This window comes from Leptinotarsa decemlineata, unplaced genomic scaffold, assembly GCF_025532065.1.
Source record: "Leptinotarsa decemlineata unplaced genomic scaffold, Ldec_3_MD MMD2_P_RNA_scaffold_12, whole genome shotgun sequence".
Taxonomy (NCBI): Eukaryota; Metazoa; Arthropoda; class Insecta; order Coleoptera; family Chrysomelidae; genus Leptinotarsa; species Leptinotarsa decemlineata.
The window spans coordinates 5,842,386-6,099,156 of record NW_027412526.1 but is presented as its reverse complement, the minus strand read 5'-3'; the positions used below and the strand labels follow the sequence as shown (position 1 = coordinate 6,099,156).

General features: G+C 36.0%; 21 protein-coding genes and 1 non-coding gene across 28 annotated transcripts; 14 read left to right on the top strand and 8 right to left on the bottom strand.

Annotated features, from left to right (window-relative positions):
* The first annotated feature begins 5,138 nt into the window (after positions 1-5,138).
* LOC111501806 (peroxiredoxin) lies at positions 5,139-8,241 on the top strand. The gene is made up of 6 exons (XM_023155722.2): positions 5,139-5,296; positions 5,812-5,878; positions 5,938-6,079; positions 6,658-6,793; positions 7,659-7,893; positions 8,061-8,241. Exons 1-6 carry the CDS (start codon positions 5,264-5,266, stop codon positions 8,147-8,149), a joined length of 702 nt encoding a protein of 233 aa, XP_023011490.1. The 5' UTR covers positions 5,139-5,263; the 3' UTR covers positions 8,150-8,241.
* A 286-nt stretch (positions 8,242-8,527) lies between these two features.
* On the bottom strand, positions 8,528-25,382 carry LOC111501805 (fibroblast growth factor receptor-like 1). Its single transcript, XM_023155720.2, has 4 exons — positions 24,745-25,382; positions 16,898-17,013; positions 14,143-14,311; positions 8,528-9,122 (listed from the first exon to the last, which is right to left on the bottom strand). Exons 1-4 carry the CDS (start codon positions 24,815-24,817, stop codon positions 8,599-8,601), a joined length of 882 nt encoding a protein of 293 aa, XP_023011488.1. The 5' UTR covers positions 24,818-25,382; the 3' UTR covers positions 8,528-8,598.
* Positions 25,383-30,048: 4,666 nt separating this feature from the next.
* nac (GDP-fucose transporter nac) lies at positions 30,049-40,399 on the bottom strand. Its single transcript, XM_074173128.1, has 6 exons — positions 40,154-40,399; positions 39,799-39,997; positions 39,172-39,397; positions 36,709-37,001; positions 32,841-33,051; positions 30,049-30,299 (listed from the first exon to the last, which is right to left on the bottom strand). The coding sequence occupies exons 1-5, from the start codon at positions 40,219-40,221 to the stop codon at positions 32,842-32,844; spliced, it is 996 nt and encodes a 331-aa protein (XP_074029229.1). The 5' UTR covers positions 40,222-40,399; the 3' UTR covers positions 30,049-30,299; position 32,841.
* Positions 40,400-41,147: 748 nt separating this feature from the next.
* Positions 41,148-41,695, top strand: EMC6 (ER membrane protein complex subunit 6). Its single transcript, XM_074173142.1, has 2 exons — positions 41,148-41,395; positions 41,450-41,695. The coding sequence occupies exons 1-2, from the start codon at positions 41,275-41,277 to the stop codon at positions 41,659-41,661; spliced, it is 333 nt and encodes a 110-aa protein (XP_074029243.1). The 5' UTR covers positions 41,148-41,274; the 3' UTR covers positions 41,662-41,695.
* A 28-nt stretch (positions 41,696-41,723) lies between these two features.
* Positions 41,724-43,506, top strand: TBC1d7 (TBC1 domain family member 7). Its single transcript, XM_023155723.2, has 4 exons — positions 41,724-41,913; positions 42,607-43,066; positions 43,123-43,252; positions 43,305-43,506. The coding sequence occupies exons 1-4, from the start codon at positions 41,724-41,726 to the stop codon at positions 43,401-43,403; spliced, it is 879 nt and encodes a 292-aa protein (XP_023011491.2). The 3' UTR covers positions 43,404-43,506.
* A 2,377-nt stretch (positions 43,507-45,883) lies between these two features.
* LOC111501809 (uncharacterized) lies at positions 45,884-65,813 on the top strand. The gene is made up of 8 exons (XM_074173119.1): positions 45,884-46,012; positions 46,067-46,363; positions 47,700-48,105; positions 48,263-49,045; positions 51,849-52,110; positions 59,585-59,816; positions 61,410-61,991; positions 65,576-65,813. Exons 1-8 carry the CDS (start codon positions 46,009-46,011, stop codon positions 65,764-65,766), a joined length of 2,757 nt encoding a protein of 918 aa, XP_074029220.1. The 5' UTR covers positions 45,884-46,008; the 3' UTR covers positions 65,767-65,813.
* Positions 65,814-67,046: 1,233 nt separating this feature from the next.
* Positions 67,047-68,220, bottom strand: LOC111501810 (uncharacterized). Its single transcript, XM_023155726.2, has 3 exons — positions 68,063-68,220; positions 67,620-67,960; positions 67,047-67,251 (listed from the first exon to the last, which is right to left on the bottom strand). Exons 1-3 carry the CDS (start codon positions 68,103-68,105, stop codon positions 67,063-67,065), a joined length of 573 nt encoding a protein of 190 aa, XP_023011494.2. The 5' UTR covers positions 68,106-68,220; the 3' UTR covers positions 67,047-67,062.
* Positions 68,221-68,934: 714 nt separating this feature from the next.
* Positions 68,935-77,558, top strand: LOC111501811 (SET and MYND domain-containing protein 4). Its single transcript, XM_023155727.2, has 4 exons — positions 68,935-69,090; positions 69,859-70,266; positions 71,000-71,928; positions 76,605-77,558. The coding sequence occupies exons 2-4, from the start codon at positions 69,883-69,885 to the stop codon at positions 76,951-76,953; spliced, it is 1,662 nt and encodes a 553-aa protein (XP_023011495.2). The 5' UTR covers positions 68,935-69,090; positions 69,859-69,882; the 3' UTR covers positions 76,954-77,558.
* A 1,024-nt stretch (positions 77,559-78,582) lies between these two features.
* On the bottom strand, positions 78,583-78,656 carry TRNAI-AAU (transfer RNA isoleucine (anticodon AAU)). The gene has a single exon. It is a non-coding gene; the product is annotated as a tRNA-Ile (tRNA).
* Positions 78,657-83,089: 4,433 nt separating this feature from the next.
* LOC111501812 (TGF-beta-activated kinase 1 and MAP3K7-binding protein 1) lies at positions 83,090-93,955 on the bottom strand. The gene is made up of 3 exons (XM_023155728.2): positions 93,033-93,955; positions 91,246-91,502; positions 83,090-87,851 (listed from the first exon to the last, which is right to left on the bottom strand). Exons 1-3 carry the CDS (start codon positions 93,727-93,729, stop codon positions 87,399-87,401), a joined length of 1,407 nt encoding a protein of 468 aa, XP_023011496.2. The 5' UTR covers positions 93,730-93,955; the 3' UTR covers positions 83,090-87,398.
* Positions 93,956-95,396: 1,441 nt separating this feature from the next.
* Positions 95,397-132,641, top strand: LOC111501813 (succinyl-CoA:acetate/propanoyl-CoA:succinate CoA transferase). The gene is made up of 8 exons (XM_023155729.2): positions 95,397-95,775; positions 113,005-113,167; positions 118,466-118,604; positions 119,819-119,909; positions 120,162-120,350; positions 124,005-124,253; positions 127,052-127,285; positions 130,360-132,641. Exons 1-8 carry the CDS (start codon positions 95,595-95,597, stop codon positions 130,542-130,544), a joined length of 1,431 nt encoding a protein of 476 aa, XP_023011497.2. The 5' UTR covers positions 95,397-95,594; the 3' UTR covers positions 130,545-132,641.
* Positions 132,642-133,225: 584 nt separating this feature from the next.
* Positions 133,226-144,768, top strand: LOC111501814 (uncharacterized). Of its 2 annotated transcripts, none has more exons than XM_023155730.2 (8): positions 133,226-134,597; positions 136,078-136,362; positions 137,970-138,114; positions 138,172-138,558; positions 141,330-141,374; positions 141,458-141,556; positions 142,994-143,344; positions 144,362-144,768. In XM_023155730.2, the coding sequence occupies exons 1-8, from the start codon at positions 134,361-134,363 to the stop codon at positions 144,709-144,711; spliced, it is 1,899 nt and encodes a 632-aa protein (XP_023011498.2). In that variant the 5' UTR covers positions 133,226-134,360; the 3' UTR covers positions 144,712-144,768. The 2 variants fall into 2 exon arrangements, with proteins under 2 accessions (XP_023011498.2, XP_023011499.2); XM_023155731.2 differs by having other exon boundaries at positions 134,029-134,597; positions 136,096-136,362.
* Positions 144,769-155,529: 10,761 nt separating this feature from the next.
* Positions 155,530-159,297, bottom strand: LOC111501815 (facilitated trehalose transporter Tret1). The gene is made up of 2 exons (XM_023155732.2): positions 159,126-159,297; positions 155,530-157,258 (listed from the first exon to the last, which is right to left on the bottom strand). Exons 1-2 carry the CDS (start codon positions 159,154-159,156, stop codon positions 155,958-155,960), a joined length of 1,332 nt encoding a protein of 443 aa, XP_023011500.2. The 5' UTR covers positions 159,157-159,297; the 3' UTR covers positions 155,530-155,957.
* An 8,702-nt stretch (positions 159,298-167,999) lies between these two features.
* Positions 168,000-175,870, top strand: LOC111501816 (facilitated trehalose transporter Tret1). The gene is made up of 2 exons (XM_023155734.2): positions 168,000-168,273; positions 174,398-175,870. The coding sequence occupies exons 1-2, from the start codon at positions 168,234-168,236 to the stop codon at positions 175,792-175,794; spliced, it is 1,437 nt and encodes a 478-aa protein (XP_023011502.2). The 5' UTR covers positions 168,000-168,233; the 3' UTR covers positions 175,795-175,870.
* A 653-nt stretch (positions 175,871-176,523) lies between these two features.
* Positions 176,524-185,495, top strand: LOC111501817 (facilitated trehalose transporter Tret1). 2 transcript variants are annotated; one of them, XM_074173054.1, is made up of 3 exons: positions 176,524-176,829; positions 181,452-181,521; positions 183,791-185,495. In XM_074173054.1, the coding sequence occupies exons 2-3, from the start codon at positions 181,497-181,499 to the stop codon at positions 185,194-185,196; spliced, it is 1,431 nt and encodes a 476-aa protein (XP_074029155.1). In that variant the 5' UTR covers positions 176,524-176,829; positions 181,452-181,496; the 3' UTR covers positions 185,197-185,495. The 2 variants fall into 2 exon arrangements, with proteins under 2 accessions (XP_074029155.1, XP_023011503.2); XM_023155735.2 differs by lacking the exon at positions 181,452-181,521 and having other exon boundaries at positions 176,526-176,829.
* A 150-nt stretch (positions 185,496-185,645) lies between these two features.
* Positions 185,646-193,785, top strand: LOC111501818 (facilitated trehalose transporter Tret1). Its single transcript, XM_023155736.2, has 2 exons — positions 185,646-187,638; positions 192,036-193,785. Exons 1-2 carry the CDS (start codon positions 187,593-187,595, stop codon positions 193,406-193,408), a joined length of 1,419 nt encoding a protein of 472 aa, XP_023011504.2. The 5' UTR covers positions 185,646-187,592; the 3' UTR covers positions 193,409-193,785.
* A 7,270-nt stretch (positions 193,786-201,055) lies between these two features.
* On the top strand, positions 201,056-218,515 carry LOC111516917 (trehalose transporter 1-like protein). 4 transcript variants are annotated; one of them, XM_074173024.1, is made up of 3 exons: positions 201,056-201,222; positions 212,277-212,331; positions 217,111-218,515. In XM_074173024.1, exons 2-3 carry the CDS (start codon positions 212,289-212,291, stop codon positions 218,433-218,435), a joined length of 1,368 nt encoding a protein of 455 aa, XP_074029125.1. In that variant the 5' UTR covers positions 201,056-201,222; positions 212,277-212,288; the 3' UTR covers positions 218,436-218,515. The 4 variants fall into 4 exon arrangements, with proteins under 4 accessions (XP_074029125.1, XP_074029144.1, XP_074029120.1 ...); XM_074173019.1 differs by lacking the exon at positions 201,056-201,222 and adding an exon at positions 204,062-204,322; XM_074173043.1 differs by lacking the exon at positions 212,277-212,331 and having other exon boundaries at positions 201,059-201,222.
* Positions 218,516-225,301: 6,786 nt separating this feature from the next.
* LOC111516901 (facilitated trehalose transporter Tret1) lies at positions 225,302-230,463 on the top strand. 2 transcript variants are annotated; one of them, XM_023172994.2, is made up of 3 exons: positions 225,302-225,401; positions 228,912-228,972; positions 229,057-230,463. In XM_023172994.2, exons 2-3 carry the CDS (start codon positions 228,930-228,932, stop codon positions 230,379-230,381), a joined length of 1,368 nt encoding a protein of 455 aa, XP_023028762.2. In that variant the 5' UTR covers positions 225,302-225,401; positions 228,912-228,929; the 3' UTR covers positions 230,382-230,463. The 2 variants fall into 2 exon arrangements, with proteins under 2 accessions (XP_023028762.2, XP_023028768.2); XM_023173000.2 differs by having other exon boundaries at positions 225,324-225,401; positions 228,918-228,972.
* A 2,421-nt stretch (positions 230,464-232,884) lies between these two features.
* On the bottom strand, positions 232,885-239,670 carry LOC111516889 (NPC intracellular cholesterol transporter 2 homolog a). Its single transcript, XM_023172985.2, has 4 exons — positions 239,512-239,670; positions 237,507-237,632; positions 234,897-235,075; positions 232,885-233,075 (listed from the first exon to the last, which is right to left on the bottom strand). Exons 1-4 carry the CDS (start codon positions 239,603-239,605, stop codon positions 232,989-232,991), a joined length of 486 nt encoding a protein of 161 aa, XP_023028753.2. The 5' UTR covers positions 239,606-239,670; the 3' UTR covers positions 232,885-232,988.
* A 3,483-nt stretch (positions 239,671-243,153) lies between these two features.
* LOC111516496 (pre-rRNA-processing protein TSR2 homolog) lies at positions 243,154-244,336 on the top strand. Its single transcript, XM_023172654.2, has 5 exons — positions 243,154-243,374; positions 243,463-243,601; positions 243,694-243,833; positions 244,068-244,164; positions 244,243-244,336. Coding segments are annotated over exons 1-5 (480 nt in total). The 5' UTR covers positions 243,154-243,272; the 3' UTR covers positions 244,245-244,336.
* Positions 244,337-246,149: 1,813 nt separating this feature from the next.
* Positions 246,150-249,694, bottom strand: LOC111516878 (HTRA2-related serine protease). The gene is made up of 3 exons (XM_023172979.2): positions 248,834-249,694; positions 248,070-248,424; positions 246,150-246,382 (listed from the first exon to the last, which is right to left on the bottom strand). Exons 1-3 carry the CDS (start codon positions 249,534-249,536, stop codon positions 246,211-246,213), a joined length of 1,230 nt encoding a protein of 409 aa, XP_023028747.2. The 5' UTR covers positions 249,537-249,694; the 3' UTR covers positions 246,150-246,210.
* A 1,199-nt stretch (positions 249,695-250,893) lies between these two features.
* On the top strand, positions 250,894-256,179 carry GatB (glutamyl-tRNA(Gln) amidotransferase subunit B, mitochondrial). Its single transcript, XM_023172971.2, has 8 exons — positions 250,894-251,055; positions 251,109-251,367; positions 251,551-251,866; positions 251,917-252,152; positions 253,967-254,146; positions 254,202-254,335; positions 255,758-255,881; positions 255,953-256,179. Exons 1-8 carry the CDS (start codon positions 251,003-251,005, stop codon positions 256,169-256,171), a joined length of 1,521 nt encoding a protein of 506 aa, XP_023028739.2. The 5' UTR covers positions 250,894-251,002; the 3' UTR covers positions 256,172-256,179.
* The last annotated feature ends 592 nt before the right edge of the window (positions 256,180-256,771 follow it).

Sequence of the window (256,771 nt, the reverse complement as noted above, 5' to 3'; positions counted from 1 at the left end):
CCACATCACTTAGGCCACATGTGACCCATTTTACATCCTCCTGTGGAGTTGTCCCCCTAGGTCATCGTTCATCCTGTCCTTTCCAGGAAGGTGAACAGGTCACTAGGAGACTTTTCCTTTATTTTGGCAGGTGCAGGCCAAGACTCTCTGAACAAACCCTCTCCTTGGTAACCTTGAGGTGTCTCACGGTGGCCTCCGCGAAGGTTTTGGAAGGTGCAGAGATATTACTGTCGTTGCGCGGCTTCTTCAACCTTCTTGAGGTTCCCTCCGTGGAGGTGCACAAGTGAGGGAGCTTTCCTGCAGGGACAGCCACTTCCTCGCCTTTATTCAAGGCGGAGCTCTTGGCGCCCGCCGCAGGAAGTGCCCTTGCTTTTGGAAGTGATCTGCTATGTACAGCCTCATTCCAAATGGTAGATTGGGGTGCACATTCCCACATGTTCATTCCCACATGTTCATTCCCAGTCACCGCCTAAGACTGAGGTGAACACTTTTGTCTAGCCTCGGGATTGGTTTTTGTTTTTGTGTTGTTTCATTCATGTGTGTTGCCACTAGTAGCAAGGGAAAAGTTGGTCATCTCTGGCAGAGCCCCACATTACCAGAGGTAGGCTGATTACAATGAGGTTTCGCCCAGTTCCCTGAAGGGATCGTTCGTGACCACATATCACCCTGCGGCCATTCAGCTGTCGGCACGAATCCTTACACCTTAGCTTGCGAAGACTGGTCCTCTGTAGCATGTTTTGCAAAGGCTTTTGGGCGCCTGAGGACGCGCCCAATAGGTAGCCCAACCCAGGGGTGTTCTTGTGACTAATATTTTTAATATTCAGATATTTACTCACAGAAATAATTGATATAACATTGTTCTGTGACTAATGTTATATCAATCATTTCTGCGATTGCGATTTCTGCGAGTAAATATCTGAATATTAAAAATGATGTTCAGTATGATTTATCCATACGTGGTGCTCGATGAAGCAACAAACCCTAGAATTAATTGATCGTTACATAATCTGCAATCAGTATGTGTGCATCTCTGCAAATAGGAAACATTAAACAACAGTATGGTTATCAAATCTGGTGAATATTCGAAATGTTGCCGGCAGAAGAATTCGAAAGAAATGGTGTTGAAAAATAATTGAAATATTTCAAATCCCATTCGAATTTTTATTATTTGAACGAAGCAGTAGTACCAACGTGAATTTTTAACCTCAAATTTATTATTCGCATAATAATATGTCAGAACAGCATATAAAAAAATAAATTTGTGCGGGAGAAGTATGAATCAAGATCGAACAATGTGCAAAGACGACGTGGTAAGGAAATCATGTTCATCCCGATTGTTTCCTGGTGCAAAACGAAGGTGTAACATGACCTTCTGATCTTTGAGGAGGTATAATTTCGGAACGAAGAAGAAGCGCCGCGTTTTGACTTAAGAATTATTGTGTTCTCATCATTTAACGTAAGTATGAACTTTCTTCCATATTCTTTCGCAGTCAACATTCCGAATATTCACCACTAGTTAGGTATTCCATTAATTTTCATCTCATAATGGACAAATTCGTGATCGAGTCCCAACCAATCTTGTGAAGGAACGTGAACATAAAATTCCATTTGTGCCAGGTGGTGTGTGGAGGCGCAAGACAGTTTACCCGAACAATATATCACAGAAAGGGAGAGACCCACGCCAGCAATATCCGAGATTGTCGCTATTTTCGCATCCGAAGCGATAGACATAATAAAAAACGCTATATAAGGAAAATGCATTACTATTTCGCGCCGTGAATGCCTCCCAAGAGGGTGCAGAATAAACTCCGCCATATTATTTCGCGGTTCACTTTTCAACGCGCGTTTTAACGTTAATAACTTTCAGGGGCGTATCGAAAGAGAAGGATTTTGAAGATAATAACAGACTTTGTCTTCCTGTCTCAGCTACTGTGTGAATCCAATTCTCTATCAGAATACTTTTATTGACTGCATGCTTTATAAAAACATATTTGTAGCAGATTGAGTAGAAAACGAACAAGATTGTGAGGAGCAAACAAGGCAAACATCGAAATTAAATATAGAACTGTCTGAAAGACACACGTGTTTAAAAGACACTTTGATATTTAATTTCTGTATAAGATGCATAGGTTGTTTCACAAGCTAAATCCATTTTTATGAGTTCTTATTCAATTAAATCGAAATTAGCGTCAATTGATTCAATGCACGTTTGCTAAGTTAGGTTAGGTTAGGTTAGGTTAGATTCACCCGTGCAGGGTTTTTTCGCCTCTGTTTTTGATTAATCATGACTTGGGCGCAAAGGTTGGCTAACCTGCTCATGGGAGGTTTGTTCCTCCACCTGAGACAGATTCTTAGGATCAGTTATTTGATCAGGAGTTGGAGGGTTGAGAAGTTCTCGCTCCTGATCTAAATTTACAGGGAGGTCAGTTGGAGTCGTAAGCTTGACATCCATCTCTTCTGTAGACTCGCTCTTGATCTGAATTTACAGGGAGGTCAATTAGAGTCTTAAGCTCCACATCCACCTCCTCTGTAGACTCAGTGTCAGAAAAAAAAAATTAAGTTTACTCTGTCCATAAAAGTGCCACGAGTAGCTAGGGAAAGAATGTCAATCACGGCATAGCCCTGTATTACCGTGACAAGGCGATGCTACGACGAGAGGGCGCCCGGTATCTCGAAGGTTCCGTAGTATCAGCTGATAGGCTTAATGTTATACATTCTCTCGGCACGGATATACACACCATAGGATTAAGCCATCGTTAGGATGCCATTCAGTTAGGGAATAACAGAACCACAAGTGATTCTGTCATTCTCGTATCCAGCGAGGCTAAGTGGAAGCAGGCATCCGATGGCCGGTTTGCTCAACCCCCACATCCCAAGCCAATGCACTCGCCAAAAATAGCATACACAGTGGTTCAGGCAGTGGAACAAGGACAGCCAACCCGCCTTTGCTGAACTCGTGTTACCTTTGCTAAGGTAACACGAGTTCATTAATTCCTTCACCATAAAATTTGGCTGCTCGAAATTCAATGAAGTGTTCGAAAAGATGGCAGTCGGTTGACGAAAGGTCTGGGAAGTATGGAGGGTGGAGGAGAACTTCTACGCTAAATTCGTTTAATTTTTGGGTGATGATTTATAAATCGTGCGGACGAGCGTTATCTTGGAGCATGATCCGACATATTTTGTTGACCAGTGTCGGCTGCTGCTAACGTAATTTTCGGTATATTTCGATATCCTCACAAAAGGAGTCTACTGTGATGGTGTAGCACGACTGCAGAAAGTTATAGTGAATCACACTGTTCAGAATCATCAATTCTTTGTTGTTGGTAGATTGTGAGCTCGCGCAGCACCCACTTTGAACAGAGCTTTCGCATACCCAAATATTAGGTAATGCACGATATGTCCAACACGTTCCATTGACATATTCAGAGCCTCAGCTATCTCGTGGGAACACACGTGAATGAAACAAACAAACACAAAAACAGACACTGAAAAAATAAAAACCAATCCCGAGGCTGGACAGAAACGCTCACCTCAATCTATGGCGGTGGCTGGAGACGAACAGAAATGTCCACCCCAATCTACATGGCAGATCACCTCGTGATATAATACAAAGGCCAAAGCGTAATCGCATTTAAGGCGCCGAGGCCAAAATTAGAAAGAGAGCGGTAGAAGCAGGAGTGGCAGCAACTATAAGTGCACCTTCTCCCTTCCCCACTCCACCTCCAACAGCAATGGCACTTTCTGTGGCGGGTACCAAGAGCTTCGCCTTGAATAGAGGCAAGGAACCGGCTGCACCTGCAGGAAAGCGCCCTTACTCGAGCACCTCCACGGAGGGAATCCCAAAAGGTTGAAGAAGCCGCGCAACGACTGTAATGTCACTGCACCTTCCAAAACCTTCACAAAGGCCGCCGTGAGACACCTCAAGGTTGCCAAAGAGAGTGTGTGTTCAGCGAGTCTTGGGCTTCACCTGCCGATATAAAGGGGATGTATCTTAGTGACCTGTCCATCTTCCTGAGAAGGACAGAATAGACGATGACTTAGGAGGACAACTCCTCGGGAGGATGTATAATGGCTCACAAGTCCTGTGAGTCTACACTCACTCTCCCTACTCTAAAGATACAGAGTTTTTCGACATCATATTCTGGAAAAGCATCGTTTTTCCACTTTTGATCACTTCACATAAGTACAAACACACTGTAACAGCAACATTTCGAATATTCACCGTATTTGATAACATACTGTTTAATGTATTTGTACACGTGCCTTTTGAAGGTTAAGGTTAACTAAAAATCATGGCTTTGATACTAATATCGCCATCTGTGTTAGTCTACGTACTTTTCAGATCACCAAATACATATTATCTAAATAAAGAGTTACTGATGTGTCCCCATATGTTGTGAGGGCATCGTAAAATATTTATTCACAAAGTAGAGTCTGCGGACTATCAATTTTTTTTATTTCAAAACCCACTATGGCGTAACCCAAATGTTTATAAGTCTATAGATGAGGTGAGGTCTTGAATCTCTTATTTACAAAAGAAGAGACATACCTTCTGTTAACTATAAGGTCTATCACTTTCAATGTGTGTCAATTTTCGTGAACATCCAGTAGAATTAAATGAATAAAAACCGTGGGGATTGTCAGTATATTCAGCTGTTTGAACTACTATGGGCAAGATTTTCGAGGACATAATCCCAAGAAGATCATCACAGCAAGTTAGTTGACTTGCCAAAATGGAAATGGAAAAAGGAATCACAGAATAACTACATGTTCTGTGGTTTTGCTGCATAAAGTGCTCTACTGGAAACCAATATTGAAAGAGAACATCTTACTCTACATGCTTCTCTACCAGTACCTTGTTTGCTGAAGCTGATATTTCTGGTTCAAGGTATTTCTTATAAAGCGGTTTGGTACTTAAATTATTTTATGATCGTACAACCTATTTGTCATCTCTGAAATGATAATTATTAACACATCGTTGAATAATCTTGCATTATGAAACCATGATTTCCGTTTATTTTATGAAGAAACTGGAAAAACTATCAATTTCAATTATGTTTTCCTCTGAAGCTGCTCTAATCAATGTATGCTGATTGCTGTTAGACAAATCCGTTGACACGGACAACTGACAGTGACTGTGACGTATACAAGTGACAGTGACATGACCGGTGGCCTGACCTTTCAAACTGTTTGAACTTCAGTAAAGTTAAAAGTCAATTTTTTCTGATTTTAAAATCTTTCTGTTCATTTCGGTTATTCCCCAATGGCTGGATTATTCAATAACTTTATTCGTAGGGTAAGTAATAAAAAGGTTAGAGTCTAAAAAGGTAATTTGGGCTAAAAATCACAGTGGAATTAGAACATTCAAAATACTGAGGAATATTCTAGGCCTGTAAGTTGAGGATTGGGCTGTAAATTTATTCAGAAACACATTGCACAAATGTTCTTTTCCTGTTGAAAGTTAGTGTGACCACGGAAATAGTACTAACTGATGACCAAATCTATAATATTCTTAGAAGTTGAAATATCAAATTGAGGTTAAATGTTATAAGTTAAAAAAGTTTTGATTGATTCCTTTCATGTTGACTTGGATATACCCCAAGGCTCGATATCAGGTCGTTTGATTTTTCTGTTGTTTCTCAATGATATGCCTGCATATATCGATACAAATGGTTCTGCTACATTTGCTGATGATTGTGTACATTTGCAGGTCATTCAAAATATTTTGTAATATCACTATTGTGATCTAATAATTGATTAAATTATCCATTTATTTACTTCATAGAAACAATATTTAATGAATTTCTCTAGGTGCCACAATTACTGAAGTCTACTGTACCGACTGCCAAACACATAACCCAAAGAAACTTGATTTTATGTAAGTATGGGAACAAAATCATTAAAAATGCTTCAACCAATAATTGTTTATAACTTCAGCGTCTTCACTTTTGGCACCAAAGGTTCAACAACCAGCACCTGACTTCAGTGGAACAGCCGTAATCAATGATGATTTTAAGAACATCAAGTTGAGTGATTACAAAGGGAAATATGTGGTGCTGTTCTTCTATCCTCTTGACTTGTAAGTGTGTTTTACCTCATCTTGAATATTAGAAATAGAATGTCCAAAACAATATATTGTAAAGAATAATAGAGAATTAATACCTGAGTCATAGTTGAATGTTACGTTAGGTCCACCTATTCACACTCGACCAAATAAACCCAGCTTCTTAACAAAGCTGATTAGTTTGTATTAGTTGAATGTTACTTGAATATAACTCGGATAACTTAACGTGTGATTCCTAACATGAAAAGAGTCAAAGGTGTTCGTAGACACATAGTTTATTATTGTGTGTTGTTCTGGAAAATTCTAATTACCAAAAAAATGTCATTAATTTCAATGTATGTCATTGTATTTTTTTCGTAATGTCCTCCTGAACTGAAACAATGAAATGTGAGTGAGTTAATCAAGTTTACTTCCTGATAATGTCAACCTGGTTGACATTATCGGGAGCAGTGCTTTTTCTGATTTCATACTGTCAAAGGTTCCAGTTCTATCTTTCACGACTTCATAGAATGACTGGTTTTCCAAAACAAATATATTCATAGTTTTTTTCGTTATCTGTAATCATCATTATTCAATCACTTTGTGTTTTACAGCACATTTGTTTGTCCTACGGAACTCATAGCATTAGATGAAAGAATTGAAGACTTCAAAGCATTGAATGCCGAAGTGATTGGGTGCTCAATTGATTCCCATTTCTCGCATTTAGGATGGATGAATACTAAAAGATCAGTGAGTATTTTTGAATCAGCTTCTTTTCTGGACAAAATCTTTGAGCCACCTTAGTTAGACACGGTTAATAATTCTTTTTAACCTTCTTTAGTTTCTTCTTGGTATATTTTTGCACCCCTGAAGTCAAATGTCAAGGGCATTAATGGTACTGCGTTTCGAATAAAAATTTGATAGGTTTTTCCAACTTGTCACTGAGTAAGTAAATAATTATTCATCAATCCATTCAACCTATCGGACTAGCCACACAATAACTGTAGTCAGGCATGCGTTGTGAAAGCACTGAAGAATGAACTATTGTTTACAAAAACTCAAAATTGCACATTTATATTCGAACATCACAAATTGACAAACCGAATAGGAAGAAGAGTTTTATTATTCAATGTTCATGAACAATTAGTTGTTTCGAAAGTTTTTTTTCCATGTAATTCAATGTTTATATAAAAGACGTTGTTCCAGTAAATCAAGATTCTATTTAAAGGCCAATTTTCTTCATTATCTACACAAACGACCTAAACAATTTTAGGGTCATTCAATGTCGAAAGATTTTGATACTTATGTGGGATTCGAAAAATAGAACAGAAGTTCCTTAAAAACCAGCCAAAGGGGGTATATTTCCATTTGAAATTCATATATTTTTCAACTTTCAAAGTATATACACAAAATCAGTGAAGAGAAGTATCTCTGAAAAGTTTTATTAACCTATCTGACTTTTATTGAAACGTAGTAGATTTATTTTCATGTTTTTTTCCTCCATGGTAGTGAAAATGTATAAGTGGCCAGAATGACTTGTTTATGTTACTTCATTAACAGGAGAAATATAATTATTCTAAGTGAAATTGTAGCATTCAAGATTTTTTCCTTCCAGGAAGGCGGTCTGGGAAAACTTAGATTTCCTTTACTCTCAGATATCAACAAAAACATTGCCAGGACTTACGATGTTTTGTTAGAATCCGATGGTGTTGCTCTCCGGGGGATGTTTATCATTGATCCAAATGGTATTCTCCGTCACATCACTGTCAACGATCTACCTATCGGACGATCAGTTGATGAAACCCTCAGGATAATTGAGGCTATACGATTTGTGGAAGAACATGGAGAAGGTGAGTTCCTGTATTCTTTCTCTTTTCTCTTCTCTCTATCCACCTGCCTTCTGATGTTCTTCCCTTTGACACTGAAATGACTTGTTCAAATTTCCAAAATCATTTTCAATACTGGTAAATGATGTATGAGTGACTCTTATATGCTCAACACCAAATTTCTTTTTCAGTATGTCCTGCTAATTGGAAGAAGGGTGGGAAAACTATCAAACCTGATCCGAAGGGATCCCAAGATTACTTCAAATCAACTCATTCCTAAAGAAGATATGATCTTGTGGTTATTTTAAGATTATTTTGCTTGTTGAAAAATTTTTGTTATGTAATATTAATTAAATCAATGCTTTATTTCTAGTTTTTATCTGATTCAACTCCTTTATTTTTTGCTAATTTTTTTTCCTTTTTTTTTACTCTGTAGTCATTTTCATTTTGTATCTTGATTATTTTATTCGTTTTATTGTATTTTCATTTCACGTTTTACTGTTTAATATTATTGATATTTTGGCTATTCATTCTAATTTCATTTATTCTTTCATAGATTTGAAATCATAGCAGAATCATATTTGACAGTGGAAGTTCGAACTAATAATATTAAAATACTTTCCTCTTTTGTTTTGGAATATTTTCAATAAGAACGTCGTTTCAAACTCAATAATTTAATTGAAAAAAAATAAATCAAATATCACAGACAATCTCCCAACAAAAACTCTCCTAAATAATCTCATTAATGCGAACGACAGGTCTAATGAGCTGTTTCTGTTGATCTACAATCACCACGGACTTCTTTTTCCTCCGTTTGCAGTAACACAACCATAAGACAACCGGCGCAAGGATCAACATCAGTGGTATCAGAAACAAGAGCGAAAATGACTCATTTTCTTCCACCTTATTGCTCGGTACCACGATTGTGGCATTTTGGAACCCTCCTCCATACTGATTGACAGCCAGACAAACATACTGACCGCTGTCCACGTCTCTGGCGTTGAATATCATGAATTTGCTTAGGTAGGTGTTCCTAATGCTGTGGTAGCTGATGGAGGTGTTGATGTGGCAGTAGCAGACGTCATTGAATTTGAAATCGCATTTGCGACCGTAACAGCTTTTGAACCAGATTATCGTAGGGGGTTCCTCACTTGTTACGTTGCACTGAATGGTGAACTTCATGTTGATTTGACCAGAAACATTGGAGGTCTTCAAGGGGGCTACCTGGGGCGGAGGTCCATTGTAAGCTGGATCTGGAAGATTAAAATATCACTTGTTATTACTATAATGAGATTGATGAAGATACTGTGCAAGAGAGTAACAGGTTTGGATTACTGTCCTGGAAGGCAATCCGGCCGCTGACTCTCCTGCAAAAGAGGGTGCTGCAAACAGCTTCATCGGACCAGAACCTGTCATTGACATCGCTTAAGGCTTTGCCAAACAAACATTGAACACCTGGATGACAGAATCTTCCAGGATTGGCTCACTCCAAGGCGTTTATTCACCCTTCGAAGCTTATTATTATTATTTATTATTTGTTCAATTACAATGAAGTAAAATGCCCAGATGAGCGTAGAACATGTCAGTGTAATAAATATACAGTTAAAAACATTTAAAAATTAAAATCAATTAAATGTGAGACATTTTAGCAGGTAAAATCTGAAGGGATGGTATCTTTAAAATATTCATCAGTTGAGTGGTATGCTCTATTTATAAGAAAGTTTTTAAGTTTATTTTTGAGTGTTGTTTTAGAGAGGCTTTTTAGTGCATTTGGAAGTTTGTTATAGATTTTTATTAGAGTATACGGTATATTTTTCTGAATAAAAGTAAAATTAGGAATATTAGTAACCAAATCTGCTTTATTTCTTGTTGGGTAGATGTGTGCTTTATCAAAGTCGTTAAAAAGCTTTGGATTGCTTTTAATAAACATTATGCTGTCAAGAATATACTGACTGTATAGGGTCAGTACTTTCTTTTCTATGAATAAAGGTTTACAGCTATCAGTTTGTTTGGATTTATAAATAATTGTAAGGCAACGTTTTTGAAGTGAAAAAATTTTTTTAACGTTCACAGATGCACCCCAAAAAATTAAGCCGTATTTAAGTCTTGAGTGGACTTGTGCATAATAGACAGACATTGACGCTTGAACATTTATTGTTTTAGTGATGACTCTTAGGGCATAGCAATGCCTTGCAACATTTTCTGACAAAGTATCCAGATGAGATTTCCAATCTAGTCTAAAATCTAGCTCAATTCCCAGGAATTTTGAACTTTTACTAGTTGTTATTGTTGATTTACCATCCGAAAAAGTATAATCATTTTCAGCTGACTGTGAGAATTTGATTGCCTGTGTTTTATTAGGGTTCAGCTTTAGGTGATTTTGTGCAAACCAAGCTTCCAGGGTACTTAAAGCATCGAACACATTTCTTTTCAAGTCATCTCCATTTTGTTCTTCAAGGATAACGGTTGTGTCATCAGCAAATTGTATAGTGTTTAAGTTGTTGTCCATTTGTAGTTCATTGGTATAGAGAATGTACAGCAATGGACCTAGAATTGATCCTTGTGGTACCCCTCTAATTACTGTTAGTTCATCAGACCTTATAACCTCATTTGTGATGTGACATTTTTCGACCACGTACTGTTTTCTATTATATAAGTATGATTCTATCAACTTAGCTGAGGTTCCCCTGATTCCATAAGCCTCAAGTTTATTTAGCAATGTTTTATGATTGACTTGTCAAAAGCTTTTGAAAGATCTAAGTTAATCATTAAGCTATGTTTCTTGTTGTTTTGACTATTTATGACTGAACATAAAGCTTGATAAATTGCTCTTGTTGTCGATTTACCCTTTCCAAAACCGTTTTGTGTATCACTTAATAGTTCGAATGTTTCAAGGTAGGATATAAGGCGATTATATATGATTCTTTCAAAAATCTTATTAATATCTGATAGTGATGCTATAGGTCTGTAATTTTTTATTTGATCCTTGTCACCCTTTTTGAAGATTGCTTTTATATGAGCTATTTTTAATTTGTCAGGAAATATTCCTTTATTAAGCATCATGTTTATAATAATTGTTAAGGGTGTTGATAGTTCACGTGCAACATATTTCAAGAGTTTTACCGGGATTTCGTCATAGCCAACCGATTTTAGATTTTTTAGTGACATTATTTTAGAGATTACTTCATGTTCAGTTGTTGGTGCAAGAAACCAAACAGTTGTTGGAGAACTACGGTAGGGATGAACTACGATGTCTAACAGGCCTTCTCAGAGACTCGAACTGTCGGGAGACAGTGTGTGTCGCCTGTGTTTGGAAAATGATGAAACAGCAGAGCATACACTTAGTGCTTGCCCCGCCGGGGACAGAATCACGTTTTCAGAGTTTGGCAGAGCCTTACTCTCACCAGCTGACCTGAAGTATCACTCACCACACAAACTAATCGGCTTCGTTAAGAAGCTGGGTTCATTTGGTCGAGTGTGAATAGGTGTGAGCCACAATAAACCCTTGCGGGTTGCGGTGGAGGGTCGTCGTCGAACAGGCCCACTCACTTTTGACGTAACCTAACAGGTACTGCTTCTAGTTTGGGGCAAGGTAGGGGACTGGTAATGGCAGCAGAGGTACTTAAATTAGACAAACTCCCACGAAAATAAATTCTGATAACCTGAATATATGCAACCTTAAATTATGAAACAAGATTCGTAGGATCCGGTAAGAATTTGCCATTTATCGGTCTCACAAAAAATAAGAATTAAATTGAGAGTCACTCCAGGCAGGAACAGAGTTGAACAGGTTAGATCATCTTAGACTGATCATGTTTTTATCTGAGTCAGATACTCCCTAAGAAAGTGTAAAAAGTACGAAAGTAAGCAACTGGAAGGTCTGTAAGTTCATTCCATTATGCGAGATAATAAAAGCTATTGATCTGTAGTCATCAAAGTTCTAAGTGATCATCAAGTAATTTGCTTTCATCTAAGATAATATCATCATCAAAAACTAAGCTAATACACTGCCGGGCATGAAATTAGGGGTCATTCATGAGTTGAAGTTATCTGAGAAAGTTATGTTTTTATTTGAATTATTCTGAATGTACTGTATTTCTCTGTATCTGTAGAGTAAGGAGGGTATCTGTCATCGGCCATCCTGTCCTTTCCAGGAAGGTGGACAGGTCACTGGGAGACATCTCCTTTATATTGGCAGGTATAGGTCAAGACAGGCTGAACACACACTCTGGCAACCTTGAGGTGTCTCATGGGAGCCTCCGCGAAGGTTTTGGAAGGTGCAGCAACATTACTGTCGTTGCGCGGCTTCTTCAACCTTCTTGGGGTTCCCTCAGTGGAGGTGCACAAGTGAGAGAGCAGGGACAGCTGGTTCCTTGTCTTTATTCAAGGCGGAGCTCTTGGCGCCTGACACAGGAAGTGCCCTTGCTGCTGGAGGTGGAGTGGGGGAGGAGGAGGGTTCACTTATAGTTGCTGCCACTCCTGCCACTTTGGTTCTCTTTCTCCTTTTGGCCTTGGCGGCGCAAATGCGCTTACGCCTTTGTATTACATCACGAGGTGATCTGCTATGTCCAGCCTAATTCCGAACGGTAGGCTTGGGTGGACATTTCTGTTCATCCCCAGCCACCGCCTTAGATTGAGGTGAGCACTTCTGTCCAGCCTCGGGATTGGTTTTTGTTTTTGTTGTTTCTGTTTTGTGGTCGTTTCATTCATGTGCGTTCCTACGAGTAGCAAGGGAAGAGTTGGTTACATCTGACAGAGCCCCGCATTACCAGAGGTAGCCTGATTACAATGAGGTTTCGTCCAGTTCCCCAAAGGAATCGTTCGTAACCACATATCACCTTGCGGCCATTCAACTGTCGGCACGATTCCTTACACCTTAGCTTGGGTAGGCTGGTCCACGATGGCATGTTTTGCAAAGGCTTTTGGGGAGTTTTACTTCCCCTCACCCTACTTATTTCTCTCACTGACCAGGAGTTTGGCGACCTCGTCCGTAAGGCCACATTGGCTTCCCGAACAGGGCATCCACTCCCCTGGCCGTTCCCCTATCCGCGCCCGATAGGTAGCCCAATCCACGGGTTCTGGATGTACTAATGAATTGCTTCAAAAACATAGTTGTTGTCGTTTCTGAGATGAGCATTCGACAAAAAACGAGACACTTTTTTCTTCCCTAGTTTTATGATGACGATGTCAAAATTGCCCTTTATTTGTTTACTGCAAGAAGCGTTGGTGTAAGTCTCTCGAGTGTGCAAAGATTGCGACGGCGGTACCAGGAAGCTCGTCTGCTAACTCAAAGCCTTAGTTCAGGGCGAGGCAGGACTTCAACAGCAAGAGATGACCGCTTTCTCGTATCTAGTGCTTTGAGAAACCGACCAGTTGCTGCAGTTTCTCTTCGAAGTCAACTGCAAGAATCAGAAATGTGAAGATAAGTGAAAGGACAGTTAGGAAACGACTCCGTTCTGCCGGATTATCTCTACTGGAACGCCGTTTTTCCCTGATCACCTATTGTAGGATTGCATTTTTCACCAGAACACTTAGCCTGGACAGTAGCGGATTGGATGTATTGTTTTCCGATGAAAACAATTCTGCCTTACGGGCACAGAAAGACGTGTACGAGTATGGAGACTACCAGGCGAGATATATGCTCAAGCATGTATTGCCGAACGACTTTCATTTGGTGGCGAATCAGTTATTTCATGGGTAGGCATATCGTTTGACACCCGCACGGAGGTAATCCCATCGAGAATGGGACACTGAATGTGCATAGGTACCTGTGGAGGTTCTACAAGACCATGTTTTACCATACACGCCTTTTTTTGGAGTTAACACAACATTTACTTATGATTATGCACAGCCCCACACTGCCCGGGCCGTTACTCAGTATCTGAACAAGGTTCAACTCACGCGATTTGTTTACCTTGCGCCTAGTTCGGATTTAAATCACGTTGAACATGTTTGGGGTGATCCAAAGCATACCTCGTCATTTGCCAGTTGTTATCACTGCATGAGGGGGAAACACTCGTTACTGAAGCCCTTACATTTTTTCAATCAAATGCATATCAGAGTAAAATTGTTCATTTCTTAGCATACTGAAATAAAGTTGTTCAGTTTCAGTATTAACAAATGAATTTGCGCAACCACAAATTGTTTGTTTTTTTCGGGACTCGGTAAAATAAGTGACATCAGGAAGAGATCCGAAAAAAATTAAAAAATAACTTCAAACTACGAAGCAACCCTTATTTTATGCCCGGCAATGTAGTTAGGCATCATACTCACGAACAACATCAACGATGAACACTTTCAAAAGTTTGTCGTCTTGATAGCATCTGTATATTCCGTTGTGTTTTTCGGCAACAGCTTCAATATGGATTCTACCTCTGGTTTTGTTCATCTTTTGCCACTTTCCATTATCACACAACAGTCCGTAGAAGTTTGAATCACAATACTGAAAGCAAGATTTATGAATATCATTAGATGTTGGAGGTATTACTGTACAGAATGAGGCCAAGAGGGATAGAAATACCATGGTGTAATCACTTGATTGTCTGGTGCAATGGGTGTGTTTTATTTATGTAATATTATATATAAGTATATATGTTTATATGTCTATTATATAAGTGTTGATTATATTTTCAAACAAGTCTGTACACAACCATGTTGATACAAAATTTCGGCATTGAACTATAGTGTTTGTTCTAACTTTACTTTTTTGTAGGTGTTTTTATATTCACATTTTATATTTCTATTTGTATTTATTTTTCACTAGCTTTGTCCACAAGATTTATTCTTAATGACATTAAAGTTTTTTTTTTTCACCAAAGTGTGCGCTGGTCAGGCCCTATCCTCCGAAGCCCCGATACATTTGGGAGAGCGCGCCAGCATTATCAACCAATGACCACTCCCCACACCGTAGGGTAAGTGATCATTGGGTTCGAGAATCATGTGCCCTAAGCAAGCGCAGTGAGCCAAGAATGACAGCCTTTTGCATCTGTGCGGCTAAGATTTCTGCCTTAGTGCGGCAAGCCGGTATGATTTTAGGATTCGAGAGTAGAGAGGACATCATTCCACCAAGGACTCCAATAATCAGAACCACCATCTGATCTGGATAGAGTCTACGGAGTTCGAAGAGAAAATCTCGATATTTTATCCGTATGTCCTCCTCTTTTCTGACGATATTCGTCTCGCCAGGAGCTGAAAACTCCACGACAAATATCGTTTTGCTTTGGTGGTCGAGAAGGACCACATCAGGCTTATTAGCTTGTATGAGCCTGAGGGTGGGGAACGAATAGTTCCAATAAACTCGGCATTTCTCGTTCCCACAACGGATTCAATATCCCCCGGAGCGTAGGGCAACACCGGTGTCTCGTCAATACCGTAAGAGTGCCATAGATGGTAATATAGCACTCCCAGGGCCGCGTTATGTCAATGGATATAGGCCGAGACCGCATATGCTGGACATGGTGATAGCAAGTGCATTAGGGTTTCAGGCCCTGCACCTTGTGTCAGGAACCTCTATTCCCATCACTGCGGTAGACTAAGATGTTGAAGACACCATCCTGGCAAGCCATGATGAACCCGTCAGTTTCCGACATCAGCCCACTCGACCTGAGAAAAGCAAACGTCAGGCGCTTTGATAAGCCAAGGTCTCCAATATGATTGAAGAAGAACCCAATGCATTGGCTTATCCTTGTGTCTCCGCAGAAGTAATGTGATCTCTGCGGCTTTTATCTGAGCTTTTTGCTGAACGAGTTCCAACTCGGTGACAGAGTTGTGGTCACCTCGTTCAGAGTCGAAAACTATAACGAGTTCATCAGCTGCTCGAGCAGCTGCCCTAAGGAGAAATGCTCCAATTCCTGCTCTCTCTCATGGTCACGAACCATTACATATTCTATTTTCAATTATTTTCAATAGGCCATTGATGTACAGACACCCATCGATATTAATTCCCAAGAATTTTGTAATAATATTATTTTCCACAACTGTACTTTCCATATGAATCTCTGGTATATTGCACTTAAAGGTGATTATACTAGTTTTTTTACTGTTGAATGGCACCAGATTTGCATCGCACCATTGTTTAATTTCGCTGAGGTCATTACAGATGCTTTCATATAAATTCTGGTAATTTATATTATGCCACAAAAGTGTGATATCATCTGCAAAAATGGTGAAACTACCAGAAATCCGTACAGTAGCCAGGTCATTTACATATTGTAAAAAAAGTATGAGTCCTAAGATCAATCCTTGGGGTACTCCTGCTTTCACGTTCTTTGTACTTGAGCAACTATTGGTTTTAACAAACGGTCTACGTCCGGTAAGGTAGGATTCAAACCATTTCAGGCAGTTTCCAGCAATTCCATAATGATGTAGCTTCCGTAGCAGTATTATATATGTGGTTAACACAATCAAATGGAGAAAACCGATGCCTGGGTTTTTGTGACATTGAATTGAACTTGGTTACTTTCACCCCAATTGGAAATCACTTCTAGATCCTCATTGAGATATGCAGCCTCGTGCTGCCGGTGAAGATATGCCTCCGTAGTCCTAGATTCCTAATGAAATGACGTGACAAGTGTGCTGTCGTCAGCAAAGCAATATATTGGATTCTTGATTTTTTCCAATAAGTCGTTGATATACAATAAAAAGAGGGTTGGAGACAATACGGATCCATGGGGAACACCAGCGTTGATGGTGAAACTATTCGAGAGATATCCATCGACGGCCTCTTGCAGGGAGTTGAAGAGCCATACACAGAATTGATCCGACAAGCTATATCATCAAAGTTTGGCCAGCAAACCTTCATGTCACACACGGTCTTAGAAATATCAAGCGCAACAGTTCTGAATTCACAGATGATCACAGATGATTACATGAATTTTGAATAAAAGTTATCATGATTTAATTTTGTTCTTGTAGGATTACGAACTATTGAATTTGCAGGCTTCGCCAAATATTTTCGAAATTTTGGTTGTTCATAAAAAATTAAAGTTACAAACTTCAACAATATGATAAAAAATAATATTCACTATACCTTATATTCCCACTTAACAAAATCGTTATGACACTTTAGGGTTATAGGGGTACCATTTTTCACCCTCATAGTTTGACGTTCAACTTGTACTTCATAAGGGTAGTCATTCGAATATCCTGAAAAAATAGCTGTTTTGAAAAATATTTATTTCTGCTTATGGTATAGGTTCTTTTCAATTTTCTTTTCTACTGCCTTAGTGACCTGTGAATAACAAAATTTCAACTAGGACGAAATTAAATTAAATAGTGACACTGCAATCAAGAAATCTAGGAATACATTGAAAAATCTATTGTTTTTGATGAAATGTTAAACGCCTCGTTATTGACGAAGATATACATTCACAGCTGATGTTGGGGATTGAAGGATGAAACAAGTAGGTATCAAATTGTCAGAGAAAAATTATATTCTATTGTCAATCCTTGAGGTACACCAGCGTGAAATGACCAATCATCGACTTCCGCTTGCAAAAAAAACTATTTTCAAAATTCGCATTGAGTACTATCCGAAGAAAATGAAAAAAATTGTTCTTTTTTGAAAAATGATAAAACAAATTGAGATATTGGATACTAGACAGTGGATCTATCGATCATATGACGTCAAATTGAAAGTATATTTTTTAGAAGAGATATATTTTTGGGAAAGAAAGGTTTTTGGCTTTCTACTTCTCCATCTTGAAACAAAAAAATGTGAAAATCTTCCAAAGAAAAGAAAGAAGCAATCAATTTGAAAAAAGTAACTCTATACAAACATATGTAGATCATGCATGTGTCTTACTGCGAAATATCGGATGTCTACCGCAGTGAGGATGACGGTGTTACACAGGATGACAGTGTACACTCTACGAAAATTAAAAAAAATGCGGTCAAGTATAATGAATGAGTCAATTTCAGTCCCGAGAAAACCTCCACTATAAAAACCAACCATTCGCAATTACTTTCAATATTCCACGTTGGTTTGGTGGCTAAGGACAACGTCTACCACGTCGATGTCCTGGGTTCGATTCTTACACCTATAAACTTTTTTTAATTAGGATCACGTGACGTGATGCGGAGTCTCAAGAGGGCCTGAGCGATGATGTGGAGTACTGAGGAGGCCGATGGCAAGGGGGCCTACGCTCTTTGAACCTCTACGAGACTCATTCCATCCTGCATCGATTACGTCACACTTTCTCTCTTTCACGCTCTCTGAAACACTTTCCAGTGACGCACGACCTTGAAATGAGCTGGTACAAACATCGTTCATCTACTACCTCTCCAATTCACTATATTGTGTAGGAATCCTGTGAATTATATCTGATTCAATGAATAGAGAAAATTGTTTTTTGTATAATTTAGTGTTCATATAAAAGTATTTGTTTCGAAAGTGTAATTCAATGTTTATATGACGTCAAATTTTCAGAAATTCATAAATTTCAACAAACAGAACACGGTTGCTATAATAGCTAATATAAAGTATGGAGACATTGAACTGGAATTGGACGAAGAAAATGGAGGTTTCTTTGCATTACTTAAAAATGTTTTGTGCGTTCCAGAACTGAGGACGAATTCATTATCGACGAATGTAGCAACTGAGAAGGGTCTGGGAATAATATTTGAAGGAAATCGATCATTCAAAAATAATTGCTCCAAGTAGAGAAATCAAGTGCAAAATCGATCAAAATTAACGGATTATTTCACATAAGAGGGAAAAATAATAATACGAAGCAAGGGTCATTGCCGTGACTCTAAACAAAATCAATGGCATAGACGTCAAGCTCATTTAAATTTTCCTACTGTAAAGAAAATGCCCAAAGACGAAATTATAGAAAACTCATTTTTCTCTTTCGATTACGAACTTATTCAACTATATAAAATGGGTAATTTAAGTGTGAATAAGTGTGAATAAAGACATATTATTATTATTATTTTTTTTTTTTTTTTTTTCACCGTAGTGTGCGCTGGTCAGGCCCTATCCCCCGAAGCCCCGACACATTCGGGAGGGCGCGCCAGCATAATCAACCAATGACCACTCCCCACACCGTGGGGTAAGTGATCATTGGGTCCGAGAATCATGTGCCCTGAGCAAACGCAGTGAGCCAAGAATGACAGCCTTCTGCATCTGTGCGGCTAAGATTTCTGCCTTAGTGCGGCAAGCCGGTATGATTTTTAGATTCGAGAGTAGGGAAGACATCATTCCACCAAGGACTCCAACAATCAGAACGACCATCTTGACAGAGTGATCTGGATAGAGTCTGCGGAGTTCGAAGAGAAAATCTCGATATTTTATCCGTTTTTCCTCCTCTTTTCTGACGATATTCGTCTCGCCAGGAGCTGAAAACTCCACGACAAATATCGTTTTGGTCTGGTGGTCGAGAAGGACTACATCACATATTATTTTTTTTTTTTTTTTTTTTTCCACCGTAGTGTGCGCTGGTCAGGCCCTATCCCCCGAAGCCCCGACACATTCGGGAGGGCGCGCCAGCATATTCAACCAATGACCACTCCCCACACCGTGGGGTAAGTGATCATTGGGTCCGAGAATCATGTGCCCTGAGCAAACGCAGTGAGCCAAGAATGACAGCCTTCTGCATCTGTGCGGCTAAGATTTCTGCCTTAGTGCGGCAAGCCGGTATGATTTTTAGATTCGAGAGTAGAGAAGACATCATTCCACCAAGGACTCCAACAATCAGAACGACCATCTTGACAGAGTGATCTGGATAGAGTCTGCGGAGTTCGAAGAGAAAATCTCGATATTTTATCCGTTTTTCCTCCTCTTTTCTGACGATATTCGTCTCGCCAGGAGCTGAAAACTCCACGACAAATATCGTTTTGGTCTGGTGGTCGAGAAGGACTACATCAGGCTTATTAGCTTGTATGAGCCTGAGGGTGGGGAACGAATAGTTCCAATAAATTCGGCACTTCTCGTTCCCCACAACGGATTCAATATCCCCCGGAGCGTAGGGCAACACCGGTGTCTCGTCAATACCGTAAGAGTGCCGTAGATGGTAATATAGCACTCTTAGGGCCGCGTTATGTCGATGGATATAGGCCGAGACCGCATATGCTGGACATGCTGATAGCAAGTGCATTAGGGTCTCGGGCGCCTCGCGGCAGGCCCTGCACCTTGTGTCAGGAACCTCTATACCCATCACGCGACTGCGGTAGACTAAGGTGTTGAAGACACCATCCTGGCAAGCCATGATGAACCCCTCAGTTTCCGACTTCAGCCCACTCGACCTGAGAAAAGCGAACGTCAGGCGCTTTGATAAGCCAAGGTCTTCAATGTTATTGAAGAAGACCCCATGCATTGGCTTATCCCTGTGTCTTCGCAGAAGTAAGGTGATCTCTGCGGCTTTTATCTGAGCTTTTTGCTGAACGGGTTCCAGCTCGGTGACAGAGTTGTAGTCACCTCGTTCAGAGTCGAAAACTATACCGAGTTCATCAGCTGCTCGAGCAGCTGCCCTAAGGAGAAATGCTCCAATTCCTGCTCTCTCATGGTCACGGACCATGCACAGAAGGGGATCCGAACTCCTGACGACTTTACAGGCTGTATCCAGTACCATTCTGTCATGTAGACACTCCAAACTCAAAAGTCCACGACCTCCCTGTTGTCGGGGGAAGTATAACCGTGGAACGGACGATTTGGGATGCAAACTCCTATAGAGATGCATCATTTTTCGGGTCCTTACGTCGAGTTGATACAGCTCCTCCCGAGTCCACTTCACTACTCCAAACGAGTAGAGTAAGATTGGAACGGCAAGCATATTTGTTGCAGCTACTTTGTTCTTCCCCGACAGTTCCGATGACCAGATCTGTCGAAGTTTGTGCTGATACTTGCCGCGGAGAGAGTTTTTCACTGCAGTTACCTCTTGTGAGTGGCGTTGTTCCACCCCGAGGTAAGTATACGTCTCTCCGGCATCCAGATGGTGTAGGATGCTTCCATCTACGAGCTGCACATCCTCTCCGTAGTCCCCGCATCGTCCTCTTTTGAGATGAACCATTGCACATTTGTCTATCCCGAATTTCATACCGATAGCATGCGTGTACTCTTCCACCACCCTCAAGGACTGATGGAGATCCTTATTATTATTATTATTATTATTATTATTATTATTATTATTATTATTATTATTATAAATAATTGGTACAAACAGTTCAAAACAAACAGGTTAAAGGTAAATTTACATATCAATTCATATTTCGAGATATTTTCTTTTGGAAATGGAATACCTTGCTCGTCAGGCCAATGATATAATTCGTTTACTTTATTTGTTTGAATAATGATTTTCAAGCAAGAACAGTTTGTTTATCAGTATTTAATATAAAGCAGTTTGTTGATATCAAAATTATCATCACTCGAATATTGGACTACAAAAAAAATCGATTTCAACAACATATCTGTTTGTTTTTGAGATTTATCTCAGTTAATATTGTAGAGAAATGATAATAAGGTTCTACAGTTCATTAGTTTACATAAAGACCACTGCCATTTATAAAAGAAACACATAGGAATGTTGAATTTGATATTGTCATTTCTTATTAGTATTATAATTTTAAAGTTTCAAAGAATGTATCTTCAAATATTAACTGCTTTGTGTAAATATTGAATAATCATCAATCTTCCAAAATAGAAATAGAGAATCTGCAACTTGAAAAAAAATGACAACTGCTGAAAGTGTTTGTGTATGGGAATAGTAATTAACGTAACACACTCGAAAATAACAAGACAATGGGTACGTAAAAAGCTCCATCCCTCAACTTCTGGACAGGACAAAACTTCAAGGTCGGATAAAGTTTACGTAAAAAGGCATTATTTTCAGTAATATGAAAAATACTATTGTTACTCAGTATCTTGACGAGGTTCAACTCACGCGATTTGTTTGGCCTGCGCACAGTTCGGATTTAAATCCCATTGAACATGTTTGGATGAGCTTAAGAAACATTTACGGATAAATGTATCGGCTCCCAGAAAGTCTAGAGAGCTACGCGACATACTGATACAAGAATAGAAAAATCTTCCGAAGAATGTAATCCAAAATCTGATCCAAAGCATGCCTCGTCGTAAGAAAGCTGTTATCTCTGCAAGAGGAGAATACACTCTGTTTAAACCAAACGCATATCAGAGTAAAATTATTTTTATTGTAGCATATTGAAGTGAAATTGTTCATTTTCAGTATGTATTAACAAATAAATTTGGGCAACCGAAAATAGTTTTTCCATAACTCGGTGAAATATTTGATATCAGGAATTTTATGCTGGGCAGTGTCATGAAAATATACTTGAATTGAAGGGGTTATTTTTAGAAGTGATTAATTTTTGTATAATTCAGTGTTCATATAGAAATATGTTTCGAAATATTTTTTTCTTTCGTGTAATTCAATGTTTATATGAAAGTAGCTGTTTCAGGAGGACTTTCTTTCAGTTTGTGTCTGAAAGTTACTTCTTTGCATGATCTACACATCCATGTATAGAGTTACTTATTTTGAAATTGATTACTTCCTTCCTTTCCTTGGAAGATTCCCTCGTCCTTGTTTTTTGTATCAAGATGGAGTAGTAGAAAGCCAAAAATTTTCTTTCCCAGAAAATATACAATGAGTTTTCTGAGATTTTTACTCTAATAGTAACACGGATAAAATCTTTCTCAAGCAATACTGTTGCCAAATGAAATAAATTGTAATGTAAATTATAATTTGACATTCTTCAACGTCATAATGGCACCCCTACCTTCAATGCCTTTCGAATGATAGGTACAACCCCCAATTTTTTAAATGGGAAGTATAGGTTTGTGATATACCTATCGATTGAATGGTCCCTCCATTCTCTTTTCAAAAATGTTATCGCTTTCAAGTTTATTGCAACAATTAATATAAAATAAATTTAAATCGTGTGGTTATCAAAATTCAATAAAATACACTCAAAACTTATTGCAATATACTCAAAACTTATTTCATGTTGAGTTATTGATAATAAGAAAGTAAGCAAAAACCAAAGCAATGTTCTGTGGCAATGGTAGTTTAAAACGCCTAGTCGACTTTTGTATATCACAACATTAGTTGTCAGTATTTTAATTTAAGTTTAAAGTTCGTTAACTTCAAGTCTGACAAATGGTTAGATTAAGGGAAATGCATTAAATAACAGTTTTACAAACGATTGGCTACGGAGATAAAACCCGATCACAACGAAGTAGCTCGCCTATTTCATGAGAAATGTCCTAATTTACCGCCCATATCTCAAGGAACAATAAGCAAAACAGAGAAGCAGTTTCGCGAGCTTGGTCGTGTGGGGCAGATAAAAAAGCAGCTGCCAATACAATGAGTGATGAACTCAAATCAGATAACTTGAAAGCGATAACATTTTTGAATAGAGAATGAAAAGACCTTTCAAACGATATATCACAAACGCAATAAAAAAATTGGGGGTTGTACCCTGTCATTCGAAGGGGGTTGAAGGTAGAGGTGGAATTTTTACGTTGAAGAATATAAGAAAAGCAGATATAATAATCGTAAAAAATATATTTTACCCAAAGATACATCATCAATTCACAATTGAACTTAACGAATAAACCATCACCCCTTTTCCGATCTGGATATAAACAACTTAATGAATAACAATGCTCTCGCCTGGCTGACTCAAGTTGACTAACTATGACTGACTAATTTCTATCCAATCCCTCGGGCGCCGCGTTTTTTCGGGTACCGCGTTTTTTCGGGTACCGCGTTTCGGGTACCATGTCGATAGTGGTTTCTTACAAGAATGTCAAATTATAATTTACATTTGACGTGTTTCGGGTTTTTTTTTTAAATATGTACAGTAACCGATATAATGAATTTATTCCATTTGCCTCTACACACTGTATATTCAGCTATTCGGCAGTGAGTTGAATCATTTTTCAGTTCGTCAGTATGTCTAATTTATTCTCTACTCCTTAATTTCAAAAATAAACGCTTCGAAAGTATGTTATATTTTCCGTGGATACTATACTATCGTGTATGCTAACTAGTGTCCGACCGAAAGTTCGGTTTTGGTTTCGGTCGAGTTTCGGGAAAAAAACGGGTTTCGGTTTAGTTTCGGTGGCAAACCTGCCGAAACTACGACCAAAACTGCATTCGCATATTGCATATTTCAAGTATTTTTTCTTAAATAAGGGGTTGTTATGTTGATTATCAAAAAGTAAAAATGTCGAAGACTTCATAACGTTGTGATTTAAAGATAAAAAATAAAGACTGACTGAATAATAACATTTTCTTTATTTTTCCCTCGAAACATAATCCTTGTAAGGAAGTTTCAGTTTCGGCTAAAACTGAGACCGTTGCCGTAATTCGGTTTCGGTTTCGGTCGTAAAAACCAGTTTCGGTCGGACACTAACTGACCCATGAATAAAAGGTCCGATAGTATAACGAAATTGCCCCAGAAAAATGGCAAATTGCATGAGATGAGTTTGCAAACATACTCCATTATTTTCAGGAAGTGGATGGTAAACATTTTCAACATTTATTTGGGTAAACTGGAACGAGGATCGAGTGAAATTTTTATTGAAATTATGATATTTATCAGTAGTTTACAGTTTCTCAAAAAGAATATACATAAAATTGCTGATTACTCATGAAAAGCTGGTCCGATTTCGAAAAAAAACCAGTACCTATCGAATATAGACCCTGCACAAGACCTTCCTTTCCATTAAAAAAAAAGTTGATAGACCTGTAGACGAGTGGCGAAACAATATTTGTTAATGAAAAGAACTTTGTCCAACCTTGATAGATATCTTGTCCCATTCAAAAGTTAAGAAGGGGCCTTTTTTCGTCCGCACTATGTAAATATTAACCGCAATCATTGCGATTATGTCGCCAATAATAAAATGATGTCACTTACCTTCGATTTCCTGAAAATTTTGACACCGGCAAGCGAGAAAGAGGAAGCAAATGCAATAAACAACTGGGATCATATTTCCCCGGTAAAATAAACGTCTTTTACGACGCGTAATAAATCTCCCGCACACTTTCAACTGTTCGACATGCCTACAAGAAACTGAAGTAGAAAATAATGGTTTTATTTCAAAATCTTCGCGCAATCTGCGTTCAATCAAAGAATCCAAACATTTACATAAACGTCACAACAAACATTATACCCCGATATTTTCCGTTGAGAATTTATTTATATTGAAATTTAATGGCGCTAGCGTACGGACGGATGACAGAATAATGATGTTTGATTTTTTTTCTCTCCGGTCTAATCTCGCTAATCTGATGGAAGTGTAAACACTGGAGATTTTTTCGATGTACGCGAATTGAAAAGGTTCGCTTGTTGTCGATGTAACTACTGTATTTTTAGATATGTACGTGGGTACCTTGTTTAAATAACACGATTCAAACGCGGGCGATACATTAGTCCACAATGAAGATAACGCCAAATCGATTGTGCTTATCTGTGTGGATAATGATATTAATCTGAGGACCGTATTTCTTCAACTACCGATTTTATAGCTGTATAAACAGGTAATCATTTTATTGGGTATCGTTCGGCTTCACTTACTGGCGAATTAGCATTTTGGAAGGTACGGGAATGAATGATTTGGCTCGAGTTCATCCTGCACCCAATCAAGGTATAAAAAATGTTTTACTGCAGGGAAATCTTCCTTCATTACCAGTGATATCGAAAATCATGGGGGAGGCTACAAAAATGTCTTCAAATATTTGTAACGCTTGAAGATCTTTAGCGACCATTGGTATGGTTTCCGAAAGCAAAGATCAAGTCGACCTTCTTTCATATACCACATCTATTGGATGACGCAAATCGAGAAATGTGGGAAGTCATCGTACCGAAAAATGCGCCAATAAGTTCTGTAGTGGCTTTTCGACTAGTTCTAGAGAAAAAGGGACATTACATTATTGTTGGACTACTCGAGTCAAGCATTGTCCTTGATAAAAAACTCACCTGGAATGCTCACTTGGAAAAAATTGTACACAAAGCCAGGCTGTCCCTATGAACATGTCGAAAGATTTGTGGTAAAACTTGGGGTTTAGGTCCCAAACAAATCCATTGGATGTATGTGATTGTCAGACCAATGATCACTTATGGTGCAATTGCCTGGTCGCCGAAGGCTTTACAGAAAACGCCCAAGCGAGCTCTCTGGCTTACAGAGACAGCCTTGTCTGGCTATCAGTGGTGCCATCAGTACCACACCGTCAGCGGCCATGGAAATCCTTCTAGATCTACCTCCTCTCCACATTTTTCTGGAGAGAGAGGCTAGATGACTGCATATAGACTTGTACACATTGCCAATTGCACAAATCAATTTAATGTAGATTGCAACAGACTGTTGGTTGGCACTGGAAGTCACAGCATTCTGGAAATGACCTCTGACTTTATGCCTCCAACTGTCAACTACCAACTACCTTATAAAGTACTGTTATGGAGTACAGAAGACTGGATCCACCGGAGTAGGAAATATCAAGAGCAGATAGTTGTTGGTTCACGGATGGATCAAAAACACCTCCCCGTTCTGGTGCAGGTGATTTCAGTCGCAGACCCAGGACAGAGATATTAACCTGCCTAGGAACCTACCTCATACACAAGTCAATAAAAATATTCTTGGGCAGTCAAGCGGCGTTGGAAGCTCTTGGCTTCTACCGAGCGGCGGCGGCTCGTCAGAGGAGGCAAGGATGGCTTAGCCTCCCCATAAAATTTGAGGCTATTCATCGCAATAAATTAAAAGATATTGACAAATAATTATGATTATTTTTTTCTTAAAATGCTTGGGTATCATTACTTTGCCATTAATTTGTAATATAAATACATAATATGCCCGAAAAAACACTATCACTCACTACGTAGTACGTATCACACTGTATCCTGCATCAACAAATGTCAAACGCACCGCCCATGAACGAATAACGAATAAACCATCAACCCGAAATAATAAATGCCATACGTTGCAAGGGAGCCAAGCCTATGACCGTTTTAAAAAACACAAGCTCCGCGAGACCGAACCAACCAGCGACATACGTCCCGATTTGTAATTTCATTTGCGGAAATTATAGTGTTAGAGGAGGCTAGCCTCCAGTAGGTCTCCGTTAGTGTACGACTGTGTTTGTTTTTTATTTCATTATTCGGACGGGCTGCCCTGACGGACCGGGACTGAAAAATATTTCGGTAAATCGTTTGAGTGTTTCTTGATAATATTTGTTATTTGTGTATAAAACAGGCAGTATTGTATTATAGCAGTGCTTTTTGGCAATATTTTCAATGTGTTTTTAAAGTGTTTTCTTTCAATTTCAAGGTGTTTTCAGGTTTTCACTTTTCGGTAAGTTTTTTTTTTTCATTTATTATGGATAAGTTGGACAAAATTAAAAAATCTGACGATATAGTCGATTGGTTGCTGACAAATAATTTTAAGTCTTTATCTTATGATGATAAATTTTACATTATTAAAACTCTGGGAAGGCATCAACCAAATTTGATTTCAATTAAAGCGTCAGATAATCGACAAAATCGAGAATTTAATATTAGTTGGCACGATTAATGCGATTGGTTAACCGGCTTCATTAAACAACAAAAACTTTTTTGTTTGCCCTGTGTTTTATTTTCCGTACAAACCGAATACCAAACGTGGTCTAAAATAGGATACTCCGATTTAAAAAATTTACCTCGTTCTACAGAAAGACATTTTAAATCTAAGTAGCATATATTTTCGTCATTTAAATTAAAATTGTTTAACAAACAAAATATAGCAACAGTTTTAGATACAGCTCAAAAAGAGGCCATCATTTCTTTTAATAATCAGGTTAGGGAAAATCGGTCCAATTTAAAAAGACTTATCAATATTACGATTTATTTGGGTTCCCAGGAATTAGCTTTTCGCGGACACGTTGAAACCGAAGATTCGATTAATCGCGGCAATTACAAAGAACTTCAATTGTTATGGGGCAAATATGATTCACACTTTGGCACTTTTTTGAACGGTAGCGTTTTTTCGGACACCTCAAAAACCATCCAAAATGAGCTTATTAACAGTGTGGTATATATTATTGAGGAAAATAAAGGCAGGAAGATTGAAAGTGTTTCTTTTTTTGCATGGGAAATTGATGAAACTACCGATATTACCTGTACATCACAACTCTCAATCGTGTTTAGATATGTCAAAGATGGTAATGTGGTAGAACGTTTTATGGGTTTTCATGGTGCAAATCAAAGCTAGATTTGAAGATTTACTAAAATTAAACTACTTTGATTTGTTGTTGTTTGAAAAATTTTCGTCCTACACCAAAGATTTTCCCCAAAAACTCAAATGTTTCAAAATTGCAAGTCTCCTTCAGATTTATTAAATTTTAAGTTTAAAAATGAAAAATTAAAAATGATTTACATTAAATAAGTCAAAGACAACCCTTTTTCCTTGTTTTTTAATGGTCAGTTTTATACGTATAATTTCCGGAAATACATAATTTTACTTTACATTTATGCAAATATTACGTATTTTGCTTTAAATAGGTGCGGTACCCCAAAAAAAACTCGAGTCAAACCTATGATATAGCCCAGTTGCTTTCCTACCAATTATTTCGAAAATCATGGAAAAAGCTGTCAATCAACATATTCTTGAATATTTGGAGTGCTTTTAAGCGATCATCAATATGGATTCAGGATATTAGGCGACCTTTTTATATTTGTCACACTTTTTGTAACAATGCAATGAAGAAACAAGTAGAGTGGTTGATATTTGCAAGACCTTTGATTATATCTGGCATGGAGATTTACTAAGTGAACATCGATGCTAGAGCTTGTCGGACCATCAACGATGATGTTCCTCGGGGATCCATATGATCTCCATCGATCTAGTGGTAAATACCACAAATCCTGTATGCAACTCACTTTGGGTACCTGTACATCAGCTCATCTTTGGCGACACCATATTTTGATGTAGATCTGGAAAAACGCGGCTTGGTGTAACAAAAACAAAATAGCAGTCAATGCTAAAAACCACAGGCACCTAAGAGGGTGAATCTTCCAGAACCTGACATCTAATGTTAGGGCACACAAGTCTGAATTATTTGTTAGATGTTAAAGTGTAATGAAAAACGATTTTATTTTTTGAATCGAAGGGGTTATATTTTTAGGAGTGATTAATTTTTAGGAAAAAAAGTTGGCTTTCTACTACTCCATCTTGATACAAAAAAAGAATGAGGGAATCTTCCAAAGAAAGGAAGGAAGTAATCAATTTGAAAATAAGTACCTAACTCTCTACATGGATGCAAAGAAGTAACTTTCAGACACAAACTGAAAAAAAGTCCTCCTGAAACAGCTACTTTCATATAAACATTGAATTACACGAAAGAAAAAAATTCTTTCGAAACAAATACTTCTATATGAACACTGAATTATACAGAAGATAGTTTTCTCTACTCAGTTTGTATTTCAAACATTCGTTGTGGAATAAAAATCAGACATCATTCACATGAGTTCTACTTTAAATGAATGGTAACAAATTGCACTTACATGGAACACTGTCATCCTTACTGGTATACATCGATGTTTCACCTTAAGACACTTGCCCCAAGGCTCTTCAGTACCGAATTGGATATTTATATTTATTTATATATGTGTATTTTCTATAATGTTATCCAATTTGGTACTGAAGAGCCTTGGGGCACGCCCAGGTACTCATTGGTGGGTCAAACTTACAACACGAGGTACTGTAACTGAGAAAACATATTCTTAGTTGCATTGTAGGATGTTGCTCAAAGACAAAACAGGTGTATACCTACGTTGAAAACCATTGCAGTTAAAAGAGGTATTGACAAGAACAAGACATGTATGGGTTAACCTGAATCCCAAGAAGGATTTGATGTAATCCCAAAGGATGAAATAGATTACTCAGTTAAGATTGGCGTAGTAAGGAAATGGGATGAACACAAGTTCCGAAGGAAAGTGAATGAAAAGCTTTTGGGTTTTGGAATTACTGCATCAACAAGCCTGGGAGCTCTCCTTGATAATAATTATTTTTCATATAAATTTTCTCATAAATTACAGACTTGTTTATATAAAAGTATTGGGTCTCCAAAATAGATGTGAAAAAATTCAATGATTGACAACTTGTAACTTCCCTCCTTCATTTTTAGGAAATCAGTTGAAAAAACACCGGATCCTACTTATGGAGTTTGTAATCAGGTTAATATTGAACAATTAAAACTATAAAATTGGTTTGTATTTAAAATTCTTTCAAAAATAACATTTACAATCAGTAGTAAGTCACTCTTCTTTAATGACGTGAACCAGATATAATGAACTGTTTGACTAGATTATCCTCTTGAAAAATCCTTTGAGGTTCAATTGTCCAACACTAGATTAACCTATCAACATATGTATTGTTTGGACACCAAAAGATTCTTCTTACAAAAATGCACAGGAATGTTGAACCAAACTGATGTGTTATTCTGAAAAAATGAAATGCGAAATGAGTTTCACAATTGATAGTTTGCCATAAAGTGACATAAACAAAAAACTTTATTAGAAAGACTTATCCACGGTGAGGAAATTCTTTGAAGGGTGGGAAAATCTCCTGTATATGATTCTTCCAATGCTGAACACGATATTGTTAAAATTTGATGCACTATGCAGTAAACTACACAATATATGTGAAAGAGGAAATCACAACTTTTTAAACAAATGAGAAAGTACCGGGGGTGCCACAGGGATCCGTTCTGAAACCGCTTCACATCTAATCCCTGAAATGAAATTATAGGTGGGCATAAACCACTATTAGCTATGGCTAGCAATACCAGAGGTTTTCCAGATCCTTTGTCGGTCTACAATAGTACCACAAAACAAAGCATAAGTACCTGGCTCTTTATATTATATTAATACTCTTTATTAGCAAATAATGCTCTTCATAGTACAGTCAGTCACTTATATATATATATATATATATATATATATATATATATATATATATATATATATATATATATATGTATATATATATATATATATATATATATATATATGTATATATATATATATATATATATATATATATATATATATATGTATATATATATATATATATATATATATATATATATATATATATATATATATAAAATTAGAGACAAGTCACATTTTAAAAACACGAAACTAAAAAACAATACGAATTATTGATGACATAAATGCAATCAGACCAGAACTATATGTTCTCTGTTGATATAAAAATTTCCTATTCTATTTCTAGTGGAGTGTGTATGAATACTACTTGTGTAGGTCAACTGATCACTCAGATAATTTGGCAACATATTGTGTTTAATTTCAAATATAAATATTAGCATATATAGTGTTATCCTTTGTTTAGCAGACATAAGAGACAGTGTTTCCAACATGTATTCCACAGATGTGCGTTTATTACAACTTAATATTGCCTTCATGGATCTGTTTTGAAGCTTCTGTAATCTGTTTAGATTTTTATTGATGACAAAATAGAGTAATGTACTGCAATTGTCAAAGTGGGGTGCTATTATTGATTTATAAATTGTTAATTTTGCATATTCACTTATTTTATTTTTCAATCTATATAAAAGATGAATTTTCGTGGCTATTTTCTTCTGAATATAACTACAGTGTGCATTAAAGTTCAATTCTTGATCTAATACCACTCCCAGATATTTAAAAGTTGTCAACGAAAAATGAATTAAAATATCCTGCTACTTTTGCTTCATTTGTTACAAGAACACTATCAAATTGTATACCTTTGAACTCTTGTTTACTATTTCCCTTTACTAAACCTTTCAGTGCTTTCCACATAGTCCTACTGTTTCCTTTATTTTCGTCAATCTTTGATTCATAATACTTGTTAGTTTCAATTCGTATCTTTTTGGTTACGAGATTATGACTTATTTTATATTTATCCCAATCACATTGTAGTGTGGTTTCCTTTGCTTTCTTATGAAGAAAATCGCGTTTTTTAAATCTGCCATGATTTCGTCTCTAAACCACACTTTCAATTTGAAATTATGCTTCCTTTTGAATGGTGCGTGTATGTCCAAGCATCTAATAATATTATTGATGAATGAATTTGATATTTCATTAATGTCAGTAATATCATTATTCCATAACGTATTCTTTAGGGACAGTTGGAGTTTAATTTCATCAAAGTATTTATAATCTCTCCTACTTATAATAGTGGAAGTTGATTTAGTATGAAAGACATTACCTAAGGATATTAAAATATTAGAATGATCTGAAACACTTTGGAGATGAGATACTTTAAATTTCAACAACTTGTTATTTGTTATGAAATAATCGATTAATAGGGATGAATCCTTGGTGATTCTGGTATAATCATCAACTAATTGGTACAGTCCCATGAATTTAATCAGTTCTTTGATTTTTCGGGTGTAAGTGTTCTCTGTGCCCTTAAGATTTAGATTGAAATCGCCCACTATAATAATATCACAATTACAACTTACTACATCTTCTAGTGTTTCTTCCAAGAATGCTAAAAAATCTACATGTGATGCTCCTGGAGAATGGTACACGACACACATTATGTATACAGTATTATTTACAACAACCCTGATAGCCACAAACCAAACATTCATGAAAATAATATCTTTCAAAATTAGTTCAAATTTCAATCCACTTTTGATATATATGGCAACTCCTACCGTATGTCTGCTGGATGAATTACAAAGAACTAGCTCATATCCATATGACACAAAAGAAAATGTTGCCTTGGGCAAACTGAATCATTTTGAATAGACATCATAACCTGTTACAATTTTTTTCCTTTTTGGTCTGAAAACATAACAAGTGAGTTTGTGTTTACTGACATAAAGCTACTTCCAGAAGAATGAGAGACAAGGACAAATAAATTCAACAAAATCCACAAATTAAGGGCAAATGACTAATGTCCCCCAAACATGCTATATACTCAACAACTCTGAGTGTAATTAGTGATTAAATTATGTATTCGTTATACTAACCTTAAACTTTATGGTATATTGGATTGTTTCTGTGCCTTCTTTCCATGTCGATTTGTTTGATCCAAGTGTAACAAGCACTGCCAAACAAGACGATAAAATTTGAGCACCACCAAACCAAAGATTTGGTTTCTTGGAACCAATATGTCGCTAGAACCGTTTGGGCACAGGCTTTAGCTGTTCCGGAAATGTTGTGCGTTAAAGCAGAAGTATACTGAAATAAAAATGTTCATAATAATTTGAATTGAAGGGGTTATATTTTTAGGAGTGATTAATTTTTGGGAAAAAACGTTTTTGGCTTTCTACTACTCCATTTTGATACAAAAAAGAAGATGAGGGAATCTTCCAAAGAAAGGAAGGAAGTAATCAATTTGAAAATAAGTAACTCTATACATGGATGTGTAGATCATGCAAAGAAGTAACTTTCCCAAAAGTTCATAATAATGTATTGAACATTTTATATTTTTGTTTGTTCAAAACGAAAAGCTAACCCATAATCCATCAATTCCGTCAGCACTCAAACTCAAAGGATTTTTCCGAATTCTTGGGGTTCTTGGTGAATACTCTTCGTGAGCAAAACAAGAGCAAAATCAATTGAATGATTCCGTACAGTCCATCTCGTCTTGTGTTTGTAAATCTTTTGATGGAAAAATCCTCACTTGTTTACTTTGTAGTAAATGTTCGAGAGGTAGCGAAAACTTATGTGAATTTCTGGAGCTTCATCTAGATTTTCCTAATATGACTAATAACCAGTCCGTGCAAAGCTTATTGTTAAATCATCTGAAAATAGAATTTTTAACAGGTGATGATCGACTGTATTGCGAAACATACGCCAAACTAACTGACTGTTATAAGGAAACAAGTATAGCTGAGGCACCAGCCAATCTAATAATAACACTGATGATCTTCAAACAAGACTCAACCTCTGACGGAAGCAAGAAACTCTTTGGAAGGTTCGAAATAGATGAACATTTCAATCTAGCAGACCACTATTATAATATTCATGAAGTCATTGTTCACTGTGGTTCTGGCGTTGAATTTGGTCATTATTACGTCTTGGTCAAAGACGAACCGTACTGGCTTAAGTTTGACGATAGTTGTGTCACGAAGTGTTCTGGCGATACATTGAATCTATTGGAGCCTCTGGAGACACCCTACATTTTGTTTTATAAGAGAGAGGACATTGGTAGATGAAGATCTTTAGATGATGTGGTGCTGTGGGTTTTCCTGCAGCTGAAAAAGCAAATGCGCCACTGGAATCAATGAAGTCGCCCCGTTGTTGTTTTTATTTTTATCATTGTTTTAATAAAACTACTACTTGGTAGTATGTTTTGAAAATGTTGCCGAAATTTAATAAATATTCCATAGAACATCAGCCAACAGGAAGTCTTGATTGCAGCATGTAAACTAAAAAATGAGTTTACTTCTGGTCCTGATAAGATACCATCCTTTTTGATAAAAGATCACATTGGCTTCTTCAGTTAGTTAGTTAGTTAAAAATAAGACTTTTCCTGAATTATGGAAGATGTCACGAGTTTGTCCCATTCACAAGTCTGGAGATCCATCTGACATTCGGAATTATCGTCCAATTTAAATCCTATCAAACTTTGCTAAACTTCTTGAAATTATTCCTCAGTTCGTAATATCATATCTCTGCAACAATATGAATTTATGTCTAACATCCACCATAACATATTTAATCATTCTCTATTTCATTCAGTCCTTAGGTATGGTATAATCAATTGGAATAATGCATCAAAGGTACATCTTAATAGAATATTTGTCATTCAAAAATCTGCAGTAAGAAGCATAATCTCTGCCAATTATGATGGAAAGTGTCGACCAATATTTGTAAAACTTAAAATAATGACCCTATATTCAGTTATTGTCTATGAAAATCTGCTTCTTGTTCAACAAAACTTGTTGAATGAAGTTGCTCACAAGGATATACACCAACATGATACAAGAAATAAATCAAACCTTGTTCCTACAGCTAATAGGTTGAAAAGAACAGATAATATAGGAATTAAGCTATACAATGCCTTACCTGCCGAATTTTGTAACTTGCCACTTAGAAGATTCAAAAACTTATTGAAGAAAATATTAACCAAACATCCTTTATATGAAATTGATCAATTTTTCGAAGTTATCCAAGAAGAAAGAGACACTTTTGTGGTCACCTCCCGAACTTTTACTCAACTTTGAATATATATATATATATATATATATATATATATATATATATATATATATATATATATATATATATATATATATATATATATATATATATATATATATATATATATAATACGTTAGCTATGTGTTTATAATTTGTAAAAGCTCATGGCTTTACATTTTAGTCAAGTCTTATAAGATTGGAATTTTATCTTGTTAACTTGTATTTTTTTTGTAAATCTAATTTATCTACAAGCATTTTTTTTAAACTATATTGACAAATCTTACCCTCTCAAACCTGTTTAAGAAATTGTATTGACATGTCTAAAAACTGTGTTTCTTGAGACTAATAAATATTATTATTATTAATTATATTGACTCAAAGTGTTAGTGATGTCTTAGGTAATCAGGGCCAAGCTGATGTGATATACACTGATTTTGCTTTTGCTTTTGATTGACTTGATCACATGATCCTTCTACAAAACTCCACCAATTTAGTTTCCATAATTCAGCAGTATTTTTCATTAAATCCTACCTACTTCAACTCAAACAGTTTGTATAATATAACGGCTATGATTCTTTTTATTACAATCCTTCATCTGGAGTACCTCAGGGATCAAATCTCGGAACACTTCCATTCTTAGTATTTATTAATGACCTCATTAACTATGTCGATTGTAATAAGTTATTTTTTGCAGATGATTTAAAAATATATTTACATGTCAAAACTATCGAAGATTGTAATACATTGCAACGACAGTTAGAAAATGTAGCGGCTTGGTGTGAAGTTAACAAACTATATTTTAATGCATCCGAATGTAAAGTAGTGTCTCATAGTGTGAAAATGTCAGTCATTGAGTACAATTATTGATTAGATACCATTTCACTGTCATGTAGTAACTCAATCAAAGATCTTGATGAATATTTTCATCAAAATTTGTCTTTTTCCAACCACATTAGATCGGAAGTAAGTGAAACATTTAGAGCTTATGACTTTATAGTTCGCAATTGTAGATTTTTTTCAAATATATCTGCTCTAATTACTCTTTATGTAGCTTACGTGAGGTCAAAATTAGAATATGGCTCCGTTTCTTTGCTCTCAATTCTACAATTGCTATAATGTATTAATTGAAAGAATTCAACGTCGTTTCCTAAAGTTTATTTACTTCAAATCCTATGGTATCTATTCTGATAGAGGTATTCCATATGTATTTCTTGCAATAACATTCAATATTGAAAGTCTTGAGTTACGCAGAAAACTTCCTGAAATAGTTTTTTTTTTATATAAATAACTGCACAGCAATGTGGATGCTTTGGAGTTGTTATCTCTTATAAATTTATGTGTGTCTCACTTCAGACCTAGAAGTACAAAAACTTTTTACTGCCGACTGGCCAGAACCAATTTGTATCTCAAGTCACCTATCTTTACGGTTTATGATAATTTTAATTCAATTTCAAATTATCATTATCATTTTTTACCATAGTCTGCGCTGGTCAGGCCCTATTCCCCGAAGCCCCAATACATTCAGGAGGGCGCGCCAGCATTATCAACCAATGACCACTCCCCACACCATAGGGTGAGTGATCATTGGGTCCGAGAATCATGTACCCTTAGTAAGTGCAGTGAACCAAAAATCTGCATCAGTAAGGCCTTATTAGTATTATTATTTTCTCTTATATTTCATCTCTTTACCTTGATCTGCATGGTTGTGAAAAATCCTATTGTGAAACCGCATACACCCCCTATGGTGATGATGCACCAAAAATAGGTTTTGAGAAGATCACTGTAGTTATACAGTTCCGTCAATTCCCCATTGATTGCCATTAATGGTGTCAGGATTATTGTGGCGTAAACATTGTTAACGTACGATAGGGCCCATATTTCTCCATTAACTTTAGGCAGTGCCTTTTTAGTGAATATCGAATAAAGCGATAACGAGAGGGATCCTAAAATTCCAAATACGAAACCAGCCACCGATAAACTTCCTGAAACATTGAAACAAGTTTTATTTACAAGTTATATCTATTCGATGATTGAACATTTCTTCTCTTTAAATATGAATGAATTGGAAATCCATTAGTATTACTTTTTTTCAGAAATGTTGTTTTTTTCAATGTCATGTGTTTTTGTATCTCCATTACTCAATAAATATTAAATCTACTGTGTCGTGATATACAGGGTGTTAATTAAGTATGTACCATAAATTTAACAGACGATTCTTTATGTCATTTTAAGATGTAATGTTCATATAAATATAGGTCCGCAGATCCTTCGTTCTCAAGATACAGGGTGTTGAAATAAGTCCAGTGGCGTCTCGAGCGGGATTTGAACGAATATTTTTACTTAAAAATGTATGTCACCAACTTTTGTGCAATTTTGATTATTTCATTAGATTAAGCAATTAGAAATACAACTTTTTCATCTCCTGATTTTTTTTCTCATATCTTGATTAGTTTTTAAGAAAAAAAAGTCGACCTAATTGCATGTCCCTGGACCTCACAAGGAATAATATGGAGAATTAAATGTTTCTTTTAGAAATTATTATTTTTACAATTTTTCATTACTAATTATGTAACAATAGCAACAAATATTAAATAACATTAATATCTAGACTAACGAATTGCACTAAATTAAGTGTTGGAAATGGCTTTCTTCGGCTTCAATACAACCGCTGCATCATTAAATTTCCCACTAAAATGGCGAAACGAAAAAAGGAAAGCGGAGATAAGTAAAAGTACTCGAATGACCCATAAATAGTCATCTTTCAGTCATCACCCGAAGACTTTTGTGGGTACTAACAATCGAAACGTTGTGAAGTAACTTGGCTTGAAATCTCTTAACTTTCAGGTTTTTTTGCTCAATATAATTGTTATTTTCAGCTACTCATTCTTAATTCCTCTTTTTTTTATTACTTCTTTCAGGGATTTCAAATCATTTTATATAATATCAGAAAGTGGAAGTTCAAACTGATGAAATTCATCATGAAACAATGTCAATCACCTTCTAACAAAAGTAGTTCATCATATTGGAGTAGACCTTTATGAAACAAGGAGTTCATAGTTTTCCTATAGCCGGTATCAGTTATATGGAGATTAGTATTTCTACTAGTGTGGTATTCATGTAGTTGATTGTTGATTATGATAAATTGATTGAAGTAAGAAGAAAGTTGTCATTTCAATATTTTGTAAATGAATATCGTTGAATCCTAACTTCAAAAGTAACCAATCAAGTACAGAAAGGTGTTGTTAGGTGTTATTTTTTTACACTTCAGGATTATATGTATTGCTTGAATTTTCAACTGGTCCCAGGACACACCAGTATTTATATTTTTCAAACAGAAAATAATACCACTAAGTACCATAGTAAAATAATTTGTGTAAAAGTATATTTATATCAATGGTTTCAAAAGTATGTGTGAAGTCCAAGAACACAGCCAGTGAGATTTTTCAGTTTGTTAAACCTAGTTACGTGATTCACTATACAATAGATTCTTCTGGAGTGTTCAATACCAATACCAATGAAATATTAATTTTGCTTGAAGCTATTCTAAAGTGAAATATTACTATAGAAATGTAGGCTATACCTAAATGAGAGCTTCAGTCATTTACATTTTCTTGACTTTCTGTCAATGGATTGTACCACTTGGAAACATTTTTCTGACTCAGAGTACAATCACTGTATGCCACTGTCAACATTTCAAGTATTTTTGAGCACATAATTTCATTTTTAACAAGAAATTTCATTCAAATTCTCTTATCCATTCACCTTATCTCAGTATAAAATGTTCTATATGTGATTTGTAATATTTTTTCATTAGACAACCTCTCAAAAAAATGTAAAATGTGTCTGGCATTTTTTCAAATATCAAATGGTACTTGGTTTGCTGTATTTTGCTTGATTAGGTAATTATTGACTTATTTTTCATTGGTATGTGCTCAATCTCAAATCAAGGCTTTTTACAATGCCTATATTTTATAATCTTTATTATTTCTAAACTTCATTAATGAGAATTATATATCTAATTATAGCAATAAAGGTAAACAAATATAATAAACATTTACAGCACAACTGAATAATTTCCCAAGAAAATTCTTATTTCAAGGACTAATGTAAATTAGAAATTTTCCTGTGATAATAAGAAATTATGTATGGTACCTGCTAAATTCTCTTGATCAACTCCCATCCAAAATCCAAAAATAATTATTGCACAACAAACAACACATCGTTTCGAAGTTTTCTCTCCTAATATCAGATAAGTGAAAACTACATTGAAAATGGTTGTCAATGATCTGCCAATGTAGTAATATGTCACAGAGGCATATTTCAAACATAAGTTATTGGTAGCGATCATTGAGGTAAATATTATTGACAATGGAAGAATCTGAAATAAAACAATTTTTAGCTACATGAGTGCTACAAACGTAGGCATTTAGATATATTGTGCAACCAAAAAGTTTGTGGGCCTTACAAATTATCATTTGTCTAGCATAAAATAGTGAAAGAAATATTTATAGAAGAAAGGTTGGTTAAATAACTGGATAATTTTTTTTTAATTATTGGACCACTGAACTAGTTAACGGAATATTTATGATTGAAACATTGAAACACAAATGGATTTATTAAACATAGTCAAAGAAAGAAGAAAGCAATTAATTCCAAAATAAACTTTTTACAGAGATATGTATTCAAAATTATTCTAGTGTGGATTCGAGAAAATTTCAATTCCAATTATACTAACTGAAATAAATAAATCAATGAATAACAAAAAGTTAAACTACTCACCCCTTTAATGGTGTACCAATCCCAAACATCGACATCAGGAAATCTGAACTTTCCAGGATATTTTCTGCTCAATTTTTTTTTCAAAACACAAATGAGAGCAGTGATCAAAGTCTGACTGAGTGCGATGAACATGGGTGCATCTAAGTTGATATTACTCAATAAAGTCTTATTGACAAACACTGTTGAAATGGATACAACCCTAAAAAATGTGCCAATAACTTTATTCTAACCTTATCATCAGGAGAATTAGGATGCATTCACTTGCTTATATTTTATATTAGTATTAATTATTATTATTAATTATTAGTATTAATGTATTTTTGGATAACGGAAGGTTAAAAGATTGTGTACTTACCAATAACCACTAACAACAAAAAATATAGTTATATACTTTGATAATAAACTTGTTTCTTCAACCGGCATTTTGGTTTTTCTTTTTTATTCAACTCAAAAATTAAATCACATATTTTTTGCGGCAATCAGCTATGTTATCACTTAGATATTATACCGTGGCACTTTATTTATTTATTATACATTTCATATTTCATTCTTCAACTTTAAGGTTAGGTAAATGTCACTGTCACATCTCACATCAGCAAATTTGTCAGATGGCCCCAACAGCTGCTGTCATAAATTGAATAAAAAATCAATAATATGAAAGCTTCTTTTCATGACAGTTATTTTCTCATTTGATGTAAATTTTCGAGATTTTGCAGCCAAAATCACATTTAACTTTCAATGAAAAGAGTAAAATGAATTGTATATAGTACACTCTAAAGCGTCTTTGTGAAATTTACACAAAAAAGGAAAGTATTGCCAAATAAATGGTTGTTAAAAATTTTTTTTCAAGATTTAGTGAAATTAAGAAATATCAAATGAAGAAAATAATGGGTTTCAGATTCTTTTTGAAACGAAATACTTCTATAAATTTGACTTATTGAAATTTGAAAAAAAAGTTAAAAACTTTCGTAATATTGGGAATTTCATCGTCTAGAAATGACATCTACCGGACGTATTGGAATTGAGTCAGATGGTAAAACAAAAATAAAGACCTGTCAGCTGTTTTCAAATATTGTTATAGTTTCTTGTGCTTCCCATGAGTGAAAGTAATTCATTTTATCCATTCATTAGTTTCTCATGTCTATAATACACACACTATAAGAAATTACTCTTGCGAATTAACCACTGAATATCTCAAAACATAAAAAAACATTCAGTTATTCCGATCAGCCGTTGAGTATCGCCATCATCGGTAGAAATTCTTCCCTATCGAGATCGGAGTCCGTTTAAAAACCAAAAAGGAAACAGTTTTCTAAATTGAGGTTATGATTTTGACAGATGAAATCGTGACATCATCATAATCATACATAAACTGAAGAGGGGAGAAGGGATGGATAGAGGAAAGTGATATTTAATAATTACAAAGTCATTTTTAAATAGTTCAAATTTCAATTATTAGGTCACAGCTAAACAATTATGACAAATAAAATTAAATCTGAACCGTCTATTGCCTATAGCGAATCAGCTATTCGAAATAATTTATCAATAGTAGAATATTGCAGAACTTCTGTAGCTGCTGTATCTGGTTGCACTGCTGGTAAATATCATTATCCTTTTTATTCATTCTGAAATAACTACAATAATTTTTCAGGTGTTTTGGGTCTTACCAGTCTCTATGGAGCACTGTTCTTTATTTTTGCAGTGACAAGTTTTTGGTTCATGTTACTATGCAAAGCTGGTATTGATACTTGGAGGAAGTTTTTCATTTCTAGAAAGTCCTTACTTTTGAACGGAATATTCGGTCACTTCTTCACTTATATTTTATGCTGGACATTCATTTATGGGATGGTTCATGTGTATTAGAATCAGGGCATTTAATAAACCATAAGTAATTTTAGGTTAGTTTTTTTATAATAGAAATAAAAATGGCTACAGATGAAAGGAATTTCCGATCTGCTTATTATGAAAAAGTCGGATTCAGAAGTGTTGAGGAGAAAAAGTCCCTTGAAATTCTACTGAAAGAAAAACCTCTAGACCGTGGCAAGCTGAAACAGTTCTGTTTGAGGTTCTCTTTACCGGCCACATATAGAAGCTTGGTGTGGAAATTACTTTTAGGTAGGACTGAACTAATCTTCAATTTAGAATATAAAAGGATTCATGTTCTAGTCTCAGTTGTAAGTTTTAAGCCATGAGAATTCAAGTTTTTCGTTTATTACTACTGAAAACTCAACTCGTACAGAGTAAGTAAATATATATACCATAATATCTACTTTCCTGCATGAATGACCATCGTAAATTATCCACCTGATAGCGATTTCTCTTCACCTAAGACTGGGTGCATGAATCCACTGTAATAGGTTATAATAGTCATTAATAATCAATTTCAAAGCTAACAGATAGATCAATATTTTATCACCACTCACGTACCATTGGTATATTTGTAACAAGTCGAATTGTTACTAAAGTAAATTAAAATTCATGACTTTTATCTTATAAAATACCAAATAAGAACTTGAATTACACAAAAATGCACATAACAAACACATTAAAATTATTTCCTATGTGTATGCTGTTATGTGCCTACTGCAGACACAAAATCTCATCAATTAGTAATAATAAATCAGCAGTGAAGGGCAAAATTTGAATGGTAATACAATACTTTTAGTAGATCTTTTTTATATTCAGTACAAATCCTACAGAAATCATTCATTTTGTATGTTTCTTAGATGGCAAAAAAATCATTTATATAACTTCATAATTCTTCGTAATTTGGGTTCAACTCACAATTTTTCAATATTTTTATTACAGGTGTTGTTCCTGTTCATATAGACTGTCACACTTTTATAATGGATCAAAGAAAACAAGAATATCAAGATTTGTACAGAGCTCTAAATGTAATGAGAATCATTGACGCAAACACGCCAAAGCCGCAAATATTTTTTGCTATGTGGATGTTACAAGCAGGAAATTTCTCCCTCGACAAGAATTTAGTTAGTGAAAAGGGTTTCATCCCTATAGCGCAATCATTCATGCAATTTGTGGATGATGATAGCGACGTTTACTGGCTATCAAAAAACTTTTACGATAATGTTTGCAAATTTGAATCTGAAATACCCAAACTCATAGAGAGATCTTATAGTTTATTAGAGAAGGAAGATTCGACTTATTACAAACATCTGCTGAAAGAGGGTATTTTAGACAATTTACCCCTGGCAAAGTGGTTTGACTGTTGTTTTGCTGGTATTTTGAATGATAACGCCCTAGCAAAGTAAGATTGAATATTATAATCATTAAACACGTTTAGTTCATTTTTGTTATCCACAGAATTTGGGACAAATTATGCGGAGGATCTTACAAAATACTGGTGTATGTGGTTGTAACGTTACTGATCAATATGAAACTTCGAATTTTAAAGTGCAACAATTTTGCTGGTGTTTTACAGTATATCAAAAATGTATGTATTACTTTGGAATTAGAAAAAATGAAATAATATGTTCCAATTTCAGATTCCAGAAGAAACTGCAGATATTATCGTAAATAAATCCATTGAAATGTGGCAACAACATGGAAGTCTGTTAACCATTTATGATAAACCAAAACCATAAATCGCATTCCTAAAAATAAGTTACATTTTCAATTCATATTGTGGCATATTTCATTCTTGATGATGTTTATTAAAATAATAAGAAAAATACAAGCTAAAAATTTGCTGTTTTTTTTTCTCGTTCTCTTTTGTACTTTGTTGTTTTCTATAAACATTATCAAAGTGTCTGTTACCCAATAAGTTGTTATGTTTTTAAATGGAAAATGAGATATTCTCAACAAAGATGTGTGAATCCATGCTCAGAAGTTTCTTCGGAAACAAAATGGAAAAAAGTCCATCTGAAACAACTACTATCAGACATATAGACATTGAATTACATAGAAATCTCTAATTCCTATTGAGCTTGTACTCCAGATATTCATCATGGAATTGAATAGACATATATTCACAAGGAAAATGTAATACATGAGAGAATTTCTTTTCAATTTTATTTGATGTGCTACATGTAATGATGGGACTATTATTAGAAAAGATACAACTTAGTGCCCCTTTGGCATTGTCTTTGTTTTTTCTTTATTGATGAATTCTTCATAACTTTTCCTTTCATTTGATGTTCTGCACGTTGAGATCCAACTATCATTAATGAAGATGTGGCTTAGTGCCCGTCTGGCATGTAGCGTCAGCTTCGTTTTTTCTGTGTCGATGCATTTCTTTTCATTTGATTTTACTTACATGGAAAACTAACAATCTTCGGTCATACCTCCCTGGCGTCTAGCAAGAAAAAGGACGGTTGAAATGATCAATTTTTTGACGTTAATTTTGGCATAACTTCTGATCCGCTCGTAAAGTACTTTTCTGACAAAGTTCGAATATAATAATAAGTTTATTCATGACTTTTTATAATATATACATCGGTAATAAACAAACTTCCAAATAAACTTGAGAAGTGAAACTTGTGCCACGGTAAGTCATAAAAAAAGATACATCTTCACAAATAACGAATACATAAATTTAAATAATGTGCCTAATAACAATATATGAATTAAATAAAATTATTCAGAAATGTAGTTGATGAAATGTATGTCATGATTTATTGAAATTCATTATATCATGAAAAAAAATCGTGAAGTCCCTATTATCCATTCTTTAATTTTATTTTTATATGAAAAAAAGATTTGGAATATTTTATATAATGAGGCAGCTTATCAAAAATACAAGGAATTATATACTTGTAATTTTTTTTGAGACATCGTTTTCTTCACTCTATTTTTTAAAGAATATGTTAATTTATTTCTTGTATCATACTCATTATTATTATATTGAACATTTAATTTATTTTTAAACATATAAATCAAAAGATTATAAAAATATAATTGACATATAATATCTAATACTAATTTTGAAAGGATGTTTGTTCACTTGAAAAATTACTTTGTAGTAAATGTTCAAGAGGTAGCAAAAACGTATGAGAATTTCTAGAACTTCAACTAGCGTTTCCTAATATGACTAATAACCAGTCCGTGTAAAGCTTATTGTTAAATCATCTAAAAATGGAAATTTTAACAGGTAATGATCGACTGTATTGTCAAACATGCGCCAAACTAACTGTTAAAAGGAAACAAGTATAGCTGAGGCACCAGTCAATCTAATAATAACACTGATGATCTTCAAACATGACTCAACCTCTGATGGAAGCACCAAATTCTTACGAAGGTTCGAAATAGATGAACATTTCAATCTAGCAGACCACTGTTATAATATTCATGCAGTCATTGTTCACTGTGGTTCTGGCGTTGAATCTGGTCATTATTACGCCTTGGACAAAGATGAAACGGACTGGTTTACCTAAGTTTGACGATAGTCGTATATCTAAGTGTTCTGGCGATGTATTTAATTTATTGGAGCCTCTGGAGACACCCTACATTTTGTTTTATGAAAGAGAGGGCGTTGGCAGATCGAGATCTTCAGATGATGTGGTGCTGCAGGTTTTTCCGGGTTTTCCTGCAGCTGAAAAAGCAAATGCGCCACTGGAATCAATGAAGTCGCCCCGAAGCGCCAATTAATTTTTGTTGTTTTATAATTTAATGATTTGTATTGAAAAGTTACTACAGAAGTGTATTGTGAGTAAATTAATAGAATCGTCACTTATTGATTTCTATTTTGCAAATAACTTTGCCAAAAATTAGAATTGTTCACCGTATCAAAAACTTTAGCTAAATTAAGAAAAACAGATAAAGTTGGTATTTTGTCATCAAATGATTGATATATGCGAAATTCCTATTAGGTACAATTGAAAGAAAATAAAACTTCAATGACATAAAAAATAATGAAAAAAATGTACAAATCAGGTCGCCGTTTTTGCTTAGTAGACGTTGGCAACAAAACGCCGGTATTGCATAATATACGTTGGCAACAAAGCGCTGCTGTTATTGCATAATATACGTTGACAGCAAGGCACCGTTATTGCATAGTAGACGTTGGCAACAAAACAACATATGAGACACTTCTTTGTGATGAAGCTGTCAAAAAATGTCATTACCTTATATTCTTTCTGACACATGTCATTTGAGAAAAATGTCAGTGTCAATAAATTTACCGCAAATTCAGGTGCCTCCATTTTCGAATCAAAATTCAAATCATGTGATTACTTATAATCAAATATCAAAATGGGTACTGAGAACAAATTAAAAATTAGGCAAAGTGTTGAAATGATTCTGTTTGCAGATATCAAAATTCATTTGGAAAAGAGCGATTATATTAATCATCGCAAAGATTTGATGAAGAATCTAGAAATTCCCAGATTATCAGAAGCCAATGGAACATTGGGCGAACCTCTCGCGAAAATAGTTTTCGATGAATGCGACACTGCTCTGAAAGTTGCCTTTGGATTAGAACCCCCGCTGAAAGGGGCGCTAGGTGACTTGTGGGTTTCCCCGAGCAATTTATTAATTGGAAAAATAGCTTTGACGCCACCTCATACCCGAAAACATATCCAGGCTCTCACCCATGAAGGAATACTTAGTAATATACACTATATTTCACCTAAGTTTTTGTTCCAAAAATCTCCTGAATGTTATATTTTGATCTTTTCAAGAACCCGACATCAAAACTATTCGAAAATACGATACAGAAAGATTCAAAACGTTAGGAATTTGAGCATTATAGAGAATCATTGTTAGCATTTATCATTCATAACACATGGACTGAAAAGTCCCAGGCCTAAGAAAGAAAACGCATTTCTTTGTTCAAAGTTGCTGTATTCATCAACGTAATCCCCACAATCATTCCAGCCCGCTCTGAGTTTCAGCCATATCAGGGAAAAGTCGCTGGAGATCAGATCTGGAGAGTACGGTGGATGCGAAAGGAATTCGAAGCCCAGAGTGTCTCTTCACTCAGATGACAATCGTTTTGATTCCAGAGCGAAGTGATGAATCCATATTTCATTCATTGTCACATATCGACGCAAAAATTCCGGTTTGTTATGTTTAAACATGGCCTAACACTCCTCAGAATCATCAAGACGTTCTTGTTTTTGGTCATCAGTGAGCTCGCGCGATACCTATTTCGAACAGAGCTTTCTCATAGTCAAATGCTCATGGAATATAAAGGCAACACTTTCTTTTGATATCTTTACAATGTCGGCTAACTCCCCAACTTCACTTTTGGATAATTCAAAACTATTTTGTGGATTTTTTTGTTCTCTGGTGTTACTGCCTAATTTGGACGTCCACTATATAGGTACTAGAGAAAATAGCTCAAAGGGGTTCAAATCTCTCACTAACTCAACTTCTCCGCTCTTATTTGGATCAGAGAACCAATGTTGTTTTTTATAATGGATTTGCGTCTGCACCATACTTATCACCATCCGGTGTGCCACAAGGCTCGAATCTGGGAACCCCTGCTTTTCCTCATCTTCATAAATGATCTCACCTTCGAGCTTTCGTGTGGCAACTTACTTCTTGCATACGACTTGAAGATCTTCTCATCTATCACAAGTTCAGAGAGCTCTCGTACCTCCAGTCTCAATTAGACCTGATAGATAACTGGTATCAAATCAATAAATTGGCAATGAATGTTAAAAAGTGCAAAGTTTGCTCTTTTTCACGTAATGGCAATATTTTTGAGTATTTTTATACTATCGTCGATGAAATGCTCCTTCGGGAAGAAGCTGTCAAAGATCTAGGGGTGACGTTCAACAGCAGCTTGACATTTGTTGGCCACACCAATACTGTTACGGCATCGTTTGCTCAAAGTTAGAGTATGCTACTTTGATTTGGTATCCTCTCTATAATGTTTTTCTTTTCTTCTTTCTTTTCTTTTCAAAAACTCACTATGATAAACCCTAATTCCTTTTAAGATATCGGCACTGGAATCGAGAAAAAATTCCTCAACGAGATGACAATGGACAAAAATACTGCACTGGCTAATCAGGAGAAAAGACTCCTCGACTCTTTCCACGATAGCATCATAGCGGAAATAAAAGACGTCGAAGCTAGAGAACGAGCGGCCTGCCAAAGAGAGATAGAACGAATAACACAGGAGTTCGAAATTCACCTCGTTGAAGAGTTGCAAGCGTTAGAGTCAAAATTAAGGAAAGAATACGAATCTTCGGCTGGGAGACAGGAACAGACCTTGAAGGAAAAATGGGAGGGTAAACTTAATATGGAAGTGACGACAACCGTTAGAAAAATGACGGAACAGTTTTTGAGAGAACTTGCCAGACAGGAGAGGGTTATGATGGAACATTTCAAGATAGAATTGAGGTATGAGATATTATTTGCATTCATATATACTTACAATTCTGCTGAAATCATCAACAAAATTGTACTGCACAGGCACCGCTCTGAGAGCGCCTTACTGATTTTCCTGTAGGCCTTGTACTCTTTCATCGTAACATTCTCATACGTTCTGCGATTTCAGGAAAAGTGAAATAAAGCGTCAATTCGACCTCTCGCAACAACAGTCAATCTACAGCTCAAACGTGAAACAACTGAGACATGTACTGGAATGCAAAAACATCGCCAACATGATGTACATACTGTGCATGGAAAGAAGGAAGTGTTGCAAGGAAAAAACGGAAATAGAAGAACTATACAATACCAAAATCAACGAACTGGGTAGTGTGATATCTCAAAAGGATATTGAGCTACTGGAACTGAAGGAGCAAGTGAAGAAACACATCAAAGAAGTTCAACTGAGAGAAACTTGCATTCTAGGGGTGATCAAGCAGTTCCAGAAGTTCATCAACTTCGCCCTGAGATCAGCGCCAACGCAAGCCGAGTTCTTGTTATCCATCGAAAAGATGCTAGTGTTTGAGCTAACTGACGCCATCTTGAAAGCAGACGTGCCCACTTTGGAACCGTGTGAAAGATTCGTATCTTGGAAAACCCCTACAAATACTGACAAGGAGGAAACTGCAGACCTGGAAATCAAAGACTACCACAATTGTTTCAAAGAACTTCCGCCTGTCCTCAAAGAAGACGACGACCGGTTTCTACCCGCATTCACCTTCAGGGACAAGCTTTATGTACGAGAGGATTTCCGTAACATGCTCTCACAAGGGATCGAGATGAGCCAAAGTAACGAGCTTTGGACTCCCGAGGTGCAAGTCCTGATGAATACTTTGAAAAGGTCCGTTCGTAGCAGGCAGAATCTTGACAAAATCGTTCCACAGAAAACTCGGGACGTTAGTGAACACGGAATGTAAGTATACTTAAAAAGACTAGCCTCAAAACTGTAAGGTCCAGTCAATGGGTGCTCAAAAGAGGAGTATAGAAAACATAAAATATGCGAAAGTTTTTGACTTTAGTCTTGTGAAATTGTGAGTAATCATTTTCAAAACATAGGCGACATACACTGTCTTCCGACAGTCCGAGTCTCTGTTAGACATCGTAGTTCATCCCTACTGTAGCCCAACAACTGTTTGGTATCAAGCTTCGAGTGGTGAATAAATGCCTTGGAGTGTGCCAATGACAGGTTCTGGTCTGATGAAGCTGCTTGCAGCACCCTCCTTTGCAAGGAAGTCAGCAGCCTTATTGCTTTCCAGGCCAGTATGGCGAGGAGCCCAAACCAGAGACGATCTATTAAGCCTTCCTATCGAGGAGAGTCGTTTTTGGCAATTTGCTACCAATTTAGAAGTTGCTCGGAGCTAAGATCTTTCAATGCCGCTTGACTGTCCGAGAATATTTTTATTGACTTGTGTATGAGGTTGGATTCTTTCAACCTCTCCGCATTCAATTCAATAGCGTAAATTTCTGCTTGAAATAAAGTCGCTTAGGTTCCTAGGCAGGTTGATATCTCTGTCCTGGGTCTGCGACTGAAAACACCTGCACCAGAACCTGAAGGTGTTTTTGATTCATCTGTGAACCAACAGCTATCTGCTCTTAATATTTCCTTCTCCCGGAGGATCCAGTCCTCTCTGCTCAGAAACAGTACTTTAAGGCAGTTCGTAGTTGACAGTTGGAGGTATAATATAAAGTCAGAGGTCATTTTCAAAATGCTGTGACTTCCAGTATCAACCAACAGTCTGTTGCACTCTGCATTAAATTAATTTGTGCAATTGGCAATGTGCACAAGTCTATATGCAGTCCATCTAGCCTCTCTCTCCAGAAAACTGTGGAGAGGAGGTAGATCTAGAAAGATCTCCATGGCCGCTGGCAGTGTGGTACTGAAGGCACCACTGATGGCCAGACTAGCCGGTCTCTGTAAGTCAGAGAGCTTCGCCTGGGCCGTTTTCTGTAAAGCCTTCGGCCACCAGACAATTGCACCATAAGTGATCATTGGTCTGACAATCATCACATAAATCCAATGGATTTGTTTGAGACCTAAACCCCAAGTTTACCACACATTCTTCATCATGTCCATAGGGACAGTCTGGCTTTGTGTAAAACTTTTTCCAAGTGAGCGTTCCAGGTGACAATGCCAAGATATTTCACCTCCGTTCCAAATGGAATGACCTCACCATTGAAGGAAAGTGGCGGTAGATCTTCCAATTTTCTCCTCCTAGTGAAGAGGATTATCACAGTTTTGCTGGGGTTGACAGACATCTACTCCCTCAGGCACCAACTGTGAACAACGTTCATCGTGCTTTGGAGGATATTACAAGCTAACAAGGTAACCCTGAACCTAATGACCTCGCCTTGAAGAGTCGTAGTTGCAGTTCTATTTACCCGCATGACATAGATCCAGTTATGGTCGATTCTATACCTTTCCTAGCCAGCATTTAAGGCTGATTGGTCGTACCGATTTAGGGGGTGGGTCTTTTTGACCCACTTTAAGTATATATATATACCACCCTTGCTGCCAATCAACTGGGTGGTATATAGTTCCAAACCAGAACAACTCTAGAATTTCTTGTATAAAATTTGTTTTTCGGATGAATGTACGTTTAGTTTGAATGGAGAGGTGAATCGGCCAAATTATCGATATTGAAGTGATACGAATCCTCGTTTATACTGTCAAGTTCATACCCACCGACCTCAAAAACTGAATGTTTGGGCAGGAATTTTAGGTGACCACATCATAGGACCTTTTTTTTCGATGATGATTTGACTAGTGATGAATATTTGGATATGTTGGAGAATCGAATAATACCGTGCATCAATAGAGCGACCGAGGAGAATCTAAATTTATTCGAAAGCATTATGCAGCTCCTGTGCGACAATTTTTTGATGATAATTTTCCTGGTCGCTGGATTGGCAGAAGAGGTCTTACAGAATGGCCACCAAGGTCTCCGGATCTCACACCTGTAGATTTATTTCTTTTGGGTCATTTGAAGCCTAAAGTGTATGAGATAAAATCAACGACATTAAAAGATTTGAGAGAGAATATCATGAGTCATTGCAGAGAAATAACTCCCGAGATTCTCAACCATGTGAGAGCGGCAATGGAAGCTGTTTTGTACCATTGTGTGGAAATTGGTGAAAACGTTTTTGAACATTTACTATGGAAAATGTTTCCTTCTCATTGTCCAGTCATCAGATTTTGATTCAAGAATTGATAAAAAAACCTTTTTTCGATTTTTTTCTTCCATATTCGTCTCTAGAACGAATATTTCAAAATGTGGCCTCCTGTATAACTGTTGACCTGTTTTTTCCTGCAAATAATGGTTTCAAAAGTTATTTAGGGTGGCTCGTTTTCAACTCGAATAATTTGTAGCTCCCAAACCATAAGCTTGTTTTATACTTTGTTAAAATCTGCCCATCATGGAGCATCTGATGATGCGAAACAATATAGGGTGATCCGTCTGAAAAAAATTGGTGAGATGCTCTGGGGGTGCGATAGGGAAAGTAACATCAAATGTCAATATGTCAAAATGTGTCCCCCTGTATACTATTGTTGACGTGTTTTTTTATTTTTCCTAAAAATAATGTTACCAAAAGTTGTTGAGGGTTGCTCGTTTTAAATAGAATGCACTGTATAGTAATTAGCTGAATAATGGAAGTTTAATGTGACACACACTGTATGCATTGACTGTATTGATATATGAAACTGTTCTCTGTTGAAGGTATGCCAAACCTCATTCTGTCATCCAATTCAAAATAGCGGGCCAACCATTACTAGCCCCCGAGAAGCCGCATAAGAGGGTATCGGTCGATGACGAGAGCATTTCCTTGTCTCTCAGAAAAGCTATGTTAGATTCTGAGAGGCCCTCTATTCGAACTGCACAAGACTCCATCACGACCATAGATTTCTCAAAGGTTGGATCGGAGGAAAAAAAGAACCGTTTGCTGGGGGCTAGGAGTTCCTTAGAACTGATAATTAAAAAAGTAAGTATTGTGAATCACCCTGTATATTTTTTAATGTTCGTTCGGGGAATCGAATTAAGAATCGCCAGATATTTCAAAATACGATCAGAAGCTTTCTTTGCATATTTTTCGAATAGTTCAAGTTCCGAATTCGAAAAGTGTGTTGTATGAAATTTAATGTATAGAAAAATCAATCGCGAATGGGTCGGGTTAAAAAATCCTGTAGAGGATGTTATATTCCATACATAATGGCATCAATAGGTGGCATCAAACGAATAAAAAATTTCGATGATATCTCACGTACACTTTGTTTCATTTAAACTTAAATATAGGAAGTGCTTGCTGAATAACCAGGTAAGTCTATGCCGATAATGTACCACGAGCTGAACAGCAACAAAAAAGTGCACATTGTACTATTAGACATCTCGAAGGCCTTCGACAGTGTATGGTACGAAGGCCTTCTGCACAAATTAATTGCGTTCGACCTGCATCGGGGCCTGATCCGGTGGATTGGGTCTTTCCTGAAAGACAGAACATTTCAGGTTAGAGTAGAGGGCTCTCTGTCCGACAACAGAGATATCCTCGCTGGAGTGCCACAGGGAGCAGTGCTCTCTCCGACGCTGTACTCACTTTACACCATTGACCTTCCGAGGCCCGAGCATGTGAAGATATCTCTATACGCTGATGTCACGGCTCTCCTCTCATCTTCCATGGGTCGAGAGCTCGGTGTCGTCTACATGCAACGTGCATTGGACGACCTCGAGCGCTGGAAGATCCGAGTGAATCCGGACAAGACTCAGACGATAACCATGGGAAGATTGCTATCTTCTCCTGCCAGAAAAGTAAGAATCTCTGGAAGGGAGATTGACTGGCAAGCGCGGGTAAAGTACCTCGACCTTCTAATAGACCGTAGGCTCACTTGGAACCCGCACATTACTACATGGATCAATAAGTCCCGAGACTAACCCAGAGATGGCGCTCTTAGTAAACCAGTAACCACGTCTTTCTAGAGTACTAACCTTTGCTTGAAACGTGTCGAAATTTTAAGTCGATCGGACCAGAAACAGCTGAGTTATCGAGGTTAGAGTAAAGTCGTTTTGTAGTTTGTTTAAAAAATGGAAAAAACCGAGTTTCGTGTTCTGATAAAACATTGTTTTTTAATGGGTAAAAACACCGTGCAAGCGAAAGAATGGATTGAAAAATGTTACCCGGACTCTTGTCCATCAAAAGCAACGATTTGTCGGTGGTTTGCCGAGTTTAAACGTGGTCGTACCGACACAAATGACGCAGAACGCTCGGGTAGACCTGTGGAAGCTGTTACACCGGAAAATGTGAGTGAAGTGACAAAAATTGTAATGAAAGATCGTAAAGTGAAGCTCCGTGAGATTGCTGAGATGACACAGATATCATATGGAAGTGTATTTACTATCCTTCATGAAAAATTGAGCATGAAAAAGGTTTTTCCTAAGTGGGTGCCGCGATTGCTTTCGATGGAACAAAAACAGCAACGAGTCGATGATTCAGAAAGCTGTTTATCGCTATTTACTCGCAACAAAAAAGATTTCTTGCGTCATTACGTGACCATGGACGAAACATGGATACATCACTACACTCCAGAGTCAAAGCGGCAGTCATCTGAGTGGCGCACAGCTGGCGAAAGCCGTCTGAAACGTCCGAAAACGCAGCAGTCAGCTGGCAAAGTGATGGCGTCAGTTTTTTGGGATGCGCATGGCATGATTTTCATTGACTACCTAGAAAAAGGTAAATCGATCAACAGTGATTATTATATTGACTTACTGGTACGTTTGAAGGAGGAAATCGCAAAAAAACGACCGCACATGCAGAGAAAAAAAATCCTTTTTCACCAAGACAATGCACCTTGCCACAGGTCGATGAAAACAATGGCAAAATTAAACGAATTGGGCTTTGATCTGCTTCCCCACCCCCCATACTCACCAGATTTAGCCCCCAGTGACTACTGGCTCTTTGCTGATCTTAAAAAAATGCTCCAGGGAAAAAGATTTGGCTCAAATGAGGAGGTCATCGCTGAAACTGAAACTTATTTTGAAGCGAAAGATACATTTTTTTATAAACATGGTATTGAAAAATTGGAAAAGCGTTGGAACCATTGTATCACCCTAAAAGGAGATTATGTTGATGAATAAAAAAAAATTTGTAAAAAAAATGTTGTTTTCATTGTTAGTCTCGGGACTTATTGATCCATGTGTTATGTGCGTTAAATCAAAGATCGAGGGTCGGATAGCTAGTCTGTACCCTGTGATCAATAAGAAATCAAAAATGAGCTTAAAGAACAAAAGTACCATTACAATACGATGTTCAAGCCTGTCATCATGTATGCTTCAGGCGTCTGGGGACAAGCGGCTATGTACAATATGTCCACTCTGGGGATATACAAAACAAGTTAATGAGGATGATTGTGAATGCTCCTTGGTTCGTGCGGAATGAATCCATCCGCAGAGATTTGAAGTTGTCTTCCATTCGGCAGTCCATTAAGTCGAGGAATCGGCGAGTTTTTGAAGGTGCGGAAACTCAAAAAAACCCGTAAGTCGAGGAAGGTATAGATCATGCTGTAGACGACCCCTCCCGATATAGAAGGCTCCGACACTCTGTCGAATGAGGCCCTCATGTCCCCCGTTAAAAGGATGAACAGATCTTTCATCTATCCCACCCCAGCCAGGTAGGGGTACCTACCCCGTGAAGGGCGGCACTGATATCTGAGGACTTCATGCCGTCAAATCCCCTCAGTCATGAACCCATTTGTCCTTCTTTGACAAATAATCAGCTAAAAGGGTAAGAGAGCTGTACTCCAACCTGTCTCAGAGTTGAGTCGAAAGTTAAAAAAAAGTTGAGCCCGAAAGAAGCCTTCAAACTTCTTATTCATTTCAACAAATGTGAGTTAACCCTGAAGACAACATGTGGGTAAATCGAAAGAGGACAGGGATATTTGGAAGGGACAGTGGAAGTTGCGACATTGTTAGTTTCTACAGTAGTAGAAATAGTAGATTCACGGTAATTGTTTGAGTAATTTTTTAGTAGCAGTCTTTGTTTACGTATTCAAAAAAAAACTTTATTGTGGCAACACGTGTTTTGCCTTACAATGGCTTCAATAGTTAGAGTTTTTCTAGTCTTATAATGACCTCGGTTAAAAGTTGGAAAAATGCCTCAAGAGAATTTGAAAAAAGATAAATTGATAGTGAAAAGCATTTTTAAAAACAAGCTTTAATTTACATATTCGAAATAAAAAAAATAAGTATAATTGCAATGAAACCCATCGTTTTCTTAACAATATATACAGTGTGTCAATTTTAAAACTTAAAATGGGCTATATCTCACGAACGAAAGCTGACATCGGAAAATGCTTGAAACTGTTTCTAGGATAGTAAAGGGGGAACTAAAATAACATGAAAGAGAACCCACCCCCATCAACCCCCTAGGCCCCACCCACCAAAACACAAAAAGTTCAAATTGCAAACCCCTACGTGTGACGCATCATTGAAAAGACTATAAAAAATGCTATCCAATGGTATGAATAATGGTTGTACAGGGTGAAGCAATAATTGTGAAACTTTGGCTTAAATGGAATATTTGATGAGGTTTTTGTTGAACTATAAATTCATTAAAAATGTCAATTAAGTAAATGTTCAAAGTAGATTCCGTTGTTTTTTAAACAATAATACAGCCTATTGTCAAAGTCTGCACGAACTTTAATATCAGCCGTCTTACTATGACTTTTTTAATTTGCCGTTTTTGCAAAACAAGTTGGAAAGATCTGTTTTTTGGGTTCCGTCGGAGTCAATAATTTTTGGTTTGTTTGAGACTTTTAAATGTCATTAGTTTTCATCATTTGAACGTTCTGTAGTCATTCAGCTGTAGTTGCCACGGTGGTTTACAGTATACCTGAGCGCGTGGACATAATTGTCATATTTGCCTCCCAGAACCAGTGTTGTTTAAAAACAGCTCAAATATTTCATGAAAGGAAGTCACATGTACGTCCGCGATTTAGTTGAAAAGTTTAGAGAAACGGGATCAGTGCAAAATATAAAAAGGGATGCCCCAAGATTACTGAATGAAGCAAACTAAATTGAGGTCCTTGGAAATTTTGCAATGGAGCCTACTGCATCAACACGTCAAGTATCTGCAGTGACAGGATTTTCACATGAGTCGGTTAGAAAGGTGTTGAAATTACATAAGTTTCAACCGTACAAAACACACATTCTTCAAGAACTAGGCGATGATGATCCAGACCGACGAATTGAGATTTGTGAACTCATGACTGAAAGAATTCGCGTTGAACCGAGAATGTTAAAAAATATTTGCTTCATTGATGAATGTACTTTTATGCCGAATGGTAATGTAAATAAACAAAACTGTCGGTACTGGAGTGATGCGAACCTGCATCGATTCAGAGGTCACACTCAATATCCTGAAAAACTGAATGGACTGAATGTACATTAGGCGATGCTATAATTGGTCCCTTGTTCATACCAGGCAATTTAAGTAGCGATATTTATCTCGATATGCTGGAAAACACCATCGAACACACACCATCGAAGTGTGTGAATTCTGTCGATAGCTTTTGCTATATATGTGGTGAAATAACATTTAAGGCTCAGAAACGTAAAATGACACCTATCGTTAAGACAGCCTATGAACATTATTTTGGTGTGAAAGTTGGGGACCAAGATAAATCATGGGCTCCTCATATATGTTGTAATTCTTGTTCCGTCATATTGCGAGAGTGGCTGAAAAATAAAAACCGGGCAATGGCTTTTGCAGTACCTATGGTTTGGCGTGAGCCTACCAATCATACAGACGACTGTTATTTCTGCTTAACTCCTCCCATTAAGCAAGGTTTATCTATGAAGAAAAGAGGAACGGTTAAATACCCTAATCTCCCATCTGCTCTTCGGCCTGTACCACACTCAGACAATTTGCCAGTCCCTTCTCCACCCCAAAACTATGAAATTTTAGAGGAAGGTGATGAAGACTGTTTAGAAGGAGCAACCCATCCTTCTACATCCTATGACCCTGATTTTGAGGTAAGCGATATGTCTAGTGATCCGCACAGAATTAGTCAAGCAGAGTTGAGTGACCTTATAAGAGATCTTCGCTTGTCTAAGGAAAAGGCTGAGCTGTTAGGGTCAAGACTACAACAGTGGAATCTTCTAAAACATGATGTGAAAATATCTCAGTACAGACAGCGTCAAAAAGATTTGCTTCCTTTTTTTGAGAAAAAAGAAAACCTCGTAGTTTGTTCTGATGTTAATGGTTTGATGGACTGCTTGAATTTGGATCACACTCCATCTGAATGGAGACTGTTTATAGACTCTTCAAAACTAAGCTTAAAAGCTGTACTTCTGCATAATGGAAATCAGCTACCCTCTATTCCTATAGGTCATGCAGTTGACATGAAGGAAACGTATATAAATATGAAAACACTTCTCCAATCAATCAAATATGAACAACACAAGTGGCACATCTGTGGTGATCTGAAAGTCATTGCTAGACTCCTAGGAATGCAATTAGGGTTCACCAAGTACTGTTGTTTTTTGTCTGTGGGACAGTCGGGATAGAAAATCTCACTATAAAAAAATGAACTGGCCTACACGAGACCTAAACCCTAATGAGAAAAATGTAGTTTACGAGCCTCTTGTAGATCCTAAGGATGTTCTCCTTCCCCCATTACATATTAAGTTGGGACTAATGAAAAACTTTGTGAAGGCCATGGACCAGAAAGGACAAGCTTTTAAGTACTTGAGAGCAAAGTTTCCCAGGTTGAGTGATGCTAAAGTCAAGGAAGGCATCTTTATTGGGCCTCAAATCCGTGAAATCGTAAATGATCCTGCTTTTGACATGATTTTAACAGGAAATAAAAAAAGAGCCTGGGAAGCCTTTAAGGGGGTTGTACATGGGTTTTTAGGTAACAAAAGAGATGATAACTTCACAGCATTGGTTAAAGAGCTTCTTCAAGCTTACCACCAACTTGGATGCAACATGTCCTTAAAAATTCATTTTCTTCACTCTCATCTTAATTTCTTCCCACAAAACTGTGGAGCTGTGAGTGACGAACATGGAGAAAGATTCCATCAAGACATTGCCTTAATGGAACAGAGATATCAGGGCCGTTGGAATGAAGCAATGCTTGCAGACTACTGCTGGTCTGTGTGTAGGGATGCTCCAGAAGTGTTTTATAAAAGACAAGCTAAACGACAGCGATCTTACAATGAATCGGATGGACTTAATTGAAATTTGGTGGTACAAACTTCTTTTATTTGTCAAAACACTAAGAATAATGGTTTTTTTATTAATTTTGTACTTAAAATATTCTAAAAGAAACATAACAATATTGTTTTATGTACTTTCACTTTTCACGTATAGTATAACTACTCTTTAAGATTAAGTACTGTGTATCTCAAAAACCAGAGCTAATAAAAATTTTTCATTGTTATTTTCGTTTTTATCACCCCAAAATTAGTAGAAATTGACTAATTTAGTGTAGGAAACATTCAAAAAATATTTTTTTGTTGTGTTGTGTTATCCGTCAAATGGACTGGAAGGAGATATCCCATTGAGTGGCCACCGAGGTCACCAGACTTGGCACCACCTGACTTTTTTCTGTGGGGTAACGTCAAGTCAGTTGTTTATAAAACTCAACCTGCGTCACATGGGGAATTGCGAGAAAGAATTACGCAAGCATGTCGCGCCATTATTAGAACAACATTTGACAAAGTTCGTGTAGAATTTGAAAATAGGATGTACTATTGTTTACAAAACAACGGAACCCACTTTGAACATTTACTTAATTGACATTTTTAATAAATTTGCAGTTCAACAAAAACCTCATTAAATATTCCATTTAAGCCAAAGTTTCAAAAGTATTGCTTCACCCTGTACAATTATTATTTATACCATTGGATAGCATTTTTATAGTTTTTTCAAGTAGGGGTTTGCAATTTAAACTTTTTGTGTTTTGGTGGGTGGGGCCTAGGGGATGGGGGTGAGTTCTCTTTCATGTCACTTTAGTTCCCCCTTACTATCCTAGAAACGGTTTCAAGCATTTTTCGACATCAGTTTTCATTTGTAGCACATTGTTTTAAAATTGACACAATGTATGATATGAAGCTTGTCGCTGTTCAATAACTCCAGAATATTTTAAAGAACAGCCGGTAGCCGGTTGCGTTAAGGTGGGTGATTTGGTCACTAAATCGACCGCTGTGTAAACCGGTGGTTCGAACCGCATGGCCGGACGATCTATTTTCACTTGCTATCGTCCAACCCGTCTTAGGAATCACATGTACAAGGTAAGACCTCGTTAGTCCTTAGCTCGCACAAGTTTCGACTTTTTAGAGTTAGGGTGCAAGAGCTGGTTAACGGAAAAACAGATTTCAAAACAAAAATCAAATGAATTAATCAGGCTATTTTCAATATAATGTATGCTATCGAAGTTGTACGGACTCTCTGTTTTTTTTTCAAGGGTTCGGTGAGGTATATTGGCAAAGGAGATCCAAATGATATCGAGGATCATGTAAGAAAGGGATCCTTGGATACAGATTATGAGACAGAATCGTTGACAGAGACATTCGAGGAACCTCAAAAAGAAACGCGCCTCAAGAAAAACTTAAGAGAGAGTTACGATTCTACAGCTTTAACCGTCGACTATTCAGAACGGAATGTAAATACTCCGTTTGAGTATAAAAACATTACAGGTAAGAAAGTGAAAAGAAAGTATATTATTCAACGAGTCATTTTTTGTGGAGGAAAATTCAGTTTTTTATCGACCTTTTTTGGGTATTTGTTGCCTTCCACAATCTGAAAAATATAAAAATTATAATGGAGAAGGGCAAACTTTTTAGTTTACCCCGATAAGTTACTGCGTAAAAATCAAAGTATTCTTCACAAAGAAAAATCTTCTATTTATCAGTAACTTGTCGTATTTAACAATTTTGCCTATCAAAAAAATTGTTAAGAAATAATACAATATTTATCTTTACGTTTCGGGGGCCAAAATCTGCCTCCGTCTTCAGAAATGGACAAAAAAATTCTAATATATTGGCAGTCCAATATGACTGATGGACTGAGTTCTTACAGTACGTTCCTCGATAAGAAAGGGTATGAGAATAAAGTGCTAATTAGGTGCTCATTAGATATTTATAGTAAATCTAGATCCCATAATTCATATGGGGCTTATTTCCTCGATTTTTGAGGGTTATCGTTCTTAGGGGTGCGATAGCTGGTTAATGGAAAAAACATATTTCAAACATTTTTTTTTTCAATGGTGGTTATCGGGTCCATAAGCCCCATATGAATTATGGAATCTAGATCTACTATAAATATCTAATGAGCACCTTATTAGCACTTTATTCTCATACCCTTACTTATCGAGGAACGTACTGTAAGAACTCAGTCCATTAGTCATAGTGGTTTTCCATAATGCTCCATAGGCATTATAGAATCTACGTTTATTATTATTTATCTAGTGAGCACCTAATTAGCACTTTAATTTCTTGCCCTTATTCATTAAATAACGTACTATAAAAACTCAGTACATCAGTCATGGTGGTTTTTAGGTCCATGAGCCCCATAGGCATTAAAGAATCTAGTTTTACTATGAATATCTAGTGAGCACCTAATTAGCACTTTATTTCCACGCTTAGTTCATACCTGATAGAGCATTCGTCCTCGTTTTCGAAAGATCTGATTCTTAGATCTGTTGTTTAACGAAATTGGAAACTTTTGTTTATTAATTAGAAATATTTACGATCCTCACCGTTTAGCACTTAATTAGCACCTAATAGTGTTCCCTTAACATTCATTATTTTATTATTATTATTTTCATTGCGTTGCTAGCATCACATAATGCTAACAACGCAACTTTGAGTATTGAGTTGCGGTGTAAGTTACAGAGCACCTAATTTTTGACTTCGGTACCTAAAAAGCACCTAAAAAGTACCTAATTGGATAGTTTAAATCAATTGATACATATATGAAGATTTTTGAAAATTCAGTGTCAATTTATGGCATTGGGATCATTGAATGTATGTATATTTTCTTGCAGTTTGATCACCTATTCCTTCAAAGTTAAAAGTCCTCACTTTCCATTTCTCGAAAGATTTAATGTTGGGAAATTTTATTATTCTAATATTGTGGTAAATAAACGAATATTGGTTCTTGGTGAGATAAATCGGTTCTATCTGAATTTGTTAGTGAATGGTCTAATAAACTGAGACCGCTCACATTCAATATCCACTACCTCATAATGTGGGATTATCAATCACCCTATATATTGTGCATTGTTTCAGATGCCAGCGTCATTAGCGAAAAAATCTCTCCCGAATTAGTTCTTGACACTCGTGATTCCCTAATGCTACATCAAGTTAATCCAAGTAAAGAGCAAACGGATTTCACAATCAGCCCGCGAGACTCGATCGAAGTAGCAAAAAATTCGATAGAAGCGATAAAAGACTCCGTATCAACCGTGAAAAAAAAACCGTCCAAGTTGACCACTGCTAAAGACTCTGTAGAACTGCTCAGGCAATCCAAGCTGTACCTGAAAGAGCCGTCATGCATCAGAAAGGAACCATCCAAATCTAGATCAGTAGCGAGCTTTTCCAGCATGAAAGAGAGCTGTTGCGACAGATGCATCAAGCTGAAAGAAAGCACGGAAGTGCTGGACGGAGTGATTCGAAAGAAACCGCACAATGAGGAATCTTTCTCGGAAACCCGTTCAAACGTGAAAATTGCGCAAGTCGAAGTGATCAGCATCGACAGAGAACAGAATAAGTCAAATGTCTCGTTTCACCCCATGCCTATCGTTTACGAAGCTGTAAGCAATCAGACAAACGAGCTATCGAAGTTGTATCAGACGCCGACAAGGAGTATGGGTAAGTTTTTAATATTTAGGTGAAACCTGCAGTTTCGAAATATATTCTTTCTCATCTTCAGAAGTTTCCTACAAAACACAAGAACTATAGGAGAATCCCTGAGGCGCTCTAAGAGCGGTGCCTGTGCGAAAGTAGCGATTCACATTGGATTTGAATCGCTGGAGATTAAATCCATTTGGAAAAACGTTCCCAAGAAGTTTATTCCACATAAACACAGTTTTCCAAGTGAAAGAGTTCTTAAACAGTGAAGTTGGAGGTTTACTGAGTTGAACCTCAAAACGATGAACAGCCACAGTCTCTTTCACAGCTCTTGGTGAAATCAAATGTGCCAAGTCACTTGAATACTTCCCGTGAAAGTATCTATAGAAAAGAGACAAGTCCCCAACCTTTCATCGATGTTCCAGACAATAAAGGTTGCAGGTGATGTAAGCGTCTCCAATCAGAGGGATGGCTCTTTTCTGGATAATAATAATAATAGTAAATTGTTTATTGTTTGCCGATAAAATAATTACAGAACTGTAAAACTTAACCCAAAGAACACAGCAAAACAAAAGAGTTGTGTTAGGACAGTTGACAGATTCTTCCACACTTCCCTAAATAAAACAAAATATATAATGAATCATTAATGAAAATCTACCTAGTTATAATAAAGTGAGTACCTATAACCTATATAGATAATTAATACTCATATATACCACTAGTTAAACAAATATAACCGAAAATAACTAATACTCAAGATATACCACTGATTTAGAAAATATAAACTAAAAAGATGCATTTTATTCACTAGGTTATATCACTGGTGAGTCAACAAGATTTTTTTCTGTTTTTTTTGAAGGAATTCAGGAACAATGCAAAATCGGGAATATAGTAAAGAGGAAATTATAGCAATCTGATAAGAAAAGGAGGATTTAAATATTTCTTTATTATGCATTGGTATATCAATAAGATTCTTCCTCCTCAAGTTGAGATTATGAACATCTGTCCTGTATGTGCCTCTCCTGCACAGATATTCAGGTGTATCAGTTTTAAGGATTTTATAAAAAAACAACGTAAATGTAGTAAACGACGATTAGACGATTATAAATTAAACGTAGACATGAATTTTGTACCTTTTGGATACGAAAGGCATCAGATTTCCAAAGAAAAGGACCATAAACTTTATCACAATGGTTGAAATGTGATAAAACCATCGAGTCAGATAACATTTTTTTTAAATTCATTTCATTTCGATGAGGATATAACAATTTCAGAGCTGCGTATGCCGTTTTCAGTTTAGAAGTATCATGTTTGTCGAATCGCAATTTTGAGTCAACAATAGATTAAAAAGCGGACAAATTAATTTGCAGGTAGTGGTTCCACTAGTTAATTACCAAAAATCAATTAGGATAATCATCATTTAACAAACAAAGTCCACATCAGACCAAAAAAATGTAGGTATATAAACAGCTTTCTGGAGACCTTTTGAAACAAATGATAACATTACGTGAGAGGGTCAATCGATAGGGATCCGAATTTGAAAATAAGGACTTACATGTTCAAGTTCGGCGAGTAATTTCAAATATTCATGAATGCCTGAAGAAGGAAAAGTGTCACACTTCACAGAATGCTATTGTGAATGGAATATGCGAGTTAACGAAACTATCTTGTTTGACAGTTTTTCGAGTCATTAAAATAGGGGATGTCGTTGACCATGCAATGAAACGAAAACAAAGAAATAAAACATTCGCAAACTTATTGTATAAGTTGATTGTATAAGTTTGAGAATGTCCATATAGGACGAAACTGCAGTAACGTTAGTTACAAATAAAAGTGGTAAAAAACATAGTAATTTTCATTTCTCTTTTCATCATGATCTCCTACCATGTAGTAACGGCTACATCCATCAATTTATTGAAGTCAAGATCTTCACATACTACAAAATGGCGGAACATTTAATACTTTCCTGAAGACAAACACATTAATATCAATATTTCTAGAAATATTCCTTTTTATCTGCCATATGGCAATTCCAACAACCTGATAAGGTTTGTTAAGTTATATTTTGTTTCTAAAAATGTCAAAAAATGTCAGTACGACAATGAGCATCATTGTTCAGTTAGAATATTCTCATTTAGTTTTCGGTTTCACTAGTAGAAAGGTACCACGTCAACAATCTCTAAAATGGTCAATTATCGTTCATTGGAAGAAAAAATTGAGGCGATTTTTATTTACGGTGCGACGCGTAAATTTCACGAGACCGAAAGGAGTTTTAATGAACGTTTTCCGAATCGTCCTATCTGTAGAATTTATTTGAGGGAACTTGTATCCAAATTCACAACTACCGGTAGTGTACATAACAAAAAGCCCCCAGGTCATCCGTCCATTCCGGAAGAACAGCAAGTGCAAATAATTGGTGAGATGGTAGTAAATCCTGAACAGTCTACTTATTCCGTCGCGAATGTTTATGAGGTGTCTCCTACTGTGTGGAGACTTTTGAAGAGGAATAGGTATCATCCATACAAAATTAAAATGGTATACCAATTAACTGAAGATGACCCTGATCGAAGAACAGAATTCTGCGAAATCATGACGGAAACCATTGCAAGGCATCCTACCTATATCCACAATATTTGTTTTAGTGACGAATGTACATTTTTTTTTAACGGCAATGTTCACAGACAAAATTACCGTTATTGGAGTGACACCAACCCCCACGTTTTCCGGGAAACACATACCCAATATCCAGAAAAAATTAACGTTTGGACAGGAATATTGGGAAACCATATTGTAGGACCTCTATTTATTGATCAAAAGTTAACAGGGAAACTATATTTGAATATGCTGGAAACTACTGTTGACTGTGAATCCTAATGAATTCGATATGGATATTGTTTTCCAACAAGATGAAGAATACCACATTGCTACAGACAAGTGAGAGAATATTTGGATACTACTTTTCCCAGTCATTGGATTGGCCATCTAGGTCCTACAGAATGGCCAGACCGCTCGCCAGATTTGACACCTTTCGATTTTTTTATGGGGCTATTTGAAGCCCCGAAAGTGAACCTGCTTCAATATTGGATATACGGTAAAGAATAATAAATATTTGTAGAGATATTGACGTTACTGTGTTCGAAAATGTTCGGCGTAAAATATCGGATAGGCTGTTCATATGCCAAGAAGTTCAAGGCAACCATTTCGAGCATCTTCTGAACTGACCTCAAGCTTATTACCTCATATTATGTAGTTAAATGTCAATGTATTTAGGCAATTATTAAAAGTGTCGCCATTTTGTAGTAGTTGAAGATATTGACTTTATATTCTAGGGTTGTGAAGCATTTGTCAGGAGCTTCAAAAAGACCCCCCTTTCCATTCAATGTTTTATCCCAGATGGCATCTTGAAAGTTTTATTTGTCAATTTCACTTCAACATAAAGCATTCATGCATTAATTTCATTATCCCAAATTTCAATTTTTTGAGTTGACCCGTTCCAAAAAATAAAGGGGGGGGGACATTAAAGAAATGCACTGTAAATTCATCTCAAAAAATAATCCCTCCAGTTATATGGAATAATTAAGGATTCTAATAAATTCATTTTTCAGGTAAAAATCAGAAACCTGTCAAAGATAAATTCAGATCACTTCCCCAAGCTGTTAAAATTGTTGGAGAAACTAAAGGTAAAGAATCCCTGCAGAACAAGGACGAATTCACTGTGGACAGGATATATTCGTTCATATCCATGATAAAAGAGCATCCAAATCTAATTAAAACATTCACAGCATGTAGGAGATGAATTGTATGGTTTTTTTCTGTTGAATAAAGTGTAATATGACTATGCCATGATGTTGTTTCATACTATTATATTCTACTCAAAATCTTTGTCCATGAAAATCTTCAGATGATGTGGTGCTGCAGGTTTTACCGGGTTTTCCTGCAGCTGAAAAAGCAAATGCGCTACTGGATTCAATGAAGTCACCTCGGAGCGCCAATTAATTTTTGTTGTTGTTTTATGGTTTCATGATTTGCATTTTGGAAGTGTTGTTATTATACATTTGAATCTGTGAGTAAACAGATGACATATATTAATGAGTAAATATTTTTTTTGTATTTACGACATTTATTGTCTGTACTGCAAAACTAATAAATTGAAAAACTAGTGAATCATCAATGGATTATCAATTGTCCATTGCTTGTGCCAAATCAACTTGAGCATAATATCAATAAAAATTGACATATTCAAAAATATTTAATAATAATAATAATCATAAATTTCATTTTGATATAATGAACAGAACGTTAATTTTAAATTTGTTCCCATAAAGATTTCTAATAAAGTGAAAAATCGTAACGTATTAAGGTAAGAAAGGTATTAAAATGAAACAATTAAAAAACAACTTAACATTTTTTAACAACAACTTAACATTGTTTCAAAAGTCACTTGATAGATATTTATTTTTCAATTTGTATCAACAAAATTTACAAAAGTGTTTTATCCATTCTCTTGTCTTTTTTGCATGAAAATAAATAGATTTATTTTTTCCAACAACTTTTTCTGACATCAATAAATGATAATCAAATATAGGAACACAAAATAATAAAGTAAACGGTCAATATTATAAATATTAAATATTGTTTTTCTTATTTTTTCTTGCAATTGTATTGGAGTTTACAGTGATGAATAAATTGATTTTGATTTGATTTGATTATAAACAACTTCTGAATAATACATGTTCATTTATTAAAAAAAACCAAAGTTTTTCTATAAAAGCAGGTGTTCCATGGTTGAATGATTTCATGGTTTGGATTTTCATTGTCCAAAATCATAAAAAAAATTTGAAACTCGTCCCACAAGATGATTTTGGATAGTAACAACTTTAACATTTTGAACAGCCTAATTGGAATGTTTCTAATCGCCACTTTTATTTGAAGAGACCGTATCCTTTGTTCGTCTATACCCACAGAGGAAGTAAATTATTCTACGTTTGTTGATAATGGCATTATTAATTTCGATAGAATTTGGATAATTATTTTTTTGAATGAATAAATAACTTCATTTCGAAAAACAAAAACTACTGATGACTCACATATTTTATTGTTTCATTTCTTTATTTAAAAATTGATGTGGTCCTTTGGAAGTTTCATTCTGTGTTAATTCTTTCCACTTATCAATTCTCTCTTGAACATATTTTTCTGCAGAGAACGATTCAGCTTCTTTGCACTGTTGGATTAGTTTCGCCTGAAATAACTTTTCTTTCCTCCATTCTCTACGTTGCCGTTTCTAAAAAGATTATTTTGAAGTCTGATATATATATATATATATATATATATATATATATATATATATATATATATATATATATATATATATAACTTCATTATAATTTTTGATTATTCTTGAATCGTTGATTCCATTCCGTTCTGACACATGTTCATGAGAGTCATTTACCTCCACAAAATTCAAACTCAAAAATTTTATTTTATTACTGACAGATTGGATGGATTCAACGACTTCCAATTCATGCAGATGGTTCATTTTGCAATTTTGTACTTCCCCGATAGTGAAACTATTAGCTGAACCCCAAATAGCTAATGAATACTGCAAATTCAAGTTAGCCAAGCAGAAATAAATATTCAGTAAAGAGTTACCTTTGCCCATTCAAATTTCATCCGCTTACGTAACTTTCTGAGTTTATGCTTCTTCATTTTCTTTCTTCTGATAACAGTTATTCCAATTGCACTCAGTGGTGTGCTAGAAACGGTGCTGACGGGAGGTTCAATTGATACTTCATTGCTAACAGGGTCGATTAAAGATGGGACCCATTTTAAATTATTGGGTAACTCAATTTTATGGATTCTACTTAGTGGAAGTTTCACGTGGTCGTTCTGCTGATAAATCCATGGATTTGGAGCATTAGTAATTTGTGTAAACACCGGGAGGATATTTGAAACCTTCTGTGATTGCAAAGTTCTACAATTGGTGAATGATACTGAAAAGAATGAAATCTTAACTACACGGATAGGTCTTCAAAGTAAAATAGCATTCAGAGAATCTGATCTTTTCACAAAATGTATTTAGCATGTTACCTCACCGTTCAAAGTATTTAACTTCAGAAGTTTTGTAAAAAAATTCATTCTTTGAAAAAACTAAATTCCTAAAACCCTTAACCTCAATTCAAATCGTATAAAACTCGTCTTCTTTTGTGTGATTGGTCAAAGTGACAACCTCTTGCCGATTATACACGTCGAAAAGTTGGTGGATTTTTCCAAAATCACATCAAAATGACAGAGATACAAAACACCCTAAGTAATCGGTTTGTATGGATTCAACACCTTTATCTTCCTCAAAAATTAACCATATTAACCATAGTAAAAATGGTTGAAAATGTGGTCACTTTCAGGAGGTTCATGGTTAGCAACATTAATTAATTTGATTGCAGTTGAGAATTTTTACATTTCATCGCCCTAGATAAAGATGTTTCCGACCAAAACATTAATATTATGCAATCGAACGCACCAAAGTTTTAGGTTTTTCACACATCTTCCAAAAGTATCATGTCAAATATCAGTATTGCCAATAATGAAACGTCCGAAACATTAACGTTTGAATCTGAGTAGAGCTATCATCGGTAAAAAAATTCCCTACACTCTGTATAGTGTGTAGTGGGAATTGCAACTTCGAACATTTGTGTGTAATTGACCAAATTCACCTAAAAATGGTTGTACATGTTTCAGGCGTTTTCATTATTCGCAACATTAATTTTTTACATAAGATGTGCGGTCACAGATTAAATAGTGCGTTTATGGGTATGTTCCAAAGTAACCAACCCCGACTCTCCGGCAGTTTTTAACAGCGGTTACCTGAAATACTAATGAATCCAATGGTGTAATTTCGAATCTTCCAGTTGGAAACACTGTATTTGGGATTACCAAAAATGTATATTCGAGGTCATACTGTGTTTACATCAATTATAGAAATTTGTATTTTTTTTTATCTATGTTCTATGTTTTACCACCGTATAGAAGTTTTTATAATTTTTTTTGTAATACTGCATATTTTCTACCTCGAACGATGAAGTTTGAGACACCATTAGTCAAAAACGATTGAACTTTGGTATTGGTAAGTTTATTTTGAAATGGACAATTTTATTTTTCAAAACTTGGATAACAGTTTATTCGTTTTTATCGTCACCAGGTAGCGTGAGATAACGAACCAAGTTGGGATTCCCTTGTATCAGGCCCGTATTTGAGGTTTTAATTATAATAATTAATTACGGTTCCTTGTGCCATAATTCATAATATACAGGAAAAACTGATAACTGCATTGAAATGAATTGTACTTCGATGTTAAAATATTCTTTTAGCAAATAATTTCAGAGAATAAAGTAAATGTATTCTTTGAAAAGTTAAGAACCATAAACAAATGCATTGATTGTGCATTTTTGTAGTCTTGTATTCCTTTTTTTGTGACATTCATAATTTTTTTCTTGCTGGAGGTTTCAGTTAATTACAGGGGACTCTTTGCTAAATATCCAAATTTAGGCAATGTTTATTGCCTTCTTCAGGACAACTGTGATATATAAATTGGTGATTACATATTATCTGATAACATTTCTTACTCCTGAGGGATAGAACAGAAAAAAAATGAAATGATGGAACTGACAGTGTCACCATTTTTTTCGTTCGAAGGCTGTGAATTTTTGGAATTTCTTCCTGACGTTTCGCTGGCACGAGTAGCTAGCTTCTTCAGAGGTTTCATGTATCGATAAAAATACTATTATTAAAAATATTATTATAGATTTGAGGTGTGGAAAACAAGATTTAATATTTATATTGAGATCATGCTGCCAGATATTTGTAAATAGTGTTTTGCTTTTTATTATTTCAGGTGCTATTCGAGGCGCATACAAAGATGGACTGGAATGAGAACCCCGAAATAACTGTAGAAAAAGTGATAGTGCCTTTGATCGAAGAATCGGATCTGAAGAGTAGGCAAGATACTTTTCTGACTCTCAGTAATTCCGAGAAAGTTGACTTTGTATATGAAAGCGTGAGAAACTTGGATAGGTTCAATCGAATTATTTCGGTGCCAACAGTAACCAAATCGAATGAATATTCCTGCATCTTCAGAAATAAAGGCAATGAGTTGTATAATGCTAAAAAATATTTGGAAGCTTTCGAAATGTATGTCAAGAGTTTATTATTTGCTGAGACCGACAGTGAATGCATGGGTCTTGCCTACAATAACAGATCAGCAGTTCTTTACGTTAATAATTATTATAGTGAATGTTTGAAGGTAAAAATTCAATATTCGTTTTTGTGAAGTTTATCCATATACCTACTAATCAAGGAGTGCCCCACTTAGAAAAATCATGTGTACACTTCAACTATAAATTTCTTGCAATTCCTTGCTCAATTCCAGAAATCCCAACTTGTATGGGATTTCTGGAATTGTATGAATTTCCACAAAATAAACAAGTCGTCAATCGAAGAAGTGATAAATAAATAATATATTTGTTAATGATAATATTGAATGTATAATTTTTTTGCCATACAACACGATGCACGCCCGAGTAGAAGTTAGAAGTTTCAAGAAAACTTAAATACATTGATAAAAAGCAATAGAGTTGACGCCTTATATGTATACGGTATACAATACCCTATGTGAGTGCATTCTACTCGCTTTCTCAGCGCTCTAGTCCGAAAACGGTTGACTTTACAGAAAAATGCAAGAGACATTTTTTGTAGATAATCGTATGAGGAATAATTTTTATTATGACCTTTATTGACCTCCGAGCCATAGGTCGCGAGATATTCCCGAAAAACTGATTTTCGTGACCTTTTGACCCTTATAAACTTTTTTAGCCAGCACGATATCAATGTCGATTTTTAACATCTTCATTAAAACGCCATAATGAAGGTGTATACCAAAATTCAGCTCAGTAGGAATTTTTCCGCAGATTGAGGTTTAAAAAACCTAAAATGACTGGATTATATCATTACCTGAATAATTATTGTTTTACTTTCAGGATATAGATCTCGCCCTTGGTAACCCCATCCCGCACAAAACTATGGAGAAGCTTCTAGTTCGTAAACAAAAAGCTATAGAATGTAACCGTCTACAACGAAAACTTACCTATTATTATCCTGTCCCCTGTGTAAAAAAAGTGAACCGTAAGATCCCTTGCGCTTCTGCATCTGTCGAAATAAAACAAAGCGAAAAATATGGCCGACACGTCGTTGCTGTTGAAAATATCAAAGTAGGCCATGTAATTTCAGTGGAAGACTCCTTCGTGAATATGATCCACATGGAGAGTAAATATCTACATTGCCATCATTGCCTTGAACTCTGTTACAACCTCATACCGTGCGATAAGTGCACCAACACATTGTATTGCGGAGAGGAGTGTCTGAAGAAAGCGCAAAGCGGTGACCACAAATTCGAATGTAGTTCCCTGCCTATCCTTCAGTTTCCTGGAATACTATTCACCAGAATGACTACGAGAGGTTTGGACGAGCTGCAGAATAAGGCCGAGGTTGAAACGGACAACGTATTCAGGTCAGATTCTTTCAAAGTAGCCCTAGATCTGGAGACGAATGAAAGCAAAAGAGACTTCCTCAATCTGGCCATATCGGCAGTAATGGCATGCATAGCTTACCACTCTTTGAGGAGTAACCCAGAGTTCAGATCGACGTACGATGTGGATCCTCAGATATTGAAAAGCTATCTCTATAAAACGTACATGGTTAGTGCTTTCAACCCATTCGATATTAAAAAAGTCAGATATCAACCCCAAAGTATTAATGTCAAAAAAGTTGGTACCGCTATATATAACTTCGCAAGTGTCTTGAATCACTCCTGTGTTCCCAATGTGGAGCTTTTCTTCCACGGTACATTGTTGGTGACTAGAGCGCTAGCGAATATTTCGAAAGGCGAACAGTGCTGCATCAATTATGGGTAAGTTATTCATTAATTAAATTCTTTGTAGCAACAGAGTTGGAAAAAATCTGTGCTATTTTAATTTTGGATTTAATTTATTGATCTTTTAGATACAAATAAGATAAGTCACATATACACACATACATTATTACCCAAGAATGAATATTATACTGTTTTGCCGTTTATTTGTGTTTCTTTGGATAAGACAGCTATATATTCGTTAGTAGAATAAACATAATTCGAAATCAATAGATATTTCAGATACTTTTTTTATTTAACTTTTTGACATGGGGAGGTAGAATATTGTATAATTTTTTTTTAAGCAGAACGGCATAAAGTTTTATTAAAACAACGATAAAAATAAAATAAAAACAACAATAAAAATTAATTGGCGCTCCGGGGCGACTTCATTGATTCCACTGGCACATTTGCTTTTTCAGCTGCAGGAAAACCCGGAAAAACCTGCAGCACCACATCATCTGAAGATCTTGATCTAACAATGTCCTCTCTCTTATAAAACAAAATATAGGGTGTCTCCAGAGGCTCCAATAAATTTCATAGCCAGAACAGTTCGTGACACGACTATCGTCAAACTTAAACCAGTCCGTTTCTTCTTTGACCAAGGCGTAATAATGACCAAATTCAACGCCAGAACCACAGTGAACAATGACTGCATGAATATTATAATAGTGGTCTGCTAGGTTGAAATGTTCATCTAGTTCGAACCTTCCAAAGAGTTTCTTGCTTCCGTTAGAGGTTGAGTCTTGTTTGAGAATCATCAGTGTAATATAAGTTAACATCGATATAGTTTCTACTTGACTTTTTCTGTCTGAATCTACTGGCCCTCAACAAATCACATCCTCTAGTCTCATGATCGTGGAAATCACAATTTTAAATATGGGATGGATATAATTTTATTATCAAATAAAGTCTCACTGACGTATTTGAATTCTATTTATTTGATAACTCTAATCAAAAATCTTCTTACTAACTAACTTGATTCAACTAAAAATATTATCACATAAACTAAATATAAAATCTATATACAGAGGGAATGATGACAACATACATTCTAAATCTAACACACAATTTAAAAATAATAATAATAATAAATGCTTTTATTGAAAGGTTACTCAGTACAAGAGGTACTAATCTAACCTAACAAATGGCAGAATTCAACGTCTGCACATGACAAATCAAGGCAGAAATTGCTCTTCCATCCAACCAGTTTGATGTTGATTCATTTTTATATATCTTTAAAAAGTTGATATAGATAAATAGAAGGTACTGTCATTATTTTCATCGAAAGGAAAAGAGGTCTACAGGAGTCAAGAAAACAGCCCCAGATAATATCCTCAGGGCCTTTTTTTTGTAACATAAATATCCCATTTGCGTTAGTACTATTTCCTCAGAGAATTGTTCCATATGAGATGTGAGAATGAAGAAAAACATAGTAAGCTAATAATAGCGCCTGTTGAGAGATTATATCTTTCAATTTCCGAAGAAGAAATGTGTATTTCGACAGTTCAATGCTAAGTTGTTCAATGTGCTCTAACCAGTTCAAATTAGCATCTAGATGTATCTCGTGTCCTTCAACCCAAGAAGTGTTTAATGTAAAAATGATGTGTTGAGTTTTATTTTCGTTCAACATTAGATTTTTTTTTGAAGCATATGTCAGCATTCTTTTGAATTTAATTTATATCGCGCACCAAATTACCCTTGATTTTTCCGGATGTCGTAAGAGTAGTATCATCGGCGAAAGCAAAACAATTATGAGGTGACATGAAGGAAAAGAGATCATTTATATAGATTATGAATAAAAGAGGCCCCAGAACCGAGCCTTGGGGAACTCCACATGTAACTGGTTTTAAGTCGGATACATCGTTCGAGTCAATTGATACATATTGGTATCTGTTTGTCAGATATGAAGAAAAAAGAGACGGGGGGGTTCCTGTTATGCCATAGTCATCTAATTTTTTCAGTAGAATAGAATGAGAGACGCAATCGAATGCTTTTGTTAGATCACATAAAGCAGCAATAGTGTGTTCTCCTTTTTCAAAGCAAGTTATAATGTTTTCGATTACTTTTTTTACCGCACTTATTGTGGAGGATGATTTCCTAAATCCGAATTGATTACTATTAAATAGCACTTATGAAAATGCTCATAAAGTCTATTTTTTAGGATGATTTCAAATAATTTGCCGAAAATTGGGACGATCGATATTGGCCGGTAATTTTCAATTGCATCCTCACTGCCTTTTTTAAAGACACCTTGAATTCATTTTGAAATATACTTTTTTCGGTACACACGTTAAAGAGTTTTCCAAGCGGTTCAATTACATACGAGACTGTTTCTTTGACAATTCTACTATTAAGTTCCTATGCATCAAACGAGTTTGAGTTTTTTAAATCAGATATTGCCCCAGCAACTTCACTGTTCAAAATGGGTTCCACGAAAAAGAATCTTGGTGTATTTGGTTTGTCCGTTATTGATAGAGGAATATAACGAGAGTTTGAGGGTGACGAATCCTCAGGTATTCTTTCACCTACATTAACAGAATATTTATTGAAGTCATTCGCAGGTTGGGTTAGGTTAGGTCCAAAGTGAGTGGGTCTATTCGACCCTCCACCGCAACCCGCAAGGGTTTATTGTGGCTCACACTCGACCAAATAAACCCAGCTTCTTAACGAAGACGATTAGTTTGTATAGTAATTGGTCTTCCAGGTCAGATGGTAAGAGTACGGCTCTGCTGAACTCTAAAAACCTGATTCGGTCCCCAGCGGGGCAAGCACAAAGTATATGCTCTGCTGTTTCATCGTTACTGAGGTAGTTGGATAGTCAAGGTGCAAGATTTCCACCTTGATACCCGCGACAACCTTCCCATATGAGGGTTTTTTCATGTCAGCTACACCTGACGACGTCTTAGATTCAACCGTGCAGGGCTTTTCCGCCTCTTGTCATCAAATCTTTTTTTTTAGGTTCAATTATTGATACAACCTAATACTCAAACTTCCATGTAGCTATTATTTGAACTATATGTTTGTTTCTCACTTTAACCTCTATCTAATACCTATGGAACGCCATTTTACTTTTTATTGTCACAAATATTCATTCCTCAATTTATTCAACTAACAATTTATTTGTTTGAATTCAAATGATTCATGCATTTGTTCGACACATTAAAAACGATTGTTCGCAAAATTTGTTCTATTTCAAATGACACTTGGTTTAAAATGTTACATGAATTAATTTGTTTGATGAAAAGTTGCGAACAGTTATAATACAGATTTATTGTTTGAAATTTTTGGAAGTAAATGTTTGTCATATATACTTTTTTTGTAACAATTGAATAATTTACTACAATTTCTGTGAAACATGAATTAAATTGTTAGTTGATAATTATAGTTACATGAATTAAAACGATTGTTGATAATTTTAATTCGGCGCTAGCGTCGATCGGATTCTTGCAGAAGCTGAATTTTTAAATCTGACAACGTGATAGTCTAGTGACAGTAACACAATATTCCGTCCGACCGCAGCGCCGAATAAAAATTATAAACAATCAATTTAATTCATGTATCACCTAAAAGCAACAATCAAAACAATTCATTTTTACAAAATGCCAATAATATTCCTTTGAAAAGAATTGAACTATTTTGTTTGTTGAATTTCAGTGATACATGAATTAAATTTTTTGTTGATAATTTTTTTCGGCGCTGCAGTCGAACGGATTATTACCGTACTATGACCAATGACATACATATTATATGCAGTTATGTAGTTCCGCAAAAATACGCCCGACGTCAGCGCCGTATAAAAATGATCAACAAACAATTTAATTCATGTATCACTGAAAAACAACAAAATAATTCAATTCTTTTCAAAGGAATATTAATAAAAACAGTGTTCCTCCTTGTGGATGATTTCAGCTTGAGCTCTCTTGATGTTATGTTGATGAGTCCAAACATGCTCTACTATTCTGGATCTGCTGATTTCTCCTCGCTGTGTGTTTCTTGTTCTTGGCAATGCGAACTTTCAATGGCCTCTTAGTTTCACCGATGTATGATTTTCCACACTCACAGGGTATCCAGTAAATGCAAATCTCAGAATCGCAGTCCGTGTTCGGTGTCCTGGTTTTCGTGAGGCTGCTACGAATAGTGTTCCCAGATCTGAAGCAGGTCCTGATTTTATACTTGGACCCAATCCTTCTTATCCTTTCCGACAATCCTCTGATGTAGGGAAGTAGAAGTACTGGTTGTGGCGGCTTCTCTTCCTTGTGGAGCTCTTGCTGTCTTCTAGCCAAAGCCTGTTCCACCATCTCTTTGGAATAACCATTCCATTGAAGGCCATTTTTGATGATGCCTTGTTCCTTTTCGATACCTTCCTTTATATTACAGAGTGCGAAAGCACGGTCTAGTAGAGTCTTGATGATTCCTCTCAAAGAAGCCGCATATATGTTGTCCAACAACGCATTTAGCCAAGCTAGTGTAGAGATACGTAACATATGGAAACCTCTAATCAAGCGAAAAACAACCAACTCCGGCCAAACAGTCAGCTTCCACTAAACCGGTGAATAATTTTATATAATATTAGACAATGGAAGTCCGAACTAATGAATGCTCCGTGAAACATTGTCAACCACCTTCAAACAAATCTAACCTCTACCTAATACAAACCCAACTTTATTTTTTAGAACGAGTTTTTCCGTATCGGACTACAACAGCCGTCAGAAATTCTTGAGAATGATGTATTATTTCGACTGTGACTGCAGAGCTTGCTCTAACCAATGGCCTGTGTACTCTGATTTACGCTTTGGCAAGCACTTTCCAGCCTCATTCAGTAGGAAGTTGCAGATGAATACTTACGATCAAAGCGATGAAAATAGAAGACTCTTGAGAGAAATTTTGACTGATGCATTGCGACTCGTGAAGGTGTTAGAGGGATTCCAGCCTTGTAAAAATTTCCTCAAGATACAGTCTGTGATTACGGACATTTACTCGTGGGATTGTAATGCGGATTTAGTTTTTGAGACGCCATTATGAATGTTTTGATCAGATGAATTGGTTCAGGTTCAAAAATCATGAGAGGGGATATTTTTGTACCTTGAAAGTTATCGTCCAATAACCACTGAGGAAAAACTTGTTCTTCGTGTGACTGTAAACCTTCGGGAACTCCAGAGGAAGTCGAAGCAAAAATGTACAAGTAATCATGTCCCTCAATAAATTTTTTAAATAATTCCCGATATTGGAAAACCGACAAAATCAACATTAGAGGCAAAAATATCTAAGTATCAAAACTTGAGATATAAAACAACTTTTCTGGATCAATTATTGAAGCTTTAATCCTCCAAAGATATATTTCGTTTCATATTAATATAGAATGAGATCTCAACTTCCTATATTTGTAAGTGAGAGTACATACCAAAAAGTATTAACAATTTTTAGTGATCATATTCATATACTTCTTTTTTACAATATTCGTTGTTGAAAGTTTATTTAACTATACGTTTTTTATTTATATCCGCATGATATTGAACTGATTTTATATGTTTATATTTTTTATGATATTGTGAAAGTATTTTTCAGACTAGGCTCTAATTTTTTGTTCAAGAGTTTATGTGAAATAAAGATGATTATTTTTAAAATAACTTTGTGGTTTCGACATAAATTTCCTACCTTTTTCACGAAATAGAGATGTTATGTTCAAGGAATATTTCTCAGGAAAATGAGAAGTGTTGGTAGTGCTACGACGTTGGAAAACCTCACTGGAAATATCAGAGGGTTCTGATATCAACGCATTTCGGATACTTGGAGTTTCCTTCATTTATTGACCGTACGACCATGTAGCAAGAACTGCTGATGTTTTCACCCATAATTTTAAGCAAATCTGGATTGCTGTTGACGCCATTCAACAATTCCCGAGTGATGCTTATGTGACTGATTTTTTTATCAAAATTCAGCAGTTTTGAAATGAATTTCGTTGTCACACGCCTTATGTCCAAAATTTCCGGAAAAATTACATGACATAAGCCAATCGGTATAAAAAAAGATGAGTGATTATTTAAACGACAGGTTTAAAGGTCGCTGGATGAGATGAAGAAGTGCAATTGAGTGGCTCCTTCTATCACTCGATTTAAGTCCTTCAGATTTTTTGGTGGAGACACAAAAAATGAGAGCAAAATTAACCACTGCTCCTCGAAGGGATTCAAACAACTCAGAAAAAAAACGAAAATATAATAAGTAAACATGCATTATTTATTAAACAGAAAACGCCAAATACCAAAAATATTAACTCGCAAGAAAAGGGCAATTTTTCGATGTTACTGCGCCGACTTATCGCGATCAACTCTCCCTATTTTATTTTACCTGAGCTCAAAAGGAAATTAATTAAACGCTGTTCCCGGGTCATCGATATTTTCTGGATGATCTTAGTCAGCACTATTCATTATAACTGATGATTTCTACGCCTTGACTGAAGAACCGCCAAGACATAAACGATTTAGACGACATTGAAAGAGAGTTGTAAATTTCTTAGTGTTTTATGTTAGAGCACCTGCAAGGATGAATCATAAATATGTCTCGAAGTGGCACCGCAAGTGCATCAAAATGTACGACAATTTAAAGCTAAAGTATTATGTACCGTATATCGGTCTTCCTAATAAAAAAAAAAGCTGGCTCATGGGGGGATCGAACCCGCGACCTTCGCGTTATTAGCACGACGCTCTAACCAACTGAGCTAATGGGCCGCTTACCATTTTGAAATAAGTAAATTAATAAATATATTTGATCTTTTTTTTTTTTTTTTGGGAAAGAAAGTTTTTGGCTTTCTACTACTCCATCTGATACAAAAAAATGGATGAGAGAATCTTCCAAAGAAAGGAAGGATTAATCAAATCATATTTGATCGTGTTTTAGAGAAACGATAAAAATCATCAATCATAATATACTTGTAAAAAATAAATATAGTTTAAAAAAAGTAAAAAACACGCTTTTAAAGAACATCGAACTAAAAAGTTGTTTTTTTTAATACGCTTAAAACAATAACGAATGAAAAATACTATTATTGTGAAAAAAGCGACGGGAGCTTGATTTACAAAAAAAATGGCACAAAGCGCCCACGCTTTTTTCACAATAATACTAGTATTTTTCTTTCGTTATTGTTTTAACCTTTTTTTTTTAATATTCTTAACTTTTTAGTTCGATGTTCTTCAAAAGCTTGTTTTTTAGTTTTTAAACTATATTTATTTTTAATTTTTCACTTTTGTATGCTATGAAGCGTGTTTTTAGTCTTTTTAAACTATTATTATTTCATCTAAACTTTGGGATCAATCAGCCGTATATTGTTTAGAAAAAAAAATGACCAGGGAGCCTGAAAATCGGCTACCAAGGCAGCAGGCGCGTAAAGGAGGGTTAAAAATAAAGCAGCAGGCGCGCGTTAATAAAAAAAATAATTTTTTCAAATGAAGAAATACATGTAAAGTGAGTTCCATTTATATAATCAAGGAGGTTATGTATAGCGCCATCTGCCAGCGAATAGATTAAGCAATAATGTCGATAATTCTGTCAAATACAGATCCCGAGCTTGAGAGTTTTAAACAAACAAATATACATACGTACAAACAGGTGAAGCTAATAAAAACGTGTCAAAAAAAATTAACGCTGCCGTTGTTGTTTCCGAGATGCATAGAAATCCTGATGTTTTGACAGATTTGCTTCTATTTGTAAAAAATACTCGACAGTAGAGATGAAATTGACCCAACTTTGTTCACATAAGAATCGAAATATGTCGCGTGTATTCTGCTCAGACCAGGGCCGTAGCGAAATGAAAAACTAGGGGGGGGAGGAAATCCAAATTTTCCCAACCCCACCAGCAAAATTTCCCAACTTTTGAAAAATTGAAAGCCGAGGAATTAGTTACTACTATAATATATTAATTTTATAACTCAGCTATCCAAAGATTGGCTAAATGCTTATGCCCGTTAGGGTATGCACAAAAATAAATTTTGGTAATTATAAAAATAATAATGGGAATTATTCTACTTTGGACCACGGTCCTTGGTCTTCCACCATGTATAGGAATATTCAATACAAATGAAAGGAAACAACACTTAAATAATATTGTGCTTATTGTTTTCTACTATTATTTTTTTATCCGAAAACACCATTGGATACATTACCTGTAATATTAGTAGGTATATATAACCAAATCTATCTAAGAAAAAACAGAATTCGATTTTTAATTTCTATATACATTGCCCAATTTTGGAGTATATGCCATGCTTGTTTTCAGTTGCAATGGCTTCAATATGTACAGCTGATCTTGAAATCTTGAACTAAGGAATGATACCCTCATTTTACACGATCATTATCACTGACAGTATCCTCTCCCCTTGCTAAGAATGACGTTAGTAAATCAGAATATCCGTATACGCTTCATTACCGCTTCAATACTTGCTATCATTTCAGTTCATTATTATTGTCATTATTTTCAGGTAATGACATTATTACTAAACGTGTAATAATGGTCACTTATACATTGATGCTGTCAATTTTTTTTCCAAATTTTAGGTTTTCGCCTCTTTTTTTACGAATTCAAATTGAACCAAAGCGCTGCCAAAACAGAATGAAAACTGTACCAGGCATTTGGCAATTACAGTGTTGATAAACGCACTGTTCGACGTTGGTTTGCGAAATTTCGTTCCGGAGATTTTGACCTCGAATATGAGCCCAGAAGTGGTTGACCTACAGTAATCCAGGACGAGGATTTGAGGACTCTGACGGAGACAGGCCCATCACAAATGGCGAAAAAACTGGGCATTTAAGAGGTATTGAAAAGGTCAACCACTTGAATAACTTTCTCAGGGGTAGATCCTTTGCCAAACAGGACCAGGCAAAAAACGACCGTTGTCGACTTCTTCGTATCTCAAGCACAACATTGTTATGCTGACGGAATTATTCTACTTGTGTTAAGTTGGCAAAACTGCACTGGTTCAGATATATGATGGAATCGGCCGATACTTGATGAAAATCCATAACTAACGTATTCCAAAAACACTTTATTGTGAGATTTTCACTAAATTGTTTTACAAAAACGCAACACGTGTTTCGCCATACAATGGCTTCATCTGGCGTGTCTTTCAACTAATTCTACACATTCAATACTAAATATATATATAGTTTATGGAGTACCTGAAATCAAAGTACCTGTAAACGAAGTACCTGAATTTTAAGTAGCTGATATTTTACCTGAGTTTCTAACGAATTAAATTACCTGCACTTATGTTCCATTCTCACATTTGAAAAAATATATTCAGTAACGGAGAGTTATTGAGTTCTAATTGATCATTCAGTAAATTACCCGAATTCCTGAATCTATTGATTTCTAAACATTCTAGATGATTAAGTTTCAAACTCTTCTCTTCTAAATGTAACACCTCGTACTCATGATTGAACTCATGTCCTTCTGCTAAAAGATGGTTTGCAAATGTGGAATTGGTCTTCCTATTTACAAAACTACTCCTATATTCTTTAATTCGTTGGAAAAATGTTCTTCCTGTTTGGCCAATATACAGTTTTGGACAAGAGCCACAAGTCAGCTTATATACTCCTGATCTATCCGACACCAAAGTTTTGTCCTTATTGTTTTTAATAAATTTACTTAGGTTATTATTCGTTCTATAAGCTACGTTTACGCCTTCTTTTTTCAAAAAACGGGCAATATTCCTGTTTGGTTCCCCCACATATGTCAATGTCTTATAACTCACGTTATCGCATCTTGAATATGGGTAGACCAGATCCATGGCTTGCTTTTGTCGTTTTTTGGAAAGAATGGAGTTTACAATATCTACCTTAAAACCGTTATTAATCGCGATTTGTTTGATCAAATTCAGCTCTTTCTGGAAATTCCTATCAGACAGTGGAATATTCAATAATCTGTGAATCATACTATTGAATGCAGCAACTTTATGCTGGTACGGGTGTGTGGAGGAATTATGTATGATAATGTCCGTGTACGATGGTTTGTGGAAAATTTTGGTGTCGGATAGATCAGGAGTATATAAGCTGACTTGTGGCTCCTGTCCAAAACTGTATATTGGGCAAACAGGAAGAACATTTTTCCAACGAATTAAAGAACATAGGAGTAGTTTTGTAAATAAAAAGACCAATTCCACATTTGTAAACCATCTTTTGGCAGAAGGACACGAGTTCAATCATGAGTACGAGGTGTTACATTTAGAAGAGAAGAGTTTGAAACTTAATCATCTAGAATGTTTAGAAATCAATAGATTCAGGAATTCGGGTAATTTACTGAATGATCAATTAGAACTCAATAACTCTCCGTTACTGAATATATTTTTTCAAATGTGAAAATGGAACATAAGTGCAGGTAATTTAATTCGTTAGAAACTCCGGTAAAATATCAGCTACTTAAAATTCAGGTACTTCGTTTACAGGTACTTTGATTTCAGGTACTCCATAAACTATATATATATTTAGTATTGAATGTGTAGAATTAGTTGAAAGACACGCCAGATGAAGCCATTGTATGGCGAAACACGTGTTGCGTTTTTGTAAAACAATTTAGTGAAAATCTCACAATAAAGTGTTTTTGGAATACGTTTGCACTGGTTCAAATGGCGCTTGTTTTGATTAAACTGAATAAGTATTCACTGATATATTACAGTTAAAAGTAGTTTCATAAAAACCAAAAAAACTTTTGAAACGACTTATATATTATATTCATAAAAATATCACACTTGTAGTTTATATAAACACATTTACAGTATAGAAGTTTACATACCTATAGGTTCAACAGGATATAATGTAAATATACAAATTAATAACACACATTTTTTCTGAATTATGAGACAATTAAACACTCATCAATGCAAAAAAGTCCTTCTATATTTTTTATGTGATGAGTCAAATATAGCAAATGTAAATTTTTTCGAGTCAGGAAATAAAAAAGGTTATTATTTGTTATTCCAACTCCGTTACCTACTACTTGATATCATCAAGAATTTCCAGATTACTCACAACCAATGTAACACCTATATCTTGCTCATAGTAAATGACATTTATTGTAGGCACAGATCAAATATACACCAAGCGACAACAAAATCATTGTACACGACTCCATTAGTTCTATTTCTACCGATAAAACGATTGAAAATCTATGACGCACCAACCACAAATGAAGCCAAGTCAAAAATTTCCAATAAAACCCTATTTATTTCTTAGGACATTTGATATGATACAAAATTTCATTTCAAATATATAACACAAGTGACTATTTCAGTTCAAAATGACAGCATAAAAGTAATTTTTTCTTCATTCAATATAGCGGCACTATAACGTCATTTCTGGAACTAGTGTCAAACGACTTGTAGTGAGAAACGAAAGAGATAGTTTGTTCAATTTAAAGGAAAAATTAGGTATTCTGAATGTGAAGTATTCACAAATTCACATTCTTGTCGTTTATTCTTTTGAATTGAAACTTAGTAAACGTAGAACTCATGCAGATATTCCTCTATAAGTTGCCTAATTCTATAATTGACAGCTCAACTATTCTTTCTGAAATTAACCATGTAACTCTTACAAGAATATGAAACATTCAGATGTTTGCAATTCATTTCCACCGGTGTCATCATGATATACATTCAAATGTTTGCAATTGATTTCCATAGGTGCAAGCATGGTAAACATTTAAATGTTTACAATTGATTTCCATAGATGCAAGTATGGTAAACATTTAAATGTTTGCAATTGATTTCAATGGGTGTAATCACGATAAACATTTAAATGTTTGTAATCGATTTCCATTAGTACAAGCATGTTTGTAATTGATTTCCATGGGTGTAAGTAATCATGTTGAACATTTAAATTTAGCAATTGCTTTCCATTGATGCAAGCATGATAAACATTTAAATGCTTGCAATTGATTTCTATGCAATTATGGTAAACATTCGAATGTTTGCAATTGATTTCCATATGTGCAAGCATAGTAAACATTTGAATGTTTACAATTGATTTCCATAAGTGCAAGTATGGTAGACATTTAAATGTTTGCAACTGATTTCAATGGATGTAATCACGGTAAACATTTAAATATTTGCAATCGATTTCCATTAGTACAAGCATGTTTGTAATTGATTTCCATGGGTGTAAGTAATCATGGTGAACATTTAAATTTTGCAATTGATTTCCATTGATGCAAGCATGATAAACATTTAAATGCTTGCAATTGATTTCTACATGCAATTATGGTAAACATCCGAATTTTTGCAATTCACTTGCATAGGTGCAATTATGGTAAACATTTAAATGTTTGCAATTGATTTCAATGGGTGTAATCACGGTAAACATATAAATGTTTGCAATCGATTTCCATTAGTACAAGCATGTTTGTAATTGATTTCCATGGGTGTAAGTAATCATGGTGAACATTTAAATTCTGCAATTGATTTTCATTGGTGCAATCATGATAAACATTTAAATGCTTGCAATTGATTTCTATATGTGCAATTATGGTAAACATTCGAATGTTTGCAATTGATTTCCATAGGTGCAAGCATGGTAAACATTTAAATGTTTGCAATTGGTTTCAATGGGTGTAATCACGGTAAACATTTAAATGTTTGCAATCGATTTCCATTAGTACAAGCATGTTTGTAATTTATTTCCATGGGTGTAAGTAATCATGGTGAACATTCAAATTTTGCAATTGATTTCCATTGGTGCAAGCATGATAAACATTTAAATGCTTGCAATTGATTTCTATATGTGCAATTATGGTAAACATTCGAATGTTTGTAATTGATTTCCATAGGTGCAAGCATGGTAAACATTTAAATGTTTGCAACTGATTTCAATGGGTGTAATCACGGTAAACATTTAAATGTTTGCAATCGATTTCCATTAGTACAAGCATGTTTGTAAGTGATTTCCATGGGTGTAAGTAATCATGGTGAACATTTGAATTTTGCAATTGATTTCCATTGATGCAAGCTTGATAAACATTTAAATGCTTGCAATTGATTTCTACATGCAATTATGGTAAACATCTGAATTTTTGCAATTCACTTGCATAGGTGCAATTATGGTAAATATTTAAATGTTTGCAATTGATTTCAATGGGTGTAATCACGGTAAACATATAAATGTTTGCAATCGATTTCCATTAGTACAAGCATGTTTGTAATTGATTTCCATGGGTGTAAGTAATCATGGTGAACATTTAAATTTTGCAATTGATTTCCATTGGTGCAAGCATGATAAACATTTAAATGCTTGCAATTGATTTCTATATGTGCAATTATGGTAAACATTCGAATGTTTGCAATTGATTTCCATAGGTGCAAGCACGGTAAACATTTAAATGTTTACAATTGATTTCCATAGGTGCAAGTATGGTAAACATTTAAAGGTTTGCAATTGATTTCAATGGGTGTAATCACGGTAAACATTTAAATGTTTGCAATCGATTTCCATTAGTACAAGCATGTTTGTAATTGATTTCTATGGGTGTAAGTAATCATGGTGAACATTTAAATTTTGCAATTGATTTCCATTGATGCAAGCATGATAAACATTTAAATGCTTGCAATTGATTTCTAGGCAGTTATGGTAAACATTCGAATGTTTGCAATTGATTTCCATAGGTGCAAGCATGGTGAACATTTAAATGTTTACAGTTGATTTCCATAGGTGCAAGTATGGTAAACATTTAAATGTTTGCAATCGATTTCCATTAGTACAAGCATGTTTGTAATTGATTTCCATGGGTGTAAGTAATCATGGTGAACATTTAAATTTTGCAATTGATTTCCATTGATGCAAGCATGATAAACATTTAAATGCTTGCAATTGATTTCTAGGCAGTTATGGTAAACATTCGAATGTTTGCAATTGATTTCCATAGGTGCAAGCATGGTAAACATTTAAATGTTTACAATTGATTTCCATAGGTGCAAGTATGGTAAACATTTAAATGTTTGCAATCGATTTCCATTAGTACAAGCATGTTTGTAATTGATTTCCATGGGTGTAAGTAATCATGGTGAACATTTAAATTTTGCAATTGATTTCCATTGATGCAAGCATGATAAACATTAAAATGCTTGCAATTGATTTCTATGCAATTATGGTAAACATTCGAATGCTTGCAATTGATTTCCATAGGTGCAAGCATGGTAAACATTTAAATGTTTGCAATTGGTTTCAATGGGTGTAATCACGGTAAACATTTAAATGTTTGCAATCGATTTCCATTAGTACAAGCATGTTTGTAATTGATTTCCATTTATGCAAGCATGATGAACATTTAAATGCTTGCAATTGATTTCTATGCAATTATGGTAAACATTCGAATGTTTGCAATTGATTTCCATAGGTGCAAGCATGGTAAACATTTAAATGTTTACAATTGATTTCCATAGGTGCAAGTATGGTAAACATTTAAATGTTTGCAATTGATTTCAATGGGTGTAATCATGGTAAACATTTAAATGTTTGCAATCGATTTCCATTAGTACAAGCATGGTAAACATCCGAATTATGGTAAACATCCGAATGTTTGCAATTCACTTTCATAGGTGCAATTATGGCAAACATTTAAATGTTTGCATTTGATTTCCATGGTAAACATTTGGTAAACATTTAAATGTTTGCAATTGATTTCCATAGACGCAAGTATGGTAAACATTTTCCATTATCTAGATTACTTTCAAATAGTCATAAAGTTGATCTTGATCTATTTCATGTTTCTGAAGGTCCTGTCATGAATGGATTTAAAAAAATGTACATGTAAATTACAGGATTTAAATATTAAGTATCCGAATTTTCTTTAATTTTCTATTTTTCATTATTGTTATTGAAACAGTGAAAATAATATCAGTAGTAGCGTTGACTCCCTTGAATTTATGAAATGTGTGTATATAATGGGGGGAGGAGGATACCCTGTAATAAACAAATAAATAGTCTAGATATGTTTTCACTTATTGATTCAGCATGACAAAAGTTAGATATATATTTAATTTTTTCAAAATCCGAAGACGGATTGAGATTTTTAGCTTTTTAGAACGATAACAAAAGTATCAATAAAATTAATAGGAAATATTAATAAAACATGACAGGTTATTGATGAATAGAACATGTCTCTTTGAAAAAAATATTTTGGATTTACAGTAACTGAACTTTTTACACCTGTATAAAGATTCTGGAAGATAAAATACCCAAGAAGGTTAATAAAAAACGATGATTTTCCTCCACGAAAAATGACCTTTGTTCAATATTTCAATGATTACGCCAATCTTTTTTTCAAAACACTTTCCCAATCCAAGATCTCAAAACCTCACTACTGTAAAGTTTTCAATCAGAGGGCTTACTTTTAGTACCTCAATGTGGATTACTAGCCAGTGGGACAATATTTAGCTCAGTAAAAGTACAATGCCAATTATAATTTATGGTCACTGTTCTCCTATTACTAATCAGAAATCCAAACCTGGCGGCAAAGTCCCATCTTTCTTAGCCTTTTCGAAGTTCTTGTAAAACACAGAAAAGTCAACGTACGCTTCTATTTTCTGATCAGGACCCACACCATCGTCCTCTTCGGTTTTAGAGTCTTGACTGCTGGTTGTATCGCTGGTCGTGTTAGTACTACTTGTAATGTTCGTGCCGGCAACAGTGGACGCCGTAGGAGTAGACGTTTCAGATAAGCTATTTACACTAACTTTGTGACTGAAAGTGACCGAAGGGGCGGTAGGCGATGTTATAGCGTTTGGGAGGTGGTAGTTGAAATTTCGAAGTACTAAGGTGATGTCTTTTCGCCTCGGTAGGCATGTTTGGTTGAAGGAGTTGGACATGAACCAGTCGTGGTGGAGGCGCACTGCTTTGTCGACCACTGCTTGCGCTACACCAGTTAGGGTGGCCTGCTCACGAAACTGAAAAGATGTTGAAGTCAATATACTTTGCACGTTATTGGTTTTTTAATTATCCTTTAGAGCTAAAAATTTATTTTTTCAAAGCTTTGACATATATTCCACTGAATATTAATTGATTTTTGGTAACACTCTTTTATTAATAATAATAATATTTATTCAGTTGGATCATCTATAGATGACATTGAGTGTGTCAAAATGTGTACAAATACAAAATTAAAATACAAACTCCGTGCACTTAGAAGCACAATATACAACTTACATAGATAATATAATATAATATATAATAGTCAAAACCTAAAATAATCTGCTATTTATGCAACAACATCGTTATTAAAATCTTCCTAAAATGTTACACATGTACAGGGTCATAAGTAATCATCCATATATTCTTTGAGAGAATAATAGGATTTATCCAGGAGCAACTCTTTGATTTGATAGTTATACTGTTTTAGAGCCAGATTTTTTATTGTACTTGGATGTTTATTGTACAATTTGATGGCCATAAGCCTTGGACATGATTCCGATACAACTAAGTTGTGTGTTGGCACTTCCAACTGTAGGGAATTTCTAGTATTATAATTCTTATAACCATTAAGAGTAGGAACACTGGTTATGTGCGATTTTACATATTTTAATATCCCATAAATGTATACAGAGTGGTCCAACGAAAAGTATGCACCTTGCTTTTCTCCTTTTTTTGTAACTTAACGCAAAAATGCTCGGACAGGTCAATTTTGCTTTTGAGGGGGACACATTTTAGATGTATTTTTTTACCTGTGCCTTCAACCCCCTAGCGAGGGTGAGTAACAACCCTAAAATTTTAAATAGAAAGTGGGGTCGAGTGATATATCATTTGAAAGGGCACAAAATTATCTTTCCAATGATACCTAATTTGTTGTATTTCACTCAAACATGTAGGTGTTATGAAGAAAAACAACTACAACCCAGTACTTTGAAATGTGTAATTGACTTAGTAGAATCCTACTTCAGCAAGTGCTGAAAATGTGACCCATTTACTTCCATACAATAATACAGATTTTGTTCAAATCTATTCCTAACATTCTGTAGCATATCAGGTGTTATACTTCTGCACTCTGCTGTAATTCGTTGGCGAAGATCTTCTATGGACTCGGGCTGTGTAGCAAAATATTTATTTTTCAAGTGTCCCCAAAGGAAAAAGTCTAAAGGCGATAAATCAGGTGACCTGGCAGACCATTCGATGGCAGGCCATTATTTCTATTATGAGAGGATCAATTGTATCTTCAAGCATGTCCAGGTAGACCTCACCAGTTAAATTCCCAGGAATAAAAAGTGGCCCTACGATATGACTACCTAATATGCCACACCAGACATTGATTTTTTGAGGGTACTGGGTATGGACCTCTCGGAATAAGTGTGGGTTACTGTCATCCCAGTAACGGCAATTATGCCTATTCACAGCTCCTTTAAAAAAAAATGTACTCTCATCGCAAAAACACTTGTTGAATGATAGGTGCGGATCATCAATTAGTAGCTGGCTCAGTTGTTCACAAAATTGCAGCCTTCTATCAGGATCATCTTCATTGAGTTCCTGTACTAATTTAATTTTGTACGGATGAAATTTATAGGCTTTTAATATCCGTATTATGGACGAACGGGAGACACCTGAGGCTGCAGCAAGCTGACGGGTACTTTGAGTATGATCCAATTCAACATGTCCCAAAACAGCGACTTCCACTGCTTCATTTCTGATCGGTTTCTGTGGCTGGTGTTTCACATTATAGACAGATCCAGTATCGACAAACTTTTGGACTAACTTGGCAACGTACGAATCATTCACATTTTTCCCGGGATGACTGTTATTAAAGAGGCGAGCAGTAAGTCTAGCACAACTATTATGTTGATAATAAAGTTTAACAATTTCAACTCGTTCAGGAATGTTGAAATAATTTCAAAAGCAACCGAACTGAATCAATGAACGTTTACCTAAATTCTTTTTGTACACTTATCTGCTGTTGTTATTTGAACCAAAAAACGCACGAGAGAAATTGAGGAATGTAGTAGTGATAAAAATGCCGTTTTTTCCGCATTTTCATTAACACCAAAAATATCGAGTAAATGTTCTTGCTTTTTTTATAACTATTCAAGTAAATACAACAAATTAGGTATCATTGGAAAGAAAATTTTGTGCCCTTTCAAATGATATATCACTCGACCCCACTTTCCATTTAAAATTTTAGGGTTGTTACTCACCCTCGCTAGGGGCTTGAAGGCACAGGTAGAAAAATACATCTAAAATGTGTCCCCCTCAAAAGCCAAATTGACCTGTCCGAGCATTTTTGCGTTAAGTTACAAAAAAAGGAGAAAAGCAAGGTGCATACTTTTCGTTGGACCACTTGATATACTTGTAACGGTCAATATTCTGAGATTTTGGAAGATGAATTTGCAACTTGTCCTTCTAGTAACTCTTGCTATATACCTTATGGTTTTTTTTTAATTTTGAGTATTCTGGAACAATCACTAGATGCTCCCCAAGCTATAATACCATAGGAAATGTTACAATGAAAGTATGCATGTTAGTGCATTAATGAGAGTGATCTATTTACATTCCAGCATAGTTGTTAAATACAATAAGATATTGAGGATATCTTTTTATGAATCGTATCAATATGCTTGTTACATTTGAGATTTTCTGTTATCTTCATACCCAAAAATTTTGTCTCCTCTTGTTGTTGAATTGATCAATTAATTGACGTTACTAGTAAACTGTGATCTGGGGTGGTTCTTGAATGATTGAAACGTAAAAGCACAGTTTTTCTTTCATTTAACAAGAGACCATTGTCTGAGAACCACTTTTTGGTTCTTTTTATTTCATCAGATGCTTTATTAGCTGTGGTTTTAATATTTTCCTGAGTTATCAATAAAGTTGTGTCATCAGCGTACATAACGAACTGATCACTATAAAAATCATTGACATATATTATATATAAGAGTGGAACTAATATAGAATACTGAAGAACCCCGAGAAAACAATTTTTAGATTCTGATTTACTTATGATAATCTCTACATAGTAGTATCTACCCTCTAAATAACTTACAAACCATTTGTGGGTTATTCCCCTGATTCTATACATTTCAAGCTTTGATAGAAGAATTTTGTGATCTACCAGGTCAAATGCCTTACTTAAGTCTATGAAAATTCCTAGCGTCTTTTTACCTTCATCCAACTCCCTGTACACGTTGTTGTTATATAACAACATTCCTACATCACCAAATGTAATTCAAGAAAAACTAAAAAGAAGTGTTTTTTAATAGATTCAACTTATTTGCCCATTCCAGATATGTTTTTGATCAAATGTGTTTTTGTAACATCGTCCCTGTTACACACAAGTCATATTTTATGAATGTTTAATACCTGTTCAACCACAAACTGAGCGATGTATTTATTGACTTGATCAGTCCCAGTCGCTTCTTCGATAGACTTATATAGACCAGCAGACATGAGCAAAAGGAACCGGGATGATTCGTCCAGAACAATGCCTCCATGAATGTCTGGCTCAGAAATGATTGGTTCCTGTGATGCCATTGAAAGGTCGTCAAAATCGGAATATCCACACTTAACCATGTAATTTCCCAGGCAACGAGTGTTCTCTTGATTGCCCAGACGAGAACCTGAAAATTTCTCTGGTGAATAATTTGTATTCAGCTTCATGATAAATAAAAAAGCATCTCATATCTGTTGAAAAAAACTTGAAATGTTTTTCCGTTAACCAGCTGACACCCCACTACGAATGACAACCCTTGCGAGGCAAGGATTAACGAGGTCTTACCTTTTGTCATTCGATTTTTAGGGGGGGAAACACCTATAGAGGTATTGAACTACTTTTGTATGAGTCACATCAATTAATCTTGTATTAATATAATATATAATTGTATAAATTAATCTTGTACATATATCTAATACCTTTTTCTGTGATTTGAAACCTGACTTCAGTAAGCTTGAACAACATAGTCTCGTAAAAAGTATTCCATACTTCGGGTGTGATACTACTACAAAGATGATCACTTGGTGATCGAAACACGTGTCGAGGTGTTAAAAATAATGATTTGGTGTTGGGAAAAAACTCCAGTTATATTCATTACTACACCATAGGTTACAAACAGTGCATCATAAATATAGTTTCTGCAGATACTAAGATGTTAGTGTCGTCCGCAAAAATAACAGTACTGGAAGCTTTTGAACAAAATTTCAGAAGATCATTTATTAAAACCAAAAATAAAAGGGGTCCCAAAACAGAGCTTTGAGTTACGCCTCTTGATATACATTTTCTTTTAGAATTAATTCCATTCACACAGACCAGCTGACTAAGATCAGTCAGGTAAGATCCAACCCAATTCAATGCAGAGCCACGTATACCATAAAACTGCAATTTGTGTAACAGTATGTCACGGTCAACGAAGCCAAAGGCTTTGCTCAAATCAAAAAATAGTCCTAAAGTTTGCTGTTTGTTTTACAAGATTTCCAGCACATGTTTAATGAGTTGATCAATTGCACCAACTGTAGATTTATTTCTTCTAGAAGCATTCTGACTAGAAGAAAATAATCTGAATGATTCAAGGTAATCATATAAAATCTTTGACAGAAACAGTATTCAATAATCTTAGCGATATAGGCCTGTAAGATGCACAGACAGATTGAGAGCCCTTATTTTTGTATATTGGCAAAACCTTTGACATTTTCAGTATATCAGGAAACCTCTCCTCAATGAAAGTGGAGTTAACTATATAAGTCAAAGGGTCAGAAATCACATTGGCAACCTTTTTAATAACATAACCTTGAATTTCATCAATACCGGACGATTTTTTTCTTGCAAACTTTTTTGATAACTTGTTCAATTTCCATTTTTGTTGCTGGATATAAATAAATACTTTGAAGAGCAGATGACATATAATTGATATTTTTAGTGTTTCTACATATTTCCTCCTACAGGCTGTTCGTTAAACCACAAAATTGTGGTATTGTCTGCAAAAAAAGTTTAGGAAATATTTAATAATTCGTACACTAGCAAACGCAGGAGGATTCGACAAGAACCGAATCCTGATTGCCTTCCCAAAAAATTTCAAATGTATTATTCAGAGAGATTATAAACTTATATTGATTTGTATCTCTGCTATGCTATTCAAAATAAGTAAAATTCTTACCATGTTTCAAGTTCTTTGTATTGATTCCAATCTGAGAGAGCCTTAGGAGCTCATCTTCGTTCTTCAAATCGTGATCTACGCTAAGCTGCACGACTTTGAGCACTGAATTCTGATCCGTCTGACACAACAGCACCCGGCAGTTACCTACATTGGCGACGTAAAGTTTGTCATTGAAAATAAGTGCAACTGCTGCTGCTGTCCCAGATGAAAGTTCTTGATTTAACCTACTGATATTTTCAACGACGTGCGGTACTTTTTGGTAAGCTTCATAGGGGGATAGACCTTCTGGAATGTCGTACATGAAACTTGTTCTTTCTGCGAGCAAATCTTCCAAACTCTCCATGTAAGCCTTCTCGACAGTCACAAATGCTTGTCGCAAAAGGTTTTTTACTTCATCGTCGTCCGATTTGTTTTCATTCAGATGAGAGAAATATATTTCAGCTATCATTCGCTGCGAACAGAAATCTGCTGCTCTTTTTCCTCCATGACCATCGAAGACAGCATACCAGTAAAACTTGTCGTTGAACTTGAAGTGAGAACTGCAATCTTCATATTGGTGTTGTTCTTGCGGATGTCCGTCTTCTCGGTATACTTGATTGGTGGAGAAGCCTATTCCTGTGTTTTTACATACTGGTAAGTCGTCTGTCCAGCTCTGGGAGTTTTTATAGCTGGAGTGGGGCGATTGTAATGAGCGCATTTTTGTAACTTAAAATATGAAACAGCATGAAGGAAAACCAAAATAAACCTATATTTTTTAAAATAATATCAAGATTTCACAACATAACCTCAAATAAGTCTTTATGGTGTTTTGATTTTTTTATTTTTAGCAGTTGGCACTAATATTGATTCAAATTGGGTCATTCCCACCAAAAATGTCTCGAAATTATCACACACACATATGTCCCATGTCTGTTTCAAGCTTTCGTGACATGGGACCACAAAACTTATATCTCACAACCAGAAAGCGCATTTTCTAAGGTTCTATTCTTGGAGGGTGATGGTAAAGGAGTAAATTTGATGTATCACGGGCTTACAGTGGCAGAAAACAAAGACGTCATAAAGAGAAATACACAACATTTTCTTTTCATTTTCATGTCAATAGAGTGGTGTTGTTAAAAATCAGATCGAGATGATTCCATGGTTAACACTGACAGAGCCACTTTGTTTACCTACAATCTTGAAACTGTTCTGGAATGTTTGGTCAAATGTGCTTATATTGAAGCCCATGAATACGTGGAGAGAGTTCTGGGACCATTTTATATTCACATCTTTTTGTCTGACGTGCTTTGTTTTGCCATACGTCAATCCTACATTAAATTTTACCCCTTTGCCAAACGCGTGTCATGACTAATGACAGTTGGAACTTGGGTACCATGTTTAAGAGGGGAAAAATATCACACAACTTTCTATAAAGTAATTTAAAAATTCAAAATTCAGGCTTGTTTATCATTCAACCCGAACTGACCTTAGCCACAATTCACATTAGTTCGAGTTAGGAAATTGAATTTTTGAGTTGAATATGGGAAAACTGAAATCCGAGTCTTTACGTCTGAAATATTGTAATAAAAAATGTCCTAAACTGACATTCTAAGGCAAATGTTGATCAATGCGAACATGATTAGTTTCTATAGCAAGAAGCATCCCCTGACTTGAGAATCGTGGGCAACATTTTCCAGTAAAAAAATAATGTCGAAAAGACGTAATTCGATATTCTAGGGTATGCACTGATTATTACGGTTAGCTGAATATAACATAATTTTTTATGGAAAAAAGTTTGCTATGATTCTTGGAAAAAGATTTCCATGACTTGAGAATTAGACCCCTAGCGGCCTATTTGAAACTAAGGATAGCATTTCAGTTTTATCAATTGAAAAGTTCTTGAAGACACACAAAATTTTCTAATGCACTAAGGGTGGATATCACATTTAAAATCAGTCAGAATATTTAATCCAAACCCGAGGTATGGTTCGTATTTACATTATCAGACCCAAGTATTAATGGGACTGGTAATTGGAGCAAGGTTACGTTTTCTCTTCAGGTCAATTCCAAATGTGTGGTGTATTTTCTTCATTCCATTTGACATTATTCAATTTTCCTTCTGCCATACATGGAGTTTTCAAAATAGTATAAGTCTATGCTCACAAATCAACAAAACAGGGAGAGAATGTAGTATGTGTAGGCACAGAAGAGTGATTCTGTAATGTAGGTGTGACATAAAATTGTAACAATTGTTTTCATGTAAAATATCACTGACATATTCATTCATCACTCTCACCTATCATAAGTATGAATGAATTTTGGAAATAGCTGTTATTCAATAAGAATAGAGTACACACTGATTAATGAAACCGATACATTCTTTAGCTTTGGTAATTTGAGATTAACGCTGGCAACGCTGTTTATGTTACATATTTATCAGAAATTGTACACATTATTTTGAGGTTGAAGGGGAGAAGGTTCTCTTCGTGAAATAGGAAGTGGTAGTAGGAATTTAGCTGTTTAGGGATTTTACCGGAAATATTATAGTCGGAAAATCTAATATTTTCTCTTAAACTAAGTGAAATGGCAGCGTCAGTGAGAAGTGTTGGTCATAAAATCGGGAACTTGGGAGTTTTATCCTCTCTCAGAACAATTTCAACTCCAAGAAATTACTTCACGTATGTAAATGAGCCCTCACAACCTATTAAAGGAAAGGAACCCAAATGGACCACTGCAGAGGAGGCATTCCAAGACCTGAAATCAGGTAGGATTTTTCTATCAAATAATTTATTAACTTTTGATTACTTAATGACTTTATTGTTTATTGAACTTTGGTCTCAGTGATTAATTTATACTCAGCGTGAAACATAATAATCATCATTCCAAATATTTCAAGTTTCTTAAAGTTCTTTTTCAGGAAAATCTTCAAATAAAGGAATACCTTATAAAATCTAATTCTATTCATTAATTGGAAATGTTTATTCAACACTATTCAACAGACTAATTTTCAAAACATTTTTTGTGAAACTGCAAAGAAAAAAAAATGAATGATGGAAAAACATCAATTACCTAGAATTTGTAAATTTCTGACGTGTCTAATATCAGAAATTACGAGGTCATTCAAAACTCTTGAACTACATTTAAGTGGGAATGCACACTGTCCATTGATAGCTTCAGTGGATAACTGAAGAGCCCAAACCTGACTCCATTTATAAAACCATCCATTCAGATTATTATAAAGTTCATTATATATTGTTTTTACTATCAGCAAGGCTTTTACGTTTTGATTGAGCTTTCAATGACTTATTGTGATATGAGCGATGTTGCCAAAAGGACACAGATTTCTTCAGATATTTTACGTTTAATGTAATGCATTTTTGTTTATAAACAATTTTCAAGAATTGTACATACAAATTAAAGGAATACTTAGGTACATATGGATGCTTATCGCACTAAATCCAAAATACAAAAATGTTTCAAACTGAAAGGGGTATATTTTTAGGAAATATTAGTTTTTTGGGAAAGACGGGTTTTGACTTTCTTTATAGTTGAGCTAGCAGAGCCATTTTATATTTATTTTCAGGACATAATGTTAGGCTAATTCTGTACTCTATCACATAATTTGTGGCTCTTCATTTATAGGAGATATCGTGGGTTTTGTTAGCTCAACGTTAAGCTTGCAGAAAAAAACATTTTTTTGAATCCGAATACGTCATAAGTTTAGGCATCTATTGCCGATGTATTGTTTTTTAAAATCAGGGGTGTTGTTTCCTTGATAATTATCAAACTCGAAAATGCCCAATAAATCCAATTTTTAGTCGGGATTAACTTTTATCGACTTTTCTTTGACAAATTATCAGTAACTATCCAAAACATTTTTGTTTTGTTATCTACAGGGTCGTATTATAAACAATTCAAGGCAAACTAATAAAAGATGAACAAATCAATAAGAGGGTTCTGCTAGTTTTACCGTTGAACTGGCAAAACCAAATTGAAATCCTTCACTTTTTGAAAAATTTGAAATTGTAATATTTGCAGGCTCCTTCATTAGGATATTGGCCTTTTTTGCCGCTCATTTGAGTTGAAAATTTGGGTGATTACCCTCAGACATACGCGATCAAAACGGAAATGATTTTCCGAAAACATTCTTCAACTATGGGTTAGATTGAAATATAATGAGAATTGTAGGTTCATTTTGGGCTTCTATAGCTCTCCATCGCCGATTTTCCATCTGTTGTTTTTTTTAACCAGTGGATTTTGCTAGAGCTTCACTTTTTGGAAATTTTGATCTTGCAATAATTTTGAGCTCATTATTTGCTAGCTTATTATGCTATTGATCAATTTCTTTCTCCCAATTCAAATTGAATATTTGGGTGATTAACTCAGCACAAGTGTTAGAAGCGGAAATAACTTTGGAATAATTCTTCCTGTGTGGGGAAGATATAAATATATTGAGATTTTTTGGCTCATTTTAGACTCCTCAAATGTCCCTCAACGCTGACTTTTCTATAGGTTCTTTCATTAAGGGCTTCCTATATTTAAATTAAAATATAACAAAACGTGCGTACTTTGTTTGAAGATGATAGACAATGTTTCATGATGAATTTCATTAGTTCGGACTTCCATTGTCTGATATTATATAAAATGAATTTGAAATCCCTGAAAAACTACTAAAAAAGAAGAATTAAAAATGAATAGCTGAAAATAACAATTATATTAGGCAAAAAAACCTGAAATGAAATAATAGTGAAATAAAATACAAGTAGAAATAGAAAAATTGAACAAAAAATGAAAATAAAAAGTTCAGAGATTCTAAGTCAAGTTACTTCACGACGCGACGTTTCGATGGGGTGATGACTGGACTAATTCCTCGGAGAGATGACTGGACTAATTCCTCGGAGAGATGACTATTCCGCTTCACCGGTTTAGTGGGAGATGACCGTTTTACTGGAGTTGGCCATTTTTGTCACCGAGGAAGATCAGTTAATTAGTTTCGACGTCGAAAGCCTTTACAGCAACGTTCCGGTCGAAGAAGCACTCCAAATCATACAGAATTTACCTATAGAAGTAATTATGGAATTATTAGAAAGCTTTGTAGGAAACTGTTATTTCCAACTGAAGGACGAATTCTCTACGCAAGATGAGGGACTGCCAATGAGATCGCCACTTTCACCAGTCATAGCCAGCACATATATGGAGTGGTTGAAACTCTGGCCACAAGAAACGTCGTGTCTGGTTGAGATACATTGACGACACCTTCATAATATGGAACCATGAGAATACTGAACTAGACGCCTTCCTTCTCCATTCACAATGGAGAAGGAAGCCACAACGAATTGCCATTCTTAGACGTATTGGTGAAGAGTACCGACACTAAGTGGGAAACATCTGTATACCGAAAACCCACTCGCACGGGACAATATCTCAACCACCAATCCAACCACCATCAATCAACTAAAAGAGGAATCATCAAGACACTATTAAACCCTGTTTTCGGGCTTTGTATTACGAAGGAAGGTCTCGAGAAGGAACTTGGCATTGTCAAAAATGATTTTCAACGGAATGGCTACTCAAAAGCGATGGTGGAACAGACTTTGGCTAAAAAACAGCAGAAGCCTCGCAAGGAAGAGAAGCCGTCACAACCAGTGCTTGCACATGTTGTTGAATACTATATCCGTCCATGGTGATTTGGCAAAACATACTGAATAAATGTTAACTAATTTAACAAATATAGTTGCGACAAGATGACCGTTATCAATTGTTTAAGTTTAGAAGTCCCCGTTAGAAGATCTTTTAAAAGAGCCAACTCAGGATGTTTGCCTGCACAAAATTTCGAGTACAGTCGAAGTAAACGATACGCACTCTTAAAGTTGGCGGCATTTGAAGTCATGTTACGCTGACGAATAGAAATCGGGGAATGCGGGGATGGTTATCGCCGTCGTGTCATTAAGGTTCAGTTCAGGAACTGATCGCGATTTGAGTGTTGAAATTTGATATTGGTACAGTTATAATTACTTGCGAATGCGAATTACTTAAAAATGTTTGTTATCTGTTTAAAATGTGGCGTCTTTAGACAACGCAGACTTTTTCCAGTGTAGTGACTCCAATAGCGATGGTGAACAATGCGAAAAACAGAGAAGAGCTACAATTTTCCTTCAAAATAGAATTCCGAGTGGAGAGTCGAAATAAAAAAAACCCGAGTTCGAAATTTGCAATCAATAAAATTATTAATGAATTATTCATGAAGAAATGATGCGTGCCACATTACCAAAGCAAAAACATGAATGTATTGAATATCATTCTTAGTATACCTAATCGCGATTCGCACTCAAGCAGAATATTATTCATGGAGAATACAATGTTACATGAATCGGAATCGAGGGTCACGGTGAAACGCGTTTGTTTCAATGCGTTTATACAATGAATAAATTTAGAATGATTTCCAAAAATAACACCCGAATTTCATATGTTTCAGAAATTATTGGAATTGGTGTTAATCGCGGGCTAAAATTTGGCATGTGACTGCGGCCGATTTGACATTCGAAAAACATTTGTGAAAGTAACCATCTTCACTATAAATTTGACACGGAAAATTGAATGCACTGCACTGCAGGCAAACGTGTTTGCCACTAAATTTTCTCTTAGTTCAGGTATAGTCGAAGTAACCTGTATCATGAATACAGGTTACTTCGACCCAATCACCTCTCGAATCCCGATGAAATAAACAACTATTTTGCCCAATTCGTACAAAACATTTCTAATAATTGTGATGAAAATATTGAATTTTATAGCAATAATTATTTAATCAGGCAAGATAACTTCTCATTTCGATTCGCTACTGAAGAAGCTATTCATGAAATCCTGAATGATATTAAAAGTCAAGCTTCAGGGGTTGATAATATTTCAATCAGAATGTTGAAACTTTGTAGCCCGTTTATAGATAAATATATTACGCATATCATCAATTGTTGTTTTGAACGTTCATATTTTCCAGACTTGTGGAAAATGGCCATTGGGAAACCCATTCCCAAGAATAATGATCCAGCTAGTTATTCTGATCTCAGAATTATCAGTATACTTCCAACCATGAGTGAAATTTTCGAAAGAGTTATTTATTTACAAATTAATGAATATTTCAATAACAATAATCTATTATCACCATCGCAATGTGGTTTTAGGCAGGGTTTCAGCACGGCTACAGCTCTTGCTACTGTTACACAAGACATTGTTGAGGGATTTGATAAGGGAATGATTAGCAATCTGGTACTACTAGATTTTTCGAAAGCATTCGATACCATCAATCATGAGCTGATTTGCATGAAACTCAAATATTATGGTTTTGATAGTGCTGCCTTATTTCTCATCTGGTCTTATTTACTTGGTCGATCTCAAAAAGTTGTTGTTGATGGTCATCACTCCTTCCCTCTTGATATTCTATCAGGAGTACCACAGGATTCCATTTTGGGACCTTTATTGTTCATCATTTATACTACTGACATTATCTCGTCCATCAAGAAATGTAAAATACAGGCGTATGCTGATGACATACAATTGTACATGCACTTTATTGATCAATGGGCTATCAAGTCAACATGATTTGAAAATTAATCCTAATAAAACAATGATGATGCACTTTGGATCGCAGAAGAATCGTAAATTTGCAGAAAACAATTTTCATTAAGAACTAGGTCATAGTATCTTGACTCCTGTCAATACAGCTAAAAACTTAGGGGTCATGCTTGACACTGATCTTAGATTTACTAGTCATGTTAAAAATTTAATGAAAAAAGCTTATATGTCATTGAAACTGTTATACTGTAATCGTTTTATTTTGAGCCAACCTCTAAAAAGAATGCTCTGTGATAGTTTGGTGCTAAGCCATTTCAACTACTGTGACTTCATATATGAGCCATACTTATATGATTCAGATAAAAAAAGAATACAAAAAGTGCAAAATTCTTGTTGCCGCCTAATTTATGGACTTCGTAAGTATGATTCAATTTCTGAAGCCTTTAAAAACTCCCGCTGGCTCAATATGAAAAACCGTATGATTCATCATTTGGGTTGTTTTGTCCATAAATTGATCACCCTTCCCCATTCTCCTCTTTTAATACAAAAACTAATTCTGCGTGAAAATATTCACTCAAGAAACATCAGACATAAAAACAAATTAACTATGCCACAACATCGCACTGCACAGTTTCAGAGATAATTTCTTTTTGGTGCTGTAAAACTCTATAATTCATTGCCTGAGCAATTGAAGAGATTCAATATCAGGAAATTCAAATACAAATATAAAAATTATATCTATGATAGTCAGTAATGTCAACTTTTACTTTTTAGACAACAGATCAATTCAATTAAATTATTTATCAACTATCTTTAGAAGGTAATCACAAATCATTATTTCATTTACGGATCGCATTTCGTGGTACCATCACTGTTAATTGCTTTTATTTTTGTATGTTTGCGTGCATTATGGAGTGGTGCTTGTTGGTTGAGTTAGAGTAGCTTTGAGCTAGACTTCGCCAAGGAGTACCAGAATCTCCTGTAAACTATTTTCATTTTCAAATATATCTTTGTATTGTTTTTTTTTGTATTATCAATAAAGCCGATTTATTATTATTATTATTATTAAAAGCTATCGGCATCTCAAAGGCCAACAAAACCAATACATAGAAATAATGTCGCTGCCAACTAGTCTACGTGGACTGTAGAATTGGCGGTTCGTATTGGATAATTTTTACTAACCGAGTTTTATGATTGGCTGAATAGTCATAAAATTAAATTTGAAATCATGTTACGGTGATGAATAGAATGTGGGGATGAGTAACGCTGTAGTGTCGTCAATGTTTAATTCAGGAATCTATCGCGAATTGAGTGTTGAAATTTGATATTGGTGCAGTTATAATTACTTAAAAATTTTGTTATCTGTTTAAAATGTGGCGTCCTTGGGACAAGTAGTAATAGTAATAACGAGTGTGATAACATTCGGATGCATTTGCACTTTGAAACACAGAGAGTATGTTTCAATTTACATAAAAATCTACATCCCAAGTTTGGTTTCGAGGAAAAAAAAACTATTACAAGCAGATTTGACTGAAATTCCTTTGTCAACTGTACATAAAATAGTCAAAAACAAATCTTATGACGCAAGACGACAATGTGATGCAGGATTACCAAAATATTTAGATGTGCATCTTATAAAATCATTGAAAAAACAATATACGTATGTTACAAAAGCAATGAGATTCTTACAACTGAAATCAGAAGGAAGAAATTGAATACTTCCGCCTATAACGCGACAAAACTCTTCAGAATTGGATAAAGACACTAGGATTTTGATTTAAAATAATAAACAAATGTCAAGCAGTTATGGAACGCAGAATAATAGTGGAATTGCGTAACAAATACTTAGAACAAATAACTAAATATAGACAAGAACAACGGTAAATTTTCTATTTGGACGAAACTTGGTATGACACTCACGACACAGTTCCGACTTCTTTGAAATTATGTGTTACGAAAGGGTGGACTGATGGTTCGAAAACGTGTACGCGTAACGTGCCTGCAAACATAAAATCGCGACTAATCATTGTGCATTGCGAAGGAAGTGAAGGATGGGTTCCGAATTCTTTGAAATTATGTGAAAAAACTTGAGAACTGCAATGTTGACTATCGTAAGAACATGGAAGCTAATATTTTCGAGGAATGGTTTGAAAACACATTGATTCCAAATTTGGATGCGAATAATGTAATAGTTCTTGACAACGCCTCCTAGCATTCGCGACAGCTCATCAAAGTACCGAATAAAAATTCGAGGAAAGATAAAATACAAAGTTTTTTAATGGATAACAATTTGTATTTTGAAAATTACTATACCAAAAACCAACTACTTGAGAGTATTGCTGAAAAGTATGGACACACCATACAGAGACTTCCCCTATTTTTGTTTTTTCAATCTCATCGAGTTGATTTGGGGAAAATTGAAGCAAAGCATCAGGCGTAAAAATAATTTTCCAAAATTTGATAAGAAGGTTCAGTTACCTCCCTAACTATATTATTAAATGGGAGCTGTTGGAAGGTAGGTTGCACTATATCGTTTACTTGAACTATACAAAAGGAATTCAACGAAATTTCGAATCCAAACTTGGAATCCAACACCGGAGAGCGCTGTTAGGAATTTAGTGAATTTTATTTTTAAGAAAAGTGGTGGTGGCTTTGCTTTGCCTCCGTAGATTAGTATCAAAGTTGTTATTTTTTTTAGTCTGCTCGTGAAAATATCGTCTATAAATAAGATCCGTTCCGTGGATAAATATATCATCTACAAAAAATACCAAGCTGAATTACGTGTTTTTGAAATGAACCAGAGTATCATTACGATCATCTGATAAGTATATATTAACAATGATATAAAGTGTTATCTTTCTGTTTATTACATCTATTGATGAATAATCACGTTGCTAAAATGATATTGTTTACATACTTCTTTTTTAGAGTGATGGACTCTCACTCATAATACGTATCAGAAAAAAACATTATAAATTAGTTTTGATGAACTTTGTTAATGATTGATGCGTGAGTTCCGTCAGGTTTTATTGATATTGGTATAATAATTATGGAAATGAAAAAAGTAGATGGATTATTATTATTGAATGATACTGACTATTAATATCCTTGGCTTTGATTCACTCAAATCACGGGATGGTTATCACAAGAAATGAGAGTTGCCAATGATTTTAAACTCCTTAGAAGAGAACTATCTTCTCTCCCTGTATAGTTCAAGTAAACGATATAGTGCCTTTCTTTTTCAACTAAAATTCCTTTTTTAATCCTTTTCTGCCAGTCTTCTCCGGTAATATTAGATACTTCTTCTTTAACCAGCTATAAGTATCACATTATCAAATTTTTTAAATTATTTTTACGCCTGATGCTTTGTTTCAATTTTCCCCAAATCAACTAGCTGGGATTGAAAACACAAAAATAGGGGGAAAGTCTCAGTATGGTGTGTCCATACTTTTCAGCAATACTCTCAAGGGCATACACTTTTTCAAATGTTTTGTCTGTAAAACTTCAAGTAGTTAGTTTTTGGTATAATAATCTTCAAAATACAAATTGTTATCCATTAAAAAAGTTTGTATTTCATCTTTCATCGAATATTTATTCGGTATTCGGTAATGATAGAAGCGTTGTCAAGAACTATTACACTATTCGCATCCAAATTTGGGATCAATGTGTTTTCAAACCATTCCTCAAAAATATTAGCTTCAATGTTCTTATGATAGTCAACATTGCAATCCTCAATTTTTTTTCCTATAATTTCAAAGAATTCGGAACCCATCCTTTACTTCCTCCGCAATACACAATGATTAGTCGCGATCCTTTGTCTGCAGGCATGTTAGGCGTTCACATTCTCGAACCATCAGTCCATCCTTTCGTAATTGTGTCGTGAGTGTCATACCAAGTTTCGTCCAAATAAAAGGACGCCACATTTTGAACAGATAACAAAATTTTTAAGTAATTAAAATTGCACCAATATTAAATTTCAACACTCAAATCGCTATTAGTTCCTCAACTGAACATTGACGACAATACCCATATTCTATTCGTCACCGTAACATGACTTCAAATTTAATTTTATGACTCTTCAGCCAGTCATAAAACTCGGTTAGTAAAAATTATCCAATATGAACCGCCAATTCTGCAGTCCGCGTGGACTAGTTGGCAGCGGCATTATTTCTCTGTATATTCATAATACAGGTTACTTCGACTATACCTGAGCTAAGAGAAAACTTAGTGGCAAACACGTTTACCTGATACAAGGCATAAATAAACCCACTGCAGTGCATTCAATTTTCCGTGTGAAATTCATAGTGAAGATGTTTACTTTCACAAATATTTTTCGAACATCAAATCGGCCGCAGTCACATGCCAAATTTTAGCCTGCGATTAACACCAATTCCAATAATTTCTGAAATATATGAAATTCGGATGTTAATTTTGGAAATCATTCTAAATTCATTCATTGTATGAACGCATTGAAACAAACGCGTTTCACCGTGACCCTCGATTCCGATTCATGTAACATTGTATTCCCCATGAATAATATTCTGCTTGTATGCGAATCGCGATTAGGTACACAAGGATAATATTCAAAATAAATTCATGTTTTTGCTTCGGTAAAATGTGGCACGCATCATTTCTTCATGAATATTCAGTATCGTGGAACTCGAACATAGATGCACCGAAAATACATTTTTAACTTTATCCTAGAACAAATTTTGTGTGGTTAACAGGATTTACTTTGAAGGCAAATAAGCTCTAGAACCATTTTTATATTTCGAGATTAAAGTCGAAATTTCATTAATTTCAAATTTCGAACTCGGGTTTTTTTTATTTCGACTCTCAACTCGGAATTCTATTTTGAAGAAAGTTTGTAGCTCTTCTCCCCTTCTCTTCTCTTCCTCCTGATACAAAGGCAGTTCAAAAACCAAATATATGATCGGTTCACTTTCTTATTTGAAATTAATAGACAGTGTTCAATTTTGAATATTACTGGAGTTTTTTCCCAACATGAAACCGTTATTTTAACACCTCGACACGTGTTTCGATCACCAAGTGATCATCTTCAAGAGGAAGATCAAACTAAACATAATCACAATGTTATCCTTATTAATAATTAAAATATTATTTTAACAAGCTATATAGTATACTATCAGATATTGGTCTATCAACTACCAGATATGTTTATCATAGATATGTCATTCATATGTAGCAGAAACAGAATAGGGCCTAACACAGAACCCTGTGGTACACCAGATTTAATGGCCCTGTTCTCCGAGAGTTCCGTTGTCCTTACCATTTGACTCCGACCTGACTCCGACCTGTAGAGGTGTAACGAACCAAGAGTTCGTTACTTACTTACTGCACTTATAATACAGTGCAGTTTTAAGAATTCATCTAAAGGTACTTTGAATAATTTCTCAATAATTTTTGCTTAAGTCGGTATTAAGGAAATAGGACATAGATTGGAGGGATTATCTAAGTCACCACCTTTATGTAGTGGAATGACAACGGAAGTCTTCAGGGAAAAAGGAAAGGAGCCAGTTCTGAATGAGGTTATAATAAGGGCGACCAAAGTTTCTAGAGCATTGAGTGGTAAATTCAAAAGAATCTTAACGGAAATATCATCATACCCGGCCGTGTTTTTGTTTTGAATGTCTGTTGATCTTTGTTTCCGAAAGCCATATTGATGATCGCTCAAGATGTTGAAGCCTTCCAATATTTGAGAATATGGTGGCTTACGACTTTCTCCATGATTTTTGATATTACTGATGGCAAAGCGACTGATCTATAGTTATTTGGAAGATTGTTCTTGCCCTTTTTGAGAATTGTCTGAATGCGAACAATCTTCCAACAAGAAGGAAAAACCCCTTTCTTGGAAGACAGGTCGAAAAGTCTGCAAAATACTGGCGCGAATTCAATTGCGCACTTTTTAAGCATTATGACAGGCACTTCATCAAGGTCAGACTCCTTGTTGATATTGAACTGTTTCAAAGTTCGCCTGACTAAACTCTGTCGAAAAAGTAATTTCTGGCATTGTGGATTCTGGTGTGGGAATAGTGGGTGGTGTCGTTCCCAAATAGTATACTATGGAGTGGGACGCAAATTGTTCAGCTAGTAGATTTACTTTTTCTATGGCTGTTGTTGCAATTGAACCATTCGCTTGTGTTAGTGGTAAAATTGTGAATTTGGTAAAGTTCTGATTAACAGTTTTAGCTACTGAACAGATGGATCTAGACCTGTTGGAATTGGCAAGCAATTCATCCCAAATTCTCTGATTGTGAAATTCTTTACAGTAATAAAGCTATAGGAGTTCTGGCTCAAAATCCCATGTATTTTCTTATGGAGCTTAATTCTGGACCTTTTTGGACCTCCGATCGAAACCTTGTGGAACACCCAACTCGAGGTAGGCGTGACGTAGTTGTCCGCACTCCTCTACTTTTACCGTCATTCAGTCAACCAATCAGCTGGCCGATTCTGGCTCAAACGGAGGTGGGGAAAACATCATCGACGCTGGATGGAATGAGTTTCGTAACGATTCAAGTGTGGAACTCTGCCTCTCGGCCCCCTTAGTACTCCACATCACCGCTCAGGCCCTTTTGAGACTCCGCGTCACCCCTCGGGCCCCCTTGTCACGTTTCAGTCACGTGTTACTAATTAAAAAAAGTTTGTAGTTATGAGAATCGAACCTGGATCGTCCGCGCGGTAGACATTGTTCTTGGCCTCTACACCAACGGCCTTTATTCGTTATCGTTTTGTCGTTATTGTCGTTTTTTTTCCTATTTCAATATGACAGTCATTTATCACTTAACGCGTTTCGCTAACCTAGTAAGCATCATCAGGAGATGACTAAAGTCCACGCTTTGTCGTATGAAGGTAATATAGCTAAAGGAGTTCTGGCTCAAAATCCCATGTATTTTCTTATGGAGCTTAATTCTGGACCTTTTTGGACCTCCGATCGAAACATTGTGGAACACCCAACTCGAGGTAGGCGTGACGTAGTTGTCCGCACTCCTCCACTTTTACCGTCATTCAGTCAATCAATCAGCTGGCCGATTCTGGCTCAAACGGGAGTGGGAGAAACGTCATCGACGCTGGATGGAATTAGTTTCGTAGCGATTCGAGCGTGCAACTTTGCCCCTCGGCCCCCTTGGTACTCCACATCACCGCTCAGGCCCTCTTGAGACTCCGCGTCACCCCTCGGGCCCCTTGTCACGTTTCAGTCACGTGTTACTAATTAAAAAAAGTGTGTAGTTATGAGAATCGAACCTGGATCGTCCGCGCGGTAGACATTGTTCTTAGCCTCTACACCAACGGCCTTTATTCGTTATCGTTTTGTTGTTATTGTCGTTTTTTTTCCTATTTCAATATGACAGTCATTTATCACTTAACGCGTTTCGCTAACCTAGTAAGCATCATCAGGAGATGACTAAAGTCCACGCTTTGTTATATGAAGGTTCGTTTTGCAAATTTTCAAACGAATTTTACTCTTTACTTTCATTTATCCTTAGTTTCCAGCTGTTGTGAGCATTAACAAACCTAGTTCGGTTTCGGCACTGGGATTTTTGCGCCACTGCCGGTAGGCGAGACTTTTAGAGGCGACAGCTTGCTCGTAATGTTTGTTGAACCAAGGTTTGCTATTAGAAGGTTGTTTGTTTCATTGAAAAAGGAATATATGCATCCATGGATGGTAGAATAACTTCCGTGACTCCAGAAGCACACGTTGATGGATCTTTAGAGCTGAAACAAACATCTAGCCAGGGGAAATTTCGAAAATGGTCTTGGAGATTCTCCCATTCAACTGATCTGTACTGCCAAACTTTGTGCGGCTTCGATTGTTCCCCAACATTTATCGGTAACTGAAATGAGTTTGTGGTCAGGAGCTCCAAATGGAGACCATGCGGGACTGTGTAAATTTCTGGATTGGTTGTTAGGTATAGATCCAGAAGACTAGCATATTCTCCATCACAGTCAGGAATCCTGGTTTGCTGATTTATAATCTGAGTAAGTCCGCAGCTTATTGCAAAAATATCGGCTTCGCCAACTTGTTCGTCGTTGATATTTGAAAATTTGAGCCAGTCGATATTGTAGACATTGAAGTAACCGAATATGGAAATTTCGGCACTGGAATGAATGCCCTTTGTTGTCAAATACAATCTATCATAGTAAAATTTTCGAATTCATATTCATAATATAAAACCTCGAATTACAGGCCGTTTTAATCTGTTGCTAGTTTTTTCAAATACCGAAAAACTACTGGAAGATATGATACTCGTATTGAAACGTCATGATATGAATTGTTTTACTTGAACTTTGTCTCTCAAAGAATTATTTTTATCAAGAAGCGCTTCAGTTGGTTATTCATTTTGTGAAAATAGTCTAGTAAACAAACCGATGTAGGTTTAATAATTCATGATGACCTATAAAGTAAATATAAATGGGAGAATCGAGCAAACTTGTTATGAGAATAGTTTGTGACGTCAGTCCATTTGCGCTTATCGTTTCGAACGAACTTAAATTAAATTCCAATGCATTTGGAATAAAATAAAAGTAGCATTTTTTCTTAATTATTATAATGGTTCACGACAATGTGAAATATCAGATATTACACAGGGTGTTTATTCAACATAAATGTCTATTTTTTACAAAATAATTAACAAGTCCACACATATGTATATAACAGTAAGTTAAGGAAAAAATATATAAAATAAAATTTAAAAAAATCGTAAAAATAAGTTAATGAATTACAATCTTTTCACAGTGTTTTTAAATGTTTCCAAAGAAGAATTAAAAAATTCTGAATCTACATTGTATGTATTTGCAAGTCTCAAAATTCTACTTACAGATTAATTCCGGCTATAGTTGATGCCACAAAAGAGTACTTCGAAGATTTCCGAATTTCTTGTTCTCCTTGGATTCACATTTAAAGTTATGAGTTCGACGAGTTCCAGGGAATTGATGCTACCATTGATTATTTTATGAATTAGTGTAAGATCTGATTCTAATCTTCTATGAGTCAGAGTATTCAAGTTAAGAATGTCCAACATAATTTTATAGTCATATTCACCAATATGATATCCCAGTTTATATGCAGAGTACCTTAAAAAGTTATTTTGAACACTTTCAAGCATATCAATATCCACATGATATGAAGGGCACCGAATTGTGGAATTGTATTCGATTATTGATCTAACAATTGAACAATATATGATTTTCATTGAAGTGGGAGATAATTCATTTGCAGATCTAAGAATGAAACCTAACATTTTTAGTGCTTCAGAAGTAATATTCGCAATATGGGGTTTAAAATACATTTTTGGGTCGAGAGTGATTCCTAAATCTCTGATTGCGTTTGTTGTTTTCAGTTCTGATTGATTTTATATGACCAGTTAATGAGATTTTTGTTTCGGAAAAAAGTGTCACTGTTTCAGAAGGTCTTCTGCTTCTTTGTTAGCAGAATCAGGAGCAAATATAACGGATATTAAGAAGCACGGAGGATGGAAGTCTACAACAGTAGCTGAGGGTTTTATCGATCAATATATTTCTTATAGAAAGGCTATTGCGGAAAGAATAATCCCAACAGCTAGCTCCAGCTTTACATCATCGTCCTCTTCACTTCAAGAATTAAATGTTAATGCTCATGAGATTGTCAACTCAGATAGTTCAAATATATTACAAGCCTCTTTAACATCGCAAGGTAGTAATATCAGCAGTTGTTCTAATTGTACTTTTCATAATGGCGTTCATAAATAATAATGTAATTAATGTATATAATTTGAGGCCTTTCTGAAAGAATTTACTTGGTGTCTTGACGTGTCATGTCCTAAAACTAGGATAAATGTAAAACAAAAACAGAAATTAAAAAAAAGTTGGGTAACGAGAGAAGTTAAGAATGAAAGCAGTCAGTTGAGAGAATTGCACAAAAGAATGATAGATGGAGAAGTGAGTGACGAGATTTACAGAAGGGAAAAAAGAGAATATACAAATAGATTAAAAAAGTTAAAAACAGGATATTACGCAAATCAAATAGAAACAGCTGAAAAAAAACAGAAAGCTACATGGAATATTGTAAATAGTTTCAGAGGGAAAACTAAAATTGACAATAAAAGGGACATTCATCTTGAATCAAATGGTATCCGGATCAATGATGGAACAGAAGTTGCCAATAATTTTGCTTGCCACTTTGCCAGAGCAGCCTCGGCAGCTCTGTTAAGACTTGTAGGTCAGAACATGTCACTACCACATACGGTCTCGGAATTTAACGAAAACTCAATGTTTTTTGAAGAAGTGCTAGAACCTGAACTAGTTTCAACAATAACCAAACTAAAAAAATAAAAAATCGAGTGGCCTAGACGATATAACAATAAAAGTTCTGAAATATGTCATTCCATCTATATTTGAAATTCTATTGAATCTTATGAATCACTCTATAATGGAAGGCGTGTTTCCGAGTGTCTTCAAAACAGCCAAAGTTATTCCTATTCATAAAAAGGGTTCACATGAAGATATAAATAACTATCGCCAAATATCATTACTGAGTATTCCATCTAAAGTTATTGAAAAAATAGTAGCAAATATAATTATTGCGTTTCTCGAAAAATAGAAGATTCTAACCGATCATCAACATGGTTTTAGAAAAGCTAGATTGGTTGAGACTGCTATTGCTAGAAAATTCGAGTTTATTTACAATGAAATCGATAAGGGGAAGTACGTAGTTTCCATATTATTTGACTTGGCTAAGGCGTTTGATTCAGTAAATAGTGACATAATGGTTAGTAAGTTATATAACATTGGCATTAGAGGGTTCCTTCTAGAATGGATAAAATATTTTATGGAAGATAGGAAAATGGTAGTGACTGTGAATAATGCAGTATCTGATATTATCCTTGGGGTACCACAGGGGTCCATTTTAGGCCCACTGCTTATCTCTATCTATATAAATGATTTTCCGAAGTATATAAAACAAGGTTTCATTATCCTATTCGCAGATGACACTACAATAACAGTTTCCGGAAATACTGTGGAGGAGTTAGAAAACAACATTAATTCAGTCATAGATGACATGATTTCTTGGTGTGATAGAAATCAACTAAAACTGAACGAAAGTAAAACAGTACATTTAAGCTTCGCGTTAAGGAAAACAGTGAAACTCAACAACATTCAACTCTCGGAAACAGCGAAACTCAACAACATTCAACTCTCGGAAACAGCCAAACTCCTTGGTATGTTTATAGATAAAATCTTGTCTTGGGAGCCCCATATCGATTATGTCTGCAAAAAATTTAATCAAGCGTTATTTGTAATACGACAGATCCAAAACGTGCTTAGTTTAGATGGTATCAGGACTGTTTACTATTCATTGGCGTACTCACATATGGCTCAAAATGTATTAATGTGGGGTTCTTCTGTGGGGGCAAAACGTTTTTTTATTGTTCAAAAAAGAATTAATAGAACATCTTTAATATTGCACCCAGGGATAGCTGTAGACCTGCTTTCTGCAAGAACAAGATGCTAACGTTACATTGTATCTATATATATATAAAGCTCTGCTCCATGTGAAAAATAATGTACCCAATCTGAGAGATGTATCAATAGTTCATAACTATGCAACACGAAATGGACATTTATTAACTATCCCAAAACATAAAACATCGACATTCAAGAAATCACTTGCATATAATGGCATAATATTATTCAATACGTTGCCTCAAGATATTGAAGATTTGCATACTATACCATTTAAAAAACAAATAAAGGAGCTATTAACTAACAAGGGATATTATAGCGTAGAAGAATTCTTAGAACGGGATACACTGTTATCATGATTATTGCTTTCACTGCATTTCTTTCATCCTAGTTAAAGATAAATTTACTTTATGTATATTTACGTATGTGTATACATATATGTATGTATGTGTGTTTGTGTTATTTTTTATTTATGTATATAGTTAAGTACCTGTTTCAAGTGTCCGATCTATGTTATACTGTGGATTGTTATTATTGTTTTATATAATTTTCATATTTTTATTTATGACATGTCTTATATCATGTAAATGATCGAAAAGACGAATAAAGTTACTATTATTATTATATATTTGTAACAGAATTTAATTGTAGTGTTGAAAATATTTTTAACACCCTACTTTGTAAACATCACCTTTCAACACTCTTGACAACCATTGACGAATAAAGTTACTATTATTATTATATATTTGTAACAGAATTTAATTGTAGTGTTGAAAATATTTTTAACACCCTACTTTGTAAACATCACCTTTCAACACTCTTGACAACCATTAAAAATGTCACTTTTAATGACAATTGTACAAAAAATAACTTTTTTCCTTCAATAAATAATGAAGTTTTTCATATGGTTTCAATTTTTTGAGACATACTGTATACATATCATATACCTGTTTTTTCATTCCAGGTGACACTGTATTCGCCCAAGGGGCTGCCGCAACCCCGGTCGCTCTGTTGAAGGCCATGACAGAGGTCGGAAAGAAAAAGAAAGTTGAAAACGTTACCGTTTGTCATATGCACACAGAAGGAGACGCGCCCTATACAGATGCCTCTTGCGAAGGAATTTTCAGGTAGTTTACTTGGGATGTCGTAAATTATTTGAAAACTGTCGATCCCAATATCTAGGTACACAAACACTACCAATGAAGTGCATAATAATAATACATTCGAAGTACCTAATTTTATGTTTGCTGAAAATACTTTTGAAAATAGCTATTTATGATATGAGTATTGAAAGTAAGGTTTTATTTTGTGGCTGAAAAAGTTTGCGAAACGAGCGTAGCGAGTTGAGCAGTTTCACGAACAAAATAAAACTTACACAAATACCATTCAAAGTTTTTTGTACAACTGTCCTGTTTTCATAATGAAATAGATAAATTTAATATTAAGGTATTAAGGCATTAAGGTCTCAGCAGAAAATCTACGATCACTATATTTAATTCGGAAATATTTAGGTAACAATGAAAGCTTCAACTCCCTATATAATAGGTACAAAAACAATTATAGAAGATCTATAAGGACTGCAAAACAACTTCATTATATGAAAAAAATGGAAAGGTCTGCAAACAAACAAAAAGAAAGCTGGGCAATCATCAATGATCTCAGAGGAAAAAAGAATATTGCTCCTACGAAAACTGACCTAAAATCTGATTGTATTAACAAATATTACTGCACTGTGGCACATAATTTATCCAAAGATATACAATCCAATTTAAATTCGGCTGGTTGGGATGACATGAGCATAAAAGTATTTACCAAGTTGCCCAACTCCGCTATCACCGCTTTGGTGGAAGCTATAAATACAAGCTTCATAAGGGGTGTATTTCCGGCATGTTTAAAAACAGCAAATGTTATTCCTTTGCACAAAGGAGGCGACACTAATAATCCTGCCAACTTTAGGCCTATTTCTATGCTACCTACCCTTTTGCACAAAGGAGGCGACACTAATAATCCTGCCAACTTTAGGCCTATTTCTATGCTACCTACCCTTTTGCACAAAGGAGGCGACACTAACAATCCTGCCAACTTTAGGCCTATTTCTATGCTACCTACCCTTGCTAAAATCATAGAAAAACTTGTTAAACAAAGAATTATGATGTTGAAAAAGCATATAATATTATTAGTAGCAGTCAGTTTGGGTTTCAGAGTTTGAAAAACACGGAAGACGCTATGTTTCATCTACTGGAAAACGTGTATCTCAATTTGAATAATCGTGAAATAGCAGCGGCAGTTTTTTGCGATCTTTCAATAGCTTTCGATTGCGTGGATCATGAAATTCTGCTGCAAAAACTAGAAGTGTATGGCTTTAGAGATATATCTTTGAAATGGTTCAGGTCATACCTGTCAGAACGTACTCAGAAAGTCAAACTCCCGGACAACATATCCCATCTCCAGACAGTTACTTGTGGTGTTCCACAAGGATCGGTTCTAGGCCCAATTCTCTTCTTGTTATACATTAACGACCTAGCCCGCATTAATATAACCGCAGAAATAATCCAATTCGCTGATGACACTACATTATTTTGGCATTGCAAGAATGAAAGGGAACTGCATTATTTGATCAGCATGGATATTATAAAAATAAAAGACTGGTGTGATGCTAATCTCTTGTCATTTAATGTCTCAAAAACTAGCATCATCACCCTCAAATGCTCCACACTAGATATCTACCTGGGTACTCAATTAATAGAAAACAAAATGTCAGCAAAATTTCTGGGATTATAAACTGATAAAAATTTGGATTTTGAAGGTCACATAAATAACCTATGTAAAAAAATTTCATCAGGATGCTTTGCAGTCAGAGTATTAGCAAATGAATTGGGCACTAATATGGCTAAAAATGTGTACTTTGCTCTCATCGATTCCCATCTGAGATACAGTATCTGTTTTTAGGGAACGTGTTGCCAATACATGTTTGATAAGGTGTTTGTACTACAAAAAAGATGAATTAGAAATATGTGTAGAGTTGGAGTCAGGGATTCCTGTCGACCTTTATTCAGAAAGCGTGAAATCTTGACCTTGCCTTCCATACTTATATTGGAAATGTTATGTCTGGCGCAAAAAAAATACAGGACGGACATTTTCATTTAACCACGACGAAATACCAGAAATAAGCTCAATATAGGTTTACCGATTCCAATATCATCAAAAATTGGGAAGTATTTCATATATAATGGAAAAAAATGTTAACCCATTTGCTAATTGAGCTGATTTCGAAGGCTTTTTATTCTTTAGACGAATTCTATTCAGACAGAAATTTAAATTATATAAACAACTAATTTTGATTATTGTGTTTCAGTAGCTACTGTTATTTAAACTTTGTGACTTTTTTAACTGTTTGTTTGATGTTTACATTTAGCTCTGAACTGAATAGTTGAAAATGTTTACGAAGTTGATACTTACTGTTATTTTCTATGCATTCACTTTTAAATTTTTATGCTTTATAGTTTTTATATTCTCATACTTACATTTATGTGTTGCATGAGAATATTCATTATTATTATTATTTATTTCAATATGTGGCATATATATTATTAATTTCTGGCTACTTTTTCACTTCAAAATGCTGAAATCAAAATATGTTCAAATATTACTTTCAATTTGTATAACTTATATTCTTTAAAATAATAATACTTTGACAATAATATTTTATCTTCGACAATATCTTTTAAGTTGTGTATCTTATATTTCTTAGAATAGTAACACTTTCTCAATGAGATTTCATCTTCGAGAATAAAATACATTTTGATTTGAATAGATTATTTAATACACATTTTGACATCTCTTGTCAGTTAACTATTTTCCTGTTATCGCATTTGCTGTGAAGTGGCCGTGTCAGGTGACGCCGAATTACCTGGTTACCAACAAACAGCTCACACGTTTTATTCAAAGTCACTTTTAAAGTTCTTGCTAGTGTTCAATATCTTGCATAATGAAGAACAATACTGAGAAATTGTGTGTTTCTGACGATATTGAAGAGGCTGCAAAAAGAGCTCCAATTGAATTGTTACCAAAAAAATCGACTCAGCAGTACGACATCGCATGTTCTAATTTTCTTAGCTGGTGTAGACTTAAAAACGTTGAAGGAAATTTCAGCAAAACTGTCTTCTTAGCCTATCTCGAAGAGAAATCAAAAATATGGAACTTGTCAAGTTTGTGGAGCAAGTTTTCAATGATAAAGTCGAGTGCGCTCGTTAAAAATGGTGTTATTACAAGCAGATTTTAAGGTAATGAGCATTTTTAAAGCGGAAAAATGAAAGTTATAGGCCCAAAAAGTCAAAAACTCTTACGTTTGAACAAGTCTAGAGATTATTAATATCAGCAGTTGTTCTAATTTTACTTTTCATGTTCATAAATAATAATAATGATGTGGCATGCGACAAAATGATGTAGCTCTTCGTTTGGGGGTCTCCCAAAGTTTTATCAGTCGATTGTGGCGGCGTTTCCGTGAAACTGGCAGTCCAGCCGAACAACATCCAGGGCGAGGACGCGCTACAACTGCAGTTCAAGACCGATTTTTGGTCTTAACCGCCAGAAGACAACCGACACTCACAGCACCTGAGTTGGTTAACGTGTTGCAGCAGACGCACCAGGTAACCATTGGTCGTGATACTGTCAGAAATCGACTGCATGAAGCAGATCTCCACAACAGAAGGCCACTTAGATGTTCACCTTTGTCGAGAGGCAATCGCGGTAGAAGATTAGAGTGATGTCAAGAACATCAAAACTGGGATGCAAATGATTGGGTCACAGTTTTGTTCACAGACGAATCCAGATTTGGTTTTCATCCAGATTCTCGTCGAGTAAGACTGTTGAGACGACCTGGAAATAATGAACGTTTGAGACACGTCCAGGAAGTCCACACATACAGAGGTGGTACAATAATGCTATGGGGCGGAATCATGATCGGCGGCAGAACCGATCTCGTTTTTCCAAATCGCTCCATCACAGCTCGACAGTACCTCGACACCATTCTTCTACCTATCGTCCGTCCGTTTGCTGGTGCTGTTGGTGAAAACTTCCACCTAATGCACGATAATGCTCGTCCACATGTCGCGCGTCTAGTGACTGACTGGCTCACCAACGAAGGAGTTGATGTATTGCCATGGCCAGCACAATCACCGGACCTGAATCCCATCGAGCATGTGTGGGACATGCTTCAACGAAGAATTACTCCGCATATGGGGAACATTCACACAACGTTTCAATTGAGAGAGCTTTTAATCGCTGAATGAGCAAATGTACCTCAACAAGACATTGATAATCTCATTTTGTCGATGCACGATAGATGTAGGGCCGTAATAAACCAGCGTGGAGGCCATACTTTGTACTGATTCCAATTTTTTTTGTATTATGATTTTTTTTCGGGGTGCCAAAGAAGGGCCATATTTTTTTTTAGTTTTGCTTATATGCGCACTCAGTATTTTTGACCATTTAATAAATTTTGTTGTAAGTTACATTCGTTTAATAATCACCCGTCAACTTTTTTCCCTAAAGCGATCTAAAAAAAATTATTGCCATTTTTAAAAATATCCCTAGACTTTTCCGATGTGTTATATATAACACACGCTACTTTGTAAACATCATCTTTTAATACTCTTTGACAACCATTAAAAACGTCACTTTTAATGACAGTTGTACAAAAACTACTCATTTTCAACTAGCATCTCTCTTCAATGAATAGGTACTCTTTGAAAATATGTCAAAAACAATGATTCTCTTTAACTTCGTAACTCGCCAAGTACTTCTAGCAAAAGATTGATGAAACCTCTTATATTAAAGATGGACCGTTTTTTAGCTGACCCCACTATTATTATCTAGGAAACTGTAAGACCTACATGGTCAGTTGAACCGGGCAGAAGTTTCCTATTTTGAGAAACTAGAATGATCCTTTTTCAGATCGAGAATGTCAATGATTGTTTTTGAAATATTCGCCGAAAACTAGAATTGTCGTATTTCGTTTTTTTAACTCTTCCGCCTCCAGGAACTTTCAACACTGCTTCATATTTGTTATAATCTGGTACAAACAAATTTGCGATGCGACGTTTCGTTCATTAGATTTTATCATCAACTTTTTTAACGTCCAAAGTTTGCGATAAAATCGCATGGCATTAATTCCATTTTTTTTCACAAAAGTGAACACGCAAAACAAAAACTAAACATGATAAACAGCTGAAACTGTGAACATATGTTCGAGAAGAGTATACCAACATAAAAAAATTGAAAAATCGCCAATCGAATGTAACCAGCCCGCGAAATTTGAACATTCATCTTATTTTTGAACATCCCACGAATATATTGAAATGACAGAAATTTCCCTGGAGAACCTAATGTGAAATTGATGTAAATTTTTTTGTATTTTTCAACAGGTCCTTTTCCTTCTTCATGGGAGGAAATGTTCGAAAAGCAGTTGCAGAAGGGAGAGGAGATGCTTTGCCTATATTCCTTTCTGAGATCCCGCTTCTCTTCCACAAGGAAATTATTAAACCGGATATCGCTGTAATTCAGGTAACGATTTAACATACTTGTCGGCGCAATTTTCAAATTCAACTATGAAAACAACATAATTTTTTCTATTTTTGAAAACCATAAGTTTGCATACAAAAACTGTAGTGTCCGACCGAAACTGGTTTTTACGACCGAAACCAAAAACGAATTTCGGCGACGGTCTCAGTTTCGGCCGAAACCGAAACTTCCTTACAAAGATTATGTTTTGAGGGAAAAATGAAGAAAACGTTATTATAATCAGTCAGTCTTTATTTTTTTATCTTTAAATCACAACGTTATGCAGTCTTCGACATTTTTACTTATTAATTATCAACATAACAAACCCTTATTTAAGAAAAAATATTCATTGCATCTTAAAAATACTTTAAATAGGTGAGGTGTTTATTTGAGTAGGTGTAGATCCTTCTTTTGAATATTATTGATGGTTTTTCAAAAATATTAAACAGTCGTTAACTAGTATCACAATAGGTACTTAATATTTATGTAATAAACAAAGTAAATCACAAAGTTAGTCACGACATGATTAGGCACGTGGACGTGGCAAAATGTTTTCTTTGCTTGTATGAAATTCGACGCGCCGAACATTACCGATCACAGCGCGAGAACTCCCGAATGCAGTTTCGGTTGTAGTTTCGGCTGTAGTTTCGGCAGGTTTGCCGCCGAAACCGAAACCCGTTTTTTGCCGAAACTCTACAGAAACCGAACTTTCGGTCGCACACAAATAAAGCATATTGAAAAACCTATATGTACTAATTTTTAGGATATGAATCCTAACGTAAAGTTAGTTACAAATACAAGTGGTAGTTTTGTTTCTCATTTTTCATTAAAATTAATCTGTTTGGAAAACCATTGAAAGGACTCAGTTCCATAACAGAAATTCTGTTTTTGTTCGGATGTAGAAAAAGTGTTTTCATAAGACTGATATCAGTTTATGATTATACAGTACGTCCAGCCTTGTGGTAGCCAGAGAAGAAGCAGAAAAAAAATCAGAGAAAAGTAATTCTGTACGAAAATTGTTGCTTGCAACAAAATAAGATAGTCAAAACAGAAAAAAACAAAGTTGTATGCAGGGTAACTGAATAGTGAAAAATTAGAATTGTCTACCTTCAAGCAATACTGGAACAAAGCTGAAGTAGCTTCCCAAAGATTTGAGGAATATTATTCAAAACACTGTCTTGGAGTCACTTCTTCAATAACTCCTACATTATTAATAGGTCTCTCCTCCAGATCAACATGGGTATTGCAGTTTGGGAACCAGCGTGGATTGTGTAAGGGCTGGTATGTCCCATTCAAAAATTATCGTGGGTAAGTTCATTTCAATCATGCTTCATGATTATTTATTTTCACTTGAGTAGAGATTGATAAACATAATCAAGTATTTTTTGAAGTAGAAATAAGAGATAATATTTGTGTATATTTAAGACGATTAATCGTTATTTTAAAATTAAAGTTATATAAACATAGATATTTTTCGTTAACTTTTCTCTAAACAAGGCTCATTTTCAAAATAAACAATTTGTATGTGGCTGACCTCTCATATATGTGTTTCAATTACAGCACAAATAAATAAAAATATGCCAAGAACATTTGGCGATGGTATTATACACATCAGCCACATAGATTATGCTGTTAAGACTGACACTCCGCTACCCATCCATGGCGGAAAACCACCAACCGACGTGGAATGCAAAATTGGGAAGAACATCGCGGAGAATTTGGTTGATGATGGAGCCACTCTACAGCTGGGTAAGTTTTATATTCACCACTATAGGCCATTGTCAGATTAAATTAGGCACTAGCGCCCAAAAAAACTATAATTGAAAAAAGTTAAACCCCACTTCAAAGACACCCAGCTAGCTATTCTTGAAGTGCGCGTTGGTCATACTGTATCTGTATCTGTAGAGAAGGGAGGGCTAAAGAGTCGGCAATGCAATTACCGTTACTCCTGTCGTGTCCTTTAACCCACCTCAGGATAATGTTATTATCTACCGAGGCTATGGCTAAATCTTGATGACACTGTAGTACTAGCCCTGATGAGGTTATGCATTGTCTGTTCAAGGCTAATAGGGCTTGTCTGCTGTCAGTGCAGATTGTTATGTTTTTGCCAGAAATTCCTTTCTTGAATATTTCTTTTGTGGCGATTGAGATACCAGCCAGTTCTGTTTGGACAACCCTGGTACTTCTTCCCATTCCCCACTTAATCGTTAGGCTTAGTGATCTGGAGTACACTCCACATCCTGAGCCTTCTTTGGTTTTTGAGCCATCCGTATAAATCCGTATTGCATTTGTAGCATCTGACTCGTGTTCTGCTTAATTTGTATTTTGTAGGGTTTATTAAACACAAACCTGGGTTCAATTGCATCACTTGTTGCCTGCAGCAGAGGTTGCGCAGTAAGCGCTTCCTGCCATAGGCCCAGCCTCAATTGACCCATTCCTACTTCGAGGTTTACACCAGCCGTGCGCAATCGTACCATGGCCATTAACGCAACCTCCTTAACGTACACGTTCAGAGGGGTCAGACCCGTAATTAATTCCATTGCCGCGGTTGGTGTTGTTCTCATGGTTCCTATGTTGTTTAAACAAGCCAGTCGCTGTATTTGATATAATTCTTGGATGGCCGTTGCTTGTAAAACCTTCGGTCCCCATGCAATGGCTCCATACGTTAACATATGTCTTATTATTGCAGTGTAGATCCATGTGACCACACGGGGTGAAAGACCCCATGCGCGTCCCACTGTCCTCCGACATTGCTCATAAGCCACGTATGCTCTTTTTGCTCTACTCTGTAGATGAGAGTTCCATGTTAGCTTCCTGTCGAGGATAGTACCAAGGTATTTCACCTCTTTGGAGAAGTTTAGTTTGCTTTTGAAGATTTCGGTAGGTTTTAAGCCCGTTAAACTTATTTTTCTGGTGATTGATCGACAGTGAAAGTTAGCAACACTACAATACCTACAGGGGAATCCCATAATTAATTTTTTCCTAATCAAGGTGTTTGTATCATTCCATCATTTAGAATAGGTTTTATATGATAGTCAATAATAAAATAATAAAATTGACGCGTATTTTGATAGATTAGGATAGATTTTTTGTCTATTTTAAATACATGGGCACAAATTTAGCAGTTCCAGTGATTAGGGATATTAATAATCGAAACGGCGTGGTATATTGTCATAGTGAAAGTTGGTAACACTACAATACCTACGGGGAATCCCTTAATATTGTTTTCAATCAAGGTGTTTATATCACCCCATCATTTAGAATAGGTTTTACAGGATAGTCAACAATAAAATAGTAAAAATTGACGCGTTTTTTGATATATTAGAATAGGTTTTTTTGTCTATTTTAAATACATGGGCACAAATTTAGCAGTTCCAGTGATTGGGGATACTAATAATCGAAACGGCGTGGTATATTGTAATAGTGTAAGTTGGTAACACTACAATACCTACGGGGAATCCCTTAATATTGTTTTCAATCAAAGTGTTAATATCACCCCATCATTTACAATAGGTTTTATAGGATAGTCAATACTAAAATAGTAAAAATTTACGCGTATTTTAATAGATTAGAATAGGTTTTTCTTCTCTTATAAATACATGGGCACAAATTTAGCAGTTCCAATGATTGGAGATATTAATACACACATCGGAAAAGTCTAGGGATATTTTTTAAAATGGCAATATATTTTTTTTAGATCGCTTCAGGGGAAAAAAGTTGACGGGTGATTATTAAACGAATGTAATTTACAACAAAATTTATTAAATGGTCAAAAATACTGAGTGCACATATAAGCAAAACTAAAAAAAAATATGGCACTCCGAAAAAAAATCACAATACAAAAAAATTGGAATCAGTACAAAGTATGGCCTCCACGCTGGTTTATTACGGCCCTACATCTATCGTGCATCGACAAAATGAGATTGTCAATGTCTTGTTGAGGTACATTTACCCATTCAGCGATTAAAAGCTCTCTCAATTGAAACGTTGTGTGAATGTTCCCCATATGCGGAGTAATTCTTCGTTGAAGCATGTCCCACACATGCTCGATGGGATTCAGGTCCGGTGATTGTGCTGACCATGGCAATTCATCAACTCCTTCGTTGTCGTCTCCACAGTCTTACTCGACGAGAATCTGGATGAAATCCAAATCTGGATTCGTCTGTAAACAAAACTGTGGCCCAATCATTTGCATCCCAGTTTTGATGTTCTTGACACCACTCTAATCTTCTACCGCGATTGCCTCTCGACAAATGTGGACATCTAAGTGGCCTTCTGTTGTGTAGATCTGCTTCATGCAGTCGATTTCTGACAGTATCACGACCAATGGTTACCTGGTGCGTCTGTTGCAACACGTTAACCAACTCAGGTGCTGTGATTGTTGGTTGTCTTCTTGCGGTTAAGACCAAAAATCGGTCTTGAACTGCAGTTGTAGCGCGTCCTCGCCCTGGATGTTGTTCGGCTGGAATGCCAGTTTCACGGAAACGCCGCCACAATCGACTGATAACACTTTGGGAGACCCCCCAAACGAAGAGCTACATCATTTTGTCGCATGCCATCTTGAAGAAGCCCTACAGCTCTATTCATCTCAGCCAATGGTAAGTGATGGCGTTCCATGTCAAAACACAATATTTCCAGTTTAATTGCTGAAAACCTACAGTTTGTAAAAACTTGATAAAAGATTAGTTACCGTTTTTGCAGGCTTTGTTCAACCCATAGAAATCTACAGGGTGGTCGAGTGTACCAAATTAATCGAAATTAAACGACCTCATGCATTTATTTTTATGATATTTAATATGTTATAAAAATATCCCTAGACTTTTCCGATGTGTGTAATTGAAATGGCGTGAAGTAACTTGGTTTGAAATCTTTTTTAAATTCGTTCCTTATTTTTTATTTCTTTTTACTCTGTGGTTATTTCCATCTTTTATCTTGATTATTTTACCCGTTTTATTGTATTTTCATTTCACGTTTTATTGCTTAATATAATTGATATTTCAGCTATTCATTACAATAATTATATTTATTCTTTCATAGATTTCGAATTATATTAAAATCATATTAGACAATGGAAGTGCGAACTAGGAAAATTCACAATGAAACATCATCAACCACTGTCAAACAAACGTTAGAAAGTCTTTGTTTTTATGTTACTTGAGTTATTTCTGTTTTACCCATATCATATCACAAGAAGCCCTTTTGTAGATGTTTATATATATTACTATAAGGAATGTATCAGGTTGTTTCAAAGTTTTGTACGTTTTCATGAGTCCACTTTAAACTGTAGTATCTCATTGAATACTTATTCAAGACTGCACAAGACCCACTTTAAGTCCTTTTTGACTAGTTGTATGGCATTTTGAAATTGGTGTCAGAGGTGGAATACTCATTTTATTTTTGTAGGTATCGGCAGCATTCCAGACGCCGTTTTGGCGGCCTTGACTAACCACAAAGATTTGGGAATCCATTCGGAAATGTTTGCTGGTGGCGTGATTGACTTGGTCAACAGAGGGTGTATTACCAACAACCGGAAAACGATACACAAGGGCCGAATGGTAGGCTCATTCTTGATCGGGACGCAAGAATTATACGATTTCGTAGATAACAACCCGTTCGTTGAGATGCTGGTTGTTGATTATGTGAACAACACTGGTAAGTAATGGTATATTTTTGTATCTACATCTTTTGTTGGTCAAATATATAGTAGTAGTAGTAGTAGTATATATTTGGTGCTAATACAAAGTTTACACAGGTCATAACAGATATTGCTTATCTATAAATACAAAAAATAAAATATTCAGATAACTTGAATGGTTAAATGGACAATTACTATAGATATACATACATTTGTGCAAATGAAACAAACTAACTATGAAATAGAAATATAAAACAAGTTAAAATATATATATAATTAAGTGGTATTACATGTCTCGAAAACCATCACTAAAATATTCATCTAAGGAATAAAAAGCTTTTTTAATTAAAAAATTTTTGATTCTGTATTTGAACTCCTTCAAAGGTAGATTTTTGATATTTTGGGGAAGCGAATTATACATTTTTGGAGCATAATAATTTACGCCAGTTCTGGTTCTGTTGACTCTATGGTTCTGGAGATACAGATTTGAATTATTTCGAGTGTTATAACTGTGGATTGCATCATGTGTAGTATAACCTCTTATATGTTTTTTAACATGTAGCAGGCATTGCAATATATATAATGATGGAAGTGTAAGTATTTTATTATTTATGAAGCTACTTCTACAGTCTTGCCTGTAAGAAAGGTTATCAAGAATCCTAATTGCTCTTCTCTGGATGCCAAATAAATCTGATGCATTGGGCACATGGCCCCAGACAAGTACTGAATACGATATGTGAGATTGAATAATCCCATGGAAAGCTGTTTTCAGAACTGGTTTTGATACCGCTTTTTGTAAGTTCCTCAGGAGATAAGTATTTTTGGATATTTTGACTATAAGTCTATCAATATTTACATTCCAAGTCAATTTGGGGTCAATGTATACACCTAGAAACCTAACATATTCAGGGTTACTGATATCTGGCACTTCGCGCAACGAAAAAATGACTGTTTGGCTCTTATCTTCATTAAGTTTAAGATTATTTACGGCAAACCACTCAGTGACATTTGTCAGAGTATCCTCGAATGTAGTACGCAAAGTATCAATATTATTTCCAGAAATTGATACAGTTGTATCATCAGCAAACAGCACGAAGTTAGCACTTGTGTCACTAAATCTTATATCATTGAAGTAAATCAAGAAAAGGATCGGTCCCAATATCGACCCCTGGGGAACTCCATACTCAATAGGAAGTAAGCTAGTAAATTTGCCATTCAAGTAAACAGCTTGCTGTCTGTCATCCAGATAGGACTTCATCAGTTTAAGACTGCCTGTAGATAATTTATAATATTGAATTTTTGAGGGGCAAACACAATCGAACGCCTTACTTAAGTCACAAAAAAATGACATTGTGAATCCGCCGGATTCAAAACTATCAGTTATAGTCTCAACAAGTGAATTTATAGCCATTGTTGTTGAGTGTTGGGATCGAAAACCGAACTGTACAGTAAATAAATTATGTTGTTCAAAGTGATTAGTTGAAGGTATTTTCAGCAGTATTTCGAATATTTTGGCAAAATAAGGTATGATAGAGATAGGTCGATTATTTGATATCAGATTTGTTGCGCCACCTTTATGTATAGGAATTACACAACTCAATTTGAGACAAGTAGGAAAAGTTCCTTCTTTCACACACTCATTGTATAGGTTAGTAAGGGGGTACACTATGTCATTAGCAATGCATTTGATAATTTTGGTATTGAAACCATATATGTCCTTTGTCTGTTTGTTTTTTAAAGTGAATATGGCATCCCTTACCTCTATATACAGGGTGTCCCAGATAAAACCCCGCGAGCAAAATGAAAAAGAGCATACAAGTAGCAATGCATTGTATTTCAAGGACTACATCCAGGTGATAATCTTCATGTTTCATTTTTAATAACTTAAATATATATTCAGGAGATGCTGATAGAAGATTGAACTTAATTGCATGGTTGTCCACCCGTATTAATGATGATGATCAGTTTTTGAAAAAAAAAATTATGGAGTGATGAACGCCGTTTCCATAATAACGATATAATAAACAAACATAATTGTCACTATTGGTGTGACGTGAACCCTCATTGGGTGCAAGAAACCAGATTTCAGTCTGTGTGGGGGGCTGATGTTTGGTGCCGAATCATTGATGGTTGTTTGATAGGACTTCATTTTTTCGAAGGAATTCTCAATAGGTAGAGGTACTTGGTTTTTCTAGAACATGTGTTGCCGAAACTCTTGGAGAATTAACCAATACAAACTCGACTGAATATGTGGTTTCAACAAGATGGGGCACCTCCACATAATAATAGAATAGTTACCCAATATTTGGATGATACTTTTAATGAGAAATGGATTGAAAATGAGGGTCCAATACCATGGCCAGCTCGAAGTCCTGATATTACTCCACTAGATTTCCATCTGCTTTCACGAAATATGGATATCCTCCCTCATTTTTCAGATATTTGCCCGCGGAGTCTTATGTGGGACACCCTGTATATGATTTTATTTCGAACGAATTTTTCTTAAAAGTTTAAAGAGTAAAGTTATACTTCTCTATTATTTCATCTTGAGGTCCATGAAAAATAGTTCAAAGTTTAAGTAATAATAAGTGTGCACATACTTCTGTTCGAGAGATTTGTGTCATTTTTTTTTCAAATTTATGAATATTTATCCTGTTTTACCGACAATTTAGTTCAGTTTGTAACTGTGAGATGCCACTCTCGTATAATCTCGTTCATTTATGTGAGACAAGAACATAATTTTGAAAGCATTTCATATTTCCATTTGACTTTCATAATAATTCACAAAAAATGTACAATCATGTCATATTAATAGGTATCATCGCCAGACAACCCCAAATGACAGCAATAAACTCGTGTATAGAAGTGGATATAACGGGGCAGATATCATCCGATTCTATCGGTACAAGAATGTACTCTGGTTTCGGAGGACAAGTCGATTTCATCAGAGGAGCTGCTGAAGGACTCGATGGAAAAGGGAAGCCCATAATTGCCTTACCTTCTTCCACAAACAAGGGAGAATCCAAGATAACCCCAATACTTAAACCAGGTATGATTTTTATCAATAAGTTGCTTTCTCGCGGGGTTTGTTTTATGAATTCAATGAGTAGAATACAGTTTTGCTGGTAGGAAGAAACACCCATGACAAGTTGATAGTCAACAATTACCAATCCAAGTTTGATTGAAAGTGTCTTTACTACTACTTTACCCTCCACTGCAGTACGAAATAAATTATTGTGACAGGCAGGAAGTATCTGTTTTCATATTCCAAACATAGATGGAATGCTGTATCTTTCAACAGTGTGTTTGTTTGGCAAGACTTAAAGTGATACCAAAAACATATTATTGTTCAATGAAAGCAAAATGTTTTTTTCTGGGATGATAATTGGGGTCGCTGCATAAGGGTTGTAGATATTGACAAAAAACTTTGCAAAATACTCTTTTCATTTTGAATTCAGGAGTAAAGTTTAGATGGGTTGGCTTTTATTGAATTTTCTCCTGATAGATACTGTATACCCGGTAAAAACTGTTTTTTCAAAATATCTGTCATTGTGAGACGTCTGTCAATAGATCAAGATAGATTATAATTATATAAAACATAAGCATATAACATATTCCATGATAGTTTTCAAACTAACGAAAATGCGTATTTTTTTTCAGTCAATGGGAAACCTATATTTCTACTGGCATATTCAAAATTTTTTTTTTCGATACTTCAAGGCTATATGGAAGCCCATCATTTAATTTAAAGAATGCAATTATTTTGACTTCTTAAAAATCGGTTTACAGATCATGTGATTATGACCATTATGTGTGAGATGTTTATTTTGGGAGGTTATATGTAGATTATTTTTATGCTTCAAATATTTAGTGATACATATTGGCATTAATAATAATAATAATAATACATAATAATAATTTATCGCACAAAGGAAACCGTTACAACGTAGAAGTATCATAGGCTGACCTAAATAATGTGCAACAAAGTGAGCAAACCTGTGAGAAATCAAATTCTTGTATATGTTGAAAACAAGCAGCGTAATAAGTATAAATAGTAGATATGATACATAAGCATTATTCCAAATCTCTAGAAATGATGCATAAAAATAAATTAAAAAAATACAAGAGAAACAAACACTTGAGGTAAAAGTGAAAAATATAAATATTGTTTTAGAAAGTAATATAACAATCTATACTACACTATTAACACATGCATGGACAATGCAATATATCTCAGAAAATACAGTGCATTCCTTTAATGTCCCCCCCTTCAGTTTTTTGAACCTCTTGGCAAATGCTTCACAACCTACTACAAAATGCTGGAACATTTAATAATTTCCTGAAGACAAACACATTAATATCGATATTTCTAGAAATATTCCTTTTTATCTGCCATATGGCAATTCCAACAACCTCATAAGGTTTGTTAAGTCATTTTTTGTTTCTAAAAACGACAAAAAGTGTCAGTACTACAATGAACATCATTGTTCAGTTAGAATTTTTTCATTTAGTTTTCGGTTTTACCAGTAGAAAGGTACAACGTCAACAATCTATCAATATTGGGAAACCATATTGTAGGACCTCTATTTACTAATCAAAATTTAACAGGGGAACTATATTTGAATATGCTGGAAACCACTGTTGACCCTCTCATCACTGAAATCGTCGAAGCGAATCCTAATGAATTCGATATGGATTTTGTATTCCAAAAAGATGCTGCACCACCACATTCCTCCAGATAAGTAAGAAACTATTTGGATACTACTTTTCCCGGTCGTTGGATTGGCCGTCGAGGTCCTGCCAGCCCGCTCGCCAAATTTGACACCTTTGAACTTTTTTTATGAGGCTATTTTTAAGCAAAAGGTGTATGAAACTGAACCTGCTTCAATATTGGATATACGGCAGAGAATAATAAATATTTGCAGAGATATTGACGTTACTGTGTTCGAAAATGTTCGACATGAAATATCGGATAGGCTGTTCATATGTCAAGAAGTTCAAGGCAACCATTTCGAGCATCTTCTGAACTTATCAAGCTTATTACCTCATATTATGTAGTTAAATGTCAATGTATTCAGGCAATTATTAAAAGTTCCGCCATTTTGTAGTAGTTGAAGATATTGACATCATATTCAGGGTTGTGAAATATTCGTCAGGAGCTTCAAAATGATGTGTCACAAGACCCCCCTTTCCTTTTAATTTTTTTTCCCAGATGGCGCCCAGTCGCCATCTTGAAAGTTCCATCTGTCAATTTCACTTCAAAATAAAGTTTTCATGCATCAATTTCATTATCCTAAATTTCAATTTTTTGAGTTGACCCGTTCAAAAAATAAAAGTGGGGGGACATTAAAGAAATGCACTGTATATATCATGGACATGGTTCATAATCAGAAGAGACTTTACTGTTGACCAACGTACTATATCATGAAGAGGGTTTTTGATTTGTAGATGTATATCAACCATGAAGGTCGATTTGATATAACCTTTCAGCTTATTTTTGAATTGTTCGATATCATTAATTTCTGAGATATATTGCGGAAGGCGCCCGTAGAGTTTCGGGTCCAAAAATTAAAAATTCTTCTACCCGATAGACTTTAAAGCTGGAGAAGGCAAGTAAGTATTGTGTTTCTGCCTAGTGTTATAGTGGTGTTCATTAGTTATCAGAGTGGATTTAGTTTTATGCTGTTCAACATTCAAATTGAAAAAAAAAACTGTCTCAGGTCCGAGATTGAAGTTCACAGCTGGTTTAGCATCGGCTTTGGTAATATGTTGGCCGTAGGTCCAAAGCACGACAGATACTAGCTACCAAATAGCATAGGGATGACAGGATTTTAAATTCACAGTAATTTATTTCTGAATGTGTCTCGAAAATTGCGTTTATTTTCCCTGATTAGCGCACATTGATTGAGCTTGAGCAGGTCATTGATCAGAACGTATCTTTGCAAAGTTAATGCCCGAATCCATATTCATTTTGAGGTAACACAGACATATGACTGCGCATTTTTGGTGAGTTGATATGCAAGGATTCATTTTTCTTGGCTAATTCAAATCCAGTATTTCATTTTATAATTGGACATTGTGCACAGTATATAACACAATGACGGAAAATACTATTGTTTCCAGGTGCTGGAGTGGTTACAACAAGAGCTCACGCCCATTATGTCGTCACTGAATATGGTATCGCTTACCTCTTTGGCAAGTCGCTCAGACAAAGAGCTCACGCCTTGATTAATATTGCTCACCCGGATCATCGGGAAACTTTGGAGAAAGCAGCCTTCGAACGCCTTAAAGTGATGCCATCAGCGTAGATTTAAGAATAAACTTTTATTTTTACACATTTTAACCTAAATATATGTCTAAATATGTTATTTTTACAGTTACCATAGGAACGACTCTCTCTTGTTTGAATTCACGCATTTAAAATCTGGATACTAGGAGCATTTCGAGACATTTTTCGTTTTCAGCGGAGTTTTGAATTGAATTCGTTGGTTTCTGGGTTTGTTGACATGGTCAGCTGGTTGCGGAAGACGAATGCTGAGGCTTTGCTAATCACATGCTAAATTGTTTGGCTTCAGATTCTCACTTTACCCCATCAGTGATGGATGTGGCTTCATTCCTATTGGTTTAGTTGATAGGCCTGATCCATGTGTTAAGTGCAGGCAACTAGGCTTGTTCGTGTTAATTTCCTCTAGTTAAAGTTCATATGTTTATAAATTTTCAAACTGACAAATACAGCTCAATAGTTGAATAAAAACTCCAAGTAAAGACGTCTCAACACATCTGTGGGACCATACTTGAAGAATGTCTTCGGTGGAATCAAGTAGAATGAGCTGAAATTGAGGTAGCAATATGATCCAAGAAAGAGAATGCACATCAATTGGATAAAAAGCTTTTCCTAACTTTCTGTTTCAATTTATTCATACCGTAGCATTTCCAATCCTCAGGTATATGGTTATGAATTTTTCTTGGCAAAAAGTCAGTTTGTTTTTGTTTCTTTGACACAATAACAAGAAAGACTACTGATACCAGTGTTGTGGTCGAAAATTAGATAACCCTTAATGCATTTGTCTTTATTATAAAATAGCTTCCGGAATGTGAATGTAGGGAAGTGAGAGAATCTCCATTTCTATTTGGCAATAGTTAAAATGATTTTCTTTGCCTTACTTATAAATGTCTATCTAGAATCATCCCACGAAGCAGAACACTATATCTCAAATGGCAAATGATGGCTCCATAGTATCTCCAGGAATACCATCTCCCTGAAATTTCTCAGAACGAAGTTACTTTTCGATAATATCAGTCCAAGCGACTTTCAAGCGATTTTACATTGATCATATCCGCTGCGACCTTCCAATTTTTAGTGAAACTGATACATTTGGTTTCGTTTTTACATAAATTATTCGAATAGAAATACTTCTTCATTTCTGCCAGTATTTCTCGTAATCTTATTGAAATTTTCATTACTTGTTAAGAAAGTTGCATACTTGTATATTATGGAAAATAGTGGTCCCAGCACTGATCCTAGTGGGACTCCGTGCTTATTTATTCTCTTCTACGATTCAATATTGTTCTTTCAAGAAAGTTTGAACGAGGATGAGAGCTGGATATTGCGAAATCCATATTTCTGAAGTTTTACTAGTAGAATATCAAGGAAGACATCGTCGAAGGTTTTAAACAAGTCACATAATATTGCACGAGTGTTTATTCCAATAGAACACTGCGTTTTTCGCCTCAACGCTTTTGACATTTACCTCAGTTGTAGATGAAACGTCACGAAGCCACTATCAACAACCTCAGAAAATAAAATCAATTTCTGACCATGAAAGTTTACATACATTCTTATTACCTGGTGAATATTCTTGGGGCCGGTTTGTCAACTTCCTTTGTTTTCATATTGTGGTAGTTGAGGAACTCTGGAAAATTGGCAATAACATTACAGATTGGTAAATGATTTTAACTCCACTAATGAACAGTTGAAAGAAGCACAAAAAAGACAGAAAATGAAAACATTAATATAATTGGTCTGCATGAAGATCCTCTTGGTATTCAGAAACAAATAATTTATAGTTCCAATAGTTGATTGAAAATTTTAATATAGGTACATTATGAAGCAAATGTTCAATTAAGTCAATATTTTTCTTTCTGATATCGATGATAACAGATTAAGAAAACACATTATCATAATACAACAATTACTCTTTTATTTTGTTTTTGTTGGATTTTTTTTGTTTATTTTCAGGCCGTTGAGAAATATTGGCAAATAAATCTTCAAAAATTTATTGTTAACTGAGAAATCTGATCAGAGATGAAGTTCTTTCCTAATGAATTTCTTAGCAATTCGGAGAGGACTTATTGACTGCCTATTTGTAACAAAATTTACAACAAAATTAAAATGTTGGTAGCAATTGAAGTATTTCATTTTCTATTATTTGTTATTATTATCATTATTATGTTTTCTACAATGAAAAAAAATAGGAGTGCGGGGAAATGTAGAAAATATGAAGAAAATTACTATGGAGAATCGTCGATTCACTTTAGAGAAGTTGCTGAGGATATCGTCATATCGGTTGGCTAATGCCATTCAATTTTTTCGGAAATTTTGGGCATGAAGCGTGTGGTAGCGAAGTTCGTTCCAAAATTGCTAAATGTTAACCAAAAAAAACATCGCATGAGCATCCAGATCTGCTCAATAGGGTCGTTACTGGAGACGAATCATGGGTATATGGTTATGATATCGAAACCAAACTCCAATTTACCCGATGGTAGAGTCCAGGAAAGCCAAGACCAAAAAAGCACACCAAGTTCCATCAAATGTCAAGGTTTTGCTCACTGTTTCCTTCAATTACCGTGGCTTAGTTCATCAGGAAATCTTGCCACATGGTCATACGATCAATGAGGAGTATTGTCTTGAAGTTATGCGCCGCTTGCGAGAAGCAATATGAAGAAAACTTCTGGTATTATGGGAAAACAATTCATGGCTTTTGGCATAACGATAATTCACCTGCTCACTCCTTGTTGCTTGTTCGTATTTTTTTGACCAAAAACAACACCGTTATCATGCTTCAGCCACCGTATTCACCAGATTTGGCCCTCTGCGACTTATTCCTGTTATCAAGATTGAAGAGGCCTGTGAAAGGACGGCGTATTGGGACGATTAAGGAGGTAGAAACCGAATTGCTGAGAGAGTTCAAGGAAATACCAAAGAGTGCATATCGGAAGAACTGCTTAGAGGATTGGGGGCTGAAGAGGACTACTTTGACGGGAACAAAATAGAAATTGATGATAAAATAAATATTTTTGAAGAAAGTCAAAGTTTACCTTATCAATTGAATAGAACTGGCCAATAATTGATGGAAATCCATATGAAAAAACTAATGAATATAGTTTATTGTATGATTTTCACTATAAAGGATTTTACAAAAGCCGCGACACGTGTTTCGCTATACAATAAAACAGTTTTATGCCTCTGGACACACCCTACATTTTGTTTTATGAAAGAGAGGACATTGGCAGACCAAGATCCTCAGACGATGTCGTGCTGCAGGTTTTTCCGGGTTTTCATGTAGCTGAAAAAGCAAATGTGCTATTGGAATCAATTAATTTTTGTTGTTTCAAAGTTTCATGATTTGTCGAATAGACCCACTAACTTTGAACCTAACCTAACTATTCAAGAGATATTCGCCAAAAAACGAAAATGTGTGACGTTTGCCACCGAATACAAAAACAAAACACAAGTGGAATCGACAGGGACTTTTGACATTCGGGTAATAATAACATGTTTAAAGTATGTACAACAATCCAGCTTGTTGGGAATTATTGCAAACTGGAATGTCCTTTTTATCTGGGCTACTAGTTGGCTAATCACAACACTCATCAGTGCTGATGAGTGTGAAAGCATCTGTCAGTGTCATATACTTGACGCTTTACACAATCTGATTCCCGAACAATTTTTTAAACGGTGTTTTCCGTGCTTAGAGCTACTATTTGTCGCAAATTCTAGGAAAGTGTTTTTATAAAACTCCGGTTTATTGTCTTGAGCACTTTGAGAATATTGCTACATCCACTCTCGCATTGAAAACTCACAGAAATTCCATTGTTCCTGAAGCAATTTGTAGGGAATTCAAATGGACCTGGAAAATTTGGCTTCTTCCATAGAGGATTTGACTGATAATGCAAGGAAAAGTGGAGACCAGATTCGTAGGAAATGTTATCGTAAAGGAGATGTTATTTGTTACGCTAAACCTGAAAACATTAATATGTTTCACAAACAGTCTCAAAAAAAGGTTGATTCAGAAAGCAGGCCCAGTCTGGAAAGCGATGGTCACACAGATACGATTAACTCAGGAGAGTCTTTGTTCAAGGTAGGTCAATATTATTAATTCTTCGATTCTTTCAAAGCTGTTCAATAGTGTATAATATATGCAGAATAAAATCGATTTTTATTTCTTTTGATACAGCAGAGTCTCAGTTAATGAAACTAAATATAGACGAACCACATACACAGCTTTGTCTAGTAGAAAATATTTGTACTGCTTTTTCCAAATGAATCGATTTTGATTTTTTCTGTATTATATTGTAGGTAATATCAAGTGATTGAATAATCATCCATTAATATCGAGTAATTTTTTTTGTACTGTAGTCATCGGACTACAATACGAAATATCCTACTTATTGTTTGTTTCTTGATAATATAAATTTTGTTTTTTCAATGACTCATTTTATACTATTATTCTCAACGCACATTCTTGAATTATATACTTGAATCATTTATATTATATTATGAGAAGACTCGGACCTAATACTGTTCCCTGAGGAATGCCAAACACATGGTCTTAAGGGGATGATACAGTATTAATAAATTTGATAACTTCCAATCAAGAAATAACATGTGTATCAACAGATTTGTATCAGTGGTTTTAAAAACTCTTTGAATAACATTCTCACAAGGATTTTGTAAATCTAAAGAAATGAACTTTAAACATTCAAGCCAGTCTCGAATATACCTATACAGTAGGTTCAATGGACTGACGCCTATCAGAAAACAACTACTCCTCTGGCTAATACCACGAACGGCGTTGGATTATATCCGACAGGCGTCAGTGCAGGAATCTACACAAAAAATTTATTGCATATGGAATTGGCAATACAACTGACCTTCAATTTTGGAACGGGCACACTCGCAGACAGGTTTCGGGCTCATTAGCCACTCATCAGTGCAAGATAGTGGCCATCATCGACCTAAAGTCAATGATAGTCCTTAATTGAAAATCGGAATTCTTTCAGAGTATTTCATTCCTCTTCCCAAGTTGGAGCGAACAACAAAATGTCACTCCATCCTCAAACAAGGATTTTGTTTGAAATTCAGATAGGTATGTAGTTAATTTTTTTTCAATAGTTAACCTGTTGCTATTTCATTTCTAATTATTGTTCTCATACTATATCGATGGGACGATATTCCTCAACATTCTTTTTTTCAAATGACGATTTTAAAATTGTTGTGACAATTTCGTTAATCAGAATTCTTTTTTAATTTTCACTTTCTCACAATAACATTCAATTTTAATAAAACAATAATTTTGAATTAATCAAATTGATGCTGTTGATCTTTCAAAATAATGGTTTTGGGATATCAAGTACAGTATAGAATCTATAAATCTTAACTGAGATAATTTTGAAAAATTATAAAATAGTTCGCAAAAAGAAATTCGTTCCTACTTTTTGTAAAAAGGCGACTTTTGTGTCCAAAATTCATGTTATTCAATTGATTGATTGTTATTCAATCACCTTGAATAATTTCTTTCGATGTTAAAGTATTTGTGGCTGTTGTTTGACGTATTATAGGCATTTACATTTGAACAGAGTCCGAACGACGAGGACACAGAAAAATGTATCGCTTTTTGGAAAAGTGTCATGGAAAAAAACCTGAGCCCAATAAAATGCACAATCATTGAGAATACGAAGAATCGATCCTCTGTAACTTCCCAAGAAGAAAAATCAGAAGAAGAGGAAGTGAACGAAAGCAACGATAACAATGAAGATGTTGCCGCAAAAATACACGAAGAATACAGGAATATGTGGTTATCAGCGCTGAGAGAGATTCAAAAGAAGAAACTGAATGAAGTTAAGGTAAGGTAATGAAATCAATATTCCAAGTCGAATTATGAAACTCACATAATATACTTTTTTTGGGAGGAGTATGAATTATTCTTCTATATGATATTTCAGTTATTTCGGAATTACACATACAGAAAAACTAGACGTCCTAATAAGTGTACAAATCGTTTAATAAAGTTTCAAAGTTTTGTTAACAAAAAATTCGTACTTGGTAAATTATTTTGATTACATGAATGTTCTAGGAAAATGTTTTTTCATATTTTTAATCGAATATAAAGGAGTGCAAAGTCTTCCTTTTGTATTAGGTGTTTCAATTAGAACCATTGAAAGAGTGGTTAAAGAAGGGGTGCAACTATACTTTCTGCAAATAACGGAGATGAAAAATTTTCCACCCCAAGAAAGAAGCGGCCTAGAAGAGAAAAAAAAATCTGTTTTAAAATATGTTTTTCCGTTAACCAGCTGTCGCACCCCTACGAACGACAACCCACAGAAGTCGAAACTTGTGCGAGCTAAGGATTAACGAGGTCTTACCTTTTAACGTGTGATTCCTAACACGGGTAGGACGATAGCAAGTGAAGATCGATCGTTCAGACTAGGGCTTGAACCACCGACCAACACATCAGTCAATTCGAGTGAGTGAACAAATCACCCACGCCGAACCACTTGGCTATCAACCGACCAGTCGACTGATATTCCCCAGTATAAGTATTCCAATATTAGACGGATTATTTACTACTTTCAGGGTGTGTTCCAACATAAAATTAATGGCGTTTTGGGAATTGTGGCTTCCCAAACATGTCTTCGTAGAAAATAGGTTTCAAATGGAGGACTGAAAGTAATAGAAAAATTTTAATGCAGAAAATGGACATTAGAGCATTGAGGGTCAAGTATTTACAAAAAATCAATTATTTTCGTAGCCAACAACGACCAATTGTGTTTCTTCCAAGAACTGGACGGATGAATTAACCATAGGGTTATTTAAAAATATTGCGAAGGGACCAAAAGTCATTATTGTCCATGCAGGGAGTGACATGGGTTTTATTCCTATTTGTCGGCTTATATTTAAATCAGGCACAACATCAAGGGATTATCATTCTGAAATGAATTCTGAAATCTGGTATCTGTGAAATCTTAGGCCACATGTGACCCATTGTACATCCTCCCAAAGAGTTGTCCTCCTAGGTCATCGTCCATCCTGTCCTTTCCAGGAAGGCAGGTATAGGCCAAGACTCGCCGAACATACACTCCTTTTGGCAACCTTGAGGTGTCTCACGGTGGCCTCCGCGAAGGTTTTGGATGGTGCAGCGATATTACTGTCGTTGCGCGGCTTCTTCAACCTTCTTGGGGTTCCCTCCGTGGAGGTAGACCGAAGCTCATGGCGCACGTCGAAGGAAGTGCCCTTGCTGTTGGAGGTAATCTGCTATGTCCAGCCTCAAGCGGTAGATTGGGGTGGACATTTCTGTTCATACTTATCTATTTATCCTTTGTTTTTTATGGAATTATTTTCCAGCAGCTTGACTTGGTTATAAACAAAATAATAATGAATTATCTGTATTCATTTAACGATCATTTTAGAAAATAGCCCGTATACTGTATTTGTGTACATTATAACTTTGCAGTTGACCCACAAGACACGATGTAAGATGTGCGATTCTATAACATCTCCAGCTGAGCAATATGTACAAGAAGTGGATGAGCGAGCGATTAAAAAGGATATCAAGGAATTGAATAACTGGAAGCCTGTATCTACCAAGAAACAAATAAGTGAGTTGAATCCAATCAAATAACAAGTCATTTGATTTGATTCGAATATTTTCCTAGAAACTTCTAGAAAAACAGATGAAAGAAGTACTAGTTCCACGGATAGTTCGGTTATAGGTACATCCACCGTGACAAAAAGACACGAAACCCAAAAGAGTCAATACTCAAAACGCGAAACTTCAGAAAATGTGAAAAGTATTTTCGATAAATCAAAAGCAGGCGAAGCGCCTGATTCCATTGAAGAGAGGGCTTCAAAGAACCGTGTTCCTGACACAAAGACTTACGTATACAAGGATGTCATCGCAGAAAAAAAGAAAAATGGCGACTACAGCAAATGGAGGAGCAATGCTGTTAAAAATGTTTGCAACTGTAAAAATGAAGGGTGTCGTTGCAACATTAACCCCGCTGTAATAGCAATTGAGAAAAATAAATCAAACCTCTCATTGGGTAGGTGGTATCTATAAAGAAAACTATTTCTTACCTCGACTAGATAAATTTCAATCTAACTTTAATAAACACATAAATATTAGATTGTAGAATTAATGCTGTGGACAGGCCAACGTATAGACTCTCTTCCAGACACATATCCCTGTGATAAGCTATATCATTGCTTCCGGCTGGTAAATTTCTGAATGAGGATTCCGTAACGGTTTCGTAGAATATTCAAAACTCAATATATTTTTCTGTCACTTCAGATATTGCTTTGCTTTATCGAATTTGCTCTATCCACTCGACAAGCAATTCTCTGATTTAGCCGTAACACTACCTCTGTACCTAAACCAAGTTAAAAACAAATTGCACGAACAGAATCTTCAGTCTACATAATATTTATTCATCAATAATGATGAAAAGTTTTTCACCCGATTAAAAAAAAAACACTAACGGTAGATTTCCACTTGAATGTTTATAATACCGCGATAGGTATCCAAAGCATGCAAAGACGCAACAGTCCGCTGGAAAGGTTATGGTATCAATATTTTGGGATGCGCATATTAGTATAATATTCATCGACCATCTTGAAAAAGGAAAAACCATCAACAGCAACTATTACATAACGTTATTGGAGCGTTTGAAGAACGAACTTGCGGAAAAAGGGCCCCGTACGAAGAAAAGGAAAGTGCCGTTTCATCAAGACAATGTACCGTGTCACAAATCAATGAAAACGTTGGCAAAATTGCATGAATTGGGCTTCGAATTGCTTCCCCATCCGCCGTATTCTCCACATCTGGCCCCCAACGACTTTTTTCTGATCTCAGACCTCAAGGAATGCTTTCTGAAAAAAAAAACAGCGCCGATGAAAACGTAATCATCGGAGCTGAGGCCTATTCTGAGGCTAAAGACGTACTATGAAAATGGTATCGAAAAATTGTATGACAGCTATAATTGTATGGCGAAACACGTGTCGCGGTTTTGTAAAAACTTTCAGGTGGAAATATCACATTGAAGTGTGTTTTTTGAATACTTTATAATGGATTTTCGTAAAAAATCTGTCAGTTCTATCATGTTTTTCAGCCTTTTAATGTACCGTTTTTGTTTTAGATGAAAAACATTCTGAACCGACTACCCAGCTGATTTTGGGAATCTGCTAAGGAAATAGGATTAATTGACCTTTATATTTTTTATTTATATAATTCAATGTATGCTTCAATAAAGTCATGAAAGTCATATAATTTAATTTTCAACAAATAATTGTAATACATATTGAACATATCTTACCTAATGAATAAGAAGTTGAATCATTCCAAGGATTGCTTGTAGAGGGGAGCTATTTGATGAATAATATAATATAAATTAATGTACGAATCCTGTGAATATATTGAAACAATTTCTTATTATATAAATCAATTAAATGATATATTTTCGTGGAGTTTACCACGCGAATATTATAGATGGCTAATTAAACTTTATAAACATCAAAATCTTGAATGTAAAAGATGTTCCAAATCAATTGTGCTGCTTTGTTATTATTAGAGATGAGAAATCATTCAGAGCAGTCCATTGGTTGATAGTCAGAGCATCCATTGGTTGATAGTCAGAGCAGTCCAATGGCTGATAGTCAGAGTCAGAAATGCTTTATTGTCATAAAAGGTTAGGTTTTGTTGACATAGCAGGCTCAAGAACTAAAACAATCTGAAACATTAAAATAACAGTCAAGAATCAAAAGTTGCAATTATAAGTTGCAAAGGCACCCGAAAGAAATTCCTCAATACTAAAATAAGCTTTATCTAGCAGAAGTTTTTTACTTTTTACTCTTTTTCGAAACTGTTTGTAGCAGGTTAACTTTCTGATTGAAAGGGGGACATGATTGAAATATTTTTTGCTATTATAAAGAATCGAGTTTTTAATTTTTGCTGTTGACGTAATAGGAAGAGGAATATTGAATGTGAGACGAGTGGCATAACTTCGAGTTCAGTTCGAGATGTTATCTTTGTGCATTAGGCAGACTGTTTCTAAAATAGAGACTGTTAAGATGAGATAATTTGAAAGAGGGGCTCACAGGAATCTTGGACTCAGCTCTGGTAATGAATCTCACTGCTCTTTTTTGAATTGTGAAAACTTGACTCAATTAAGTTTTGACAGCTGCTCCCCCAGAAACAAACTCCGTACAGAAAGTGGGTTTCGAAAAAGTGCATAGTATGCTTTTCTAGCAGAGTGATAGCCCAAAGAGTTAGAGATAGACCTTATCGCAACAACTTGGGGATAATTTTTTGCATAGTATACTAATATGCGTTCCAAATTTGAAGTCTATGTTGAGACCTAAAAATTTGTTCTCTAGTTTATGATCAATGATGTGTTCTTCAAGAATTATATGATCCAGGTTACATTTAAAGGACATTATATTAGTCTTTGATAAATTGAAAGATAATAAATTGGCATACTTTGGACAGTTTCTTAAAGAAAACTTAACAGTATTAGTAGACACAATTAGTATTTACATAGATCACTACAAAGGGACATTTATTGATCCTAAGAAACTAGTGTTTATAAGCAAACAATAAACAAAAAAAATCCATTATCACGATGAAATATTTTAAACAATAAAATGTTATTTGATTCAAGCAAATTAGTTGCTTCGCACTGGAAGCTGCAGAGAAAGTAGAAGAAGACACATGGCAACGACTCTCAATTGTTCTTTCTTCCTTCAATTTTGACGAGTTTGAAAAAAGCTACTAGTTCAATTTGAAAGATATTAACAATATCATGTTTTTTTTCAACAGGGGCAATAAATACCTACAGAAATGCAGTTCCGAAAAAAAATGAAGGTAATACTCACTTTCAGCACTAACATTCAATTCACACAAACTGATAATTATATGACAATTAATTGGCTATTATTGTCTACCAGTAGGTGCATTGGGACAACGTAATAATTCTGTTTCAAAGTGTACGGAACCTCTATTGGAAAAAAAGCCCGAACAGTGTGCAAATAAGGAAGGTATTCAAGGTAAGAAATCCAATCAATAAGACTGAGAATGTGTTTGAAATAGATATAATATTTTGACGTTTTCCCCGTGGTTTTCACAATAATTGTCTACACTGTACAATAATTAAACTTAACTTTATTTCGGTGTTGATACAACCAAATACTTTAATTAAAGCTAATATTCAAATGTACATCGTCTTATTTGCACTGTAATTTGACTTGACTTTCGATCGTGTGGTGTGTGTAGCATTTATATATGGTAATCGAAGTAATTTGAAGCCTATAAGGAATTCGCTAGAAGTCTATGGAAGCGACGCCAAAACTAAAACAGTCGCGAAGCGCAAGTCGCGCCACGTCACAATTAATTCACGACGGCCAGCGGCGGCCGGTGTTATTCTTTTTCAGGGGATGATCTACAACAATATTTACATTTGGAGAAAAATCCAAGTATCATCTTACCTTAGGCATAATGCTGGCGAGTCGTTCGGAATAATTAGATACATATAGAGGTTAATGCAGTCAAGCAGCTGGAAAATAATTCCATGAAAATAAAAAGATAAATAGATAAGTACTATTCTGATCATTCCAATTTTGATTTCAATTCAAGAGCCACCGGTAGACAGCTGTTTCAGTCTGTTGGGCATCGTCAGTACCGTCAGTACAAAATGTGAATAACCAAGAAAGTACTTGATGAAAATAACTGCGTAGAAACGCAAGCGAGACATAAGTGGAACCCATCTATTGATGTGACATCCAAGTCAACTTGCCAAGTATTTATGTCAGTGTTGGTGGTTTGACCAATCAACCGACAACTGCGATAGCAGAAATTTGGGAAGCTATCCTGGCATTCCAGGATATATACCTGAGGTATATAAAAGTTGAGTAAATTCTCTAGGTAATTATCTGAGAAGATAGTTTCTACTGGTGATTATGTGGGGTATATAAAAGTTAGAGTGAAGAATAAGTTTCAGTATGTTATTCACATTGTACATCCTCCCGAGGAGTTGTCCTTCTAGGTCATCGCCCATCCTGTCCTTTCTAGGAAGGTGGACAGGTCAGTAGGAGGCATTATATCGGCAGGTGTAGGCCAAGACTCGCCGAACACACACTCTCTTTGGCAACCTTCAGGTGTCTCACGGTGGCCTCCGCGAAGGTTTTGGAACGACATTACTGTCGTTGCGCGGCTTCTTAATTCTTTTTGGGGTTCCCTCTGTGGAGGTGCACAAGTGAGGGCGCTTTCCTGCAGGGGCAGTCGATTCCTGCTACTCCTGCTATGAAAATACTTTGTTAAGTGGTGATTATTGGTAAATTTTTGACCTTTGTATTCAGAATGTGCCTAATAAAATATTCTGCTTCAAATGTTTTCACGAGTATATATGAAAATTAATGATTTAATCATATTCATAGTGTTGATACTAATAGGATATTCTTCTTATGTAAGTTTATCTCTTCTTCTAGTCGATTCATTCAGAAGCCAAAGTACGAGAGCGCTAATGAACAATAATAATCCTTCCGGATACGCCATATCTCGCAAAAGGACTCTGTCCCTCTTTTTACAGTGCACTTGCAGCAATACCTCGTGCGATTGCGCTTCTCGAAAAGAAATTTTGTCGAGGACACCAGAAGCATCATCGGAGTGGGTTATCCCGAAACGGACAATTGTTCCTCTCGAGAAAAGGCGAAGTTCCTTGGAAATTTACAAAAAAACTCTCAGCAAAACCAAAACGTTTGACAAAACGGAAAATGAACAGTCATCCATTCAGATTAAGAACCGTGTTCCTGATGAAACTTCTATCGCGAATGAAACTGGTAAGTAAATCTCAGTAAAAATTGTTATTCAGTCAAAATGCTTTATCTGAACGTATAGAAGCATAACATAAAGTTTCTGGTGGTTTTGGAGTATTTCGACAGGTGAAATCCCTTACAACAGAAGAGACTTTGGAAAACGCCACAAGTATGGTCAGTGCTTACAAAGACGATTTGGAGAGCAACCTAGGCGACGAATTAGTGCAGTTCGATGAACTGCTAAAAACAGATGTATGTGGTTCCAGAAGCTTTGGTTCCAGAACCAAAGCTTTGGTTCCAGAACCAAAGCTTCTGGAACTGCAATTTTATAAACCTTTATCAAATAATTCCTTATAATCATGTTTCTCAAACGCAGAAATCGCCTTTCGAATTTACTTGTCTCTCATGATCACTAACTGCAGTGGCGAACGTTCTTTTTCAACGTCAAGTTGAAACACAATGGGCCAAGAACTTCCTAATCATACAACTTTGATGAATATGATTTGCACAAAGAAGTTGATATATGAAAGTGTCATCTCTGAATTTACCCATATTAAATCCAGAAAAGTTTATTAGTAACAGTTTTGTTTTATTCAATACCCTTAGGCCCCGCGCTGGCTTAACCCGACACTGCCTTGCAGTTCACTGTTTGGACTGAATTTTTGTTGCAGGCGTATCCAAGTTTCATATACATTAATTAATCATATACACATCAACTCACTGAAACGACTGTTACACACCTGCACATCCAAAATGGCTGAAACTTTTGTGGGTATCTGGCAACAGATGAACAATGAAATTCACTAGCTTTTATTTACGAGTGCTGCCATCTTCATGTTGAAGTTGAAAACTTTCTAGACCACCCCCGTAGTTATGAAGTGGTTTAGATAAAGTGCGACTCAATACAAAAACCTTTTTCATGTCACTTCCCAAATAATATATTTCTCGTATATTGTGCGTGAATCACAATTGTTAAATTTCTTTATAGTAGAATTACTTCGTTCCTTATAGAGTTTTACCTTGATCCAAACTTTTTTTCAGATGCGAACAAAGATAATTTTTCGCCTGAGACTTTTGTTGCTCAACATAAACCATCATCTCTTCATATACGTGGTTCACGTAAACTAGGAAAATCTATCTCGTTAATGTTGAAAACTTGTTACTGCAGCAACAAGGATTGCGATTGTTATGAAATAGAGCAGGTACACAGAGAACCCTCCATTATAATAAATCAAGATACGTATGACGTACCCAAAAGGATTCCTGTTAAAAGGGTGGATTCTCTGGAGGTCATAAAGAAACGGGTCAGCTCAATTTTGGATCCGGACAAACTAAGAAGCCTGCAACTTTTATATCCGCCATATAATTTTGACGACAATACATCAAACTGACCAGAAAATATGCCGAGCTGGAAAACACCTTTGTTGAAATAAATTCTGACTAAACCACTTGTTGTATTACTCATAGATTTTGAAAACTTTGGGACTTACTGAAATTTTCAGTTCATTATTCTGGGGACAATCTACATAAGATAGTCGCATGAACTATTCATATATCTATCCACTTGTAAAATTTAGTAAAAAAATCAGAAGAAATTTTCAATTCTTCAGAAGGGTACACTTCCGTTTTAGGAAAAAGGTAAGACCTCGTTAATCCTTAGCTCCTTAATCCTTAGCACAAGTTTCGGCTTCTGAGGGTTGCCGTTCGTAGGGGTGCGACAGCTGGTTAACGGAAAAACAGATTTTAAACAGACAGAACAGAATATACAATAAAAATACACTCACCCTTCGGATGGTATTCTCGCTGAAAGTAAATTACTAATTTAAAAACTTCCCACATTAATATCTTCAAATTAATAATATAAGGAATAGAAAAATAGCACAATTTTATTGTCAAGGGGGACACTTTCTAGGACCACCCTTGTGGTTCAACCCTCCAGAAGGGGTAGATGTTAACCTTAGAATCACGAGGGCTACAAATATTCCTTGAAAGTGTTCCCCTTGACAATAAAATTCACCTGTTTCTTCGATTCCTCATATTGTTTACTGGTAGGAAGATATTAATGTGGGAAGTTCTCAAACTGACACCCCGTATAAATATAGTTGCCTTATATCTAGTAATTTACTCTTAGCGAGAATACTACCCGAAATGAAAGTTATTTTCTATTTTATATTATTTTGAGTGTATTCTTCTGAAGAATTAATATCCTTTTCTGTTTTTTTACTCTCTAATGGGGAATGTTCCTCCTGACGAAAATCAAGTAGTTTTCATAAAAAAGCTCTAAAACAACACATTTTAAACTTATCATTTCAATCTTTTTCTTTAAAAATTATTTAAATACTTTAAAAAGAGGAATGAAATAATGCATTCAACATTTAAAGGGATTCGTTTCTATTTCTCCATTGGCAACATCGGTTACAGCTAATAAAGGACAACGAGTCTGTTACATGTATGAAACAAAGATGACATATTTCAGAGGCGTGCTGTTCTGTTTACTTATGTTCAGAGTTCCAAAACATTCTGTGACATATGACATTTTGTGCACCTAACCTATCTTCTATATAAATAAATAACAAAACAACTGTTGTTTATGTAGCTTGTGGAGGTGGTATTGAACTATAATTTACATTTTGCCTTAAATTGACACTATTGACATGATTTTTTTTCTTCTAGCATACTAGTAACCTGAACTCCGATCTAACATTCTAGGCGCTCTTGCCAATATGTGAATTAGAAACAAATCCTCCTGAAGATGATCACTTGGTGATCGAAACACGTGTCGAGGTGTAAAAATAACGATTTGGTGTTGGGAAAAACCTCCAGTAATATTCATTTAGAAACAAATCCCTTTAAAAATTAAAACGCAACATTTGAAACATCAATTTGAATACTTTTCGAATTGAATTTGAAAAACTCATGAATTGAACTCAACTTTATTTTGTTCAAACTTTCATTTGCTGTAATAACCTAAATTGAGGAACGTTCACCATTTTCCACAGTGCAAACAAAAAATAAGATAATTAAATCCGTGCAAAGCTTATTGCTAAATCATCTGAAAATGAACTTTTAACAGGTTATGATCGACTGTATTGCCAAACTGATTGTTATAAGAATCCTGCAACTGAAAAAGCAAATGCGCCACTGGAATCAATGAAGTCGCCCTGGAACGCTAATCAATTTTTGTTGTTTTATAATTAAATAAACCTAGAATTCCTGACGATTGGTCTCATTAGGAATTAAATCACTTACTTATTTATATAGATTTTTTTTCATAATTGCATCTGTATACCTCAGTAACAAGCTTCAAAACTTATGGAGATCCTCACTGATATTAGACATACATATTTTTTTCAACTTTTACAGTCTTCGAAATGTGAATGTATTTATATATAAAAAATATGAGTATTTTTACTGTTAACTGTAAAATTAGGTTTCCACATTTTTTGTATGAAGACAGAAGAAAAAATCCAAGCTGTCTTTCTCGAAATAAACATTATCGTTTGTTGCCGTTTATGTTTTTTTTAATGTACAGCCTATAAACAAGTTCACACAAAAAATGTGAATATCTTCCAAAATCTTTCCCAAAAAATTTATCACTCCTAAAAATATACCTTTTTATATCCACTTCAATAATTGTCTTTTGTTTTCCCCTTTTCTGAAAATGTTGTCCAACATATTTTTGCACTTACGATACTTTATTCCTGGAGATAGTTATTTCGAATGTAATGGTATAGAAATTCAGGCTTTCACCATTCGTAGTTGCTAAAAACTTACATTGTTTTCGAAATTTTCCGTTCTCAAATCCTAAAAGTCGTACCCGATACAAACAGGGACAATAAGAAAGCAGAGTAAGAGTAAAATAAGTGAAATTGTTTGTTCTTCTTCAAAGTTGATATATTTTCTTAGTTCACTATATATAGAATACAAAAAAAGTATATATGTGACCAGTAGATATATATCAAGTGGATAATCATAGCGATTGGAGAAATGTACAGCAAAATGGATTAACAAGGTCTGTCAGTCACAAAATAAAAAATCAACCCGGCTTTACTTTGCCAAGCTTTCGCTTCTAATGGGAAGCTTCTTCAGGGCCTATAATTTATTGAGTTGTTAGTTTTTTCGCCATTGAATAAGAAAACTGACATTGATAATCTCAGCAATATATACAGTAACTTACTGTAACGACATCAAAAACACAATAATAATGAAAATTGTATCCAATAACTCTTTCTCTAAAGTCAAAGATTATGAAATCATCATACCCATTGAAAAATGACATTTATGTGAAGGTATGACAATTGTCAAACCCAAAATAATCTTATACATGTTTAACCTTCTCAGTCAGTTTATATGTTCAATTTATTGTTTTTAATCCATTTTAACTGTAAGTATGATTTGTAATGTTTTTCAATGGTGAAAAAACTAACAACTCAATAAATTATAGGCCCTGAAGAAGCTTCCCATTAGAAGCGAAAGCTTGACAAAGTAAAGCAGAGTTGATTTTTGATTTTTTGATTGAGATTTTGTTATATATATATATATATATATATATATATATATATATATATATATATATATATATATATATATATATATATATACAAGAAAACTATATATGTACACATAAATAACCACCCTTTTTGCAAATTAATATTGCCATTTATAGGCTATATGGCTCAATTGCTCTTTCATATTGTGAAATACCAAAATTTATTGACTTGGAATCAACCCCTGAATAATAAACAAATCACTGGTGCAATGTTTTTAGATTTGCAGAGGGTAAGGTAAGCCCCGTTTTTATTAAGGGAAGCAATTAATTGTATCAAATACTTTGCAAAGTTGAGGTAATTTCACTTTTTGTCGAGTTATAAAAAATGTTGATATCCCTTTTAAAATATGCAGAAAAACAATCATAAAAATGAAAAACTGGTGAATATAATGAGGAAGAAAAAACTGTAGATGTTGAATAAACTTCAGTACATTCTAGGGTTTGGGAAACTATCAAGGCGAGTTGTAAATTGAAGAGAAACATTATTTTCAAAAGGATATGCTCAATCTATAATCAATGTGTTGGAGAAATACAACCTCAGTTATAAAGCAACCCATTTGGAAGTACTTCAGATATTCTCAACTTAATTACAGATATTTCCAATGCTTCGAACAATTATGAAATTATGGTACCGTGGGGTTGTATTTAAAAGAAATAAAGTAACAAAGTTCTACAGTGAAACTATATTTATTTGTAGGTGCCTAGAAATTATTACCAAAGTACGTATTTGTTCTGTGCAAAACACACTACAGCGTTGAGGAATTTCTAAATGACTTATAACACTTACACCTGTCTCATTCTGCAGGTAAATTTCTTTATATAACTTCTATTCCTACTTCTCTGCGCACACCTGACTTACTATTCAGTTTGTTCTGAACATACGTTGTTACGGAATTGCAACGAATATCATTTACATATACGTATATGGAAGAGATAAAATTTCACACCCCCAATTCCAGACATCGACGTTTCGGAATGAGACACTCTTCTTATTGCCTCTTCAGCACCAATATGATAACATTACGACTTTGAGTCAAGGATGAGCTAAATCGACTATGTCCTATTCCTAACCATCGATGTCCGCTATTGAGGATGACTGTATTCCAAGGAAACTTATCCTAACATACATACAACTGAAAAAAAAACAACAAAAGAAGATATTATTACCATGTACAAAGATCCGCAAACACAAATCGATACATAATAATATTGGATCAAATATTAGTAATTAGATCCTATATGCATAACAAGACTAGTTTCAAATTTATTAATTGTTTCCACATCTTTTATGTCATTATGTAGTTCATAATATTCTTTCAAACCCATATAAAATAATGATTCCATAGTAAGATTGTATTTTGGAAAGTGAAATTGTTGTCCTGCATTTCCTCTTGTTTGAATGATATGAATTTGAGATTTAAAGACAAAAAAATCATTAAGTATTCTGGCATCAACTTGTTCAAGACTTGAAAATGAAAATCATGGATTTCGAGGAAAATCTCTGTAACACTGAAAACCACTTTATTGAGTCCAACATGAAAATAATATTTGTATATCGGTAATCCTCGATTCTGACATTTCTGTAGACTTGAAATTTAGTTAGCATCAAAGAAATGAAATATATTTCCACAGGAATCAAAGTGAGGTTGAATAATTGTTTTATAAACCGTTAACCGAGAATATAAAAATAGCTCAAATGAGACTCAGAAATGTGTTTTTCGAAATTTTCCTGTAAATATGTAAGACGGTTGATATATGTAGTTATAGTACTGATATTGAAGAAATAATCGATCTAGTCATGTTATTACCTGGGAAATTGTCTACAGGTCCTGATGGAATTCCGCTATTCCTAATTAAAAAATGTATTTTTTGGAAAAACAGTTTTTTGAAATCTATTTACAAGTGGATCACATAAAAAATTATCGAGCAGTCTGTAATCAATCAGAATTGCCCAAATTGTTGGACAGCCTAGTTACAACTAGGGATTGTAGACATATAATTATTAGTCAACAACATGGATTCAGTAGTGGTAAATCTACCAGCACAAATCTGCTCATTTATCAACACTGTATAATAAATGCCTTCGAAAATAGACACCAGGTGGACTCTATTTACACAGATTTTTCAAAGGCATTTGACCGAGTAAACCACAATTTGTTGTTGCATAAACTAAACGCTTTAGGTATTCAAGAAAACATTCTGAAATGGATTGAAAATTATCTAGCCTGCAGAGTACAATTTGTAAAATATGGTAACTCAGTATCTTCCTCAATCACAGTTTCATCGGGTGTACCACAGAGTTCTCATTTAGGGCCATTGCTTTTCAACTTATTTGTCAATGACTTGAAAGATGTTATTCTTCATAGTGAATTTCTTTTATTTGCTGATGACCTGAAGATGTTTAAAGTTATTCATGACTCAACTGATACAGAATTATTACAGTATGATTTATCTAACTTTGTTCGCTGGTGTGATAAATCTACCGCAATTAAATATAGACAAATGTCAAAAATTTACTTTTTTCCGAAACAAAAATCCCATTAACCGGCCATATAAAATCAATCAATCAGAACTGAAAACAATAAACACTATCAGAGATTTAGAAATCACTCTCGACCCAAAAATGTCATTTAAACCCCATATTGCAAATATTACTTCTAAAGCACTAAAAATGGTAGGTTTCATTCTTAGTTCTGCAAATGAATTATCCCTCACTTCAATAAAAATCATATATTGTTCAATTGTTAGGTCAATAATCGAATACAATTCCACAATTTGGTGCCCTTCATATCATGTGGATATTGATATGTTCGAAAGTGTTCAAAAAAATGTTTTAAGGTACTCTGCATATAAACTGGGTAATCATATTGATGAATATGACTTATATTGGACATTCTTAACTTGAATACTCTGGCTCATAGAAGATTAGAATCAGATCTTATACTAATTCATTAAATAATCAATGGTAGCATCAATTCACTGGAACTTGTCGAACTTATAATTTTAAATGTGAATCCAAGGAGAACCAGAAATTCAGAAATCTTCAAAGTACCCTTTTGTTGCACCAACTATGGCCGGAATGAATCTGTAGGTAGAATTTTGAGACTTGCAAATACATACAATGTAGATCTAGAATTTTTCAATTCTTCTTTGGAAACATTAAAAATTTTATTTTATATATTTTTCCTTAAACATACCTTAGATTACTGTTAAATACATATGTATGAACTTGTTAATTATTTTGTAAAAAACAGGCATTGCCATAAATACATAAAGTAAATAACTTATTATAATAAAAAAATAGGCATTGAACGAAAGAAACCCAAATACACAATTTTGTATACAAATGTAATTTCTTCACAATTTATTGAAAGCATATATTGGTCCATATTAACATATTTTACCTCATGTGGTGTGGTTAATAGCATTGCTTTAGTTTTATTTATATCAAGTTCAAGTTTATTGTGATTCAGATAGGAATAAATTGTTGCTAGTGAGTTGTTCATTTTGTTAATAGCGCTATCCAAAATACTAGTTGAAATAGATAACACTGTATCATCAGCAAACAGGTATATAAAGTCACAAGAATGGAAAAGATGTATGTCGTTTACATATAACAAGAACAATAATGGTCCCAAGACACTACCTGGCAGAACGCCAAATGAATTTTCAACATGTTGAGAGACTTTGGTTGATTTTATAGTTATGTGTTTACAATTTCTTAGATAATTTTTGAACCACTGAAGTACACTTCCTTGAATACCAGAAGCTTCTACTTTTGTCATCAGAACTTCACGATTGATTGACTCAAAAGCTCGTTTCAAATCCGATAGTACTGCAATAATATAACCACCTTCATCAATTCTTTCTTCATATACTATATTGTGTAGCTTTCCTGTGAACGATATTCGATTCAATTTCATAGCGAATGTTAGTAAGTACAAACTGAATAGAAAAAAAGTGTTATTTATATAATTCAATGTTCATATGAAAGTAGGCGTTTCAAAAATATTTAATGTAATGGAAAATTGTAATAGATTGCTTTCTTTCTTTGGGAAGTTTCCACATTTCTTGTATTAAGATGGAAAATTATTGAGCCAAAACCTAACTCTTTTAAAAATATACCCCTTTGAATTTGATCGTAAACGACTTTAGCAATAACAAAAGAATTATTGGACCCTAATCTGATAAAGAGGTGCAACTACCAGTGTCAATAAAATTTGCCACCACTTCTTAAAGAGATGAAGAAGTAAAAAAATAAAAAAGAGTTTACACAAACATCAATAAGTACTTTTACCAAAAAAATATTCAACCTTCCTCCAAGATGCAGTAGAGTTGTAAAAGAGAATCCATTTCGTAGGTAACTACTGGCTGTGATATGATTCGAAACTACATATCACACCAGGAGTTCCTTCAAACCAGATTCCCACGTCTTGGCGGTCCCAGAAAACCAACGCCGGTAACAAGCTTCTTCTCGTGCGTCCCTCGTAGTACAGTCGAATGCACTGTGCTTTGCTGAACCAGCTTTATGAAATTTAAAATACTCATACAACTAGATCACCAAAGAACAATATATCCGACAAAGCCGTTACCTGTTGCTCCATTGTTCTTCCGGCAGACGTTTTTTTACATTCGTACGCAGAAAAACGACAAACCCAAGCACAAACAAACTCCAGCAATCGAAAGCAACACCAAACATCGAAGGCAGTCGTCCCGTTACAGGCGAGTGTTCGATCTAGTCACAATAAAAAAAGCCCATGCAACGAGACGGAACACAAGCCTGCACCAGAAGACAAGAAAGCTAGGTTATAACGGAATCATACAAGTAATATTTTCATCTACTGACTCATTATTTGTATTTGAATTGCAATACTATTTAAAAACAGAAGTGCGAAACAGACATATTTCAAGAAATCTAAAATAAACTCACCCACACGTGGCCTTAAACACCGCAAAACGAACCGCAAACGGAAAATGAAATGAAACGAAAATGGCGATGCTCAGAAACAGCTTGTAAATGAAGGTAACGACAAATGACAATTTGACATGGGCGGGAAAGGAAGCAGCGTTGCCAGTAGGATATTCCAGTGGATACACGAACTAATAAAAAAATGTCTATAGACAGATCCACATCTAAATGGAAATCAATTATTAAACGAAAGTTCAAAATCAATGTTTTCATGGTATTTTCGTCTACCACAATATTATTTCCTTCACAAAAATAACTCTCATTCTCTTGTGGGGTAGTAGTTTTTGAAAAAACTTCTTTTTCTGTTTTGGAAATTTGTTCGAAAAAACTTAAGCGGGAAAGGGCAAAAAATCGATATTACTCTCGATTTGCTCTCACTGAAAAGATGTCTGCAAGTTATATTTTCAACAAATTCATTGGTAACAATTTCTACCGATGATGGCGTTGCTCAAACGAAGTTATGTTTATTGTTTTGATATTTTTTCGATTCGAGTTATTCAACTGAATTCGTAAGAATAATGTTTTCAGTGCAATCATTATTGGCTTGAGAAACTGATGAATAGGTGAAATAAACTACTTCCACTCACGGGAAGAAACACCACACCAATATATGAAAACAGCGTACAGGACTTTGCTTTACCATTTGGCTTGGTTCTAATATGTCTGATAGATGTCGTATATGGATGATGAACTTTCCAAAAGAAAAAACTAGTCTCTTAACACACCGGTGGATGCTGAGATGCGTTTTTGTTTGGGAAATTGTTGTAGACTCAGTGGGGCAATTCTGAAATTGCCGCAAGATGGTGCCAATAGTCAATATTTCTATTTATAAATGATGTTTCTGGTAAAAAAAAATATGTTCAAAATATGTTTTTTCGTTAATCAGCTATCGCCCCCATACGAACGACAACTCTCAGAAGTTGAGAAACTTGTGCGAGCTTAAGACCAACGAGGTCTTACCTTTTAACGTGTGATTCCATCAACATTAATTTTTCTTGGGTTGCCGCAAAACATTCATGAGTGGACGTTTGATGACGTGATTCTGTCAACTTTGAAAAATTATCATGAATCACGAAGAAACTAACAATAGACTTGAAAAAAAACTATGCGTTCTAGAGCAATTTGAGAACAAATTTGCTGTCTTTGCTTGACATACGTATATTGATGGAGCAGAGATAGCGAAACACTTTTGATAGGACGGACGCAGATTTGGAATAGAGCAATGCAAAAAAAATGCATTGTGGAAAAACAAACAAATGCAGACCCATGTAAATGATTTCGTCTATTATTCTTGTTTAACAATACAACAATTTAATGAATAATCTATTATTATTATTCAATATCACTAAAAAATATTCATATAAATGTAGTATTATCACTTGAAATGAAATATTTACCATAAAGTTAACAAACAAGCAAACGTGCTTATCATAAACATCGTTGATTATTCCAGATGTTATTGATTCACAAAAGTAATTCAAAGGAATCGGGGAACTTTTAGTACAATACATAACAGTGTATCGTCACATAGACAACGAGGTATCTAGCTTTTTTTAAACAGCCCACGTAGATGAAATCGAGTGAACCATATTATGGGACAGATTTGCATGAAAATTCTACACCTGAGTCGCTATACCAGTGTATAGAGATCTTACTTCAACCTTAATTAACGTTGCCTAAGTTAGTTCGAATGGTGCAATTGAGAAAATGATAGCATATGTTGCGAATTTATTAGTTTAAACTAGCTTTGGCTAGGTTAGGTTACTGGTTAGATTTCATTTCATTAACAATTATATATTGCATTATTCAAACGAGATTATATATATTATGCCGAATGAGAAGTATGTATCAATAGATACTAAACCATTTATAGTTATCACCTAGAATTTCCAACATTCAACTCGGAAATTCCTATTCAAAACTCTGAATGATATGAGCTATATCAAGTTGGACTCCAAGATCCCATATACAGTGTCTGAGTTCGTGAAATCACCCATGACACTGTCCATCTGCAGGATATATAAAATTTACAATAATCCCTATTAACTCACAAATAAATAGAAAGAAAAAATTATATAAAATACAAATATAACTTGATATAACTGGCGGAAAACAATGAAAATTGATCTCACAGCACCGAGGTCTTTTTATCCACAAGTCTATTGCAGGGCGTATAGTTATTGATAGTTTCGACTTGAATCTGCATCGCTCATCAAATCGATAAAGAGTGATAATCGACAAAATCTTCACCAATTCACTAGAAAAATAAATATAACAGCGACAAAAATAAACACTCATTAATGACTACCAAAATAACCAATGTATTTGTCACTAGTTCACAACATCAACACCAGAGAGAGTATCGTTTATTTTGAATTCCCTTTCCTTTCTGCTTCTATTCAAAGTACTCAACGAATCCAAATCTATCACACCTCTATCCCATAGAACTCATAATTATGACATAAGACACAGTTATGAGTTTTGTGATCTGACCATGAAACAGAAATTTTTAAAAGATGGTTTAGAAGTTCAACAAATTTTTAATTCCCAAATTTGAAAGCATAACTGTGTAGCTTCAAAAAACAGATGAAAACATATATTTTCGATAGAAAATGTATTGGGCATGGAGAATTGAATCATTTTAATTCATTATTTTGTTCGATTGCATTATATTCTCTTCAACTAATATAGTATACCGATATGTACTTTTTATGGTACCTGGAAATGAGTATGCTCGTTTCACTCAAGAATAAGAAGAGGTTAACGTTCTCAGAATGAAGTACATTGATCACTTGACTTTCTGTGTTGTTATTTATCATTTTATGAATGTATTTTTCTCAATCGTGTCTATATATATATTTCTTCGAAACATGACTCATCATTCAGTTAGCTCACAGGTGTATTTAAAGTTTGTATACACGATCGTTTGTTTTAAGTTATGGAACAGTAGTTTTTCTTCTTGCTTGTGTGAGTGAAATTTTCCATCATCACTCGCCCGAATCTCAGAAATCTATGTGTTGAATCCTTGAACTTCTCTAGAGTAACGAATCTATTCGGATATGTCAGATCCAGATCAAGTAATCCTGCCCAAATCACTATAATTCTTAAAACTAAGTCCCTTATCCATTGAGCTCTTTTTGTATCTGCCCGAAGGTTTTTCCACCCGTTTCGATAACAAAGAATTGTATAAAAGCTATCGAAACTGCACAGATTCCAGCCAAAATCAGAAAAGATACGCCCATCCCAATACTATCCGCCACTGATTGGAAAAATTTCACGATAAGAAAGGCCAAAACCCAACATATAACAGATGTGAGAGAGACGGCTTTTGATTTGATGTTATTCGGGAATAACTCACTGGCTACAGTCCACGGCAACGGGCCTATGCCGAAAGTATAGAAAAGGATGAAAGCTATCATACAGATAATCGGCAGAAATGATATGGAGTCTAGGTCTGTCCCGTGCACTTTCAGGTAGACGTAAACTCCTAAAGGTACCTCTGCGATAACTAGTCCAGCAACAGAAACCAACAAAAGAATCTTTCTTCCAAATCTGTCCACTAGTGTCGGAGTAATGAAACTTGACAATAACTGCACTGCTCCTAAAATAATGGAACTAATTTCTGGTTCGAGTGATGATCCTGCGTACTCGAATATTGTTTGTGCGTAGGATAAGACTGCATTGATACCGGTGAATTGTTGGATCGTGACAAGTCCGACGGCCATACAAAACGCTTTCAAAGTTCCCTTGGATCTGAATATATCCAGGAAACTGCCACTACTTTCTTCCTTCAAAGTTTGTTCTATTGCTGATAATTCTTCGTCTATATTGGCACGTGGTCCTCGCAATTTCTGTAGAATCTGTCGGGCCATCCCAGATTTTCCAGACTTGAAGAGGTATGTGGGAGTTTCTGGTGCTAGGAAAAAGAAAGCTACGGTGAACGCGGTTGGGAATATAGCTAATATCAGATTGAAGACTAATATACTGACGTAGGGACCGAGGACATAAGTGAATAACATTCCACAGCACAGAAAAACGTTCAAGAGACTTGATAGTAGCCCTCTATTTGTGGCATCTCCTATTTCAGCAAGATACACCGGAACCACTGCAAAAACTCCACCCACCGTTAAACCTATTACGAATCTTGATATATAAAAAACTGGTAGGCATTTGACGAAAGCCATCAATAGATTGCATACTATGATAGGTATGCCAAGAGAGAACACTGAATATCTTCTTCCTACTGCATCTGCCAAAAATCCGTAAAGCACAGGTCCGAATACAGCTCCTAATTGTAAAAGAGAGGACACCCACGATCCTTCCTCATCTGTCATGTTGATAGACGTGTCATTTTTGAGCTTGTCTATTTCTGGAGAAGTCCAGGTCATAGACGTTCCAATCGAGAAGCTGATTAAGTTACCTGGAATAATAGAATAAATGTTGAAAAAGGAATAATTAGGTACTTATTTCTCTTTGATAAACATATATATGATGAGTCAATATTATATTGGTTGATGGGGGTTAGTGCAACAACAAACATTATCAAAAATGAAAATCATATATACATATATACGTGAACCGTTCAAAAAATAAGATGAGTGCTCAAATTTCGCGGGCTATGTATATTTGATTAGCTATAGATAGCTATAGATATACAGTATACTCGTCTCGAACATATGTTGTGTGAAAGATGAAATGAAGTGCTAAAACACTTCCGAAAATTAAACGAATTGAGCGTCGACGTTCTACCTCACCCACCATACTTCCCAGACTTCTCGCCAACTGCCTATCATCTTTTCAAGCACTTCGATTACTTTCTCACCGGTGGAACCTTCGCCAATCAAGACCAGGCGGAAACGGCCTTCAGCGACTTCATCGAATTCTGAGCACACAATTTTTATGCTGATGGTATTGATCGACTTGTTTTACGCTTGCAAAAGTGCACCGATTGAAGTGACGCTCATTCCGTTGAAATTGAATTAATAATCACTGAGATATTACAGTTTAAAGTGGTCTCATAAATATGGACAAAACTTTTGAAACATCCTAATAATCGTTATTCAATTATAATGATAATCAGTAAACATTGACAGTAGCGGAGCAATTTCGCGAAGCAGTGATCTCAGCCTGTCATGAAAACTGTCCACTGAGAATTAAAAGAGACAACCATAACTTTTCTTAGTGGAACAGAAGCCTTAAAAAATTAGGAAACCAAGTTTGAATATTATTCAATCGAGCTAAAGAGTCATGTTACTGGGAGCTTTATAAAACAGCTCTAACGACATACAACAAGGAAATTAGAAAGAGAAAACGGGAGTCTTGGAGGAAGTGCTGTGAGAGTATCTCTCATTTACCTCACAGCACAAGAATTCACAAGATTCTCTCCAGAGAGCTGACTTCAGTCATTGGGTGGCTGAAACGACCCTAGAAAGACCTCTAGAAAAGAAACGTTAGAGCTTTTGATAGAAAACCACTTTCCTGGAAATCATTCTCTTGATAACAACATACTTCCTCTCTTTAAGGGCGTCAAACGCCCAATAAAGAACGATTGAGAGGTCGTTAAGAAGGTCCTCACAGCACCGGCAATTGAATGGGCTATCAACTTGTTCCAGCCCTTCAAACCTACTGGAGAGGATGGTATATTTCCAGCTCTTCTTCAAAACAGACACAAAACAAACACAAAAACAGATACAACAAAAACAAAACCCAATCCCGAGGCTGGACAGAAGTGCTCACCTCAATCTAAGTTGGTGGCTGAGGATGAACAGAAATGTCCACTACAATCTACCGCTTGGAACGAGGCTGGACGTAGCAGATCACCTCGTGATGTAATACAGAGGCCAAGGCATAAGCGCATTTGCGGCGCCGAGGCAAAAAAAGGAAAGAGAGCGAAGGAGGCAGGAGTGCCAGCAACTATAAGTGCACCGTCCTCCTCCCCCACTCCACCTTCAACAGCAGGAAAGCTCTCTCACTTGTGCACCTCCACGGAGAGAACCCGAGGAAGGTTGAAGAAGCCGCGCAACGACAGTAATGTCGCTGCACCTTACAAAACTTTCGCGGAGGTCACTGTGAGACACCTCAATACACCTGCCGATATAAAGGAGATGTCTCCCAGTGACCTACCCAACTTCCTGGAAAAGACAGGATGGACGATGAACTAGGAGGACAACTCTTCGGGAGGATGTACAATGGGTCACATGTGGCCTAAGTGCTGTGGGTCTACACTAACCCTCCCTACTCTACAGATACAGAAAGTTTTAATTACCATTGAAAATCATAACACTCACCTGCGCAAGCAACAATGTAAGTGTAACTCATGGTAACTTGTTGACTGCTATTAACATAATATTCAATAACTTTTTTCCCCAACTTTCTCTGCGTTTAGAACCGTATTGATAACTAATTTTTCTGGAGTGTTATTAAATAATACCATTCCACATCATTTTCATCTTATCGCCCCTCTCCCGCTTTTACGTACAACAAAATGTTTCGCAATGTCACTAATATTGAAAAAACGTTTTGTTAGATAACTCAGGACTAATGGACAAGATAGATATAATTCAAATTAACTGAGATTGTGGAATTTTTTCGTTTAATGAAATGTACTTGAGCGATTGTACAGCGATTGGGTTTTTATCTCCTCAATCGTCGAAAACGCCATGATTTTATGGGTCTCGTTTATCTTAGGAACAGGAAAAACTCGCAGGGAGGCAAACCTGGTGGATACGGTGGATGAGGCATGATAATGTTGTTGTTTTTGACCAAAAAATTACAAACAATAATGACGAGTGAGCTGGCAAGAACTCCCGATGCACTGCGCCACGGTAATCGAGAAAAACAGTGAGCAAAACCTTGAGATTTGGTCAAACTTGGCGTGCTTTTTATGGTCTTGGCGCTCCTGGGCTTTCAAATTGGGACGATTGGACACATACCCATCAAATGTCGCCAGTTATGACCCTTTTGAGCAAATCTGGATCGTCGTTGACGTCATTTCACAATTGCTGAGCGATGCTCATGTGACGGTTTTTCTGGTCAAAACTCAGCAATTTTGAAACGAACTTCGTTGCCACACGCTGCATGCCCAAAATTTACGAAAAAATTGCATGGCATGAGGCAACCGATATGCCCACCATTCATATGTAAATGTACCATCTCCATATAGTCTTTTTACACTGAAATTACTTTTTTAATCCTTTTCTGCCAGCCTTCTTCGGTGATATTAAATACTTCTTCTTTAATTAGCTCTATTACCTTCTTATCAAATTTTGGAAAATTATTTTTATGCCTGATGCTTTGTTTCAATTTTCCCCAAATCAACTTTTGAAAACACAAAAATAAGGGGAAAGGTTCAGTATGATGTGTCCATATTTTTCAGCAATACTATCAAGGGCATACAATTTTTCAAATTTTTTTCTGTAAAACTTCAAGTAGTTAGTTTTTGGTATGGTAATCTTCAAAATACAAATTGTATCCATTAAAAAACTTGTTTTTCATCTTTCCTCGAATTTCTATTCGGTACTTTGATGAGCTGCCGCGAATGATAAGAAGCGTTGTCAAGAACTATTTCACTATTCGCATCCAAATTTGGGATCAATGTATTTTCAAACCATTCCTGGAAAATATTAGTTTCCATGTTCTTATGATAGTCAACATTGCAGTCCTCAAGTTTTTTTCCACATAATTTCAAAGAATTCGGAACCCATCCTTTACTTTCTTCGCAATGCACAATGATCAGTCGCGATCCTTTGTTTTGCAGGCATGTTAGGCGTACACATTATCGAACCGTCAGTCCACCATTTCGTAACTATGTCGTGAGTGTCATACCAAGCTTCGTCCAAATAGAAAATTTGCCGTTGTTCTTGTCTATATTTAGTTATTTGTTCTAAGTAATTGTTACGTACTTCCATTATTCTTCTGTTTTCCATAACTTCTTGCCGTTTGTTTATTATCATTAAATCTAAATCCTAGTTTTTTCATCCAATTCTGAAGAGTTTTGTCACAACAGTTCACGTTACGGCCGGAAGTATTCAATTTCTTCCTCATGACTTCATTTGTAGGTATCTCATTGCCTTTGTAACAGTCCTATGTTGTTTTTTTCGATAATTTTATTTGATAAACATCTCAAGGTTTTGGTAATTCCGTATCACATCGCGACTTGCGTTCATAAGGTTTATTTTTGACTATTTCACGTACATTAAGAAAGGAATTTCGGTCAAATCTGAAGTTGCTTGTAATAGTTTGTTTCCCTCGAAACCAAACTTGAGATATAGATTCTCATATACGTTGAAACATACTCTCTGTGTTTCAATATTCAAATGCATCTGAATCTCATTCACTGGTATCTCTTTTTCGCAGTATACCGGTTACTTCGACTATACCACTTGTAAACATTTTTCAGACTCTGGGTACAGTCACCGTATGCCACTGTCAACATTTCAAGGTTTTTGAGCACTTAATTCCATTGAACATTCACCTTTTTTTCTGAACAGTACCCTACAACAGCTTTCACCGGCGTTTTATACTGACTAGTCAATTAGGAACTAGTCCTTACTTGATGACTAATCATTTTATCAGAGTAAATATTCAATTGAAAATTTGGGGATTATAACAGAATCTACCTATTTAATGACTGATAGTTTCACCAGATTTTAGGTATCTCTGTATCTGTAAAGTAGGGAGGGTGAGAGTGTAAGCCCACAGCACTTAGACCACATGGGACCCATTGTACATCCTCCAGAGGATGTCCTCCTAGGTCATCGTCCATCCTGTCCTTTCCAGGAAGGTGGGCAGGAGGCTGGGAGACATCTCCTTTATATCGGCAGGTGTAGGCCAAGACTCGCCGAACACACACTCTCTTATTGACGATAACTCCGGGCACTCGCAAGGGACATGCCTGACAGTCTCATCTTCCTGTTCACACATCCTGCATAGAGGTGTGTCCATTAGCCCCATATTGTGGAGGTGTTTCCTTCGTTGATAGTGACCAGTCGGAAATCCTTCTGCTAAGCGTAGATTTTTCCTGGTCATCGTCAGATATTTCTTCGGCGCCAGCTTCCCAGGGTCGCCCGGGGTGATCCTGACAAGATTGCATCCTTTGATTTCATCCCATCTCTTTAGGGATTGAGCATGGATGTGACTTTTGACTAGTTTCGCAATTGTCAAAGTCATCAGGCCGTAGGTGCCATTGGGTCCTAAAATTCCGAGTCCAGCCGCTTCCTTGGCTAAAGAGTCGGCAATGCTTTACTCCAGTCGTGCCCTTCAACCCACCTCAGATACTGTAATTATCTACCAAAGCTTTAGCTAAATCTTGGTGGCACTCTAGTACTAGCCTTGAGGTAACACGTTATCTGTTCAAGGCTAATAGGGCTTGTCTGCTATCAGTGCAAATTGTTATGTTTTAGTCAGAAATTACTTTCCTGGTTATTTCTTTTGTGGCGATTGAGATACCAGCCAGTTCTGTTTGGACCACGCTGGTATTTTTTTTCCATTCCCACTTAATCCTTAGGCTTAGTGATCTGGAGTACACTCCACAACCTGAGCCTTCACCAGAGTTTAGGTATACACCAATTAAAAATGTAAACAATATAGAACACATTTTACTAGCTCTTCAGATGGATATGCGTTAAACCAACTACCAATTCTAAAGACACAATTCTAAAGACACAGTCGGTTGAATGGACCAATTACCAATTCTAAAGACACAGTCGGTTGAATGGACTGACGCCTATCAGAAAACAACTACTTCCTTGGCTAATACCACGAAGGGCGTTGGATTATATATATATATCCGACAGGCGTCAGTGCAGGAATCTTCACAGAAAATTTCCTGCATATGCAATTGGCATATGCAGGAGTCGACCTTCAATTTTGGAACGCACGCACTTGCAGACCGGTTTCGGGCTCATTAGCCACTCGTCAGTGCAAGGTAGTGGCCATCATTGACCTAAAGTCAATGATATTCCATAATCGTAATTCTTTCAGAGTATTTCATTTCTCTTCCTAAGTTGGAGCGAACAACAAAGTGTCACTCCATCTAGTGGACTGCATATCCGAAATTTGTCCGATTCCTACGAATAAGGAAGAAAAACTTCCTTATTAGTCAGTGGGCTATGCTTTAAGACTGGCAGTAAACAAATCTAAAGAAATGAACTTTAAACGTTCAAGCCAGTCTCGGATATACCTACACAGTAGGTTGAATAGACTGACGCCTATCAGAAAAGATATGCAGGAAATTTTCTGTGAAAATTCCTGCACTGACGCCTGTCGGATATAATCCAACGCCCTTCGTGGTATTATCCAGGGGAGTAGTTGTTTTCTGATAGGTGTCAGTCCATTCAACCTACTGTGTAGGTATATCCGAGACTGGCTTGAACGTTTAAAGTTCATTTGTTTAGATTTGTTTACTGCCAGTCTTCAAGCATAGTCCACTGACTAATAAGAAAGCAATTACCAATTTCAACATTGGTAAACAAACAAAACATAGAGGAAGAATTTGAATATTTGTGTTAATTCAGTAAGTTTTTCGAATCCATAAATGTAGTAGTTTCTAAGAATTCCGGGAGATTGAGCTTAAAACATTTATCTTCCAAAAGTAATATGCCATAGTCGTTGTTGAACTCATGCACCTCTGCCAAATAACGGTTTGCTCATGTGGAATTGAACTGGCGGAAAAACGGCCACATTTTTTTCTTGTTTTTAGCTTATTTCTTGGTCCTATGGTTTCAGCTGATTTCTGTTATATTTCTAGTTCTCAAGTATAGATGCTCTTTCCTCTTCTGCCCAATCATTGGACTAAGCTGCTGCCTTCAAAGCAGCCTAGTCCAATAACTACGATGGTCTTGCTGATTTCGATAAGTTGGTTGATTATGAGAGAATGCTTGAATTGGTCCTCACCTACTCGTTGAAAAAAGTATATCTCTTTCATGACGCACTTATTGTTTTGACCAACACGTTTGCATGTCCTTTAACTGGACTACTGGCCAGATTTCTTTAATTTCACATCTAACTTCTTTTTGACTTTATCTCATATATTCCTTCGCTATTTTATTGGATAGTGTTTAATTTTTTATATCATTGAAACCCATTACTTGATGACCAAGAAAATAAATGAGCCTAAGTAGAAAAATTTACGGGAATACTTAAAAGTTCCTGAAAACAACCCAAATTACAGGTACACGGTACACTTTAATTATATTATTGCTATCAATTAAAATTACTTTTTGTACAGAGAGACACTTCAAAAATGATTTGTAGATTGTGAAACAATTACTTCAGAAAAAAGTTAATCATCTAATGAATCGGAAAGTTTATCGAGTGATAAATAATGTAATAATTAATAATTAAACTGTACTATTGTTGCTAGGTATATAACATTTGAATAAGTCATCGTAAAGTTTGAGAGACGGTATTACGGAATACTCAGTCAAAACATATTGGAATAATGTGTAGAAATAGTTTTGCTGAACGCTGAATGTGCAATATTGCATAATCTATCAAATTCTATCAAAATATCAGGTTGTTTCAAATGTTTTGTCCGTTTCAATGGCATGTGTTTTTGTAAAACTATGTATTCTACTATGTCGTGGTATATACTTATCAATAGAGAATTTTGTACTCCACAGGGTGATTCAAAAGTACTTTGACAAACTTCAGGAGGTGATTCCTCACAATATTCTAATATGAATTGTCCAAATAAATAAATGTCCGGAAACGCTTCATTTCCAAGATACAGGATGTTGAAGTTTTATTTTTATTTTCGTTTTTTTCAAATAACTTTTGAAATACTGAATGTAATTAAACGAAACTTGGTAATAGGAGGTTTTTGAGGTGTCGAATTCGAACCTGATGTTCTTACTGCTCTTACTCGTAGGGGGCGCCACCTACACGTCTTTTTTTTTTTAAAGATTCATAACTTTTTTGGGCGTACTTCTAGCACATTTTCCAGTAAAAAAATCGATTCTTCTATCATATCTACGTAAATAAGCCACCCTTGTTACTAGTCGCTGTAAGCAACCGTTTTCTAAATATTTGGACTCGAAAACATCAAGTCGATTATTTGATAATCGATGCATGTTGAAGTTATTACGAATATTTTGCTTTTTTCACAAAGATGCTTTGGAAATGAATTTGACGTTTTACTCGTTTGAAGAGGTCATTACTGTTGGGTACGTTCCTTTATGACATCCTTAAGCGAAATAGTTATTTTTGTAACAAGGGTGCATAATCAGTATTTGTTTTAATAAAATTTGCAAGAAATGTCAACATTTTATTTCAGGAAATTTTGAATATGTAGAATAAACTAAAATAAACGAAACTAAATTGTATTCAAATAAGTTGTTGGAAGTGTCCACCTTCAGCGAAGATACAGGCAGTCAGTCATCTAGTCATTGAATCTCGTACCCGCTCAAAAATTATTGGTGTGTTTCTTATTGTTTCACAGGCGTCTACTATTCGGTTTCTTAGATCTTCCCCGTTCACTACTGGAGTCTTATAAACTAGTGACTTCAAATGTCCCCAAAAATAAAAATCTATCGGGTTTAGATCTGGGGACCTTGGTGCCCACGCCTGGTGAGGTTCTTCTACACCCCTACCGATCCATCGATTTGGATAGACTGTGTTAAGGAATTCCCTGGCTACAACGCTAAAATGGGCCGGAGCCCCATCATGCATAAACCACATGCAATTCAACCCGGCAATTCATTTTCTAAAAAGTGTCTGTAAGTTGCGCCATTCAGTCGGAGCGGAAGAAAGAAAGGACCTATCAAGTAATTATCAATTATTGCCGCCCATACATTTACAGAAAATTGATACTGATAATGCCTTTCACTAACTGCGTGCGGATTTTCGAGAGCCCAAACATGGTTGTTATGAAAGTTTGTGATAGCATTTCGGGAGAAGTTTGCCTCGTCCGTGAAGAGTACATATCTTAAATATTGAGGATTTCCAGCCAATTTTCTCAAAAACCATTGACACATAGTAATGCGTTGGGGAAAGTCTCGTGGCAAAAGAGCTTGTACACTTTGAATATGGTATGGATAAAACTGTTGATCGTGGATAATTCTCCAAACTGTGGACTGAGTAGAATTGACAGCTTCAGCAATTACGTTTGTGCTTGTTTCTGGATTCTCCTCGAGAGCGTTCAAAACAGCTTCTTCCAATTCTGGGGTTCGAACTGCTCGTGGTCTTTCAATATTATCAGCTGCCCTCTTAAAGCTACCTGTTTCTGCCGAACGACGGTGGAGACTAGCAAATGTTGGAGCTGAAGGCAGTACTCGATTAGGAAATCGCTCCTGGTAAATACGTCTTGCTTCGCGCGCATTGCCATCCGCAAGGCCATAAACGAAATGCATATCGGCTAAATGAGCATTATTGTTTAAATAATCCATTTTTTCAAAATAAGTGTTTTCTACTTCTACTTACGGAAACTTCAACAAAACGTCTAACTGTCACAAAATATGTAATTACCAAAACTACTCACAAACGTCAAATTTATTTCCAAAGCATTCTTGTGAAAAATGCAAAATATTCGTAATAACTTCAACATGCATCGATTATCAAATAGTCGACTTGAAGTTTTCAAGTCCAAATATTTAGAAAACAGTTGCTTACAGCGACTAGTAACAAGGGTAGCTTATTTACGTAGCTATGATAAAGGAATCGATTTTTTTACTGAAAAATGTGCTAGAAGTACGCCCAAAAAAGTTATGAATCTTTAAAAAAGAAAAAGACGTGTAGGTGGCGCCCCCTACGAGTAAGAGCAATAAGAACATCAGTTTCGAATTCGACACCTCAAAAACCTCCTATTACCAAGTTTCGTTTAATTAAGTTCAGTATTTCAAAAGTTATTTGAAAAAAACATCCTGTATTTTGGAAACGAAGCGTTTCCGGACATTTATTTATTTGAACAATTCATATTAGAATATTGTGAGGAATTACCTCCTGAAGTTTGTCAAAGTACTTTCGAATCACCCTGTATACATTAGGTACAGGGTCACCGGAGGCTACACTCAAGGTGAGGTACTATCTCCCCTTCTGTGGTCGCTCCTGATGGATAGTCTGTTTGATGCCCTCGACAGAAGAAGAGTAGATCTGTCAGCTTATGCAGATGACCTTGTCATCTTGGCAAGGTCCACGTCGGGAAGGGTAGCTTGTAATATCCCCCAAAGCACGTTGGACGTTGTTCACAGTTGGTGCCTGAGGGAGCAGATGTCTATCAATCCCAGCATTTGGAACGGAGGTGAAATATCTTGACATTGTTCTTGATGAAAAACTCACCTGGAACGTTCACTTGCAAGAAGTTTTACACAGACTGTCCCTATGGACATGTCGAAGGATTTGTGGTAAAACTTGGGGTTTAGATCCCAAAGAAATCCATTGGAATTATGTGAGCTTGATACCAAACAGTTGTTGGACTACAGTAGGGATGAACTACGATGTCTAACAGGCCTTCTTAAAGGTCACTGTCGTTTGTATCATCATATGCCGAGGTGTGTGCGTCGACAGTGTGCGTCGCCACTGTTTGGAAAATGATGAAATAGCAGAGCACATACTTTATGCCTGCCCAATCAGGTTTTTAGAGTTCAGCACAGCCGTTCTCTTACCATCTGACCTGAAAGACCACTCACAATTCAAAGTAATCGGCGGATTTTTCTGACTATGCGAGCAAACATCAACGCGTTTAATAGATAGTGTCGTTTGAAATATCTCAATTCAAGTGATTTCGTCGAGTAACTTTCAGAACTTAGAGCTCGAAGAAACGAGAAATTTTAAGGGTGACCTGCAGGTTGAACCATTTTTCAATTGATTGTAAATGGAAACATGCAATCAGGTCTTTCTGATATATCGACAACAATAATATTATGTTTGTGCGAGTATTCTTAGTAAAAATGCAAAAAAATATTTGGCGGGAAAAACGTAAAAGTTGATGACCCGTCAAAATTTTGATATTTTTTATTTTTATGGGGGTACCTCTCCTGAAGGGCAATAGCCCCTCCTGGCCTCCCCTAAATCCGGCCCTGCCTACTTCTAATGGAAGCCCGATTTGTCACACACTGTATATTGAAAAACCCTTTTGGCAAAAAATAGAACTACGCCCTTGCATGCACAACTACAACTACCTGAATTGTCCCAACTGATGACACTGACCACTGTTCAAGTGGTTCAGGTGTGACCAAAGACCATCTCCTAAGTTCCCTCGCTCTGATTCTGCTTATTCATTTCAACTTTCATCATTTCTTAAACAGCAGTGAAGTGTCACGATGTTATGTTGACCCTCTAAGCATTATCTTGCTCTTCCTATGATTATTTCTTGATATTTAGAATCAAATGTGTAATGTGATAGTGAACGAAAATAATCATCGTAGTAATTCAAGCAGAGTCGTTAAATTAGCCTATAGATGAAACACTTCCAATCTTCAGTTACAGCTATTTTAATAGGTGAGTTGAGTGACTTTATTGGGGAAGGGGATGGGGGGGCTTTCGATCATTGAATCTAGGTAAATATTAACGAAAATGAAGGCATACACATTTATTATCACCCGTTGTGCATACATTTCTTCAAATTCAGGAAGAGCTTTCTAAATTTCGATATCTTCCCGCCTACTACATGCGCATTCTTCAGAAGGCAGTGAAAGCAAGAGAGGGAGGGAGGGAAAATGTTTTAATCTCTTCCTAGATTCGTAAAGCTCCATATTTAATCTGTGTCCAAACTATACATATATCCATCCAACAAACAAAGCAACCCAAACAACGGCGGATACATGATCAAAGCATGATCACCGCGCACATTTGCATCTATTGGGTAAAATAAACAAGCCCCCCTACGCTGGCCAATCAGATTCAACTGCAATCGGCTGGCGGATTTCTTTGTTACAGTGTTGGAGTAGTCAGTTACGTTTTAACGCCTTCGGTGTATACATATACGGTATTTCAAAGTTTAAAATTTTTAAAATGTCAAGTACTGATGCGGCTGAAGAAACTGCTAATTTGTGTCTGTACGACCAAAAAACTGCGCCTCAATACTAATGAAAAAATTGAAGCAAATCCTTGATTGTCTGTTGATGAAGTCGTGAAAAAAGTAGGAAACATCGCTGGAGTGTCTCCTTCAAGTGTCTATGGAGTTATGAGAGAATAAAAACAAAAGCATTATTTTTTGACTCCAAAACCATGTCCCTCACGAAAGAAAATGATTGATGAGGTAGACGATTTTTATTTAAACGCTATTAGAAGGAAAGTACATCTTTTTTTTCGGAACGAAATACTAATAATAGATTCAGTTCTAAAAGTTGTAAACGATTTCAAAAGGTTGACATTTCACTTCTTCGATTGACGACTTGTGTATTTTGTGGAAATTCATGTTCACTGAGGATACACTACAGAAACACACTTTTGTCTATTTTCCACTATATTTCTTTATTGTTGACCGGTTTCGGCTATTACACCATTTTCATAGATCTGGTATATATCGAATAGAATGTGGTGAATGCCCCGCCATATATACAGGCCAAACTGGGAGAAATTTTGATACAAGGTACCACGAACATGTCATTTCGGATAAAAAATCATTAATGTACGAACATCTTCAAAATTCGAAACATAAAATAGATAAAGATAATTTAAAGATCCTACACACATGCAAAAAAGGGAAAATGATGAGTATGTTGGAATCTATGGAAATAAACAGGTCAATCCCAATTCCATTGTCCTCAACGAACAACTTGATTTAAATAATAGTCCTCTCCTGAACCTATAATCTAGATCCCAAAACCTACATTATATTGAAAGCTTTGTTATGTTCATGGATTTTACAGGTATATGAAACGCAGGTACCGGGTATCAAGTATATCAAATCATTTATGATAGAATAAGCAACATAGATATAAATTACTCAGATTTAAATGTAATCAGTTAGTTTTGAAAATGGTGTAATAGCCGAAACCGGTCAACAATAAAGAAATATAGTGGAAAATAGACAAAAGTGTGTTTTGTAGTGTATCCTCAGTTGACATTTCACATATTAAAAAAAAAGTAGTTTTTGAATTTAAAAAAAGGGGGAGAAATAGTTTGTTGCTCGAGAAACCAGAAATAGTATTGTGGAGACGACAATATTCAATGAAAATAGCAGGGGAGCAAAATAGGAATTTACTCGAGCGTCATTGAGACATATTAGGTTGCAAAGCTTTGATGATAAGAAGAAAAAAATGTTATATAATATATACCTTTTCATCGGTGGGGGAAGCGGCTATAGATTTTTAAATATGTAAAAAAATACTGTTGCATGGACATACTCAAGCGCCTCAGATATTGATAGCATCAATGTCCTACGAATTTTTAATAATGTTGGTATGTTAATCTGATCGTTTGCATGATGTGGGTGGTTGTACGTAAGCGTTAAAAGTGAAAAAAAAAATTTAATCGAGCGCGTCAGATTTTCTAAGGGGGTGTTGAGTGTAACAAAAAAAAGCTCTCATTCAATCTGTCGATTTCGATCTGACGCAAACTCGCGGCCATTATTATAATGTGCAAAAAAATCGCCATTTTGAAATACTCAAGCGCATCAGATTGAGATATATATGGTTCATCTTTATGTTTTAGACGTGCTGTCTCATAATCTGACGATTATCTAGAGAGATTCGCTTAATCTAACAAAAACAATATTTTTTTTTTATTTTTTTAAATTCGTTGAACTCAATTAATTGAAAAGTTCAGGAAAAAGCATGCAAATAAATAAGTGTATGTTTTATAAGTAGAATACTTGTATTTATAAGAAAATAATTTTTTTTAAATGCTCAAAAAAAATATTTTTTCATAATCAATTGATTGATTAATGAAGAAAAGAGAAATGAAACTTTCTATGTTTATTACCACTTTTATTTGTAACTAACGTTACTTCAGTTTCGTCTTAAAAGGACATTTTCAACCTTATATATTGTATAAAAAAGTTCAATTTCTCTTTTCTTCATTATGATTTCCTACCACGTAGTAACGGCTACATCCATCAATTAATTGATTAATTAATCATCATTTTCATCTTCATCACGAACAAGTCTCTGTGATCAGCTGAGATGGCGTCATGGCAACAGAATTCAGAGTGGGGACGGAGTGAGAGAGTAATAGATAGAGAAAAAGTTAATAGAGAATAGAGGAATAGAAACTCGGAGAGGGAAATATAGGTATCACACGGCTGCACGCATTAAACTTTATCGACGAATTTTTGTTATTTCGGCTTGCGGAAATCGACAGATTATATATTTTTCGTTATCCTTGAATTATTTCCTTCAAAATAAAAAAAAAGCTACGCTCGAGAATGTCGAAATGACGTTATTTTTTTAAATTTTGCTGCCCACCCCCTTATTTACGTCACTCTCAAATTGTCAGATTACTGGAATATACACTTTTTAGCAGGTAATTAACTCACCCTACCTTAATCTGACGCGCTCGAGAATTTCTGATGATCAATTTTTTTTTACTAATCTAATCCTTTATCTCTCACAGGCGGCCTTATATATGGGGCTCATATTTGGTGGAGGTACTTAACCGGGTACAAGGTATCCCTCTGTATATTAATCTGCCGCGCTTTAGTAAATCCAGAAATCCCCGTTTGGGGTCCCCTGTTAAAATAAGAGCCTACAGCTATATAAAGTTTATTTCACAATATTGCCATATCTACTAGTCTTAAATTAATTTTACAATGTAAAATTAATTTTACAATGTGAATGTGAATTTTACAATTAATTTTACATTGTAAAATTAATTTAAGACTAGTAGATAAGGCAATATTGTGAAATTAATTTAAGACACTTGAGACGCAGGTACCTGAAAAAGGTATCTATGGTATAAATATGGATACCTTTGTATGATTAGTTTGATCTTCCTTTTGAAGATGATCACTTGGTCATCGAAACACGTGTCGAGGTGTTAAAATAACGGTTTGGTGTTGGGAAAAAACTCCAGTAATATTCATTACTACACCAAAGGTTCCAAAAAGTGCATAACAAGAACAATATAACTTGTTATTGTTATGTGATGTTATTCCTATGAGAAAAAACGCTTCTCCTGTTTCAACTCAAACAAAATAAATCCCTTTTCAGGAAAAGCAAAAAGGTTGATAGTATGTCACATAGGAAGCGAAACCGGTTTTTTCCCCGACTGTTGGACTTCAAGTCGAAGAAAACGGGGGTTGGTTTAGGTTGGCCTTCCTTGAAATAGGAAGACCAATCATTAACTCTGATTTTTTTTAAAAATGAATTTTTGTTATTAGTTGCACGGTTCTGCCAAGTTTAGACGATCACGTCGATTCAATAAGTTCGAAGTTTTAGCAAAGAACGATGAAGTTGATAAAAACTAACAAAATGTAAAAAATACCTCTTTATATTTCAATGTTTAATGCTCAAATCAGGCGTGTGGCGGCATCTAGTAAAGAGTAGCCTAGGTTCCGGTTCAGAGATGGTCTTATCTTCATTATCAAACCGACAATCAATTTAATATTACCAGTGTTAATGATAATAATAATATCAAATTTATTTTCATCAAAAGACAAATCATAACTGCAAATTGTAATGTTTTGATTTAAATAGGTTAGATAAAGAAAATGGATAGAGTCTTTAAAACGTCACCAGATGATACATATTGTTTTGATATGCAAAATTTTTTAAATTCAAGTTTATGACAAATTTAATTTTTTCCAAAAAACTAATTTATCAAATGCAGTAACTTTTTGCCCTTTCTACATTTGTATTTATTTGTAAATTTAATATTCTGATTATTTTATATTTTAATTATCTCCTCATCATACAGAATATATCAGTGGAAAATTTATATTAATACCCTCAGTCTGACGCCTATTAATATTATCTTAAACGTAATATCAGAAAAAAACATTGAGCGGTTCTTTTGGCGGTATTTTCGCATTCTTTGTCGGTGTTTTCGCGTTCTTTGTCGCATATCCCTATTTCAATGGCTCGTTAGCGGCGTATTCAAGGGATATAGAGGGTAGACATATCTCAATGATTTTGTGGGTGAGTAGCAGTGCTATTTGCTTCAGACGACTATGTTGCTTTCTTTGATAATCTTTGATAATCAGTTGCCTATGCATGTTTCGTTATAATATCTTTTGAGACTTGAATTAGGAACATAGTTCCGAAGCTAGAAGAGAATTGTGTAAAAAAGCTGAAAAATTTTTTGCTATAGAATGGATGCGTTTGAAAAGTATACGGTTAGAGGATAACATGGTAAAAGCAGAACTTTTGATAATAATAACAATAATAATCGACTTTTTTATTTTCAAAAAATATGTAAAAAAAAAGATTGAGGAAATACACCAACAGAAAATTTTTGAAAATAAAGGGCGAAGTTCAGTTCAGTTCCTGAATAAATTCAACGACTGAACTGTTCTTCCACTTAACCCTAAAAAATACCTTTCTATTGAATTTTCTTTGAATAATACAAAAACAAAGGAAAAATATACAAATTTGTCCACACTACGGCAAGCAAGTTTACAGAATTAGTAGCAAAACGATGTGAAGTTCTGAAATCATATCACTGACGTGTATTGAATAAATGGCTAAATAGATTATAATTGAATTTTTGGAACCCAGCTGAACGCAATTCGAGGGGAGGGTCATTCATTACATGGCATATTTGATAACTGAAACACCTGCGGAAAAATTCAGTTTTAAAAGAAGGTGGAGTACGTGTTCCCCTGAACCTGATATTGACATCCGTTCGAAAAGAAATTTTTCTATGAAGATAAGCAGGCTTTCTGGCAAGAATAATTTTATGGAATAAGTTGGCGGCATGCAATATTCTTTTGTTATTCATATTTAACCAATAGGCATCTTTGAGCTTATGACTAATTCTCTGAGAACGTCTTACTCCATAAATAAGTCTCAAGCACGAGTTTTGTACTTTTTGAATTTTACGTTTATACTGCTCACTCAAATGTGGTTCATAGACAGTATTAGCATAGTTAAAATGTGATAAAACTAGTGCTTCACATAATACTAATTTCAATTTAAGTTGAAGATACTGCCTAAATCCATATATCAATTTTAAAGAAGAATATGCACGTCGTATTAAGTTATTCAAGTTCTTTTCGAACCTGAGAGTGTGGTCAAGGATAGTGAATGAACATGAAACCAAATACATATAATAAATACCTTGTTGACGAAATAGCTGAAGCACATAATAGAATAGTATTAGGTCTTCCCCCTTACCACTGCGAGCTCAACCCAGTAGAGCTTATTTGGACGAGCATAAATATTTATGTTTGCCAAAAAAAATACTACTTTCAAATTTTGTGATCTTAAAAATATTTTTAGTGAAGCTGTTTCGTCTATTACCGCCTAAAAGTGGAATGATTGCGTAGGGCATGTGGAAGATAAAGTAAAAATGAAAATGTTGAGAGTAGACCATCTAATAGATGATTTGTTGAAGCAACGCTTTCCCCAAAGTAACCATAGGTCTAACTCATCGAATAAAAAGGTTCGAGTCCGCTTAAACTTGATACCAATTGTAATTATCAAACATACAATGATGAATAATCGCTTTATTTCTTTTTCAGTTGATCTGCTGGCCACTTCAGGTGACGTCACATTATCATGGACTTCCCCGATGTACCCAAAATTGTACTCCAACGACACATCTGTCAACCCTCTTGGAAGACCAATATCACCTGACGAAGATTCTTGGATAGGATCATTACTCAACCTAGGGGCCATCATCGGGCCCTATCCCTACGCAATAATAGCGGGAAAATTAGGAAGAAGAATAGCACTTTTAGCGGTAGCTCTACCCCAAATCATTTCGTTCTTAATCATGGCGTTCGCAAAACATATCTACTTATTTTACTTCGCCAGGTTTCTTGCAGGCCTGGTTGTAGGGGCAGGGTATTCTCTGTTGCCCATGTACATAGCAGAAATATCTCGGGATGATAACAGGGGAGCCATGTCCCTAACCCTCAACGTGTTTTGGGCTATCGGCAACTTTTTGCCCTACGTCCTCGGCCCCTTTTTGACAGTGTACTGGTTCAACACGGCGCTTGCCATCATACCCATAACGTTCCTGGTGTTGTTCACCATTTCTGTGCCAGAATCCCCGTATTATCTCGTGGAAGTTGGAGAAATAGAAAAAGCTGAGGAGACCATTATGCTGCTGAGGTCTCTCAGTAAGGAAGAAGTCCAAGAGGAACTTTCCAGCATCAAGGCGTACTTGAAGCAGACCGAAGACGGAAATTTCTGGGACATCATCAAAGATAAAACTCTTAGGAAAGCTTTACTCATATGTTTAGTCCTGATAGTCTCACAAGAGCTCTCCGGATTTTGTGCTATAACTTACCACCTGGAGCCGATATTCGAATCTGCTAGCACCAATATCTCTGCTGACTTATCAGCTTTCATCGTCGGTTTTGTCCTCCTGATCTCGAGCTTCGTAGCTCCTTTTCTGGTCGACCGAGCAGGAAGAAAGGCTCTCATCATTTGCTCTTGTCTCGGCATGTGTCTGGCTCTCACTCTGCTGGGAATTTTCTTCCAGATTCAAGACCTCAACTACTGCACCAAGTCGATTAACTGGATACCGATATTCAGTTTGATGTGGTATATCGTATTTTTCAATCTGGGGATCTGTTCCGTACCGTGGACGCTCACTTCTGAGTTATTTCCGAACAACGTAAAGCAAATTGCTTCGTCGACAATCACCAGTTTTTGCTGGGTGACTTCTTTCACCACCACCAAGACTTTCAACGACATGAATCAGTGGATCGGAAAATCCGGGACATTCTGGGTTTTTGCAGTTTCGTGTCTATGTTGTGCCATTTTCAGTATATTTTACGTCCCAGAGACAAAAGGGAAAAGTTTCAGTGAGATCCAGAACATGTTACAATCGGTGAAAATTCGAGAAGTAGAAATAGATAAGAAATCTGGTGTGATTAAAGACGTTGAGAAAGGTATTTACTTAAATTAACTGTGATACAGTAATTAAACGAATTTTAGATAATATTTCATTGTAAATAAGAGAATAAACATAATGATTTCAACAATTTTAATATTTCACTGCCGGAATTTTTTTGTTCATAACTCCTTCACAAAAACTGTAAATATGTATGAAATTTCCAACGTTTGAAAGCGAATTACAGTGTGTTTCCTAACTACGATACAAAACTATAGAGGGTGATTCGTTAGGTTGTTAGTCGTTAGTTATGAAACACCCTGTATATATTATACTGTATATATAATACAGACAAAAAAGATTGAAATAATTCAGGATTTCATTCATAGTTTTTAAGTTGTTATTAACGAAAAACTATTTCGTGTGTTATGAAATCAATACAAATATGTTTTCGCTGAACTATTGCTCACATTTTAAGAGCTTTATGCCTATTTAACATGATTTTTAAGTCGTGAAATAAACTACTTATTCAGCTGTGAAGCATTTGTACGGAAAAAATATTTTTCCTGAATATCCTCTATCTGATAGCTACAGAAAACTCCATAATTCAGTACTTAATTATCTCTTCTTTGGAAAACACTATTGACATTTTTTTCAACTCACTCTTAGCCGTATTCATTTATCACCTTCATTCAAAAATAAACACAGGAAAATATATCTAGATAAAGAAGAGGAGAATTGTTTGAATAACTTTATCAAACAATCATGGCTTACTTGCACATATATTTATAAGTAGCTTGCAATGGTATTGTTGTAAGAAACGAGATAAAGAGATATTTTCGAAGAATCAAATCCTTAACATGTTTTGAACGGTTGTGTTACCAGTTCATTACAAAAATTGATATAAAAATTATCAGCCACATTGAATTGTTATTTGTCCGTTCGGAAGTTATTCCCAATGTAGTGGTTGATATGGATATTTATATTTTCCCCAAGAAACATTCTACAGCATCTGGAGACTTTGAAAAGTGTGATCTAGTCTAGAGAGTTACTACTACAAAAGCAACATGGCCACTATCTTCAATTACCACCTAATTGTGGTTCTTACAGGTGAGTTCGAGAAGAATGTTGTTTTATCGTTTGTTGGAAATTATCACTGACTTCATTTATCCCCACAATCATCTTGAAATGAGAATTAAATGTAAGAATTTCCGTAATAAATACAACATGAAATACAACAACATTAATATGTAGAAAGGGGGGATCGCTTTTTTCTCCTCTCACCCTCGACTTACACTATTAGTGGACCCCTTTTTTTGGGACAATGTTGTCCCTTTCCTAACTCCTCAACTCCTGCCTTCTGCACAAAACATGAGTACAACTAGCAGAGAAATCGATAAGCACACATACGTAATAGGGAGAGCACTGGTCAAATGCGCCTGACTAGAGAAGCCACTACTATAAAAATGGAAGAAGAAGAGTAAAGACATTTTTAAAATTGTGCGTTTTTGTTTAAATTTTCAAACAATTCAAATGCTTTAGAAAAGGAAGGATGGTTCTGGCTTTCTACTTCTCCATCTTCATGCAAAAAAATATAGGAAACTTCCAAAGGCAAAAAGAACGAAACTGATTTTCCTTTCGTGTAATTTTATCCGAAAGTTACTTCTTTGCATGAACTAGACATCTTTGGATACTGTTAATTTTTGAACTGATTGCTTCCACCACTTTCTTTGAAAGATTCCTATATTTTCATATGAAGATAGAGAATTAGAAAGCTAAAAACCTTTCCCAAAAAGTAACCAAAAATATACCCATTTCAATTTAAACCAAACACCTCTTGTGATAATTGAATTAAGAAAATGATTCACTAGTTTTATCCAACATTATCAAATACAATGTCGTGCAAAATACTGTTATAGCTAACCATGAAGGTTTTTTCTTTCAAAGTACATGATGTTTTGTGCCCATACTGAGGTTGACATTTATTGGGGAAAAAGCTTTTTGACTTTCTGCTTCACCAACTGAATTACAAAAAATTGAATTCAAATGTTCGTCCGCATTTCAGTTCATTCTTCTATCCACTTTCATTTAAAAAAGATGCATTTCATCATTACAATATCAATTGTCGTCAACTATTCTATTTTTTACTAAATCTAAGTTTAGTTTATTTCCAGATAACATTTTTTTATGCTAAGTATTCACATATGGCGACCCTTTTGCTGGGGTTCAAGCCTGATGTGATGGATTCGTTGTTAATTTAGGTGAGGCTTGAATTCACTTCGGGAAGCGTTTCATCAATGTTGTGTAGTATGCAGGCTTTACAGAGTTGTGTCACGTTGAGCTTGTCGCTCTACACCGCGCAAACGAGGTAGAATACGCTTAAAGACGATCGGAGCTCAGTCCACACTGTCGACAATATTGTAGTGTCCACTTCAGTGAAGTATGATACGCGATTCCGATCTGTCTGGAGTTGAACCTTTGTAATTTTTTGATCATAACTTTAACTATATTTTTGTTTGGATTCATTCATCTCAATAAATATAATGTTTCTCATGAAGTTTTCATTTGAAATTTAATCTTCAATCCAAATAAATTACATTTTCAGAATAAGTCTTTCTTCCTTTCCTTAATAAACCCGAAATTAAATGCAATACAGACTGCTGAAAAACAAACTCATTGAAATTTAATTACGTAAATACCGCATCATCATACTAAACTAATAATTATTGACCATCAATTAATGAAACATCAACCCTTCTCTGTATCTGTAGAGTAGAGGGGGTGGCACTTAGGCCACATGTGACCCATTATACATCCTCCCGAGGAGTTGTCCTCCTAGGTCATCGTCCATCCTGTCCTTTCCAGGAAGGTGAGCAGGTCACTGGGAGACATCCCTTTTATATCGGCAGGTGTAGGCCAAGACTCGCCGAACACACACTCTCTTTGGCAATTTTGAGGTGTCTCACTGTGACCTCCGCGAAGGTTTTGTGAGGTGCAGCGACATTACTGTCGTTGCGCCGCCTTTTCAACCTTCCTCGAGTTCCCTCCGTGGAGGTGCACAAGTGAGGGACCTTTCCTGCAGGGGCAGCCGGTTCCTTGCCTTTATTCAAGGCAGAGCTCTTGGCGCCCGCCGCAACATCCCTTGCTGTTGAAGGTGGAGTGGGGTAGGAGGAGGGTGCACTTATAATTGCTGGCACTTCGCTCTCTTTCTCCTTTTGGCCTCGGCGCCGCAAATGCGCTTACTCCTTGGCCTTTGTAATACGTCACGAGGTGATCTGCTATGTCCAGCCTCATTCCAAGCGGTAGATTGGGGTGGACATTTCTGTTCATCCCCTGCCACCGCCTTAGATTGAGGTGAGCACTTCTGTCCAGCCTCGGGATTGGTTTTTGTTGTTTCTGTTTTCGTGTTAGTTTCATTCATGTGTGTTCCCACGAGTAGCAAGGGAAGAATTGGTAGCCTCTGGAAGAGCCCCGCATTACCAGAGGTAGGCTGATTACAATGCGGTTTCGCCCAGTTCCCCAAAGGAATCGTTCATAACCGCATATCACACTGCGGCCACCCTGTCGGCACGATTCCTTACACCTTAGCTTGGGTAGGCTGGTCCACGGCGGCATGTTTTACAAAGGCTTTTGGGGAGTTTTAGTTTCCCTCACCCTACTTATTTCTGCCACTGACTAAGAGTCCGGCGACCCCGTCCGTAAGGCCACATTGGCTTCCCGGACAGGGCCTCAGTCCCCTGGCCGTTCCCCCATCAGCCACCTGGGGACGCGCCCGATAGGTAGCCCAACCCACGGGACCATCAACCCTTATTGCCACTTGCGGCGGGGACTGTGCTCTCTAAAACCCAAATAGGCGCACCAAGTCGCACGTTAGATATCATCCTTTTCTATTCTAAGGCGTTCTCTGTCAGTAGGCTAGGTAGGCTGTGTACAAGTTGAACAGGATAGGACCTATTACCCCGCCCTGTGGAACCCTTCCTTTGACTTCCTTTACTTCAGACAGGACGTCTGCTTTACGGAAACGCATTCCACACTATAAATAAAAGAAAACATGAAAATTCTTCATACGTGCAATGAAGGAAGGGAGATGAATTTGTTGAAAGCATTGGTGATAAATAAATTGTACAAAAACCCCAATTTCAAAACTCTCAATAATCAACTAGAACTAGGTAGCTCGCCTCTTTTGAATTTATACATCTAGGTTAGGATCCTCAACAGTTGGTAATCGTGATGTATTATAGAATATAATTAGTTATTGTAGTATTGATATTGATTATTCAGATAACACTTGTTATTTCAGGTACCTGACCTTATCATGGTATATTTAAGTACTTGTCTTGGCTTCATGTATTAGTTAAAAAATGGTCTAATTATCCGAAACCGGTCGTTACAAATGATAAACTTAGTAGAAATGAGACAAAAGTTTTTTCATTCTGTATTCAATAAAATATTTTGTGCAATGTTTTGATGTGCACGTACCTTATCAGTTACAAGGTTCAAACGGTTAATTCTAGCTCAAAGAGACAAAACGATTTATTTATATAAGAGAATCTAAAAATTTCCTTGATACGTTATTAATTAATATATGTATAATACTTAATCTTCTCACTGTTATCTTACAGAGTAACAAAGGCAGATTGTTGTTAATGGAAATTAACTGGAAAAGTAGTAAAGTTTTGAAGAAAAGTTGAATAGAATCCCTTTTCTGTACCTTTCAGAAAATATGGAATTAGATTATTGAAATTCAAAAGTTTTTTATCGACAAATAGGGAAAGTAGAAGGTTGGGTATCGTGATTGGTTCGATCTACTGAATTAATCGACGCCAAGTGTATATCAGTTCTAAGGATAGGTATATAAATACCCATATTAAAAAAAAAAACTGAATAGCTGAATAATGTATATGTATTGGATAATGAGAATAGTTGTGTGAAAAAGTTTTACTCAATATTGAATACACTGAATCTTTGTCAGTCGATGGATGTTCCTACTAGGGTTACAGCCACGTCGGCAAGTCTTTTGGACTATGTCATAGTCCAATAGGGAAGTGAGGTAGAGAATGGTATTATACCTCACAACATGTCTGATCACGATATAGTATATTGTGAGTTGAGAGTACGTGAAAAACAACAACAGGATCTCAAACTCCATACATACAGGAGCTTCAAAGCCTTTACCAAGACCTATTTAATTTTTTTTAATATATGACCAAGAAAGTATTCAAGAAAAAGTTACATATTTGGTAAATCGTTTGAATAACTCATTTGATAAACATATGCCAATAACTACTTCCAGTGTAACAAAGCTGAAAGCTACATTGCTGACGGATGTGATAACAAAATCACAAAGGCACTTGGATTTCTATAGGCAAATTCGTAATCTAATCAACCAGGCTATTAAAAGAGAAATCAAGGAAATTTTATTGAATATTCGATATAAAAATATGATTGCAATGCCAAAATTCAAAACAAATATGTTTTGGCAATCTCTAAGGTATCAATTTATCCGAAAGTATAATTCTATCCCCAACCCTCCCAAAAAATTAAATTTCACAAAGTTCAAAACTAAATATAAAGACTATTTGTTAGGCTGAAATTAAATCAAATTATTGATATCTTGTAAGGAATAGGTGAAGTAAACTCTTTATGTAAGGTGTTTATTCGTATTTACATTATATCTTTATAGATACAATCACAGTTTTATTTTTTTTTATTTTTATTTGTTCTCTTTCCAGGGTTAAGTGGAAGAACATTTTCCGTGATGTATTTCATTACGGACGATGAACTTCGCCCTTCATTTCATTTGTAAGTTGAATATATAAGTTATGTTGTGTTTTTTGTTTTGGTTGTGAAATAATAAAGGCGATATTATTATTATTATTATTTTCCACCGTAGTGTGCGCCGGTCAGGCCCTATCCCCCTAAGCCCCGATACATTCGGGAGGGCGCGCCAGCATTATCAACCAATGACCACTACCAACACCGTGGGATGAGTGATCATGGGGTGATGGCGCAGTGAGCCAAGAATGACAGCCTTCTGCATCTGTGCGGCTAAGGTTTCTGCCTTAGTGCGGCAAGTCGGTATGATTTTGAGATTCGACAGTAGAGAGGACATCATTCAACCAAGAACTCCAATAATCAGAACAACCATCTTGACAGAGTGATCTGGATAGAGTCTGCAGATTTCGAAGAGAAAATCTCGATATTTTATTCGTTTTTCCTCCTCTTTTCTGACGATATTCGTCTCGCCAGGAGCTGGAAACTCCACGACAAATATCGTTTTTTCTCTGGTGGTCGAAAAGGACTACATCATACTCATTAGCTTGTATGAGCCTGAGGGTGGGGAACGAATAGTTTCAATAAATTCGGCACTTCCCGTTCCCCACAACGGATTTAATATCCCCCGGAGCGTAGGGCAACACCGGTGTCCTGTCAATACCGTAAGAGTGCCCTAGATGGTGATATAGCACTCTTAGGGCCGCGTTATGTCGATGGATATAGGCCGAGACCACATATGCTGGACATGCTGATAGCAAGTGCATTAGGGTCTCGGGCGTTTTGATAAGCCCAGGTCTCCAATGTTATTGAATAAGACCCCATGTATTGGCTTATCCTTGTGTTTCCGCAGAAGTGAGGTGATCTCTGCGGCTTTTATCTGAGCTTTTTGCTGAACGGGTTCCAACTCGGTGACAGAGTTGTGGTCACCTCGTTCAGTGTCGAAAATTTTACCGAGTTCATCATCTGCTCGCGCAGCTGCCCTAAAGAGAAATGCTCCAATTCCTGCTCTCTCATGCTCACGGACCATGCGGAGAAGGGGATCCGAACTCCTGAAGACTTTACAGGCTGTATCCAGTACCATTCTGTCATGTAGACACTCCAAACTCAAAAGTCCACGGTCTCCCTACTGTCGGGGGAAGTACAACCGTGTAACGGATGATTTGAGATGCAAACTCCTATAGAGATGCATCATTTTTCGGGTCTTTACGTCGAGTTGATACAGCTCCTCCCGAGTCCACTTCACTACTCCAAACGAGTGGAGTAAAATTGGAACAGCAAGCATGTTTGTTGCAGCAACTTTGTTCTTCTCCGACAGTTCCGATGACCAGATCTGTCGGAGTTTATGCTGATACTTGCCGCGGAGAGAGTTTTTCACTGCTGTAACCTCTTGTGAGTGACGTTGTTCCACCCCGGGGAAAGTATACGTCTCTCCGGCATCCAGATGGTGTAGTATGCTTCCATCTACGAGCTGCACATCCTTTCCGTAGTCCCCGCATCCTCTTTTGAGATAGACCATTGCACATTTGTCTATCCCGAATTTCATACCGATAGCATGTGTGTACTTTTCCACCACTCTCAAGGACTGATGGAGATACTTCTCTCCAAAGGCATAAGGTTTAAGATCATCCATATAAAACAAATGGGTGACCTTGTGCTCCGGTTTCCGGGGCTGCCACAGTTGTACCCTCGAGTATTTCTGAGCGCAACGGATAATGGCAATAGTGAGATGCAGAAGAGAAGGGGACTGAGGGAATCACCCTGAAATACACCCCTTCTGAAAGTGACCCACCCTGTTTGGACTCTTGCTTGACCAGATGTTGTGGTGAAGCGAGTTCGCCAAAGTGGTATCAGTTGTTCAATGCATCTCACTATGTTGTCGGGTACCGCAAGGTATCTGAGCAAATGCAAGATGAGCTCATGCGAAATTGTATCAAATGCCTTACGGTAATCGATCCAGGCCATAGAAACGTTACGCTTATATTGTATCGAGTCCTGCGTTACACATCTATCGATGAGCAGGTTATCTTTACATCCAGCGACTCCTCTCTATTATTATTATCATACATGGGTTGTACACTGGAGATTTTTCTATGACAGTTTCTTGTCTATTTGCTCGAAACTACTGGTCGTTCATGACCAGATTATATAGACCCTCATTCTCAGTGTCTGGAGACCCTTACGAAATATTGAAGTCGACAATCTAACCAGTGAGTCAGACTCGTGGGGAGAAGGTCTTCCATCTTACAAATGATTTTTTTTACATAAGTCACCTCAACCTATAATTTTTCTGTTGCAGCCGATTTACTAGCCACGGCAGGCGACGTAACGTACTCCTGGACATCTCCAATCTACCCGAAACTGTACTCCAACGATTCCTCCATCAACCCGCTTGGCACGCCAATAACACCCGATGAAGACTCCTGGTTAGGATCACTGGCCACCGTTGGGGCTCTCCTCTGCTTTCTGCCATACGGATATATATCTGGAAAATTTGGAAGAAAAATCGCATTACTAGCTGTAGCAATACCACACATTATATCTTTTACCATTTTTGCTTTCGCGACACACATATACCTTTTTTATGCCGCCAGATTTCTAGGGGGGATCGCTCTTGGAGGTGGCTACTTTTTGCTACCTATGTACATATCTGAAATATCAAGAGACGCGAATAGGGGAGCCATGTCTTTAACCCTCAATGTATTCTGGGCCATCGGCAACTTCTTACCATACGCCATTGGACCGTTCATGTCTATATACTGGTTCAACATAACGCTCGCCCTCATACCAACGACGTTTTTCGTGTTGTTCATAATATTAGCACCGGAATCCCCATATTACTTGGTGGAGGTTGGGAGAATAAAAGAAGCGGAAAAGTCTCTCATGTTGCTGAGGTCGTGCGATGAGGAAGGAATTAAAGAAGAACTACGAAGCATCCTAGCCTACACGAACATTGCTGAAGACAGCAACTTCTGGGAAACTATCAAAGACAAGTCTCTCAGAAAGGCTTTTTGCGTCAGCTTGGTACTGATAATGACGCAGGATTTATCAGGATTCACCGTCATAACCAACCATTTGCAATCAATTTTCGAGTCAGCGGGAACCAATATGGCGCCCGAGATAGCCGCCCTCATCGTCGGTCTTTTACTTTTCGTATCCAGCTTTATCGCACCCTTTCTGGTGGACAGAGCAGGTCGGAGACCTCTCACCATATGGTCTTGCCTGGGAATGTGCGCAGCTTTGACAATGCTAGGGGCTTTTTTCTACTTCCAAAGCAGGGAATTCGGAACCAGGTTCATAAATTGGATGCCGATCTTTAGCCTGATATTTTACATCGTATCTTTCAATATGGGAATCTGTGCCATGCCTTGGGTTCTGACGTCGGAACTGTTTCCTAACAAAGCTAAACGGGTTGCGGTATCTATCGCTACTGTATCTTGCTCCATTATGTCTTTCATCACCACAAAGACGTTCAACGATTTGGGCGAGTGGGTTGGGAAATCGGGAACGTTTTGGTTGTTTGCTGGATGGTGTTTATGTTCGGCTCTGTTCAGCATCGCTTTCGTACCGGAAACTAAAGGAATGAGTTTTAGTGACATTCAGCAGATGCTCAATGCCGACAAAGGTGACCAGAGAGAAATTAATGAAGTGGAGCTAATGCTGATGAAAAATGGAAAAGCGGAAAAAACTGTAGACGAGGTTTGAAGTGGTACTTAGGAATTGCTGATATTTTTTGGACCGTCTTCAAAGTCCTTAGTGAGTTGCAGCAATGCTACTTGAAGGACGGTGATAATCACGAGATAATTTCAACTCAATTTTTCAAACCATGTTGATCGATAAATGCAGAATGCGATCATTTGAGGAATGATAAAAAAATATGGGCATTCATTGACGTCAGATGAGTAGTCAATCAGAAACAGTTCACAACTCATTCTCATATATGTTTCTCAATTATCTCTGAAAATAGTCACTTATAGGTAGTAATATAATGAATATGAAAGATATCAATTGTTTTTTGTCTAAACTTGAACTAAAAATGCAATTCGTCAGTGAGGATTTGAGCTGTAACTCACTGCCAAGGTCTTTGCTTATACCAGAAGGGGTGACCTTGGCAAAAATCATTTTAAGGTGGGTATTATTATTATAGGTGACATACTTATTGATCATTAATGGTTTCATTCAATAACACATAATCACAATTTTAAAACTAGAAAGATTCAACTAATACTTATTTCACTTTGATTTCCCATCTGTATCTGTAGAGTAGGGAGGGTGACAGTAGACCCACCCTCCCGAGGGGTTGTCTTCCTAGGTCATCTTCCATTCTGTTCTTTCCAGGAAGGTGGACAGGTCACTAGGAGTCATCTCCTTCATATCGGCAGGTGTAGGCCAAGACTCGCCGAACACACACTCTCTTTGGCAACCTTGAGGTGTCTCATAGTGTCTCCGCGAAGGTTTTGGAAGGTGCAGAGACATTACTGTCGTTGCGCGGCTTCTTCAACATTCCTGGGGTTCCCCTAGTGGAGGTGTACAAGTGAGGCGCTTTCCTGCAGGGGCAGCCGGTTCCTTGCCTTTATTCTAGGCGGAGATCTTAGCGCCCGCCGCAGGAAGTGCCCTTGCTGTTGAATGTGGAGTGGGGGAGGAGGACTGTGCACTTATAATTGCTGGCACTCCTGCCTCCTTTGCTCTCTTTCCCCTTTTGGCCTCGGCGCCGCAAATGCGCTTATGCCTTGGCCTCTGTATTACATCATGAGGTGATATGCTATGTCCAGCCTCATTCCAAGCGAATGAATGACGTCAACGGCGATCCAGATTTGCGTAAAAGGGTCATAACTGGCGAAGAATCATGGGTATATGGGTATGACATCGAAACTTAAGCCCAATCGTCTCAATGCAGGAGCCGAGGAGAGCCAAGACTGAAAAAAGCACACCAAGTTCGATCAAATGTCAAGGTTTTGCTCACTGTTTTTCTCGATTACCGTGGCGAAGTGCATCAGTTCTTGCCACATGGTCGTACGTTCAATAAGGAGTATTATCTTGAAGATATGCAACGCTTGCGACAAGCAATACGAAAACAATGTCCGGTATTTTAGAAAAATAATGCCTGGCTTTTGCATCACGATAATGCCTCTGCTCTCTCGTTATTGCCTGTTCGTATTTTTTTGGCCAAAAACACAAAAACAACACCGTAATGATGCCTCAGCCACCGTATTCACCAAATTTGGCCCCCTGTGACTTTTTCCTGCTCCCATGATTGAAGAGAGCCACGAAAGGATGGTTATCTGAAGCGCAGAGAAAGCTCAAGGACATACCAAGAAGTGCTTATCAGAACTGCTCAGAGGATCGGACAAAACTCTGGCACAAGTGTATTATATTTGAGGGGGACTACTTTCAAGGGAAAACAGTAGAAATTGATGAATGAATAAATATAATAAAAATCCCTCTAGAAACAACTATTATCATGTGAACATCGAATTATACGAAAATCACTTCCCCCATTCAGTTTCTTTAAACCAAAAACTAGACTATTCAAAACTCGCTCCAGTTTATAGAAATAAATATTTGAAATGTTCACCTTCACTTTCTGTCAATAATGAAGTTATTTATAACATTATGGAATATTTAGGACTCAATTTCGTGGCAACATGAAATACTTTAGATTTCACAAATCCCCACAAAAAATCTAAGGGTGTCATATCAGTTGATTCAGCAGGCCGTTCTAAGGCACCACGTCTGCCTATCCCGTTTCTATAAGAAAGTTGGTAGCATCGTCTAGACGACGAGTGATGCCGAACTATTGTTTTTCTCATTGAAGCATATTGAAAATGATATCACCTTGATATCTTGTTCTGTTCAAAAGTTAAGAGGCGAGGACTTTTTACTTCCACACTGTATTTTTCTTCATAAACTTTCAAGTATCACTCTGATTTCGGGGTCATACAAGATATGATAACATTCCTCTTCTCAAATTTTTAATTATTTCCAGTAGTATCGGTTAGTTTTCAATACAGATACTCAACGTGCTTAATAAGTGAAAACATCATTTTGCTATCAAAACAAAGGCGCAACAATTATCGCAGTACGAACCGAAACTTATAAGTATGACTAAAAGCTATTTGAATTACAATGTTCTCGTTATTTCCACAGGTGAGTTTTGGAATTAATGTGAATAAAAAAAACTAAAACTTCTTGGTAAGACGAAGTCATAGAACCATAACTTTTTTTCCATTTTACCACGACTTTCGTCTCGAGAACACGATTTTTTTTCGAAAACCCCTAAAAAAATTCGTGATCTCGTTAAAAAGACATCCATCCTACGTAGGTACTGTAAAAACTGTAGAATTGATTATTTAATTTTTATCCAGCCTTCTAGCAACGTTGTCATAATATAAATGATACTGGTAACCAAGAATGGAAGAAAACAATTAATTTCAAAATAAACTCTTCACAAAGATGTGTAGATCATGCAAAGAAGTAACTTTCCAACACAAAGTGTTGGAAAGTTACTTCTTTCTCGAAAAAATAATTCACATATATCTAACATGACCTAATCTAACCTAACCTAACAAAGATACAAATCTTTTTTTTTTTCATTTTTCAACATAGTCTCCTTTTAAAACTCTATACACTTCTCCCAGCGATGCTCCCGTCTCTATAACCCGTCCAAATAGTACTCGGTGTTTTTCTCTGATAAACAATTGGTCACAGAGGCGATTACCTTTTCATTCGACGAAAATCTCTGTCCTCCGTGCGCAATTTTCAGATGAGGGAACAAAAAGAAGTCGCTTGGGGCTAGATCTGGCGAGTAAGGTGGATGGTCAAGCAGTTCAAATCGTAGGTCGTGGATTTTCGCCATGGCAACCGTTGAGGTGTGAGACGATGCGTTGTCTTGGTGAACCAGGATTTTTTTTCTGCAAATGTGGCCGTTTTTCACAAGTACTGCGTAGTATGCTCCTGTGATGGTATTTCCTTTTTGAAGATAATTTTTTCTGAGAAATAATAATTATAATTATGTGAATTTAATGACATTACAATTACAATTTTCATTACGATTTCATTACAATTTCACAATTTTCATAACAATTTCATTAAATTTTTTCATTACATTACATTTTTTTACAAATTGAGTGCACCTGATCTCATAATGAGATCGTCATGTGCCTAAATAGTACTAATTAATTAGTGTTTGAACATTTGATATGTGATATATTATAAGCCTGAATAATATAATAATAAAGAAAATAATTATCAGGAGCTAAAAGACTAAACTAATATTATAAGAAATTGAGGAACTGAGAGGATTATATATTGGCATTCATTGTCTGAGTACTTCAAGAACTCTAGAGTTCATGAGAATGAAGGACATCAGCTTTTTGCAGAACTGTTTATAACTATGAATATTTTTGATGGACTCTGGGATGTAGTTGTGAATTTTAGGGCCATTGAGCGCTATCGATTTCTTATAAAGGGTAGAATTAGGACGGGGAATATTCAAATGTTTTATTCCTTTTTGTCTTGTACTGTGATTGTAGAAAATCTCTTGGTGTTGCGGTCTATTTTTGTACATGAATTTCGGAATATGAAAAATATACAGTTGTTTTAAATCGAGCATTTTACTTTCTATGAAGAGCTGTTCGCTGGAAAATCTGCGCCTTTTCCTTAGTATTACTTTCAAAATCCATTTACAGAAAAATTGATAGCCTTAAAACCTTCTCTATGAAAAAATTACTCATACATGTCAAGTTTTATCACGATCGGTTGGGCGATGCAGAAGTTTATCACTTACCAACCAACCAACCAACAAACAAACATCCATTTCTATCTAGTAGATATCATTTTCGCGCTTCCAATTTTCATAGAGTCGTTCACGCTTAATTTTGAAACCGGCAACACTGCATTGCCCAATAAACAACGATTCATTTTACAACCGGCAACACCTGCTACGCTAGGAACGTAAAAAGCAATAACACTGGACAGTCGTTATTACTATTAGTACTTGTCCAAGGACGCCACATTTTAAACAGATAACAAAAATTTTAAGTAATTATAATTTCACCAATATCGAATTTCAACACTCAAATCGCGATCAGTTCCTGAACTGAACATTGATACAACGGCGGTACTCATCGCTACATTCTATTGGTCACCGTAACATGACTTTTTATGACTCTTCAGCCAATCATAAAACTCGGTTAGAAAAAATTATCCAATACGAACCGCCAGTTCTTCAGTCCACGTGGACTAATTCGTAGCGGCATTATTTCTTTGTATTGGTTTTTTGGCCTTTGAGTTCGCCGATAGCTTTAAGAATTACTATATCAGTTACTTCGACTATACCTGTCTTCTGATAGGAATTTCATTCTTTCATGACGACGAATGATTTTTCGTTTCTCTGCTTATTTCATAAAGAAAACATTGAAACGAGCAAATTCGTAGCATAACTACACAAGGTTAACGCATGAATCACTTTACTCAATATACCTAAACTTACAGATAATGTAGAGAAATGTAAACAAACAAAATCGTCTAAATCATTCGGAAATTTATCTTTATCGCTTTCAAAGGATGGATAACTGTTAATTCTGTTCACATAAACACAGAATGTCACAGATTAAGTATCTGTGACATAACAATGTACAGAGTGTTTCATAGAAAAATAGATACAGTGATTTATTTCAAAATAAAGTGTACAAATGCCAAAGACAGTCCATTTATTTTTCACTTTCAGATAGAAAATTTCATTACTCGTTATAATATATTATAGGAAAATATAGAAGAAAAAGTTTTGCAATAAAAAACTGATATGTCATATAATGGAACATACATTAGAGGAATGGTAATTGAAACACGTATATATTCTGAACTGTTAGAGATATGAATATGAGTAAAAATAATTTGGCAGATATTTTATAACTGAACAAAGTTTTTTAAAGTTCATTAACGTATTTGCATTATTTAACAAGTAATAAACAAATTGCTGAAACAGTTGATCAACAAAAGCTACGAACTTGGTTTCCAACCCATTTCAAAAATAAAATTATTAATTTATAAAGATCAATTTCTAGAGTTTCAATTAGGTTGGGAAAAAGTATTTTCTCGATCAAATTTTCAACTAAACAAATAATAATCATGAAAACATTATTTCTATCATTCTAGTTATTTTATGAATTAGGTATAAAACTAAAAAGCAATTATAAACCGTAAAAATGTTTTCCATGATTCAAAAAACATTATTAATAATGATACGATTATTCCCAAATATCATTCTTTTCCAGCTTCCGCATGAAATTAAAAACTGCGTCAAAACTTCTCCTTATATCACCATTGTTTTCAAAAACATTCTGACTATCAAAAACATTTTTCCAAGATCAAAAGACAAAACTTCAAGAGTCACAGACATCGGCCAAAATGGCAGACCTACTAAAGATAGAATCACTTTCCATAAAAGTGATATCCAACAAAAAGGTAGCACTTTTGTAAAGCACACCATTGACAAGACCATCTTTTCGCATATGAAAGTGTCAAAATATTAGACCATCTAGAAATGACTCACATTTATAACGGCCCCCTTTGCATTACATTCAAATAAAAGAAATGAATTTCACTTTTGCACATAGTACTTACTTCCTACCTAAAAATTGGTTTTACTATTTTGACTTGGTCCTGGTAATTTCAACTTGTTTTTCATTCAGACATTTCAAATCCCCGACAGATCTTCTTTATTTCACGTCTTTCAAAGTTCAGTTGGTACAGGTAGTCTTTCTGTGACACTATTCCATGTTCTATGATCACGAATCTATTACATTTTCATTTCCAATTTTTTTTGACATGACAATTGACAGCGACATGTCCTCCATGCATCCACCGAAACGATGCTTCACTAAAATGACAATATTATTAATTTTTCTATAACCTAATAAGTGTTTTTTGAATTGGAAACAATCCATCTAATTTCGACAAATTTGTTTGTTTTTCTTGAACTGCAATTATGTATGTCTTGACAATATACAGTGATTCATTTGAAAATCAAACGATTTCCGGAAAAATCAAAAGTTGAAAAAATCTCCCAAGTCGTCAAAACATGCCTTTCCATGAGCACATACATTGTTCCCAATTTTGAAAATATAGCTAGAGGAATATAAAATTCAAGACGCTTGGAATAATTTCTAGCAAACATTATCGTGCGGGTTATAATTCCAACTACAACTAGTGATCAGTAACTGAATTTTCAAATTATTTCTGATATCGATAAAATTTCCAACAATGTATTCAGTAACAGTTTTACAAAACGCTAAGTTATTTTCCGTTCCATAACAACGTCTGTGACAACCCGCGAAGATCCGGAAGAACTATGAAAAGGTTAAGTCTGGTGATCTTGCAGGCTACCTTACAACCATGTCTTCCAATCCGTTATTCAAATGTCAAGTGTAGGGTATCATTGTATTTAGGAAATTTATGTGGGTTTTCAAAATGCAATAACATACAGGGTGCTATACGTTGATGTCTATATATTCACTATACTGACCTAAATCCCTTCTTTTCAGTTTGCCTCATCGCGACGTCAGTTGACGTCCCTCTCAGCTGGCCATCTCCAATGATCCCCAAACTTAACGGTACCCTCGACAATCCGCTAGGCCGACCAATCACACCAGACGAAAATGCGTGGATTGGAAGCTTGGTTCCCATAGCTGCCGCCATTGGTGCATTTCCGTTCGGTTACCTTTCGGACAAATTCGGAAGAAAAATTGGATTACTCTGCACAGCTGTTCCCCTGATAATCTCGTTCTTCACTTTGGCATTTGGAACACAGATCGAATTCATCTATTTCGCAAGAATAATAGCTGGTTTGGCCATGGGATCTGGTTACGCCTTGCTGCCGATTTATCTGGGAGAGGTGTCCAAGGATTCCAACAGAGGAATGATATCCCAAGCCATGAACGTATTTTGGGCGCTAGGGAACTTCTTCAGCTACTCCACAGGACCGTTTCTATCGTACAAGCTATTCAACTTGTTGGCGGGAGGGATACCTACAACCTTCTTCGTGCTGTTTCTAATCTTAGCACCGGAGACCCCGTACTACTTGGTTTCCCAAAACAAAACTAAGGAGGCGACAAAATCCTTGATGTTGCTCCGAGGCGTAAATGAAGAAGACGCGGAGAAGGAAACAAAGATAATAATCCAACTCCTGGAGAAAGAGGAAAGCGGACGTTTAAGAGACTTGTGCGCAAACCCGGCAGTGAGAAAAGCGTTCGTTATTTGTATGGCTCTGGTACTGGCTCAGGAACTATGCGGCTTCACAGTGATATTCATCTATTTGCAATCCATATTTGAAGCCGCTCACACGAAAATTTCGTCCGAAATATCTTCGCTTATAATCTCGGTGTTCGTGCTTTTGTCCAGTTTCGTTAATCCGTTCTTCATCGACAGGTCTGGAAGGAGGGTTTTGATAATCATTTCTTTCTTCGGCATGTTTGTGTCTTTATCCGGCCTGGGAGCTTTTTTCTATATCAAAGACTCCACTGACCTCAGCACAGACCCGATATACTGGCTACCAGTCACCAGTATCGTTGCCTTTATATTCTCCTTCAACTTTGGTATCAGCGCTGTGCCTTGGACGCTAACCTCTGAAATGTTTCCCAACAACGTCAAACAAGTGGCTTCTACCACCATATCTAGCGTGAGCTGGGCGCTATCTTTTGTTTTAACAAGGTTTTTCAACGACCTGAATGAATATATGGGACAGGCGGAAAGTTTTTGGTTGTTCGCTGCTTTCTGCTTAGTTGGTGCAATTTTGACTGGCATATTTGTGCCAGAAACTAAAGGAAAAAGTTTTGGGGAAATACAAAACATGCTCGAATCTGAAAGTGTGTTTCAGTTTAGAGAAAGAAAGAAGAAATTTGGAGGTGCAGATGCCTGAGATGGTGAAATCCCTCGACTGTCACTGATAACTAAATCTTTGAACAAAGTAGAAGGATCTGTTGACCAAAGGGAGCACATGAATCGTGTGAAACCCAAGTCGGGAATGCAGAACATCGTTTCAAAGAAGAGGTTCAACACACTATGTGTATCTGTAGAGTATCAGAAAAACTGATTCCTTTTTTTGACACTCTAGTCATCTCCTAATCGTGATACAAATACAAAGGGGTGAAAATACATATACGGTCTGTTCTTGATCTAACAAGAAGAAATTACTAATAGATTGAAAGGTACAACTGAAATTTCTGGCGCAGAATAAACCCAAACACCTGAACTGTGATACTTTTATTGAATACAAATTTCGAAATAAAAAAATAAGCAGGTGTTTCATTTTCAACCACTTCAAAACCGCCTACCTCATCTTCATGAAACAGTGTAGCCTCGTGAGCTTATTACGTTCTTCTCCCATCTTGTTCATGACATTCAATTCAATAATTTTCTTTCTTGTGCTAATTATGAGGGTCCTGGTCCTGGTGTATGTCATATTTTTTGGGCATAATTTTGTTCGTTCATGAAATTTTTGTCTCCTGTGATCCAGTCCCTTGCATTCGCATAATATATAACAAACTGTCTCAGTTTTTTCGTTGCCTGCCGCTAAGGTCTCTGTTGTATAGGTCTATTTCGTTCAAGTTTCTTTTCAATGAACAGTGTCCAGTGAGTAATCCTATAATTGTTCTGAGTCGATTCCTGCTTTATTGAAGTAGTTTTTCACGGACGGTGAAGTTAAAAGTTTTCCCGTAGATGTTACCGCGATAAATTTTGCCAATACTACTAGTTTCTCATGTATCTACTTTCCAATATGGTTCCGTACCAAAGACTTTGGCACACCCACAGCTGGTTCAGGGCCAACATATCGTGACACCGTCGCTTGTGACACTAGTGTGCTGGAGGTATATAGTCAAGTTTGCATACACTTCAGCCTGGGAGACGGATGTGTACTGGCCGAGTGGGTAACTGAAATGAAGATTTCTTCCGCACAGTAAATACAGCTCCCGTCCCATGTTCGATTTTTGACCCATCTTTATACCAAGCGTTGCTGCCACGGTTTATGACGGTAGCCGCAAAGTTTGTGTCCAATAAGTGTCATGTGGTTAAGACCACATGACTCGGTGAGATGTAAAGGAGAAAATTCAAGAGTCTTTCCAATGCAGCTGCAGTTGTGGTTTTCATGGCTCCCATTATTCCCCAACATGCAAATCTCTGCACCCTGCCTAGTTTGTTAATAGCGGTCGTTTGCTTCATGTTTGGCCACCATACCATAAATGCATATGTTATCATGGCTTCAACCACCATGTTGTAGAGCCAATATATCATGTCTGTTTTGAGCTCCAATGTCTTTACGTAGGTGCGCCCAGCTAGCATTGGTGCTTCCCCCGCCTCTCGGTTTCAACTTAGCCTGGTATCTAGTATTACTTCCAGATATGTGAGTCCCTCCAATAGATGTGTTTCTTCACTTCGAAGCTTCAGGAGTCCTAGGTCCTCTTGGACCCCTTGGACCTCTTGGTCCTCTTTCATTACAAAGTTCCATATCAGTGGGGATCCAACCCTTACTAACCGTGCCTCGACTGTTCCTCCCATGATGATTGTGTATATCCATATTCCTCTAAGTATGAAGTCTACTTAGTTGCAACTTGTGATGATCTCAACGCCTTCAAGTGACTGGTTAATGAAGGAGTAAACAATGGGGTGTTTTGTATAGGGCATTTGTCACTGTTCATAGTTTTCATGCCAAACTGTTTTATTTTCAGACTTTCGAAAGTATCTAAACGTATTAAGCAACGATCTCAACAATGATACTGGAACCGTTTTCAATAGAATTTTGAGCTCGACTTTTCTGGTGTATAAAATCGGATAGGAGCTAAGCCTTCATTGAAACAAGTTCAAATATATCATTTAGTCTGCCCAACATACTTTTTGTGTGCTTTTATGAAATTAGATCCAACTGTTTGGTATTTCACTTCATATGGAACAACATAGTTTATTTTAAAAGTCTAGGAATTATGAAGATTCTATAAATCAAATCGAATAAAAATGGTCATTGATCATTGCTCTCAGTTTCATACATAAATCTGATATCAGTGAGTGTCGAAACAAAGTCCTCGACAAAAGATTCCTTCATGTCAAATCAGAGCAAAACCAACTAATTTAATAACAAGAAGTAATCAGAAAGAAGTATTGAAAAAAAATCTAATTTATAATTCATTTCAATTTCTAATGCAGTTTGAGAATAGAGTAAAAACATTGAAAATGTCGCAGAGTTCAAATTTTGTTTGACGGTGGTTTATAATGTTTCGTAGTGTATTTCATCAGTTCGGTCTGTTCTTCTTTCTTGTTGTTTGGATCGGATCATCACGTTTAATGAAAAGTTAATCCTCCGCGACAACCGGAGACGTTCAGGGCATTAATAATGCCATAGCCCAATGTTGCCCTAGCTCGTAAGCTTTACAACTGAGCGTCTTCCCTCCAGTGCTGCCGCAACGTCAATTCAAAAAGTACCGAAATTTACAAGAAAATAGTACTCAAAATGTACTGCGCAAGACTAGACATGGCACATGCGCATAAGTCATTTCAGACCAAATGCCAGTAATGCCAAACGTGTAATAATGTTATCCATTTAAATTCGGAAAATATATGAAGTAAAAAATTTGCTGGAAACTAAGAAATATTCCTTAAGAGAAAGATCATAATCAGAACATTAGATAAAAAGGTGTCTTTTTCCTTCTTCAAATTGCTCTTTCACGATTGCAAATGTGTTTTGTTTTAATTAGGTTTCTGTCACAATAGAATGAACAATACTAAAGACGTTTCCAAGTAGCTAGATTCGAGAATTTATTTTTACCTGTCCATATTCCTTTTTATTTTGACAAAACAATAAAACCAATTTCTCAAGGTGAGGTGTGAGGTTAGAAGTTGAAACTGCTGTTCTGCTGACTGACTGACAGATGACAGAACCACAGTTCACAGGCACAATACAGAACACAGGATTAAACAATGCAGAGTTATGATGATAGCTCGCAATTTTGACAGAAGTACGGTATTTGCTGATCTGGAACTTGAAACACGGAATTGCATTGTTGCCACACATATTGTTGTTATTTTTTACTGTACTCGTTGGGAGTCAACGTGAAAATGTAAAACATTGGGATTATAGTAAATAGTACCGAATAGTCTACATATTGATCCGGGTAGTATCTTCGTATCAAAATCATGGAATAGTACCGAATGCGGTACAATAGTACCTTAACGGCAGCACTGCTTCCCTCTATCTAACGCCACTTCTGTCAAGGGAACCCCTACTCCTTCGAACTCACCCCTCCCCCTCGTGCCGCCGACACACGACACACGACACACGAAGGGACGAACCAGCGAGAGCAGAAGACCCAACTTTATTCAATTCTAATCACGACACTCTATGATAAGCCCAATAGATCCATATATGCTAACATAAATTATTAATTTATCAGTAGCCACTCATCATTGTTATCAGCAGCTAGCTAAGTACATTGCTTCCCGGAAAACCTAGACATTCAAGGTCCATAAAGCAGTACAGTGTACATTGGACATGATCTGTCCAGATTGGGAAGATTGGGAGGGCGAGCTGGCAGCCTGCCTCTCATCTGTCCCGTTCATCCTTCACCACGCTCTCTGCCTATTCGTTAGCGACTCGTATCTATTCATTCGAGCCTTTTTTTATCGAGCTGTTCTTTCCATCCTCACCACCCAACTTCGTCTTCGTCCATACATGTCTCAATCATATGATCTGCCGTTTCAGGCCCCCCTCATCCACATGGGCAGGGTACCTCCGGACCTAGGCTTAACCTGGCCAGATATCTCAGAAAATTATCATGCCCCGTGAACAATTGAACTGCCTTCCCCAACAGGTTCAACGGAATCTGTAGAGCACTCGCCCAGTCATACCGTTTTTCCACTCTATCTGCCATTCTTCCGTGATACCTTCCTCAATCCTCTTCCTCTCTCCTTTCTATTATTACTCATTCGATTGACTTCCCATGTGGCATTATCTTTGTTCATTCCTTCAGTGGCCTCTTGGTGTGCTTTTTTATTACCCGAATTACCATCATGGAGCCCCTTCCGGTCCGCGCTCCCCTTATGTTCATTTCCTCAATCATTCGCTGAATCAGAGCTATCCTTTTATTCTTCACTCGTACAGACGTTCAGGACAGTGGTTAAACACCGATGACCCACCCAGTCACATCCCACAGGTGAAAACCCACCTAAAAAGACCATGGTTACTTTCTGGTGGTCAGCGGCTAGTGAGATTTAGTGCAATCGGCCCATACAATCATAGCAGAGTCCTTTTTAGAGAAATTTGACGAAATATGCCGAAAATTACGTCAGCAGCAGCCGGCTCTGGTCAACAGAGGAGGTTCGATCTCGCTCCACTACAACGCCTGTTTCACAAATAATCGTCCGAATTGAGTGTCAAAGTTCTGCTTCACCCACTATACTCCCCAGACCTCTAGCCAACCGACTATCATTTCTTCAAGCATTTCGATAACTTTCTCACCGGTAGAACCTTTGCCAATCAGAACCAAGGAAAATGGCATTCGTCGACTTCATCGAATCCCGAACACACATTTTTTATGCTGACGGAGTTAACGGCCAAATGTTACATTGACCTGCACTGATTCAAATGAGGCTTATTTCGATTGAATTGTTTAAGTATTCACTGAGATATTACAGTTTAAGTAGACTCAGAAACGGACAAAACTATTGAAATAACCTAATAATCACAATGTGATTCAAGATTTAATTATTTCAGTAATTATATAGGGATTTTGAGATCAACCAGTGTGAAGGTGGGGGGAATTACCGCTAACTCGAACGGTCAACAATGACGAAAAACAGAAAATATAAAAGACACTTGACGAAATTTACATCTGACTGGAAACTGGTTCGGCCGCCAAGGGAGTTGAGTTAACATTTTGAGGTGTAACTTAGTTTTCAGAGTCGGTTATCATGCACCAAACTACTACTTGTCACAAGTGAGTCACAAGTTGTCACAATATAAATCAATCATGGTCCAGCAAAAAAAAGTTAAATGAGAACTTTTTTGTTGGGAAGGAAAATTAGCGCAAGGAGGGAATGTTGAATGTTGTAGGTAATGAATATATGTCATTTATACGTGTATTTGTTACATATTTTGGTATGGTTCAAGTAAAAGATATAGTGCAACTACCTTCCAACAGTTCTCCTTTCGTTATTCAATAATCATTTCTGATTATATAAAAATCACAATAACTATTATATATATATATATATATATATATATATATATATATATATATATATATATATATATATATATATATATATATATATATATATATATACAATATATATATTTGAATGATACAACTAATTTTCCTTTATTTTCAGTATATTTTATATAAACATATGTCACAAAAAGGATTTGAAGCTTTATGACTTCTATTTATTATATGCGAGCGCTTTCGACAGCTGACAGTACTATAATCAGTTTGAGTAGAACCATTGAAAAACTTTGTATTTCAGCTTTCCTCGAATTTCCATTCGGTACTTTGATGAGCTGTCGCGAATGATAGGAAGCGTTGTCAAGAACTATTACACTATTCGCATCCAAATTTGGGAACAATGTGTTTTCAAACCATTCCTCGAAAATATTAGCTAATGATAGTGTTTTTATGATAGTCAACATTGCAGTCCTCAAGTTTTCTTCCACATAATTTCAAAGACTTCGGAAGACATCATTCACTTCCTCCGCAATGCACAATGATTAGTCGCGATCCTTTGTTTGCAGGCATATTAGGCGTACACATCCTCGAACCATCAGTCCACCCTTTCGTAAGTGTGTCGTGAGTGTCATACCAAGTTTCGTCCAAATAGAAAATTTGCTGTTGTTCTTGTCTATATTTAGTTAGTTGTTCTGAGTATTTGTTAGGCAGTTCCATTATTCTTCTGCTATCCATAACTGCTTGACGTTTGATTATTATTTCAAATCTGAATCCTAGTTTCTTTATCCAATTCTGAAGAGTTTTATCACAGCAGCTCACGTTATGGCCGGAAGTATTCAATTTCTTCCTCATGATTTCTGTTTCAGGAATCTCATTGCTTTTGTAACAGTTGTATATTGTTTTTTTCAATGATTTTATTAGATGAACATCTAAAGGTTTTGGTAATCCCGTATCACATCGCGTCTTGCGTTCATAAGGTTTGTTTTTGACTATTTTACGTACAGTTAAGAAAGGAATTTCGGTCAAATCTGATGTTACTTGAAATAGTTTGTTTCCTTCGAAACCAAACTTGAGATGTAGATTCTTGTATACATTGAAACATACCCTCTGTGTTTCAATATTCAAATGCATCCGAATCTCATTCACTAGTATTGGTTTTTTAGGCCTTTGAGGGCGCCGACACCTTTACCTATTCACAATACCAGTTACTTCGACTATAATTCTGTCCCCACCGCAGACTCTGTCCATCTGAGCAATGGAGTGCGCCAAAACGTTTTCATGCATAGTGCACGTGATCTCCTAGACAAGGCTGCTTGTACAGAGTCGCACTAAGGAACGACCGATTTTTTTTAATAACATGCGGTTGGGTATAGGATTTTTTTTCCTGAAAAGAAATTCATTTTGTTTTGGTTGGAACAGGAGAAGCGTTTCTTTTCGTACGAATAACATTTGCTTCAGTTTGATATTTGTAATTGTTCGTAATTATACTTCTTTCATTAATATTTAGGTGCAATTTTTTTTGTCTTTTTAAGGTAGGCGTAGGGGCACTAATTTGAAGTTTCTTCAGTCGTATCAGTACTTGACATTTCAAAATGTTTAATCTTCAAAATACTGTACATGTACATGTACGTAACTGATCACCCCGACCCTGTAGCGAAATACCTCAAACAATGAATTTTGCCAGCCAATTGCAGTTAAATCTGATTGGCCAGCGTGAGGATGCTTGTTCATTTTACCTAAAAGATGCAAATGTTCGTGGTGATCTTGATTTGATAACGCATCTATCATAGTTTGGATTATTTTGTTTGTTGGACGAACAGAGTTTAGGGTAATAAAAGCTTGGCTGAAAGGCTCTAGGTCACCAATATTGAAGGCCTTATTTTCAGCTGGCTCAGCTCAGCTCAGCTCAGCTGGCTCAGCTCAGCTCAGCTCAGCTGGCTGTTACAGTATAAAATTTATGAATTAAGCGAGCTTAAGATCTGAGCCAGGCTTGATAATTTACGGAGAATATGGCCATTATGTGTTTACCTCTCGTTCATAACAGAACGACTACCGCGCATTTTGAATTCCCTATAGTGAATTCTCGAATGAAGAATAATTGTGGTTGTGTTATATCTGTATGAATGATATAACCTTAGTTACTAGTAATTAGTTATTGTTGCATAAATCCACTAAAACAACCCCCTTTTCCGGTCCGCACTTAACAAAGGTGAATATACTTATCTTGAATTTCGGGAAATTTTTCAGGAATTGGCAACACTGACATAGTACGGCTATCTCAGTATAAACTACTCCTGATTTATTTATTTTGCAATTGCAACTGCGGATTCAGGAATATTTTAATTCCCAGACGTTTGGTATTCGGTATTCCCCATATCCTTCCATTCATAGACGCAGATTCTCGGTTCAATGTGCTCTCAATTAAGATTCAGGTCTCCAATAGAAAGTTTAGTTAGTGCGTGCGGTGCATGCAAACTGCTGCAAGTGTCTTAAAATTGCATTGTACCGTAGTTATCCCAAGGTGCGTAAGTACAATCAATGTATATGTTTTCATCTTTCACAAATCGGATAGATTATTGAAAATAACGAAATTGAATATAATTATATTCTTTCAATAAAAATCTAACCTGATATTTTGGGGTAAATTAATTTACCTACCAACTTTAGAACGAACTGAAAAGCCACTTACGAATTTATAACCACATAAAAATTTCCAGCCCTATCAAAAGAAAACATTTTTTCCACACCAGAACAAAACACTGTCTCTCGACGATCGTTTCGCTAACCAAGTTAGCATCGTCTCCTGATGGATGTTCTAAACCCCTCGATAAAAGTGTCGTCACTGGGGTACCGTGGGTTTTCCCGCTTGGGGCCGAACGAAAAATTGAGAAAAAACTTCCTATGTCAAGCTGCTGAAAAATAATTCCATAAGAATCAAAATATTAATATGCGACTACTATTCTGATCATTCCCAGCTGTTTCAGCCTGTATCAGTACCGGGCAGGCGGTCCTCGATTGAAGACGACAAAATGTGTAGGACCACACGATAGCCATTTTGATTTACGTCAGGTTGGAGCCTGGCTCCCTTACCCTTTTCAACTGGTAATTGTCAGAGAGAAAAATGGGTCACCTTCACGTTGGGGTACACCTTCACGGTGTACCCCTACCTGGCTGGGGTGAGATGGATGAACAAATGTTTCATCTGTTACCGGAGGACATAGGGCCCTCACTCGACAGTGTCGGGGCCTTCTATATCAGGAGGAGTCGTCTACAGCATAATCTATAGCTTCCCTAACTAACGCATTATCGTGCGTTACTGCGTGATCAAAAACTCGCTGATCCTCGACTGAATGGACTGCCGAATGGAAGGCAGTTGCAAATCTCTGCGAATGGCTTCATTCCGCACGAACCACGGAGCATTCACAATCATCCGTATTATCTTGTTTTGCAATCTCTCCAGAATGGAGGTATTAGACGGAGCCGCTTGTCCCCAGACGCCTGAAGCATACATGATGACAAGGTTGAACATCAAGTTGTTGATGGTAATTTTGTTTTTAACGCTCATTTTAGATCTTCTGTTGATCAGAGGGTACAGACTATATATCCGGCTCTCGATCCTTGTTTTAACAAATATAATGTGCGGGTTCCAGGTGAGCCTATGGTCTATTAGAAGACCGAGGTACTACATCCGCGTTTGCCAATTTATCTCCCTTCTAACCCTCACTTTCCTAGCCGGAGAAGATATCGTTCTTCCCATGGTTATCGCCTGAGTTTTTTCTGGGTTCACTCGGATGTTTCACTCGAAGTACCAGCACTCGAGATCATTCAATGCACGTTGCATGTAGACAATCCCGAGCTCCTGACCCATGGAAGAGGAGAGCCGTATCATCGGCATAGAGAGACACCTTTACACGCTCGGACCTCGGGAGGTCGCTGGTGTAGAGCGAGTATAACGTGGGAGAGAGCACAGCGAGGATCTTTCTGTTGTCAGACAGAGAGTCCTCTACTCTAACCTGAAATGTTCTGTCTTTCAGGAAAGACCCGATCCACCGGATCAGTCCCCGAGGCAGGTCGAACGCGTCTAGTTTGTGTAGAAGACCTTAGTGCCCTACACGGTCAAAGGCCTTCGATATCTAAAAGGACAACGTGAACTTGACGGTTGTTTAATTCTTGAATGGTGTTTTCGACCAGTCTCAGAGCCTATAACTCGGTGGAGTGGTCTCCACCAACATTTCGGTCTTCAACTTTTTTGTTGAACCTTTGCAGAACGACTCTTTCAGCCAGCTTAGCCGCCGACGAAAGCAGACTGATCGGGCGATAGTTCTGTGGGAACAGCGGGTTCTGACCCTGTTTCGGGAGCATGACGATGATCGCATGCTTCCACCTTCTGGGGAAGTATCTGAGGACCAACGAATTGTTTATTATATCAAGAAGATTCTTGACGCAGTTGTCTGGAAGCCTCTTCAACAACCTATTGTTTATTGAATCGACCCCCGGAGCTTTCTTAGCCTTTGCGGCCTTGATGTAACCCTTCAGCTCTTCCACAGAAGCCGGGCGGATATTATCGTTGTCATCTTCCCTGAGGATGCGGTTAACCCGATATTCCAACTGCATATCGCGATCGATATCATCGTTGTCGTCGACGTTAAGTTGGAACTGACGTTCCATCGAGTCAGCAAAAGCCAACGCTTTGTCGGCGGGGGAGTACACACTCCACGAATGTGCGGGGGAGCAGTCTTCTTCACTTTGAGTCTGCGGGTGATTCGCCATACCTCGTCATCCCCAGGCTCAAAGGATTCCAAAAGCTCCTCCCACCTTTCGTTCCGATGATCAATGATAGTCTGTTTGACTGCTTGCCGGAATTTTATCCCCTGGGAAAAGGGTTCGCTGATAGAGCCTTCTCAGGCGATTTATCTCCCGTATCAAGGCTTTGATAGGGAGGGAAAACTCATAATATCTCCTCAGCGGACACTCCTCCCTAGAGGTGGCCGCTCGAAACGCATCATATGTGTAGGACCAAGAAGAGTTCTTGATGAAAATAACCGCGTAAATGATAGCGAGAATCACCTATTGGTGATTCCACTTTATTTGCCAGGTTTTCACTTTTTTACCGACTCAAGTATGTACGCCTATGGAACAGACACCTGAAAATGATTCCGCTGCCTATGGAAATAGGCAGCGGAGTATGGAAATAGACTATTATGGAAAAGTATTTACTCATTCTCCAGCGAGTCCAGTTCTATTTTTCACTCAAAGGAATATTTTAGATGAGAATTTCAAATATCTAGGCCATGAAGGACATATTTCGACATACGTATATTTTCGCGTCAGCAATTTAGGTAGGTACTAAACCAGCCACCACTAACAATAATGAGCTCAAAGTAGGTAACAACCAGACCGCGATAAGAATATTTTATTTTAGCAAACGATGTGCCGATACTGACATAGTAAACTCTAAATCCGGACTGAAATTCCTCTATAATAATGAATTATTAACTTTAATAAGTACATTCGTGATGTGGTATATTGTTACGTGTGTTCCTGTAACTACAGCTTTCTTATAATTATATAATGAACGAGAATATAAGTAAAGTCGTTTTTCATATAACTTGAATAGGGAGGTGAGTTAATATTTCAATTGTTATTTAGCATTAACTAATTAATATACCCAACCTAAAAACAGCTAGTCTGTCAGTGACGTCAAATCGAAGAATGATCTTTGATCTTGACCTTATCTAATCTTCAATCTGGATTATTATTATCATTAACGAAAGCTAGACGTAATAGCTGTAGATTGGAATCGAAATACTGAGATAATTGTAATTATAATTTTAGTGGTGTTTAAGAAGATTGTCTGTTAGGCAATTTCTGTATGTAGATCGAAGTCTGAGCAGGGGCGGATTCAGAATATTTCTTGTGAATTACTCATAGAAAAAGAAGGGTTCAAACATAACAGCCATCGCGATACAATTCAGCATCAGCATTACTGATTACGTAATTTATGTAGGCCATGAAATATCAGGTGTAAAACTACTATCTCAACCGCCAAAAACAAATTATATTTGACCCCTATTTTTGTAACTCAGTACTGTATCTTCAGGAAAAATAATATATTATTTTGATATGTGGCGAGAATACCTACACTGAACCGACTAGTTGTAAATATTTTCAGTGAGTGACAACGGAAGAAAAGTATTAGGTGGGCAGAAATCCATATGATTTTTATTCAACGCTAACCTTCAAAAGACACGAGTCCAGACACAGCTGTCGGACTATTCGTGTGTTACACTGGTTTATAGCGAAAAAAAATTGTTGAAGCTTGATAAACATTATTCGGACTTTGCACCAGGAAAATCAATAGTTGAGAAGTGGTTTGCTATGTTTAAACGAGGTGAAATGAGCAACGAGGACGATGCACGCAATGGACGCCTCAAAGAGGCTGGTACCGACGAAAACATCAAAAAAGTCCACGAAATAATTTTCTATAACTCCAAATTGAAGTTGATAGAGATAGCATACCCCCTCCCAAAATAAGTTTTGTGAGGAAACTTAATATCCCATTCCTTGCACACCCGCTCTTACGTGAGCGGTCCTCAATCCTTGCTAATAGGCACTTCAGCAAGATTGACATCTGACCCGCTTCGGTCGAAAGTCAGCCTTTAGGTGCTTTTACTTCTAATTTAATGTTTTGTTTTATCTTGGCTTTCCTAACTGAATTTTTGCATGGGGTCCCCAAAACCTAACCGGAGACTATTGTTCTAAAAGAGATCGCGGTCGAGTTTTTCTCGTTAAACCTGAAAGGGTAGTGTTTGTTATCTGTCAAAAACATTTTATACTTACCGGAGCCGCCTGATGGCGACTCTCGGAGGTGAACGTTGGTTCTGCTTGGTTGGCTTTCGGTGTTTATCTCTCTCTCTCGGAATCGGGGGTCATCCCTGTTCAGTGCATTGTGTAGATGGCGTAGCGCTGGATTGTCGTGCGTTCGAATTCTGTCAAACACGTCTTCTGCGTGTTGTCTCATATAAACGTCTATGTAGTTAATGTTCAGTCTTTATCATCAGCAGCTTCACTTTCAGTCCCATGTTGCTTCTTCGGCCTATTATTGGTAATAGGTTTTGTCGGGCAGATCTCGTCATTCCTATTCTCTGCCGTCCGTTGAATGTGACGTTTCCTTCCGGGTGAACAGTATCCCCTGACTCTTGTAAGGGTTTATACTGATCTTCCACAGGTTGGCCCTGGCCTCTCAATAACTGGTTATTGTTTTATGATGTTATTCGTATGAAAAGAAACGCTTCTCCCAGCCTCTCGAAGGCTTGTCTTGAATAAGTTATTGATTCATCAACTCAAATTTTGGCCTTAGTGTGGTCTGCGTTTACCCTCGTTTATAATAAAAGCTTGTCGCGATGCCTAGAATAAATCTCTACATATTCATTCAGATGAAATTTAAATTGAGAAACATTCTGACAGATCAACTAGGTACTGCAATAAATTTCAAATCCGATAAATCCTATGTGTGCATAAAAGTTATTCAAGGTTGAATTTCCACATTTTAAGCATTCACGACACTTTTTATTTGATTACAAACATTATGAATTGCTTACAAGTTTAGTATGTGCCTACCTAATTACAAAATTTCAATTACAAATTGAAATTATCGCGACAAGCTTTTATTATAATTTCAATTCTGTAAAGTCATAAATGAATGTGGTTAATGAGATTTAAAATTTTATTTTTATCTTTTTAGGGCACTTAAATAAAAGCTTGTTTAAACAGCTTTTTATTATTATTTTATTTTATATTTTTTAGTTTCAATCGTTAGTTATCGATCAATACGAAAGTCCATCTATAAAACGGAGAGTCCTTCAACATAAAAACTTCTGGAACGGGGAAAACTATTATTAGGATAAACTATACTCTATAGAAGTAGGTAGGTACCTACTCCTCCGGCATTCCTTAAAAAAAAATTAGCTTGTTATATTTCTTAGTCTATTCATTTCATTGATGGCGTCATTATTACATGGCCGAGTCCCAGTTAATTTCGAACAGTCTAATTCTTCTATCAGGAGGCCTCTGGCGTTTCAAGTTAACACTTTCATTGGCAAGTTTTTCATTTCGTTTCAATTTCCCTTTCTCTAACCTTTTCCTGTTGATGTTTCTTTATTTCCCATAGTGTTCCCACGAGTACCGAAGAAATATTTGTCAACCCTCCCAGAGCTTCGTTTAGCAGGGTAAGAGCTAATATACAACAGAGTGAGCTCCAGTGCCCTGAGGTGGTACGTTCACGACATCATTTTACACCCTGATGTCACTCAGTCCTCGGCACGGCCTCACCTTGACTTGGGTAGTAATTTGGTGAAATATGTGCCACTTTTTTCAGCATAGAGCTTACTCGAGCCTGACGAAACACCGTTCCGGGTTTGATTTTGGAGTTTTCCTTCTCCTAGACGGGTTGCAGACCAATGCTAAGAACGCCTATCTCACCAAATTACACAAATCATGGTATGCCTTTTGTGCTTGTTGCTCACATTGCGTGATGGACCCTCTTACTCTGGGAACTTAGAGGGTGGTAGATAATAGTATTTTCTACAATGCAAATAAATATGGGTTCTTACAACTACTACACCATCAATTGTCTTCTTTTAAGAGTCGGGAATTAGGTATTTAAAGGTAAAAGGTTAATTTCCTTTTTTTTTTCTAGAAATATATTTTTTTATTGAAGCCAACCCTGGATGTGGCATCTATTTCATGGTGGACCTACCAACTGCCTATCATAAACGAATGCGTATACAAAATTTCGTGTCCCTGCTATTTACCGCTGAGGAGATCTCTCGTACGGAGCCGATCCTGGCAGCAGCATCAGGTCATGTTTATGATTAACATGCATTGTCATCGGTTCTGGACCAGCATGCAAAATTTCAGGTCAATCGGATACCGGGAAGTGGGTCAAATTGAACTTGCAAGATTTGTTAGCATACATACAAGTCAAGTTAAATAAAAGCTTTTGAAAAATACAATAGCAGGAGCAATTACTTGAAACTGTTACATTCCAAACTTGAAGTATCAAACGTTTTTTGTCACAGGCAAGCTACTTTAAAAGTCGGAAGCAGGTTATGAGTTTTTAAGTAAGAGTGACACTATTCTGATTTTTTTATTTGTGAGCAAGGGCGTTAGAATATACTTAAATATACAGGGTGTTTCCTTGTTACAGTACGGAACTTCAAAGGGTGATTCGTTAGGTCGTTTCAAGAAAAAAGCTCTCATGAGGTTAGGTTAGATTAGGTCCAAAGTGAGTGGGTCTATTCGACCCCCACCGCAACCAGCAAGGGTTTATTGTGGCTCACACCTATTCACACTCGGCCAAATAAACACAGCTTCTTAACGAAGACGATTAGTTTGTATGGTGAGTGGTCTCTCAGGTCAGATGGTAAGAGTACGGCTCTGCCGAACTCTTCTACCTGTGCTTCTATCTGTGCATACCCCGCCGGTCCCCGGCGGGGTAGGCACAAAGTATATGCTCTGCTGTTTCATCGTTAATGATGTAGTCGGATAGTCAAGGTACAAGATTCCCACCTTGATACCCGCGACAACCTTCCCATATGAGGGTTTTTGTACGTCAGCTACACCTGACGATGCCTTAGATTCAACCGTGCAGGGTTTTCGCCTCTGGTTTTGCTCATGGGGGTTTGTTCCTCCACCTGAGACAGATTCTGCTTTCGCCGCTCAAGAATTTGGTGCAAGGCGGTTTTATAAGGTACCCCGCTCTTGAGGAAACGACTCAGTCGTTTCCTGGCTGCACCACCAAACTTATTTTTTAGGTTTAGTTATAGAGGATCAGGAGTTGAAGAGCTGAGAGCTCTTTACAGGGAGGTCAGTTGGAGTCGTAAGCTCTGTAGACTCAGCGTCAGAAAGATATTTTAAGTTTACTCTGTCCATAAAAGTCCCACGAGTAGCTAGAGAAAGAAGGCCAACCACAGCAGAGCTCCGCATTACCGTGACAAGGCGATGCTACGACAAGAGGGCGCCGTGTATCTCGAAGGTTTCGTAGAAACAGCTGATAGGCTCTGTGTCATTCATCCTCACGGCACGGAAACATACATCTTAGGATACCATCTTTGGATTGCCATTCAGTTAGGGAATAACAGAACCACAAGTGATTCTGTCATCCCCGTATCCAGCGGGGCTACGTGGAAGCAGGCATCCGATGGCCGGTTTGCCCAACCCCTACCTCCCCATCCAATGCACTTGCCAAAAACAGCATGCACAGTGGTTCAGGCAGTGAAAGATGAACAAGGACAGCCAACCGTCCGAGTTCTCTGATTGTTCGTAAATTATTGAGTTATGGACCTGTTGTCATGTTAGTTTATGACGGTTCAAATATCATTTTTCCGCCTTCAGGTAATAATTTACGTTTAGTGTGGTTCATAAATAACTTAAGCCTGTCACAAATATAAGGTCTTTCATTAAGTGCTTCCCGTCTTTAAATTCTAAATAAAATATCATCGATATTTTTTTTTCCTTTGAAATACCTATTGATACCATTATGTGAATAACATCGTTCGAATATCAGTCATGCTTCTGTGGGTGAAGCGTATCCAAAACGTCCAATTTTCATGACTCTGGCACATAAATCAGGCTGAATTTGACTGATAACTTAGGTTATGTTGGCTTTGAGGACAGCTATGATTTGTGGCTTATTCACATACACTTGCGAGTTAAGAAAATCCCAGAAGAAAAAGTGTAACGGGGTCAAATTACACGATCTTGGTGGCCATGTCACATTACCTCGTGAGGTGACCATCCCCCCAAATGGCTTGTGCAGAATATCCAGTGTGGCATGAATCGCCGTCCTGTTAAAATCACATGTCGTTGGTGTCCAGATTATTCAATTCAGGCCAAAAGACGTCGATAATCATTGACCTATAATGCACGCCGTTGACAATGATGGCCTGGCCAACGTCATTCTCAAAGAAATATGGAACGATCACGCCGCAAAGAGTGACCTTTTTGGAATGCATTAGGCGTTCTCGGATCTTCCTCTTGAAGATTCAATTCAATTCAATTCAATTTATTCATTGGCTTTACAGATTACAGTAAAAGTAATATAAAACACGTCACAAATTACATATTTAGGTAGAAATTTCACATTTGAAACTAACAATTTTGAAAATATAGTAAGTTAATTGAAATATGTTATTGAATGAAAGTATCCTATTAGCTGGAATAAAATTCTTCAGTATTATAAAACATTTTCGACAACAAAAAAGTTTTCAGATGCTTTCTGAATTTGAAGTCAGTAATTTCCTTTTTAATTGATTCCGGGAGCTTATTGTAAATTATTACGTCATTGGAGGTCCCCTGAGAGTTACATTCAAATTATTTCGAGGTGTTTTTAGATGGTCGTTAAATCTAGTTCAATAACTGTGATCATTACTATGAGTGCTAATGCTTTTTTTATTTTTAAAAATGTAGCAAGATATTTCTAGAATATACAAGCAAGAGAGAGGAAGTACTTTCAGATTGGCAAATAATAATCTGGATGATACTCTCTGACTTTTATTCAACAAAGTTCTAAGGCATTTTTTCTGCAGTACAAATAATTTCCGAGCTGCTGATGATGAACCCCATAATAAGATTCCATATGTGAGTCGTGACTGAATTTCAGCATAATAAAAATTTTTTAGTACGGACAAGTTAAGAACTCTTAGTATGCATTTCAGATGGTTTATTTTGCTGTTTAGTTTGGATATTGTTTCTCTGATATGGAATTCCCATTCTAATGTGTCACTCATAATTATACCTAAAATTTTTATATTTTCGCATTGTTTTAGTTTTCTTCTTTCATTTTAATTTCTATGTTTTCAATCCTCTTTTGTCTGGAGTGAAATATTGAAAAATTTGTTTTACCAGAGTTGACATATAAATTGTTTGTTGAGAACCAAAGTATAATTCTTGTCATTAGATCGTTACAATTTTGTTGGGTGGCTTCTAAGGAGTTTTCTGCTACTAGGATCGACAGATCATCTGCGTAAAGTGTTAGTTTGTGTTCATCTAGGTATTTAACAATATCTGCTATATATAAAGAGAACAATATAGGTGCAAGAACACTGCCCTGCGGTACCCCTACACTTATCGATATCAAATCTGAGCAGTGTATGCTGTTTTGTCCATCATCCTTAATGTGAGATATCTGTGCATATTGTTTTCTACCATCAAGATAAGACCGAAACCAATGATGTGTATTTCTTCTGCTTCCATAAATCCAAAGCTTTTCTAACAATCGATCGTGTGGAAAACAATCAAACGCTTTGCTCAGATCGCAGTATATATCAATTGGACATCTTTTTTTGTCTAATTCTTTTAATATGTCTATATATGTTTCTGTTGTTGCTGTTGTGGTTGATTTGGATTTCCCAAATCCATGTTGTTCATCTGGTATCAGATTAAATCTCACAATGAAAGAGATCATCCTCACTAACATACAATACTCAAATAGTTTCGCAAACACTGATGTAAGAGACAATTATCTATAGTTTTCTGGTAAATTATTTGATTCTTTTTTATATAAGGGGATAACCTTCGCTACTTTTAAGGACTCTGGGAAAATTCCTGTTTCTATCGAGGAATTCATGATTAAACAAAATGGTTCAACTAAGTCTTCCGCATGTTACGGTGACCAATAGAATGTAGCGATGAGTATAGTCGAAGTAACCGATATAGTAATCTTAAAGTTGTCGGCGAAGTGAAAGGCCAAAAAAACCACTACAAAGGAATTATGCCGCAACGAATTAGTCCACGTGGACTGAAGAATTGGCGGTTCGTATTGGATAATTTTTACTGGCCGAGTTTTATGATTGGCTGAAGAGTCATAAAATTAAATTTGACGTCTTTTATGGTGACCAACAGAATGTAGCGATGACTATAAACCGCTTTGTGTGTGTTATTAAAGGGGAACTGCTGGAAGGTAGGGGGCACTATATCTTTTACTTGAACTATACCACTATTGAATTCATTATATTTCTCTGAGTAGGGGCAACATTCCCTTCTTTATCTGGTATGATCACTTGATGATCGAAACACGTGTCGAGGTGGTTTGGTGTTGGGAAAAAACTCCAGTAATATTTTTTGGTTGTAAATTAATTCAATATAATTTGTTTTTGTTAATATTACTTCGTGAGAGGAATCAATTCTTCAAGAAAATGGACGAACACATTTATTATCTTTGGTATTCAATAATTATGGAGTTTTTAGACAATTAAAGGAGTAGGTATATTGGCATTATGCTTTATATATGCAATGAATCAATGAGGTTCACTACGCTTTGCTTTTTGTGTCTTCTAGACAAAGTCTGTTCCACCAGCTTTCTGGAGTAGCCATTCTGCTGAAGATCTTTCCTGATGTGGCTCAGTTTCGTGTCGAAACACTGTCGTCAAGCGCATTCAAACAAGAAATGATTTGTTGAATTCAGACTATACCGGAGGTTGAAATAGTTTATTGTAATGGTTTCAAATTTGGAGTTGGTGTTGATAGAAAATTGAAATTGACTTCAATTCTAATCGCTGTTTCTCATATTTTCAGGAAAAAGAAGAGATGGCGATGCATATGAATTACGCGTACATCGTGGTATTTGCTGGTACGTAGGTTTTCAGATTATTTCTCCAATGTTGATGCTATTAGAGCCGGCTTTTATGTTGTTACAAACCACCGTTAGAGGTTGGCCGGTTGTAAAATGTGGTATCAGTGCTTAGTCGTTTAATGTTATCCAATACGATGCTGATGAGGTGATACAAGTGTCTTGTCCCGAAATTTCAAAGTACACCATTTAAGATAATAGTGTTCCGTGTAAATGAATTTTTTTTATATCAATACTCTTCATATATATTACATTGTGTAGTGTTCCTATGGATGATTACTGTTTCAATTCTATAAAGAATTTTTGTAGTACAAACTCGATGGAAAAAAGTGATTTTCATGTAATTCAATCTTCATATAAAAGTAGTTGTTTCAACAGGGTTAATTTTTTTGGTGTAATCCAATGTTCATGTGAAAGTAGTTGTTTGGAAACGGTTTTTTCTGTTAGTTTGTATCTGAAAGAAACTCCTGTGCATGCGCTTCATATTTTCAAAAAGAGTCTCATTGCAGTTATTTTTTTCTTCTGATGGAGAAGTAGAAAGCCAAAAGATTTTTTCAAAAAACAGATATCAACCTCAGAATGGAAAAATTATCTTGAGAATCGGTTTGAATGCATGCAAATGACGAATACTTCAAATAAAACAGATGGTAAATCTAAAGGAATGGACTAACGCCTATCAAAAAACAACTACTCCACTGGCTAATACCACAAAAGGCGTTGGATTATATCCGACAGGCGTCATGCAGGAATTTTCACAGAAAAAATCATGTATGTGCAATTGGCAGTACAACTGAAAGAGTCGACCTTCAATTTTGGAACGGGCACACTTTCAGACCGGTTTCGGGCTCATTAGCCACTCGTCAGTGCAAGATAGTGACCATCATCGACCAAAAGTCAATGATATTCCACAATTGGAAATCAAAATTCTTTCGGAGTATTTCATTCCTCTTCCGAAGTTGGAGCAAACATAACAAAATGTCACTCCACCAATGGACGAGGTACTAATCAACTGCATATCCGTAATTTGCCCGATTCCTCTGAATGAGGAAGAAAAACTTTCTTATTAGTCAGTGGGCTACGCTTGAAGAGTGGCAATAAACAAATCTAAAGAAATGAACTTTAAACGTTCAAGCCAGTATCGATATACATACACAGTAGGTTGAATGGACTGACGCCTATTAGAAAACAACTACTCCCCTGGCTAATACCACGAAGGGCGTTGGATTATATCCGACAGGCGTCAGTACAGGAATTTTCACAGAAAATTTCCTGCATATGCAAATGGCAATACAACTGAAAGACTCGACTTTCAATTTTGGAACGGGCACACTTGCAGATCGGTTTCGGGCTCCTTAGCCACTGTCGGTGCAAGATAGTGACCATCATCAACCTAAAGTCAATGATATTCCATAATTATTGAAAATTGAAATTCTTTCAGAGTAGTTCATTCCTCGTCTTGAGTTGGAGTGAACTGTGTAGGTATATCCGAGACGGGCTTGAACATTTAAAGTTCATTTTTTTAGATTTGTTTACTGCCTGTCTTCAAGCATAGCCCACTGACTAATAAGAAAAAAACAGATGGTTCAAAAAAGTTGCTCCTAATTTTTGTAAAAAGTTTGATTTCATGAACTTTCGTTCATGAAGTTAGTTTTTTATCGACCTTCTTCGGACATCTTCACCTTCTGACGTCTGGAAATTGTAATGGAAAACTTTATACAAATGTAGAATGGGCAAACTTTTCAGTTTACCTCAATAAGTTACAATGTAAATTCAAAGTATTTTTCACAAAAAAAGTTATATTTACCAGTAACTTGTCGTACTCAAAAATTTTGCCTATCAAAAAAAAAGAGCTAAGAAATCATACAATACTTATCTTAACGTTTCAGAAATTAAAATCTGCAACCGTCTTCAAAAATGGACAAAATCCAAGTCCATACAAGTTCTTCTTTGCTGATTATTTTTATTTCTCAACTTCTTCAACAGTTGTCAAAGGAGCTTTGAAATGTGAATTATGTCATTGTTGTTCATTGACTCCTAAAACATTCATCATTCATTGTAGTAGGAACAGTCGAAGTATTGTGCATACTTAAAGGTGTCGGCGCTCTCAAAGTCCAAAAAAACCAATACAGATAAATAAAGCCGCTGCCAACTAGTCCACGTGGACTGAAGAATTTCCGGTTCGTATTGGATAATTTTTACTAAACGAGTTTTATGATTGGCTGAAGAGTCATAAAATTAAATTTAAAGTCATGTTACGGTGACGAATATAATGCCAGGATGGTTATAAGAGTCGTGTTGTCAATGTTCAGTTCAGGAACTGATCGCGATTTGAGTGTTGAAATTTAATATTGGTGCAGTTGTAATTACTTAAAATTTTCAATTTGTGGCGTCCTTGGACGAGTACTAATAGTAATAACGAGTGTGATAACAACGCAGACTTTTTCCTGTGTAGTGATTCCAATGCGATGGTGAACAATGCGAAAAAGAGATACCAGTGAATAAGATTCGGATGCATTTGAATATTGAAAAACAGAGAGTGTGTTTCAATGTATATAAGAATCTACATCCCAAGTTTGGTTTCGAGGGTAACAAACTATTACGGTCAACTTCAGATTTGACCGAAATTCCTTTCCTAACTGCACGTAAAATGTCAAAAACAAACCTTATGAACGCAAGACGCGATGTGATACGGGATTACCAGTACCTTTTGATGCTCATCAAATAAAATCATTAAAAAAAAACAATATACAACTGTTACAAAAGCAATGAGATTCCTACAGGAATTTCTTCCTAAGGAAGAAATTGAATACTTCCGGCCATAAGGTGAGCTGCGGTGACAAAACTCTTCAGAATTGGATAAATAAACTAGGATTTAGATTTAAAATAATAAACAAAAGTCACCAGTTATGGAAAACAGAAGAATAGTGGAATTGCGTGACAAATACTTAGAACAAATAACTGAATATAAAAAAGAACAACGGCAAATTTTCTATTTGGACGAAACTTGGTATGACACTCACGACACAGTTACGAAAGGGTGGACTGATGGTTCGAGAATGTGTACGCCTAACATGCCTGCAAACAAAGGATCATGAGCGATCATTGTGCATTGCGGAGGAAGTGAAGGATGGGTTCCGAATTCTTTGAAATTATGTGGAAAAAAACTTGAGGGCTGCAATGTTGACTATCATAAGAATATGTAAGTTAATATTTTTGAGGAATGGTTTGAAAACACATTGATCACAAATTTTGAATTTTGAACAGTTGAAATTTTTGAATATCATCTTTTATTTCACATCTACAAAGTTAAGCGAACCTACATACAAAATTTCAGCCTCAGAAAATATGGCGGTACGGAGAAGCAGTGATGAAAAGGTAATTTTCATATGTAAAAGCGCCACTTTTATACCCAGTGGAGGCGTCCCAGTTGGAATATTCAAAAATCCTTTCTTATTGCACATCTACAACGGAAAACGAACCTACATACAAAATTTCAGCCTCCGAAAGTATAGCGGTACGGAGAAGCACTGATGAAAAGGTAATTTTCATATGTAAACGCTCCCCTTTTACCCCCCACGGGGGTACCCCAGTTTGAATATTTGAATATCCTTTCTTAGTACGTATCTAAGACCTAAGAAGCACCTATATACCAAATGTTCCTACGACTTATCAGTACCATAGTATAAAGATAAAAGTATCAGTACTGAGAAACAAAGATGAATAGGTTTGTTTCATTGACAATCATTCTCATCCTGTTCAATTCAACTCGATGTTCACCGTCTGATTTCAAAATGTGTTCTGACAATGGGGAATGTTCCTCCTGACGAAAATCAAGTAGTTTTCATAAAAGAGCTCTGAAACAACGCATTTTAAACTTATCATTTCAACCTTTTTCTTTAAAAAATTATTTAAATACTTAAAAAAGAGGAATGAAATAATGCATTCAACGTTTAAAGGGATTCGTTTCTATTTCACCATTTGGCAACATCGGTTATAGCTAATAAATGACAATGAATATGTTACCTGTATGAGACAAACAAAGATGACATATTTCAGAGGCGTGCTGTTCTGTTTACTTATGTTCCAAGTTACGAGACATTCTGTAACATATGATGTTTTGTGCACCTAACCTATCTTCCTCTATATAAATAAATAACAAAACAACTGTTGTTTATGTGGCTTCTGAAGGTGGTATCGAACTATAATTTATATTTTGCCCTAATTGTTGATTTATAAAGATAATTTTCCTTTATTAAAGTAGAATATCTAGGTACGTATAAATTATTTCAACTTGATATAAGCGCTGTTGCCAATATGTGAATTAGAAACAAATCCCTTTAAAAATTAAAACCCAACATTTGAAACATAAATTTGAATACTTTTCGAAGTGAATTTGAAAAACTCATGAATTAAACTCAACTTTATTCTGTTCAAACTTGCATTTGCTGTAATAATCCAAATTGAGGAACATTCCCCATTTTGATCCCATTAATTGTCCATTTTTGAAGTAATCTCGATATTCATTCTTACGTACTCGTGATGGTTTTCAAGTTTCACAAATATAAGTTTCACCCCAAGAAAAAGGTATCTCATAAAATCAATTTTTTGTTTTTTCTTCTTCTATATTGCTGTAGCTCTTTTTCTGATGGGCAAAATTATTGAAAACGACAAGTTACTGATAAATAGAACATTTTTCTTTGTGAAAAATTATTTGTAATTACGCAGTAACTTATCGGGGTAAACTGAGGAAATTATTAACATTATTACTATTTTTTTCAGGTAATCTACTAGCACTCACGGGCGACACAACATTAACATGGTCGTCACCAATCCTACCGAAACTACACTCAAATGATTCCAGCATCAATCCACTACGGAGCCCTATCACTGACGATGAAGAGTCCTGGATCGGTTCCTTGCAGTACATCGGAGCGATGTGCGGCATCATTCCAGTAGGGTACTTGGCGGACAGGATAGGCCGAAAACCAGTATTATTATTTCTAGCTCTACCTCACTTGGCCGCCTACTTAGCATTCGCCTTCGCAAAAAACATAAATTGGTATTACTTCGGTCGATTCGTAGGAGGTGTCTCCCTTGCTTCTAGTTACGTCGTTCTGCCTATGTACGTCGCGGAGATTTCGGAAGATTCCTACAGAGGCATGCTGTTGGTGTCTTATAGTACATTCGCCAGTTTCGGCGATCTCGTTCCGTACATTATGGGGCCTTATATATCCATTTTCTGGTTCAATATTATTTTGGCAATATTCCCGTTAGTGTTCTTCATCTCTTTTTCTATCCTGGCACCAGAGAGTCCTTACTTCTATGTGGACAAAAACGACTACAAAGCCGAGCTGTCTCTCAAGAAACTAAGGCACGGACAATTGACGTTCGATGCGAAGAATGAGATCGAAGAAATTAAAAACGAAAAGTTGAAAAACCAGGAAGGAGATTTTATCAACACACTGAAGAAAAAGTACGTCATCAGAGGCTTCAGTATAGCTCTCGGACTCAGTTGTTTTCAGCAGCTTTCTGGATTGGGGGCTATTCTAGCTTATACCGAGATCATTTTCAAGGATGCTGGCACGGATGTTTCTGCAGACGTTGCATCCCTCATAGTAGGCATAGTTTTATTCCTTGCCAGCTTTGGAGGTCCTCTCATGGTCGACAGAAAAGGAAGAAAGTTCCTTCTGATTTGTTCAGCAACCGGGATGATCGTTTCCCTAAGCGTACTAGGTTCATACTTTTACTTGAAGGACGAAACAGACGTTTCTGTGAAAAATATATCTTGGCTACCGATTTTGTGTCTGGTTATCTATACCGTAACATTCAATATCGGATTTGGGCCTTTGCCGTACACAATCACTTCAGAAATTTTGCCTTCGAATATCAAATTTTTTCTTGCCACTGTCGCAAGCTTCGTGTTGTGGCTGGTTTCTTTCGTAGTTACGAAATTCTTCAATGACCTCAATGTTGCGTTGGGAAAAGGAGGAACATTCTGGCTGTTTGCGGGATTTTGCGCGACAGCCCTTCTGTTCATAATCTTTATTGTTCCTGAAACTAAGGGCAAGAGTTTCCAAGAGATACAAAGTATTTTAAACAGGTGATATTTACTCATTTTATAGAATATAATTCGATGTATTTTCCAGTTATGTCTCAAAATATTTTCAATAAATTATTCAATGTTCTTTTGCTCCCTTCATCATGATCTTGCTATCGATATCATTCGAAAGTAAATCAGAAAGCCTTCATCATGGAGTTCCAATATTAAAACAATAAAAAACAAAGATTTTAATGTTTCAAACTGAACAGAAATAACCCTTTACCTGTAAGAGAATCGTATGAGCTGAATAGAAGAGGATCTTGAAAGAAGACTTGTGAACCAAATTCCAACCACTGATTCAATACATGTTATAAGGCAAGTGTTTTATTCCGAAATATCGGATGTCCCCCATTAACAATGACAGTGCTCCTTGTGAGTGAAATTTTAACTCGTTCATATTCCACTACATGGGCAGAAAAGGTTCGGGCCTAACACATAGATGGCGCTATGCATTCACCGCTTATTCAATTATTACCAACCTTTAAAGAAAAGCTGTTGAAATTTTATGATATTCAACTCATAAGTTTGTGAGTTATTGTGATAAGAGTGATACTACTTTTGTTATTTTCAAAACGATGGATCACAAAGGCCGTCCTTCATCAAAACGACTATCCCGTATCCCAAATCCAAAGATCCATTCAACGACAGCGCGATAGATAGCCCCAAACACCACACCCCGAATTACCCAATGAACAGACAAAAGTTTTTCTTCCTTACATCCAATGAGTTACCGACAAAGTAACACTCATGATGCTATCTTTTCTTTGTTGTATGACGTTTATGAAAACATTAATAAAGAAGAGTCATCAGCAGCAGTGTTCCGTGACTTTGCTAAAGCATTTGACTGTGTAGATCATGGTATACTGCTAAAAAAACTATATCACTATGACATCCCTGGAATTACTCATAAGTGGTTCGAGAATTATCTCACAGGAAGAAGTCAGATTGTGAAAACCTCATCATCCTCATCAGAAGGCGAAATGAAAAAAGGCGTACCACAAGGTTCAATACTGAGACCGATACTTTTCCTGCTATACATAAACGATTTAGCATCTATCAATAGAGAAGGAAAATTTACCCTATTCGCCGATGACACCATAATATTATGGCGTGATAAAACTTTATTTAATCTCCACGAGATTTTAAGTGCAGATATAAAAAAATAAAAAGTGGTGCGACTCTAATTCGCTGTCTTTCAATGTTTCCAAAACAAATTTAATATAATTCCGCTGATTTATTGACAGCATTCCTTTACTAACACAGGACGAGAACAGGATAATTGAAAACAGACCTAGTACGAAATTTTTAGGGGTAATAATTGACAATAAACTCAAATTCGCCGATCACATTGTAACCCTCAATAAAAAGGTGTTTTGCAGTGAGAATAACTTATAAGGATATTGGTTTACCTGTTGCTAAATCGGCTTATTTCTCACTTGTTGAGCCACATTTAAGGTATGGAATTCGTTTCTGGGGAGTATGTTGCAGAAGTCAAATCCAGACGGTGTTCATTATTCATAAAAGGGCCATAAGATTCATGTGCAATGCAAAAAGTCGAGACTCCTGCAAACCCCTATTTGAATTACATAAAATCTTGACAGTTTTTGTAATCTTTATTTTAGAAACAGTGTGTTTAATTAACAAACATAAATTGATATTTAGCGGTTACTCCAATTACTATGCCCTTTGCCAATCTAACGACCTAAGATTACCCATACCATCCTCTACTCTAGTCAAAGACTCTATATATTATAATGGTCTCAGGATGTTTAATCATCCATCTGACCATATTATAATTTTAGAGGATAACTGCGTATTTCGAAAAGCAGTAAAAGACTTATCATACTTTAGAAGAGACAGCTTTCTCTAATTTATTTTGTCAACTGTATAATTTACAGCTTTGTCAATAAGACCTGATGTTCTTTGGACAATATTTTGCCCAAAGAACATCATATGGGCATATTATTATTATTATAAAAAATATTCACAGCCAACAATTAAATCTTAAATCTCCACTCTTTTACGAACACTCAAGGACACGATACGCAATGAAGCATAGGGCATATAAGAAATACCATGTTCTAACTGCCCCAGATCAGACCCTATGAACATTAACTATAGTCCGTTCATAATTTGTCAATAGCACAAAATGAGGGCCCAAGTCATAAAACGGTCGTAAAACTCGTAAAATCATAGGCGGAGGTTCCTGAGGTGTTTATTCATTAAATATAAAGCTTCAGTTTATATTCGAAACTTGCCTTGAAAGGGTGAAGTTGTTACGAACGAAAATAATTTTTGGTTTAGTACATTTTTTAATCGCATTTAATTTACGGCTCGTTGGTGTTTCGGCGTCTACGGCAGTAATTAACGTCTCTAATATTTATTTTGCGAATTTTGAGCAGTGCGTGAGTAACTTTTTTTTATATTACTACAAACATATACGTACCTTTCGTTCCTGCTTGTTTTGTTTGATTGCTTGCGATGGCTTCGTCATCATCATCAACATCATCAAGTTTTACACCGGTACTGATGCGTACAGTCAGTAAGTCTGTCTATTCACCAAGAGAGAAGACTATTGTTTTGAACGTTCACGATGCTCTGGTTTCTCAGAATCCCACAAACACTGTTCAGAACATAATCAAGAGTTGTGCCAATATGACGGGCGTAGGGGAGTCAACAATATATAGGTTCCTATCAGAAAGAAAAAAAAGGTATAGCTAACCCAAATACAAACGAATACTTAAAGAGGGGGAGAAAACCTATTGAAATTGATGAATTTGCCAAAAATGGTATTCGAAGGAAAATTCACGAATTTTTTTACAAAAAAGAAATACCCAACTTAAACAAAATTTTACAAGAAGTTAGAGACGACCCGGATTTGCCTCATGTCGGACGAACCAAATTGTGGCAAGTTTTAAAAGAATTAAATTTCCGGTGGGAGAAATCAGACCGAAAATCACTTTTGATTGACCGGGAAGAGATAATATGTTGGAGAAGAAAGTATCTAAGATGTATACGAAAATTTCGGGCTGAAGAAAGGCCAATTTACTATCAGGACGAAACGTGGGTAAACGCAGGTCATACTCTCACAAAAATTTGGACAGATAAAAATATATCAAGCTCCAGGCAAGCCTTTATGGAAGGTTGGTCTACTGGTATTTCCCCACCCTCTGGTAAAGGCAGTAGATTAATAGTTTCTCACATTGGCAGTGAAAAAGGATTTGCTAAGCATGGTTTGTTGGAATTTGAATCCAAAAGCACAAAAGACTATCACGAGGAGATGACAGCTGATGTTTTCGAAGAGTATTTTGAGCAGATGATTGAACATATACCACCAAACTCAATTATAGTATTAGATAATGCACCTTATCATTCACGACTAGTTGAAAGACTTCCAACGACTGCGTGGAAGAAACAGGATATCATTGACTGGCTGCGGAATAAGTCCCTGCCTTACGAAGATGGAATGGTTAAAGCAGAACTTTTAAAAATTGCCCGGCAACACAAATCTAAGTTCAAGAAATACGTAGTTGACAAAATGGCGGAAAGACGAAACATCACAGTCCTTAGACTTCCACCCTACCACTCCGAATTAAATCCAATTGAACTCATTTGGGCACAAATGAAAAGCTATGTGGCTAGAAAAAATACGTCATATAAAATACAAGCTGTACGTGAATTGTTATATGAGTCTTTACAACATATTACAGAACAAAATTGGCGAGATGCAGTAAGACATGCAATAGAAGAAGAACAAAAAATGTGGGATCTTGACAATATAATTGATGCGACTGTAGAGACACAACCGCTAATTATTAACCTGCAAGACGACTCGGATTCCGAAGATGATCCTGTTTATTTTGAATTTGAATGGTTTTGTAAGTAATCGTAGTTTATATCATTTAAAAATAGGTATTAATTAAATAAATGTATCTTTTACAAATTGCAAGTAACTTATTATTTTTGAATAAAATAAAGAATTTTTTTTTAAATAAAAATACAGTTTACAGTACCTACAGTTTAGGAATATTAATATATTTATTTATTTAAAGTAACTAATGTTTTAATCATATACTCTACGACACTGGTCACTCATTTCCACTCAAAATACCTACATAATCCGATTAAAAGTTTTATAGCTGTATTGTATTTCTTCAGATACAAGGTGGGTTAGTCGAAAACATCTTAAACTGCCAGTTTTAGTTTGGTTTTTGTTATTATATCATATTAGCTGTCCTCTCTGTATTTCAGTTCTCTAATGAGGGTCAAACTTGCAGTGAGCTATCAACACATTATGAACGGACTATAGCTGTTCGCAAATCAGATCCAGCCTCATTCCTCTTCAAACATCACCTTGAAACAGGCCACACAATAAGCTTCGAAAACGCCAAAACCATTGCTACGAAGAAAAATCTTCAGGCCAGAATAATTCATGAAGCCATTGAAATTGCTTAACAAGCGAGATGATTAGCAAAGACTGCCGCAATCATGGAGGTTATTGTTGTCTCGCAAGATATCTTAAAGTAACTTACGCCAATGGGAATGACGGGAGCAATGAGAACTACCCCAACAGCTGCATTGGAGACACTCCTGAATCTACCTCCTTTACACTTTGTGATAATGGGGGCCAGGACGGGCCAATTCAGACTGGAAAACTCACCGAAATATACAGGATCGGACCGAACAAAAATTTCGGAACAAGTGGAGGAGCACACATTGAATATGTGCACGGACCACATGACACCGAAGTACACCTTCAACACAAACTTCACGGCCAAAATCATAAGCCGTGAAGAGTGGAAGGCCATTAGTCATCCCGAAAACATGTTTGGAAAATCACCTGGTATATAGATGGATCGAAGACCAAACATGGAACGGGAACTAAAATATACCAAGCAAATAGAAATTTAAACTACAGCTATCCGCTAGGACTATACACATCCGTCATTCAGGCGGAAGTGTATGCTATCTTGCAGTGTGCAAGGCTTATTAAATTGACACCTCAAAGAAATGAGCGGATCAATATTTTTACAGGCAGCAAGATCGCACTAGGAGCTCTGACAAACCCGAAGGTAACATCAAAACTGGTCTGGGAATACCATTAAGAACTGAATGAACTTGCAAACAGGAACTAATTAACTTTGTACTGGGTGCCAGGGCATTCAGGAATCACAGATAATGATAAGATAATGATGAATGCGCTAGACATGGATCATCAACTTCATACATAGGTCCTGAACCAGCTCGGGGGGTACCAAAATCATTGGTACGAAACCAGATTAGGACATGGACCAATAAGAAGCACACAGAGTACTGGACAAAAGTATATGGCAACAAACACAGTAGAACCTTCATTAGGGAACCGTCCGAGAAAAGAACCGAAGAACTACTTCAATATAGTAGGGATTGGCTCAGAATAATTACAGGGTTACTAACCGGTTAATGTCCGCTTAGAGGAAACCTGAATAAAATGGGGTTGTACAACGGAGACCTCAGCTGCAGATTATGCAACGAAGGGATAGAAACAGCTCTACACATCATATGTGAATGTGAGGCACTGAATCACAGGAGGCAGGCAATATATGGACGTAAGAAATTACGTCCAGAAGAATATGACGAACATCCAACACGGAACCTGTACAAACTAGTACAGGGAACGAGACTGATGGAATGAGTGTCATGAGAAGATGGGAGAATAAACGCAATAAGCTGCAGTGTTTTCTGGAGACTTGGACTAAATGGACAGTCAGATAGCTTCCAAGGTACTAAAAAAAAACTTACGTCAAACAGGAAGTCAAGAATCCATTTCCTGCAGACCGGTAGCTATTACGATACCTCTACTTTATACCTGTCCAACAGCATAAATAGTGGCCTAAATAACGAAGTCATCAGTGTTCACTTGGATCCAGTCACAAGACTTGGGGCTCAAGGAGATTACGACCCCTTGCTGGAGTCATGTTGTTTCCGTTCCGAGCCGAAACGTCGAAAAAATGAACGCGGTTCAACTCGGACGACAGTAGATACCTACATCAAATTGCTGAACGCGAAAACTTCTCCGAACATTGTTGTTTTGCCACATAAATTAATTCTATCGGGACAATAACACCCACAAATAGATATTATCAATCCCTTGATGCTATAGTGTGTACAATATTTTTCCTTAGTCCACAAACTGCAGCGGTGGTTTCAAATTACGGAGCAAATCAACCTTCAATTGTAAATTACGCGGTGGCAAAACTCTGCTTCACAGCTTCGGTGGCATCGCAAACTGATAAACAATAATAGTTTCCGAAAACTGTGTAGGGAGTGAGACAAGGCTTATTGTGTGAGAGAGATCGTTCTCATCCCTATTCCGTGCTGTATACTGAGTGAGAAATGACATCGATGGATGCCTGGCGGGAATGACAATGATTAAATTACTAATATGGCTATTAAAAATAGGAGTTGGTGATAGAAGAGTAAAAATTGGGGGTTATATGTATTTTTCAATGTCACATCATAAAAATATTGAAACAAACAAAATGTCGGATTTTTTTTTAATCGGGTGGAGCATCCTTATCACTTAGGAGTATGAAAAGTAGACTGAAACCTATTCTCATACCTACCGAATATACATATAAAATTTTATAAAAGTCGATCAGGCCGTTTCCAAGGAGTGTGGCGACTAACACTGTGACAGTGGAATTTTATATATTAAATAAACATTCATATATATTTTACTATAATAATAAATAACAAGTGGAGGCGGGTTTCCGGTCGACCCCAAGCAGCGAAAACCCACGCTACGCCACTGCACGACACATAAATTCCTCATACCCATTATTTCTCATCAGCAAAATACTCATGATTATACTGAATAATTAGCAAAGAGATAAAAGTACATAAACAGCACGATAAGAAAAGTTAATTTTCGCAAACAATTGCGAATATCTAAAATACCGTTATATGATGCGTTCGTGTATGATTCAATGTAAGTATAAAATTCACTCATTGAATCACTTGAGTAAAATCGTGTGGTATTATTTTCAATTATTATTCAGAATGAAAAGAGGAATGAAAATTTCTATGTTTTTTACCACTTTTATTTGTAACTGACGTTACTGCAGTTTCGTCCTATACGGACATTTTCAAACGCATACAATAAACTAACAATGATTCATTACATTCGCCATTATATACAGCCCCTGTATGTACTGATAGAAATAGAGGTATTTGTCCCACATTGTCCCACATAAACACTATTACACTCCGGATACTTGAGCTTATAAACTCCAGATTTTTCCAACTTGTCGACCTTACCTTTGGCATTGAAAAGAAAATGAGATAACCTGGCATGTGGTCTGAATGCCACTTTCACATTGTTTTTTCTAAAGAAACCCGCAATTATCTCTGTTTTTTATCCAAAATATGTTAGAGTTACCCATTTCTTGATTTCTGGTTGTTTGACCTGAGGGTATATTAATCTGGCTTCCGGCTTTGTCTGTTTCTCTATTTCTGTTTCGATTTTCTTAGACCTGGCCATTACACACAATCAGAATTAATTTGACTTCAATGTTTTCAGAAAACCTAGCTATACAGACATCACTATCCCAAGCGATTCTTTCCATCCAGACAGTCATAAATTAGCAGCCTACAATTCAATGTAGAGCATTCTCACTGCCTTTGTCTGCAGACAATCTAGCTAGGGAACTTGATATAATTACACAGATAGGTCATAATAATGGTTTCAACGCAGATACTATCCAGAAGTTAGTCAGGAAACAAAGCCGGAAATATACCCTCAGGTCAAACAACCAAAAATCAAGAAATGGGTAACGCTAACACATTTTGGAAAGAGAACAGAAATAATCGCAGGTTACTTCAGAAAAAACAATGTGGAAGTGGCATTCAGACCACATGCCAGGTTATCTGATTTCCTATTCAATGTCAAAGATAAAGTGGACAAGTTGGGGAAATCTGGTGTTTATAAGCTTAAGGGTCCGGCGTGTAATAGTGTTTATGTGGGACAATGCGGACGAAATTTCCAAAAACGGTATGCCGAACATGAAAGGTCCTTCAGACTAGAAAAAAAATGATTCGACGTTTTCAAACCATTCCTTGGCATGCAACCACAAGTTTCCGAATCTAAACGATATAATGAAACGTCATTATGAATGTCATTACGATGTCATCGATGACATAAGCAGATCAAGCTTATTCCGTGACATTAAAAATCGTAATTCATGAATGAATTGTGCGTATTCTCTATAATATTATCCAATTTGATACTGAAGAGCCTTAGGGCAACTGTCTTAAGGCGAAACATCGATGTATACCAGTGAGGATGACAGTGGTCCATGTAAGTGCAATTTGTTACCATTCATTCAAAGTAGAACTCATGTGAATGATATCTGATTTTGATTCCACAACGAATGTTTGAAATACAAACTGAGTAGAGAAAAGTATCTTCTGTATAATTCAGGGTTCATATAGAAGTATTTGTTTCGAAAGAATTTTTTTCTTCAATGTAATTCAATGTTTATATGAAAGTAGCTGTTTCAGGAGGACTCACTTTGTGTCTGAAAGTAACTTCTTTGCATGATCTACACATCCATGAATAGAGTTACTTATTTTCAAATTGATTACTTCCTTCCTTTCTTTGGAAGGTTCCCTCATCCTTTTTTTGTATCAAGATGGAGTAGTAGAAAGCAAAAAACTTTCTTTCCCAAAAATTAATCCCTTCAAAAATATAACCCCTTTGATTCTAATATAATCTAATCTGATAACCAGCCAAAAACATCTGCACTGATATCAGAAAAGCCCCATTAGCCTTGAACAGACAACGTGTTACCTCAGGGCTAGTACTAGTACAAGTACAAGTACAAGATTTAGTCAAAGCCTCGGTAGATAATAACATTATCCCTAGGTGGGTTAAAGAGCACGAGTCTTGGCCTACACCTGCCGATATAAAGGAGATGTCTCCTAGTGACCTGTCTACCTTCCTGGATAGGACAGGATGGATGATGACCTAGGAGAACAACTCCTCGAGAGGATGTACAATGGGTCACATGTGGCCTAAGTGCTGGGGGCCTACACTCACCCTCCCTACTCTACAGATTCAGAAAATCTAATCTGATATTGGGATTAAAATAAATAGATAGATATATTTATTTACCTAATATTTGCTTCGAGGATTGGAAAAAACGCTGTGTAGTATACCTGGGTGGGACTACTTTGAAGGAAACGAAATAAAAATTGATGAGTAAATAAATATTTTCTGAGAAAAATGAAAATCCAGACAACGTATTGTGCAGGGACGGCTGACAAGTTTCGGAACTTCGGAGGGCTGTAACTGTAGAAATAAGGGAGAGCACCGATTTCCTCTTTTGAATTCGTAATCTGCACGTCACACACATTAATTTTCTAAATCGTCGGGCGCAGTCTATCCGAAATTTTACGTTAAACAGAAAGTTATTTTCAAAAAAGATTCATTTTTCTTTATTTACTATATAAAACAAAAAATGGGAACGAAAGGGTGAATAAACAAATATTTCATCCGAACAAATTCGAGAACACGTCAAATAAATCATCATACTGAAAATTTATTAGAATCCATGAAAACTCATTTTCAGATTCTTTACAAAATTCCATCAGAACACCGTTGATTCTCTGTATCTGTAGAGTAGGGAGGGCGAGTGTAAGCCCCCAGCACTTAGGCCACATGTGACCCATTGTACATCCTCCCGAGGAGTTGCCCTCCTAGGTCATCGTTCATCCTGTCTTTTCCAGGAAGGTGCAGGTCACTAGGAGACATCTCCTTTATATCGGCAGGTGTTGGCCATGACTCGCCGAACACACACTCTCTTATTGACGATAACTCCGGGCACTCGCACAGGACATGCCTGACAGTCTCATCTTCCTGTTCACACATCCTGCTTAGAGGTGTGTCCACTAGCCCCATATTATGGAGGTGTTTCCTTAGTTGACAGTGGCCAGTCAGAAATCCTACTGTTAAGCGTAGATTTTTCCTGGTCAACGCCAGATATTTCTTCGGCGCCAGCTTCCCACGGTCGCCCAAGGTGATCCTGGCAAGATTACATCCTTCAGTTTCATCCCATCTCTTTAAGGATTGAGCATGGGTGTAACATTTGACTAGTTCCGCAATTGTCGAAGTCATCAGGCCGTAGGTGCCACTGGGTCCTAACATTCTTAGTCCAGCCGCTTCCTTGGCTAAAGAGTCGGCAATGCGATTCCTTTACTCCTGTCGCGCCCTTTAACCCACCTCAGGATAATGTTATTATCTACCGAGGCTTTGGCTGAATCTTGGTTACACTGTAGTACTAGCCCTGAGGTTATACGTTGTCTGTTCAAGGCTAATAGGGTTTGTCTGCTGTCAGTGCAGATTGCTATGTTTTTGCCAGAAATTTCTTTCTTGATTACTTCTTATTGTTGATTATTTAATATTTCAATGAATTTTGATTTCAGTAATTGTATCTTATAGTTTCAGGCAGAAGAAAAAATGGTGATGCATATTAATTACGCGTACATCGTCGTATTTGCTGGTATGTAATTTTATAATAAATTTCCCATGAATGGCGCCATGAATATTAGATGAAATAATTATTATCGATTCCACTTTTTGACAGGCAACTTGCTGGCACTCACGGGCGACACAACATTAACATGGTCGTCACCAATCCTACCGAAACTACACTCGAATGATTCCAGCATCAATACACTAGGGAACCCTATCAACGACGATGAAGAATCCTGGATCGGTTCTTTGCAGAATATTGGAGCGATGTGCGGCATTATTCCAGTCGGTTATTTGGCGGACAGGATAGGCCGAAAACCAGTATTATTATTTCTAGCTCTACCTCACTTGGCCGCCTACTCAGCATTCGCCTTCGCAAAAAACATAAATTGGTATTACTTCGGTCGACTCGTAGGAGGTGTCTCCCTTGCCTCTAGTTATGTCGTTCTGCCTATGTACGTCGCGGAGATTTCGGAAGATTCCTACAGAGGCATGCTGTTGGTATCTTATAGTACATTCGCCAGTTTTGGCGATCTCGTCCCATACATTATGGGGCCTTATACTTCCATTTTCTGGTTCAATATTATTTTGGCAATATTCCCATTAGTGTTCCTCATCTCTTTTTCCATTCTGGCACCAGAGAGTCCTTACTTCTATGTGAACAAAAACGACTACAAAGCCGAGCTGTCTCTCAAGAAACTAAGGCATGGGCAACTGGCGTTTGATGCGAAGAATGAGATCGAGGAAATTAAAAACGAAAAGTTGAAAAACCAGGAAGGAGATTTTATCAACACACTGAAGAAAAAGTACGTCATCAGAGGCTTCATTATAGCTCTCGGACTCAGCTGTTTTCAGCAGCTTTCTGGTTTAGGGGCTATTCTAGCTTATACCGAGATCATTTTCAAGGATGCTGGCACGAATGTTTCTGCAGACGTTGCATCCCTCATAGTAGGCATAGTTTTATTCCTTGCCAGCTTTGGAGGACCTCTCATGGTTGACAGGAAAGGTAGAAAATTTCTGTTGTCGTGTTCAGCAATCGGAGTGATCGCTTCTTTAAGTACACTGGGTTTATACTTTTACTTGAAGGACGAAACCGAAGTTTCTGTGAAAAATATTTCTTGGCTACCAATTCTGTGCCTGGTGATCTATGTCGTATCATTCAATATCGGATTGGGGCCTTTACAGTATACAGTAACTTCGGAAATTTTGCCTTCGAATATCAAGTTTTTTCTTGCTACCGTTTCAGGTTTCATGTCGTGGGTGGTTTCTTTTGCAGTTACGAAATTGTTCAATGATCTCAGAGTTACTTTGGGACAGGGTGAAACTTTCTGGTTGTTCGCGGGATTTTGTACGATAGCCCTTCTGTTCATTATTTTCATTATTCCTGAAACTAAGGGTAAAAGTTTCCAAGAGATACAAATTATTTTGAACAGGTGATATTCACTTATCTTCTATATGAATCGATGTATTCCCAATATATTTTCAAAATTTTTAAAATAAATTATTATTCAAAGTGGTATCTTGTGGGTTTTTGTAAAACAATTTTCAAGTCAAACCGGTGGTGTCGTTTGTAACGGCACTCGTAAAAATACCAGAAATTCTCATACATTTAATCAAAACTTACACCCATTTCAAACCGCGATTCAATATAAATAATGCAAATCAATCAGTGAATAACATTAAAAACCTAATTCTTTCAGATAACGCTAAATTTATATCATTTGATGTTTATATCCCAGTTTCCCCCTTTGAAACCATTGCGCTAGATCTTTCAAACAGAGACTAGAGACAGAGAGTTTTCTCAGTTTTAATGAGCGTCATTTGAATCATCGTACTTTTGCCAACGTAACACAAGTCGAATAATTCCGTCAGAATAAAAATCGGGATTCGATGAAGTTGACAAAAGCCGTTTTTGCCTGGTCCTGATTTGCGAAGGTTCTACCAGTGGGAAAGTAGGGATTCAAATAACAGGGTGATGATTGAAAATACTTCTGAATACTACTTACTCACATATACATACAATCGATCGCTTCAAAAACACTTCACTAATTTTCTTCGAAAGCTTCTGATAATTCCTATTCCATATTCTCTGTTTCACTATCACCGTCGTCATTTAAATCAATAATGAATTCATTTCCACCATTAATAAGGAAGTGTCCAATCTCCATATAGTCTTCTTCAACTGAAACTACTTTTTTAATCATTTTCTGCCAGTCGTCTTAGTTAATATTAGACAATTCTTCTTCAACTAGCTCTATCACCTTCTTATCAAATGTATCCATTCCATTCGCTGTCGCGAATGATAGAAAGCGATGTCAAGAACTATTACACTATTCACATCCAAATTTAGGATCAATGTGTTTTTAAATCATTCCTCAAAAATATTAGCTTCCATGTTCTTATGATAGTCAACATTGCAGTCCTCAAGTTTTTTTCCACATAATTTCAAAGAATTTGGAACCCATCCTTTACTTCCTCCGCAATGCAAAATGATTAGTCGCGATTCTTTGTTTGCAGGCATGTAAGGCGTACGCATTCTCGAACCACCATTCCACCCTTTCGTAACTGTGTCGTGAGTGTCATACCAAGTTTCGTCCAAATAGAAAATTTGTCGTTGTTCTTGTCTATATTTAGTTATTTGCTCTGAGTATTTGTTACGCAATTCTACTATTCTTCTGCTTTCCATAACTGTTTGACGTTTGTTTATTATTTTAAATCTAAATCCTAGTTTCTTTATCCAATTCTGAAGAATTTTGTCACAGCAGCTCTCGTTATGGCCGGAAGTATTCAATTTCTTCCTTATGATTTCAATTGTAGGAATCTCATTGCTTTTGTAACACTCGTATTTTGTTTTTTTTTCAATGATTTTATTGATTGAACATCTAAACGTTTCAGTAATCCCGTATCACATCGCTTCTTGCGTTCATAAGGTTTGTTTTTGACTATTTTACGTACAGTTGAGATAGGAATTTCGGTCAAATCTGATGTTGCTTGTAATAGTTTGTTTCCTTCGAAACCAAACATGAGATGTAGATTCTTATATAAATTGAAACATACTCTCTGTGTTTCAATATTCAAATGCATCCGAATCTTATTCACTGGTATCCCTTTTTCGCATTATTCACCATCGCTATTGGAATCACTACTCAGGAAAAAGTATGCGTGTTTATCACACTCGTTATTACTATTAGTACTTGTCCAAGGACACCACATTATAAGTGCACCAATAACGAATTTCAACACTCAAATCGCGATTAGTTCCTGATCTAAACATTGACAACGCGACTCTTATAACCATCCTCGCATTCTATTCGTCGCCGTAACATGACTTCAAATTTAATTTTATGATTCTTCAGCCAATCATAAAATTATGTTAGTAAATATCATCCAATACGAACCGCCAAGTCTGCAGTCCACGTGGGCTAGTTAGCGCGGCTTTATTCCTCTATATTGGTTTTTCGCCGGCAGCTTTAACTATGCACAATACCGTTTACTTCGACTATACATCAGTTCACACTCATACGAAATAATGAACTCATTACAGATGCTAGTAAAGTTTCAGAATTTTTCATATTCCGCGGATTGGTAGCCGAACTTATTGTTAATGTTTCTAATAGAAATCAAAATCAGTCTAATTGTGTCGATTAGAGATATATATGGACATACATATGAAGAAAATGAATATTTCGAGATGAAAATTCAAAACTTTCACCTCTTCCAACGTCCCTACACAGTAAAATGTGTCAAATGCCTAACGAAAAATGACTACTTCCCGGGAAATACCACGACGGACATTGAATTATATCCGACATACATTTGAGCCAGTTGCACCTTTTAGGGCGCCTGTATACTGTATAGAGTTCTCCCATTGAAATTTTATTTTTTTTTAGATTGTGGAAGAGAAAAATTGTTAAAAATGCAATTATAAAAAACAATTAGCTCATTTGTGAAAAAATAAATGTAATTGATAAAAATATTCAAACAAAAAAATTTCATAAAAGTTGTAATCATCAATCAATTTGAAAACTGTGGATAACTCATTTTTCACTTGACTAGCAAATTCATTTTGAAACAGACAACTGCTTCATCTGTGTCTTTATTGACAATAGAAAACTCCAATCCAACGGATACCTGAAACAAAGAAGGTATCAAGACATGTCACTTTAAATATTTATATCTCGATTCAAGATACTAGATAATAATAATGTAACAAATTAAAGAATTAACTGTCTCAAACAAATTTATTTCCAATAATATTTCACCAATCACAAACTAATTTATTCAAAACACTTAGCAACTAACGCTTGATTTATTTTCACTATTTGAATTCCTTGTTTAACCGCTTGATTCACTTTCTGAACTCCTTCTTAGGTCGGGAAGCCGGTAACGCTTCTTTCTAGAAATCTGTAGTCGGTTCGATACTCAACTAGAGTTTTACCGGCGGTTGCCGACACGTGAGAAATTATACTTCGTTTTTTTTTAATTATTTCTCACTGTGATTTATTTGATTATTCGTTTAAGTTTATTTATTGGAACCTCTGGAGACACCCTACATTTTGCTTTATGAAAGAGAGAGCATTGGCAGATCAAGATCTTCAGATGATGTGGTGCGGGTTTTCCTGCAGCTGAAAAGGCAAATGCGCCACTGGAATCAATGAAGTTGCCCCGTGCGAAAAATTAATTTTTGTTGTTTTTTGCTGGGCTTGCGAAGAGTTTCTCATTTAAAAGTTGAAGGTTATGTAAGTTTGTTTTAGTTGTTCCTTGTTCTTGTGCACTTCACATAAAAACAATCTATAAATATCTTTCTCAAACCTGAGCAAAAATTTACAGTTTTCATCTGGTACCTCGTTTAAACTAAAACGCTGTTGCTGAGCATCAACATCTTGTTGATCCCTTATAATATTCATCAAGATAGCGGCTTCAATGTCTTGATCATTTCCACCACCAATAATTATCGCTTCAAGATCTTCATCCATTGTAGATATTCTAGTGGAAGTTAAGAAAACTGACAAGAACATTGAAATGAAATTACATTATTATCATTATGATCATCATCATACTATAATTTCAGAGGACGAGATACAATAACAATAAACCGTAAAGCTAGGCTGTGACATTTTCGAATAGCGCGGGTTGATCAAGGCACGGTAAAACGTCACATCGCTTCCGATAAGTGTTAAATAAAATTAAAATACTGCTTAACGTAAAACCATTATCGCAGGTCGTTAATAACGTTAACAGGCGCTATTCATTTTACCGATATCTCTCTAAAAATGCTGGCTTGCCCTCCCGAATGTGTCAGAGCTTCGGCCCGATAAGTTTACTTTCGGAAATGATAAGGTAACAGCAGTGAAAAGCTCTTTCCGCGGCACAAATTCGTTTGGAGTAGTAAGTGGACCTGTGAAGATATATATCAACTGGAGTTTACATCCTAATTGGTCCGTTCCACGGTTATACTCCCTCCGACAACCGGAATTTTCATCTTGAAGTCTCAAAACGATGAGCAGCCATAATCCGTCGCGTATTTCTGATATTATGTACCGCTCTTGGTGGAATCAAATATGCCAAGTCACTTGAACACTAGAATCACTAGAATCCAGCAGCTTCAGGGTATGTTTAGTGGCGGAGCACCATACATGAGAACAACAATCCAAAGAAGGTCTGATCTGAGCTTTGTACAGCATCAAAAGTTGCAGAGGTGTGTACAGTTTTCTGGTTCGGAACAGTGTTCCAAGCTTTCGAGAAGCAGCCTTTGCAATTCCAACGACATGATTGTGCCTGGTGTCCATTTTAACCGTCAACAAACTTATCGAAGCAGAAAGCGTAATTGTCTGACCTGACATTATTATATCCGGTTCGGAGACATTTATCTTTTAGGAGAAAACCCATGCCTGGATTTTTGTGGCATTGAATTGAAGCTGGTTTCTTTTGAAACAACCTAATAATACTTACCTTAGGCAGAAATGGCAACAACTGAAGAGATACTGTGTAGAATACTGATTCTCCTGTAACTAAGGGGCACATCGTATTTAAAATACCACTGCAAGCGTCAGTTTGAGCTAGATTATAAGGTACCTTCTGATTGAATACTGTAGCTTCTATTACCGGTTTGATATGTTCCAAATAGCTAGCTGAAACATCAAATTTTATGTTAAATATCTAAAAATTAGTTGTGAAGTTTGTAAAAAAAACTTATTTGATGTGAACAAGCAATTTGCTATACGAAAACATTATACAGGGTGTTTATTAAACATGCAGCAAAAGTTCAAAGGACTATTCCTTGGACTATTCTAAGGATATTTTGTCTTTTGATGATTTTTCGACGAAAATAAATAATTTCGACAATAACCATTTATTACCAAAAATTACATTAATCTACAAGAACTGTTTAAAATGACTGCCTGGATCTTCTTCTATCATGGCCAGCACAATCTATTCTATTTTTGGGAAAGAAAGTTTTTGGCTTTCTACTACTCCATCTTGATACAAAAAAAGGATGAGGGAATCTTCCAAAGAAAGGAAGGAAGTAATCAATTTGAAAATAAGTAACTCTATACATGGATGTGTAGATCATGCAAAGAAGTAACTTTCAGACACAAACTGAAAGAAAGTCCTCCTGAAACAGCTACTTTCATATAAACATTGAATTGCACGAAAGAAAAAAATTCTTTCGAAACAAATACTTCTATATGAACCACTGAATTATACAGAAGATACTTTTCTCTACTCAGTTTGTATTTCAAACATTCGTTGTGGAATAAAAATCAGATATCATTCACATGAGTTCTACTTCAAATGAATGGTAACAAATTGCACTTACATGGAACAATGTCACCCTCACTGGTATACATCGATGTTTCGCCTTAGGACACTTGCCCTAAGGCTTCAGTACCAAATTGGATAACTTTATAGAAAATACATCGATGTATACCAGTGAGGGTGACAGTGTTCCATGTAAGTGCAATTTGTTACCATTCATTTAAAGTAGAACTCATGTGAATGATATCTGATTTTTATTCCACAACGAATGTTTGAAATACAAACCGAGTAGAGAAAAGTTCTGTATAATTCAGTGTTCATATAGAAGTATTTGTTTCGAAAGAATTTTTTTCTTTCGTGTAATTCAATGTTTATATGAAAGTAGCACTAGGAACATTCTCAATTTCGTCTCGAAAACTTCTCAAGAATCGAATGCAGGTAGTCCCATAATCAGGTTTCTCTGTGTTGAACAATTCTACATGTTGCGCTGTTTTATACTGTGTAGTAAATATTGCACATCTTTCAGAAAATAACGTGAAATGTTCAGTTTCAAATCTGATGAAGATATTCATATCGTTTCACGGATTAGTTCTGGTAGCCAAGACCAATACAGCTAAAAACGGGAAGAAGAAAATTACGACAGCTGTCAATTACTTTTACGTATTGTCTATGCTTTTCATGAAACTTCACGGATGCGCTATGCGTTTGATTGCTCCTCGAATTGAAGTACTTTCCGGTTAGAAAAAATACGCATATTGTTAAGTTTCATTTTTATTTTTCAGCGAGCTTGGATAAAAATAGAAAATTTTTCATTCTCATGATCATTTGATCAAAATAAAGCAGAAACTGACAACTGACGTAACGTAACGCCAAATTCCGTTTCAAAACCAACCTCACGCTAGTTTTGAAGCATCATGAATACGTTTCAAAGCATAGTTGAAGTAACATCATCGCTTCAACGCCAGAATGAATGTATTTGAATCACAGACGACTACGTTTTGAATACATAAGCGCCAGAAAACGCCTTTGGTTACATTATTTTTCCCGCAAGAGGGCGCCAAAACAAAAGGTTACCTAGTAAGCAGTCACATGGTTGAATTCCTTATGAAATGACCTTTCTGACCTTTCACAGCCGGAGTCACGATCAGAAAGAACAAAATCTCGGCTAGTAGGTTCATAATAATGGCCATTCACTTCCTTACAATTATGAAATGTAAAGTAAAGTATGTTTACTAATTCATTCCTTACATTATGAAATATTTCTTGGATAATTTCTTTTCGAGCACCTTTTACTTTATCCACGAGTTGTGAAATGGACTACGATTGTGAAACATGCACTTTATATTTCACGTATCCTCTCGAAAAAATCTGAAGGCCTCATATCAGGTGATCTAGCGGGCAATTCTTAGACCTGGCGGACAAGCGTTGAGACGGATGTTGTTAAAATGTGTTGTGTCTGAAGTTGTCTCGTTAAAAATAATGTATCACAACAACGACTGATGCAACACATAATTTTCAGTGCGTTGAATTATTTTCTGAAGTAAGTTTTGAATACATTTTTCTGGAAATGACGAAATTTATCGTTTGTTTTCAGGTTGATTAAAAAAACCTTCATCCTTATTAAAAAAAAATTGGTAGCAATGGTAGCGCCCTCTCAACGACGTATGCTGCCACATTATGATTTATATTATTGAAAGTTTTTTACGTGAACTTTTTCAGACCTTGGTATTTTGTCCCGTTTAAAAGTTAAGAGTGGGGAGGAAGATTTTTCACAACTATATATTAGTTAAAAAATCTTCTTACGTGAGGTGAAATTGAGATCCAAGTGTAAATTTGTCCCTGGAATCACTTCGCATGGTTGTTTCGTACATGTCGGGTACCCATCAGCATGCAAAGCCACTATCGGTAGTACGGTATATGATGATGTGCCTGAAATTAATAATTGTTTTTATGTATTCAAACTGGGAGAAAAATGTGTTACATATTATAGAACACTTATAGAATTCACGAAATAGGTGTCACATTCTTAGGTTTATCGAAATTGTTCGTAAATTCAATACAATGTATACAAAGTCAATGTTACATCGCATATACTTAATAAGTTATAATTTCTCATAATTGAAGGCAGATCAATATCACAGAAAAATTTAATATCTAGGTTATATAGTAGAGTTTGACACATGTTCAACTTATCACTAGATACAGTTGAGAAAAAAATATATTAATTACTAATGCGAATGTTCCATATTTTTGTAACTCGCCGTATACAAGTCTTTCAAGATTTGTTATATCAGATCATACAGCATCATTAACTCAATTATGTACACCTGTGAAACAGCCACTTGAAAATTATTTATTACTCCGTTACTCATGGAAATATACCATATCAAAAAATTGGAATGCACAGCACCAGCATATAAAGTGAATTTTACTAGTTTGGACTTCCATTGTCGACTATATAAAATGTATTGAAATCCCTGAAACAACTAAAAAAAAAGAATTGAAAATGAATAGCTGAAAATAACAATTATATTAACCAAAATAAACCTGAAATGAAATAATAGTGAAATAAAATACAAGTGAAAATAGAACAATTGAATAAATGAAAATAAAGAAATGAAAAAAGAAAATAAAAATAAAAAGTGGAGAGATTCCAAGTCACGTTAGTTCACGACGTTTCGATTGTTAGTATCTACAATCGTCTTCGGGACTGGACTGATTCCTCCGAGAGATGACTATTTATAGGTCGTTCGAGTACTTTCACTTATCCCCGCTTTCCATTTTCCGCTTCACTGGTTCCGTAGGAGATGACCGTTTTGGCGGGAGTTGGCCATTTTTCGCTTGATGATGGGTTTCCATATGTTGCGTATTTCTACGCTGGCTTGGCTGAAAACGTTGTTGTACAACATGTATGGGGCTTCCTTGAATTTTCTCCTAAACCAATGTTCCTCTCTGTGCAAGATCTCAGCTTGGGACCACTCGATGTTGTGTTGATGGGTCCAAACATGGTCTGCTATTCCTGATTTGCTGGTTTCCCCTCGCTGTGTGTGTTTCTTGTGCTCGGCAATGCGAACATTCAATGGCCTCTTAGTTTCACCAATATAGGATTTTCCGCACTCACAGGGTATCCGGTAAATGCCAGAAAATGCCGCGTTTGGTGGTTGGTTTGGTTTTCGTGAGGCTGTAGTGTTACCGGATCTGAAGCAGGTTCTGATGTTGTACTTGTAACCAATTCTTCTTATCCTGTACATGTTGTACAACAACGTATTCAGCCAAGCCAGCGTAGAAATACGCAACATATGGAAACCCATCATCAAGCGAAAAATGGCCAACTCCCGCCAAAACGGTCATCTCCCACGGAACCAGTGAAGCGGAAAATGGAAAGCGGGGATAAGTGAAAGTACTCGAACGACCTATAAATAGTCATCTCTCGGAGGAATCAGTCCAGTCATCACCCGAAGACGATTGTAGATACTAACAATCGAAACGTCGATAACTAACGTGACTTGGAATCTCTCCACTTTTTATTTTTATTTTCTGTTTTCATTTCTTTATTTTCATTTATTCAATTGTTCTATTTTCACTTGTATTTTATTTCACTATTATTTCATTTCAGGTTTATTTTGGTTAATATAATTGTTATTTTCAGCTATTCATTTTCAATTCTTCTTTTTTAGTTGTTTCGGGGATTTCAAATCATTTTATGTAGTAGACAATGGAAGTCCAAACTAGTGAAATTCATTATGAAATATTGTCAATCACCTTCAAACAAGCATATAAAGTATTGAATTGTAAATGGACTACTTACAAGCGTCTACATTGGTGGTGTTATCCCCTTTAGTTAATAAAAATCCATTCAATATTAATAAAATCTTGAAGAATTTCATGTTCGTTAGATTCATTTCAACTACAGACTACAATTTTTTCTCAAAACGTGTCTACTTGTCGATACAATATAATTTATAATCTGATAAGATAATTCGAATTCTACGAAGTACAAAGGTTGGGTTTTAATCATTGACTTGACAAATTGATTCGAAAAATTTAGCAGAATCCTTTGAAGACGCCTATGGGTTCTTTATGAATAAGTACCACCAAAATATCATGAAGATTTCATTCAGTATACTAAAAATTCAACTAATCTAACCTGATCTTACTCATAACTCACATTATTCAGAGTTTGAAGCCGGAATTTTTGGAAAATTTCGAGAGATTTCTTTATGATTTGCCACGAAATCACAAAATTAACTCTGAGCACTTTGTTAGCGTTTTGGATTTATAATAGAGATCCTTCTAGAGCTAACCCCTCTCCACATTTTTTTACAGAGAGAGGCTAGATGGACTGCATATAGACTTGTGCACATTGCCAATTGCACAAATCAATTTAATACAGAGTGCAACAGACTGTCGGTTGACACTGGAAGACACAGCATTCTGGAAATGACCTCTGACTGTATACTTCCAACTGTCAACTACGAACTGCCTTATAAACTACTGTTCCCGAGTAGAGAGGACTGGATCCTCCGGGAGAAGGAAATATTACGAGCAAATAGTTGTTGGTTCACAGATGGCTCAGAAACACCTTCCAGTTCTGGTGCAGGTGTTATCAGTCGCAGACCCAGGTCAGAGGTATCAACCTCTGCGACCTATGCGACTGTACGCTAATGAATTGTGTACGGAGAAATTGGAACAATCCAACCTCATACACAAGTCAATAAAAATATTCTAGGATAGTCAAGAGGCGTTGGAAGCTCTTGGCTCCTACCGGGCAACGTCTAAATTGGTAGCAAATTGCCAAAAACGACTCTCCGCGATAGGAAGACTTAACAGATTATCTCTGGTCTGGATTCCTGCCATACTTTCCTGAAAGGCAATGAGGCTGCTGACTCCCTTGCAAAGGAGGGTGCTGCAAACAGCTCCATCTGACCAGAACCTGTCATTGGCATCGCTTTAGGCTTTGCCAAACAAAGATTGAACACCCAAAGACCCAAAGACCTTTGGGTCTTTGGGAAAGAAAAGTTTTAGCTTTCTACTTCGTAAAATAAATCCACTTGTACCAACATTGCTCTTTGCGCAAACTACTTAACTAAAAATCTCGAGAAGAGGCTACAGGTTAACAACTCTCTCCATACTGAATTTTCCAAAGCCTTTGACACAGTCAACCACGGCATACTTAGATATAGCTAAAATTCAAGTGCGTGGTATAGGCAGGAGTAGTTTGCAAGTAGGTAATCAATAGCTTCTTAAATGATAGAACTCTGTCTGTAAAATACGGAATACAACATCTACGCCCATTCAGGTTTCATCAGGGGTACCACAGAGATTCCATATGGGCCCACTGCTATTCGACTTGTTTATATCGGACATAGAGTTTGTCTTCGAATATTCAGAATTTCTTATGTTTGCGGACGATCTCAAACTTTATCGAGCAATTACTTGCCGGGAAGATGCCATATTAGTTCGAAAACATCTCAAAGCCTTTTCCATGTGGTGTAGAAATAATTTGTTAGAGCTAAATATCGATAAATGTCAAATCATTACGTTCGCTAAAATTAGAATCCAATATTATTTCAATATAAATTGAATAATATAAATCTTAAAAGAGAAACATTTATTCGCAATCTAGAAATTAAATTCGATAGCGAAAACAATTTTAACCTTCAGGTATCAGAAATTGTGGCAAAAGTCTCAAAATGCTAAGTTTTGTGTTGAGGTATTCAACGAAATGAAATCAATTGAAAATGCTAATATGTTAAATATGTTTTTGTAAATTGGCTTTGCAGTTTAATAAATGAATAAATAATGTACCTCTTTCCCAAACATAGGAAACAGATACATCAATTTCAAAAAAAAAATATCCACAAAGAACCAACTTTCAGGCACAAACAGGAAGGAAAAGCCCTCTTGAGACAAAGGCCATGAAGCTGCTCTTGCAAAGGAGGGTGCTGTAAGCAGCTTCATCGCTTTAGGTTTGGCCAAACAGAGATTGAACACCTGGATGGCAAGAAGATTTATGGACTTCTTGCAGAATCTTCCAGAATTGGCTCACTCCAAGGCTTTATTCACCCTTCGAAGCTTGATACCAAACAGTTGTTGGACTACAGTAGGGATGAACTACAATGTCTAACAGGCCTTCTTACAGGCCACTGTCATTTGAATCATCATATGCAGACTCAGACTGTCGGAAGACAGTATGTATCGCCTCTGTTTGGAAATTGATGAAACAGATCACATACTTTGTGCCTGCCCTATTGGAGGCTGAATCAGGTTTTTAGAGTTCGGCAGAGCCGTACTCTTACCATCTGTCTTGAAAGACCACTCACCGTACAAACTAATCGGCTTCGTTAAGAAGCTGGGTTTATTTAGTTGCGGTGGAGGGTGAAATTGACCCACTCACTTTGAACCTAACCTAACCTAACCCCCTGAGACAACTATTTTCATATAAATATTGAGTTACATGAAAAAAAAGTTCTCCCGGAATAACTACTTTAAAAGATTGATTCAAAAGAATTGTCCGTTTCAGTGTCATGTGTTTTTGTAGCTCCATAACCCATTAAATATGTATTCTACTGTGTCGTGGTGTATAGTGATCGTTAGAGATTTTGTACTCTATACATTGAGCTGTTATTTTTTTTTCGATTTTTTATTTTTTCGCCTCTTTTAACTATATGATGTCGATCTACAGAAATTGTCACGTTCCGAAGTATGTTCTTCTTTGCTTTGCGCAACCAAAACGATCCTATTTTGGGTCGGATTGTCACGTGAAATGAAATGTGGATCCTCTATAACAACAGGAGACGTTCAGGGCAGTGGCTAAATTACGATGAGCTATAACTGATATGAGTCAGCATAGTCAGTATTTCGCATTGTCAGTAGCGCAACAGTCAGAAGTAAATAATCTTGAGTCAGGCGTTAAGTTAAAATGTCATGAGTGAAGGAATAAGTTAATGAGCCAATTTTATAACTTTGAAATGAGTGACAAAAACGTGTATTAAATTATTGTGTATGATTACTTCGAAAATAGAAAGACAGAATTTGACACTTTGTTTATGGTGAGAAGTAAAACGGATAAGGAAATAAATATTTCGAAATAATAATCTCTCTTAACCACCTACACAGCAGGGTGTGATAAACGTCTGTCGAAAAACAGCTACTTTCCCGGCTACTACCACGCTGGATATTGAATTATACCCAACAGACATTTATGCAAGATTCTTCACAGAGGCTAGTATCGCAGATGTTTCTCGTTTATCCGGCAGCAGGACCATGCTGAAATTCTTCAAGTAGATCATTTGCATACCGTGGTTTCGAGGTATTACCTCTCGTTAGTACAGAAAGATCCTAGCCAGACAGCAAAGTGTCTAGGACTAGAAAGTGTCTAGGATAGTGCTCTGTTAGAGCACTGGTCATAATAACGCCATCTGCAAGCTGGGACCAAAATTAAGAAGAAGAAGAAGAAGGTTATGTGTAACTACTATTATTTGGTTATGTTTTGGAAAACTCTTAAATTAAGTTGCAGTTGAGATATGTTTTATTTCAAGACTAAACTGTAGGATATATCGTGCAATAATGGAGCAAGCGTTTAATAAGGTTATCAAACACGTTTTCAGTAACTGGACTGGTTTGAAACTTGCTGTGGAACATTCTATGGCAGGACCTAATAGTAAAGAGGTAAAATTTTAACTAGTGAAGACACAGTATAAAGCTAAAAACAGCTGTATGCTTTGATCAAAAATTGTACATAAGTTTAAAATTATAGGTTGCCCTGAGATGTTTGTCACAATTAGAAGATTACTGCTTGCACAACAGTGACATCAATGAAGATGATATACAGGATTTTCTTGATGACATTATGGATGAAAACTTCAATACCGTGTTTGAAGACGACTCGACAAGGGGTAAGTCTCTCTAGTCTTATTATTGAATCGATACCTTCAACTTAATTTGTACAGTTGTGATTTTGATGGTAAAAATATTAATTTTTTTACAGATATTGGCGTAATCTTGTGTAGGTTTTTACAACTACTAAGGGCTGGAGATGAAGCAGCATGTGAAAGTGAGTATCATAAATTACCTGCACCAGATTTTGGATGGTTGGAACATACTACAAAGCACGCACAAGTTCCACAGGTAGTTATATTTTTGTCTTACATTTCATTCATAAATTCATGAGTTGAATCCCATTTCAAAAAAAGAAAATATACAATGAACCTATATTTACAGTGAATCGGGTTTTATAACACTGATTAGAGGTTCAGCCCTACTAAACTAGTTTGACTAAAATTGTGTCAACACCGATTTTAGTAACAATGATTGTTGTCGTGTAAAATAGCTATATTCAATAAATATTTTTGTTTATTCCAGGTAGTTGACAATTGCTCTAGTGATGAAAATAATGAAAGTGATTCAGAAACTCCAATGGAAGAAGATGGGTGGACTGTTGTCAAATCAAAAAAGAGATGTTAGTAGTTTAATCATGATACATTTTGTCATTCAAAAGAAATAGTTTTTATCTCTAATAATATATGTTGTTTTTTAGGAATTGAAGGACCTATCATCAAAAAAACCAATTAAAATGTGAAAAATTATATACAATTTAAGATTTGTTATACATTAAAAAAGTTGAAAATAGATTTCAATTCATTCATTTTTTTAGAGGTATAGTATCAGAGCACTCGAATTTTGAACTTCCATTTCTAATGATATTCTTTTTATTGATTATTGAAAACGGTGAATCATTGACTATGTTCATGTTGACAGATTCGATTTCTTTACAAAGCGAACTAAAACTATTAGTAGCTTCATTTAATTAGTGTTGCAAATGATTTACAAATATTTGTCCACACTTTTACTGAGCTGATGGATGCAACAGTACATTACTAATATTTTTTTGCAAATTGTGTTTATATGATGATCTCACTTCAAATCATCTGTGAGTTCCCAAAAATTTAACTGAAGTTACTTGCCACTTGAGAAAACCATTTGCTGCAAATTTAAAGTTAAACTTACAACATACAAAAGATGTTTCATCATTACAGATTGACTTATTAGAAAACCAATACTGTGCTACGTTTGTTCTATTTTCCATTAACATAGTGTCATCTACATTCATTAAAAAATTACCTTTGAAAAGAGCCTTGTGGTACTCCTATGTTATACTCCCATTTATTAGACATATGGATTTCTACTGTGTAGATAAATGTCAAACCACTTGAGGCTCATTTGAGATATGGAATTGCCTTTTGGGGATTTGGTAGTTAACAATTACTGCAATAGTGTTCGTCCTACAAAAAAGGGCTGTTAGGTACCTATATAAAGCTTGAATGTGTGAACCCTGTAAACCATTATTTTTCATCAGACATTCTAACCCTCGCCTGCATTTTCATTTTGGAGTCTGTATATCTAATTCACAAAAACACTGATACATTTAATACCCCAAAACCAAGCAGTCAAAGGTAATAACTTACAAATATATATAAATAACTTATAAATATATATAAATAACTCTCTATTCCGAAATCTACTTTGACAAAGGACTCTCTGATATATGAAAGCAAAAAATATATAATCATATAACCTCAGAAATGAGAAAATTTGTTACAAATTCAGAAAAATAATAATAGAAGCTCTACTCAAAAAAGCATTGTATATTCTCGAGGAATTTTGCTGTGAAACTCTGCTATGATTTTGTTTAAAATTTTATTCTCAGTGTATTATTTATATTTTAGCTTTTTTAGTTAATTTGTATGTGATATTTTTTATATATCCACTCATTTTATATATATTTAACATATGTTTATTTTTTAACTGATTAGTTTAGGTTTGTTCTGCTTTTGTATATCTAAAAAAAAGGACTCAACATTTTTTTTTACATGCAATGTCAATAAGAACTTGATTTCTTGGACAATAAAGTATATTTCTTTCACACACACAGTGTGTATAAGATGCCCCTAAACCCCCCATACTTTTTCAATTTTCTAGAAGGGCTGTATAAATGTTCAATGAATAAATAATTTTCATGTTTGTTCAATAATTTTTTGACTGGAAATTTTGATAAATTTCATGAAAAAATTACAGTCCTGGTATTCGACACCGGTTTCATATCATCATAGGTGGACTTGGCTTCTGTTAATTGGATTACCTGACCTTGCTATGTACAATTGAGAACAGGTAGCCAGATTTTATTAATGTTCATTGCCTCTTCTTTTCTATTGGAATTATTCCTGTATTCTTGAATTTCTAATGCCTCTCTATATACTGTTGGATTTGATACTTTGGAGAAACATTGTGAATAAATAATTCTTATTATTCACAACAGCACAGCTTACAAGTGTTCTACATTCTCCATGGATAGGCCTTTGCAGGAAAATTCCTCGTAACATCAACATCTTTATGACAGAAGTCGTTCAGACTGCACTTCAAAAATGTTTGACAAAAAAACTTGAACAATAATATATTCAATTTATTCTTACAAAATATATCAATAATAATAAATAAATGTTTCGGATCAACTAGAATCTTCTGGTGTAACAAAAACATCCACCTTTTTCCCAAATCTATTAACAGACAATTTTAAACTTCTAGATTTGATATTGGTTAACATTCCATAAACGTCTCTTGCGTGTCTTATTGTTTTTCCATCGATGTGTGTAACTATGTCACCTGGCATCAGTCCACCACTGAAAATAAAGGAAAACTCAAAGTACAAAGCAAGAATTTAATTTTATCAATATTGATCTAAAAAAATACTAAATTTAAATGAAACATGTCTAATAAAGATATGGCATAAACGATTAAGAGTACAAAACCATAACTCACTACACATTATAAAAAAATCCCAGCAATTTCTGTTTGAACACGATAAACTCACTACCAAACTGACTTTCATTGCGAGTTTTCGTTCAAAACTTTGCCCAACCCCTTTGAGTAAAAACAAAACAATTCACTGCATATTGCTCTTTCATAGGTCATAGGAAAAATCGGCGATGGCATATGTCTACTTTTCAAGGATAGCTTACTAGCACCGCTGATGCAATATTTTCATTTTTGAAGCAAATATTTCAGCGTTTATCAAAAGCCCTTGACTGTGTGAATCACAGAATTCTACACTGAAAACTCTACCACTATGAAATAAGGGACAATGGTTTGGTTAGGTTTGAATCCTACCTCGAGGATCGCAAGCTATATGTGAAGACCAGCAATTATATTTCTAGCACACTGGTTGTAAGTACAGGAGTACCTCAGGGCTCTATCTTGGGGCCACTACTATTTATCAATGACTTTACCAGAATAAACATCACAGGCTCAACCACGTTGTTTGCAAATGGTACTACATTATAAGTTTGAACAAAATAAAGTTGAGTTCAATTCATGAGTTTTTCAAATTCACTTCGAAAAGTATTCAAATTAATGTTTCAAATGTTGGGTTTTAATTTTCAAAGGGATTTGTTTCTAATTCACATATTGGCAACAGCGCCTATATCAAGTTGAAATAATTTATACGTACCTAGATATTCTACTTTAAAAAAGGAAAATTATCTTTATAAATCAACAATTAAGGCAAAATATAAATTATAGTTCAATACCACCTCCAGTTGTCTTGTTATTTATTTATATAGAGGAAGATAGGTTAGGTGCACAAAATGTTATGTCACAGAATGTCTCAGAACTCGGAACATAAGTAAACAGAACTGCACGCCTCTGAAATATGTCATCTTTGTTTGTCTCATACAGGTAACAGATTCATTGTCCTTTATTAGCTATAACTGATGTTGACAAATGGTGAAATAGAAACAAATCCCTTTAAATGTTGAATGCATTATTTCATTCCTCTTTTTCAAGTATTTAAATATTTTTTTAAAGAAAAAGGTTGAAATGATAAGTTTAAAATGCGTTGTTTTAGAGCTCTTTTATGAAAACTACTTGATTTTCGTCAGGAGGAACATTCCCCATTTCAAGAAAACGTAGGAGCACTTAACACAAAGTTATCATTGGATTTCTTTGCACTCGGCTGAAAATGTTTATTATGCCACGGTTTTTATTTTGCAAGATATCTGTATGAAGAAAAATGGAACGGAACTTGTGGACCTTGTTTAAAAAGGAACAATATTCTAACTTCTTCTGATTCATCTTCGAAACTTCCTGTCTTACACTAAAACAAAAGTTCGTGCCTATCACGTTCAAGTCTTTTCACAAAACAAACACATCAGTTTAAGCTGCCTATACCAAGATCCTCTTTAATGAAAGATTCGATTGTGTATTCGAAAATAAAAATTCACACCTGAAGAAGCTGCTGCATAGTGAAACTGTCAAGTAAAAATTTGCATGAACTATATCTAAAAAAATAAAGAACTGTGTTATACTCACTTGTGTGCTGGTGATCCAAAAATAACCTTCCATACCAGCACTCCTCCTTCAATGTCCCTGGGAATTTCATGACTTCTTTGTTGGAGCTCGTGGATGATTTGAGGCGTGAGTGTGAGCATCGTGATACCCATGTACAGCCTCTTAGGGATGTCAGATGGAGTTTTTTTGGAACCACTTGCTGCTTTTAGGAATGATTTGGCATAATCAATGGGAATAGCGAAAGATATGCCTGCGGTGACTTTCATGCTGTTCACTCCAATAGCTTCCCCATCCAAGTTCACCAGAGGACCTCCAGAATTACCGAAAGTAATTGCAGCATCTGTCTGGATGTAAACCATGTCTTTGCCTGTTAGACCTGTGAAAAACAGTAGTTTATTTGACCAACAGTATAAAAAATCATTAATAATAATCGTTTACTCAAATGGTCAGCCTAATATACAAAAATTATATTGAAAAAAAGAATGGGACCAAATGGCTTATCAAAATAGGAGACGACCCACTCAACAAGCTTAGTTGTCACAAATATCTAGGTATATCATTCTCATCTATTTTATTTGACTCTGGTATGGAGTAAAACCTTCTATAATGAACTGAAGCAGCTACAAGTCTTTACAATCAGAACTATTTGGAAGATATTCCAACTTAATTTTGTTGTTCAACTAGCCTCATCTACAAACCAAACAATATTCAGGATATTTACTTACTTGTAACTCATCAGACTTGAGTTTTCGTTCCTAACTTTCCCAACCTCTGAATATACTAACCTAATTCATCTGATCCTCTGTGGGTGGAGCTAACAACTCCACTAGTTACGGTATTGCTCAACGACAAAGGGCTTCCAATTGCTACAACGAATTCACCAGGCTTCAAATTGGACGAATTTCCTAATTTCATTACTGGCAAGTTTTTTGCTGAGATCCTCACAGTAGCTAAATCACTCTTCATGTCTATGTCTTCTACTACCCCATCGTAAACTGACCCATCAAAAAGCTTCACCTCCACTTTAGAGTGGGGTTTATTTGTTACTACGTGAGCATTAGTGAGAATGAGACCATTTTCATCGACAATGAACCCTGAACCATTAGATATGGTAGACGGTCGACCTGTGAAGAAATCAACTCTCCTAGAGTCCTTTATTTCAATATATACTACCGTAGGGGCTGATGTTTCAACTACATCAGCAATGAAATTGAATTTCTCTCTTCTACCGGCCAAGATATTTCCACTGAAAATGGAGGCAGCTGTTACAGACGGTATTATAGCGAGTTTATCTTTACAGAATTTGTAAACTAAATAACCACCAGCAAACCACAACAAGTGTTTCAATTTTTTATTAGGTCGGTGATGAGTGAAGGATTGACTTTGATTATTGATAGTCACTGATTTCACATGTTTGGTGAGTTTTGACCTATTCACTGAAAAACGATGTATTAGGTTATTAGTCAGAATTCCTTTTAAAAAAGACATGTATTTTCCAAGAAATATTAAATAGTGGATTCAACTTTTGACACATGAATTTAGGTATGGTCACAGTATAATTCTAAAATACTCAGTAGTTGACTCTTGTCGTAACCTAGATGTTTGTATCTCAGTTTTATTTTTTTTTTTGTACTAATGCGCGTCCATAATTATCGTCCACGAGTGGATTTGTCAGCATTTGACATTTCATACACTGCTCAACAAGTGAATAATAGATATACACTGCTCGACAGTAAAAAGAATTTCATGGAAAATTAAATTTGTGTTTTGTAGAATATTATGAAACCCTTTGAATTTCAATTCAAATTGTTCCACGTTTTTACTCGCTCCTTGTACGCTCTTGAATATATTCAGAAATATAGGCACAAAATATTACATTTTCAACTTATTCAATCAAGATCTTCAGATGATGTGGTGCTGCAGGTTTTTCCGGGTTTTCCTGCAGCTGAAAAGGCAAAAGCGCCATTGAAATCAATGAAGTCGCTCCGGAACGCCAATTAATCAATCCCTTATAAATTGACCATGAACTAATGAATCCTGAAATCGTTATTTGCCTTCCCTTTGTTAACTTTATCCTACAAGTAACATCTTCGTTGCTTTCTTTCATAACTCTCATTTCTCTAAACATTGTTTTCACATCTTTCAAAATACGAATACAATATGAAATAACTCAGAACTTGGGATATTTCTGGCGAAGTGGTGACATTAGTCACAACAAAACTTCTCTTTATCATAATTCCACAAGAGAAATGTCAGTCTGAAAGGCCAAAAGCCGTAAATTCTATAAAAAAAAGGTTTTTTCACATGCACGATCCTTTTTGCGAGGTTATCCGAACCACCCCGGCCTGGATACCCACGTTCTCCTAGCGGTGTCTGATGGTGTATAAATGAAACTGAAGCCAAAACATCTAAGACCTGAACGCGGTTCAACCATCGATATTATAATATATATGAATAAATGTATAATATTTATGTTATGGTTCTCAGTTTGAATTGTTTTAAATCGAGCAAAATCAGTAAGTCAGTTGTGGACAGAAAAGATTTACAGACACCATGTTCAGTATTCAGTTGATCGACTATTTGAAGGTGGTTGACAATGTTTCAAGGTGAATTTCATTAAAATAATTCGAAATCGCTTTCAGAGATTTCAAATCATTTTATATCATAGACAATGGAAGTCCGAACTAATGAAATTCAGTTAATCGGCCGTTTTTCTGACTGTTAGAAAGTCTGGATAGAGACACGAACTGGCTCATTATTATACCTTGGGTCAATTGTGAGTTCTATGATGTATCCCCGTCAGTAACAGTGATTTTTTGAAAAGTTTGTACTATTTTAAGGTTGGTAACAGTTAACAGTAATATTTTAAATATTGTTATCAAAAGATGTAACCTGTCTCGTTCTTGGATTTTAATTCAAACAATTAGAATTTTTATTCCAAAAATATAAAAACGATGCCGTATAAACTGAATATAATCCGTAAATTTTCTAAAATATCCAATCAAAAGTAAGATTTCAACAAATCATTGATTCATGTTACTTCAATTATTCTTGTTTAAGCAAATGGAAAAGTGTGGTAGGTTTAGAAGTTCACGCACAAATCAATTCTAAAACTAAATTATTTTCTGGCTCTGGTACGAAGTTTTCATCCCCCGTAAACACCAATGTTTCCTTGTTCGACTGTTCAACACCTGGAACTCTCCCCGTGTTGAATAAGAAATGCGTGGAAGCAGGTGTACTAACAGCCTTAGCTTTAAATTGTCACTTGAATCCAGTATCGTTCTTCGACAGGAAACATTACTTCTATGCTGATTTACCTGTAAGTTTAGCTTAGTTTCGAACCCAATGATAATAACTTTTCCCACTTTTTAACTAGAGCACTGTCTCTCGATGTGTGTTTCGTTAATCAAGTGCTCCATCAGAAGATTAATTTGAGTAATCTGATCAGTACAGGTCTTCGACCTGTAAAACCAAACTATTTTCACAGTTTCCACTGTTTCAGACAGGTTACCAGATAACCCAGCAAAGAGCTCCTCTGGCTATAGATGGACAACTGTCTTTCCAAGTATTCACTCCAGGCATCCACAAAACCCCCTACGTAGCTAGTGTAAAAATTAAACAGTTGCAGTTAGAGCAAGACAGTGGCAAGAGTTTACATGACATAGATAGAAGCCTGGTGGACCTGAACAGAGCTGGAATTCCGTTGATGGAACTTGTTTTTGACCCTGATTTGAAAGACGGAGAAGAAGCAGCAGCATTAGTAAAGGAGCTTGTATTAATCTTACAGAGAATCGAGACTTGCTCATGCAAAATGGAAGGTTAATAAAATTTTATTGTTGGTACATCTTACATAATAGTTAATTTTCAGAGGGAGCTCTAAGAGTGGATGCGAACGTATCGATTCACAGAGAATCTGAACCGCTGGGTGTAAGAACCGAGGTAAAAAATATTGGTTCAGTCAGGGGGGTAGCGGGGGCTATTGACTATGAGATAAAGAGGCAAATCAAGGTCAGGGAATCTGGGAAACCCATAGTTAACGAAACCAGGTCGTGGGATCCATCTACGAAGACAACTGTGGCAATGCGAGATAAAGAAGTGCTACAGGTATCTGGATTTCAATCAGTTATTTAATACTCTGCTTTACTATTTATACAGGAAGGACTATTGAAACATATAAAACAAAAAACTTCTTCCAATCACCAGAATTGTACATCATTTTGAGACATTTCACAGACTGCCAGTATGGATTCTGAAAAGGTAGAAACACTGAAATAGCGATACTAGATCTTAGCAACAAAATAACAACTTTTGAAGAACTAGAGTATACAGAATTAAGATTTTGTGATCTAAGCAAAGCATTTGATTGTGTATCACATGAAATTCCCTTGAATGAATTAAAACCATATAATTTTTCTGACAACACTATAAAGTTTATCAATCCATTTATTTTTGGGACCTCTATTATTCATAAGTTTCATTTATGACCTACAGTTACGGGAGAAACCGATATCATTGATTTTATATGCAGACGATACTACAATCCAAACAAATGCTATAACTCTAGATGTCAAAATGGACCAAATTTTTGGCCTGTGAAACTTAACAGTAAATTACTACATAAAATAAGATCTCTACCTAATAACATATTAAAAATAAGGATAAACTATTTTTTAATAAAAAACGCCTTCTTCAGCACCGAAGAATTTCTGCACTGTGATGATATAAGTTCTTTAACCATATAGATATTTGTTGCTGTTTTATAATACCCAATTTAAAATTTTAATGCTTTGTTTTTAAGTATGCTTGTCGACATAACTCAGATGTACTTATAAGATATAAATGTTTTTATAAAAAAGCTTTTTTGTATGAATCTATTGTTTATGTAAATAATAGATGCCTGACATATGCTTATTTTATTAATATGTATGTATTGACTTGTGTAAATACTGATGAATGTATAAAACACCAATAAATTATCTATCTATCAGAAAGGAATACTCTTCTCGACGGTTGTTTCACCAAAGAAGTTGACATCATCAGGAGATGAAGAAAACTAAGAGTATGGACTGAAGACTATATTACGTTGTTTGGAAAGTTTTGTCCGTTTTAAAATGTCATGTGTGGTTGTAAATATCAATTCTTCTGTATTGTGGTATATGCCGATTGATAGAGAATTTAATACTCTATTACTACATGGTGTCCCTAAGCGATTTTCAGCCAATTTTCGTGTACTAATTCAAATTGAACAGTCCAAAAAATTAACAAGGCATTTGAACAGGAGGGTACAAAGCAGCACTTTTGAGGTGTTTTTTTTCTTCTCTCTTTTTATAAGCTGAAGTCTGTTAATTAATTTATATTAATTAGTATTACTTTGTAGCATAACACAAGTATTAAGTCACATAGATGCTATACACAATCTTTACTTTATGTACTGCAATTACTGTCCTTACATCTGTCTCTTCGTTAGTGTTTTATACTTATTTTCTGTATTTTTGTGTATCAATTATATAAATAAATAAACAAATCAATATGGTGATGTCGATCCGTCATATTGGAGATGCATTTTCTTTCTCTGAGGCCTATAGAACATGACTTCTGCATTTATCATATCGACACTGCCAACATAGAAGAGAAGGTCTACATTTATTTAGTTTGGGTTTACTCTCCAGTAGCTGTTGATTGTGCATAATATCTATTTATACTCAAAAATCGAATTGAAATAATGAATAAATTCAGGCTCAACTACTTCTTTAAAGCAGTGTTTGAGAAATATATTCATTATTTTTTTAATTCTCTCATATCTTTATAGGCATGCTTTAAACTTTCTTTTGTAAATTTTTCTATTATGAATTTTTGTATTTATTTGTTTTTAAAGATCAAACATTTATCAATTTTCTGCCGTTTCAACACAACTTTAGGATTACAGGTACATGCCAGAGCCCAATTTGCCTCCTCTCCACATAGCAATGGGCCCCATTGAAATTGGATGTGTTAATGCAGACAAATTGAAAGAAACAATTCCAGAGCTTCCGGCAGAAACGAGACAGAAATTGAGGAATGAAGGTGGTCTCACCATGGAACAATCCATGATATTGGTTGTAAGTTATTCGTGATAAGATAAAACATTTTTTTTGTAGCAAGTACCTTTTACAGAATGACGATCCTCTGCTGAAAATTTTCCAGAAAATTGTGGGTAGTCGAACTATGAATCAGAAATCGTTGGCCAACTTCCTGATCAATGATTTAAATATGCTGTTGAACAAAATGGAAATGGACTCTAGTGAAGTGTAATTATATTTTTTTTTGTCAAAACTTGTCTGTGAATTGAATTTTTTTCATGTTGGACAGCCAAGCTTGTCTCAAATCGAAAGTATAAATTCGTCCATTTCTTTCACGCCTGATGCTTTGTTTCAATTTTCCCCAAATCAACTCGATGGGATTGAAAATACAAAAATAGGGGGGAAGTCTCAGTATGGTGTGTCCATACTTTTCAGCAATACTCCCAACAGCATACACTTTTTCAAATGTTTTTGTCTGTAAAACTTCAAGTAGTTAGTTTTTGGTATAATAATCTTCAGAATACAAATTGTTATCTGTTAAAAAACTTTGTATTTCATCTTTCCTCAAATTTTCATTTGATACTTTGATGAGCTGTTGCGAATGATAGGAAGCGTTGTCAAGAACTATCACACTATTTGCATCCAACCATTCCTTGAAAATATTAGCTTCCATGTCAACATTGCAGTCCCAAGTTTTTTTCCACATATTTTCAAAGAATTCGGTACCCATCCTTTACTTCCTCCACAGTGCACAATGATTAGTTGCGATCCTTTGTTTGCAGGCATGTTAGGCGTACACATTCTCGAACCATCAGTTCACCCTTTTGTAACTGTGTCATACCAAGATTTGTCCAAATAGAAAATTTGCCATTGTTCATGTCTATATTTAGTTATTTGTTCTAAGTATTTGTTACGCAATTCCACCATTCTTCTGCTTTCCGTAACTGCTTGACGTTTGTTTATTATTTTAAATCTAAATTCTAGTTTTTTTAGCCAATTCTGAAGAGTTTTGTCACAGCAGCTCACTTTATGGCCGGAACTATTCAATTTCTTCCTTACGATTTCAATTGTAGGAATCTAATTGCTTTTATAACAGTCGTATATTGTTTTTTTCAATTATTTTATTAGGTGAACATCTGAAGGTTTTGGTCTATAACGTCTACGCCGATGGCACCCAACTCTATTATTCGATTGACGAGGTGGAAGACCTTAATTCATAATTCTTTCTGCTGAACATGGTCTAATTATAAATGTAAATAAATCTAATATAAATTTAATTTAGTCCTAAATTGATAAGATTCTAAATTGAACTTTTTATCAATTTAAACATTGTATGAAAGCTATTTTCCGGGTTTTTTGGCCCGTGATCTATTGGTTTTTATCACTGATGTTTCGTCTACTACTGCGTTAGACAGTATCCCAACGAAACCCGTTGGGAACAACTCAAGCATCATCTCGGACACTGTGACCGTTACCACATCGCCTTTAATAATATCTACCGCAGTAGTAGACGAAACGTCAGGCATAAAACCCTGCAGACCATGAACTGGTCAACCTCGTGAAAATTTAGGAATCATATTTGACAATGATTTGAAGTTCCATAAACATGTAGATAAACTGTGAATTTACTTTTTTTATGCTCACTTTCAGGCAAAAATCTGCAGATTACATTGGTGAAATTTTCGACATGTTGGACAGCCAAAATATCAATAGAAACGCTTCGAAATTATTACTGCAAGAGATACTAGCAGGAAATACAGATAAACCCAGTCAGGTGAGAACAACGTTTGAACAGATAGTTACTTTTTGGAACATTTACAACTAGAAAGTCACTATTTTTTCCAGATTGTGCGGGACAGAGATTTGTTGCAGATGAATGATGAAGGAGAGTTGGAAAAACTTTGTGAGGAAATAATCCAAGAAAATGAGAAGATAGTTGGTCTTTATAAATCGGGAAAGACAAAGGTCTTCAAAGCACTGATGAGTAATTTAGAGAAAAAAAGTGGAAATAAAGCCAATATGGCAAAGTGTGCTGCAATTCTTGCAAAGATGTTGAAGACATAATATTGAAATGGTTGTTTCATTCATTTCTCCCCTTCACAGTCAATCCGCCCAAGGATTAATAATAATAAATTTCCTTTCTTGTATTATAATTATAAGAATTATTTAAAAATCATCTCCAGTATTCACCAGACTTGGTCCCCTGTGACTTTCTCCTGTTCTCTAGGTTTGAAGAGACCTATGAGAGGACGGCGTTTTGCGACGACTGAGGAGATGAAAACAAAATCGCAGAGAGAGCTGAAGGACATACCGAAAAGTACATATCAGAACTGCTGGAAAAAACGCTGAAGGGGGCTACTTTGAAGGGGATAAAATAGAAATTGATGAGTTAATATTTTTTGAGAGAAATGAAAATTCCCCTAATTTCTTCAACGGAGTTTTTTTTTAGATAGGAGAGAGAAATTTTCTGGAAACTCCAGCATCTAAATTTTCTTCTTCTATGACCTCTGGCAGTGGGCGTCAAGGAGAGTACTCACAATCTAACGACACTCGAATGCTCAAGAGAATACAAGTGTATGTCCAATAATTGTAACCCTAAGTGGCTTATAGAGATGTATTTTAGATGAATTGTCAATTTACGAGGGTGGTCTGGAAAGTTTCCGA

Coding starts and splice junctions, on each gene's coding strand:
- TBC1d7 (XM_023155723.2), top strand. CDS start 41,724: ATGGCTACAGATGAAAGGAATTTCCGATCTGCTTATTATGAAAAAGTC. Junction 41,914..42,606: donor GGTGTGGAAATTACTTTTAG/GTAGGACTGAAC, acceptor TTTTTATTACAG/GTGTTGTTCCTGTTCATATA. Junction 43,253..43,304: donor TTTTACAGTATATCAAAAAT/GTATGTATTACT, acceptor TTCCAATTTCAG/ATTCCAGAAGAAACTGCAGA.
- LOC111501813 (XM_023155729.2), top strand. CDS start 95,595: ATGGCAGCGTCAGTGAGAAGTGTTGGTCATAAAATCGGGAACTTGGGA. Junction 113,168..118,465: donor TCTTGCGAAGGAATTTTCAG/GTAGTTTACTTG, acceptor ATTTTTCAACAG/GTCCTTTTCCTTCTTCATGG. Junction 120,351..124,004: donor TGGAGCCACTCTACAGCTGG/GTAAGTTTTATA, acceptor TTATTTTTGTAG/GTATCGGCAGCATTCCAGAC.
- LOC111501816 (XM_023155734.2), top strand. CDS start 168,234: ATGAAACACTTCCAATCTTCAGTTACAGCTATTTTAATAG. Junction 168,274..174,397: donor AGTTACAGCTATTTTAATAG/GTGAGTTGAGTG, acceptor TTTCTTTTTCAG/TTGATCTGCTGGCCACTTCA.
- EMC6 (XM_074173142.1), top strand. CDS start 41,275: ATGACAAATAAAATTAAATCTGAACCGTCTATTGCCTATAGCGAATCA. Junction 41,396..41,449: donor TGTATCTGGTTGCACTGCTG/GTAAATATCATT, acceptor ATAATTTTTCAG/GTGTTTTGGGTCTTACCAGT.
- GatB (XM_023172971.2), top strand. CDS start 251,003: ATGCCGTATAAACTGAATATAATCCGTAAATTTTCTAAAATATCCAAT. Junction 251,368..251,550: donor ACTTCTATGCTGATTTACCT/GTAAGTTTAGCT, acceptor CCACTGTTTCAG/ACAGGTTACCAGATAACCCA. Junction 255,882..255,952: donor ATACAGATAAACCCAGTCAG/GTGAGAACAACG, acceptor TATTTTTTCCAG/ATTGTGCGGGACAGAGATTT.
- LOC111516901 (XM_023172994.2), top strand. CDS start 228,930: ATGGTGATGCATATTAATTACGCGTACATCGTCGTATTTGCTG. Junction 228,973..229,056: donor GTACATCGTCGTATTTGCTG/GTATGTAATTTT, acceptor ACTTTTTGACAG/GCAACTTGCTGGCACTCACG.
- LOC111516878 (XM_023172979.2), bottom strand. CDS start 249,536: ATGTCTTTTTTAAAAGGAATTCTGACTAATAACCTAATACATCGTTTT. Junction 248,425..248,833: donor CAGAGGATCAGATGAATTAG/GTTAGTATATTC, acceptor TGTTTTTCACAG/GTCTAACAGGCAAAGACATG. Junction 246,383..248,069: donor TTTGGATCACCAGCACACAA/GTGAGTATAACA, acceptor CTTTATTTTCAG/TGGTGGACTGATGCCAGGTG.
- nac (XM_074173128.1), bottom strand. CDS start 40,221: ATGCCGGTTGAAGAAACAAGTTTATTATCAAAGTATATAACTATATTT. Junction 37,002..39,171: donor TGATCAAGAGAATTTAGCAG/GTACCATACATA, acceptor TCAATGTTTCAG/GAAGTTTATCGGTGGCTGGT. Junction 33,052..36,708: donor TCACAACCATGCAGATCAAG/GTAAAGAGATGA, acceptor TTTTTATTTCAG/TATACTTCTGCTTTAACGCA.
- LOC111501811 (XM_023155727.2), top strand. CDS start 69,883: ATGGACTGGAATGAGAACCCCGAAATAACTGTAGAAAAAGTGATAGTG. Junction 70,267..70,999: donor ATTATAGTGAATGTTTGAAG/GTAAAAATTCAA, acceptor TTTTACTTTCAG/GATATAGATCTCGCCCTTGG. Junction 71,929..76,604: donor CAGTGCTGCATCAATTATGG/GTAAGTTATTCA, acceptor TTTATTTTTTAG/AACGAGTTTTTCCGTATCGG.
- LOC111501815 (XM_023155732.2), bottom strand. CDS start 159,156: ATGAGTTACACTTACATTGTTGCTTGCGCAG. Junction 157,259..159,125: donor TTACATTGTTGCTTGCGCAG/GTGAGTGTTATG, acceptor CTATTATTCCAG/GTAACTTAATCAGCTTCTCG.
- LOC111501810 (XM_023155726.2), bottom strand. CDS start 68,105: ATGAATTTTTTTACAAAACTTCTGAAGTTAAATACTTTGAACG. Junction 67,961..68,062: donor GAAGTTAAATACTTTGAACG/GTGAGGTAACAT, acceptor CATTCTTTTCAG/TATCATTCACCAATTGTAGA. Junction 67,252..67,619: donor TGAAATTTGAATGGGCAAAG/GTAACTCTTTAC, acceptor TAATCTTTTTAG/AAACGGCAACGTAGAGAATG.
- LOC111501812 (XM_023155728.2), bottom strand. CDS start 93,729: ATGCGCTCATTACAATCGCCCCACTCCAGCTATAAAAACTCCCAGAGC. Junction 91,503..93,032: donor TACAAAGAACTTGAAACATG/GTAAGAATTTTA, acceptor AGAAATTTTCAG/GTTCTCGTCTGGGCAATCAA. Junction 87,852..91,245: donor CTCAGTTTGTGGTTGAACAG/GTATTAAACATT, acceptor ACATCTTTTCAG/TTTCGTGAGCAGGCCACCCT.
- LOC111501818 (XM_023155736.2), top strand. CDS start 187,593: ATGACTAAAAGCTATTTGAATTACAATGTTCTCGTTATTTCCACAG. Junction 187,639..192,035: donor TGTTCTCGTTATTTCCACAG/GTGAGTTTTGGA, acceptor CCTTCTTTTCAG/TTTGCCTCATCGCGACGTCA.
- LOC111501806 (XM_023155722.2), top strand. CDS start 5,264: ATGGCTGGATTATTCAATAACTTTATTCGTAGG. Junction 5,297..5,811: donor TCAATAACTTTATTCGTAGG/GTAAGTAATAAA, acceptor GAATTTCTCTAG/GTGCCACAATTACTGAAGTC. Junction 6,080..6,657: donor TTCTTCTATCCTCTTGACTT/GTAAGTGTGTTT, acceptor TGTGTTTTACAG/CACATTTGTTTGTCCTACGG.
- LOC111501805 (XM_023155720.2), bottom strand. CDS start 24,817: ATGATCCCAGTTGTTTATTGCATTTGCTTCCTCTTTCTCGCTTGCCGG. Junction 17,014..24,744: donor AAATTTTCAGGAAATCGAAG/GTAAGTGACATC, acceptor CTATTTTTTCAG/GATATTCGAATGACTACCCT. Junction 9,123..14,142: donor GTTCATCGTTGATGTTGTTC/GTGAGTATGATG, acceptor TTAATCTTCCAG/ATCCAGCTTACAATGGACCT.
- LOC111501809 (XM_074173119.1), top strand. Junction 49,046..51,848: donor GACGTTAGTGAACACGGAAT/GTAAGTATACTT, acceptor TCTCTGTTGAAG/GTATGCCAAACCTCATTCTG. Junction 59,817..61,409: donor TGAGTATAAAAACATTACAG/GTAAGAAAGTGA, acceptor GCATTGTTTCAG/ATGCCAGCGTCATTAGCGAA.
- LOC111501814 (XM_023155730.2), top strand. CDS start 134,361: ATGGACCTGGAAAATTTGGCTTCTTCCATAGAGGATTTGACTGATAAT. Junction 141,375..141,457: donor AGTTCCGAAAAAAAATGAAG/GTAATACTCACT, acceptor ATTGTCTACCAG/TAGGTGCATTGGGACAACGT. Junction 141,557..142,993: donor AAATAAGGAAGGTATTCAAG/GTAAGAAATCCA, acceptor CTCTTCTTCTAG/TCGATTCATTCAGAAGCCAA.
- LOC111516889 (XM_023172985.2), bottom strand. CDS start 239,605: ATGAATCTAACGAACATGAAATTCTTCAAGATTTTATTAATATTGAAT. Junction 237,633..239,511: donor CACCACCAATGTAGACGCTT/GTAAGTAGTCCA, acceptor TATTAATTTCAG/GCACATCATCATATACCGTA. Junction 233,076..234,896: donor TGTTGCCATTTCTGCCTAAG/GTAAGTATTATT, acceptor TCTTTGTTTCAG/GTATCCGTTGGATTGGAGTT.
- LOC111501817 (XM_023155735.2), top strand. CDS start 176,787: ATGGCCACTATCTTCAATTACCACCTAATTGTGGTTCTTACAG. Junction 176,830..183,790: donor CCTAATTGTGGTTCTTACAG/GTGAGTTCGAGA, acceptor TTTCTGTTGCAG/CCGATTTACTAGCCACGGCA.
- LOC111516917 (XM_074173024.1), top strand. CDS start 212,289: ATGGCGATGCATATGAATTACGCGTACATCGTGGTATTTGCTG. Junction 212,332..217,110: donor GTACATCGTGGTATTTGCTG/GTACGTAGGTTT, acceptor TATTTTTTTCAG/GTAATCTACTAGCACTCACG.
- LOC111516496 (XM_023172654.2), top strand. CDS start 243,273: ATGGAGCAAGCGTTTAATAAGGTTATCAAACACGTTTTCAGTAACTGG. Junction 243,375..243,462: donor CAGGACCTAATAGTAAAGAG/GTAAAATTTTAA, acceptor TTAAAATTATAG/GTTGCCCTGAGATGTTTGTC. Junction 243,602..243,693: donor TGAAGACGACTCGACAAGGG/GTAAGTCTCTCT, acceptor ATTTTTTTACAG/ATATTGGCGTAATCTTGTGT.